The sequence below is a fragment of the Sorex fumeus genome, unplaced genomic scaffold, assembly GCF_029834395.1.
Source record: "Sorex fumeus unplaced genomic scaffold, SorFum_2.1 ptg000063l, whole genome shotgun sequence".
Taxonomy (NCBI): Eukaryota; Metazoa; Chordata; class Mammalia; order Eulipotyphla; family Soricidae; genus Sorex; species Sorex fumeus.
In genome coordinates this window covers 83,756,128-84,040,799 of record NW_026606120.1, presented here as the reverse complement: position 1 = coordinate 84,040,799, position 284,672 = coordinate 83,756,128, and the positions used below count along the sequence as shown (strand labels likewise).

The window sequence follows — 284,672 nt, the reverse complement described above, 5'->3', positions numbered from 1 at the left end:
AAAGAAAAAAAAAACACGTATATGAAGGGTTCCCCCCAAACCCCCACGCCCCAGTCCCCGCGCGCGCGCCCCACCAAAGTGCCCGCGCTGGGCGCCGAGCCCGGGCCGCGGGAGGCCCGGGGCGGGCGGGGGCTGGGCGACAAGGTGGAAGGGCCGCGCCCGCAGAGGCATCGGGAGTTGGTTGGCGAGCTGCGCCAGAGGCAGGTGCCAGCTGCGAGTGGGCGGAGGTGCGGGCGCCGGGCCAGGCGGGGGAGGCCCCGCGTTACCTCTGCCTGCAGGAGCCGCGCGCGCAGAGCTGCTCGCCCCGAGGAAGCGGGGGGCACCGGCGTCCCCGCCGCCCGCACCCGGAGGGAGCCGCCGCGCCCCAGCATCCCGCCCAGCCGCGCGCTCGCTGCGCTCCCGCAGGGGGGCCCCGCGCTTGCCGCGGGCTCCCGGGCGCCGGCTGCCGAAGGCGCGGGAACCCGGGTCCCGGGAGCCCCCCACCCCCACCCTCCACCCCCACCCCCTGTCCCGGCTGTGCCGCGGGCGCCGATCCCGGACGCCCTCCCGCCTGCCAGCCCGCCGCTGGAGCCCTCTCGCCCCGGGTGCCCAAGTTCAAGGACGCCACCCAGAGCCTGCCGCCGGCGGGGCGGCCCCGCGCGCTGAGCGCCCCTCGGACCCCGGCGATCGCCCTCGGAGCCCCGCGCGCCCCGGCGGGGCCATGCCCGGGCGGCGCCGGGACCGCCTGCTGACCCTGCTGCTGCTGGGCGCGCTGCTCTCCGCCGACCTCTACTTCCACCTCTGGCCCCAAGTGCAGCGCCAGCTGCGGCCCCGGGAGCAGCCGCGGGGCTGCCCGTGCGCCCCCCGCGCCCCGTCCTCTCGCCCCGACTCAGCCTTCGCAGCCCCGCACCCCGCCGCCGCACACAACTTTTCCCGGGCCGGGCCGCGGGCGTCTCCGGCAGGCGACCCGGGCCGGGACCCGGGCTCCAAACTACGGGCACTCTTCGCCCACCCGCTGTACAACGTCCCGGAGGAGCCGCCGCTCGCCGGGCCCGAAGACACGCTCCTGGCCAGCCAGGAGGCGCTGCGGTATTACCGGAGGAAGGTGGCTCGCTGGAACAGGTGAGGACCCCGCGCGCGCGCACACACACACACACACACACACACGCATGCACACACGCATGCACACACGCATGCACACACACGCACACACACGCACACACACGGGCGCGTGCGCGCACACGCACACGTTCCGGCCACCCAAGCTCCGGACTTGGGGTGCGCAACTCCATCCACCCCATCCCACATCCCACCCCACCCCGGGACATTCCAGTTGCTGTCAAAGTTTCTAGGAGGCAGTACCCTGACGAAAGGCGCGCGGCTCCTCTCCCTGGAACTCTTGGGTCACTCCTTCACCCCACTTTTATTCCCGGGACTGTCACCCCTAGCTTTCCGTGAAAGTCCCTGCAGGATTTTGCTTTTGCTTAAGTTGCTTTCCAAACGGAGCTGGGTGGATATGGGCGTTGAGCGCTTTCCTCTGTTCTTTGGGCAGAGCTGGGCGGCTAGTCTGCGGACTTAACTTCTCTGCCCCGGGTCAGTGCAGGTAGGTAGGGAAGAAGCTGGCCTGGCCCCGGCTCCCTGCTGTGTTTTACGGAAACAGCTTTGCTCCTCGCCGGATGAGGGGAGCTTATAGCTGGAAGACAAGACTTATCCGTGGTGGTTTGGACTGATTTACACAGTCAGGCCTAATGATTGCATTGGGGGAGGGAAGAGTTGGAAGGGTCAGTCCTGAAGAGATCAACGATGAGTGTGTTCGAGGGCTCTAGGACTCTGAGACAGATTCGTCAGCTGATAGTGCCCCCTGCACAGTTGTGTTATCGCCAGCCCCCTCCCCCTTGCTTCTTAATACAAGAAGAGATTTCCAAATGAGATGTCCTGGGCTGGTTTCATAGTACCCAGGAGGATATCGAGGCCAGAAATTCAGTGCTAATCCAATTTAGCTATTTCCTCGGGGAGGAGGAGCCTTCTGGACGTGAAAAGTGAGGAATTACTGGCCGAAATCATTGTGGTGACATTCAATTGCAGCTCTCTGGCTGATGGTTTCATATTAGGAAGAAAGTAGTTTGATTGCACACAATTAGGGGTGCTAATTGTGCGATAAAAAGGCACTTTGAGATTGCTTCTCAGACACTGTCATTTTCAATATTGCTCTTCCCTCATCCATAACTTGGGAGTGAGCATCCGTGAGCTGAGACGTTTTGCCCTTAGAGAAGCATCTCCATGTCTACCATGCATTTGAGGAGGAGGGACTGTGGGTAGATCACAGGCACTTGGATGTGCATACGAGCACATTTCTGCAGCCTGACAGGTTCCTGTGTTACTGGGGTCCTGGAGGAAAGTTAAGAAAACTATTCTGGCAGAGAAGCAAAAAGCTATTCCTTGTCATCTATCCTACAGTGACCTGGGTTGTTCTGCCATTTCTCTGCCACAAAAAAACATTTTGGGGGCTGGAGCGATAGTACAGCAGGTAGGGTGTTTGCCTTGCATGCGGCCGATCCGGGTTCGATCCCCATCATGCCATATGGTTCCCCGACCACCGCCAGGAGTAACTCCTGAATGCAGAGCCAGGAGTAACCCCTGTGCATTGCCAGGTGTGACCCAAAAAGAAAAGAAAAATCACATTTTGCCTATGAGACAGAGAGATTGCACAGGAGGAAAGGAACTTGTCTTTTACATGGCCAATCCCAGTTCAATCCCCAGCACCACATAGGGTCCCCCAAATATGTAAGTCCGGAGCACAGAGTCAGGAGTAAGTCCTGGACGCCACTGAGTGTGACCCAAACAACCCCCCCAATAAAAAGACTCTATTCTTAATAAAAGTAAGAAGTGAGCAGAAGTGATCTAGGTCATTGAACAAAGAATCCATGGAAACTGGAACCTTGCAGGGTTGGAGGCGGGGCAGGGGAGGGAAGGAAACTTGCAGGGCAGGGCCCTTGTGGTTAGTTGATTGTGACAATGGTGACACATACTCACCCCTTCCTTGGGAGACTGGGCACCTCGAGCGAGACTTATGGGCTGGAATGGAGGGACCATCTGTGCTGAAACCTGACCTGGGAAACAGAGACACCCTCCCTTTACCCCAACTGAACTGTAAGACTCAGCAGGATGTTCACATGTATGTCAAATCCCTTCTCTGGCGGTCAGAATGGAACCCCAGAGACGTGTTGCCACCGTAGATTTGAATCACACTCAGGGTCCTGCTAGGAGAGCTGTGTTCCCTTTAAGGGAGAGAGAGCCCTCAAGGGTCTGGGGGTCCGGGGGTTGTGCTGATGGGCCCCATGTCTGTGTGACATGCTCACCAGTGCAGACACCACATCAGGGTACAGAAGAAAATCAGACAAGACAGCAGAGCCGCAAATGACCTTGCTAGCCACCTCCTGCACAGACAAATCCTCCTCATCCGTAGCCACAACCCAGCCGCTATTTTAGAGGCAGGTCTCTATGGTCACGTCCGGATGCCATAATGCCCAAATTATTGCCTAATGTCAACAACGCTCCAGAATAATTGTATCCGCAAGCCAACCATCTGCCTCCTCGCCGGGTCATAAAAGAAGCCAAATCAGCACTTCACCCCTTGCCCAGCAAAGACCATTCGTCTGGATGAATGGTTTTTCTACCCACCCCACTGATAAGTAGTAATCGTGTAAAATCATCTCTGCAACTTGAGCTCATTCCCAGAGAGCCGTACCATCTCCCATACTCTCTGTGAGTTCACGTAGTGGAAGATGAAGCTGATACAAGCGTTGAATGTCTCAGCCCCTCCATCCGTGTGGGTTCCCCGATGGCAGGATTTCAGTGTGGAATTGACCTGCCCAAGACACACCCCAGTGGGTGGGTTATGGGTTAGCCATTCAATCTACATCCGACACTCAGGCTTTCTGCAGACCAGCTGCGCGGCTCTGCTTCCCGCCCTGCCTCGGAGAAGTGATTGAATGAGGCAGAGTCCAAGTTAGAAATGTCATTAGGGAAAGCATTTCCGTCAGGCTGTCGCCAGGGATCTCGGTGGCGAGCCAGCGCCAGTGCCATGGAGCTGATGGCTCATTTGGCACCCGCCTTGACGAGTGATGAGGAGACAACACATGGAGCTAACGGAACTCGGTGTCACCGGTCCGGGCCATCAAGTGACAAGTCAGATGAATGCCCTTTCTTTCCAGGCCAGGATGGAAGGTAGCACAGGTCATTGTACTCAGGACTTGCCTTTCAGAGTCTGAGCTTGGAGCTGGAGAGAGAACTCACCAGGCTCTACAGAGGGGCGGCCTGGGTTCAATCCCCAGCACTGTATCATCCCAGCATATTGTCCTTGGGTCCATAGGAGCACAGAACCCGGAGTCACCCTCAAACACCACCAGGTATACTCCCCCAAGAAAGACTGGACTTAAAGACTCCTACCTCTACTGTCTCTTTCTCTCTGCCTCTCAAATTCATCAGAAGCCTGCCCTCTGTCTTCAGCAGCTTTTCTATGATTTTTATCTTCACATGCAAAGGTCAACAATTTCCCGAGTGTAGACATGCCAGCCTCCACCCCTTCAATATGAGTATCCGCTCTCCTTCCTTCCTCCCTCCTTTCCTTCCTTCTTCCTTCCTTTTTCTTCCTTCCTCCCTCCGTCGTCTTCCTCCCTTCCTTCCTTTCTTCCTTTCTTCCTTCCTTCCCTCCCTCCCTCCCTCTTTTCTTCCTTGCTTCCTTCCTTCCTTCCTTCCCTTCTTCCTTTTTTCCTTTATTTCTTTCTTTAATTTTTTTATAGAATCACTTTGAGATGGGGCTGGAGCAGTAGTACAGAGCATTAGCCTTGCACCCATGACCAACCCGGGTTCAATTCCCAGCCCCTGTACGGCAGAGCCTGGCAAGCTACCCGTGACATATTTAATATGCCATAAACAGTAACAATAACATGGTTTTCATGTTTCTGGAGTGAGGAGACACCATTGGGCTACACTAGCATGGGACAGGGACGAATGGAGACATTACTGTCACCCGCTGGAGCAATCGATGAGCAACAGGATGACAGTGTTGATGATCAACAGGATGACAGTGATACAGTGATACAGTGATCACTGTGAGATAGTTACAAAGCTTTCATATTGGAGTTTCAGTCATACAATGATCAAACACCCATCCTTCCACCAATGCGCATCTTCCACCACCAATGTCCCCAGTGTCCAACCCCCCACCCCCACCCCCACCCCTTTCTTTATTTCTTTTCGTTCATTGTTTTAATTTTTTTTATTAAGACATCTTAATTTACAGTGATTCATAGTTGAGTTTTAGGCAAACAATGTTCCAGCACCAACCCTATCACCACAGTTAACTTCCCTCCACCAGTGTCCCAGGTTGCCTCCTGCCCTCCCCCTCCCCCAATCCTAGCCTACCTCCTGGACAGGCACATTTGTAAGTTGGGTTATTGTGGTTTGGATCTTTCAATGTGGTTGACTCTGCCATTGGGATACAGAGCTGGGCCACTCCTCTACCTCCCCAATGTAACCAAGGTCCACTTGTTCCTTTTCGACATCTTCTTGGGTGTCAGGAAGGAAGGGTTTTCCTGCAATTCCAGACTCAGCATTTTTCAGAATTGTGTGTGTGTGTGTGTGTGTGTGTGTGTATTTTTTTTCCCATCATCAGAAGCTCCTACCTTCCCCTCTCTTCCTAACTCCTCACTGCCCCTCGAGAAAAGCCCAGCCCTCACTCCTAGTTTGAAAATCCCAGTGAAGACCCGGGAAGTTTTCCCAGATGGCAGTGGTTCAAGAGGTGTGGTTCCAATCAATTGCTCAAGTGTTTCCGGGGGGATGGGGAGTGAGGAAGTCTTGAGAAGATCCAGACACCCAAAAAGATAGAGGTGGGGAGAAAAAGCTCTGAGAGATGGAAAAGAATTCAGCTGGTTGGGAGAATTATCTTGGCTGGGGGATTCTGAGAGAAAACAGTCTCTTCTCACCGAGCAGTGGTGGAATGACACAGCAGCCTCTCTCTCTCCCTCCTCCTTGCTCTCCCTTCAGCTGCCCCTCATGGTTTCTCTGCTTCCGGCTTATCTCATGCTGGCCCCACTCTGTTTGGAACACGGGTTTATTGGAAACAGGCAGCTCAAGGCACAATGCAAATAAAAGTGAAGGTTCTTCCTCCTGGAGGCCAGCCCCTGGGGCTTCTCCCAGAATTCACAGTGCCCTGATGGTTCTTCTGCCCATGATACCAGGCTAAGACTGGACCCCACCTCCAGAGATTGACCAGAGGCTCCCCATGGAGCAGGATGTGTGTAGCAAGGGGAGGGGTACACTGAGGTGCTGCTAACGCCCAGCCTTCATTTCTCCCACTGGGAGCTTGACTGGCTAGTGGGAAAGACTCAAGGCTCAATACATTCTGAATTCCCCGAACAAAGAGAAATCAAAATTTCCAAACATATGACTTCTGAGAGGGCCCATCCGGAGACTACATTGAGATTTCTTCTCCTTCATCCCCAAGCCCCCAGTCTTCACTGCCATGAGCCCAGGGCCCAAGGAAATTAGTTGTCGTATCCAAGGAGTATAGGCACTTCCTGTGTCCACGTATATTGGGACGAAAATGCTGCTCCAGCAATGGAGGGTGTCTGTCTGTCAGCTGCTCCATTGTTTCCCTCCTTCGTCTTTCACCCCCAACCAAATTCACTTCCGTTCTGGGAACTCACCTGGCGAGTTATTTGCAGGCAGATTCTTCCGCCTGATCTGCGTTGGCAGAGGCCAGGAACTGGAAAATACACTGGCTAAGCGACCCTCACGGTTTCCCTGGAAGTAGGAGTGTGCGGAAGACCAAATTCCCAGGTTCCCAGCCTGGGTGGAGACACCCCTTCTCTTCCCTTCTGCCAGTCAATGCTGAACTAAGTGCTGCTGTGAAGGGGTTTCGCTGCTGTAATTAAAGCCCAGAGGAGTAGTCCAGGGGAGCTGGGAGTGATCTAGGTGTGCCCTTCGGAAGTAGAGTGTTTCATCTACCTGACGGAAGAAGGGAAAGTGAGATTCCAGCTTACAATGCGGATTTGATGGGTTGTTGCTGACTTGGGAGTAGGACTCCCTGTATTTATGTGAATGTAAAGGAAGCTGTGATTTTATCAGGACTTGGTGGAGGGGTGAGTAGCCACACCAAAGGGGGGCCAATCACAGCACTCTGTAGTTGGGTTGCAACCCAGACCGGACCAATCGGTATCTTTGCCCAGGATGGATTTATTTATTTATTTATTTATTTGTTTATTTTGGTAAATTAATGAATTTACCAAATTCTTTCCAGTGCCCATAGCTTCTGGGGCTTGATGCCTCATGACAAGATTGAGAGGCAGATTAAAATACAGAATAGATACCAGTGAAAACTGAGCACAAAAACTGGAAACAATTTGTATGCCCAACACAATAAAATCATTTAAATTTTTTTAAACGAATAAATAAAATAAAATAGAGAATAGGGTTTAGGTCACTTTAGATTCTGTTTTTTTTTTTCTCCCTGCTTCAGAAATGATCCTTGAAGACAGAACCAGGAGTTGGGTTTCTGTTATTCGAAAGCAAAGTATCCTGATGAACATGGGCAACATTTTGCAAATGCAATGAACTGTTTTCAGGGGAAGCACTGTAGCACTGTCCTCCCGTTGTTCATCTATTTGCTGGAGTGGGCACCAGTAACGTCTCACAACAAATTGTGAGACTTGTTGTTACTGTTTTTGGCATATCAAATACATCACAGAAAGCTCGCCAGGCTTTGCCATGCAGGTGAGATGCTCGTGGTAGCTTGCCAGGCTCTCCGAAAGGGGCAGAGGAGTCCAACCCAGGTTGACCGCGTGCAAGGCAAAAGCCCTACCCGAATAAACATAAATTTTAGGAAAACAAATGGACCTCCTAACTAACTCAGGGGCTTAAAGACCACAGACCAAAAGCCCCACGGTGGTGAATAAGAGGCTTGACTCCATTATAGCCTCATGGTTACTCCATTGTACTTCTCTATGACCTGAGGACGGACTCAGAGGAACCCAGCATGTTTAATGGCTGTGTAGAATTCTTACAGCAGAGTGAACAAACATGAACCAAGCTATGAATGGTGAGAAGGACATTTCCCCTTTAAGACTTTACTAAAGAAAATGAGTCGGAGATGTAGAAATGCTGTTTGGGTTGATGACTTTGGACTCCAGGATGGAGGTGGTAGGTGCCTGTATGGACCAGGGGAGACAATCAAATCATACTCTATGTAGCCTAGCATCCCCCCAAATATGGTCTATTGGAATCAGGGAGATAGCACAGCATGGAAGTTGCTTGCCTTGTACACAGCCAATCCCAGTTCTATCCCCGCCACCGATATGGTCCCCTGAACACCTCCAAGAATGATCCCTGAAGACAGAACCAGAGTAAGCCTGAACACCCCTGGATGTGGCCCCAAAGCAAACAAACAAACAAACAAAAGCATTGCCCTCCAACCAATAGATCCTGAGAGATGACCGCTGAAGGCAAGTTTGTTGTCCTAAGGCTGCCCTACACCTCCCAAGGTTGAACTCTTCTGTTTCTTCTGCCAACTTAGATCTTTTCTACCCCAGCCAGCCAAATCCTTGCCCCAGTCTCGGAAAGACCCTTCTTTCCCCAGGTTGCCTTGTCTCCTGCGGTCAGTGGACGTGGCTTCTGTCCCAACCACTCCTTAAGCTCCTCTCCAAAGCTCTCTATTCTCATGAAGTTTATGACAGACTCTTGGCGTCTTGGAAACTAGAGTCCCCGCTTTTTTTCCAGTCCCTCGGGCTTCCCACATGGATCTGCCTTATGGCTGGTGAATCCCAGCAAAGCCACCCATTCCCATACTTAGCCCTTCACTTTGTCTCTTGCTTGAGCCCGGTTCTACAGGCGGTGCCTGGCTCTTGGCTCCCAAGTCAGCCCACAGGGATTGACCATCCCGGATGCTGGCATCTGTGCAACATGCAGCCTCTGTGCTGTCCAGATGCCACATTTCCACAGAGGCCAATCTGCATGGACCCGGGCACCAGCAGGCAGCGACACCCTTTGTTTCTTCCCACCCTAGTTCAGCCCTCCTGGAGGCCCATATGTGTGTGTGCTGCCTGAAACGAACAGGTAGACAGATGTTCTTCGTCTAATAACTTCTGCCCCCACTAAAGCCACAGCTGTTGAGAAGTGTCTCCCTGGTGGGCCAAGAGCCAGACACCAGCCGACTTCAGCAGAATCCACAGGCTTTCGTCAGCTTCGGCTTAATGAATAATCACAGGAAAAACACAGGTCAGCACCTGCCCCAGGGCAGAGCAGAACAGGGGCTGGCGCTGGCCAGGGTAGGGTCTCTGTGTGCTTCCGGTGTTTCTGGAAGCAAGACTTCTTGCCTATTGCACCCAGAACTGGGGGAGCACTCACTTCCTGGCAAACGCCCCTTCTTGACTTTCCTTTGCGGGGGGGGGGGGGGGGGGGGGGACTTTTCTTGAATGCGGCTTGACTTCTGGCTCCTGCACCAGCAGAGGAGTTGAAATCCAACTCTGAGACTGTCTTAGCAGCGCGGTTTGGCTCTGACGTGTAAGGGAGGAGCCGAGCAGTTCCAGGAGGAAGGATTTTATAAGTCGGGGTTGTTTTTGTGCAAGACTTTTTTGCGGGGAGATAATGAGCCCCTGACCAACCACCCCCAGGTCCGGGTGGCATCTGTTCCCAATGATCTGTTCCCCAAATATTTCCTCTGGCTCTCCCCTCGGGGAACCTACCAGGCAGATACATTCTTGTGGTCACGTGCAGCCTGGGGCCAAGTGGAGACTCCTGAAGCTCCAATGGCGACTTATGAGATGCCAGGAGGCTGGGCAGTGCCAGTCACCCAGAAGTACTAAGCACTGGAGCCGAAGGATAGCACAGGGGTTAGGGCGCATGACTTGCATGAGATTGACCCCAGTTTGATCCCCTGCACCCTCATGGTACCCCAGGTATCACTGAGTACAGCCCTAAAGCCACAAAGCCATGCCAGGTATGATCCTGGAGATCCTCCTCCCCCAAACCCAGCACTGCTGGTCCCCTGGAAGCCCCAGGCATGCCACATACTGGGTCCCTCACAATGAAATGCTGACCTGGTCAGCCAAAAATTACCAGGAGTGGGGTTGGAGCAATAGAACAGTGGGGAGGGCATTTGCCTTGCACACGGCCGACCCTGGTTCAATTCCCAGCATCCCATATGGTCCCCCAGCACTGCCAGGAGTAATTCCTGGGTGCAAAGCCAGGAGTAACCCCTGTGCATCGCTGGGTATGACCCCCCTCCTAAAAAGAAAGCAAAAAAAATAAAAAAGAATTACCAGGAGTGTCTCCTAACCCTCCTGAGTGTTGCTTGGGAGACTAAAACTAATAAAAATAAGTTTGTGAGTTTTTTCTTTAGAATTTTTTTCCATTTATTTTTTTTAACTGAATCACAGCAATCTATACATTTACAAAGTTGTTCATGATTGGATCTCAGTCCTATCATGTCCCAACACCCATCCCTTCACCAGGTGGGAAAAGTAAGTTTTTAAGTGCTACAGCGCAGCCTGGAGAGGATTTACCTAGTCAGGGAGGGACTGGAAAGGTGTCCTGAGGGGCTGGGTGTAGCTGGAAAAGTCTTTCCCAGAAGAGGAAAGGCAGAGACTTGGGAGCTTCAAAGGCTGCAGGAGAGGTGAGGCATACATTCTGCAGCCAGATCCCCAGGGTAGAAAGCCTGCCTGTGGTTTGCTAACTGCCTGGCTTTAGGAGGCGAGTTCAATAACCTTTTCATCCCCGGTTCCCTCTAGAAAGTGAAATCAACAGCAGCTCTGTTTGTTTTCTATGGCTGGGCAGCAAATCACCACAAAGCCAGCAGCTTCAAAGGACAGCCTTTTTATTGCTGCTGGCCAGAAGTCCAGCTGAGGCGACTCCGTTCTCTGAAGGCTTCAGGAGCTGACATCCAGCCTGGCCTGGGTTGAGTTGTTTGGAGGCTAGGCAGAGGGGAATCTGTTTCCAAGCTCATTTCCGCTGGTTGGCAGACTTTATTTTCTTGTGGCAGTTGGGTGACAGTTCCTTTGTCCTTGCTGACTGCCATCTAAGGCCTGACTGTAGCTTCTAAAGTGAATTACACATGTTATGTTAGACTCTGGGCTGGGTAGGACATTTGCCTTACATGCGGCCGACCCACCATCCCTCTCGAAGAGCCCAGCAAGTTACCAAGAGTATCTCGTCCACAGGGCAGAGCCTGGCAAGCTCCCCGTGGCGTATTGGATATACCAAAAACAGTAACAATAAGTCTCACAATGGAAACGTTACTGGTGCCCACTCAAGCAAATCAATGAACAACAGGAGGACAGTGCTACGTGTTAGACTCCAGAGTCTTTCTTTGGGAAAGGCAGTTGCACTTCTAAACAATTTTGAAAACAAAAATAGCCTTTTTGAAATATATGGGAGCAGAGTAAACTTTTTCTCTCTAAAGTTAACATGCCTAGGGGCTGGAGCGATAGCACAGAGGGTAGGGCATTTTCCTTGCACGCGGCTGACCCGGGTTCGATTCCCAGCATCCCATATGGTCCCCTGAGCACTGCCGGGAGTAATTCCTCAGTGCAAAGCCAGGAGTAACCCCTGTGCATTGGCGGGTGTGACGCAAAAAATGAATAAATAAAATTGATATGCCTAAAAGCCCAAGCCTCCGTTCCCTTTCTCCATTCTTGTCAAGGGTTTTCTCTCCAATAACTCTCCAACCCATGGTTTTGCCAATGTTTCAGCCCCTTATGTGAAAGAGAGCTTCTTTTAGGCCCTGGAGGTCCTCTTTGATTTTGCTGCACCCCAGAATTTAATGACTTTTTTAGTTGTTTTTTTTTTAATCTATTTTCACTCATGATTCTGCAAGTCAGCTATGCTGGATGCAGCCAAGTGGTTTTTCTGATCTCTGCTGGGCTCGCTCAGGTTCCTGTGGTCAACGGCTGCATAAACCCCTTTGATCTTGTTCATGCTCAACAGAGGAAGGTATCAACTCCTCACAGCCTCTTCTCCACCCTCCCCTCCCCACACACACATTCATTACCAAGCTCACACACGTGGTAGTCTAAGAGTTCTGAGGAAGAGAGAGCACATGTGCCCAGTCTCAGAAGGTCCTGATCAGAAACTGCTAACTCTGGCTTCTGCCACATTCAGTTGGCCAAATACATCAAAGGCATCTGGGAAGATTCTGGTACCCTTCCACTAAAGAAGTTCATTGGGAGGGGCTGGAGCGATAGCACAGTTGGTAGGTAGTTTGCCTTGCACGCAGCTGATGCGAGTTTGATTCCCAGCATCCCACATGGTCCCCCGAGCACCACCAAGAGTAATTCCTGAGTGCAGATCCAGGAGTAACCCCTGTGCATCGCTGGTTGTGACCCAAAAAGCAAAAAAAAAGAGAGAGAGAGAGAGAGAGAGAGAAATTCACTGGGAGTACTTTGCGTAAAGGGGCTACTATTGTACTAAGCAAAAACTCAAGGAAGTCCCTTGTGCTGGTTAGCTGTCAAGTAGTAAGACTTTTTCCTAGGACTCAATGAGAAATAAATCTAATAAAACCCTTCACAAATCTAATGAGTCTGGTTAGACAGAATTGCATCATCATTAAATCCCCATGTTCAAGGCCTTACCCCTAACTGACCTCAGAATATAACTGCATTTGGAGACAGGGCCTTTAAATGCCTAATGAAGTTTAAATGAGGACATCAGGGGAGGGTCCTAAGACCATAGGGTTGGTTCCTGCTAAGACAAGGGAAAGAATTCGTGAATCTCTTCTGGGTAGAGGACCACTTTGTCATCAAGTTCCCTTATGACTAGAACACATGTGGTTATTGTTATTATTATTGTTTTCATTTTTTAAAAACTATCACTTAGGGCTGGAGAGAGAGTACAGTCAGTAGGGCAGTAGGGCACTTGCCTTGCAAGAGGCCGACCCAGGTTTGATCCCCAACATCCCATATGGTCCCCAAAGCACTGCCAGGATTGATTCCTGAATGTGGAGCCAAAAGTAACCTCTGAACGTTGGTGGGTGTGGCCTAAAGCAAACTAAGAAACCCTTGCCCTCTCAAAAAAAAAAAAGCTGGGAGAAATGAATCAGAGGAAAACAGATGATGCATTAGACAGAGTCCAGATGAAGAACTCCTCAGAATGCCTTCTATGAAACCCATCCAGAGATGACTCTTCCGGGGCTCCCCCCTCTGATTTAACTCACTATAAGCACCAGTGAGTGGCCCAGAAAGAGAAGCTCTCTGCACCCTTCTCCTCCTCCACCTCACACACCCTTCTCCCTACACCCTTCTCCTCCTCCACCTCATGTATCACTGTGCTGGCAGGACTAGCGTTCTCCGCCTTAGACCTACCCCTGGCTGCTGGCTTAGTGCCATCCTTACTGTATACCCAGGGCAGGTCCAAAAGACCCTGTCATGGCTGCTCAGGCCTGCTGGCTTTTCAGATAAAAGGAGAGAATTTTTTTTAATTTTTGTATATTATAAACTAGTTCACAATATTTGATTACATTTAATATTCAAACACCAATCCCACCACCATTACACTTTCCCACCACCATATTTCGGGGGTTTCCATCCCATACCCCAATCCCCGCCCCAAAGCAGAACCGAAATAATATAATATTTCCCTCTAAGGTTGGTTGCCTCCTGCTTTGAATCTCATCAAATGTGGTGCTGTACTCTTGGAGTATGAGTAGGGTGTGTCCTATGAAGTGATGCGTGGTCCAGGAAAAGGTTCACTCGTGGGCGAGGCTCAGCGCAAGTGTGTGGAGAGCGGCCGTGAGCATGGCGGTGGTTGAGTTCTGGAGGTTTTCGACTGCTGGGACTGGGTCCCTTGGGGCGGGGAGGGGTCTCACCCCCCCCCCCAGGTCACCCTGAGTGAAACAGTCTAGCAAGGGGTGGAAGGAGAGAGTTTGAAGCATCGAGACTGCAGGACCTGAGCAGCAGGCACACCTGTGGATGCTCTTCCTCCCCTCTGGCCTTTTGCCAGAGCTGCTGATGACCTGTGAGTGATGACGGTGCATTCTCGACTGGTCCCCGGCAGCACCTGGACTCTCGGGCTCACCAGCCCATCACTCAGCACTGAGAAATCACCCTGGCAGTCAGCTGCACTTAAGAGGTCAGAACAAAGGGTGCTTTGTGAAGATGGTGAACTGAGCCGGTTAGAGAATGCAGAGCCACCGACTCTGGCCAGAGAAGAGCACTAGAATCAAGAGAGGCGGGTACAGCCTGGCTTCCCCCCAGACAATAGCTGGGGACCTGCTGCAATGTTCAAAACAAAAGGTCGTGGATACCTTGAAGTCTTAAGCATGGGATGTGGCAGCAAAACGTATTTGGAAAACTGCTCAAGTAAACTGGAGGCAAATGTGCATTTTAGATATCAAATCCCTTTCATGAAGCGACCCCTGAATGCCTGGTGAAAGCAGAGCCACTTAGTGGGGACCTCCAGATCCAAAGCAAGATACAGAGTCCACCTCCAGCTCACCAATAAGGGGTTCTTGCCCTGCATGCTGATCTGCCAGTCCTTCCTCAGGGAAGAGATCAGACAAAAACAAGGAGTCCTGAGTCAGCAGCTCATTGGCAAGCCCTTCTTTTGGGCAGAAGCAGAGCCAGAGCCTGGCTTCAGTTGCTGTGATTTGTGATCCTAAAAAACACCTGATCTGCATACGAGAAAATGCTTCATTCTCCTGGCAAGGAGCCATGTCCAGCTTCTCCAAAAATAGGCTTTAGTCACTGAGGTAGAAGTTAACCAGTGGACAGGACAGAATGTTAGGCCGCCTGGCAATGCTCAGCTGCCCCCCAGTCCTGCCCTGTACACCTCCTTCTCCAGCTGCCCCCTTAAACAGAGCATCCCTGTCCCACCAGCCTTGTGAGATCTCAACTCTCTCTTCACAATCCCTTTGAGCTTCTTCAGAACATTGCACTATTGATTTGCTTTAAGGATAAATAATCTCTCTGGATTGTGAATTTCTAGAGATTGCTGTGAGTTGGAAGGTGTTTCCCATCTTAATCCCCAACACCAGTCACTGTCATCTACTTTGGAAGAAATAAAAAACACATCTTTGCAGAGGAAATTAGGAATATTCAGGAGTTCATCCCAGATTTGCTCATGGGCCTCAATCCTACGAACAAAAGTCCCTATAAAAGCAAAGCAGAGTGACATTAGATTTAGATGGAAGAGGAGACCATGGGATGAGCCAGGAGGGAGAGACCAAACCAAGAAAGGCAGCAGCCCCCAGGAACTGGCAGAAGCAAAGACTGGATTCTTCACTGGAGACCCCTACCCAAAAGAACCCCGCCCTGTGACTCCTTGATGCTTTACCCCTGCAGAATTGTGGGAGATTTTGTGTTTGAAAAGCTCGCAAGTGAGTGGTCATCCAAAGGCCCAAGAAACTCGTGAAGGATAGAACTGCTTGACTTCTATGCCAACGGCTGAACTGCCCAGAATCACAGTGAGTGGGTAGGGGAACCCCATAAGATTTTATGGGCCTGGGTTTCAGTCCTGTCTTGTCAGGAAAGCAAAGGTCTCCTGAGGTTCATTACCTCCAACCTCAGTTTCCTGGTCTTTAGAATGGGGGTCATCCCTAACCCAGTGCGAGGTCACATCTGGAACTCCCAGAGCAGAGTGCCTTATTGACTGCGACACATAACCAGCGAAGGACCACTAGGTGGTTATTCCAGACTGTTCCATGGGGATGACTGCTGCCTTATTCGTTTACCGGTTATTTCCCTGGTAGAATGGGAGTCATACTTAACCCAGTGAGAGTTCACATCTGGAACTCCCAGAGAAGAGTGCCTGAACTCCATGACACATAATAACTATGTGATCATTCCGACTCTTGCATAAGAGTCACTGGTGCCTTATTCACTACGGATTATGATGGAGTCCCTGGAGGAGGAGGAAGAGGAGGAGGAGGAGGAGGAGGAGGAGGAGGAGGAGATGCAGCTGTGATGGCGTCCTATCGCTGTGAAAAGGCTCAGTACCTCCAGGTACTGGCTGGCCTGAACATTAGCCTCACTTTCAGAGAGAAGAGGCAAGTGTCTGGGTCCCCATGGTCATATGGAAACCCGGTCCATAGTGTTTACTGATGGGGAGAAACACAAAGGGGGGCTCAGTTTACAGTGAGTCTATTACAGAAATTGTTCCTCCTACCTCTTATGACATTTTCTCTGTCTCTGCCTCTCCTTGAAAAGGCAAACATTCTGCAGGTCCCCAAAACGATCCTTTCTTCCTGTCTTTTCACACAGTATTTATGGAACCACATAAATGGATGAAACTCTGCTCTCTGGGAACCATTTCCTTCAAACAGTACCTGGTGGGTCAGTGATAGAACAACAGGAGGTGACCTTTGACCAGACCATAATCTGTGTGAGGGCCCACGCCAGCCACACTCTATTCCATCCCATTCTATCCAAGAGAGGTTTCCCTTTCCAGAGAAGGGGCTCAGAGAGCAAAGGCAGAAAGTCAACACTGAACCCCCATATGTCCTTATCTGGGTTCCTGGAGCTGAGTCAGGGCTGAGATCTGGGTGCAAGAGGTTTTATAGGCTGTTATGGAAGAAGAGCTCTGGGGGAGAGGAGGACAATGGACAGAGGTCCTCCCACTGTCTGCTCCCAAGTCCAGCCGACAATGGTCATCCTGGAGGGAGCATTGACAGGAAACACTAAAAAGCGTTAAAAAGAGCCTGACTCTGGGTCAGAGCCATAGTACAGTGGGTAGGGCGTTTGCCTTGCACATGGTCAACCCAGGTTCGATTTCTGGCATCCCATATGGTCCCCCAAGCACCGCCAGGAGTAATTCCTGAGTGCAGAGCCAGGAGTAGCCCCTAAGCATCACTGCATTTTTTTCATTTCATTTCATCATCCTGTTATTCGTCGATTGCCTCGAGCAGGCCCCAGTAACGTCTCTTTCATCCTAGCCCTGAGATTATATTCAAGGCTCTTTAAGAGAATGAGACCCATCATTGTTACTGGTATTTGGCATATTTGGTATGCCACGGGGAGTTTGCCAGACTCTGCCCTGTGGGCAGGCTACATTTGATAGCCTGCAAGTTTGTCCAAAGTAGGAATGAGATGATAAGATGTCATAAAAGATGTCCTGATAAGATGTCGTGGCCACGCGGTTCCGGGAGCTGGTTTTTATAGTCTCTGAGTCTTGGCCGCTGATGGGATTACACGGCGCCAGGGGGCCAGGTGGTGGGTGTGACCCCTGCCTACTGGAATTTGGAGGATCTGGGTGGAGGATGCTCGACTCCAATTCGAGTAGGCTGGGAGATCTCGGCCCCGGAACCCGCGCGGATTTGTCCCTCTGCCAGTACCTTCAGGTGTGCAGAGAGTGGTCTCAGCATGGTAGTGGCTGGTCCTGGAGGTCTTCGGCTGCCGGAGCCTGGTCGGGGCGGGGAGGAAAGCTCAACCCGCTCCCCTCCAACGGGCCCCGTTGAGGAACAGCCAGGCGCGGGGGCAGACTGCACTGTTCTCGTCCGGGAGCTGGATCTTATAGCATCACTGCATGTAATCCAAAAAGCAAAAAGAAAAAAAAGAGCCAGACTCCTTTATCCATAGGCAGTTGATATGTTGGTTTTCATTATTACACCTGGAAAATTTAATTTTATCTTAGCAGGTAATGCGTCATCGCCGGGAGAATCTCTGTGGGTTCTGAGTCTGGGCTTGGGTTTCTTGGGTTTGTTGCCCTTTCCAGCCCGTGACCTTGGACCAATGATGGAAGCTGCCAATATGGGTCCACGTTCATAGGGTTGTGACAATAATCCATGCTCATGAGGAGCTTCTGTGAAGAGGCAATGAGCTGCCCCGTGTGCGGCTCAGTCTAAGCGCTCTGAGAAGCTCCTACAAATGGTACCTGGTGGATCAGGTTCTTCTCACTGTCCAGCCCAGTATTTCCCTCCTGCTCACTGCTCCCTGGGGGATCTACCTTTGAACCCCGGGACCTTCCCTGATACACCCCTTCTTTCTCTATCAGGTTCACCAGCTCAGAAACCACAAGTCATTCTGGGAAGGCTAGACGGTGCCCCCGTGAGGTCGGGAGGGTGTGGGGATCCAGATAGAGGCAGGAAGAACAAGGGGCCTATTGCAACATAGCATGAAAGCAAGCTGGAGAGAGGGAAGTGGTTGTGTTTCCACCAGAAGGGAAGGAGTTAGTCCGGAAATCATTCTGTTTGACCAAATCGCACAAAAGTCTGGGTATAATCATGGCTGTCTCAATAACAGAAGGATAAGAAGCTTCTATGTTCCCCCTCCCCCATACCAGCCTGAGCTTGAATTCTTCCCATACTCTAAATTAATCTTTGGCAAAGGGTTCCTTCCCTCCCCTAGATGGGAGAGACAGTCTCTTCAGGGAGTTGGAAGATGTTCACACATGCTAGAGCCCCCCCGATGTCTGTGCAGTGACTGCCCCACAAATGCATTGGGCAACAGCATGAAATAGACTCATCCCACATTCAGAAAGGAACCTCAAGGGCCTGAGAGATAGTCCAGAGGATGGAGCACATTTTTGCACATTTTGCAATCTGGGTTCAATGCCTGGCATTTCCAGGAATGATCCCTGAGCACAGAGCCAAGAGGAAGCTCTGAGCCACACTACATGTGGCCCAAAAAGGGAGGGGAGAAAAAGGAAAGAAGAGTACCTGAAGGTTGTGGCAGAGGCTCCAGAATCCGGTGTTTCCCTGAGCACCCCAGGAAGCAGGTGACTTGACATAGCTGATGGTCTCAGAGTCAGATTGTGGCTTCTTGCTCCTCTCTCCTTGCCCTACGGACATGAGGCCCTGTGCTGGGGTCTTGAGATACTGATCAAGTGGCCCCTTGAGTCCTCCTAGGGCACATCATCCCTCCTCCTGCTCAGGGGAAAGAAGCTCAGGCAAAGTTGTGCATTGTGGCCAGTGAGATTTCAGTTAGTTGAGCAGACCCAAGGTTATACTCCCAAGACTCTCCAGTGAAAGAAATGTATCCACACACGTTTCTTGCAGTGAGATCTCAGGGGGATCTCAATCCCTCACCCCTCTAGATTGCTTGGAAATCTGATATCCATCATCACCAAAGTGCCTACTCCTACCCACCTTGGAGTCCAGGGGATATGCTGAGACTCTAAGGTGGTAGAACATTCCAGAAGGACCTTCTGGCCTCTGTTCCATCACCTAGTCTCATGTTGACTGACGGTGGTTGCCCTTAGTCACGATACCAAATAGCTCAGATGGTGTGGTGGGCGGGGTGGGGGACCGTTGGTGGGGAGTCAGTGGGGTCCAGTTGCTGAAATCTTGCTTCCTCATTTCGCACCCTCACCAAACAGCCCTTCCCCACCCCCTGGGACCACCTCCAGAAAACAGTCCAGATCCCAAAACTGCTTTGCTCATCTAGGAGAATCTGTCCGCTGCCCCCAGAGCGTTTGCCTTCTAATTCATTCCTGTCTTTTCCAACCCTGCCCCCCAGCCCTGGTCTAGCATATCCCTTCTCTGAACTTAGGCTTTGCCAGAAAAAACCCTCCTACCCCTAACCAAGAAAAAAAGATGTCAAGACCAAGATGTCAAGAAAAAAAGAAAAACAGGGCTGGAACGATAGCACAGCGAGTAGAGTGTTTGCCTTGCACGCTGCCAACCCGGGTTTGATTCCCAGCATCCCATATGGTCTCCCGAGCACTGCCAGGAGTAATTCCTGAGTGCAGAGACAGGAGTCCCTGTGCATCACCAGATGTGACACAAAAATAAAAAAAGAAATAAAGAAAATAGAAAGAAGAAAGAAAGACAGAAAGGAAAAGAAAAGAAAAGAAAAGAAAAGAAAAGAAAAGAAAAGAAAAGAAAAACTGGAGAGGAGAGAATCAGAAACTCCCTCAGAGACAAAGCACAAAGCCCCCTCTGGAGGCAAGGCTGGGGACACGCAGTAACATCTCAATAAATGATCATGGGTGTCAGCATGCCCCTGACAAGGAAAAGCACCGACTCCACAATCATTCTCTCTGCTGCTGAATGGGGTGGAAAAATAAGTCCATGCAAATTAGTGCCAGTTCACAGACCAGGAACTCGAAAGAATTTTATCTGTGCGTTAACACAGGGCATTGACCCAGGAACCATGAAATCTTGGGCCTCTCCCCCTCCTCCTCCACAGCAGCCTCAACACCTGGGGGCAGGCAAAGAGCAAACTTCTGAACGAAAAGCACCATCTGGTACATTCTTGATTATTAGAGGGCCCAGGAGTGGATTGTCTTGGCATTGTGCTGTACAAGACTGTTCATGGTAGGGTTTCATACATAAAACACTTGGAACTGGAGCGATAGCTCAGCGGGTAGGGCATTTGCCTTGCACGCGGCCAACTTGTGTTAGATTCCCAGCAATATGGTCCCCCAAGCACCGCCAGGAGTAACTCCTGAGTGCAGAGCCAGGAGTAACCCCTGAGCATCGCTGGGTGTGACCCAAAAAGCGGAAAAAATAAAACATAAAACATTCTAGCACCACAGCCTCCACAGAATGCCACTTCCCTCTGCCATTGTCCCAACGTCCCCCTCTCCTTCTTGCTCACCCCACCCTCCATCCTCCCAACAAGGTAAGATTCTACCTGAAGTCCAGTTCTCTGTTGTCTTATCTTTGGTCATTTATTATTTCCTTTCTGTTTCCCTGTATCCCAGCTATAAGAGATCATTCAGTATGTGTTGCTCTCCTTCTGACTAACTTCACCAGACCCATCCATATAGCAGTAACTTGCATGATTTCATCTTTTCTAATAGCTGAGTGGTATTCCATTTTGTGTATGTATTCCTCTGTGTGTGTGTGTGTATTCCTCTGTGTGTGTGTGTGTGTGTGTATTCCTCTGTGTGTGTGTTTCTACACCACCTTTCTTTGTCCAGTCAGTCTTCAGTTCTTGGACATATGGGTCGTTTCCAGATTTTAGCTATTGTGAATAGTGCTGTAATGAACATCAAAATGAGAATGGCTTTTCAGAATAAGAGATTTGGGGCCTTTGAGATAGATGTCACTTAATCACTTAATCACTTAACTTCCCGTTAGTCGTCGATTTGCTCGAGCGGGCGCCAGTAACGTCTCCATTTGTCCCTGTCGCGTGCTAGTGTAGCCCAATGGCATCTCTTCGCTCCGGGAACATGGAGGGCCTCAAACCGAACGTTCATGATCTTGACAAAGAAGTCTGACCATCTGGTAGGTGGGCGGCCACGCGGTCTCTTGACATCCCGTGGAATCCAATCAGTAACAGCTCTAGTCCAACGGTCGTCTTTAAATCTCATTACGTGACCAGCCCATCTGATTTTCGACACCTTGGCATATGAGACAGCGTCCCTGATCCTTGATCGTCGACGGATGTCAGAACTCCGGATTCGTTCTCTCATTTGAGTGAAACGTGATATTCCAAGCATAGCTCTTTCTATTCTTCTTTGGGAGACCTGAATGGCGTTCTCATCTTGTTTGCGTAGGGCCCAGGTCTCTGAGGCATATGTTAATGCAGGAAGAACAGTGGAATCAAAGAGATGTGCCCGGAGCCGGAGGTTCTTCGTCCTCTTAGCTATTTCTTCGACGTTCTTGAAGGCGTTCCAAGCCGCTCTCTTCCTCCTGCGCAGCTCGGGTGCCAGGTCATTTGTCATGTTGACCTCTCGACCTAGGTACACATAGCTGTTGCATTCGGAGATGGTCGTTCCATTGAGAGCGAATGGGGCGTCAGGAACAAGGCTGTTTCTCATAAACATTGTCTTCGTAAGATTCAGCTGTAGTCCTACCTTTCCACACTCACGGTCAAAGTCGGCCAGCATTTGTGCCGCTTGGCTGATGTTTGGTGTTATTAAAACAATGTCATCAGCAAAGCGGAGGTGGTGTAGTTGCCGACCATCTATCTTCACTCCCATTCCTTCCCATTCCAGTCGTCGCATGATGTTCTCGAGGGTGGCACTGAAGAGTTTCGGTGAAATGGTATCACCCTGCCGCACCCCTCTCTTGACATCAACGATCACTTCTTTGTAGAATATTCTACAAAGAAGAGATAGATGTCAAGAAGGGAAATTTATTTTTACAGCTCCTCTGTTTTCTCTTGGTTTGGGTAGAGTATGCCTTTAAGCCACATCTCTATGCCCAGGAAAATTAAGAGAGAGGACACAGGTCTTTCGACCATCAGCATCTTTTACTCACACTGTGTGTATGTGCTCTGTGTATGTGTGTGTGTGTGTGGTACAGTAGTATGTATCAGGTGTTATGTTTGTGATGTGTGTATGGAAAGAGAAGAAGCAGAGAGAGGGAGAGAAAGGGTGTGCATGCGTGTGAGAGAGAAAAACATACTTTTGTTTCAGGATGACATGATTGGTGAATGATGACATTTAAGAACATTGGCGTTGCATCTTTTGCAAGTAGCACATATTTGTGTTTTATGAATATGCTTGAGAGCCAGATCTAAGCCTGACAACTAAATGATTGCTGACTTACACTTGTTTTCTTAAAAACAACTAAATAACATTCTTTTAAAAAATTTTTTTTGCTGTGCAGACGCTCAAGGGAGGCATGTGGGAGGCTCTGAGGAGGTCTTTTATGCTGTCTGTAGAAAATGATAAATTGCACAGAGTCCAGAATCCATCATCGCCACTTTCAGGCCCTCATCAGAGGATTAAGTGCTTTATTTGCTCACAATTCTGTGACTCTCAGCACTGCAGGCTGTGGGGAGCATAGCAGCTCTGCTCCCTGATGTCGCCTCATAGCTTCCATGCACTGTCCTGGGTCCCAGGCTGTGATGGGCCCTATGTGTGCTGTAAACCCTGGGCTAGAGCCGGTAGGAAGTCCTTCAGCCTTCTAAGGTCTGCTGAGGATGAGCCACAAGGTTTTGAGTGTGAGTTAAGCTGTCAGTCATGGAGCTGGTGGGAGACAGTTGACCCTCCTCCATAAACCTGCACTGAGCACACGCAGGAACTCAGTGCTCAGGGCTCCAAAATCAAATCCATGCACATAGTAAACAGACGAACCATTTCCAACCATCTCCATGCCCTTCCTGACCATCACTTCCTTCCCTCAACACTAGTTTTGTTTGTTTGTTTGTTTGGCTTTTGGAGTCATACCCGGCAATACACAGGGGTTCCTCCTGGCTCTGCACTCAGATACTACTCCTGGCGGTGCTCAGAGGACCATATGAGATGCTGGGGATTGAACTCGGCTAGGCTGCGTGCAAAGAAAACGCCCCTCGACGCTAGTTTTCTAAGCATCTCATATTCAGGTCCTAGCCAACAGAATCAAGATGTTCCATTCAGTCAGGGCCGGGGAAGCTTTCTCCTGCCAAGTGCCATTTGGATATTTATAGCATTATCCTCAGGCCAGACTATACAGGCAGATGGGCTGCAGGCATCCGACGAGAAGCATCCCTGTCTGTCCCATCACATCTCAGAGCCAGACCACAGGATTTCATAGGCATTATATGTCCCACAGGCCAGACGTTCCCCACCACTGCCTGCATCTCTGACTGTCCTTAACTCCCAGGTCTGAAAGAGGCTCGGGGGACTGGAGCAATAGCACAGCCTTGCATGTGGCCAACCCAGGTTTGATTCCCAGCATCCCATATGGTCCTCTGAGCACTGCCAGGAATAATTCCTTAGTGCATGAGCCAGGAGTAACCCTTGTGCATTGCCGGTTACTGTAAAGTTGATAGACTGTCCCCCAGGCCCTTTCTCTGGTTATAGGGAGGTGTAGTGTGGGGGCCGGCCAGCTTCAATCGAGACAAATATCTACTTAAGTCTAAAGTCTCAGGGAAAAAGGCACCTAAGTCTTCAGGACACTAGTAGTTTAAGACCTAAACATTCTAAACAAAAACGGTGAACATAGCTAATTGTTTACTAATAATTCATGTTTCTTATTTGAAATGCCCCCCACAAATTATATGTGCATAAGGGTCCATGAAATGCAAATCCTTCCCACTCATAAAAGAAATAGGACAATGCCAAAGAGTTTGTTTGTTTTTTATTTTAATTTCACACCACCAGGATGGGAACAATTTTAAGAAAATGTTCTTTCTAAGACCAAGTTCCAGGGTAAGAATGTGGAAATGGCATATGGCTCAGGCTGAATTCAACAGGCAAGTCTGAGAGAAGCTCCCTGAAATGCTTTTATAATTTCGTTTGGACCTGTGCTTTCAGAAATCCATAATATCAGTGAGATTAACTTTACAAATTGCTGGCCAACACAGAGAGAGGACTGGCAGGTCTAATCTCTACATTTGTGAGATACTTTCTTCCATGCCCTGACACTGGTGTCTGGGAGTCTGGTGGAATTTTTGCACCAGGAAGCTAGTGCTGGCATCCCAGAACCAGGCCATTAGGCTGGCAGGGTCTGGGCTGTTGTGTATTGCACCGCTAAGTTCTAGAGAGGAAATAGCAGACATGCAAGGCAGGTCCTTTCCCTCGAGAAAATTAGAGTCTATTTGGAAAGAAAACACTGGCTCTGAAATCCTGCACTGTTGATCTTTCCCATCTCTCTTTGGGAATTATGGCATAATAAGTCTTAAAGGGACTTCCTAACAGATAATTTTGCCAGAGTGCCTGGTAGTCGTATTCCAACCTCCTCCCATGGTTCACGAGTCTGGACACAGGTGACTGAGGCTTCGTGAACCTTCCCAGCTCATCCCGCCTGACCCAGGTGATGGAGTCTGGCCACCTGCTATAGCACCACTGAGAATTGCTCAGGGGTGAACAGTTCCAGGAAATGAGCTGGCAAGTCCAACAATTAAAAAATAATTAATGGAGTCTTACAAACTTCTTCCCCAGGGGACCGGGGTGTGAACTTTCAAAGGAGAGAGACTGTCTCAGTTCTCCTAACAGCTTTGTATCCAGGGAATTGAGCAAAACAGATTCTGTGGCATGTGATCTATTTCTTTTCTATGAAAACTTTTTGAGGTTACCTTGATTTATGACATGGATGTTTAGGGCATGTAGAATTAACATCAGACATCTGTAGATATACATTGGGGGTCCCAGAAAAGTCTAGTTTCCATCCATCACCATACGTGGGGCCTCTTTTGCTAGTTTCACCAACATCCCATCCCCTTTTCTGACAACCGTTCTCTATAACTACATTTATTTTTTACCATCGTTTTTTGTTTTTGTTTTGGGGGGGTTTGGGGATTTTTTGTTTTTGTTTTTGTTTTGTGTTTTGGTATGTGTGGGGTGGGGGGGTGTGGGGGTATGTGTATGTTTGGCTTCTTGATATTCCATATGAGCCATGGCATGCAATTTGAATAGCTGTGCTTGACAGGGTTTGGTGTCCTTGCTTTTGGAGAAGAGCTGGAGTTCAGCTGCCAAGGGAGACTCACCATTCCAGTAGAAAGAGCAGAAGTCATAAGTCCTAAGATTTCCCCAGATCAGTGCACCCTGATGCAGAGAAGTTGGAAATTTGAGAGATGAGACAGAAAGAAAAAAAGGATGGCAGGCAGGATCTGTGGAACTTTTAACAGCATACCAAATACCTGATCTCCAACAAACAGGCAAGTCAGTCACCTTCCCTTGAATAAATCTGTGATTCCCGGAAACTCTTTTGAGAAAACTCTAGAGGATAATTGCTTCTATTGTTGCACCCTCTATAGAAGATAGATTTTATGGAGGAGTGACACAGGGGGATAGTCATTCATTCAACAGATATACATTGAGCACCGTGACATGCCAGATTCACTAAAAATAAAACAAAGCTCTACCCTGGTGGTGAGTGGAGTTAGTGAAGGTCAGTAAATGTTAACTTCTAGATAAAGCCTGTAGGAAGGAGAAACCATAGTTAATGGAAAGCAGAATAGGCACCTGGGTCCTGTTTGCGGGTCAGCAAAATAACAAAATACTTCCAAGGAAATAAGGGCAGAGATGGAGGACAGATAAGAAGGAACACTGATAAGCTAGGAATGGAACTCAGTAGAAGATCACATGCTTCTCATGTATGATGTCCTGGATTTGATTCCTGCTGCCAACCAAAACACAGACACAGACCACAGACACACAGACACACACACACACACACACACACACACACACACACATAATTTAAGCCATGATAAAGGGGACCTAGAAGACAGAACAAGTTCCAGTCCCCTGTGATGCAATGGAGAGAGCAGAAGTTTAGAACAAAGTTGTTTAATAGAACATTCCACAATGATGGAAATGCTGTGTCATTGGCTCTGTCCAAAAGGGTTACCTCTAGTCATATTTGTCTACGTGGAGTTGAAATGAGACCAGAACAAAATGTTTCATTCTATTTAACTGGAATTAAATGTAAATAGCCACCTGTAACTATTCACTATTGCATTCACTGAAAACGGACCCGTTGAGGAATGTTTTGAAAAGCGTAGAAGCCTGGAATGTTTCTGGACAGGTTGCTGACAGAATTATGTTTGCCTTTGGAAAGACTCATTTTGGTTAGAGTTAGAGGAAATTATTAAAAGGAGTCAGAATGGAAGTTGCCCCATAGACGGCTATGAAAAAGTCCCAGTGAGCAGGCAGAGTTAAGAGGCTGGGAAGAGCTGTTTACTTATTTTTGTTCATTATGAAGAATTGTGGATCCTTGATTACTTACAACAACAAAGTCAGCTGTGGTATCCAAGCATCACAATTACCTGCTCTGGATCCTGGATTTAGTGAGCACAGTCTTTATAGCAAGACTGCAGGAAATGCCATGCTTCCTGACCAAATCTAACACATCAGTATTTTATACCAAATCTAGGTGATCAGATGAAATGGACACACCAAGGATGACTTCTAGGAGCCTGGCTCAGCGCCCTTTCCCCCAGGTAGACAGTGGTCTCCATCATTGGTTCCCTTTCAGAGCTTCTCTCCCCCACACACCCTAAGCTGTTCTGTGCATTGCGGCCAGCAAATAAGACACAGAGTCATCTTTAGGAGTCAGCAGTACCTGAAAATTTTACTCTTGAAAAAATTATTCTAGAAAACTGGTTCTCCAGAGACAGAAACAGTAACTTCTCTAAAGAAGACATACAGATGGTGCACAGACGTACAAAAAAAAAAGTCTTCCGTATCACTTATCATTAGGGAAATGTGGATCAAAGCCACAGCAAGCTGTTCCCTCACCCTGGTGAGAATAGTCTGTGTCCAAAAGACGGAAAACAGGTGTTGGTGAGGATGTAGAGAAAGATAAATGTGAGCACACTGTGGGTGGTAATGTGACTTGGTGCCACTTCTGTGGAAAATGATAGAAAGATTTCTTTTAAAACATTAAAATGGATACTTACCTGGCAGGGGAGATACCATGATCACAAAGGTCATTTTCTTACAGTGAGACTCATCCATTGCACTCCAGATGCAGAACCCTGCGATTTCCCCAAATGTGGGAAACTTGACTGCCTAATGTGTGGTAGTCGGGGACTGAATTCACAATCTCCCCTAAAAATACAGTACAGTGTGTAAGGCACTTGCTTTGCATGCGGCTGACCTGGGTTCTATCCCTGGTATCCCTTATGACCCCTCGAGTACAGCCAGGGGTGATCCCTAAGAACAGAGCCTAAGTAAGCCCTGAGCACTGTCAGGTGTGGCCCAAAAAGCAAAGATATATTGAAAAGAAATTAAAATAGAGCAACAGAGATAGTCAAATGGACTGTGACGTGAGCTTTGAAGGCGGAAGCTCCGGTTCCATTCCCAGCACATTATTCCTTGAACTCGGCCAAAAATGAGCTCTGAGAACTAAGCTGGGAATAGTACCTGAGCATGTCAAGGTATAGATCACCCCAAAACAAACAATAAATGTTTTAAATAATAAAAAATGGAAATTCCATATGATCCTAAACCCTTCTTAGGCACTTATCAGAAGGATAGGAAAACAAGAATTCAAAAGGATAACTCCATCCCTACTTTCGTGGTGATATTAACCACAATAGCAGAACATGGAACTCATCTTAGTTGCCCATTGACAGATGCTGGATAAAGAGATTGTGTATTCTTAATGGAATTCTACTCTGCAAATTTATTTGTTTGGGGTTTGGAGTCATATCCAGAAGTCCTTAGGAGTTACTCCCAGTTCTGTGCTCCAGAATTGCTTCCAATGACACTCAGGAGACCATACAGTTCTGGGGATAGACATCAGAGACCCGGGACCAGAGCGTTAGCTCAGTGAGTAGGGCACTTGCCTTCCAGGTGACCAAGGTTGGTTTGATCCCCAGCATCCCACATGGACCTCTGAGCACCGCCAGGAGTGATTCCTGAATGCAAAACCAGGAGTAAGCCCTGAGCATCACCCAGTGTGACCCAAAAAGGAAAACGAAATAAATAGATCCCCACACTTGCCAGGCATGTGCTTCCTCACTTGAGCCACATCCCCAGGCCTATAGATGCCTTTAAACCAGGACTTGACCAACCAGGGTCTGTGGAACAAAAGAGGCCAATGATGCCCTGGTTTAGGGAAACCAAGTTGTACTAGACCCGTTTTACCTGTTCATTTATGCGTTGTGGGCACTTTCCTTCTTCAGTAGCAGAGTTGAGTTGTTGAAACACAGACCTTTGACCTATGAAAGTGAACATCTTTGCTCTCCATCCTTTCTGGAGATAAACAGTTGTCTGGACACGTGGGTTGGCAGCTCCAGGGCACAGGGCATGCACAGAATCCTCAGCAGTCATGTTCATCAAAAGCACAGAGAGTGTCAGGAGCCAGGCTGGAGGGAGGAAGACGGGGGCAGGGCTGTCCTGTGGAACATGAGCATCTTATGCCGACCAGGAAGCTGGAATCCAGAGACCAAGAGCTCCAAGCTGTAGGAGCAAAAATCAAGAGTGAGCTCTCCCATTCCAAAGGTCAGAATAGCATCGTCCACACCGCCCACTGGCTTCTTCGTTTGGGGACATTGAAAGTTATTATTTCCTTCCAGAGAATCAGCCTGTACAACTGTGCACAAAAAAAGCATGTTTTCTTCCAAAGTTTCCCAATCATCATGCTTTAATTTGGGGGAGTGGAGGGCAATATAACTAACAACATAGAGAGATGTACCTTTTAAAGTGTGTAACCTTGAAACAGAGAGAAAGAGAGGGAGAGAGAGAGACAGAGACAGAGACACAGAGAGAGAACCTTCTATTATTTATCCTGACTCATGTGGCCTCACCCCTCGCCCACAGATTTCCCTTATTTAGGATGTTTTCTTGCTCTGTACGCACATACTTCTAGCCCTTTTTCTATTAACATTATTTTTAGGAAAATTTCCCCAGGGTGACCAGGCTGAGTTAGCAAAGGGTCTTTCCCACAACCGGCTCCAGATATTCTTAACTGAGTGAAGGCTAATGATAAATAGCCAACTAAATTTGGGACATGTTGGTTGCATCGAAACTCACTGTCTCCTTTCCTTAACTCTTTGAAGTTCTTCCTGTGCCTTGGGTAGAATGTTTGTGACCCTCCAGGAGGGGTAGTAATGAATCTTCTCAGCAATGGCCAGAATTTTCTGCACCAAACCTCCTTCCCCTTCTTACAGAGGCAGCTGTCTGAGTGCTAGTGTGATGAGGAACAATTACCCAATGATCTAGCTCTGATCAGTAATCTGAGCGAAGTCATTCTAGATCCAGTACCATAGCCCTCAACCAAAATATAAGGAGGGGGGTTGATGTATAATATTTGGGGTGAAACAATTTGAAAACCAGATTCATGTTGATTTATAACCTCCAAATCTCTCCAGTATTCTGTAACCCACTTATTCCAAAAATAGACTCCATATATGGGCAGATGTTGGTGCCAGCTGAATGCTACTCATTTGATAATCAATATAAGTGCACACGAGGGGCTGCACTGGGTTTTATAGGATGTACTTTTGTCCAGTATCTTTTAGTAGCAACATGATTCAGTACCACTCAGAATCTTGCAAGTGCCTTGGAAGTAGGAGTTGCCTGGGAATTGGAGGGGTGAGGGGTGGGGGGCAAGAGAAAAATCATCTCCAGGCACGGGGTTGGCAAACCTTCAGAGGGGAATTTCTCTGGGATTAGGGTCCTGGCAGCAGGGAAGGATTTCTGGAGAAAATGCAGAAGAAAGCCCCGGTTCCAAGGGAAGATTGTCTTGACATGTTAAACCAGGAGATTAGGAGGAGCATGGGATGGGGTGGCGGGGCTGGGGGTGGGGGTGGGGGGGTAAGTATCCAAGAAGCTCTAGAAGAAAATGCTGTGTCTAAAGTGTAATGAGAGGGGTGGGAGGGATACTGCAATCACTGGTGGTAGAGGATGGGCACTGGTGGAGGGATGGGTACTCGATCATTGTATAACTGAAACCCAAGCACAAAAACTTTTAAGTCTACAACTGTACTTTATGGTGTTTCGCTAATAAAAATTAAAAATAAATAAATAAAGTGTAATGAGAGGGGCTGGAGCGATAGCACAGTGGATAGGGTGTTCACCTTGCACGCGGCCAACCCGGGTTCGATTCCCAGCATCCTATATGGTCCCCCCGAGCACCATCAGGAGTAATCCCTGAGTGCATGAGTCAGGAGTAACCCCTGTGCATTGCCGGGTGTGACCCAAAAAGCAATAAAAATTAAAATAAAAATAAATTAAGTGTAAGAGAGCTCAGGGATAGCCAGTGTCTCCAGGAGGAGAGATGGTTGCGATCCCACTGTGCCCAGTTGAGTTGGCAGCGATGAGGCCCAGAGTAAAGCAGAATGGGTGGGGTAGGTTTGAGGCTGAGATTTGAGTGCCAACTAAAAGGATTCCTGGTCTCTGCTGGGGAGAGGTGTGAGAGTTGAGTGGAACAAAACCAAAAAGGGGGTTGCTGGATGAGATTTCAGGAGCAGAAAGGTGGGGAGCAGGGAGCTAGTTTCAGGGGCTGATTTAAGCACATTTTGCATGTGGGAGGCCTAAACTTGACCCCCAGCAGTGTGTCTGGTCCCTTGAGCATCCCCAGAAGGGACACCCTGAGCACAAAGCTGGGAGTAGCCCCTGAGCACTGCCAGGTGTAACCCCCAAATCAAACAATAACTGAGGGCCGGAGGGATGATTCAATAGGCTGAGCTCAGACTTTTCAAGAAGAAATCCAGAACTTTAGAAGAACAGCAGCAGCAAAGCATGTTTCCCTGGGCACTGGCAGAAGGGACCCTCAGCAAAACCAGGAGGAGCCCCAAACATTGCTGGGTGTGTGGCCCCCTAAAAAAGAGATTGAGAGATTCCAGAAGTCAGGGATGGAATACTCCTGTCACAAGGTGACCTTAGACAAGCATCCAGCTGCTGAATACAGGCAGGCCACAGCTCCCTGATGCCCCGCCCCCGACCCCCCACCCCCCACCCCCGTGCTATTTCCCCACCTAAGCACCAGCACAGGAGGCGGCTGCATAGACCGATGAGGTCTGGTGCCATCCTTTATGCCCAAGAGCCCCAAGCCTTGAAACCACAAGGCAGAAAGTGTCCTTCTCACGCCTCCAAACAAGGGACTGTTGGCTCTGGTGGTGGGGGGAAGGGGGCGGTGGGGGGGGGGGGTCCAGACCTGAAGGCACAAGGAAAGTGACTAGAGTATGGGAGCTGCCCCAGCCTAAGAACCTTCCAGATCCTCCCTGAAGCCTCTGAGTCAGAGCTGTCTCCTTCTGTGCGATGTGGATGTGCTTGAAGCACCTGGCTGATTAACACCACACCCAAGTGGCTCTGCCCGTCCCCCCCACCTCTGCCACACTCCACTCTACCCTCCCCCCACACACACAAGCCAGGAAGCTGGTGAGGGAGGATCCAGGCTCCCACCTAACCCATGGAGAATATCTCTAGGGACACCAACTCTGGGCCGCCCTCCAGGATACCCAACTGCTAAATAGTCCAAGGAGGGCAAACAGCCATTCCCTCTAATGGCTCCACCCTAACTTAGCTCTCTCTGGCTTTGCACTCTGGCACATGTGCTCTGCATCACACACACACATGTGTGCGCTCTCTCTATCTCTCTCACTCTCTCTCTCTCTCTCTCTCTCTCTCACACACACACACACACACACAGACAAGCTACAGCGGGACTCTGGTGCCCCTTCTATGAGCCTCCACGGGGCAGACATGAAGAGGCACGCATTTCTGAGGCGTCTCCTCCATCCAGGGGGACATGGAAGTCATGCCCTCCTGGCTGGCGGGCCACAGCAAGGGCATCTGCTCCGGCTTGCAAAGCAGGTTTCTTCTAGCTACTGGCTCGACTGTCTGAGGACAACCCCGGGCCGCTGGTTGGCATAAACAGAAAGAACAATCATGACAAACAGCAACGGTGACTGGGTGGGATCCTCCTCTCCTCACCCCATACAATGAGCTCCCTGTCAGTAGTGCTGTTCCCACTGGGATGTAAACTGACACCCCAAGGGGCTTACACAACTTTGGGCCACACCCAATGGTGCTCAAAACTTACTCCTGACTCCTGACTCTGTGCTCAGGGATTACTCCTGGTGGTGCTCAGGAAACCATACAGGGTACCAGGGACTGAACCTGGATCAGTCATGTTCAAAGCAAGTGCTACCTCACTGGTCCTTTAAGGGACTTTTTTAAGACAGGCTAGATATCTGCCCACTGGGGTTCAGAACATGAAATCCCCCGGTGAAGGCAGAATCACAGCAAGTATTGTGGGTCCAGCCCTGGGCCAAACCTTGGGGTCAGTGTGCAGGTTAGAAGCTGACAGGATCTGTGTGACATGGAATTCCCAGTCCCTTTCTATTGCAATCCTGTGTCGTTCTTGCTTTGCAGGCTGCATTTCTTCAGGCCTGTGCTCTGGGATGCCCTCATCTCCTTTCAGGGGTATGAGCTTTGTCCTAGTGTCTGTCATCACCTGCAAGAGGCCTCCTGGTTTGCTTTCAAACTGTTTGTTCTTTCTGGGGGAGAGTCCAGGAAATGTGTGTGCTGGAGATGGAGTAAAGACTGGAGCCTTGGAAGCAGCCCAAGGAAAAATTTAGTTATTTGGGGAAAAATAAATAACTCCATTTAGTCTGGAAATAAACCAAGAGTTGAATGAGACCCTAAGTAATAGTGGAGAGTATTGGGGCCAGCGAGATAAGACAGGGATTAAAGACGCTGGCCTTACTATAGCCAAGCCCAGTTGGATTCCATGTCTTCCAAACACCACTAGATACAGCCCTGGAATCTTCTGAGCACTTCCAGCTATGCCCTAGAGGTCCCTAAGCACTACTGGTATGTCCCATGTAATCCCCAGAACTGAAGGACCCAAGAAGTACCACATTGAAATGGCAGTGATTGGCCAAGAAGACACTGGTCTCCTAAGCATGGGAAGGGAAGGGAAGGTAAAGGAAGGGAAGGGAAGGGAAGGGAAGGGAAGGGAAGGGAAGGGAAGGGGAGAGGGGAAGAGGAGGGAAGGGGAGAGGGGAAGAGGAGGGAAGGGGAGGGGAGGGAAAGAGAGGAAAGGGGGAGGGGAGTGGGGGAGAAGAGGAAGGGAGGGGAGGAAAGAGGAAGAAAAGGGTGGGAAGGAGAGTGGAGGGGAGGAAATGAGGGGACAGGAGGGAAGGAGAGTAGAGGGGAAGAGATGAGGGGACCAGAGGGAAGGGGGGAGAGGAGAGGGAAAGGGGAGGGAAGAGAAGAGATGGGAAGAGAGAGGGAAGAAAGGAAAAAGAAAATTTTAATTTTAAAAAAATGAAGAGTACTGGGCGAATCAAAGAAAGCGCCTCTGCTGTAGATCTACCAGAATATATAGATCCCTAGGCTAGGAAAGTGGCCTTGCTTGTCACAAATAAAAAAGTTCCTAACAATGGTAGACATGGAATTGAATCTAGGCCCTGTTTCAGTAGTGTAGTAACTGCATCAAGTGTGTGCGGTGGTGTGGGAGGTGGGGATGATGTTGACACTCTCTCTCCATTCAGAGGAGCAGCATCCACATCCTTTGGTAGGAAGGAAGTGTCCAAAACCATGATCAGGGGCCCAGGAGCCTCTCCCAGTAATGGCCAATGGAGCCAGATGGTTGAAGGCTCAGATCCAAGTACAGAGAGCTGCTTAGACCACGCAGTTCTGGGGACCAGCAGGGCTACTACAACTACACTTGGGAACCTCCAGGGCCACCCTCAGCAGTGTCTGGGGGCTTTAACTCAGTTTCTGAATAGCTTCCTGCCCACTGAGCTCTCTCAGAGGCCCAGGGTTCACATTCGTTATAGGACAAGTGATGGAAGTCCAATCCCAACCAGCTGAAGGATGAATTTGTTCCTCCAGAAAATGGCCAAGTTGCTGTCCCCTGTGGTCAGGGGTGACCTCATGCCCCTTGTACTCTTACCCATCCTGGAGTTCTGTGTTTCTCGGTGTGGCCACAGGAGGGAGAACTTCTGTCTATGAGTGACTCCTCACCATAACCTCATGCTAGTTGATAATCCCAGAAAAGAGGCATCATCCTCTGGGCGCCCCTGAAAATGTTTCAAGAGTTTCTAATGAACACATCTCCAGTCAGGTGCACTGGTTGGAATTAGCCAGTAGGACTGAGGGGATGGAACATTGGAATTTGAAATTGTGGGTGACAGACCAATCAAGAGCAAGCAGTGCTTGTCTGTCGAGCCAGGGAAGGAGACGCCAAATGAGAAGATGGGAGGCTGAAAAAAGAGAGGGAAGGGTGTGTTAGACCAGGAGCCAAAGGAGAGTGGAGAGCAGTGATGCAGGAACAGCCAACTCTTCATGATAGTTGTTTCACTGTTACCAGGTAGTAAAAAGAAAGAGTTGCTCATGACCATTGGCATGGTTCTTTTCAGGTGCCACAAAAGCGTTCAGTGTCCACACCTAAGGATCTATCTTGTTTTTAATGAGATCCACTGTATGTGCTGCTCTGGATTAGACACACTTTATGTCAATACAGTCATCCCAAAGACCCAGATCAGAGAGAGCTGTGTTTTCTCAATTTTTATTGTTCCACGCATCACTACGAGTATTGTCTTCTTGCCCAGTTGTTGCAAAGAGTTCTCAAGGCGAAGCTTCAGAAATGAAATTGCTAAGTCAAAGGGTAAACTCATTATAAAGTTTAAAATGGAAAATTGCCCTCTCGGAAGATGAGCCAATTATATTCTCGTTAATAATGCAAGAGGGCTTTATAATAATGCAACGTGATCGGCCTGTTTAGAAATTTTCAAGGTTTCCATTTTTAAAGAAGCTTTTATAGTTGCAAGAATCATTTAGATGCCTACTCAAGTCAGATATATTATATAGGAAAACTCTTTAGAAGAGCAGGAAAGGGCACTGCTCCTATCAGCTGTCAAAGATTTTCTAAATCTAAGTGGGCAGGAGGAAGGGGTGAGGGGGAGCCCAAATCGTATTACACTGGAGCATGGGTCAACAGGTCAACAGGACTTAAGCAGATTGAAGAACCCAGAAACAAACCCAAATATAAATGGCAACTTATGCCTGATAAAGATGACATTTCGAGCCAAGGAAATGAAGACCTGGATTGTTTGATGAATGGTGTTTAGAGAACTGACTAGCCATCAGGAAGGGGAGAAAATACGTTCTTTCCTAACACATTTTACCAAATAAGTCCTAGACATGGTGCATATTTAAGTGGAAAAATGAGAGCCAGAGAGATAATTTTGGGACTAAGCCTCTTGCCCTGTATGTGGTTTACCTCAGTTTCAACCCCAGCACCACATACAGTGCCTGAGACTTCACCAGAACTGAGCCCTGAGCATAAATTCAGGAGTAGTCCCTGAGCTCTGCTGGGTGGGGCCCCCAAACTCACAAGAATCACTTTAAAATAAAATCAAATGGGGAAAATAATGATACCATAAGACACCAGGAGACACAATGTTTTGAGAAACACAGTACTCAGGGCCACAAATAAGAGGATTGGTTCACTGTCACTGTCACTGTCCTCCCATTGTTCATCGATTTGCTCAAGCGGGCCAAGTTCTCCATTGTGACAATTGTTACTGTGTTTGGCATATCAAATATGTCACGGGTAGCTTGCCAAGCTTTACCGTGTGGGTGAGATACTCTCAGTAGCTTGCCGGACTCTCCGAGAGAGACGGAAGAATCAGGGTCAGCCCGAGGGTCAGCCATGTTGGCCGCTTGCAAGGCAAACATCCTACCCACTGTGCTATCACTCCAGCCCAAGAGGACTGGTTATAAAAAAAAAAAAAATTAGTACTGGGTGAAGGATACAGCTCAGTGATAAGAGCATATACCTATATACCTTGCATGTGTGAGGTCTAGATACCATCCCTGGGATACCTCCTTCCCTCCAAAATCAATACTTTCACACAAAATAAAATCACCCTCAGGCAAGTCAAAAGAGGAACAAAAATGGGGAAAGAAAAATATTTGCAAGTTTTATCAGAGAAAAGGAACTAACTTTACCAACAGGAAAAAGAACTGCCATCTCTACGGAAATGTGTGCAAAGGAAATATAAAGGTCTCGGACCCACGCAAAGTGCACAGCTTTGGGGCTAGAGCAATAGCACAGTGAGTAGGGCATTTGCCTTGCACACGGCTGACCCAGATTCGATTCCCAGCATCCCATATGGTCCCCTGAGCCCCGCCAGGCGTTATTCCTGAGTGCAGAGCCAGGAGTAACCCCTGAGCATTGCCAGGTGTGACCCAAAAAGAAAAAAAAAAGTGCACAGCTTTCCCAGTCGTCACAAGATACACATTTAGAGTCTATCCATAGAGGCCAGAGTGGTAGTACAGTGGGGAGCACATTTTGCCTTGCAAATGCAGGTTTGATCCCTAGCATTCCATATGGTCCTCCTGAGCACCACCAGGAGTCATTTCTGAGTGCAGGACCAGGAGTAACCCCTGAGCATAGCCAGGTGTGACCCTAAAAAAGCAACAACAAAAAGTGAGACCTGCTTTAAATCTAGGATTATCTTGGCTGATGTTCTTGTGGAGTGGGTAGAGGGACAGAGATTGAGAGAGAGACTCAGAAAGAAGGAGAAAGAGAGAGAGAGGGAGAGAGAGAGAGAGAGTGTGAGAGAGATAGAGAGAGAGAGAGATTCACTCTTACAAATCTGGAGCAATAGCACAGTGGGTAGGGTGTCTGCCTTGCACGTGGCCGACCTGGGTTCGATTCCCAGCATCCCATATGATCCCCTGAGCACCGCCAGGGATAATTCCTGAGTGTAGAGCCAGCAGTAACCCCTGTGCATCGCCAGGTGCGACCCAAAAATTAAAAAAAAATTCTTTCCCCCCCCCCTCTTAAATATCACAAAGGAGGCAGGAGTGAGGGGGAATAGGAAAATTCTTGTGAACACACAACCACAATCGGATAACAGACCCACCTGTGCTGCAGAACAAGTGGCCCTGGTGTGTGTCAGGAGAAGAGGGAGGAAGCAGTCTCCCTTTGTCAAGGCCGGTGTTATAAATTCTCCCACATGGCTAGTGTGACTCTCCCTGTCAAACCTGCTGGACGGTGTCCAAAAGAGAAAAAGAACACCCAAGCGACGTTTCTGACTGGAAAGAAATGACTCTTGATCATTCTATTTTAGCAATACCAACTACCCGCCCAAAAAAAAAATGCCAAGAGAAGGGAGACTGTGGTACCCTGGTCTCTCCTCCCTCCTCCCCAGTGGGAGGCCCAGGCTCTGGGATGGGCAGAGGAGCAAGCCCGAGAGCCTAGCATCCCTGCCTTGCAAGAAATGGGGATGATCTACAGAGCCGTTGTCTGGTCCAGAAGTTACAGTCAATTTGCCGCATTTGCTTTTCCATGAGGATGCTGTGTCCTGCACTGTTGTTGTAGCTGGAATTCATCAACCACTTAAGAAGACTCCACCTCCTCCCTCCCCTCTCCCAAGGCCCGGCTGAGTCAGCTGCACAGCTTCCTTTCCTCCTTGAGTTTCTGTGGGGCTCTGTGTTCCCAGCCCAGGAGGTCTGACTTAGCTCAGGATTTTCCAGCCTTTCCACCAGACTCCCAAGAGAGTTCGGCTGTCACATAGTTGGGCCTCAAAGTAGCCTTGGGAACTAGATCCTGGCCCGAGCATCTCTTCAAATAAAAACAACTGCGAATCGCATCAGGAAAAAGTGGCGGCGGGCCCCAGACCTGGGCAATGATTGGCCTTCTCCCTTGATTCTTATAAAACATTGATTTCACATTTGTTACTTGGAATCATTAGGCCAGGCATTCCAGTCTTTCACCCACCCCAAGCTGGAACACTGCTCTCTTCAGCCAGAGGCCCCAGGCTTCTTGCCCTCTACTTGGTTGGAGATCCAAGTCTTAATAGCTGTTGCTCTGCCTTATCTCCTGCAAAAATTTACTTCCCCAGAGCTGAGTGTGTGCAGAAGGCGGGTTCATATCACTCTGCGCTTGCTTTTAGCAACACAGGCAAAGAGCATGACTTGCGGCCATGTTGCTTGCGGTTTTGCTCTTGTTGATACTGCTAATTTTTCCAGCTTTATTGAAAGGTGAAGATTGTAAGTTTTTCTGGGGTGGTGGAGGGGTTTGGGAGCCACATTCGGCAGTGCTCAGGCATTGCTCCTGGCTCTGTGCTCAGGGAATCACTCTTGGCAGGCTCAAGGTACGAGGTAGGATACCAGGAATTGAACCAGGGCTGCATGCATATATAGTATAGTATAGTATAGTATAGTATAGTATAGTATAGTATAGTATAGTATAGTGCCGCTGTACTGTATCTCTGGCCCCGAAACTTTTCAAAATATCTAACTTACTATCTTAGTGCATGAGTCACTGTCACTGTCACTGTCCTCCCGTTGTTCATCGATCTGCTCTAGCGGGCCCGGTAACATTGTGAGACTTATTACTGTGTTTGCTATATCGAATATGTCACGGGTAGCTTGCCAGGCTTTGCCGTGTGGGCGAGATACTCTCAGTAGCTTGCCAGGCTCTCCAAGAGGGGCAGAGGAATCGAACTTGGATCGGCCGTGTCGGCCACGTGCAAGGCAAACACCCTACCCTCTATAATTGTATATAGTGAAATAACTGCCATAGTCAAGCTTATGAGCGTAGCTCTCCACTCACAGATCCCCTGTGTGTGTTAAGAACATTCAAGATCAACAATTTCTAGTATTTGATACTGCATCATTCACTAGAGTGACACTACTATGCATTAGAGATCAGGTATGGTATATTCCTCTGGAAACTTTGTACCCTTTGACAGATGTTTTCCATTTTTTCCCTCCTGCCAGTCCTTGGCAAGCCATCCTTCTCCTCTCTGCTTCTGTGAGTTTGATGATTTCAGAATCTACATATGAGTAAGAGCTTACAATACTTGTCTTGCTGTGTCTGGCTTATTTCATTTAGCATAATGGCCTTCAAGTTTATGTGTGTTGTGCAAAGGGCAGGATTATCTTCTTTTTTTTTTAAGTCGGCTAATATTCCATTGTATATGTGCTGTATTTTCTTTATCAGTTCAGTCACTCGCCAAAATTTGGGTTTTTTTCATATCTTGACTCTGATGAATAATTGTGCAATGAAATGGGAGTGTAGACATCTCTTCAAGATACCAGTTTCATTTCCTTTGGATAAAGTCTCAGCCCACACAGGCACATTTGTGATGAGAATCAACATTTTTTTAAGAAGAAGATGATGCATTCTGATTGAAATCTGGGATTTCCAGTCTCTTCTGAAAGCCCAGAATAAGTGATTTTCCAGGAAAATTTCAGTTTCATGAGAGTGAAGTCTGGTGTCTGTTGTTAGCAAAGTATAGAATGAATGAATGAGTGAATAAATGAGCAAATGAGTGAATAAGTAAATGAACGAATGAATGAGTAAATTAGTAAATGAATGAGTAAATTAGTAAATGAATGAGTGAATGATTAATTGAATGAGTGAATGAATGATGAGTAAATGAGTGGATATGAGTGAATGAATAAGGTCATTTGTCAGGAGATGCAAGTATCACAGACTGCAATGGGTGAGTAAACGTGTGAATGCATGAATAAATGAGTGAGTGAATAAGTGAGTGAGCAAGTAGAGACCTACACCATATGCTGTGGCAGCAGAGGCTCCCCAAGCACGGAAAAATGCTCCTGGGCTAACCCTCTCCCACTCCTCCTCATTGCCTGCCGCCTGTATGTTTCACTCATGTATGCTTCCTGCCTGGTTTCTTTAAACCCAAGGTCCCTCTCACTGTGACAGTTCTGTCGCCTATTTAAAAGGCCCTGGAGAACTCAGAAACACGAATTTTCAAAGCAAAGATTAAAAAGGTAAAGGTAAAGGCCCTCCCGTTGATCGTCGATTTGCTCGAGCGGGCCCAGTAACGTCTCCATTGGAGACTTTGTTGTTACTGTGTTTGGCATATCGAATACTCTCGGTAGCTTGCCGGGCTCTCCGAGAGGGGCGGAGGAATCGAACTCGGGTCGGCCATGTTGGCCGCTTGTAAGGCAAACGCCCTACCCGCTGTGCTATCGCTCCTGGCAAGCTACCAAGAGTATTCAATATGCCAAACACAGTAACAACAAAGTCTCCAATGGAGACGTTACTGGGCCCGCTCGAGCAAATCGACGAAAAAGCAAAGATTAAACCATTTGAAAGTACAATAGAACTCTCTAAGTAAACTTTTTTCTAGATTTAAGGAAATATATGACTTAGGATATGGATTAATAAATAAATATGCTTCAAATGAAAAGATTTCAATTTTTAATCTTCTGTGAACAGAACCTATACTAGCTAATTTTACTTTTTTTTTTTGGTCTTTGTGGTCACACCCTGCAATGCACAGGGGTTACTCCTGGCTTTGCACTCAGGAATTACTCCTGGTGGTTCTCAGGGGACCATATAGGATGCTGGGGATCGAACCCAGGTTGACCAGGTGCAAAGCAAAATGCCCTACCCGCTGTACTATTGCTCCAACCCTGATTTTACTCCTATGTAACAATTAAGTGACTTTAAATGACCTACCATGTTTTCTATAGACCAAAAGTCTGGGCGGTATAACTGGTGCTCTGCCAGGATCTCATAAAACAGAAATCAATGTGCTGACCACTGACCACGTTCTCATCTGATCCTCAAGGGTATGCTTTCAAGATCTCCTCAATAACTGGTAGAATTCAGTTCCTTTGGGTTGTAAGACTGGGATCCCTATTTTCTGGATAGTTGTCAGCCATTTGCTATTCTCAGCAATGTGACACTTGCCCTGGGTCTTCTCCAACTTCCAAGTCATGCAGTGGCACATGCAACCCTTTTAATGCTTTAAGTATTTGCCTCTACCTCTTCTCCGAATCAGAAAGAACTCTGCAAGTCTAATCTCACTGACCCAGGTGAACGTGCCATGCAAGTTCCAGGCATGAAGTGATGGCATCATGGGGACCAGTTTTAGAACTCTATCAACCATAAACTCTTTCATATTTTCTCAGAAATAGGTGACTTGAGTTCCATAAACAAATTCATTCTGTAGCTGCACTGATAAAAGAGAAACACCTTGAATTTAGCTATAATGAGAGAAGAGAAACATCTCAAGTGGGGTGGTGATTATCCTTCTCTCCCCTGTATAATGGGTAACCCATATTAGAATATTGCCCTTCACAGCAAGTGTCAGAAATAAGAGGGAAATGAATACCCATTACAAGATCACAAGTGAATGCACACTTGTGTCCTATGAAGGACAAAAGAAGGGATGGTTGAAATTAACCTGAAGATGGTAGAAATTAACCTGAAGAGGGTTTTGGTCATGTGCTGACCATCTTCAAATATTTAAACGACTGAAATATAATGTAAAAATGCACCACACCAGGGAATAAAACCAAGACTCATTGATGGAAGTTATAGAAAGATTTTGGCTCACTATTGGAAAGAGCTTTCTAATATTGCTGGACTGATTGATTGAGCTACTCTGCATAGGGTGTGCCCTTTTCTTTGGAGCTGGTCAAGTATAAAATAAGAATGTTATGAGAGAAACAGGAGGTTGAGTTAAATGGTCTTTCAGATTCCTTCCAAGCCTGAGGTCATTTTCCAGCATTCTTGGCTTCCTTTGCCGTTATTCCTCTGGGTCAGGCCTTCTGGTTGTGTCTCCTCTTACCTGGTATGCTTGTCCTGGCTCTCACCCTTGATGCAAGTATCACAGACTGCAATTCAGCCTCACCAAGTCTTTCTCTCCAGTTGGTCATTTTTAGAATTAAGATGCGAGTAACAGAAACTATGAAGTGACAGGCTAAATGAGAAGAAGAAAGGGTTAGCCCAGGAAGACTGAACAGATTACATGGACATACAGGTACTAATACAGGGCTGGAGAGATAGCATAGTGGGTAGGGCGTTTGCCTTGCACGGTCGACCCAGGTTCGATTACCCAGCACCCAGCACCCCCACATGGTCCCAGGATCTCATCCTCAAGAGATATCAACCTCTCTGTCCCTCTTGGAGAGCTTGGCAAGCTACCTAGAGTTTCCTGCCCACATGGCACAGCCTGGCAAGCTCCCCATAGCGTATTTGATATGTCAAAAACAGTAACAACAAGTCTCACAATGGAGACGTTATTGGTGCCCGCTTGAGCAAATTGATGAACAATGGAAGGACACTGCTACAGTGCTACAGGTACTAAGTCAGGGAGGCTGTTTCCCTGGGAATAGTCATCAGGTCATTTGTCAGGAAGAGCAAAGAACAGAGAATAAACAGCAGGAGAAGAAGCAACAGGACAAAGGTGCTTTCAAATTCAGTCAAGACAGTTCAAAGTCCAAGGTCTAGATAAACAGAACACAAGGAATATGATCAAAAAAACATAAGGAGCTGGACCTGGTCAGATGACCAAACCTTGGGGAGGCATGTGAACCTATCCACACATGGAAGCTGGTAGAGCCCTGAATTCAAACATCCAGGAAGAAGGTGGTAGCAAAAACACAAGGAATATAAACAAGATCAGGAACTCAGTCATCAAAGGGGCATCCTCAAGAGATATCAATAAGAGGGCCAGAAAGACGGCTCAATGGGCCGAACACATGATTTGATCCCTGGGACCAAATGGTCCCCTACGCACCACTAGAAGTGAGCCCCATGAGGTGTGGCCCAAAATAAGTAAACAAGAAATCAGGATCAAAACCCAATCCTTGAAACAGTGGACCTAAAGTCCAGTTCCCTAAACCTTGCTTCCTGCTGATGGTGTGTCCAATAAGAAGTCTAATTTGAAGCTAAGATCAGGTCCCTTCATGTGTTGCTTCTCCAAAATATACTGAACCAAACACACAGTGTTCGGTTGATCATGTCAGTACTGTTCATGGCACCAACTGGGAAGTTGGACAAGACAAGACAGCAGGTCATGTGCTTGTCTTGCACATAGTCAACCCAGGTACCACATCCAGCACCCCCACATGGTCCCATGAGCTCCGCCAAGAGTGACCCCTGAGTGCAGAGCCAGATGTAAGCCCTGAGTACGGCCTGAATTCAGTTCCCAGATTTCCAGAGTATACTGACACCCACGACCTCCAGATTTGATAGAACCTGGATTTTTTTTTCTCCACCTCTTCTTTTTTTTTTTCTTTTTGGGTCACACCTGGTGATGCACAGGGGTTATTCCTGGCTCTGCATTCAGGAATCACTCCTGCTGGTGCTCAGGGAACCATATGGGATACTGGGAATCGAACCTGGGTTGGCCACATGCACGACAAATGCCCTACCCGCTGTGCTATCGCTCCAGCCCCTCTCTACCTCTTCTTGACTGCATGAACAATTAGGAGATTTGCCATCACAGATGGAGAGGGCAAGGATAGACTGCTGTTTTGTGAATGTGACTGTTGGACCCAAAAGGTGCCTCCACATACAGAAAAAGGGTAGATGGGCATCTCCTGGACCACTCTGGGTTTCTTTGTCCTCGGCTGATTTGTTTTTCTCCTCCCTCCCTGGGTTCAAAAATTATTCTGACACCCCATTCCAAAAAAGGAACTAGAAACCTTCTCTTCCCTCCGCTTCTCTTCCCTTTGTCGTTCTCACACATTCTAGGGGGTTGGGGTGCCCCCACACATTGTGGTTGCTGGGAGCTGGGGATTGCACTCTCGTAGTGTCAGGGACCACAAAGGTAATTGCGGAGGTGGAAGTCAAGGCCTCATGGATGCAGAACAGGTGCTCAGCCCATCCCCAGGCCTCCTAGAAATGTTCTCTTACTGAGTCAAGAGAAATTTGCCCTCTCTCTCAAAATCCCTCGGCCTTTTTCAGGAGAAAGAACCTCACCCATTTCTGAAATGACTATAGCTAATGCTGTTTAGTCAGTTTTGGTGTATTCTACTAGTATTCTGTGCAAAGATGCTGGGTTGAGAAAGAAAATCCATCTCGTGATCAACTAAATGTTTGTATACCTCCCATCACCACCACCACCACCAGATTCTTGTGTTGAAGTTTTAGGTTCTATTGGGAAGTTTTGGAAATAAGGCCCTGGGGAAGGAATTCATTTTGGATGAGGTCACACAGTCAATCCATCAGGATGAGATTCAGTATCTTACCGTAAGGGGGAAGAGAACAGAATTCTCTCTTTCTTTTTACGGGGAAGACACAATGAAAACGAGGCTGTCTTCAAGCCTGGGAGACGATCAAGAATGGAATCTGCCAACATCTCACTCTCGGACTTGGTAACCTCCAGGACTGAGAAATAAACATCTGTTCTGGAAGTCTCTCTCCTTGACCTTCTGAATCACTCAAATTTGATCCTATATCTCTAAGGACAAGAAGGAGAAGACACCCCTCAGACAAATATGATGACCTTCTTGGTGTGTGAAATGTTCTCAACTCAGGGCTGGAGTGATAGCACAGCAGGTAGGGTGTCTGCCTTGCACACAGCCGACCCGGGTTCGATTCCCAGCATCCTATATGATTGCCCGAGCACTGCCAGGAGTAATTCCTGAGTTCATGATCCAAGAGTAACTCCTGTGCATCGCCAGTGTGACTCCAAAAAAAAAGAAAAAAAATGTTCTCAACTCTTGGTACTGAGTCTCAAAGATTATCTTTATATTAAGAAATAAGCAGAGGGCTGGAGGATAGCATAGCGGGTAGGGCATTTGCCTTGCACATGGCCTGCCCGGGTTCAATTCCCAGCATCCCATATGGTCCCGCGAACACCACTAGGAGTAGTTCCTGAGTGCAGAGCCAGGACTAATCTCTGAGCATCGCCGGGTGTGAACTAAAAAGCAAAAAAAAAAAAAAGAAAAGAAAAGAAAAATAAAGAAAGAAAAGAAAAGAAAGAAAGAAAGAAAGAGAGAGAGAGAAAGAAAGGGAAAAAATAGGCAGAGAAGATAGAGAGGGAGGACAGAGAGCCAGAGAGAGCCAGAGAGAGAGAGAGAGAGAAAGAAAGAGCAGAACCATAGAGGCAAACTGAAGGGAGAGGAGCTGGAGGTGTTGTGAGGGAAACTGGGGACACTGGTGGTGGGAAATGTACACTTGTACACTGGTGGAGGGTTGAGTGTTGGAACACTGGAACCCAATCATGAGCAGCTTTGTAATGGGCTATCTCATAGTGATTCAATAAAAATCTAAAATTAAAAAAATAAGATAAATAGGCAGAGGAGGCACTCCATCACTTTAAAGATCAAATTTATTTTTGAAGAAAACGTTGCTTGGTCACCTCAGATGACACATCCGAGATGGAAACACCTCCAAGATGGAAACCCAGTCGCTGAACACCAACTGCAAAAGAACCTTAAGTGCAGTTCCCGGCCATTTTTCCTGGGGCTCATTTTGTCCCCAACCCAGGCATGCCCTCTGCTTCTCCCTTCAACCAAACACCACCTCGTCATCATCCCGATCCAGAAGCCCACCTGGCTGCCACCCGCATCTTCCCACCCCGAAATGTTGCAGTGTTGCCGTCTAAACTCCAAGTTCGTTCATTGATTGATCTGCCTTCTCTTTTGCCCTTTTAGTCATCTCCCGTGTACACAGCTTGTCTCCCAAACTAAACCTGAGTCTCTCGCCCCCTAGGACTTCGTGGAGTTTGACATTTTTCTTTCTTCCCTGGGGAGAGAAGCCTCCTAAGCAAGACAACCATCGAGAGCTGATTCATTCTCCTCAGTCCTTTTGCTAAACACGCCTCCCTTCCCTGGTCATCCTTGCCAGTGACCTTCTTTCTTTCTGTCTCTCCTGGCTCCTTAGGTCAGAAAATATTGGGGAAAAAAAATAAGATGCAGACATTTTCACGACCAAGTTCATAAAGAGGTCTAGGACCACTGCCTAAGATGCAGATTGCAGAGGGTGGCTCTTAAACATTACTGCATTTGGTCAGGGGTGGGGGGTGGAGGGTATTCCCAGGTTGTGCCAGGAGACCCCAGGGATCACTCCTGGCAGTGCTCAGCCTGGCTGTATGGGCCTTATGGTTTTTATGCTTGGGCAAGGTGAGGGGCGTAGCTCCACTGGAAGGTCTTTGGGGGCCACATGGGTCACATCGAACAGTGTTCAAGGGACCAAGCAATGCTGAAGATGGAACTTGGGACCGAGTGCCCATCTGGTATGCACCCCAAACAATTCCAACCATCTCACCAGCCCCTCACCGTTACTCTTCACCCTCTACCCCAGCCTTTCATGAGCCTTGTCCCCATTTGTCACCTGTTCTTGTGAAGTGGATGAAAGAATGAACAAAGGGGCTGGAGCAATAGCACAGTGGGTAGGGTGTTTACCTTGCACACGGCTGATCTGGGTTCAATTCCCAGCATCCTATATGGACCTCTGAGCACTGCCAAGAGTAATTCCTGAGTGTATGAGCCAGGAGTAACCCCTGTGCATCACCGGGTGTGACGCAAAAAGCAAACAAAAAAAAAGAACAGAAAAATCCAGGTATGGTGGGTCTTGGCCATTAAAAACCCAAAACTGGGCCGGAGCAACAGTACAGCAGGTAGGGCATTTGCCTTGCATGTGGCCTACCCAGGTTCGATCCCCAGCATCCCATAGGGTCCCTTGAGCACCACCAAGAGTAATTCCTAAGTGCAGAGCCAGGAGTAACCCCTGAGCATTGCTGGGTGTGACCCAAGAAGCCAAAAAATTAAAACCAAAAATACAAAAAACAAAAACCCAGAACTCCTCTGGTTCTTTTAGACGACACAAGATCTACAAGGAGCAAATGAACCTCACTTCCCTGGACCCTCCGCTGCAGCTCCGGACCGGGGCCAGCTGGCTCCAGTTCCACCTGGGAATCAACCGTCATGGGCTATACCCCCGGTCAAGTACTGTGGTCAGCCAACTCCTCCACGACATGAAGCAGTTTCCCACCATCAGCGCTGGTGAGGTTCAGGGGTGCCGGCGGGGAGGGGGTAGGGGAGCTCCCTCTGAGCCAAGCATCTGTGTTCAGGCTCCAGGGTGAAAAGTTGAAATGGCAACTCTCGCCTGGGGAGCCCAAATGATCCTTTTCCCTCTGAAAGCTATTCGGCCCCCCTGAGGGTCCTCTCATCCCGAGCCCCGGGAAGGAGCAAGGGGAGCTCTTGCTCCACTTAAGCAATGAAGGCCTCTGCCAGCAAGTGGATCTTCTCACACCCACTTTGCAGATGGAAAAACTGAGCCTTTTGGCTGGGACTCCAGCCCAAGTCAGCTCTATGTGCTCCTGAGCTCAGTACATCCCATGCCCGGGGCTGTTGGAGATAAATTTGAGCAGGAGGGACCAGAGTGATAGCACAGCGGGGAGGGCATTTGCCTTGCATGCAGCCGACCCGGGTTCAATTCCCAGCATCCCATCTGGTCCCCTGAGCACCGCCAGGAGTAATTCCCGAGTGAGTGCAGAGCCAGGAGCAACCCCTGAGTTTCGCCGGGTGTAACCCAAAAAGTCAAAAAACATAAATAAATTTGGGAGCTTGTGGCCATGGGTGTGAGAAGGAAGGTAGGGACCACAGCCAGGCGTAGCACTGGGGTCTCCCCTGTGGAAGGCCCCAGTCCAGGCTGCCTCAGTTTCCCTGAGGGTGCCTGCAAGCGTGGGCCCCCATGCGACCAGCGTTCCAGAGACACGCTGCTTGACTGACCACCTCTGCTCCCTTCCAGACTACAGTCAGGACGAGAAGGCGCTGCTGGGAGCATGTGACTGCAGCCAGAGTAAGTGGCCCAGCCACCCCCCCCCGCACCCCCCCCCTCCCGCCACAGCCCCAGATGTGCCGAGCATCCAAGTGTCCCCCTGTGCAGTGCCCTGCTGCTCCCTCTTCACCCAGCCACCCACCAGGAGCTCATGTGACATACAGGTTCTCTTTCCACAGAGTCAGGAATTGGACCCCTTCCCCACCCTCCCCCCAAATAGAAAAGATACAGAATTTCTGTGCCCACTCTGCTTTTCGAATCAGAATCTGGATTTTTGACCTCAGGGATGGGAGAGCTCTACCATATGTCAGGGACAGTGGTCCTGGCTTGAGGCTCTGCACCAGCTATCAATAGTCCCCCGGGGGGCTCTGGATCCTATTTGAGGCATGGGCGAGGCATGGCACTGGATGGCACCCACGGGGCTGGAATGATAGCACAGTGGGTGGGGCGTTTGCCAGGTTACATTCCCAGCATCCCATAGGGTCCCCTGAGCACCGCCAGGAGTAATTCCTGAGGGCAGAGCCAGGAGTAACCCCTGTGCATCACCGGGTGTGTGACCCAAAAAAAAGCAAAAATTAATAAATAAAATAAAATGGCACCCACCCAGGGCTCAGCCTCTCTGGGGTAAATGATGGGCAGAAGCAAAATGACGGTGTGGGAACACAGAGCTCCCCCCAATGCTGGGATGAATTGGGGAGAATGCAGGGATGAATTTGGTGGCCAGCCACCAAATGCCCATGGCCAGGGGTAGTCACTGCTCCATTGACCTTGATATGCTGAACATACATCAGAAATGCCGCAGGGTGTCTGGATGCTGTCAAGTTCAAATGACGGAGTTTTTAGGGCTGAAAGCTCTGTTTTCCATTACTTAAGCCCATGCTGGTTTATGAAACTCTAGGTGAGGGATATTTGCCTGCCTGATCAGGCTCCCAAGAAAGGAGGTGAGTGTCTGGGGCTCTGGGCTGCCACTCGGCAGCTCCCGTGTCAACTTCGCCAGGTTGTTCCCATCCCTGACAGAGAGAATCCTCCAGGCTTCCCTCAGTCTGCTCCCAGCTCTGCTGAGCCAGGGGACGCCCAGCCTGCAGGCCATCTCGGGCCTCCAACATCAGAGGGTCTGACTTTGGTCCGTGATGGGACAGAAATAGTTACACATGCATCTTGTTGGCTGCCCATGACCTGTCGGCGCATGAATCTCTGTCACTGTATCACTGTCATCCTGTTGTTCGTCAATTTACTCGAGCAGGAGCCAGTAACATCTCATTCATCCCAGCCCTGAGATTTTAGCAGCCTCTCCTTACTCGTCTTTTCCAATGCTGCCATATTAGAGACTCTTTCAGGGTAAAGGAATGAGGACCATCATTGTTATTGTTTTGGGCATATCAAATACACCATGGGGAGCTTGCCAGGCTCTGCTGTCAGGCTCATGAGTGATGTCAGAAATATCCCAATGGCCTTGGGCAGAAAAAGGTCCCTCCCATGCACACACACACCCCCACTGCCAACTCCCTCTGCCACTATCCCCAAGCTAGTGGAATGTGGGACTGAGGCAGGACAGTGTCAGAATCTGTAAAGGAAATACAAGAAGCCTAAAGAAATACATCTAGTTTGGAAAATGGCAGACCATTTTGGGGATGCTGCAGTGCTTGTCTGGAAAAACCTACATTATTTGCCCATTTCCCAGCAAGGAAAAAAAAAACAACAACAACAAAAAAACAAGACTGTCTCAAGTCCCTGCCTCCCCATCATGGCCTGATGTGAAGGGTTTTTGTTGAGTGAGCAGACAGGTGCAGCCTACCCGGGGACATATGGCTGAACCCCTCTTATCCCCTGACAGTTGTGAAGCCCAGTGGGGTCCACCTGAAGCTGGTCCTGAGGTTCTCGGACTTTGGGAAGGCCATGTTCAAACCCATGAGGTAAGTGACCACCTTCCTCCTCCCTCCACCCAAGGAGTAAAAAAATCCCCTGATCCCCCCAACTCCTGATTCCCACCCCATAAAAAAGTCCAAAAATATTCAAGCCATTTATTTCAGGGAATATCTTTGGGACAAATTGCCCAATCCGGGGCTGAAGATACAATATACCAGTTAGGGCATTTGCCTTGTATGTAGCTGACCTAGGTTCGATCCCCAGCATCCTGTATGGTCCCCCAAGCACCATAAGGAGTGATTGCTGAGTGTAGAGTAAGTTCTGAGCATTGCTAGATGTGGCCCAAAAGTCATTTATATACATGTATATGTCACTGTCACTGTCACTGTCCTCCTGTTTTTCATTGATTTGCTCAAGCGGGCACCAGTAACATCTCACAACAAATTGTGAGACTAGTTGTTACTGTTTTTGGCATATCTAATACATGACAGGGAGCTTGCCAGGCTTTGCTGTGCGGGCGAGATACTCTTGGTAGCTTTCTGGGCTCTCCAAGAGGGTTTGTAAAGAAATCGAAACCATGTCAGCTGTGTGCAAGGCAAACACCCTACCCGCTGTGCTATTGCTCCAGCCCACATGTATATGTATATACATAAATTGCCCAAGTCTATAGCTATAGAGGGTAAAGATAATCAGAAACGGAAAGAGCTAGAATTAAGCAGATATGTCACACCCTGCATGGTTGTCTCTGGGTCGTTAATAAGTCTCTGAGCCAGGTCATTGGTGGTAGTGTCCACTTCAATAACTGCTCGCACCCAGAGAGGCCAGCAACTCCCATCTCCTGGCTATGGTCAGTGGAGCTAAGTTCAGGCCCAGGTGGCTGCGTTACTGAATGGATCCACATTCTCCCACTATAATTGATACCAGAATCCAGACATTCACTGATCTTCCTGGCTTCTATTGGTCGGGATGGCAAAAGTAGACAGTGAAGCAATGCTAGTAAGAAGTCAGTGACACCTCTGGATTCCTTCCTACTTTATTCATAACAGCGAGTGGATGCCTTTAAAGCTTGTTCTACCACATCCGAGAGATAGGACAGTAAGTGAGGCACTTATCTGGCATGCGGGTGTGGTGGCCGCCACCCAGGTTCAAATCCCTGGCCCCACATAAGGTCCCCTCAGCACCACCAGGGGTCACTTCTGAGTACAGAGCCAGAAATAGCACTTGGTGTTGAGATATTAAATGTAATAATAACTCATCGTGAAATACTTTATCAGTAAATCAGTAAATCAGTAAAGGCCCTCCCGTTGATCGTCGATTTGCTCGAGCGGGCCCAGTAACGTCTCCATTGGAGACTTTGTTGTTACTGTGTCTGGCATATCGAATACTCTCGGTAGCTTGCCGGGCTCTCCGAGAGGGGCGGAGGAATCGAACTCGGGTGGGCCATGTTGGCCGCTTGTAAGGCGAACGCCCTACCCGCTGTGCTATTGCTCCAGCCCCCTAGCGTCCGGGCGGGCGCCTCGCCTCCCCGCCCCCTGCCTCAGCCTTTCCCGCCGCTCCGGCGCCGAGCCCGGGACCCGCCGCCGGCCGGGACCGCGCCCGAACCCCAGGGGACCGTTCCTGCCCCCGGCAGGCAGCCGGCCGGGCGCGGGGCGCGGGCGGGGAGGGGCGTCCGCGGGCGGCGAGCGGGGGGCGGCCCGCGCGGCGCGGGCTCTCCCCATGGTGCGGCGGGCTCCGGGATGTCGAAGACGCTGAAGAAGAAATACTTTATAAAAATTATTTTTAATCTAGTTGATTAAGGAACCTAAGTAAAAATAGTAACCAAGGTAAGACACAAAACAAGAAATGTTAAGATGCCTAGAAAAAACATATTAATTATGTGATGACTATAATTAACTGGATTGAAGGTATATTAAGCCCTTCGCCCTCCTGCCCACATGCCTGGGTCTCTGCCTTCATGTCAGGGTGCCCCCTGCCAGCTGCATTCTCATGGAAGCCGAGGTACAGAAGCAAAACAGAGCACAGAGCGCTTAACAGACATTGCTACATTTGAATCATCCTTGTTATCTATGGTCAGATGTCTGGGCATTTATGTCCATGGCCTTGAGGTCTGGCACAGGAGCGATAGCACAACAGGTAGGGCGTTTGCCCTGCACACAGCCGACCCAGATTTGATTCCTCCATCCTTCTTGGAGAGCCCGGCAACCTACTGAGAGTATCTCGCCTGCATGGCAGAGCCTGGCAAGCTCCCTGTGGCATATTCAATATGCTAAAAACAGTACTAACAAGTGTCACAATGGAGACACTACTGGTGTCTGCTCAAACAAATTGATGAACAATGGGAGGATGGTGCGACAATGCAATAGATTGTAAACTCACGACCCTGAGGCATGACATGGTTTTCCCAAATGGAGTCACGGTGATTCTGTTTCTTTCAGGAGGAAGGGCATCTCTTGGGCATGAGTCCTCTCTCATGCCCACCCCTCTCTTTATCCTTGGGCATCTGGAGCTCTGCCATCCCGGGTGCTGCCTGCAAGTGCCCTCCCCCTGCTTACAACCACTGAGGAACGTCCCATTGGGTGTTTCCATCTGCTGCTGTCACCAGAGTTGTCTTCACAAGACACTCGTGGTGCCCACTTTGCAGGCCTCCTGCCTGGGGAGCCACTTTGAGCTCAAAGCGTGTTTTCCTTTCTCTCCGGCTGTGCTTAGCAGCTCTCCTCCCATTCTCCTGTTGGGGCCTGGGTCCCGGGCCTGATTCCTTCCATCCTTCCAGACAGCAGCGAGATGAGGAGACACCCGAGGATTTCTTCTATTTCATCGACTTCCAGAGACACAACGCCGAGATAGCGGCTTTCCACCTGGACAGGTAGGTCGGGCACACCACCTGCCGCAGCTCTTGGCCCTCGGTCACTCCTGGAGGTGTGGGGAGCTCAGAATGGGCCAGTGCTATCCTTTAGGTCACCTTTGGCCCCTGCCCCAGAAGTCTCAAAAGGAATAGCTAAGAAGAAAAGGAAGGGTCTAAGAGATAGTACCGCGAGTAACTTGCATTTGCCAACCAAGTTCAAACCCCAGCACCAAATAGGGTAATCAGAGAACTGCCAGGAGTGATCCCTGAGCACAAAGCCAAGAGTAAGCCATGAGCCCTGTTAGGTATGCGACCCCCCCCCACACACACACAAAAAAAAATAAAACGAAATATAAGATATTAAATCTCGGGGCTGGAGCGACAGCATAGCGGGTAGGGAGTTTGTCTTGCATTTGGCTGACCCAGGTTCAATTCCCAGCATCCCATATGGTCCCTTGAGCACCACCAGGACTAATTCCTAAGTGCAGAGCCAGGAGTAACCCCTGTGCATCATTGGATATGACCCAAAAAGGAAAGAAAGAAAGAAGGAAGGAAGGAAGGAAGGAAGGAAGGAAGGAAGGAAGGAAGGGAGAGAGAGAGAGAATATTAAATCTCCTTCCTCCTATTGCCCAGCCATTTTTTCTCGGGGTGTAGGATATGGCGGGGAGAATAGGGAGCAGCTAGGAACTTTCCAGAAACACACAATCCTGGCCTCCCCCTGGGCCCCGCAAAACCAGATTCTGCACTTCAACTGGACCCCAGGCAGCTCAGGCTCATGGACGTTTGTTGCTCTGACCGGAAGCCAGTTCAGAGGGCAGGGACGTTTGCTCTGGGCATCCCCTTTTCCAGCCTTTCTGATAAGAGGTTGCCCTTCAGAGACCCCCTCCATCGTGGCCAAGTCAGGACAAGCCTCCCACACCCCAACCTCCTCGCCTCCCCCTCTAAGCCAGGTTCCCTCTCTCGCAGGATCCTGGACTTCCGGCGGGTGCCGCCTACAGTGGGGAGGCTCGTGAATGTCACCAAGGAGATCCTTGAGGTCACCAAGAATGAAATCCTGCAGAGCGTTTTCTTTGTCTCTCCAGGTAGAGCCCCAGCCAGGGAAGCCTTTTGGGCTTGGGTCATGGGGGGCTTCTCCCCGTGAAGGTATTCCTTGCTGGGATCATGCACAGTGTATAGGATGGACCCCTTACCTCACCCCCAGTCCTCCTGCACACATCGCAGGAGGATGAATCAGGGCAAGGGGTGGAAGGCAGATGAGAGGCGCCTCCCTGGGGCCCCGATAGCGTCCAGTCAAATCGAGGACACTCAAGTCCCAGGGAGGCTTGCAGTGATGCCGGGACCCCCCACTTTAACTCACACGCTCCCTTCCCGTGGTAAGGGCTGGGACTTCTGTCCCTCTGCCTTCTCTCGAGCTGGAACCTCAGGATTGCCCTTCACTCGGCAGGGGGTTCTGGGGGGTCAACCTCGCAAGCCTTCTCTTCCTCCTCTCTCCTCCCTCACCCTCCAGCCAGCAATGTCTGCTTCTTCGCCAAGTGTCCGTACATGTGCAAGACCGAGTACGCCGTGTGCGGCAACCCCCACCTGCTGGAGGGCTCCCTCTCGGCCTTCCTGCCATCCCTCAACCTGGCGCCCCGGCTGGCTATGCCCAACCCCTGGATCCGCTCCTACTCGCTGGCAGGGAAGGAGGAGTAAGTTGGCACCGTAGCCCCAAGGGCCAAGGCCAATGCCTGCCTGGCTCCCGAACCTCCCTCCCGGCTACCTTGGTCCTTCTTTGCTTCATCTCAGAGTGCACCCAACTGGCCGGGTCTCTTCTCTCCCCAGTTAGAAAGAGCCTGGGGTGCCCCCGCCCTCTCACTGGGGCTGCACAAATACGACTCTGGCTGGCCTTTCCAGCAGCCGCCCAGCCCCAAATGGAGCCAGGTCAGGAAAAAACAGGCAAAGAGCCCATGGGCAGGATGCTTGGTCCCCAAAACAGTCTCTGCAGGGTGCCCCAGGGCCTAGCCTACTCCTGGACCCAGAGTGGGCACCCACTGAACCCCGCTGGATAAAGAAATGCTTCATCCATGAGTGCCCCCAGTCCTGGTGAGAAGGAACCAGATTAGGTATCACAGCCACCACGAGAGCACCCCCACAGAGTGGGTGCTCCAGGGAACAAGCTCTGGAAGGATCTAGAACCTTCTAGGAAGATCCAGCGCCTTCTCACAGTGCATACTCTACAGCCCTGCCTCCCCCACACCACTTCGGGCCATTGTCCAGGCTCCTTCTGGGACCGGATTAGAGAGAAGCAGGTGGGGTGGGGGACAAGAGCCATGTGTCAAGGACCCCCAACACCCTGCCATCTTGGCTCTTCCAGCCCCAGGATTTGTTCTCCCCCTCAGGTGGGAGGTTAATCCGCTGTATTGCGACACCGTGCGACAGGTGTACCCATACAACAGCAGTCACCGGCTACTGCACATCATCGACATGGCCATCTTCGACTTCCTGATCGGTAAGTCACTGGTCACTGTTGCTAACCTCAGAGGGCAGCCCAGTGCGCCCAGGGGACAGAAGTCAACATGCTCCCCTCGCTGGAGAAGCCATCTTGTCCCTGGGGACACACAACCTGGTCCACAAGGGGCCAGGGACCTGAGGCAGGGGGAGGGGCAAGGGAGGGCAAGGGGAAGGGGAGGGTAAGGGGAGGGGGAGGGCGAAGGGGGGGAGAGGAAGGGGAGGCGGGATGGGGGGAGGATGGGGAACGCCCCTAGGGAGAAGTTTCTGACTGGGAAAAGCAGACAGCTCTGAAGGGGGTCTTCACACACACACACACACACACACACACACACACACACACACACACTTTGAGCTGGTGTTCCAGGGCACGCATCTCAATGCTGGTGCCCCTGGGACAGTTTATACTGTCTGTGGTGTTGGATCCCAGCTGGGGATTGTGGGCTGAGGGCTGAGAGGGGGTCAGATTCCAGCCCAGGCTGGCGAAAACTGCAGGCCTGAATCTGGGGCTGTTTGCTTGTTCAGCTTCTCCCTCTGCGCAGCAGGTCACATTAGCCCCGGGGAAGCGGCAGCTTGTGGGCCCCGGGCTCAGACTCAGCCTCTCATGACGTCAGGTGGCTCTGGGCCCTGGCCTTTTGGCCCTTGCCCCAGTGTCACCCCTTCTTCACAGGAAATATGGACCGTCACCACTATGAGATGTTCACCAAATTTGGGGATGACGGGTTCCTCATCCATCTCGACAATGCCAGAGGGTAAGTGACCCAGCCACACTGCCGCGCAGCTGCTGGGGGGAGAGGCGCAGAGCCAGCGGCCTTGGTCATCCCATTCTGTCCCCTTTTGCCTGACTTACTCTGTTGCCTTTCTCTCTCACTCTCAGCTAAGTACCATTTGATTCTCCTCCAGCCCAGAACTGGTGGAGATCAAGGGCTTTTCATAAATGACTTTGGTTTGCTCCTAGAGGCAGAACCCCAGTTCACTATTATTGGAAGATGGAAGATGATGGATAGAAGGATGGATGGATGGATGGATGGATGGATGGATGGATGGATGAGATGGATGGATGAATGGAAGAACAGATGGGTGGGTGGGTGGGTGGGTTGGTGGATGAATGGATGGATGGATAGATGGATCAATGGGTGGGTGGATGGATGGATGGATGGATGGATGGATGGATGAGATGGATGATGGATGAATGGAATGACAGATGGGTGAGTGGGTTGGTGGATGAATGGATGGATGGATAGATGGATCAATGGGTGGGTGGATGGATCGACGGATGGATGGATGGATGGATGGATGGATGGATGGATGGATGGATGGATGGATGGATCAATGGATGGATGGATAGATGGATGGATCGATGTATAGATGGATCAACATATAGATGGATCAATGGATGGGTGGATGGGATAGATGGATGGGTGGATGGATGGATAGATGGGTGGGGGTGGGTGGGTCAGTGGGATGGAGGAATGGGTAAGCGAATGGCTGGGTGGATGAATGGAAAATCCTGACATCTTTGAACAAACACTTCTGTGACCTGAGGACAGTCTGGAGATGCAATGGCAAAACCAAACACATTTCACCCTCACGGTGATGTCAAGAGGCAGCAAGAAAGCCTTAGGAAAGAAGCTGCCACTGGCCACCGTGAAAACTGTTTCTCCTCCTAGGTTTGGTCGACACTCCCACGACGAGCTCTCCATCCTTTCGCCACTCTCGCAGTGCTGCAGGTAAGCTAGGGGTTGGGGTCAAGGATGGGTCACACTTGGGACACATCATCCTGCCAACTAAGCTCTCACTGGGAGACAGGACCTAGTGCTACTCCAGGATGCTCCCAGGAAGATGTAACCATCTGCAGCACAGTGAATTACAGTCACCTTGGAAACCTTCCAATTGCCAGCTTGAACCTTTCATTCACCCACTTTTGCAGAGCCTGAGTCTTTGATATAACTCATCAGACCTCTGCTTCAACTGACATACAAAAGCTCATAAATATTACGAGTTGCTCATCCTTTCAGCAACAAAGTTAAGTCCCCATAAACTCTCATCAGCTGCAGAAGAAGTACTAAGACCTTTGCCTGGCCACCATTTCTCAGAAGAATCTCAAACCTAATGCCATACACTACCAGTCTTCTGGCCAGACTTGACCCACTGCCCACTGGTGATGCCCAGAATCAACTAGACATGTTGTTCAGATGCTGAAAACAAAACCTTATTTTCAGCTGGAAAACCTGAGCAGAGCATAAGTTGTCTTTCACCCACTTCCTGGTTGACTTCCATGGGAAGGGGGGTGGGGGCGCAGGGGAGAGAGGAAGGGAGGAGGAGGAGGAGGAGGAGGATTATTGTGACAAAAACCAGGCAATTAGGCTGGAGTGATAGCACAGCGGGTAGAGTGTTTGCTTTGCATGCAGCCAACCCGGGTTTGATCTTCAGCATCCCATAGGTCCCCTGAGCACTGCCAGGAGTAATTCCTGAGAGCAGAGCCAGGAGTAACCCCTGAGCATTGCTGGGTGTGACCCAAAAAGAAAAAAGATGAATTTAAAAAAAAAAACAGGCAGTTAATCTAGTCCAAATCAGACTCCCACTTAAAGAGAAATCAAAATTCCCAAGTCGATTAGCCCACCCCAGTCTCCCACTCTGGCTTTAGAATCTGTCAGAGAAATGATCATCAAGTTGACAAGAATCAAGCCAGAGGCTGACAGTATGCAGAGCCAGAGCCCAGCATGCAGCATCATTTCACCAACTAGAAATGTCTCAGCAGCTTTCTATCTCCTGGGAAGGCCCTTGGGTCGCCCCTGTTCTGTCTGCCAGGGCTCCGTCAGAGGAAATGCATGCGGGCTGGGCCGGGCTTGGTACAGGGCGTTTGAATGACGTGGATCTGCAAGCCCCTGATCCCAAGGCAAGCAGGCAAATGGATGACAAATCCTAGGGCGGCCTGACAATTCCCCTGGGAGGTGCCATAGCTAGGTCTCAGAACCTGGGCTTCCATTGGCCTCTGCCACGCGTTCAGGCCGGTTATGGCCTTTCGTTGTGTCAACCTGCTTCCTTAACGTTGTCCTTCCAGAATAAAGAAGAAGACACTGCAGCATCTAAGGCTGCTGTCCCAGGACGACTACCGGCTGAGCGATGTGATGCGGGAGTCCCTGCTGCAGGATCCGCTCAGCCCCGTCCTCACGGAGCCCCACCTGCTGGCCCTGGACCGCAGGCTCCAGATCATCCTCAAGACAGTGGACGGCTGTGTGGAGGACCACGGGGAACAGTGGGTCCTGGCCGACGACCCCGCAGAACAGTCGACCCCGGACATGACCAGCTAGGGGGGGCCGTGGCCCGTTTCAGCATGGAGCCAAGAGAAAGCGTGAGGGCACTCACGTGGCTTCCTCGCGACCATCTCTCCCCGATGGACGCTGGAAGCCAAGTCCTGAGCTCAGGACGCAGGTATGGCCCTGGAATTCTCTAACAGAGAAGCAGGAACCACTCTCCTCTTTGTCCTGTGGCACCCCTCCTTCTCCAGTGGACAGCCTTGGTGGCCTTCTCCCAGAAAGCAATGGCATCCTCCAGGCCACAGACATCCTAGGAACTCAATACAAGTCGGCTTGGGAGGTCTGGAAGCCCCCGGCCCCGGGAGGAGTATTAACTGTAACAATAAAAGGGCAGCGAGTGGAACCTGAACTGGCCTTGAGATTCGTACTTTCTCCCTCTGAGAGGGATTCCCAATCCAGACAAAACTTGGAGACCCTCAAACCGAGTCCCAGCCACTTTCACCTTTTCTTCTCCTGACACGAGATTTCAATCCCAAGATTGAAACTCAGGAAACCCTCAAACCGGGTCCCAACCATTTTCACCTTTTCTTCTCCTGAGACGAGGCCCTGAGGACTGTGTGAAAAGTCACCTCCGCCAGCCAGCCTCCGTTTCTCAGTAATATTAACACAGGAGGTAAAGGTAAAGGCCCTCCGGTTGATCGTCGATTTGCTCGAGCGGGCCCAGTAACGTCTCCATTGGAGACTTTGTTGTTACTGTGTCTGGCATATCGGATACTCTCGGTAGCTTGCCGGGCTCTCCGAGAGGGGCGGAGGAATCGAACTCGGGTCGGCCATGTTGGCCACTTGTAAGGCGAGCGCCCTACCGCTGTGCTATCGCTCCAGCCCTTTACCTTACCTTTTATTAACACAGGAGGGCCTTTACCTTTACCTTACCTTTTATTAACACAGGAGGTTCCAGGAAACAAGATGGTCCCAAACAGAACCTTCATATCTGCCTATCTTAAGGTTAAGATCCCATCGTGGACACTCACTTTAGCATCCAGAAAGAGAACTTGGAGGAAAGGAAAGGAAGGGTGGTCTCGAAGGTGGGACAGCTTGGAGGGAGCAAGCAGATGAGGGGCCAGGACCAAGACCCTCAGGGTATCCCATCAGACCCAAGGGTGTCCCCAGGGGCCCCAAGGAACAGGGAACTGACAAAGCAGACTCTAGCCTGGCTCTGTCCCTAGCTGCTAGCTCAGAGCATCTGTCTCTGTCTCAGAAGACTTGTGTGCTGTGTCCCCTCCTTTCACAGTGGGAGGCCCCCTGTACACCTTTCAGCGCATCACCCCCTGCTGTGAGCTGAAACCCTTTTATGGGGGCAGCCTTTCTTACTCTACTGTGACTGCAAACAGAACAGTCACCCTCTGGCACAGTCAGACAACCAATGGGGGAATGTGTCTGACTCGGACAAAGGCGAGGGCCCGGAGCCAGAGAATGAACACAGAGCAGAGGACAAGCACCGGGCCATGCAGGCATACCTCTGGGGCCCAACCCCTCCCACCACCTGCCCCCACAAACACCTCCAGGGGTCACTTCTATGCAGTCCCCCTGAGCAGTCTAGGTCTGGCCCAAATCCTCCCTAACCCCCACCCCAAGAAGAGGGGCTCAGAACCTTGGAGGGCAGTGGCTGACCCCAAGCGGGGACAAGGTCGAGAACTGAAGAAGTCATTCCCAGATTCTGCCACCTGTGCAGCGGCAGCCCCCAGGGTATTTCTTAAGACTCACCAAGACCACTCTCCTCCTCCCGTTTCAGAACCCAGCCGGGTCTCTGCCCCCCAGCCCACCCTCACCCCCCACACACAGCCAAGGCGGAGATCCACAGGACCCCCGCGGCAGCCTAGTCCAAAGGGCTTTTTTTCGCTGGAACACAAAAAACCCAACAGGATTTCAGCCGGTTTTTTGAAGTTTTATTTATGCGCTTTAAAAATTAAAAAAATAATCATAATAAAAAGATGGGCTCTTCAACCGAGGAGCCTGAACCTAAAGGCTTCTGGTTCTGAGGGGATGCTGCAGCAGCTCAGGTCAGGATCTCCTTTCGGAGGAGAGATGGGGTAATTACACCTAGAATGGAAAGACAAACATTCAGGCAAAGACCAAGGACACACTGCAGCACCTCAGAGAAAAGTCAAACCCAGTGTCTGCAAGACTGCCCTCCCTGCCACACAGGGGGGTGCCTGTTACACACTGAGCACAGACAGAATGGGGATGGGGACACAGAGAGCAAATCAATTCTCTTAAACACTCCATCCTTTCCCCGCTAACACTGTCATCACCATCACTGGTCAAGATGGCAAAAAAAGGCAAAATTTCACTTTTAGTACTCTGAGTCATCAAATTCTTCCAACCATGCTCATCTTGGACTCTGTGTGATTTTCCTTGACATCCAAATTCGCATCTCTAGGGCCAGGGAGATGGTTTGAATAGTAGCACACGTGCCAGGCCTGAGCACATATGGCTTGAGTTTAATCCTTTAGACCCAAAAGCCAACACTTCCGACCCCACCAGATGCAGCCCTGGTGTCCCCCAAGCAACAGACCATCAGGTCTACACTGCCGGAGAAGAGTGAGCCCTGTAAGAAAAGTTCTTAGATGGTTCAAAGGACCTAAGAGCGCAAGTATTGCACACAGGAGTAGACATCTAGGTTCGATCCCCAGCACCCTGGCACCAAGCTGTGTGATCCCAAAGCCAAAACAATTGTCTTCATGTAAACATTTCCATTACTACTGAGAGCTAATCTGTTCCGTTTCTGAGTGGGCAGTGGGAGAAAGGAGTTTTGGAGGAATTCAGCTTAACCTTCCTCAAACTCTGGGGGACAATTTGAGTTTGAAATCAAAATGGACTGCAGTTAATTCTCTTATTCACGTAACTTTTATGGTCTCTGAAGTCCCTACAAATCTACAGACATGGAACCATCTGCTCTCAGAGGAGAAAGTGGCTTTATTTGGTTGATTCATTAACATTAATCTCAGGGCCAACAATATCCTAACGTGAGTCAGGAAGAAGCTATTCACTATTCTTATATTCTCTGCAAGGCACACCACAGCTTTCTTATCCTTAGCATTATGCTATTAAGTTCTATTTTCAACTGTGAGATCATGAACAGAAAGCTCAAGTATGCAAAAAAGTGACACTAAACATCTGATTCAAAGGACAACCAAGGCAAAAAGGCAGAGTGTCGTTTCACTGGACCCAGACTGGGTACAAACCGCTTCTGTCCGTTCCCATCTGGGCATATCCAGCACCAGGCAAGAGCTCGGAGGACTGATTCAGGGGTCTAGAGTGAGAAAATCCCCAAATTTTACAAATTAGCATGAACAAGTTATCAAGATCACAAGGCTAACAGAGTGAAAGTGACAAAGATGGATTTAAAAAACAAGTCTCCACCTAGTGGTAACTTCTAGTCAAAAAGCTCATTAAGCTTTCTTGTCCAAACGCAGATAAAATGAAAAAATAACTCATTAGCGGTACTGGTTTTAGGCAGAATCAGGATGAAATCACAGCTTTGAATTCATACCAAGAAACAAATGTTAAGCTCAATACATGCACAATATAGAGCTCCATGTTTAAAAAAAAAAAAACAAGGGTCAAATGCGAGAGATTTAATAAGCAATCTCACATTAAATGACTTCTTCTGGTTTGAGCCCATCTAGAGACACACCGCCAGTGCTTAAAATAACTACTCAAAAGGATTCATTTGGCTCTTAAGAGTCTGAACATAAACTAGACATAGAACGATACAAAGCCAACTGACATCAGGGTGCAGAGAGCGCGCGCAACAGACTTTCACATCCAGGTGTTATAACTGGGAACAACCCCCAGCACTGCCAGGTGTGGTCCCCAAACAAAAAACAAATAAACCAAGGCCTGACATGGTAGTACTTCAACATTGAAATGTTGGTATTTAAGTCAATGAAAAAGCAAAGAAGTGCTTCTAGGAGAACCAATACTTTAAAGGGGAGAGTTTAATTCTCACCCAGAGGTTCCAGGAACTTACTTGGCCTACAGCCCTCTTCGTTCAGAAAACAATTTCATTCACCAAGCTCCCCTACCAGGATTATTCCTGCATCCCACTGCATCCTGCCCCCTGTCCCTTCCCCCCTCCCCCCTCCCCCCCTGAAACTAACAGCCAACACATAACAGTTTTCTTTAGTTTAATCTATTGACTTGAAGGGTTCCAACTTCAGCAGGGTTCAAGAGGACTGTTGAATCTGGACAAGGTGCACATGGTATAACACAGGACAGATTAAAGAAAGTTCTAGAGTACAATCTATTTTTTTAATGTCATTGGAAGTAAACAAATACCATCATATTAATGATTCTGTCGTAATCACCTCAATTCTCAAAAATCATCTGAGTATAAGAAACACTTTGTACATATGCAAAATCTATGAGCATACCTAAACACTGAAGTACACATACTAAATTTAAATCAGAGAGAAGGCTAATCCAGAAATGACGTTCCCCGTTAAGTCTGGAAAAGTCCAAGGCCGGAGAACAGTCTACTCAGTAAAGAAAATTTTTGGCTTCTCATTTGATCTTTTCCTTCCATTATCCAGTAAACAGATCTGCTACATTTCAATTGCCCTTTGAGGGAAGTATTCGGGTTATTCCTCAAAATACTGAATTGGAAAACACATGTATTATTCTTTTAAAACTGACTCCATAATTCACTTTGATTTTCATTCTTACCCACCAGGCTAGGAGATTCCAGGGGAACAGGAAGAGAGAAGAGCAGGAAAGGAAAAAGGGAAGAAAAACTGATTCACTGAAGAACTTAAATTAATTTTTCTTTTTATTAGTTGACCTACCATTAAGACAATCTATAACAAAAAGAAGAGAATATATTAGCACACACAGTATAATCAGACTAGTAACCAGGAAACAATACAAAATGGTCCTTTGGCCATCTATACCTCCTAAAGCAACAGGTCTCATAAAATCAACATACCAAGCCCAAAATTAATGACTTCTAAAGCTCTGGATATCAAATAAAACAAATTATACCAATCGTAATTTCTCACATACTCAGATTGCACAAAGATAAAGCTTTAAATGTGATAATTTGTCAATTTAGACTGAAAATTTCTTAGAAACGACAAAAGGGAGTAAACAGCAAGTCAAATGGTTTAAGAGCAAAACTCATCTCGAAAGCATTATATGTACCTAAATATACAAGAACATGATTATGTACATATGTGAAATTGTGCAAATTTATGGCATTCTAAGTAACTCATTTCAGTACAGTTTTGGCATTTAAACAAATATCAAATTAAGCTTTAAGCTAATAAGAATATAATTTTTACTTTAAATATAAAAAGGTAGCTAAACACAATGATTAAGTACAGATCAGAAAACCCTCATTTAATAATTTTGAATATTAAAAATTTATAAGGTGACTTTCTATCTCACATTAAAATGTAAGACTCCTCTCCCAGATTTATACTCCAAACTTAGTCACAACCAAAAAAAAAAATTCAAATCTATGGGAAAGAAAGCTACCATGACTAATTAATTTACCTGGGAAAGGGCAGAAAAGGATTAGTAATCAAAGCCAGTTGCACAAAAAATGGAAAAATGCTTGCAGTCACTCCCAAATATAACCCTATGTTATATATAAATCACAATGAAAATAAAAGTGCCTACATTACAGAACTGTGAAAGATTGTTTAAAAAAATAACAATAAAAAGTTAACCATTAGGTATCATTGGTGCACATGGAATAATGTAACACATAAAGGTTGATAAGGCTGGAAATACTGAAAAACAGTTAAGACTCGAAAGACAAGCTGACGATTAAAAAAAAAAAAGTTTGACAAAGAGGTTAGATAGAAAAACAGAGCTTTTCAGCAGGATGGCCTTTTAGGTCAATTTGATACAACGCAGACACATACCCCCAACCCCGCCCCCCCCCCATCCCCTAAAGTCCTGGCGATGTAAAGAGGAGGAAATAGGTTCAAGCAAAGAATTTCTTCCCAAATCTCACACCCCAACAAGTAGGGCAGAGTTCCCAACACTGAGCTCCAAGTGCACCTGCCCCTTTCTTCCCTGCAGCAAGACCACAGCTCCCTTCTTCTGTGTGATGTTCATTCAGGCCATCGGGGCGGGCTATTCCCAGCATATCTGATCCCCTGGGACCAGTGTGTCACCAGCAAAAGGGTCCCCTGGAGTTAACTGAAGCTGGCCATGACCCAAAGGCTCTAAGTTAACCATCTGGAGTTGCAGACCTCAAGTTCTTATTCTCGGTTCAGCATCTGATCATCAGTATTTGGCACTAGCTGGATCAATGAAGGTCTAATCAGAATTTGTGAGCTGAGGCAGGTGTAGTTAAATCAGAACCCAATCTATGATTTGGTTTCAAACTCAAAACAGCACACATAGGTAAGACAGCCCACTCCTAAACCTACTTCAAAATCGGAGCAAAAAACAACACCAGGCAAATTAACTTGACAACAATGTAGATTCTGGTTAAAGAGAGGGAAGAACAAAACAAAAACAGCGTATCTGTCTAGAAATCAGCCAAAAAACGTGCATCTTTCCACCCTTACTCGAGATTAAATACAGGCAGATGTCTTCCTACTACTAAGATTCTTCTATATCCGTTTTTCCTTATAGCTCAATGAGAAATCATTTAATCTATAAGAAACACAGCATCGATGGCCACCGTCTAAACTATGCATGTAACTGGAAAAATGGTGTCACTTAAAAATATCACTGATGCACTGTTACATCATCACTCAACAGTAATTCATTTGGTGCAGGCAGGTGCCTGCGCCACACAGCCTGGCACGCTCTGCCGAGAGGACACTAACACTGCACAAAGAGAAGCAGGGACAGCCAAGTCTCCAGAGAACTCTTTCTATTTATTTAACTGTGTGTGTGAGCACTCGGCGAATGCTCCAAATTAAAAATGGTGCGAGAAAAGCAACTTTTTAATAGAAACCGACGAGAAGCTGCGGTGCCAGAGGTGGCGTGGCGCGCCGAGAGGGGGAGAAAGCGGAGTGCAGGGGCAGGGCAGGGCAGAGGCACAGGAGGCAGAGTTCAGACAGACAGAGACACGAAACTGTTGTACTGCTGGATGTTCCGCTTAAGGATGTCGGAGCAAGGGCCGAGCACACGCTCGAATCTTGGTCGGTCCAGCTTCACGCACTTCAGCGGGCCCCGCGCCACCACCGTAGCTGCCCGAGGACGGTTCATCAGCAGAGCGATCTCACCTAGGAGGGAGAGGCGCAGGCTGTGAGAGTGGGTCACGGGCCCTGGGGAGGGTGCCTGTCCCCTCCCCACTCGACAACTGCAGCCATACTCTCCAAAGCACCCCCCTGGCTATCTCAACAAAGTCCAGGTTAATGGCTGGCAGTTTCTCTAAGAGCCCTGGAGACTGACTGGAATTAAATAAAAAGCAGAAAACCAACTTCGGAATGTTGGGCAGGATTCTGTTAGACTCCATGATATGAGGGGTGCCAGCAGTAAACCGCCGCAGCAATGCACGTACCAAAGTAATCCGAAGGCCCCAATCTTCCCACTTCCACAAACTCTTCATTTTCTGACCGACGCTGAAGCACAGCCGCGGAGCCCTGAAACAAGACCGCCAAGAGTCAAACAGATCAAGTCCCCCGCAGCACCGAAAACATCCTATGCGTGTTTACGTACTCACAAACCAAAGAAACACAAGGCCATGACTTCGAATCTTCCCTAGCAGTATGATGGAAACAACAGGGAAAGATCTCTGCGATCATGATTCGTTAACCCAGCAGCCTGAACACCGAGCCCAGGGCTGTGACATGTTCAGACTCAGGTGAGCAAACTACAGCCGTATGACCAAATCCAAGTGCTCTGCTTGTTTGGTTTGTCTTTTTTTGAAATAGTTTTGTTATTGTTGTTGTTTTGGGCCACAGCCAGCAATGCTCAGGGGTTACTACTTCTGGCTCTGCACTCAGGAATTACTCTTGGTGTGCTCAGGGGACCATATGGGATGCCGGGAATCGAACCCGGGTTGGCCGCATGCAAGGCAAAAGCCCTACCACGGTGCACTCTCACTGGGGCCCCCAAATAGACTTTTTTCAGGAATCATACACTTAAGTCACTTCCAGACCACACATGACTCCTACTGCACGGACAGAGAGTTTTCGACAAAAACCTGATGGCTCACAGACCTAACTCACTCAACATTTGGCCCCCAGTCTAATCATTCATTTGACCCCTGGTTTAAATAAAAACAGAGCGCATCAGAGCCATTCACAGAAAACCTGTGTTGGGAGCTGCAAGGCAGGCAAAAGCATCTAACTTGTTAAAAGAGTACCTGTGAGACTTAGAAGGCAGAATCATAACCTTTGGTCTTAGTTTGTCCAGTAACCCAAATACATGACTTGAAAAGGATGATCTAAAACTATCACACTTTGTTAACACTGTTGAATTTTGTTTGATTTGCATGGTAATAAAGACGGATGTGATTAGTCAGAATTGGGCTATGAGTTAGTGAATAACCCTTGCAAAATTCTGACCCTAATTCACTGAAAGTGGTGTGGCCAGGCAGAAAACCAAAGAATAGCATTTCAACATAATGGTTTTTAAATAAAACAATGAAGTACTCATAAAAGACGGAAGCTATAGGTTGAAATCAGCCCTCTTAGATGCCCTTACAGTACACAACTCTTTATAAAGACTCAAGTGCCGTGCTCTTTACCTCTAAAATAATAAAGAACTCATCCCCTGGTTCTCCCTGAACCACGATCTTCTGCCCATCTTCAAACTGGACAGGTTCCAAAGCATCGGCCACCGTGAGGCGCTCCCACTTATCCAGAGATTCTGAAAGAATCAGAAGAGACATTTCTCTGCATCATTTGAAATTGCAAAAAGCTTCAGAACACAAACTATAGAGATTCACCCAATAGCTAAATCCACTCAATTTCCTATAGTGTCTTAGATACAACATGGCACACCTGTGCTCCATTCTCTTCCCTAAAGACTCCTCTCATATCCCCCATTTCAATAGCCCACTCACCAGGTTAAATAAACCAACTGTACCCAATGGCAAAGGAATTTTTAAAAATGTGACCCTTTAGTCCTAGAAACTACCATCAGTGTAAATTAAACCCACCAGATTAAAGGACCGAAAGCCAGTGTCACCATTCATATGATTCTAAAGGTTCAGAGCAATATCTTAACAATTTAAGTCCTCAGTTGAATTTATTTATGGAATGAAGAATGAGAAAAAAAAAAAAACTTGTTCTCAAAGGCCAGTATAACCTTCTGAAACTCACTATTTCCCTTCCCAAGGAAAAGCAAGCTATAACCAAATTACTACGTCCACATGCAACCCATAGAACTATCTCCCGTTAGCCTGCTTTACTCTAAGAACGCCTACTGTGTCATCTTCACGAAGACAGCAAAGTCCTATCTATACACACAGAAAATGTGTTCCTGCAAACACTCATTTTCCTGAATCCATGAAATCATGACTGAGCAACACGGACATCAAAGAGGAAGTAACAATGACCTCAGCCAGTACAGCGCTTTGCGCCTTCCTGTTCTCTCCAAAAATGAGGCTGCATAGATCTAGAAAGCTTTTTCCAGCCCCCATCATTTCTAATTAAGAGGCTCATCATAGAAGTGGCAAATTCAACAGACTTGAAAAGAAATCCTCAGCCCCACTCCAATTCCAGCAAATACAAATCCCATAAGCTTTTTGTTATTACCTATAAACCCTGAAGTAGTTCTAATGAAATACAGTAAGTTCTGCTGGAAGATTAGCACTTTAGCATGTGATAATTATCCACGTATCTTCCAAAACTCACCTAAAATGGACACCTTACTGAGGAACTCCTCGTACATCTTCCGCTTTCTCAGTGTGCTTCCCTAGAAATAGAAAGGTAATGAAGTCACATCTCCAAAATGTGCATCACATAATGCTGTGCAAGAGTAAATACAGAAGCATAAATATTTTCAGAAAGCTGGGGGGTGGGGGGTGGACGTGCTGTGTGGTGCACGACTAGTATTCTTGTTGGAATGGCCCCTCTGCTGAGCTCAACAAAATACTCTTGGTAAACTGGGCCTAAAAAGACCAGTTACAAACTGTGGCTGAGGGAGGTTCCTAACACCACCAAGTGAAATGCCAATTAGCAAGTAATCTACCCAAAAGGCAGGGGGGAGAGAGGGAACCCAGCAATACCAGGCAGGTGGGGAGAGAATTACAGGATTTAAATCCCAAGGACCAGCACAGCCTCAGGACCTAACAGTGAGCACCAGGAGTGGACCCTGAGTCCCCTGAGCATTGGCAGGGTCCCCCACCACCACCCACCTCCCCCACAAAAAAACAAGCAATATATGCAACTATAACTAAATATACTTCCAGCCCACAGTGCTTCTCCACAAATCAATCCACTCTGGGGGATACGCACCCACAAACACACAGCTACTGTAGACAGAAAACAAAAACAAAAAAGTGCCCTAGAGGCCCCAAATCAAGGTGTCATAGCTACAACGTTTGTAAGATATAGCTGGGGAAAGAGATGAAAACACACGGGCCTCTTTGATAACTAATCCTTACAAATTACCTTAGTAATTTATAAACTTTTGAATACAGGAAATTTTCAAAATTACAAAAGACCACATACTATATGAGTCAGACAAACTGCAAAACCTGATGGAGACAAATCCCAAATTACAAATGGCATTAGTGGAGAATTGTGTCAAAGGTGGGAACTCTGAACTTGTTAGAAAGTTCTCCAAGTCTACTTACTATCAGAATGTCCCCATGGTTCTATTATTTTGAGAACAAAGAGGCAGTATGTCATCTGCACTGCTGATAGCACCTTCCTGTGAAAAATGCTGACTGCTTCTGACCAGCCTAGAACAACTTTCCGTATCAGCAGTAATGTGTACAGATGAGGTAAATGAAGACTAACAGCAAATGGAGAAATTCCCAAACATGAGCTAACCATCACAGCTACTCAAAATTCCATGTGCTATTTTTGACCATTTTTGCTCTAAGGGATGTGTCTCAAACAATAGGATGTATGAGGCCAAACTGGGCCTTAATGCAAAGTAATTCAGAATATTCTCATTTTAACTTTGTATTAGTGTGCATTCACTGTTGCTTACACAGATGAACTCTAAACCACACTCCAAAAACCCATGGACTCTTACCATGAGGATTCTTCTATAGCTGTCTCGGTCAATTCCCCACAATTTCACGTTTGTCTTTGCCTTGACAGTGGCAGCTCGAGGTGTTCCATAAATCAAAGCGAGTTCTCCAAAGCTCCCTCCTTCCCCAACGCTGGTTGCCCACTCATTGTTGACGTAGACCTAGAATGCAATGAGAGCAAAGAATTGGTTCCCAGCACACAAACCCAAGCATGTACACCCCTTCACACGTGGACACTAGCACACAATTTATAACAAACCAAACTCACGTATGAGCCACCATCAGTACAGACTAGCATCAACAAATTATGCCTTTTTATGGAGTCAGAATTCTAAACCATGTTTTCAAACAGAATATACTAGATTTTCAGTATACAGCAGAGCTGAACGGTTGACTTCCAGTAAATGAACAAGATTGGTGCATCCAGGCCTAGGACTCTCTGGACAGGGTGTTCAGGGCTCAAAGCAGAAGCACCATCAGCATTCACCAAGAACTGTGCTGCGCACTGTGGGAAGAGTTTCTGGGCCACTACTACTCCAGCTGGGTTTAAAATGCCTGTGCTAACTTCAAATCACAACTGGGCCAGAAAGACAGCTAAGATTTTGCATCATTAATACAGGTGGTGGGCAAAGCCAGAAGGAGAATGACAAATGAAACATAATCACCCATCCGTGGGATAAAGAAGAAATCAATCAAGGGTCTGGAGAGAACCAATCCATAAAGAACCTTGGACACTGTAATAGAGAACTGGAGCGTCAGGCTTGAGGGAGGGGAGGGGGAGGAGTAAAGTGGCCAGAGGCAACACAGGAACAGGAGTAGAGGGGCTCAAGCACACAGCGGTGCTAAGGGAGCTAACTGTGCACAAAACCTACAGCTGTGAATCAACAAATAATGGGGGACAGGTAGGAGACAGAAGGAACGTCAGACTAGTGGTGACCTAGAAATGGACAATGAGCCAGGGTCCCGGACACTTCGGAGGTATGGTGGGGAGGGGAGCTATGCAGTAACTGTACATACAGCAGTATTAGAAACTTCAACTCTACCACTGTGGTAGGCCGGTGACCTAAACTAGAACCCATTTTTCTGGCAAAGGTTGATCAAATTTGATTGAAATGGGCTTGCACGTCAAGCCCAGGTTCTCCCCTGCACATGGATCTCACTGTCTATTTGCTGGTCTATTTCCACGATGGAGATGCCAGTGTTTGCTCTCAAACAAGTCCTTCTCCCTCTCTCTCCTCACATCTTTCTAAAAAAGTTTCAACAACAAAAAGTTTCCTGGTTCTCAGCAGCAGGGCGTTTGCCTTGCGCGCAGCCAGCCCAGCCAAGCCAGGTTCAATTCCTCCGCCCCTCTCGGAGAGCCCAGCAAGCTACCTAGAGTATCTCGCCCGCACGGCAAAGCCTGGCAAGCTACCCGTGATGTATTCAATATGCCAAACACAGTAACAAGTCTCAAAATGCAGACGTTACTAGGCCCGCTCGAGCAAATCGATGAACAATGGGAGGACAGTGCTACAGTGCTACATACACACACATATGGACTTAAATGCTCTATAATGGTCCTTAAACTCTTAGAAATTCTATCAACACATTAACTTTTAAGATTATCAATATGTCTGCTATTATTCTTACATCCATCTCTCCTTGGTCAATCACATAGAAGTTATCCCCTTCATCACCTAAGAGAGTAAAAAAAGACATTAAAATTAAAGAAACACAACCCATCTAATTAACGTGTAGTAATTAACTTACAGTAATGCTATAAGAGGAAGAATTGTTAGCAATTAACACAGTTTTCCAGGAAACATCTATGCCTTAAGAGTTTAATTTTTATTTCTGGTTTCCCACATTTCTTGGCAAGTCTCGGCCCATGGGGTCCGTGGTTCAATGTGAGGATGGGGAGCTCCTAAATCATTCGGTGCCAGGGATCACTCAAGCCACCTACCAGTGCTCAGGGGCTACTCCAGAGCCACACACAATGATGGATCAAGGAACTGTATCGTACCAGGGATCAAATTGGCATCTGCACCATGCAAAACATGCCCCTTAATCCCTAGGGTGTGCCAAGAATGAAACCCAGGTCAGCCATGTGCAAAGCAAGTGTCTTGCTGACTGATATATCCATCCAAACCTCAACATCTGTACTTTAAAGGTCCTACAACTGATTGATTTCTTTTAAAACACTATTGAAAAAAAAACTTAATAAGGGGGAGGTAAAGGGAAATCTTAAAAATTTCTTACCACAGAATTGGGTAACAAGATAGATCAATGTGGACAAAGAAATTAAAAAATCAGTGGAAGGCACAAAACGTTATAAATGCATAATATAATGGAATGATTTATTCCCCACTTTAAAAGTAAGAAATAGGGACTAGGTGGAGTTCATACCCAATTCAATCAGCTAATCAGTGGCTGAATGAACAGCAGTACTCCTACATAAGAAAGAAAGAAAGAAAGAAAGAAAGAAAGAAAGAAAGAAAGAGGGTAGGGCAGTTGCCTTGTACTCAGCTGACCCGGATTCGATAACCAGGCATAGCATATGGTCCCTGAGCACTGGCAAGAGTAATCCCTGAGTGCAGAGCCAGGAGTAAGACCTGAGCATCACAGGGTGTGACCCAAAAAGAAAAACTGAAAGTAGGAAATTCCAATACCAATCAGTAAAAAGGGTCTGTGAGGACTGAAGAGAGCCCCATAAGCTTAGCACATATATGCTTTGCAGGTATGAGGCCCAGTTTAATCTCTAGCATTGCATGATCCCCTGAGGACTACTGGGTATGGCCCAAAAATCAAAATAAACAAACCAAAAAGTAAGATCTATATGGTTTTAAAACTTATGTCACGGTCACGGTCCTTCCATTGTTCATCGATTTGCTCGAGCGAGCCCAGTAACGTCTCCATTGTGACACTTGTTACTGTGTTTGGCATATCGAATACGTCACGGGGAGCTTGCCAGGCCCTGCCGTGCGGGCGAGATACTCTCGGTAGCTTGCCGGGCTCTCCGAGAGGGGCGGAGGAATCAAACTCGGGTCGGCCATGTTGGCTGCGTGCAAGGCAAACACCCTACCGCATTTAAAATGCATGAATTTCCTTTAACAGAGCACAGAAAAATGTTAGTCCTTCAGGTAAAGTTCACATTTTAGCTCAGAAGACTTTAATTTTTTTAATGAAACAAAAAAGTATATATAACAGAAAGAAAACGAGCTTCAATTGAAAACTCCTAGTCTCATCCCTTGAGTTGACTTCGCATGCACCTAAGCAGCAGCCCTTACCTTGCTGGATAACTGTCTCCCCAGCGATAAAGGAAACTGGAAACATGGCATCAAAGATGTCACTGAAAGAGAGATGCCTCGTGTTACTGCAGGTGCCTCTTCTGTGGATTCCAAACATTACCCTTAGAATTAAAGCTCCCGGGTCTTCAGCTGGGGCTGTTATCAGATAAAAGTGACTTATCCTTAACACCCTTAAGATGTACAACAATAAGACTAGTTTGGCACCACAGCTGTACTAAAACCAAAACAAAAGTCTAGTTCCTACCTTCTCTCGTTATCATCTAGGTGTGAGAACAGCACATTCTTCTCAATGGCTTTGGCTAGAGCAGCCATTGTCTTGTAATCTTTGGGTATAACCTAGAAAAGAAGAATGCATGGTAACTCATAAACCAAAAACACTGCGTTTTCAGAAGCTGCATTTCAATTCAACGTAGCATTTAAACGAGTCTGCTTTGAGTTCAATATTTTTTACACAACACAAAATGTACATTCTTCAATTCACAAAGTACTCGACACACAGGGGCTAATTAAGCTTCCTGCCTACACAGCCAGGATGGTACTGAAAGGCTCATCTTTGGTTCCCAAAGAAACGAACCAAAAACATCTTAATCAAGGTAATTGCTGATGGAAAACCAGCCCATTTTATGACATTTTTTAACACTGATCAAGAACAGTGAGAGTTTCGTAAGCCTCTTGCCAGGACCATTCTGTTCCTCCTCAAGGCTAAGGGCAGTACCTGACACAGCAAGCCAGCTCTAAGGATGGGCACATGAAGATGAGTCACAGTTACTGGATAAAGGTCTAAAAGCCACAACATGAAGTACGTGGCATTAAAGATTAACACCATACACGACCACCAGTTTCTATTGCAAAACGAGGGAAAGAAAATATACATCAACCCAATTATTGGGCACTGGTATTGAACAGTGCTAATTATGCAGTATTTTAGATTATTCCAGCGACGTGTTAAAGAAATCTGCTCCCCCTGTGCCCAGGAAATGTACAGAACAGAGTCCGCTCCATCCTGCTCTGCACCTTACATTTACTGTTCCAAGCAGCACATGCATTCATCAGAGCCTAGACTCCACCAAGCAGGTAGTGGAAATGTCTTGTTAACTGGGTATCGAGCTACCTTTCGAACATAAGATGCTGCGTCTTCCTCCGTGTACACTTCAGCACTGATTGCCCCACGTCGCCTCCGGCCCTTCACCACAGGGTTTGGGGGAGGAGGAGAGATTTCGTCCTCCCTCGAGTCAGCCCGGGAGCCTGCTTTCTGCAGATTCTGAATCTGTTTTGCTTCCTCCTGAAAGCAATCACAGGTGCATAAAATGAAATCCTTCCACATACAGTTGCTGGGCCCCACGAGGGCCCTGAGCAATCACCTCAAGGCTCTTCCTCTGTAACCAGGAGTTAAGGGGGAAGGGCTAAATTCCAGCCAAGCCGAGTTCAGAAAGACATGGTCTGTTAAGGTCACACGGTTTCTCCAATGACCAACGATGCTGTACTTATTAATCAATGAAAGCTATTAGCATGAGGAGAAACGCTCTCAAGGAAAAATAAATAAATAAACCAGCTACACCAATAACAGCAATTTGTAATGACAGTAATAAGCTGCAGAACACAATCCTGGGAGTGCAGGTTCTTTATACGCAGCTGCAGGCTGAGCAAGACCTGCTACCCCAAAGATGCTCTCTACAAGGAGCAAGTGGGTCACAGCAGGGAAACAAGAAAATCTAGAGGACTGGAGTATTTCATTAGTTCAGCCAGCACTCTGCACTGGTTTTTAACTCTTGTGGTGCTGCAAACCGAACCGAGGGCATTACATGTGCACAGCAGGTGCTCCGCCAGCAAGCCACGTCCTGGTCCTACCAAGGATCTGAAGCTACAAGGTATAATGCAACAGAAGACCCCGGGTCCTAGCTGGCTCCTCTCAAATGGAAGAAACTAACAAATGGTGTGAGGGGTACCAAGAGTTTAAGTACAAGATAATAATTCTCCCTAAAGGGATAGAAGCTTTCTTTACCTACAAGGTTCACAACTGAAGGTAAAGCAAACAAATCCACCTACTTTTAAAACCCAACTCAAGGGCCAGAGCAATAGGACAATGGGCAGGGCAGTTGCCCTGCACGTGGCCAACCCAGGTTCGATCTCTAGGTTCGATCACTCCCCAATGAGCTCAGGGACCCTATAGGGTGCCAGGGATGGAACCTGGGTTGGCCACACGCTAGGCAAGAACCTTACTCCCTGTATTATCTCTCCAGCCCCTATAATCTTATTCCTATTAAAAACCTAGACAACTAAAAAGAAATTTAAGGAGCCAGAGAAACTAACAGCAGGAAGAATGCTCACCTTGCACACACCCAACACGGGTTCAATCCCCAACGTCCCAGATGGTCTCCCAAGCAAAGAGTAACTATTTAAGTCAGACCAAAGATTCTTTCATGTTCATTTGACTCTCTCCATTATTTTTCTACATACTCTCTCAAATTCTCTGACAGACTAGAGATAATACAGCAGTTACAACGTCTGCCTTCCATACAGGTGACCTGGGGAGATTCCAGTGCCAGGAATTCCCCCCAGGTCACCTGAAACATGGAAGACAGTTTAGGAGACACTCTTGAGCAAAGAGCCAGGTATAAACCCAAAATAAACAAAAATCAAACTCTAGGGCCTGAGAGAGCGCTCCAAGGGCTGGAACACAGATTCTGCACAAGGCGGGAGCCTCTGAGTTTAATCCCAGCAAAGTCCTCTCCAGTGCCACTGGAGTGCCGCCAGGGTTGGCTCATAAAACAAAAACCTACATTCCAAATAAACTGAGCATACTGTTTCAGAAAAAAGTTTTTGTTTTTTTTTTTCACACCATGCTCAGAGGACCCTGTGGTGTGCAACCAGCGTTGGCCTCTTGCCAGGTAAGCACATAAACCCCTGTACTCTCTCTCTAACCATAGGGAAAAAAAAACTGCAAGAGAAATTAAGATGCCTGTTTGGTCCCCTGATTGGTTCTTGGTCTTACTCTTTGCATCAAGACAAAATACAAAAACTATACATATGTAGAAAATCAATCTAGAATCAAATAATCAAGGAAATAATAGAATCAAATAATAGTTAGAATCAAATAATCTAATGTGCTATTCCCATTAGTAAAATCGTACCAGACTTTATGGTAACAATTTATTTTCATTTCTCTAGATATGAAAATTGTTAAGGAAGAAAAATACATCGAGAAAAACAATGAAAAGAAGTTCAGTTATTTTTACATAATTACAACTACACTGACTTCTTGATCCGATAATGCAAAAGCTCTACTTTCAAAATTATTCTATGGTGTGCACATGCGTGAAACGACATCTGCACAAATTTATTCACCGTAAATTCGTCTTAAAAATAAAACACTAAGGCTGGGGATGTTTCTCGGTCACTTAATTTCTTTTTATCTGCTACCTCTGTAAACTGGTGCTAATCCTCTATCTCACACATTTAAAGTAATGAATATGGGAGGCTGAATGTGCTTCACACAACACTGAGCACAGGAGAGATACTCAATGGTTGCAGCTATTAAACGTTCTCCGTTCTATGAGACTGACAAGGTTCTAATACGTATATTTACATGAAAGAGGTCTCAAATTCTAGATCCTCCAAATTCCAGTAGGCTGATCTCAAATGCAGTAGCTTTCCATGGGCCAAGTATGAATGGGGTTTTGGTGTTGAACAGTTAAAAGGGAACAGAAACATGAGGTTAACACTGGGAATGAGGGGGAGTGAATGTGTATATTTTCAGTTACAAAAACCTAACACCTAATGTATAGAATAATGATCTCCTGAAAAGTGAGAATCCAGTTACTTGAAAGTTCAGACATTTATATCTGATCCTGGCAAAAGCAATTTAATATATGTTAGCAGAGAGGCATGAATTACAAGAAAGTGTTAAGCTACAGGCAAAAGAAGCCAAAATACAATCCAAAATCCCCAACTGCAAAGAAATTAATCATAGTTTTTGCTTTTCTCCTTATTGCTTAAACAGTGCTATCTTAAGTACACCCTTTGCAACCAGCACAGGGAATTCAACACTCCCTAAAAAAAGACACACTCAATGTTCTCACCACCTTCATCCCCTCATTTGATGGTTTCTATTGATGTCCAAAAGGAAGAGGGATCACCTTACAGTGACCCATTTCAGAATCAGACCTCCAGGAACGCATTTATTTCAAAACAAGGAACGCCCACAGCAGTCTGGCTCTACAGTACTTCACTATGTGGAAATTGCTTAAGAGAAAATCAGACTCTATGACAATTCCAAGACAGCACTGCTCATCAACGGGTCTGCTGAGTCTAATCGACTGTTTTGAAATTGTTCTAATCAAGGTACAAAAACTTCAATTCGAATGTCTCTTCAAGGAGAGAGTGGAAATAGGAGAAAACAGCCAATCACAGAATCATCCAAACACTGTTTAAATCTTAACAGAAGATTATTTTAGCAGCAAATTGTCTTGAAGCAGCCCAAACCAATGGAAAACAGTACAAATATTTCTATTATGCAACTAATGATCCCATCTCTAAGAAGTGCTTCCATCATCGGTTCATAATCTTTATGAACCACATCAGAACTTACACATGCATTAAAATATCTGTAAATTTGTTTTTGCAAGCTTACGCAATAAATCAAACTACTCAAAAGATTTAGCAATTCAGGTTTTCTCATCCATATGGTTCTTGAAAGTCACCTACCAAGTATAAACTATACTTAGTTTACAGCTACAATTCACGGTGAAGCAGAATGAATCAGAATGTTTGTTAGCCATAAAAATTGAGTTCGTTTTTTTTTTTCAAGAAGAAATAGGTCCTGACCCCAATTTTCTGTGGCAAAAAATTTTATAAGCTAAATCAGCTGATCAGCATCATGATACTGAATCGCTAGTCTACAGTCAATTCATTTGAGACATAATTAAGCAGTCCACACTAATTCAGAATGATCAGACAAAACTACAAATTTTCATTACATACGTTTTAAAAAGGTTTATTACACTTGGAAAGGTTTATTATCCCGTTTAAAGAGGTGTATTAAGGGCTCTCGAGAACTGTTGAACCTCCTATTCCTTGGAACTGCTATATCACTCAGGTGGATGATAAACGGATTCGCCTGGTCAGTTTCACTTATTATTAATTACAAGCCGGGAAGGAACCGAGCTGGAGGCCCTCTGTTGGCTGAAGAAATGGGACTGCATTGTTTGCAAAGCGGGGTTTGCCTGGGTTTGCCCCAGCCACCAGCGCGGGGCCCACACCTGCTGGGGGGCCAGGGCCCGTTTATTTTTACCTTCTCCAGTCTCTCAAAGTACTCCCTGAGGAAGGCCATGGGTCTCTCGGGCCGGGCCGTGCACAGCTGCACGATGGAGTCTTTGAGGAGGGCCTGGATGTTGTGCTTCTGGACATAGAGCTCACACTCGCGGAGGCTGCGCTCCTCCTCGCAGGCGCTGCTGCCGGACGCCATGGTCTCCTGCGGGGACACAGAGTCAGGGGGGCAGGCACTGGCCTCCCTGCCAGGTCATTAGCAAGCCCCAGGCTCGGTAATGAATTACCACGATGATGCGCTGATGCGCGGCATTAATCATGACCCAGAGGGCTCTCTCGGTTTCAACAGGGAGGGGGAGGGGAGGGCGAGGGGGGCCGGCTGCAGGGTCCAGGGCCCGGGACAGGGCTCGGCTGTCCCTGCGCAGCCCCTCGGCCCCAGGCGCAGGCGCCAGCCTCTATCCCCTGCAGAGGCGGGTAGCTGAGGAGTCAGGCCTCCCGGGAATACCATTCGACTCTACCCCGCAAAAGAAACCGTGATGACGTGGGAACTGTGTTGGATGGTAAACAGCAGAGAGAATTACAAGGGCACACAAGTCAGCTCCGAGTGAAAGCCAGCAAGCAAATGAAGAACATCCGAATCCTCGCCACGTTAACTCCCGTCCCCAGGGGCCGCCTGATGTCACCTCGCAAACCCCGGGAACAAGGATCTGATTAGTCAACTCCTGGCATAACCGAAATGTCTAAAAACACAATAGAACCCTCAAACTGCCTTAAGAGCTTTAAATAAACAACCTTATTCCAGAATCTTACCCCCGTTTCCAGTAGTGAAAGATCACACACTTGCTAGAAAAGGCTAATAAGCAGTAAATATGGGACAGGAAAGGGGGAAAAAATCTGCTATAAAACATTCGATAGAGAATTATCAAATTATTTTCATCAGGACCAAAAACATCCGAACACAGTTTGCTCTTATATAATTCTATCTAATGAGTTTTAGGAGGCTCAAACTGCCATGATGTAAAATTGAAGATACAATAATGAGCAGGATTAAAAGCTTAGTATTTTAACAGGGCCATGCACTGTTTTCCTCCAACTACTGCTTATAAATTAATATCTGAAGATAAAATCTAAGTGCCCACTCTCTGAATCCAGAATCAATCCTACTTTTCCATCCCTAATGCATACAAAACTGAGGTGAAACCTACGTGTAAAAGCAGGAGAAATACCAGAGCAGAGCGCCAACAAAGGGCCACCCTCTTACTCACTGTGTTTTGACAACTTCCATGATACAAATCAGTTAACTGCAGACTAATAAGCCATGAGTCTCCAACACCCTAACCGCACGTAATTCAGAGGCCGAGAACCCCGCTGCTCCTTACAGAAATACACATGCCCACAGAAAATTCATTTCTGCTGGATGCACGTAGATCAGTCATTCTTGTAGGCCTGAGACTCATGTCAAGCGAGAACCCCTTTCCGGGGAATTTTCTGCATTTGAAGCGATACTAAAGCCCTCCGAAGCCTATGGAAGGAGCGGCCCTTCTATGCGCTAAGGCACGCGGGTATTTTTCAGAAATCTCAATGAATGTATCCGGAGGAATCATTCAAATATTCAAGACCTCCGGTGGGGAAAAACTGGCGACCAGCGTAGCGTCTCAGTGGTCCGAGGGCACTTCTGGGTTTGAAACAACGTAGTTGAAAACGCCCAAAGGTTGGGGCAGAAGGTTTGCAAGGAAAAAGGCCCCAAAGATGAATGCAGTAGCGAGGGGAAGCCCCACATTATCCAAAACGGCATCGCCCCGATGACGGAATATAATAACGGAATAATTCCTAGATGCACTCTAAACCTCAAGAACGCGACGATTCACAGTCCCCCCAACCTCTCCCTCTCCCCCAGCCCCAGCCCCAGCCAGGGATCTTCCGACTTGAAAACCCGCTGGCAAGGAAGTGCTCTGCGGGGTGTGGAGCAACAAAATCCTTTGGGATCAATCAAGCCACGCGTGGAGCATCCCCCATTCCCCCCTCCCCAACGCCCGGACGCAACAGTTGCTGGCTGGGGGCCCAGAGCGGTGGCACAGCCGCTATGCACGCGGCAGGGCCCGAGTTCGATCCCTGGTATCCCACGGGGGGACACGAACCCGGGTTCGATCCCCGAGCACTGCCAAGGAGTTAATTCTCCCGAGTACAAAGCCAGGAAGAACCCGCGACTCAATAGAAAAAGGCAAAAAAAAATAATAATTTTTTTGCCGCACCCCCCATCCCCCACCTAGATCTCGCCCAGAAACACAACTGTGCCCGTTTCCCCAGGGTCGGCCAGGGAGGGCCGCGCTTCCGTGGCACTGCAGCAAAACGCCAACGCACTCTCGGGGGAGAGGGACGCTGGGAAGGGCCCCCCCCCAACACTTGCGGCCAGTACGAGGGGCGAGCAGGGGTGGGGGGAGAGGGGCGGGAGGTCGCGGGGTGCGCAGGGCTGGGGTCGGGAGCGTGTCGCGCAGCCCGGGGGGGGGGGGATCAACCCCCAACCCACCCCACCCCACCCCCCCGCACGTCGCCGAGGGCCGCAAGGGACGTCCACCCGCCGCCTCGGGCCTGAGCGCTCACGGTGGGAGGGACAAAGATAGAGGGGTCTAGAGGGACTCGAGGAGACACCCCCCACCCAACCCTCCACGCGGGGGTGGACGCGAGAGCGGAGGGATGGGCAGCGGGCAGGGCCCAGTCGGGGGGAGGGGAGGGAAACCAGCACGGCGGCTGCAGAGGCCCGGGGAAAGCCACGGCCGGGCGGCCGCCGCAGCGCCCAGCTGCCGGCCTGCAGGAAACGGGGGGGAGGGGCGCGGGGGGGCGGCGGCCGGGGGGCGGGGGGCTGCGGGGGGGGGGGGCCGCGCAGGCGCTAAGGGGAAGGCGGGGCGGGACGGGGCCGGGGGGCGGAGCGGGGGCTGCGGAAGGGGGTGGCGGGGCGGCCCGGGGGCCCCTTGGGGGGGCGGGGGAGGCCGGGGGCGGGGGAGGCCGGGGGCTGCGGGGGTCCGGGGCGGCGGGGGTGGCCGGGGGTTGCGGGGATTCGGGGCGGCGGGAGTGGAGTGGCCTGGGGGCTGCGGGGGCGGCCGGGGGGGGGGGGAAGGGGCTGCGGGGAGGGCGAAGGAGGAGGGGGGCGGGGGCTGCGGGAGGGTGGACGAAGGCTGAGGGGGGGCGGGGCGGAGGCTGCGGGGGAGGACGGAGACTGCGGGGGCGGGGCAGCCCAGCGGGTCTGCAGCCCCGCCCGGGGGTCCCCGGCGGCGCGGCGGCGGGGCCCCCGGGGAGGCGGCAGGGGGTGCGGCCGTGCCCCCCTCCGCGGGCCGCCGCTCCCCGGGCCGCCATCTTGGATCGGTCCAGCGCCCCCAAACGGGCGCCGGGGCCACGGGCCTGCCGGGCCGGGGCCCCCCCGGGCGCCCGCGCTCTCACCTGGGGGCGGCGGGCGGGCTCGGGGCTGCGGCGGCGGCGGAGACCTGAGACACAGGCCCGGCGCTCTCGGCGATTCCCTCCCGGCGCGTCTCCCGCTCCGCGATAGCGGCTCGGCGGCGGCGGCGACGGCGGCGGCGGCTCCACCGGAAACGGCGCGGCCACAGCCAATCAGCGCGCGGCCGCTGACGTCAATGCGCCTCGCTCTGGCCAGAGCCGTCGCCTAGGCAACCTTAAAGGAGCCGTGGCCCCGGTTCCTCTTCCCTACCCCTTCCCCCCACCACCAACGCGGCTCGGAAAGGGACCCTGGAAAAGGACCCCCCCCACCGCGCTTCACCCGAGCATCGTCCCCTCGATGTGCTGCTCCGTCCCCCTTGCTTCGTTTCCCAGCCCTGTCTGTCTGGCTTCCCCAACCTCCGTTCCCCCCATTCGATTCGCTCTCGCTTGGCGCCTGCCCATCCTTACCTGTTCCTCTGCGGATGCTCAAGCCCCCTAAGCCTCTGCGGATGTCTCAAGCCCCCTAAACGTCTTCCTTCTGCGCTAGGCGCTCTGTCTGTCTGTCTCTCTCTCTCTCTCTCTCTCTCTCTCTCTCTCTCTCTCTCTCTCGGCGCGGCGGTTTTATGGGTGGTCTCTCCCCGTGCGTCCCCTCTTCTCTGCTCCCCACTCGCACTCCCGCCTTCCTCGCCGCCTCCGCTTTTTCTCCCTCCTTCGAACCCCCACCCCACCCGGGCGAGCCCACGTGGGGTGTCTCGGATGACAGGTGCGCCCGGCTCCGCCCCGCGGCCCCCGGAGTGAGGACGGGCACCGGGGCGGGGAGATTCCTGCCGCCGCTCGCCCGCCCGCCCGCCCCGGAGGGTCAGCGGATGCCCGGGATGCGCGCGCCGAGCATCCTGTGCCCCGCCGGGCCTCCGGGCTCGGGGCCGCCATCCGGTCCAGGAAACCTGAGCCCCGCCGGGCACTGCGGGGCCGAGCGGGCGCCTCCCCCCCTCCACTCCCCGGGGCCTGCGGGGATGGGGCAGTCGTCGGGGGAGGCCAGACGACATTGCAGAGGACGTGGTCAGGGGTCCAGGAAAGGTCCGGGGCTGCTACAGCCTGAGATGCAGCCCGCCCCTCTCCGCCCCATTCTCACACCTGAGAAGCACAGGACGTGCAGCTTTTGACACCGAAGCTCTAATCGCGCAAGAAATCTCAACTGAGCGCAAAATCGGGGGAGGGGGGCGACTAATTTACTCCTTCGGCCATTTTTTCCCACATCAGAGAACCTGTAGAGGAAGAATGGTCCTGGACGCAGACCCGCGAGCCCAGTGCTTGCTTGCGTCCAGCTGGGACCGCTACTTGTACAACCCCACGTCCTTGCAGGTCAATTACACAGAGAATTTGACCTAATACATCTATATTATGGCAATAATTTTCATATTGATTCTGGGATGAAATGGTTATAGTTTGGTTAGGATTGGCTTAAATATAAAAAAAATAATTTTACTTTTTTTTTTTACTCTTCTACGATAGCTATTAGAGATATTTAATTAGGTATGTGATTCCGGTTCTCTTCCTGTTGCATAGCCCAGCCAGAGAGGTCAACTGCCTCCTCCCGAGATACACCAGTCTGTGATTAGGGTCCTGTTAGTCATCATATTTCCCTTGTTTATTGGGCTTTCCCTGACTTTCTGGAAGTCACAGGAGACAAAAGACAGCAGAGAGACCTTCAGGCTTCCAGGAGGGGGTATAGGGAAAGTTGTTTCTCTTTCCACTAAACACACACACACCATACTTCACCGAGCGTTGAGTGGACGGGGGATTATACGCAGAGACTCTTGTCATATAATGTTTCACCCTTGTCAGTACAAAGAAGGGCTTAACCAACTGAACCCTAAACTGGCAAGCAGGAGAGGGAATCCGATAGCCTTGAACAGGTCTGGTCCTGTTCAGAGCAGAAACACACAGAGGTCGAATAAATCTGAGTTTGGTTTTGGACTCCACCATGTCCGGTAATTGGCTTAATCTCCATGTGATGAGCCTCAGTTTCCTTAATGGGAAAAGGATAAACAGGCCTGGGGACAGTTGCCTGGTAGGGAGTGACTGCACTGAGGGCCCAGCTCTAAGTTTATTGTACATTGCAATGAATTAAACCAGCAAAATGACTTTCCGGCAGCGCTTTTGTGATGGGACTTGTTACAGAAACAGAGAGGGAGAGGAGTTCAGTAACGTGTCAATGGCAACACAAATCATGGTGGCTTCCGCCCAGCAATCTGATTCCCTCTCAGAGACAGCATCTATGCAACGAAAAGGCCCAGGGCAGCAGGGGTACAGAAAACAAGTGTTAATCTGCTCTCCACTCCTAAAGTGCTCCAGACCAAGATGCACTGTGTCCATAGCAAGTGGTCCCTGCCTGAGAAGTAAACTGGGTGACATTAAGCCTGATCTTTTTTGTTTGTTTTTTTTTTTTTTTTGGTTTTGTTCAGGGGCGGCGCTCAGGGCTTTCTCTTGGCTCTATGCTCAGGGATCACCCCAACAGAGCTCGGGGAATCACATGCAGTACTGGGGATCAAACCTGGCAAGCACCCCACCTTGCTTTTCTGTCTCTCTGGTCCTGAGCCTGATCTTTGAGTGTCAGCTGAAAGGTCTGGGTGTATGTTCCCGCTCAGCGGCACTCAGATGCTTGTCCTGATGGCTGGGGTCATTTCCTGTATTAGTCATCCTCACCCTTATTCCAGCCACCAAGTTCTCATGCTACACTGGGCCTTTAAAAGACATAAACCCCAAAGCGAGCTCAGCAGGCTGGAGCACAGGCTTTGTATGCAGGACCACCAGGTTTGGTCCCCAGCAACACAGGGTCTCCCCCGAGGGAGCAAAGCCCCCCAGAACTGAGCCAGGAGTAGACCCCAAGCACCACACCAGGTGGCCCAAAACACACAGACATTAGAGAGCTCAGCCTGGTGCAAATTCTCTGGTAGTCCCTGTGGTGAAAAGCCCACCGGCCCAGCCAGAGTGATGGTAAGGCACTTGCCTTGCTCACAGCCAACACAGATTCAACCCCTAGCACTGTAGAGGATCCCACCCCCCAGCCCCACCAGGAATGACTCCTGAGCACTGAGCCGGAAGTAAGCCCTGAGCACCCCCGCCTTGTGTGGCCCCGAAGTCTCTGTGGCTGCCAAACGACACATTTCAGGAATGACAATGTTCCCACATCATTTTTTTGTTTGTTTTTTGACTTGGTTTTTTTGTTGTTGCTGTTTTTGTTTGTTTTTTGTTTTGTTTTTTTTTTTTTTTTGCTTTTTGGGTCACACCTGGCAATGCACAGAGGTTACTCCTGGCTTTGCACTCAGCACCTGGTGGTGCTCGGGGGACCATATGGGATACTGGGAATCAAACCCGGGTCCGCCCGCATGCAAGGCGTGTGTCCTACCCGCTGTACTATCGCTCCAGTCCCTCCACGTCATCTTGGGCCTTTTTTCTTTCCTCAGAGGCTTTCTGTCCTGAATTCCCACGCCTGTGGGCCTTGTCTTAAAGCTCAACGTTGTAAGTTTCTCAGGTTGCAGAGTGCTCAGTCAAATTTTCTTGTAAACAGTGAAATTCTTGGGCAGGAGAAAGAGTTCAACCATCTGCATCATAACCTTTGCCTGCAAGAGGCCCGGCTTCAATCTCCCACCCCGCATGGTGGGAGTACTATAGTCCTCAGATGTGACCACAAAACAAAAGCAAAAAATAAATTCTTTAATCGCTGTTTCCATCTTTGTGTAATAAACTAACAGCATAACGGTCAAACAAGTATCAGTCCGGCCTTTAACAAGCAGAAATAGAACTGAAGCAGGAGCCAGTGCAGAAAAGTGGTGGCCGGCTCCTTACTGTTCTCGCGCTGAGCGTTTCCGTTGGCTAGAGAGCCTCTTGTTGGCGCATTGCAGGTTTCCAGGGAGAACTGTCAGATGATCGCCACCTATTTGCAGCTGCTTCAGCTTCCTGTGGGTTCCCCAGTTGTGGTTTCAAACAGATTCCAGCCAGGGTGCAAATGCCCAGAGTCACCCTCTGACTTTCTCTCTGACAAATGCCGTTGCTCTTGGGCACCGACTACAATCGTTAACCACAGACCCTGAAGAGTGAGAAGCCTGCGCAATTACCCAAGAATTCTCCAGTGGGCAAACGTCTTCATCTGAAATAGCCTATGTTAATGCACAATGTTCCAACAGAGCTAGTCAGAACCTTTAGAACATGGGCCCCAGCTGGAAATTCAGGAGCATGGAGGTGCAAGTCTGGAGTCCCTGAGAGTCCCTGAGGCCTTCAAATGATTGGGCCACCCACCTGATGGCTTCTCGCTCAACTCAAAGATTATTCACATCTGCAAAAGACCTTTTCAATAATCAGTGTTTGATTGAAGAATAGGGACCATGAGGTAGCACTGCACTGCACTGTCCTCTCATTGTTCATCGATTTGCTCGAGCGGGCACTGGTAACATCTCCATCGTGAGACTTGTTGTTACTGTTTTTGGCATATCAAATACGTCATGGGTAGCTTGTAGGCAGGGTACTCTCAGTAGCTTGCCGGGCTCTCCCAGAGGGGTGGAGGAATCGAACGCAGATGGGCTCGGGTTGGTCGCATGCAAGGCAAACACCCTACTCGCTGTGCTATCACACCAGCCTCAGGACCATGAGGTAGCCACAAAAAAAAAAAAAAAATTTAAGTTGACATACAAAATAAAGCATCGAGGCCAGAGTGATAGTAAAGCAGATAGAGTGTTTGCCTTGCATGCGGCCAACCCAGGTTCGATACCCAGCATCCCATATGGTCCCCCAGCTCCACCAGGAGTGCAGAGCCAGAAGTAATCCCTGAGTATTGCTAGGTGTGAACCAAAAAGAAAAAAATAATAATAAGGCATCCCAGGAGAAAAATTAAGTCTGTTCAGCTTAGGGGCTAAAGCGATAGTACAGGGGGTAGGGTGTTTGCCTTGCATACTGCCAACCCAAGTTTGATCCCCAGCATCCCATATGGACCCCCAAGTACTGCCAGGAGTAGTTACTGAATGCAGAGCCAGGAGCAACCCCTGAGCATTGCTAGGTGTGACCCACAAAAAAAGCAAAATAAATAAATTTTTGCTTAAAAAAGAAAAAGAAAAGGATAAAAAAGGAAAGTATTCGGTTCAGGGGTCCTCGTTTAAAAATGTTTAAGAAGTATATCAGCTCAGGGGCCAGAAAGACAGCACAGTGGGTAGGGCATTTGCCTCGCAAGCGGCTGACCCAGGTTTGATCTCCAGCATCCCATACGATCGCTCAAACACTGAACACCACCAGGAGTGATTCCTGAGTGCAGAGTTGGGATTAATCCCTGAGCATTGGCAGGTGTGATCCTCCCTGTCTCCCACAAAAAAATAAATAAAAATCTTAGCTTACATGTACTTCATCTGGCATTTGAATCCTTTGCCTTCACCCCTTTTAACAAGGTGAACCCAAGATCCAGAGAATGTGGGCTTGAGCACCCCAAGGTGTAGCCCTGGAGGTCCCCGGGCAACGCCACGTGTGTTTCTGATGCCCCTACTTCACAGGATCTGAGCAACACAGCACAAATCCCCAGCGCCGTCATCCAAGACTCAACCCAGCATACTCCAAGCATCTCTCTCCTGCGCACCACCTGGAAAGCTGAGTCCCCACAAAAGAATTCTTTCTATCTAAGGATAATGCTCCTTTCATTTGCTCTTGCCAGATTCTTTCCTTCTTCTTCTTTAACAATTTTGAAATGAAAGGCTCAGGAGCTCATGTTATTTAATGTGCACTTGAAATGTGTATCCGAAGGAAACTAGGCAGAAAGCCAAGGCTGCGTGACTTTCTCTAATAGTTTTTCTGCATCTCCCAGGGAGAGGATCCAAGTCCTGCCCCTGAGAGTGTGAGGCTGACCACTGAAATTCCCCCTCCACCGCTTCCCTAAGCCAAGTTCTGTGAGTTATCCAACATATTACACTCAGTAAGTCCCTGTCCTGCCTTGGTCACGCAGGATTGATTTCCTTACCTATGTATAAGAAACCCAACTACTGGGGCCAGAGCAGTAGTACAGAGGGGAGGGCATTTGCTTTGCATGCAGTTTGACCTGGGTTTGATCTCCAGCATAGGATATGGTACCCCAAGCCAGGAGTAATTCCTGAGTGCAGAGCCAGGAGTAACCCCTGAGCACTGCTGGATGTGACCCAAAAAGAAAAAAAAATTAAAAATATAGAGTCCCAACTACTGTTATTAGTCCTTTATCTTGTCCTGGAAAACAATGTCATTAGACTCTCTGGGGCCAGGAAGATGACTTAAAGGGCTGGTGCACATTCTAGGAAACCCCAGGTTTGATCCCTGGCATCGCATGCTTTTCAGAGTACTGTCAGGGAAGCCCTCTCCTCCAAATAAAAGCAAAGGGAAAAAAAATCTCTAGACTCCTGTTTGGATCATTGGGAAATAACTCAAAACTTAATGTGTTTTGAACAATAGTACCGCGGGTAGACATTTGCCTTGCATGCAGCCAACCTGGGTTTGATCCCCAGCATCCCATATGGTCCCCCATGCACTGCTAGGAATAATTCCTGAGTGCAGAGCTAGGAGCAATCCTGAGCTAGGAGCAATCCATGTGTGACCCAAACAGCAAAAGCAAAAACAAAGCAAAACAAACAAGCAAAAATTTTTAAAAAATGGTGTCATCCAAGAAGGCAAGATCATGAAAGCATGACAGTGGTCTCCTAGCTGAAAGTCACAGTCATGGACTAGATAGAGAACTATCACATCCTCTGCATGCAAGAGACCCGACTTTGATCCAGAACACTGTTGGAAGTGACCCTTGAGCACAAATTCAGGAATAGTCCCTGAGCACCATCAAGTGTGGTTCAAAACTCAAAACAAAGCAAGACTCTCACAACGACATGGAGAGCTCAGCCTGGCTCTCCACACTTGGCCCCACCCTGATCCAGCCATACCTGAAGGTGGAAGCCTAGTGCTGGGCACATGCATCTGTGGACTTAACCACTCATCCATCTCCAGCACAGAATCAATCTCAGTTGTAGAGTCAGTACCAAAAATTCTCCTACGTAGAGCCAGAGCAATAATACAGCAGGTAGGGCATTTGCCTTGCAAGCCGCCAACCTGGTTTTGATTCCCGGCATCCCATAAGGTCCCCCAAACGACCGCCAGGAGTAATTCCTGAGTGCAGAGCCAGGAGTAACCCTTGAGCATTGCTGGGTGTGATCCAAAAAGCAAAAAAAAAAAAAAAATTCTCCTACGTAACCTCTAGAAAATCACAGGGTCCCAGAGAAGGTTAAAGCACTTGCCTTTCATGAGGCCAGCCCTAGTTTGATCTTCACAACTACAAGGATATCCCCTGAGGACTACTAGAAGTGACTCCCAATCACAGAGCCGGGAAGTAGAAAATTTTCCATCCTCTATGCTGAGAACCCCTGTGGGTCTCCTCCCCTTTGTGACAGACATTCTCCATACAGCGAGCCTCAATGAGGGTTACTGGTGAGCCCTCCGAAGCAACACTTCCTGCATGAGTCCTGGTTGTTGTTCCAATGCTGTCTGCTCCCAAATGTGGATTCTCACAAAAATTCAAGGCCCATTTCTGAGTGTTTTCTAGTTCTTGTTTCTGAGGTGGTCTTACCTACTTTATTCCTCCCATTTTTCTCTCCAGCCTGTAGGGCCTCCAGTCCTCTGGAGTGTGTGTGTGCATGTGTGTGCACATGTGTGTGCATGTGTTTATGTGTGTGTGTGTATGTGTGTGTGTGTTGAAGATCTCCCAAGCTATGCTCAAGACCTCAGGGGCCACTCCTGGTGATTCTCTTGGCCACTTAGTCCCCGCCACAATAGGGGTTGATTGTCTGGGCCACTCCAGCAGTGCTCGGGGACCTCCTGGGCTATACCAGGCTCTCAACCACGACTGCACATGAGTCACACACTTCAACCCCTGCTTCTGCCTTTCCCTCCCCTCTAAGCTCAGTGTGTCCCCATGGGGGACCCCTAGACGCACTCCCGGCATTCACAAGGCAGAAATCAAGGCGGGCTGACCCACAGATATTATTGGTGACTTGCAAAAGCGTTACCACCAAGTGGCAAAGTGTAAACCAACTTTCCGAGTTACCCCTGCTTCATCATCCTGTGGCAGGAGCTTCATCCTCTCGTTTCAGATCCGCATCATTCAGGCATGTTCGTTTTTCGTCCACAGGAAATGAACCTTGCCCTCTAAATGGCAGCTCCCCATTTAGCCTGCACTCACTCCCCCCAGAAACAGCCAGGGAGCTGTCACACAGGTGTCCCCCCCGCCCCCCGCCCCAGGGCACACTGGGCGAGGGCCATGGATACCTCATTTGGCAGAACAGGAATGCTAGTCTCGGGGAGGCCTGTCCTGTGAACAGGAGGAGGTAGAGTTGGATTCTGAAGCTGGGGGTCCTGCCGGTCACTGGACCCAGCCTCCCCTCTGGAGCCCAGACCAGTGAAAAACCACCTCCAGGAGCACAGGGACCACTTGGGGAGGTGCTTTGGGGAGGGTGAGGGAGGCCAGTAGTTTCTCTGAGGACACTGGGAATTCACACACTGAGACATGCCCTCAGACAACGGGCCTCAGAGCCAGCCCGGGACGGGGTGGGGGGCAGCAAGGGATGCGATTCGCGGGGATCTCAGGATGCCAGGGAGTAGGGAGCCATTTGATGCAAGAAAGAGCCTGTGAATGTGGCCGGCCCAGGGCTCTTTCTTCCAGACAGAAACATCCCCCGCCCACCCACTCGCTTGCTCACTGCTCGCTCAGCAGTGCCTGGCAACTCATCTTTGGAGATTTGTCTTCCTGCGTTCACCCACGAGCCTCCCGCCAGGAGCCTAACTTTAGTCCTGACACCCAAACACATTCTCCAGAGGACGGAAGAAGCACGACACTAGAGAAGCACCTTAATAAGATGATGTTAGATCATGCATCCACACCTACTCACAAACAATCAGAACAGAACAGCAGCTAAAAGCAGCTGCCTAGCTCCTCCTCCCCTCCTCCCCTCCTCCTCCTCCTCCTCCCCCTCCTCCTCCTTTCCCCTTCTCTTCCTTCTTCTCCTTATCCTTCTCCTCCTTCTCTTCCTCCTCCTTTTCCTTCTCCTTCTCATTCTTCTTCTCCTCCTTCTTATCCTTCTCCTTCTCTGCCTTGTCCTCCTCCTCTTCTTCCTCTTCCTCCTCTTCTCCTCTTCCTCCTGCTCCTCCATCTTCTCCTTCTCCTCCTCCTCCTCTACGCCTCCTTCTCCTCCTCATTCTTCTTCTCTTCCTCCTACATCTCCTTCTCCATCTTCTCCTTGTCCTCCTCCTCCTCTTCTCCTCCTTCTCCTCTTCCTCCTCCATCTCCTTCTCCTTCATCTTCTCCTCCTCCTCCTCTTCCTCCTCTTCCTTCTGATTTTTTGGCCATAACCAGAGGTCCTCAGGAGATACTACTAGTTCTGGACTCTGGGGCCATGTGTGGTGCCAGGGATCAAACCAGGATTAGCTGCCTGAGGCAGGTGCCTTAAACTCTGTTTTATCTCTCCAACACTGTGCTGTCTTCTTTTCCTAATGATTCCTAATGTAACACAGGCTGTAGTACAGGCAAAAAAAAAGGCAGGAGGATGTGGTAGGTGGAGGAGGAATATCCAATCCACAAGGTTCTCCCACTCTCCTTCCCGTGAAAGTGACAAGGAGCACAGAGACGTGGCTGGCATGAATAGAGGGGGTCCAGCCATCCCTCAGGGAAGTTGGAATGATCCTTGACTCACAAGGCACCGCCAGGGCCTTTGAAACTGGGTGCTCGCATCACACCCCCCAAGTTTCCCTGTACCACCACAGGGCTATGACATCTGGTTGTCCTGAGTTCAAGGAGTTGGGACCACACCCCCAATTCATTCTGCCAGAATTACAGAGCCTGATGTTGGCCCGCAGACAGACATTTCGTTCTCCCTGGGGCAACTGCCTTGGCTCACCTTAATTTCCCTGCCTTCTGCTCTACCACCTGGTATTATCAACTATTTTCTGGGTCCTAATTCTCTGTGCTTGCGTGTTACTTTTTTTTTTCTTTTTGGGTCACACCCAGCAATGCTTAGGAGTTACTCCTGACTCTGCACTCAGGAATGACTCCTGGTGGTGCTCAGGGGACCCTATGGGATGCCAGGGATCATACCTGGATCGGTTGTGTGCAAGGCAAACGCCCTACCTGCTGTACTATCACTCTGGGCCCACTTGTGTGTTACCTTAAGGGGACAGGGTCCCCACTTGGGTAGGGGCCTAATTCCCAGTCACCAGTCTCCTTCCTTCTCCACTCCCCACCTTGGAGGTTGCAGGAGCTCACTTTCTTTATTTCTTTTATTGGAACCACTTCAGACTGCATCCTCTCCCTCTCCGTCTCCTGAAGGAAGAGAACAGTCTTCAATGATAAAAGGGAGTTACGAAAGCAACACCAACAACCGGCTTCCCACTCTGGGCTCTGGCTCTTCCTCTTGGTTTCTCTACACGAACAGTGATGACCTAGAGAAATGATCCCTTTTTAAGCATAGCCTTGGGGGCGCTCACGGTCTAAGCTCTGGTTTTCTCTGTAATGTGGGGATGAGACGCTCTAGAGGTTGTGGAGCTCACGATAAAACCATCCGCTCTCTCACCAACCTTCCTTCTTCTAGCACTGAGCTGTCGAACGTTGTGGCCACCAGCCACGGGAAACTCTTCACATTGACTTTCAGGCTCATGAAATCAGGTGTCAACGTTCCTCAGTGGCCCTAGCCGTATTGCAAGTGGTACTGGTGGCTAGTGGCTACTGCTGTGGACAGCTGCAGAGGTGACATTTCCATGATGGTACACATTTTCTCTAGAGCTTGACCAAGAGCAGGCACCTGCTTGAGTTTCTGTATAATTTTACTTTTATTTATTTATTTATTTTTCTTTTTTGGGCCACACACAGCAATGCTCAACAGTTAGGATTACTCCTGGCTCTCCACTCAGGAATTACTCCTGGCGGTGCTTGGCAGACCATATGGATCAAACCTGGGTCAGCCGTGTGCAAGGCAAATGCTCTCCCTGCTGTACTATCTCTCTGGCCCCTCTATATAATTTTAGACTTTTCAGTCACGTGGTCTCTCTAATGATGGGACAGCACCAACATGGCAGCACCACAACCAAGAACTTTTCAAAGAACTTTTTAAACACGGGATGCAAGTTCTTCTTAACTGGTGAGTTTTACAGCTGGAGGGCTTGGTTCCTGAGTATATGCCCCTTCTGGATAGATCCGCCATTTGATAAATGGCTCAATGACTTAAAATATATATTATTTTATTTTACTGGTCTTGCTGTTTCTTCCGTCTCCCTCCCACTTTTATTGAGGTGTCAGGATTTTTTTTCTTTTTGGGTTACTCTCAGTGATGCTCAGGTGTTACTTCTGGCTCTGCAATCAGGAATTACTCCTGGCGCTGCTTGGGGTGCCCTATGGGATGCCGAGGATTGAACTCAAGTCAGCCATGTGCAAGGCAAATGTCCTACCCGCTGTACTATTGCTTCGACCCTGTGTCAGGATTTTTACAATACTATGAGTAATAATTCTATGCCTTTATTGTTCTAACATTACACCCACCACTAGGGGGGAAAAATGCCTATTAACGAGTGTCAAGGACAGAGCAAGGTTTGTAATACCCCAGGGGAAAGAGAGAGGGAAGAGAGAAGCAGATTGTCAGGCTCTGCATTGTAAGAACTCACAGTGTGTGGTCAGGGGAATGGCCTCAGATTTGTCCATGGGTTTGTCTGTGTGTTTTTTCCCAGAATTTAAGCTAAGAGCTCACTGACGCGGAAAGGGGAATTGAGGCTGCTCCTAGGGAGATTCTCAGGGTTATCTGGTGGCCCCCAGGCAATCCCAAGGGACGGTGGGAGGAAGGGGGATGTACTTTGCGAGGGATGGTGGGAACCTCAGTCAGACACTGCTGGCTTGGAAGAGGAAAGAGGCTGTGAATCAGGGCCGGGGGCAGCCTCTCAATGATGACGGAAGCAGGAAAGCAACTCCCGCCTCTGCGTGGAGCCTCCAGAAACACGTGTTGCCCTGCCGCCCGTTTGAATTTAGCCTCGTGAGAGTAAAGCTAGGACGACTGACTTTTAGAATTCATCTGTGTTGGTTTCAGGCAACCAGCGAGGGTGAGGACAATCTGTTACATCAGCCCTAGGAAACATGTGCACAGGCAACTCAGCGAGACGTGGGGACCACGGGATGAGTGGATGAGCACCAAGTTTGCAAGGAGGAGGGGATGCAGAACCCTGTGGAGGAAGTGGGGGTGGGAGAGGAGACCCAGGAAGTGAGGTGGATGGAGAGCCAGAGAGAGGGAGAGAGAGTGCAATACTAAGGCACTGGCCCTGCACACAGCTGACCCCAGTTGAATTGCCAGCACATAATCCCAAACTACTACCGAAGTGTTCCCTGAGCCCAGAGCCAGGAATAGCCTCTAAGCATCACCAGGTATGACCCAAAATATTTTTATATATATATATAAATATTTTGAATGTTTCCACCTTATTTCGAATGTTTCCATCCCAAACCCCAATCCCTGCCCCAGATCAGAACCAAAATAATGTATTTGGTATTGTTTGTTATGAAAAACCTCTGAAAATGCTACAAAAAAAGTATCCTTAGAGAAAAGACAGTGAAAATTGTTGTATTTTGCCCAGGGGCCATTAAGCCTTTCTATAAGAGATCACTAACATGTTGTTAGAGGTTGAGCCTTGTGTGCTTATATGTTTGTGTGTGTCTGTGTGTGTGTTAAAGAAAAAGAATATTTCCCTCTAAGATTTAGTTGCTTCCTACTTTGAACTCCATCAAATGTGGCACAGTACTCTTAGAGTATGGGTAGAGTGTGTAGTATGAAGTGTTGCACGTCCGCATTTGCTGCATTTGCTGCATTTGCTGCAATCGCCCTATTGCCACGCATTTGCCGTGTGGTCCAGGAATAGGTTCACTCATGGGTGAGGCATGGCCGAGCATGTGGAGAGCAGGTGTGAGATTAGCAGTGATTAAGTTCTAGAGGTTTTCGGCTGCCGGGGCTTGGCCCAAAAACTTTAAAAAAAAATTTTTTTTAATTAAAACATTAGATGGAGGAGTCGGTGGTATGGTCGGGAAGATCAGAGAGGAAAGGAAGAGCAGGCAAATGGGATAGATGAGAGAGAAGTCCTACTGGTGAGTGAAATCAGGCAGCAAGCATTTCTTCTTTTGAGATGGGACATCCATCCTCGGGAGCAGAGAATACAGTTGTTGGGGGTGAGGAAAACAGGTGGTGGGGACTGAGAGGGGTCAGGAGGCTGCTGGTGTTTGTCCAGGGGCTGGGGGAGGGGAATGGGATATTGCTATTCAATGTCTAAAGCGTCAGTTTTGGAAGCCTGATTGACCAGGGTTTGATCCTTGGCACCCCAATATAGACCCCCGAGCAACCCCAGCAGTGATCCCTAAGCCAGAGTCAGGAGTAAGCCTTGAGCACCATTGGGTGTTGCCCCAAAAACAAAAAATAAAAAGCAAATAAATCAAAATGTAGTGTCCGTAGCGAGACAAACAGGTACTGGAAGTGTGTTACATGGGGCCGTGATGTTGGTAGCTCCACAATGTGGCACACGCAAAGTATGTGCAAAGCTTGGATCTCAGGGTTGCTGTATTTTATTCTTTCTCTTTTTTGGTTTGGGGGCCACACCCAGCAGTGCTCAAGTTTTCTGCTTGGAACTATCATGCTTAGAACTATCTCTTCAGTCCTGTCAGGCACACACACACACACACACACGCACACACACACACATACACACAGCACACACACACACACACACACACACCACACACTCACATACACACACTCACCTTCTTGCACCCAGGGAACTCTTTTTTTTTTCTCTTTGGGTCACACCCGGCAATGTACAAGTGTTACTCCTGGCTCTGCACTCAGAAATTACTCCTGGTGGTGCTCGGGGGACCATATAGGATGCTGGGAGTCAAACCCAGGTCAGCCGCATGCAAGGCAAACACCCTACCTAACCCGCTGTACTATCACTTCAGCCCCGACCCAGGGAACTTTTTATTGGACACTTTTGTTTGTTTGGTAAGTTTTTGCTCTTGGCATGGGGCCACATCCACCAGTGCTTAGGCCTTATTTCAGTCCCTGCCTTCAGGGTCTTACTTCTGGCCTTGCCATCACTCCTGACTGAGCTCAAGGGACCATATGGGGTACTCGGGATTATTCCCTAGTTGGTCACATGCAAGGGAAGCACCCTACCCGTTGTGCTATCTCTCTGGCCCTAAGATGTACCAGTTTAAAATAAAAGAAACCATCAGAACAAAAGTTTTTATTTTTGTCTTTTGGGCCACAGCTGGCAAAATTATTACTGCTCTGTCCTCAGGGATCACTTTTGGTGGTGCTTGGGGACCCTGGAGTACTGGAGACTGAGCTAGGGCTTCATACATGCAAAGCATGAACTCAGCTTTTGGGGCTATTTCTCCAGCCCCTAGGAATGGAAGTGGGTTTAGAGGTGGAACAATGCATACCTGAAACTCTATTATTAACAGTAATTAATTGGGACAGAGCAATAGTACAGCGGGTAGGGTGTTTGCCTTGTATGTGGCCAACCCAGGTTCAATTCCAGGCATCCCATATGGCCCCCCAAGCACTGCCAGGAGTAATTCCTGAGTGAAGTGCCAGAAGCAACCCCTGAGCATCATTGGGTGTGACCCAAAAAATAAAAATAAAATAAAATAAAAACAAAAAAAACAGCAATTAATCAAGGCAAATTGTTTTGTTTCGTTTTGTTTTTTTCAATTTTTTTAAGTGCGTTCAGGGCCAGAAGAGAGTCCAGAGGTCCATGTGCAGGTCTGCAAGACCTCCCCCCTACATTCCATCCCTGCACCCCATGGTTGCCCAATCATCACCTCTGCAGCCCCAGAGATCCCAGCATCACCAGCCCAGCAGTCCTCCGGACCCCCAAGTCTCTCACTGAACCTTATGAGCCAAATTCAATCCTTGGCAGCCTAATACGGTTCCCCACCAGGTGCCTGCAAATTATCCGTGGGGTTCCTGAGCCTCCTAATGGTGACTTGGAAGCCCCTTCAAAACAAGTCTGGGTGGAGTAGAGGGTAACACGCTGACTGAAGTCACTAAGGGAAAGGGACAGACACAGATAATGGCCTCTCATATGTGAGGGCTTAAAGATACACAGCGAGGGAGCAGCGACGGGCCAAAGGCAACAGACGAGAGAACTGATCCACACAGCTAAATTGGGGGGATTGGAAAGGAGGGTTTGGGGGGTCCTTGGGAGAAGGAGGGGGTACATCGTGGTGAGTGTGGTGTTGAAATGTATGAGGAACCATTATTGATAGCATTATACACCAGAGTCACAATCACAAAATCACAAATCATCCTGTTATTCGTCGATTGCCTCGAGCAGGCCCCAGTAACGTCTCCTTCATCCTAGCCCTGAGATTATATTCAAGGCTCTTTAGGAGAATGAGACCCATCATTGTTACTGGTATTTGGCATATTGGGTACGCCAAGGGGAGTTTGCCAGACTCTGCCCTGTGGGCAGGCTACATTCGGTAACCTGCCAGTTTGTCCAAAACACCAGATACACCAGAGTATCTCAAAATATTTTGAGCCTGTGTGTATCACTGTCACTGTCACTGTCCTCCTGTTGTTCATCGATTTGCTCGAGTGGGCCCAGTAACGTGTCCATTGTGAGACTTTGTTGTTACTTTGTTTAGCATATTGAATATGTCATGGGTAATTTACCAGACTTTGCCGTGCGGGCCAGGATAAGACCTAAGCATTGCTGAGTGTTACTCAAAACAACATAAATAGATAAATAACAACACCCAATAACATGAATATAAGTGCATAATAATAAATCTATAGCTATAAAGTCTCACGCATGAAGGAACCAGCAGAGGAACCTAGGTGTGCGGGACCAGGGGCATAGATCTCCAAGCCTGCTCAGATTGGGACTAGGCCTCCTCTACCCAGATTCCCATCTTCCAGTATGTAGGCTTTACACTCACCAACTGCCCCTGGCGCCGTGTAATCCCATCAATGGCCAAGACCCAGAGACTATAAAACCCTGCTTCTGGAAGCACATGGCCACATTTGCGGCTGCGTAACATCTTATCATCTAATTCTTACTCTGAAGAACCTGGTAGGCTACCAAAAGTATCCTGCCCACACGGCAGAGTCTGGCAAACTCCCCGTGTCATATTCAATATGCCAAAAACCAGTAACAATGATGGGTCTCATTCTCCTGACCCTGAAATATCCTCGAATATGGCACTTTTTAAAACCTCAGGGCTAGGACGAAGGAGTCGTTACTAGGGTCTGCTCGAGGCAATCAATGAACAACAGGATGACAGTGATACAGTGATACAGCTATAAATATATAGAAATCTGTCACTGTCACTGCCCTCCTGTTGTTCATTGATTTGTTCGAGCGGGCCCAGTAACGTTTCCATTGTGCGACTTTGTTGTTACTGTGTTTGGCATATAGAATACGTCATGGGTAGCTTGCCAGGCTTTGCTGTGTGGGCGAGATACTCGGTAGCTTGCTGGGCTCTCCAAGAGGGGCGGAGGAATCGAACTCGGGTTGGCCATGTTGGCTGCGTGCAAGGCAAACGCCCTACCTGCTGTGCTATCACTCCAGCCCATATAGAAATAGAATAATTATATTTATTATATATATTCTGGTACACTTCTAACACATCATATGTAATATTATTATTTATAGGCATCACATTAATATAGTATAGCATAGATAATATGTATGATATATAGTGATAGATGGCATATCAAATATATGTCATAATATATTGTTTTTCTCACAATGGGAAAAGTATCACTCAAAAGACTAGCTGACCCTAAGTTACCTGACCTAGTAAGGAATTTCATAGGACATCTTTAAAAATAAGGTACCAAATAGCCATGATATGGAAACAACCCAAGTGCCCAAGTATGGATGAATGGATCAAGAAGTTGTGAATATATACACGATAAAACATTATGCAGCTCTGAGAAAGGACAAACCATGGTATTTGCTGTGACAAATACAAAACTAGAAGATGCCATGCTGAGTGAAGTCAGTCAGATGGAAAGGGAGAGACACAGAATGCTCTCTCTTGTATGTGTGACTTAATGCAAGGGAGCAACCAAGGAGAACTGATCCACACAACTGAGTTAGGGGGTGAGGATGGGGGTTGAAAGAGAGGGGTGTTGGAAGTCCTGGGGAGGGAAGTGGGTACCTTGTTGATGGCGGTGGTCCTGGAATTATGTACATGGAAACCATCACTAACAGTACTGCAAAATTGGGGCTGGAGCGATAGTACAGTGGGAAGGGTGTTTGCCTTGCATGCGGCCAATCTGCGTTCAATTTCCAGCATCCTGCTATGGTTCCCCTGAGCACCACCAGGAGTAAGTCCTGAGTGCAGAGCCAGGAGTAACCCCTGAGCATCACCAGGTGTGACCCAAAAAGCAAAAAAAAAAAAAAAAAAAAAAAAAAAAAAGCATTGAAAATTCTAGTTCCTCAATCAATTAAAAGAGAAATAAATACAAATAAAAACAAGTTAAAGAGTAATCTAGATGGTGCAGTAGCATCTGTGCTTAAAAAAAAATAAAAAGATGAAAAAGACAGGGAGAGAGACAAACAGACAGAGACAGAGACAGGCAGACAGATTGGCAATCAACAGAATCTCACTGGGAGCAATTAATGATCTGGTCCCCTCAGGGAGGGACTCTGGAAGTTCACAACTCAGTGGAGGGGTCAGGCCTTGACTTTTACTACATGCCTTTCAACACATTTAAGTTGTAGGCTTGGACTAGCGAGATAGTACAGTGGGTAAGGCGCTTGTCTTGCATGTGACCAACCTGGATTCCATCCCTGGCATCCCAAATGGTCCCCTGAGCACTGCCAGAACTAATTCCTAAGTGTGGAGTCAGAAGTAACCCCTGAGCATTGCTGGGTGTAGGAAGCCTCCCCCCCCCCCCAGCAGTTTTTAAAAAATAAATTGTAGGCTGTGTGCAAATATTATCTTTTTTGAAAAGTGTGTCTTACAATCAAAGCAAAGAAAAAAAGTGGGACTTTCTGTGTTCCCCCACCTCCAGAAATAATAGGTTAGAGGTCCAGGAATCCTCTGGCTCCAAATACCTCCAAACACTCCAAATACCAAACACAAATGCTGAGCAGGTTATGACCCCAGCAACACAGACAGACAGACAGAGACAGTGAGTGAGTGTTGGCATGCGCTCTCCTAGGATTTGTTTGCTCAAGCATTAATAAGGACAAACAAGGCTTGTGCAAGGCAATTTAACTGCTTTATCTAACGGATAAAGGAGCAGAGTCTGAACCCAACCATGAGTGCACTGGCATTATTTTTAGAATGAGACCACATTTGCCTGCCTTGACCCGACCGCACATATGCAAAGGCATTAGGCTACCAGGGAAATATCCAAAAATTAAATCACCCGCCAAATTATCATATAACAATATCTCCTACAATATTTGAAATCCATTTTAAATATTTTTTTAAGCTTGCAATGTTAAACTATTTCTTTAGGGCTAGAACGATAATACAGCAGGGCTTGGGGCTCCTTGGGAGAAGGAGGGGGTACATTGTGGTGAGTGTGGTGTTGAAATGTATGAGAAACCATTATTGGTAGCATTATACACCAGAGGCACTGTCTTCCCGCTGTTCATCAATTTGCTCGAGCGGGCCCAGTAACGTCTCTATCGTGAGACTTTGTTGTTACTGTGTTTGGCATATAGGAAATATCACGGGTAGCTTGCCAGGCTTTGCTGTGCGGGCAAGATACTCTCGGTAGCTTGCTGGGCTCTCCGAAAGGGGCGGAGAAATAAAACTCGGGTCGGCCATGTTGGCCACTTGCAAGGCAAACGCCCTACTGCTGTGCTATCACTCCAGCCCATACACCAGAGTATCTAAAAATTTTTTTTGAAATAAGCTTGTGTATATTATGTATAGATAACATTAAACAATGTCTGTGATATAACATCCAAGTGACAGGGCCTGGAGTGATAGTACAGCGGGTAGGGCGTTTGTTTGTCTTGCATGCGGCCAACCCAGGTTCGAACCCCGGCATCCCAGGTGGTCCCCCAAGCACTGCCAAGAGTAATTTTTGAGTGCAGAGCCAGGAGTAACCGCCCGGGGCATCACCTTGTATGACCCAAAAAGACTATATATCTATATCTATATCTATATCTATATCTATACCTATCCATCTATCTGTAATCTTTAATCTTTTTTCTCTAGCCAGAGTAGTGACTAATGAAAATATTAAAATGTTTAGAGGAACCACGGAAAAATTGGAAGTGGCAGAACTGAGGCAGGATTGCTCAACAGGCTGAGCACATGCTTTGTCTACAGGAAGGAGGCCCTAGTTTAAATCCCAGCACTGCATGGTGACCCCTGAGCACAGAGCAAGCAATAGCCCCTGAGCACCACAGGGATGGTGAGACCCAAAAACCAAACAAGAAAAAGCCTGGGTTGAAGCTAAAGCAACATTTAGAGAAAATGTAAAAGTGGGGGTGCGGGGGGAGAGGCTGAAGCATTGGGACAGTGGGTAGGTTGTTTGCCTTTCACACAGCCGACCCGGGTTCCATTCCTGGCATCCCATCTGGTCCCCCGAGCCCCCCAGGATTGATCCCGGAGTGCAGAACAAGGAGTAAGCCCTGACAACCATCAGGTATGGCTCAAAAAGCCCCCTAAAAACTAGAAGTTTCACACCTTGAACATTCTTCTATTGTTCAGTTCACCTAATTCAAATTATACATGTGTAATTTTTAGATGTTTCCCTGGTTAAGTCTAATGCCTTTGCATATGTGTCCCTTGATGTGGAAATTTGATTGATTTGCTTAACTGCTTGCTCTCTAGAGATACGGGGCACATAATTCTGATGCCAAGGATATTTTTACAATGTTGCGATGTTGCTGCAGTGAATATAAATTGTCTAAACATTTTTTTACAAAATCAATTTAGTTTTTCTTTTTTGGGGGGGTCACACCCAGCAATGGGTGCTCGGGGGACCATATGGGTTGCTGGGAATCGAACCCGGGTCGGCCGTGCACAAGGCAAACACTCTACCCACTGTGTTATTGCTCCAGCCCCAAAATCAATGTCTTGATTAGGTGAAGGGAGCTCCCTTCTCTTCCCAGTTGATTTATCCCTTCATCTGAAATGTATCCTTCTACTAAGAGATCTATTCAAAGGAGTATCCTTTCCCCCTTCACCTATTAATATTAATATTAATATTACTATAGCAGCCTGTCTTGAAAAGTATGGATTCGCAAATGCCAAACCATCCTTTCATGATAGAAAGAAATCCACGTTTACATTTTAAGCTTTGCTAAGGAACACTTCAAACACTGCTCTATTTATTGACGCAGGTTGGGGGAACTGGGTGTTTTGATGATAAACGCTGGTTGCCTGGGGTTCCCATCAGATAAGCTGGGGCTGGGAAAGGCACCAGCTGACATCCGGCTCTGCTGACCATTCATCATGGGACCGGAGGCTTCCATGCCTCTGCCAGCCTTCTCACCATGTGTGCCAATCGGCAGCCCGAGGGAGATCAAGCAGCCCCCAGGCACGGCTGTCCAAGTAACCCAGCCCTGGACTCCTGACCACATACGCCCAGGATGTCCAGGGCAGGAATGAACCTTCCGCCCCGCTCATCTTCAATTAGATACACACCCCAGCTTCTTAAAAACAGCTCCAAAAGGGACAGCTGACTGCTGCCATTCCAAGCTCCACTGATCCATCTTAATGCTTTCGATTTGGAAATCTTCCAGTCTTAAACCGTTTCTGGCTGACCTGAAGATCTAAACGGTCTGTCATGAGGGAGAATATAACATGAAGAAACAGATTCAACTATTTTAGAAAGATCAGGGAGAATCCAAGTAAGGACCATAAGTAAGTGAGAGTGAGCTAGCCTGTCAATGAGAACAAGTCTTTTTCTTCTTAAAAAAAAAAAAAATTCAAGAGGCTGGAGCAATAGTACAGTGGGTAGGGTGCTTGCCTTGCACACAGCCGGCCCTGGTTCAATTCCCAGCATCCCATATGGTCCCCCGAGTAATTCCTGAGTGCATGAGCCAGGAGTAACCCCTGAGCATCACCGGGTGTGACCCAAAAAGAAAATAATTTAATTTCATTGGCATTCGGGGGGAGCGATAGCACAGTGGTAGGAGCAGTAGAGCGTTTGCCTTGCGCACAACCAGCCTGACTGAGCCAGGTTCTATTCCTCCGCCCCTCTCAGAGATCCCGGCAAGCTACCGAGAGTATCTCGCCCGCAGGGCAAAGCCTGGCAAGCTACCCGGGATGTATTCAATATGCCAAACACAGTAACAAGAAGTCTCACAGTGGAACGTTACTGGGCCTGCTCAAGTAAATCAATGAACAACGGGAGGACAGTGGTGTTCAGGCAGAGGGGTGGGGATTGGGCCTTGCCTAGTGATGCTCAGAGACTATGCTGGGCTCAAGGGACCATATGTAGTGCAAGGTATTCAAACCAGGGTTGACAAGAGGCAAGGCAAATGCCTTAATCCCTATGCAATTCCTTTGGCCCCCAAATCTGGTCCTTTTTTTTTTTAGGGGCTGGAGCGATAGCACAGCGGGTAGGGCGTCTGCCTTGCACGCAGCCAACATGGCCGACCCGAGTTCGATTCCTCCGCCCCTCACGGAGAGCCTGGCAAGCTACCGAGAGTATTCCATATGCCAGACACAGTAACAGCAAAGTCTCCAATGGAGACGTTACTGGGCCCGCTCGAGCAAATCGATGATCAACGGGAGGGCCTTTTTTTTTTTTTTTTAGATTTTTTTATTTTAATTGTGGTTTTTTTGTTTTGTTTCTTTGTTTTTCTTCACTGCTGGGGATTGAACCCAGGCTTGATAATGTGAGGCTTGAACTTTACCACTAAAACTTTACCTTATCTTCCTAATACATTTTAAAATTGAATTTATCACTGTATCACTGTCACCCTGTTGTTCATCGATTTCCTCATGCAGGCACCAGTAACATCTTCATCCTAGCCCTGAGATTTTAGAAAGTGCCACATTCGAGTCTCTTTCAGAGTCAGGGGAATGAGACCCATCATTGTTACTGGGTTTTGGCATATTGAATATGCCACAGGCAGTTTGTCAGACTCTGCTGTGCAGGCAGGATACTCTTAGTAGCCTGCCGGGGTCTCCAAGAGTAAGAACTAGATAATAAGAGGTTGCACGGCCGCAAATGCAGCCTCGCACTTCCAGGAACTGGGTTTTATAGTGTCTGATTCTTGGCCATTGATGGGATAACATGGCGCTGGAGGCAGTTGGTGGATGTAACACCTAGCTACTGGAGGATAGGGGATCTGGGTGGAGGAGGTCCAGTCCCAATCCGAGCAGACTTGGAGAACTCTGCCCCGGGTCCCGCATGCCAGTGTTCCTCTGCCGGTTCCTTCATACATGACGCTCGTCCGGAACTCTGCCCTCTTGCCCCCGTGCCTGGCTGTCCTCACAGGGGCCCCTTGGATGGGGCGGGTTGAGTCTCCCTCCCCGGCCCCAAGCAGAGCCCCAGCAGCCGAAGACCTCCGGAACCAGCACAGCCATGCTTAAGACCACTCTCCACATGTTCAGATGAGTCTCACACATGAAGGAACCAACATAGGAACCTAGGCATGCAGGACCTGGGTCTGAGATCTCCAAGCCTGCTCGGATCGGGACTGAGCCTCCTCCACCCAGATCCCCCATTTATTTTCCAGTAGCTTGGCAGTCACACCCACAAACTTCCTCCAGCACCATGTAATCCCATCAATGGCCAAGATCCAGAGACTATAAAACAAAGCTCCCGGAAGCATGTGACCTCTTATAGTCTAGTTTTCCCTCTCAGAGAACCATGCAAGCCACCGAGGGTATCCTGCCAGCACAGCAGAGCCTGGCAAGCTCCCCATGGCATATTTGATATGCCAAAAACAGTAACAATAATGGGTCTCATTCCCCTGATCCTGAAAGAGCCTCCAACGGGGCACCGTTGGGAAGGACAAGTAAAGAGAAGCTGCTAAAATCTCAGGGCTAGGATGAATAGAGACATTACTGGCGCCCGCTCAAGCAAATCGATGAACAACAAGATGACAGTGATACAGTGAACTTAAATTTTAAGCATGAGTTTTAGAAATTAATTTAAAATACATTCTTATGTTTGTTGTTTTTTTAAGCCAGAGTGAGGGACTGGAGAGATAGTACAAGTAAAGGTTTTTGCATTGCATGTGGCTGACCCAGATTCAATCCCCGTTCCCCCATATAGCCCCTTGAACCTTCCTGGACCTTCCTGGAGTGATCCCAGAGTGCAGAGTCATGAGTACATCTTGAACACAGCCGGATGTGGCCCCAAAACAAAACAAAAAAATTTCCTTAAATTACACACACACACACACACACACACACACACACACACGCCAAAGAGTGTGTGGAAATAGGAAGAAATAGGAAGAAATCTGGAAATCACTTCTTCAAGTTTCTCCCCATCTTTTCAGAAACCGACCACGCATTTCCAAGAGAGTAAGCCAACAGCCCAGTAGATTGACAAATCAAAGCAGGATGGGCAAACTTGTACAGTGCTCTCTCCCTGCGCACACCAGCTGTGTGTATATCTGACTGTATGTTTCAATGTCAAGCTGTATACTGATGGTTTCAATGATTCCACTGATGTCTCCAAGAAATTAGAAACTTGCTTCTGTGGAACAGTATTTCTCAATATTAAAATGTAGTTGTGATCAAGGAATTTGCCAAGAATGATTGAGATGAATTTCAATTACATTGATTAAAAATGAAGTTGGGAATATAAATGAAGTTGGGAATGGTATAAAATTTGATGATGACCTTATAATAAGTGAATGTGTCACGCAGAAAGCCAGAAAGACATAATGATCAATCAAGATTCCACATGAACAGTGCCAGGAAGATGGCTAAAGAACTGGGGTGCATGCTTCATAGGCGGGAGAGCAAAGTTCAGCCTTGGCACCAAATGGGTATCCTGAATTCCACCAGGACTGACCTCTCAGCACACCAGGAGTAAACCTCCAAGTACCACCTGATTTGGCCCCCAAAAGAAAACAATATTTTACAGTAACAATGTATTGTGTGATTTAAAAAAAAAATGCCATGGGGCTGGAGCAATAACACAGCAGGTAGGGTGTTTGCCTTGCATGCAGTCAACCCGGGTTGGATTCCCAGCATCCCATATGGTCCCCTGGGCACCGCTAGGAGTAATTCCTGGGTGCATGAGCCATGAGTAACCCCTGTGCAACGCCGGGTGTGACCCAAGAAGAAAAAAAAATGCCATGTGTAAGTTTACATTGGTACTTAACGACTCTGTTGCCCCATTATAAGTAATAAAAATATTTTTAAATTTCTCCACCTTAGTGACTTTGGTATCATTCCCCGATCTCGTTGTCCTGCTCTGTATGGGGTCCTGCAAGTGGCGTTGCTCTTGGACTCCTGGACGCTGTCCCATGCTAGGAAGGTTTGTAAGAAGGACTGTCCTTATGTGCCCAAGTGAGAACATTCTCGGGAGTTTTCCCTGTGTCCTCTAGAATGTGGGAGGGAAAGGCATGAATTTAGATACTCCTGCCTTCCTCCTATCTGCAGGGTGAGGGAAGACAGGCTTTTAGTGGGAACTTTCTAGAAGAACAGAAGCCCAAGGAGTTGTAAAGACTGGCACCATCTTGAAGAGTCCCTCACAGGAGAAAGAGGCTCTGGAAAGGCACTAGGGGGAGGAGAGGGAGAGCAGGGAGAGGTGTTCTCAGGAGAACATCACCTGTAACAGAAAGTAGGGCTGGCTTATGGAGTGCCCCCAGGGGACCCCCCTGAAGAACCACAAACAGGGCCAGGGCTTCAAAGAGCAGTTGAAGAACTGGACCAATGGCAGAGCATTGGGTAAGGGAGAAGTCCAATTAGGTGATGCTTCAAGAAGTTTCTGTCAACAATATTAGACAGCCCAAACCACAATGGCCCCAAGAGACCCTCCCACACAGTCTGGGTGTGGAGTGGGTCATTGCTTTTAGGTTATGTCATTATCCTCTAGGGCCTGAACACCAACCCATGGCCTAAAAATGCCTTACTCAGGACATGACCCAGCACCCAGTGACCCATGTCTGTCCTAGCTGGGCTGTCACTGAGGAAAGAAAGGTTCTCTCTCTCTCTCTCTCTCTCTCTCTCTCTCTCTCTCTCTCTCTCTCTTTCCTGATCCAGCTCAAGAGAACACAGAGATGGTGTGGATGAAAGAGGAAAAAGAAGGGCTAAGGATTGCAATGACTGTGAGAGGGAACTTTCCTTTCTAACAGAGCTTCAACGATTAGAGCTTCAACGGCTACTTGTTTCGAATCTCAAGATGAGTCCACAGGGTGGGAAAAGACTATGATCATAGAAAATAAGTTGTCTCACCCAAGAATAACTGAGATAAGTACCAGGAGGTTCACTCCGTGACTTGGAGGCCAGCTGCACATGCTGAGGGAGAAGGCAGCTCAGATTAAGAGAAGAGTACCAAGTAAAGGGTGTTGGGAGGACCCTCCCAGGATGAGAGATGCATGCTGAAAATAGACTATAGACCAAACATGATAGCCACTCAAAGCCTCTTTCGCAAACCACAGCACCCAAAAGGAGAGAGAGAACAAAAGGGAATGCCCTGCCACCGGGGTGGGGTGGGAATGGGGGTGGGTGGGTGGGAAGGATACTGGGAGCATTGGAGGTGGGGAATGGGCACCCGTGGAGGGATGAGTACTCGACCATTGTATAACTGAAACCCAAGCACAAAAATTTTTAAGTCTACAACTGTACTTCATGGTGTTTCACTAATAAAAATTTTTAAAAATAAATTAAAAAATAGAAAAAAAAATAAGTTGTCTCCAGTTCGTCCTGCACTGAATGAATGAAACCAGCTATCTTGCCTATTAACACATACAGCGGGCAGAGTGTTTGCCTTGCAAGCAGCCAATCGAGTTCGATCCCCAGCATCCCACAGGGTCTCCTGAGCACCACCAGGAGTAGTTCCTGAGTGCAGAGCCAGGAGTAATCCCTGAACATCGCTGGGGGTGGTCCCAAAACAAAAATAAAATAATGAATTAATTAATACACACACACATTGGCGGTGGGCTGGAGCAATAGCACAGCAGGTAGAGCGTTTGCCTTGCACGAGGCCAACCAGGGTTCGATTCCTCCCTCCCCCTCGGAGAGCCCAGCAAGCTACCGAGAGTATGCCACCCACATGACAGAGTCTGGCAAGCTCCCCATGGAGTATTTGATATGCCAAAAACAGTCACAACAAGTCTCACAATGGAGACATTACTGGTGCCCACTCGAGCAAATCGATGAACAACAGGAGGACAGTGCTACAGTGTTACACACATTGGCAGTACTCAGGGCTGACTCTGTGCTTAGGGGTCCGGTCCAGAGGCGGGCCAGGTTTTAAACCAGGGCACTAACCTCTCACTGGCTCTCTCGTGCAACACACGTATTTCTTCACACAGACATTGTGTAACTTTATTTTTTTCATTTACCAAGAGACCTCAGAGATGATTCAAGGCCAATATTTGAATCATTGCACAGTTTTGCATCTCTCAATGTACCAGGCTCCATGTTACCATCTGCAGATGGGAACTGACGGCCACGTGTGTGAGCACATCACTAGGGAAGAAGATCGGGAAAGAAGAACTGGGAGCAGAAAATGGCCTCCTGGTCTGTCTGGGTCCCCTGATGGCTTTTCTGAAGTCATTGGACCTTGGAGCCCACTCTCCAGGAGAAAATGAGCAACCCCCACCTCAAATCATGGAAAGCTCCACTCACCAGACTTCAGAGACGCTTCTGGGAAAGCCCTGAGCTGTGGGTTTTTTTTTTAAATACTATCAGAGTGATGGAGCGATAGCACAGCGGTAGGGCGTTTGCCTTGCACGCAGACAACATGGCCAACCCGAGTTCGATTCCTCCGCCCCTCTCGGAGAGCCCGGCAAGCTACCGAGAGTATCTCGCCCGCACGGCAGAGCCTGGAAGCTCCCCATGACGTATTCGATATGCCAAACACAGTAACAACAAAGTCTCCAATGGAGACGTTACTGGGCCCGCTCGAGCAAATCAATGATCAACCGGATCACTTTTTATCAGAGTGAGAAGGGCTTTTGCCTTGCACACGGCTGACCTGGGTTTGATCCCAGACATCCTATTGGGGCCCATGAGCACCACCAGGAGAAATTCCTGACCACAGAGCCATAAGAAACCCCTGAATATCTCCATGTGTGATCCCAAAAAAAGCAAAAAAAAAAAAACAACAACAACAACAACAAAAAGCTACCTACACCAAATCTTCAAAGTGCCTGATGCCTAGTCAATAAGGAATCGTGAGTCGATGATGGGAAGATGGGAACTTGGCTCATTGGCTCCTTCTTGCCGATGAGCAGGGACTATGCAGGCACACAGGTTCAGTGGCAGCAAACTCTGGGCCTCAAGGGAGAGGGGATGGGCCAGTCCCTCTCATCCCCCTGTCCCCATGGGACCCTGGAGGTCACGACCACAAACTGCCTCTGGCTGCTACTTAAGTTCTTTTTTTAAACTTTTTATTTATTGAATCACCGTGAGAAAAGTTACAAAGTTTTCCAATTTAAGTCTTGGTCATACAACAATCAAACACCCATCCCTTCACCAGTGCACATTTTCCACCACCAAGAACCCCAGTATACCCCCCATCCCAACCCTCCCCCTGACTGCGTGGCAGAAGATTTCCACTTTACTCTCTCTCCACTTTGATCACATTCAATATTACGACGAAGACTTCTTCGTCAAGATCATGAACGATCGGTTTGAGGCCCTTCATGTTCCCGGACCGAAGAGATACCATTGGGCTACACTAGCACGCGACAGGGACAAATGGAGACGTTACTGGTGCCCGCTCGAGCAAATCGACGACTAACGGGAAGTTAAGTGATTAAGTGATTATTACGACAAAAGACCCACCATTATTATTTGGAATTTTCCCCAACAATCAGACCTACCGAAAAGGCATCATTAGATCATTTGTTTTCTATTGCTGAATGTGAAAGGTATATGATTTTGGATTTCTGACATTTTAGTAATAAGTCTGGAGGGATTTCTGCCAAAAGCCGCTGGGTTCCGAGATTGGTTTGTGTACCTCCAGGATCATGGCCGTTCAAGAGTCAGAGGAGCCATTCATGGGCAATAATTCGGGGCCTTGTGGCGGGGAGGGAGAGAAGGGCCGATTCCACCTCCCATCCCATGAGGCCCTGCATGTCTCGTCACTGCAGTCTCATACCTGGCTGTCCAATAGGCTCTGAAAGATGGCGGCCACCATGCCACCACCGGGGGGAAAGGGCAGAAGGGACAAACACCTCTCCCCTCTCAGGGCAGCACAACACTAGTTAAATGCACAGTCCAGATGCATTTCTGCCAAAAGTCGCTGGGTTCAGAGATTGGTTTGTGTGTCTCTGGGATCATGGTCATTCAGGAGCCAGAGGAGCCTTTCGTGGGCCACCTTAAGTTTGTAATGACCATGATCCAGAGACACACAGAAGAATCTCTGAACCGAGCAACTCTCTGCAGAGATTTCTCCAGACTCCAATTATATGGAATTTTGGAGTTTCAGGAGCGTGCGGCTGCTCTTGTAGCCATTCAACATCTTATGCTATTCATAACAAGCAATACAAAAGAGAGTATGGGGGATATTGTCTGCCATAGAAGCAAAAGGAGGGTTGAGATAGGGGTATACTGGGGACATTGGTAGTGGAAGATGTGCACTGGTGGAGGGTTGGATGATTGATCATTGAATTACTGAAACTCAAACAGGATAGCTTTGTAACTGTATCTCATGGTGATTAAAAGAAAAACAATAATAATAATAATAAAATTAACATTCTGAATTTTTTAAAAAAAAGTAATGTGGAGTTTATGCTCGATTCAATCGGCTTAATCAATGGCTGAATAAATAGCAGTACTCCTACAGTTAAAAAAAAAAAAGCATGGACTGGCTCCCATTTTCATTTATAACCACATTCTTGCAGGCATGCAGCACAGCTGCGAGCCAGCCTGACAGTGCCCCTAAAGGAAAACGCCATGTGTCCAGGAGGGACATAACATTCCAGCTGACACATTTTCTGTGAAGTCCAACCTCAGGGCTCCTGTCACCTCCTCCTTGAAGATGCTGGCTCTCTTGCCCTGGGTCTGGATGGACACAGAGACTAACTGCCTTCCAGTGTCCTTCTCCTTAGATTCATCTGGGATCCTAGGCTGTTTACACTTCTGAGTTAGCTTCGTTACTGGTGCTGTGTTCCGCGCCACTAGAGCTACAGGGCTGGTTCAAGGACTTGCGATGTTTCAGGCATGAGATAAAACTCCATCGTGGTTCACACCACTGAGATGGTTGTGTAAGACATAAAACAGGGTTGGAGAGATAGGGCAGAGGTGAGGCCACTCACCTCCCATGCAACTGACCCTGGTTTAATTCCCAGCATTCACAGAGGGTCCCCAAACACTGCCAGGAGTAATCTATGAGCACAGAGCCAGGAGTGATCTCTGAGCATGCGATATGTGGGAAGAAGGGAAGGGAGAAAGAAAGAAAGAAAGAAAGAAAGAAAGAGAGGAAGGGAGGGAGGGAGGGAGAAGGAAAGTAAGTAGGAAGGAAGGAAGGAAGGAAAGAACGAGAAAGAAAGAGAAAAAGAAAGAAGGAAGGAGGGAAGAAAGGAAGAAGGAAAGAAAGAAAGAAAGAAAGAAAGAAAGAAAGAAAGAAAGAAAGAAAGAAAGAAAGAAAGGAGGGAGGGAGGGAGGGAGGGAGGGAGGGAGGGAGGAAGGAAGGAAGGAAGGAAGGAAGGAAGGAAGGAAGGAAGGAAGGAAGGGAAGAGCGATAGCACAGCAGTTAGGGTGTTTGCCTTGCACATGGCCAACCCAGATTCAGGCCCTAGCATCCCATGTGGTCCCTGAGCACCACCAGGAGTGATTCCTGAGTGCAGAACCAGGACTAACCCCTGAGCATTGCCAGTGTGACCCAGCGAGAAAAAAAAAGAAGAAAGAAAGAAGGAAGGAAGGAAGGAAGGAAGGAAGGAAGGAAGAAAGAAAGAAAGAAAGAAAGAAAGAAAGAAAGAAAGAAAGAAAACAGACATTTGGGCTTCACCCAGTTATGCTCAGGGACTATTCTCGACTTGGTATTCCTGAGGACCACAGGGTACTGGAGATGGAACCCAGGCCTCCTGCATGCAAAGCATGTGCTTAGTCCCCTGAGCTTGCTCTAGCCCCTCCTGGCACATCCGATGGAAATAAAGAATTCAGCCTTTGTGGAAAACACTTGTAAGTTCCTCCGAAAGGTAAACACCAAATTATACCTCACCATAAAATAAGTCTATAATTCAGTGATTCTATACTTAAACATCTACCAAGAGAACTGAAAACAGGAGCTATTTGCATGCACACATATTTCCTGGGGCCAGCAGGCTCATCCCAGTTTGCTTATCAGGGCAGATTTCCTCTCCCTGAGACCCACACAAAGTCGATGCGTGCTCCTAGAGGAGAGATGGGAAGAGGTTTGGGAAGTCCTTGCTCCTGGGAGCTGAGCCTACCCCTGAGGGGTCTGACAGGTCTCCAGACACCGACCCTTCCCATCGGCGCTCACAGCTGCTCCACCAGGGTGCCATGCAGATGTCCAGTGCCAAGGTCCTTTCTAGTGACCTGATCTCTCTGCTTCATGCTGTGGAGGGTCTTCTCTGCTCTGGAGGGTCTCTGAGCGCGCATGTGTGTGTGCATTTTCGCGTGCATGTGTATGTGTGCACGTGTGTGGGCATGTGTGTACGTGTGTGTGTGTGCGTATGTGTGTGTAATTTCCACCTGAGAGGTCCCCATCATGTGGTACGTCCCTTCTCCTCTTCAGGTCTTGGTTCAAATCTGGCCCCCGGGGTAAAACCAACCTTTGCCCTGCTCTTCCGACACCCTTTCCCACCGGCTTCTCCTTAGAACTCATCAGCAGCTAAGAAACTTGTTATTTTCTTTTACTTATTTCGGGTCTCCCTGTCCTTAAGCAAAGGATGTTTGCGGATTTGCTTCCTCTGGACCCTGGCTTGGTCCATTCCAGTTCTGAGCCTGATCAGGGCACCTCAAGCGATGGATGTGTAATCCCCTCCCTCCCAAACCTCTCCTTGGATAGAGGAAGGGCTGAGGACAGAGAAGGGTACGGGCACCAACTGGGCATCTGGAGAGTCTTTCAGGATCAGCTTGGAACCCCTCAGGTCCAGATCTACCCACAGGACTGGAACTATCAATTCTGGTCACTAGATGGCGCTGTTCACTAGGAATCCCGGGATTACCGGGATTATTTTCTCTCTCTCTCTCCTCTCTCTCTCTCTCTCTCTCTCTCTCTCTCTCTCTCTCTCTCTCTCTCTCTCTCCACACCCCCAGGCCTCTAAAATTAAAAAAATACAAAATAAACCAAAACCCTTCTGTCCCCTGGGGGAAAAAGAGGAGCAGTTTCCAAATTCACCTCTGGACACCAGGGGGAAACTCAGAGAGAAACCCAGGGAGTATCACATCCTTTCGGCCGATGCCCCTGGCCTTGTGCATAAGACAATCCTTTGGGACTAAAAGTTGCTCCTAAATACGCACGCACACGTGTGTATGTGTGTGTGTGTGTGTGTGTGTGTGTGTGTGTGTGTGTGTGTTGGGATGGGGAGGATGTCTAGGGGCATAGCTCAGTGGTAAAGCTCTCTTCTTGTATGTATGAGGCCCCGGGTTCAATCCCAGCAAGGTAAATGATAATGATAAATCAATGCTTCGGGAGGGGGGCCTGGCAATTGTTGGGAAAGCCTTGGTCCCTTTCAGAGACTCAGGACCCCTTGCCCTCCTCCCTGCATTGGCCTGTGGCTTCCCTTGGCAGATCACCACCTCTTTTTAGGCTGCTATGGGGTGAGGACATCAATTCTGCTCCCAGCCCTGGGCCCCACAGTCTGGGAGGCAGCCAGGGATGCTGGAAGCCCCGTGGAGCGAGGAGCCCAGAGCAAGCTGCATCACAGGCCACCAGGCCAGCTGGGCAGCTGCTGCCCTCTGGAAGAGCATAGAACCCTCTGCCATGGAAATGGGGCGGGGGTGGGGGTCAGGGTCCTAGTACTGACACCACTGAAGTGGAGAGGAAGTCCATGAACAGGGGAGACGGGGCTCTGGCTTATGGCCAGCAGGTCACAGCTCGCACATCTTCTAGCCATTTTTTTTTTTCAGGGAACTCACAGTGGCGAGCATGTGTGATTGAGAAACATACGGTGACACTAAGGTTACGTGCTCTGGGGACCAGGCCCAGGTAAACAGGTCTGAGGCAGGGACACTGCAAGAGTTAGGGAAAGAGACAGAAATGAGAGAGAAAAAGCCGGGGGGGTGGGGGGAATTCACAGCCTCATGAACTGAGACTATCTTCCACGGATGGTATTTGTAGCTTAGAACCAGTATTTTCACAAAAGAACACAACATTATCTTTTTTTGGCGTTTTGTGTTACACCTGGTGATGCTCAGAGGTTGGTCCTGCCTCTGCACTCAGGAATTAACTCCTGGCAGTGCTTAGGGGGACCTGATGGGATGCCGGGGATTGAACCCAGGTTGCCTGGGTGCAAGGCAAACGCCCAACTCGCTGTCCTATCCTGTGCTGTCTCTTTGGCTATTGGGGAACCAAGAGCGCAACATTCTTTGGTCAAAAGCCTATCTTAGAGGTCTACACATCCAAAGGCCTTAAGTTGTGGTAATCATAGTCCTTGTAAAAAGCTTTCACAAGTGGGGGCTGGAGCAATAGCACAGTGGGTTGGGCTTTTGCCTTGCATGTGGCTGACCCGGGTTCAATTCCCAGCATCTCGTATGGTCCCCTGAGCACCACCAGGAATAATTCCTGAGTGCAGAGCCAGGAGTAACCCCTGAGCCTCACTGGGTGTGACCCAAAAGGCCAAAAAAAAAAAAAAAAAAAGCTTGCACAAGGGGATGTTCTTCAAGGAAGAAGGCAAAAATGAGTTCAGGGGCTGGAGCGATAGCACAGCAGGCAGGACGATTGTCTTGCACGCGGCCAACCCAGGTTGGACTCCCAGCATCCGATATTGTCCCCCAAGTACCACCAGGAGTAATTCCTGAGTGCAGAGCCAGGAGTAACCCCTGAGCATCGCCAGGTGTGACTCCAGAAAACAAACAAACAAACAAACAAACAGGGTTTAGGACCCCGGGGCAGGGTAGGGGTTAGAGTTGGGGGGCAGACATTCCATCTCTGGACTCCAGCATTCTGGATGGAAAGGCTCCATCAATTACCCTGTCTGCCCTCAACTATATCTGATGATTTTGATGGGGAAGTAGCATCGGTGAGGGGGGTTGCTGTGGTTCTGTATGGGATGAGGAGGGAGTTGAGTGGAGATTGAGGAAGTACCCCTGAGCTGGGGCCTGGGATCCCTGTCTGTGCTAAAGGTGTCTGGGCCAATCAGAGCCAAGGGAATATAAGTTAGGGCTTCTCCCAGAGAGGGATGGTCACATATTCCAGACCACAGACCCCGGGTCAGTCTAGATTAGCTCTTCTTAAACCCACATACTCTTTGCTGTGGGTTTAGGGGATACTTAAATTGACTGGGAGGTGGGGAGAAATGGGGCAAAGTTGCAAAAAATTGGCCCCAACTTTAGGCTTTAGGCATTAGGCTTCATCCTTCAAGCTTCGACTCAGCAATGAGCATCAGATATCCCGGTCAGGACTCAATGAGCATCAGATATCCCGGTCAGGACTGAGGAAGGAAAAGGAAAGTGAGGGGGATGGGCCTCAAGTCAAGACTTCTGCAGAACTGGGGGTTCCCTCTTCAGACCTCACTGTACTTAGATTCGAAAACTGGACCCTTGGAATCATGCTGACTCCTGAGTCCTTGAAGTGCTCTGGCCTGGACAGTGCAACTGTCCTGGAGACTATTGAAAGAGGAAGCCTCAGTTTCCCCTTGCCAGCTATTGTGAGCAGTCCCATTGTTGACTGTCCCACCCTACATGCGGAAGGGGGGGGGGCGGATGAGAGGGGTGTCATACCCAGCGATTCTCAGGGGTTACTCCTGGCTCTGTGCTCAGGAATTACTCCTGGTGGTATTCAGGGGACCAAATGGGATGCTGGGGATTGAACCTGGGTCGTCCGCATGCAAGGCAGACAATCTACCTGTTGTACTATCTCTCCAGGACCCCAACCCCAATCCTACATTTTTAACTTCCTGGGAATTCCTGGGCTCTTTTGGATAAACTGGGAGTTAACAATTGTCCAACATAAAATTCTGCCCCAGAGCTTAGGCTCATCTGGAGGCTAAAATAATGGGAAGTACCTAAGGCAAAGGGCCAGACAGGATTGGTTAGATCCCTGTATCCGCTTAACACTTAACAATTAATAATTGATAATTGTACAGAGGGTAGGGCATCTGCCTATTGATAAGAAATACAAAGAGGCCAGTTTTTATTTAAAAGGGTCTACAGGGAAAGTCCTTCTCTTTAACATCTCTGCATTCTCTGTAACACAAAGACCCAGTTTCCCCATAGAAACCACACAAAAAGAGCCTTAGTTAACTGTCCTGTACTATATTCCTCCCAAGGGGGAATTCCTTTTCCTTTCTCTTCTACTTTCCAATAAACTTCTCCTCTTCCCAACGACAGAGTCTGAGCATCTTTCTCTCTCAATATTTTCAAAGATGCTGGGAATTGTGGACGAGCACCGAGGCCTTCCCCCGGCACCTCTAAGCTATCAAGAATATCAGGAATCCACAGAAAACTTGGTCCTTGCCTGGGGTTTTAGGCAGATTACTCTGGAAGCAAACATAAGACAGATGTCCGGAGAAAAAGGAGATAAAGACAACAATTTCTCCTCCTCTTCCTCTTCCTCCTCCCCCTTCCCGGGCCCGCCCCCTCCCCCCCCCCCCCACACACACACTTCCTCTTCCTCCTCCTCCTTTGGAAATACTTATTTACATGTTTTAGAGGTACAATGGTACAATGGACACCAATTTTTGTTAGTGAGACACCACTGTTTCTTATTTTTGTGATCAAAATTGTAAATCAAAGACTAGTATTAGAAAGGGGGTTGGTGTTTGTGCTATCGGCTCCCCAGTTAATTAGTTTCGGTTTCTCAGTGACACCTGCTGGTGACCAGAGGCTACTCCCAACTCCGTGCGGAACGAGAAGTCACTTCTGGAGGTGCCCAGGGCGACCCTGTGGTGCTAGAGAACAAACCCAGGCCTCCCAAAATGCAAAACCTGCATTCTAGCCACTGGAACTCTTTTTCCGGGCCTTCTTCACTATACCCCTTTCCAAAAAAAAAAATAAAAAATCAGACTAGGAATAACGCCTCCATCTGGGGAGCAATGGCATTTAAGAGGGACAGCTGCTTCACTCCAGTCACACTGTCCCACACAGTCACTGTGTCCCACACAGACCATGTTAAAGAGCCCTCATATGGCCCGCCACTCCCCCACCCATGCTCCAGACTCCTCCCTCCCCCAGCTCTCTCTCTCTCTCTCTCTCTCTCTCACACACACACACACACACACACACACACACACACACACACACATCCCAGCCCCCAATGGAATCATCATCTCCTTTCCCAGAAATCACCCTGCAGGGGCTGGAGCAATCGTATAGCGGGGAGGGCATTTGCTTTGCACACAGCTGACCCGGGTTCCATTTCTCAGTATCTCATAGGGTCCCCCGAGCACTGCCAGGAATGATTGATTCCTGAGTGCAGAGCCAGGAGTAAGCCCTGAGCATTGCCCAGTGTGACCTCCCCCAAAAAGAAAAGAAAAGAAAAGAAGTCCACTTCAACACAACCCTCCCCCTCCAGCTCCTTTCATGCTGACCCCACCAAGTCTCAAGGTTTTATCCTCCCCCCATGACACGCTTTTATAGAAATAGAAAGGATTTTATAGGAAGCAGAGGCCGAATCCTGCGGGCTCACCTAGTAGTTACACTAATTATAGACGGTGGTGTGCTTCCAGGCTGCCGTGCTGGGTGACAGGAGGGGAGGATCACACAGGATGTCTCATTTCCAACATCCTCTATTAACCCCTGGTGCACGCCCTAATCAGCGCTTTTTTTTTTTTTTAATTACAGCCTTATTGTCGCACAAATAGAAAAACTTCCCTGGAGCTCAATGGTGGGTTGCAATTTCAGATGCTCAAGGATGTTTCCCAGAGCCAGGCTTTATTCTTCGAGCTTCTGCTGACTTGCTGTTTTCTCTAGAAATCGTGAACTTTCGACCTGGGAAAAGGCAGGGACTTGGAAAGAAGGGGAAAGAAAAAAAAAAAAAAGCAAAATTCCTTCATGATCAAGAATGGCTTTTCCACCCCGTCTGTCTGGCCCCGTAGCTTTTGGCTCCTGTTCTTCAGCAGTGAAATTTCTGCTCTGTGGAATCGAGAAGGGGGCGGTGCCACGGGGCAACGTTCAAATCCGGAGTCTCCCTCCCACAAGACACAGATGGAGAATGAGAGCTTGAGAGAGGCTGGAGCAATAGCACAGCAGGTAGGGCGTTTGCCTTGCATGTGGCCAACCCGGATTTGACTCCCAGCATCCCGTATGGTCCCCCAGTTCCCTGCCGGAAGTGATCCTGTACGCAGAACCAGGAGTTAAATCCTGAGCACAGCTGGGTGTGTCCTGCGGAAAATAAACATAACCAACCCAAAACAGTTAAGGAAAAGAAAATCCAGCCTGACATTCAATTACTTCATCATCTTATAATGATTTACAACCTCTCCTTTGACCTTTTTTTCCCCTTCAATTTTTATTTCCTTTGACTTTTTGTCTGTGTGAATTTCTGTGACATTTTTTCTTTTTTTTTTCGGGGGGGGGAATCCACAGAGACAACTTCTGCCCCCATCAAGGTCTCCAATGCCCTTCCCAAACCACAGCCAGAGATATTTAATTTGGCACACAGAGTATTTTTAAAAGCTAAGAGTGAGTTGTCAACCATGAAGTTGTTATCTAAAATAAAGGCGGTGTGAAGTAAGTAGAGAGAGTTATGGATAGAAAGTTGAGGGTTCTCTGCATTGATTTGGGGAAACATGAAACCAGATGAGGGCCCGCTGGGATGTAATTTCCACATGGGGGGGTGGAGGAAGTAGAAAAAACACAGGAAAAAATAAAAACCCCACCTTTGGAGCATTCACAGGAAGGGCGGGCTGGCCTGATGACATGATGGTGAGTTTTCTCCCTCGCCTAAAATCATTTGGCCTGAAACTTCACTCCAATGAACATTCAGTTCTTCTACCCCAATATGTCAGAAAGGAAATATATCTTCCTAAATCCCCGCGCAGAGCCATGGATTATAAAAGTAGGACAAGAAGATTTCTCTCTCCTAACCAGGAACAGGCTTTAATGCTTCCCCCGTCTTTACTGCTAAAGACCCGTCCAGTCAGCAAGCAAGCTCTGCAGTTTCAGCTCTCAAAAGCCCATTGTGGGGGCTGGAGCAATAGCACAGCGGGGAGGGCGTTTGCCTGGAACTCAGCCCACCCGGGTTCGATCCCCAGAATCCCATATGGTCCTCCGAGCACCGCCAGGAGTAATTCCTGAGTGCATGAGTCTGGAATAACCCCTGTGCATCGCTGGGTATGACCCAAATAGGAGAAAAAAAAAAAAAAAAGAAGATAGCTCCCAGTCACTGGAGCTTTTAAAATGTAACTGACACATACTGACATATGCTTTACACACAGGTTTTTAATTTTTAAGTACTTATGCTAAGAAATTATTAGAATGCAAACTAGCTGATTCATATCTTTATATCGCCTATTAAAAGTAGATAAAGTAGATTTTTCACACATTACAGTATTAAAATTAGCTTGCCCATTTCTTTACAACCTTTTAAAAAATATGGCTCCTCGAAAAAGGTTTTGGTGGGACAATATGAGGATGGAGGGCGGTGCAGAGCTATTTTGGTTAGGATATGGTGAGCACTCTTCCTGTCTGGCCTTAGCACCCACATTTTATTTATTTTTTATTTTTTTATTAAAACATTTTTAATAGTGAGACATCATGAGGTACAGTTGCAGACTTACACATTTTTGTGCTTGGGTTTCAATTATACAATGATCAAATACCCATCCCTCCACCAGTGCCCATTTCCCACCACCACGGATCCCAGTATCCCTCCCACCCCCCATCCCCCCCATCCCACCCCTGTCTCCGTGGCAGGGCATTCCCCTCTGTTCTCTTTCTCCTTTTGGGTGTTGTGGTTTGCAAAAGGAACATTGAGTGGCAATCATGTTTGGTCTATAGTCTACTTTCAGCATGCTTCTCCCATCCTGGGAGGATCCTCCCAACACCTTTATTTGGTGTTCCCCTCTTTATCTGAACTCCCTTTTCCCCTAGTATGTGTGGTTGGCCTCCAAGTCATGGAGTAAAATTCCTGGTACTAATCTCGGCCATTCTTGAGCACCCACATTTTAGAGAATTGTCTCTTAGCAGCTTGAAGACTCTACAAAAGGCTTTAGCGACCAAAACTCTCTCTCTTTTTTTTTCTTTTTGGGTCACACCCAGTGATGACAGAGGTTACTCCTGGCTTTGCATTCAGTAATTACTCCTGGCGGTGTTCAGGGGACCATATGGGGTATACTGGAAATCAAACCCAGGTAGGCCTTGTGCAAGACAAATGAAATGCCCTACCCGCTGTACCATTGCTCCAGCCCCAGCACTCTCTTCTAAACTCTGGTTGGGAGTGCCAGGACTTGAACCCAGGGATTCACGCATTCAAGGCAAGTGCTCGGTTGCTGGGTGCCAGCTCTGATCTGCTCCAAAAAAACTTGACATTACATGTGGAGTTCAAATCTGTAGCATCCATGACCTTTTTATATAATAGTATTGCCTCGAACTAGCTGGGAATGAGTTGACTGAGGTTAATTATTAGGTTAGTTATTGCTATAATGGCCATCATATCATTATATATTCACGTATCAAATCAACAGGTGGTACACCAGGCATTTACACAAGTAATGTCAAAGATAATACGATTCAGCAAAGATTTTTGTTTACTTCTTGGTTTTGTCCTGGCCTTTCTGGTCTTGCTGCCACCTTCAAGTCTAGTCTCGTCTCTTTCCTCATAGAATTCTGCATCAGCCTAGGCTCTTCTCCCTCCTAATCTGTACTGCACATGCTGGCTGAATTTATCTACCTTCTACACTGCTTTTATCACCAAACACGCCTGCTCAAAACTGAACACCAACTACCAGTTCTCCCTCTCCATTAAGTTTAAACTCTGCACATTAACCGCTACCACTTTCAAAAATAAGCTTGGGACTTCATGTCATTCTCCCCAAACCTAGCACCCACAGCCAGTCTTGATTTTTTTAAGTAAAGGTAAAGGTAAAGGTAAAGGCCCTCCCGTTGATCATCGATTTGCTCGAGCGGGCCCAGTAACGTCTCCATTGGAGACTTTGTTGTTACTGTGTTTGGCATATCGAATACTCTCGGTAGCTTGCCGGGCTCTAAGTAGAACAGAAAAAAAATGACAGCATTTGGTCATGCTCAGAGGTGGAACAAGAAAGCACATTTGCTTTTGAAAGATGACAAGGATGACGCAGGTAAAGTAACACTGGTAAATCTATGAGCAGAACTATTTTACTACAGCTGGGGAAGAGAATAATAGATTTGAGAGAAGAAACTGTTATATTTGCATTTCAGGAAACCCAAACCAAAAAAGTTTATGTGAAAAATTACTCTTCACCTTTCCATTCTGGGCCCAAATTTCCAAATCTAAATAACCTGCTTGGGGCCAGAGCAAATGGGCCAGAGCATGGGGCTCACTGGGGGAGGGGGGTCTATCCCCAGCATCCCATATGTTCCCCCAAGCACCACCAGGAGTAGTTCCTGAGTGCAGAGCTAGGAGTAACCCCTCCCCCAAGCATCGGTGGGTATGACCCAAAAAGAAAAGAATAAATAAATACCTTGCTTTGTCATAAAGCAGGTACATGGAAATAGTACAGATTTGAAATGCCGTGGCATAACAATAATTAAGATATTTCATCTGTAAATTTGAAGAGACATGGATTAAAAAATTGTCAGAAATTGTATAAAGACAAAGCTAGCTGAGTGACTGATTCACAAACTGTGTTGATGATTTACACGGAAGCAGCTTATTGACCTTGGGGAGAGAGACTTTATCAGGACCCGTTTTGAATTAAGCCACATTTTTTTAAAATTAAGCCACATTTTGAACTGTCCTGTATCTTTCATTCACATTCATAAAAAGACAATCAACACTTTGACCCTATACATACTTTCTTCTTTTTTTTTTCAACTACAGCTAAGTTCTGCCAAGCACTAGCCAACAGAGCCTTTACGTGCACGGGTTCTAGACAAACTCACATTCTACCACGCAGCGTATTTACTTTGGACAGACTGCTTTGTTGCAGTTGCTGCTTCTGTAAATTGAACACAAATAAACTTTCCTCACAACGTCTTATAGTTCAACGAGACCATACACGTTCTTTGTCGGGTGCCTGGAACGCAGTAAGCGCTCTTGCTGACCTGCAGGATGTGGGTGAGCACACTTCCTGTCTGGCCTTAGCACCCACTTAGAAAATTGTCTCATGAGCAGCTTGAAGACTCTACAAAAAGGGCGGGGCTCTGGCGTCCAACGCTCTCCTCCAAACCCTGTCAGTTTAATAAACGGAGAGCTACGCGTGACGGGGATCTGGGTGGGGTGGGAAGGAGCGCGTCAGTCTGTCCCCTTTGTGGCCGGATGGAAGCCAGCTGGTCAGGTCGGCCCCAGCAGCGCGGCTGTTTCCCGTCTTCTGCTGGGCGTCTCTGGCAATGAAAACACCACCACGTGGCCTGAAGCCAGTGCGTCAAGCGCCCTCGCCCAATGACAAGCCGCGCCTAGGAGCTGGGGGCCGGGACCACCCGCCCACAGACGTTACCAATTGGTCAAAGGGGCACGGTGGCCTGGGTTCCTGGCTAACGATTGGCCCGCCCTTTCCCAGCGGGGAACTAGCCTGGAAGGGCGGGGCGAGGCGCAGCGGGGCGGGTCTTCTCCGGAGTGGGGCGGGGCGAGGAAAGCCGAGCGGGCCAGTGATAGGCGTTAGTGGGAGGACTCCGCCCTATCAGCCGGGAAGCCGAGAGGGGCGGGGCCGGACGCAGAGGGGCGGAACTTCTCCGCGATGGGGGCGGAGCGAGGGAGTCGAGCTAGCCAATGATAGGCGGCCGTGGGGGGGCTCCGCCCTATCAGCCCGGGAAGCCGAGAGGGGCGGGGCGGGGCACGGCGGAGGGGGCGGAGCTTCGCCGGGGCGGGCGGGACGAGGGAGCTGCGGGGAGGGGGGGCGGGGAGCGGCCGGCGGTCCGGCCCGCGGAGCCGGTGCCAGCGCGCTGCTGAGGTGGCTGTGCCCCGGCTCGGAGCTGCGGCTTCCCCGGGTGGAGCCCCCGATGGACGCTGAGGCCGCGGACGGCCCCGCGGGCGCGGCGGACACGGCGCTCAGCTGCTTCTCTTTCAACCAGGACTGCACGTAAGCCGCGTGTTGGCGGGAGTTGGCGGGGTGCGAGGTGCGGGGTGGGGTGGGGGGGACAAAGTGGCGGCCCGGGGTGTCGTCCTGGCGGCAGGAGTCGCGGGCCTGCGTCCCCTCGAGAGGACGCCCTGGGCCCCGGCCACCCCCACGCCCCGCCCGGGAGGCCGAGGGGCTCGCGGGGCGCCCGCGATGGGGGGTGGGGGGCGGAGCTAGACCCCCTAAGCGGGACGATCTGCAAGCTGGGGGGCGGGCGGGGGGGGCGAACAAAGGGGCGGGCGAGGAGGGACGTTGCTGGGGGGCGGGAGGCGGCCCGAGCGGCAGGGCGGGGGCCACTTTCCCTTTAGTCCCGGAGCATCTCAACGTGGCATCTGGGCCGGGCCTCGCACAAAGGGGAACCCCCGGGCCGGCCCAAACTTGGCGCCCGGGCCCGACTCTTGCTCCGGCCACTTCAAGAGCCCCTTCCCGGCTCCCGCTGGCCAGCCCTCCGTGACGCGGTTGGGGTTGGTTTGTTTGTTGTTTTGTTTTGTTTTGAGGGGGGTGGTTGTTTCTGGTTTTGTTTTTTTGCATGCTTTTTGTACTTGCTTCCTCCCGATGTCAGTGTTCGGACCCGAGCGTCCGGCTGCTGACCGGGGTCCCAGACCTCTCGAGGATGTCCAAGCCCGTTTCCCGCTCCCGGATCACCATGCAGTGGCCAGGCCCGGGGTGGGAGGTGAGGGTCTTGTGGGGGGGGGGGGGCGCCGACGGGGGGAGTGGGTGGGGGAGGGGGGATCCTCTGAGAGCTCTGGAATGTGACCCCAGAGCATCACGCAGGGATGCTGGCTTCCCCACTTCCTGCTGGACCAGTTTCTGCTGTGCTCCTCTTGCTCGGGACTTGAGTGAGGCTTGTTCCTGGGCTGCCTCCACCGGGACTGTGCTAATATTGAACCTTCGGTGGTGTAATTAAGGGCGGCGCGTCCCACAAGCCACTTTGCCTTCCATTCTCTTTGTGTTTCTGTTTAAAAACACCCAGTGAGACACAATATCCCTTTGTTTAGGGGAGAGGAAGAAAAAGAAAAACAAAAAAAAAACAAAAAAACCTGTAACCCCAAAGTTGGACAGCTTGGTTAGATAAAGGACTCTCGCTTCCTCAACCACAGGCCCCAAGTGAGAAATGCCTATTACAACACCCCTCAGTACCTGTATGCAGAGAACACCTCCCTCCCAGCCAGCAGCTCACAAATGTTTACCTTTCTGATATTCCTGCTGGTCTGTTTCTCTGTCTATCTCTCTTTTTTTCCAAAGCTGTGACTCAGTTGTTTTTCAGTAAGTTGAGACTTGACTGCTTCCAAAAAATGATGAGTTAGATAAAATTCGGAGTTTTGTAAGAAATCTTTTGCAAAAGAGGAGGACTGTTGAAATGTTTGAGTATCTTCCTTTCCAATTGGCCAAGGAGGGGAGCTAGTTTTCTTAGAAGTAGTAAATGTTCAGCTTTTGTAGCAGTACAGTTTCGATTTATTTTTCCCTCGAGGGATGTTAATTTTGCTTTAATTGAACCCCAGCCTCCCTGTATACCTGGGATAAGAAAGTTATTTGAGGGACTGTAAAGAATAATCTCCCTTGTAGATGGTATAGAAAGACACATAGTAAGAAAATGGGCTGCTCACTGAGTGACAGTTCAGCAGGTGAGTTACTTGGCTTGCACTCTGCCGACCCGGGTTGGATCCTGGAAGCCCATATGGTCCCGTGAGCCCTGCCAGGAATGAATGATATCTGAGCATCAAGCCAGGGGTCAACCCTGAGCACTGCTGCGTGTGGCCAAAAAAATAATTTTAAAAAAGTAGTAAACAGGGGGCTGGAGTAACAGCACAGCACAGCGGGTAGGGCATTTGCCTTGCACACGGCCGACCCTGGTTCGAGTCCCAGCATCCCATATGGCCCTCCAAGCACCGCCGGGAATAATTCCTGAGTGTATGAGCCAGGAATAACCCCAGTGTATCTCTGGGTATGACCCAAAAAGGGAAAAAAAAAGTAGTAAACAAATACCCAAAAGCAACAATAAAAGAAAAAACTGTCTTTAATAGGAATTGTATCGCTGTAAGGGGTCGGGGGGGAGGGGTGTCACACAGAAGTGGGGGAAACATGGGGACAGTGGTGGAGGGTCTGGTGTTTGAATGTTTTTGGCATGGAACCCTGTCATTATCAATACTGTTAAATCACGGTGCCTAAAATAAAACTGAAGGAAAAAAAAAGTTATTTGCGAAACCAGAGGGTGCTTAGAAAGCTCATTTCCTCAGCCCTTCTGGCCCCAGCTGTTTTCTTGGACGCTGGCTTGGCTGGGCCACTCTGTCTCACCTATAAATAAAAGGTTTTGTCACGGTCAGTTGCTTGGAGCCACAGAGGAATGACTCTGGGCTTTGAGATGAGTCAAGCCCCTCACCTGATGCCTTTCAGTGTATCCTGTCGCTGCCGCCTGTGCTTGGGGCTTCTTAGGCACAGGGACACTGAAACTTGGCCAGACCCCATTCCTCCTGCCGCGTGCCTTGCATGGGGCACGTGTTTCCCCCAGGACCGGGAGATGTATTTATCCCACACCCTAGTCCCATGAGAGAGAATGCGGATATTGGCTGCTGCTGCTTTTTTTTTTTCTCTCCCCCAGAAAGGCCCAGGGATAAAATACAGCTTTCACCGAATTCCTTGATCCAGTCAGTCGTTGGTGTCCACTGGTGAATTATTTAAAGCCCCAGCGTGTCCCCACTGCCGACAGTGGAATGACTTCTGTCCTCGAAACCCGGCTGGTGTTTGAAAATCACTTTAGGTGCTTCTTTCCAGGGCCTGGAGAGATAGTACAGCCAGTCGGACGCTGGCCTTGCATGTGGCCCAAACGGTTTCATCCCTGCTACCCCATAGGATCCCCCAGAGCTCTCCAGGAGTGATCCCCGAGCACAGAGCCAGGAGTAAGCCCTGAGCATCCATGCCGGGTGTGGCCCTAAAGCCGAAACATAAATGAGTAAGGGAATTTCTCTTTCCCTTCCTGTTGTAAGACTTGAGTTATGCCTTCCATCCCTTCCCCGTGCACCCCCCCAACGCCCCCCCCACCTTCTTTGCAAGTGTTAGAAAATGTGGTTTGTGACTGAAAGGGACTGAAAGGGTCCCTGTGCTTGTGCAGAATGTTTCCAGACAGTAACCACTGCTGAAGAGGCTTTGAAGTTGCAGTTTGTCAGCTTTGGAGGCCAACCCTCTCCCCTTCAGGCCCCAGCTGCCTCAAGCAAAATGGCCCCAGCAAGCCATGGCAGTAGGCAGGGGACCTGACCCATTGCAGGCCTATATCTCCCCCAACCCCCGGCAGAAACTGGGAAAAACATTCCAGAAAGAACTCTGCCACCATCTCTTTTGAGGGGTCAGTGACACAAACACCTTGGCCTCCGGGCCCAGAGTGCTTATTTTTGCCTGCACGTTCCTATAAAGAACAACCCTACCTTGGGGCCCGCAGCAATAGTATGCGGCCGACCTGGGTTTGATTCCCAGCATCCCGTATGGTCCCCCAAGCATCACCAGGAGTTATTCCTAGTGCAGAGCCAGGAGTAACCCCTGTGCATAGCCGGGTGTGACACCCCCCCCCCCCCAAAAAAAAGAACAGCTCCACCTTTCTGTCCCATGGGCTCCAGTGCTGAGGTGGGGCTCATTGTCAGCCTGGCCTATTCGCAGGTCCCTCTCTGCTCTCACACCTCCAGCTTCCCAGCAGTGGGGGAGGAATGTGGTGGGGGCGGGGGAGGGGGGGATGGAGGGACAACCACTGTGCAGAGAAATAGACTCTTGTATTTGCCCCGAAGTCAGCGAGAGCAGGATGGCCTCCCTGACGGTATCCAGGGGTTGGAAAGGGATGACTTCAGAAAGAAGGATATATTTTTAGCCCACTCTGGCCCAGAGGAGGCACCCAACTCTGGTGATATTTGATGGTGCATCATCTAAAGGAGGTTTCTCCTCTGGGTTTCTCCACCCTGGAGGTGCAGGCAAGAACCTGAACTTTATTTATTTATTTTGCTTTTTTTTTTTCCTCTCTCTTTTTGGGTCACACCCGGAGATGCACAGGGATCACTCCTGGCTCATGCCCTCAGGAATTAACTCCTGGCGGTGCTCAGGGGACCGTATGGAATGCTGGGAATTGAACCCGGGTCGGCCGCACGTGCAAGGCAAACGCCCTACCCACTGTGCTATCGCCCTACCCGCTGTGCTATCGCTCCAGCCCCTATTTTGTTTTTTGGATCACACCCAGAGATGCACAGGGATCACTCCTGCCTCATGCCCTCAGGAATTAACTCCTGGCGGTGCTCAGGGGACCAGATGGGATGCTGGGAATCGAACCCAGGTTGGCTGCATGCAAAATAAATGCCCTCCTCGCTGTGCTGTCATTTCAGCCCCGAAAATCTAAACTTTAAAAAAGGAAACGAGAAAGTGCGAGAAAGTAAGGTAACAAGAAAGTAGGTTGGACGTACTCAGCTTCCCAGTGGCCGGGCCCCCACTCTGCCCGCCCAGGGCATGTCAGCAACTTGAGCTTCCTAGTGAGTCCAGGGAGGCCTTGTGACAAAACCGGGGGTTAGGGAGCGGTTAGAAAGTGCCCAGGGGAATCATCTTGTGACGTTCACCTCCTAGTAGTGTGGGATGCCTCCTGCGAATGTGTCTTTTATTATTTTGCTTTTTGGATCACACCCGGCAATGCACAGGGGTTACTCCTGGCTCTGCACTCAGGAATTACTCCTGGCAGTGCTCGGAGGACCGTATGGGATGCTGGGAATCGAACCCGGTGGGTCGCATGCAAGGCAAATGCCCTACCCACTGTACTATCACTCCAGCCCCCCGAATGTGTCGTTAACATTAGAAAATACCACCTGGTAAAGTACCTCTCACCAGCCAGGAGACCCCTGCCCACACCCCCACCCCTCCCCACCATGCAGATTGGGGTATTTGAGTTGATGGTCGAGCCCAGGAGTTTCTGGGCCCCCTTCTCTGGGCCACAGTTTTGTGTATAGGGTCTGATTCTGCTCCTTCGCACTCTGCTGCCCACCTGTCAAGGCTTGTCTCCCCCCCACAGAAAGCCATCAGACTTCCTAAACGCCTGACAATGCAGCCGGATGGGGAGATGGAGGAGGGAGGTGGAGGGGCGGGTGTGTGTGTGGGGACGTACATCTCTGGGCACGCCCGAGCTGGGATCCAGCCACCTGTCGTCATCCCCACACTCTTCTCCTCCCCCGCAGGTCCCTTGCCATTGGAACCAAAGCCGGTTATAAGCTGTTTTCTCTGAGTTCTGTGGAGCAGCTGGACCAAGTCCACGGAAGCGGTAAGTGTGCATGAGGACTGGGGTCGCCAGATATCCCCCCCTCCACTCTCATCTCTGCTGCGGCTACGTTGTCAGGAGAATGTTTTTCAGAATTTAGGCAGAAATCACAGCCTCCATTGGCTTAATTAATTTATTTATTTATTAGTGCTCTTTTGGGGTCACACCTGGCAATGCACAGGGGTTACTCCTGGCTCTGCACTCAGGAATCACTCCTGGCGGTGCTCGGGGGACTATATGGGATGTTGGGAATTGAACCCGGGTCGGCCACGTGCAAGGCAAACGCCCTACCTGCTGTGCTATCGTTCCAGCCCCTTCATTGTCTTTAAAAGCAGCTGCAACAAAGCTCTTAGTAAGATGTGCTGAGAGTTGGGGAGCACTTTTTTTTTCTTAGATGAAGAAACCCTTGGTTTGTTACCCTGAGCTTGGTTCTTCCTGTGCTTAGAAGCCATCAGTTTGGTGTTTGTTTCCTTCGCACTGCTGGGGATTGAACCCAGGGCCTTAATGTTTGCTAGGCAGGTATTTTACCTCTGAGACACAGTCTCCAGCTTATTTTTTTTCCTTTTTGGGTCACACCCTGAGGTCACATGCCTGAGGGACCATCTGGGATGCCGGGGATTGAACCCTGGTCAGCAGCATGCAAGGCAAATGCCCTCCCGCTATACTATGACTCTGACCCCCTCCCATCACCAAGTTTTATCATTGTCAAACCAAAAGATCACTAGTGGGTTTGGTGGGGGTTTGTTTTCTTTGGATCATATATTCTCACGGAAAGGATAGCTTTGATTTTGTATGGGGTTTTTTGTTTTGTTTTGTTTTGGGGGCCACACCCAGCTGTGCCCATGTCGAACTTCTGGCTCTGCACTCCTTGTAGTGCTCAGGGATCCATGCCAGCAATCGAACCCAGGTCAACCACATACAAGGCAAGCACCCTACCCACTGAGCTATCTCTTCGGCCCCTAGGATGGCTTTGTTTTAATAAAGCAAGATGGCCCCATTCACTCCGTCTTTCTCAGTAGTTTCCAGCCACTTCACCCCTGCCCATCAGCACCAGTCTTGCAATCTGGCTGCTGAGAACCACACATAGGGAAGCTTATCTAGTGAATAGTTTTACAATTCCGCTTTGGGGCCAGAGAGAATGGGCTGTGCTTGGGGTGTTGGCACTACCTGGTTCCCCGGCACTGCCTGGAGAGAGACCAACCACCATCACCACCAGCAGCCGCAGCACAAACCGGTCCAGAAACAAAGTGACAGAGGTCAGTCATGGCACTCTGACTTTCTCCGGAAGCTGTAATACCTTAGCCAGCCCACTCACAAAGACTGCAGCATCTTTCAGCTTTCTGGAAAGGAAGTGGTTTGGCATGCAGTTTGGCAGACACCGTTTTCACTCGGCCAGCTCCTTGTGGCTATCTGGTCGTATCCATCCTTGGCCAGTTCCCCGTGGATCTTGCCCGAGCTTCAGAGAGACACACACCTGCAAGGAATGTTCTTGGGAGGATACCGGATCTGGACAAGTCCCCACGTCAGAATCCTGGGTTCCAGGTTGTTGTCAGCAGGAAAGGGATTCTGGAGAAGATCAGAGAGCATGGCCATAGGAGGGGTCACAGCGATAATACCACAGGGAGGGCGTCTGTCTTGCACACGGCCAACCCAGGTTCAATCCCCGTCATCCCATATGGTTCCCCAAGCACCGCCAGGAGTAATTCCTGAATGCAGGACCAGGGTTTGCACTGAGCATCGCTGGGTGTGACCCAAGAAGAAAAAAAACAAAACATCGCCATAGGAGGAGGGGGACAAATGTGGTTGTCACTGACCCCCAGCCTTTAGTTGGCGGGCAAAATGGTCTAATGGGGGGGTGGGGTGGTGGCGGCACTTTTAGTTTGCTTAAAGCGGTGGGTCATCTTTTGTGCTTTTGGTTCGAGGGTTCAGTGGCTACTCCTGGCACAGTGCCCGGGAGACGGTGTAGTGCAGGAAATAGGACCCCAGGTTCCTGCATGTAAAACACTAGTGGTGGAGAGTTGGGGCTGGAACAATAGTAACCCAGCGTCCAGTATGGTCTCCTGAGCATCACCAGGAGTAATTCCTGAGTGCAGAGCCAGGAGTGACCCCTGAGCATGGCTGGGTGTGACCCAAAAAGCCAAAAAAAAAAAAAAAGTAGTGGGGGGGGCTGAGGGTTTTTGTTTCCCCGCCCCCCCCCCCCCCGTTTGTTTGTTTGCTGAAAAGGGAGCACTAGGCCAGACAGGTTGGGGAAGCCCTGACTGAGGTGACGCCCCGGAGACCCCTTCTCTGTGCTCTCCACCCTCTCTGGTCCCTGAGACATCCAGAAGGGCTTGGGGGGGGACCCTCCGGGGGGAGGGGGGCGGAGGGTGGGTGGGCTCTGCTGCGGGTCAGAGCTCAGATGGGTTGGGGAGTACATGGGGTCACCCCATGGCCCCAGCGCTCAGTGCAGGGGGCCACTGGGTGGCAGAGACCCGGCTGACCCCTGCCCCCCGCCCCCAGATGAGATCCCGGACGTGTATATTGTGGAGCGCCTGTTCTCCAGCAGCCTGGTGGTGGTGGTGAGCCGCACCAAGCCACGCCAGATGAACGTCTACCACTTCAAGAAAGGCACCGAGATCTGCAACTACAGCTACTCCAGCAACATCCTGTCCATTCGGCTGAACCGGCAGGTAACTCAACCGCAGGCCAGCGGGCCCCGGGAACCGGGAAGCTGGCGCTGGTGAGGTTAGCGCCGACCCCTGTGGCCTGGGCGGATCTGGAGCTGTCACAGGGGCCACTAGTTTGTGCCCGTGCCGGCCACTCACAGGGCCTGGGGTCAGCTGTGGCTTATGGCTCCAGGGAAGGTTCCAGAACGCCCCCACCCTTCCCACTTCATCAGCCCCTAGATCCTCCCTCTGGTGCTCCTTCTTATCTTCTCCACAGCCCAGCCTTGAAGGTGCATTTTGCTTCTGTTTGTTTCTTTTGTCACGTTTCTCTTGGTCGAAGGAAGGCTCGATCTCAACCCCAGTGCAGTCTGTTGTTCTTTAAAACATGAGTGCTCAGGGCCGGAGTGATAGCACAGCGGGTAGAGTGTTTGCCTTGTACTCAGCCAACCCGGGTTCGATCCCTGCCCTCCAATACGGTCCCCCGAGCACCACCAGGAGTAATTTCGTGAGCACAGAGCCAGGAGTAACCCCTGAGCATCGCCAGGTGTCACCCAAAAAGAAAAACCCAAACAAACAGAACATGAGTGCTCACGAAGCTGACATTGGGGGTATGAGCCCTGTCGCCCCCAAATGAGGACCCTTGAAGTCTGTGGGCAGGGGCTGTGTCTGTCTGTCGTGTCTGTCTGTCGGCCCCGCTGAGATCCGGCGGAAAGAGCATGCAGGGCTGGAGCGACCAGAGTCCCCGTCTCCCGGCGCTGGCAGGATAAACAGATTCCTTATAAGTGCCGAGCACAGCTGCATCCCGCCCAAGTCCCCGGGAAGGCGGGGGCCGCCGTGTTCCTGGGGGGCATGGGGGACAATGCTTTCTCTTTCATTCCCACCTGAACTATTAAGTGCTCTGGTTTTTTTTTTTTCCTTTTGGCAAATGAGACAAGGTACTTTTATACGTTAGGAGAAAGAAGAGATTGTTTCTATTTCCTTTTTTTTTTTTCTTTAAAAAAAAAAATTAAAAGAGGGGTCATTCCTGGCGGTGTTCAGACTGGGACCTTGCGGTGCCCGGGAGAGGGTGCAGGGCTTTACGGGTGGATGCTGGCCATGTGCTCCACCATGGGGAGGGTTTGGGGGAATCAGCATTGGGGCTCCCACAAAGCAGCAGAGATGAAAGTGGCCTGAGGCAAGGAATGTTTTTTCTTTTTTTTTTTTTCTTTTCCTTTTTGGGTCACATTCAGCGTTGCTCAGGGGTTACTCCTGGCTCTACAATTAGGAATCATTCCTGGCAATGCTCAGGGGACCGTAGGGGATGCCGGGGATCGAACCCGGGTCGGGTGCATGCAAGGCAAATGCCCTCCCTGCTGCCTTATTGCTCCAGCCCCAGGAATACAGTCATTTCTAAGTGAGGCGTCCAGGAGTCAAGGAGAAAGTAAATGTGGATTCCTGGCAAGAGGGCCATGGGTGGATGTGAGATTTTTTCTAAGTACTTAGGTGCTTAAGTTTGATTCTCGGTTCTCTTGGAAACCCTGCTGGGGCAGTGCTCAATCTCAAGGCCTAGCTGTGCACGCCTACTACCAGCCACTCCCATGAGCCCTGTCGTCCTTCTCCAGCCCTAGATTGCCCTTTGCAGATTGTTCGAGCAGATGTTCTGGGGGGGGGGGGGGGGGGAGGGGGGGGAGGGAGGACCCTCAGAGCATGTCTCTAACATTTAATAGCATGATTTCTCTCCCCCTTGTTCCGTGATGTTTATGCTGGTAGTTGAGCTGTTCAAGTTGTCTAAGTTGGTGAGACTTTCGTTTTATTTTTTGTTGTTGTTTTCTTTATTTTACATCTCCTATTGAGTCCTTGTGAGATACGCAGTGACCAAGTTGTTCATGATTGGGTTTCAGTCACGCAGTGTCCCAACACCCGTCCCACTGGTGAGCCGTTAGCTAGCTTCCTGCTCCCCCCCCCCCTCACTAACTTTAGGCTTCTCACCCCGGTTTCCCATTGCACATCTATGTACCTCGACCTGTGTAGCAGTAACTGGCAAAGTGGGGGCGAGGCTGGGGGACCCCGGAGCTAACAAGTCCTTCTCCTACACCCCTCAGCACTTCTGCTCCTGAGAAGATGACTTGAAACAGGGTCTGGAAAACGTCTGGGGGGTTGCTTGGCCTCGTGTGTTCAGATTTAGGCGCTGCGGAGTGACAGCTCACGGCTTAGGTGATGGTGAAGACTCTGCCAGGTTGGGGTCCACCCTCACAGGGCTCCAGCGCCCCCTGCAGGAAAGGAAGAGGCACACGCACCTCCTGGTCCCTCCTGGTCCCTCTTCACATCTTGTTTCCTTTTAGAGGGGGAAAAGAATTGTCACTGTCACTGTCTTCCCGTTGTTCACTGATTTTCTCGAGCGAGCCCAGTAATGTCTTCAGTGTGAGACTTTGCTGTTACTGTGTTTGGCATATCAAATACATCACGGGAAGCTTTCCAGGCTGACCGAGAGGGGCAAAGGAATCAAACTCGGGTCGGCCAGGTTGGCTGCGTGCAAGGCAAATGCCCTACCTGCTGTGCTATCGCTCTGGCTATATATATATGTATATATAGCCAGAGCAATATATATATATATCACTTTTTGGGTCACACCTGACGATGCTCAGGGGTTATTCCTGACTTTGCACTCAGGAATCACTCCTGGCAGTGCTCAGGGGACCCTATGGGATGCTGGGAATCAAACCCTGGTCAGCCGCGTGCAAGGCAAACACCCTACCCACCATGCTACCACTCCAGCCCCCAAGAATATTTTTTTAAGGAAAAAAATAAGTATTTGTTAAGGAGATATCTAGGAGGAAAGGAAACGGCTGCTTCCCTCAGGTGATATACAGAAAGGAGGCCAGGGAGCTAGCCCAGCGCTCAGGCACCTGTATTGCAAAGGTGAGGCCCTCACCCTTAAGTGTGACCAACCAATAGGAAGAGGGGCAAGGGCCAGGGGTTGGTCCCCAGAATCACGTGGGCCCCAGATCCCTGAGCACCCAAAGAAGAGAGCTGCCAGTCCCCGTCCCCACAGAATCCCAGGGGCCTGCCACTGGGTGCTAGCACCGACCACGACAGCCCCCTTGGTTCAGTGCCTTTGGGTATGGCCCCAAGCCACATGCGGGAGACCACATACATGTGTGCGCGCACACACATGCATGTGCACACACATAGACATACGCACACACACATAGCTGCGCACACACACACACATACCGATCCACACACACAGCCAGGTGCACATACATACGGAGACACACACACAGACACATGCACACACGCTTGTACACACACAGATGCACACACACACAGACATATACACATACACAGACGCACTCAGACACAGATGCGCATGCACACAGACATACACACACAGAGACACACACACACAGGCACACACACACATAGAATAAACAGGAAACCTGCCTAGCAATAGTGTCATTCATTCTTCGGTGGCTTTTACTCCCCATCATGCTTAATGAAGAAAGGGAAATGCAACGGGGATATGGGGCACAGCCTGAGAGACCCTGCCCCCTTCCCAGCTCCACCCACACAGGCTCATCAGGTCAGCCCCCCCCCCATCCTCCGCAGTGGACTCCAGACCAGAGGGTCTCTCTAGCATCTTCCTTCATCTGATCCGCGCAGCTAGTATTGGTGCATTCTAGAAAGACTGGGTGAGCGCCCACACATCTGGGCATACCTGAGCTAAGGTGAAGACCAGCTGTGACCACCGAAACCCTGGTCCAGAGCGTCACTGTCATGTGACCCCGCACTTTCGCCAGACCCTTCCAGCCCTCCCTTTGCTGCTGGTTGCCCTCCTGTCTTCCAGGGGTGGGAGGGTTCAGGAAGATCCTGTTGCTGAGGGAGAACCAACGGGCCTTGGCTATGTTTCACCATACAAACATAACTCCGTCACCATAACGCCACACCCTCTTTCCCCAGTAACACCAGTACTTTCTCTTTCCCCTAAGCTTCCTATGATTGTTGCACCCCACATTTTTGTGAGAAAAAAAAATGGGATGATGGCCGGAGCGATAGTACAGTAGGGAGGACATTTTCTTTGCACGCTGCCCACCCAGGTTCGATTCCCAGCATCCCATAGGGTCCCCTGAGCCCCACCAGGAGTGATTCCTGAGTGCACAGCCAGGAGGAACCCCTGAGTATCGCCGGGTGTGACCCGAAATGCCAAAAATATTTTTTTCTGGGTGGGGGACATAATATCTTTAACTACTGGGCCATGACATGTGGGCAAGCTGATGGCAAGGCAGCAGCTGTGTCGCATGAGGCCAGCTGTGCGGGAGGGTGGGGGTAGGGAGGGGGCCCAGGAGAAGCAGGAGCCTGGGAACATAAACCAGACAGACAGGGGCGATCCCAGCTGCAGGAAGGAAGTGCTGCAGGAGGTCTGGGCAGGGCACGTCAGCATCAGCCTGACACAGAGGGACACACATGCATCATGTCTGTTTGAGACCCCATCAGCACTGGCCCCAGTGGCCACAGGACCTAACAGAAGACTGAAGACAGTATTTCCCTTGGATTTTCCTGCTCCTTGCTTAAAAGTGCACAACTCCAGCCTCGCACCGCTGAGAGTGGCTTTTGCATCCAAACAGCGATGTCCCCACGGTGGTGCCCCCGGTGTTGGAGAGGTGCTGGGGCAACGTTCTCTCGGTGTGCCCTACCCAGCTGGTAGACATGTACATTGGGGTGAGTCTTTGGGGAAATGCTCTGGCACTTCCTGAAGAAGCGGAAGGGAGGGACCGGAGAGATAGTACAGCGGCTAAGGAGCATACCTTGCATGTAGCTGACCGAATTTGATTCCTCTTTTTTTTTCCTTTTTGGCTCACACCTGGCGATGCTCAGGGGTTACTCCTGCCTCTGCACTCAGGAGCTACTTCTGGCAGCGCTCGGGGGACTATATGGGATGCTGGGAATTGAACCCGGGTCAGCCACGTGCAAGGCAAACGCCCTACCTGCTGTGCTATTGCTCCAGCCCGAATTTGATCCCTCTGATCCCTGCCATGGGGTCGCACAGAGCACTGAGCACAGAGCACAGAGTCAGGACTAATCCCTGAGCACCATCAGGTGTGACTCCACCACACCCCCCCTCCTTCCTCCCCTGCAAAATAAGAAGCAGAAGATAGAGTCATAGGATTCATTACCCCACTTTGGGAAATTTAGCCAAAGAATATTAAAATACAAACACAGAAAGTTAGATCCACCACGGTGTTGGCTGCAGAGTTACAACAGCTAAAATATAGAACAACCAAAGTGCCCGTTTATCAACAAAAAGAAGGTGCCATCTGCTTAGATGAAGAAAACACTACTTCCCTTTTTATTTTATTTTTTTATGTAGGAATACTGCTATTTATTCAGCCATTGGTTAAGCTGATTGAATTGGGCATGAACTCCACGTTAATATTTTTTAATTATTTTTTTAAAAATATTTTTAATTGAATATACATGAGGTAGATCATTACAAAGCTGTTCGTAATTGGATTTCAGTCATACAGTTATCCAGCACCATCCATCCACCAGTGTACATTTCCCACCACCAATGCAACCCAATGCACCCCATTTCCCTACTACCATTCCTCACCCCCCAGTCCCTCGCCCCCAGCCTCCCTCTGGAAGGCATCAAGAAGGAAGGCACTTTCCTTCTTGTTATTTCAGATTTTTCCACCACAACCCATAGCTGCCTCCATAACACTAAATAAGGTATTTGGTATTGCTTGTTAGGAAGAATCCACCAAAAATGATCCAAAAAAGTTTCCTTCAAGGAAAGTGTGCGAAGAGTGTTGTATCTCACCCTGGAGCCATTAAGCCCTTGTATAAGAGATTACTAACAGGTAGTTTGCCCCAGAGTGCTAACATATATATATATATATATATGTGTGTGTGTGTGTGTGTGTGTGTGTGTGTGTGTATACACAAAATATGTTTACAAACAAAAACAAAATATGCATATATATATGTATATACACACATACATCTTATATATACATATATGTATATATGTATATATACATGTATACATATATATGGAGCGATAGCACAGCGGGTAGGGCGTTTGCCTTGCACGCAGCCAACATGGCCGACCCAAGTTCGATTCCTCCGCCCCTCTCGGAGAGCCCGGCAAGCTACCGAGAGTATCTCGTCTGCATGGCAAAGCCTAGCAAGCTCCCCGTGATGTATTCGATATGCCAGACACAGTAACAACAAAGTCTCCAATGGAGACGTTACTGGGCCCGCTCGAGCAAATCGATGATCAACGGGAGGGCCTTTATTTTTATTTATTTATTTATGTATATATTATATATATATATATATATATATATATATATGTTGTCTGAAATAGGTTGTCTTCTACATTACACCCCATCAACTGTGGTGTGCCACTCTTGGTACATCAGTGGGGGCAGAGTATGAGATGTTGGAATATTGAGTTGGGGTTTGAACACTCCAGGAATTCTAAGAGTTTAAATAGGGTGATACAGTTAGAGTTAAATTTTTAACTGGATGGTGACTTTGGGCCCACCCTTTTTGATAAGAGAAGTGAGGGGTGGACGGAAGCCACGGAGGGCTGCGGGCCGGCTCCCTCAGGAAGTTCACTGTGCAAGCCCCCGTAGCGGCGCAGCGGTCTCAGGCCTGATGGCAGCCAAGGAAGCCAGCAGTGGCGAGGGGCTGGTGCCCAGGGGCAAGAAGCCCATCACCTACGACCGGTTGAATGAGGTGGCGAAGCACAACTCCATGAAGATATGGCTGGTGATCCACGGGTGCGTCTACGATATCACCAGCTTCCTCAACAAGCATCCTGGTGGAGAAGAGGTGCTGCTGGAACGGGCTGGAGCAGACGCAAGTGAGAGCTTCGAAGACGTTGGCCACTCCTCTAATGCCAGGGAGATGCTAAAGCAGTACTATATTGGTGATGTGCGCCCGAGTAGACCTTAAGCCTAAGAGTGGTAAGAAGGAACCTTTGAAAAAAAGTGATGCGTGCCAAAGTTGCTGGTCCTACTGGATCTTCCCCATCGTAGGCGCTATTCTCCTAGGCTTCCTGTACCGTTACTTCACGTCAGAGAGCCGATCTTCCTGAGGAGGCCTTGTCGAGTCGGAAAGCAAACCCACTTGGGAGTGAGAACCAGAGACTGTTGGGACGCTGAGTACTGCCCTGTTTGTGAATTCTGCCCAATGTATCAGCCCCTTAGAGCCTCGATGGTTGGCCAGGCCCCCTGCCCCCCACACCAACTCTTGGAGCTTTGCTTACCATTCTTGCCCCTGCCTCAGCTTCCTCTGTCTCGGTTTCAACAGGCTTCTCTAGCTTTTGAAACTCACTTTCCTGATTGTCACTCTTCTTAGTCGCTTTGCCCCCCCCCCCCCCGTTAAAATGCTTTTCAAAACATTGAACTGCATATTAGACGTGCCCAGAAGAAGATGAGCACTCTCTGGAAGAACACACGAGAATGTTTCAGCTTCATTTTATGTATCATTAGTGGTTTAGTTTGTGAAATTGCCCGCTAGACTTTAAGCACATCTGCCCAAGCTCCGTGTTCCTTGTTTGTATTTGTTGAAACTAGAAAGAATCGTGTCATCCTCATGTGACTCCAGCTGATCCTCTCCTTTCCCCACGCGGCGATGCTCAGGGCTCACAACTGGCAGTGCTCGGGGAACCATTTAGGATGACAGGGATCGAACCTGGGTCTGCTGCGTGCAAGGCAAATGCCCTCCCCTCCTCCCTGGGCTAGAGTGGCAGGCCGGGCACGCCACCCATGGAGTCCAGGCTGTGTGACCTGGCACTGCGCGTGTTGACTTCCCTTCTGTTTACTGAGAACGCAGAGAAAAGGGAAAGAGAGAGATAGATTGGTGGCAAGGGGGTGATCCATTGATGAATGTTTCTTCTAAAGAATATTGAAAACATTAGGACAGGAGTTTAGAAATGGCACACGAACACCAGTTTATCGCCATCTGTTTACTCCCCTCCCCCACCTGCCTCTGTCTCTCTCTCTCTCTGTCTCTCTGTCTCTCTTGCATCAGGACCTTAGACTCCTAGGGCGAGTGCTCCGCCACTGAGCTCTGTTCCTGCCCCCCTCCCCTTCCTGCAACCAACTTTCCTTGGTCAAATACAAATTTGTAATTACGTCTGTAGAATTTTACCAGAAAGTTTTGATGCTTTTATGTTTTTTGGTTAGCAAAAACTTGATCCTACCTTTTGTAAACGTTAGAAGAGGTAGAATATTTTATCTGTTTACCCCGGTGAAATCACTTTCCTAGCGAGACGGGCGTGAGGAGGACGTGGGCAGTGATGGCAGGTTTTTTTCTCTGTCATCTCTTTTTTACTTCCTTGGCTCCAATTTGTGGTTTTATTCTGTTTTCCATTGAGAATAAAAAAACAAATAAACAAAAAAAAATGAGAGAGAGAGAAATGAGGGGTGGGGGTGGGGGCGGGGGTGGGAGCGAGGCATGGCGAGGACATGTGAGAAGCACGAGGAGTATTTTCTCACCTTTTGCAAATCAGAGTCATCAAAACGTTATCAATGCTCAACGTGACTACGTGGGGCGGAACCTAGTTTAAGGTAACTGAACTTTCTAAAGGCCCTGATTTGTATTCTTGTCATCTTCCAGCCCCCGCCTTGGTTAAAGGAGCTCGGGTTTGGGAGGTTCCATGCTCCGGGGCCCAAGGCCACACTCAGCGGTTTTGGGGGGCCACCTGCAGTGCTGAGAGTGGGGGGCATGTGTAGCCACTGATAGCTCTTACCACGCCTACCCCCTCCCGGCCCCAACACCCTGCCCTTTCCAAGGGCTAACGTGTCCTCGCCTGCCCGGAGGCTGTGCTCCATCTCAGTCAACCAGAATCTCCCCAGATACCCAGTAACCCAGCCCTGCCAGTCTGGCCTCAGAGCTGCGAGGAACGGAACGGTTCATCAGAGGTCCCTCCCCTCAAGAAGTAGTGGTTGGGGTGCAGGAATCTCACCCTGGAGCAATGGCTCGTGAGCTTCCTCCTGGTGCCCGGCACCTGGGGAGAACCTCGGGGGAGAGCCTGGCTTTGCTCCCTGGAGTGTTGGGATCTTGCCTGAGTCTGAGAACCACAGCCCCTGGGGGAGGTCAAGTCCCTTGTCAGTCCCTCCACAGCCCCTTATCAACAGTCTGCGCCAGCCCTGCCCCTCACCTGCTCGTTCCTCTTTTTTTATTTTTTTCTTTTTGGGTCACACCCGGCGATGCTCAGGGGTTCCTCCTGGCTCTGCACTCAGGAATTATCCCTGGTGGTGCTCAGGGGACCATATGGGATGCTGGGAATCGAACCCAGTTCGGCCACGTGCAAGGCGAACGCCCTCCCCGCTATGCTATCGCTCCGGCCCCTCTTTCCTAACTCTTGCCACACTTGGGGTGACCACTGCCCGCCACCAGCCCCGAGAAGTCTCCAGTGCCTCCATCTCCCTTGCCTTGCCTGCAGGGGGGTATGCACCCACCGATGTGACCCACACCTAGTTATTTGGAGGGGGGTAAGGGGAATAGAGGCGTGGAGCAAAGGAACCCTGTCCTCCTAGGGGCAGCCGTGCTAGGGGTGTCACGGGGGCGCTGAGAGGGTCCCCGAGGTTGTCTCCGGGGGAGTCTGATAAGGAAAGCTGCCCCGTGGGGGAGCATTTACCGCCCTCCCCCCCACGTCCCCCGGGCCAGGTGAACTCAGTCCCCTTGCACGTGATGCTTCTCTCCCAGCAGGCATGAGACCCATAGTTGCTTCCTCCTTCCAGCTGAGCATCCACCTCAGTGGGGGCCCCCCGGGAGAGAAGAGGGTGGCAGGGTGCCGGGGGTGGGGTTCCCTTCCCTGACGGGCAAGTGCTCTCTTGGCAGAGGCTGCTCGTGTGTTTGGAGGAATCCATCTACATCCACAACATCAAGGACATGAAGCTGCTGAAGACCATCCTGGAGATACCCCCAAACCCTACAGGTGAGCCCCCTACCGGCTGTCCTCCCAGTTCCCCGCGGCCCGGGCTCCCGGGAGCAGCTGCCAGTGTGGGACAGCCTGGAACAGCTGTGCTGGGCAGCCAGGGAGGACCCAGGGATCCTGTCATCCATCCTTCTTTGGAGCTGGGGGAGAATTGAGGCAGATTTGGGCCCGGGAGTCTCGGAGAAAGAGACAGTCCCAAAATTGACACAGGACCATGAGACCCTGGCCCCTTTGTGCTTGTCGGATGCATTTGGGGGTGCTGGACCCCGCGCCACTCAATTCTCTGGGGCTTGCCCTGTTTCCTGCAGAGCGGGAAGCTCAGGGCTTTGTTGCTCAGAGTTGGGGAGGAGGCGCTTGCCTTGCTCGCCTGGCCCAGCTCCGTCTCCAGGACCCCACCTGGCCCGTGCGCCCACCAGGGATGATTCCTGGGTACAGAGCAGGAGTGATCCCTAAGTATGGCCAGGTGTGATGCTCAAAAACTAAAAAGCATAGATAAAAACTGGGGGTGCAGGGAAGGGCCCCAATGCCTTGGGAACTGGCCCCTGGTGAGCCAGAAAGAAGTTCCTCCCTGAGAGTAGGAGTGTGAGTGTGTATGTGTGTATGTGTGTGTGAGTGTGTGAATGTGTGTATGCATGTGTGTATATGTGTGAGTGTTTGTGTGAATGTGTGTATGAGTGAAAATGTGTGTGTATGAGTGAGAGTGTGAGTATGTATATGTGTGAGTGTGTGTTGTGTGTGAGTATATGTGTGTGTGAGTAGTATGAGTGTGAGAGTGTATGTGTGAGTGTGTGTGTGAGAGTGTATGTGTGAGTGTGTGTGTGTTTGGTTCCCCCATTCACAAAAACACCCATGGGTTCCCTGAGGCCCAGGACAGTGCCCCTCCCCGCCCCCTCACCCTGCACCCCGCCCCAGACACCTTGCATATGCGCCCCCCCCCATCTGTGTCCTGGGGTCACAGGCCAGACTCTGAGAACAAAACCAGGTGTTTGGAGGCAGCCAGGACCCGCCGTGGAGCCCGCAACCCTTTTCTCGCTCTTCATTCCCGTCACCTCGTGGGTCATGGGCCCTCTGCTGTGGCATTCGGCGCTCGCCTCTCTGGCCACAATGGGAGTACAGTTGACTCAGTTTGGGGGAAAACTGGGTTTTGTTGTTGCCGTTGGGTCGTGGGGGGATCCCAACCCTCACGACCGGAGACAGAGAAGTGTGGAGGCCTGGGAGCTGAGCGCCGTGGGGGTAAATGCTGGGCATTCCAGGAGCCAGGAGAGGTCAGACAGCTCCGGAAAAGGATTTCCCAAGGGCAGACTACGTGCCGGGCAGCCTCACCCGCGGGCAGGCACAGACCAGCCCGCCTCACCCGGCCTCTCACCACCCCCTCACCGCCCCCCCCCCCCCCGCCCCCGTCGGCTCTGTGGCAACAGGTCCTGGCGACTTCTGATGGGTGGGGGTATGGGAAGCAGGGTCTGCACTGGATCTCTGGGCTGCATCTGCCCAGGTAGGAAAAAGGATCTTTGGGGTGTGTGTGTGTGTGTGTGTGTGTGTGTGTGTGTGGTGGGGGGGGTGTATAGAGCGAGGGGGAGGTGGGCAGCCGGAGCCCTTCCAGCAGAGGGCGCTGTGTGTGTGAGTGGACGCGGGGGCCAGTGTAAGGTCGGTCCGTCCTCCCCCCAACCCCCCTTCCCCATCACAGCCCACTCAGGCCCCGGAAAAGTCGAGGTTCTCCCGTTCCACTCCTTGGAATCGCAGTGTGGCTTCCTAGCCCGGGAAAGACTTTGTCTCGCTCCTTTCAGCAACGTAAATAGGGTGAGAGACGGCAGCCCCGGGAGCATCACGGCGGGCGGAACATGTGTTGTCTGAAGGGGTATATTTGCCATGCTTGGCCTGATGGTTGGATGTTCACACCCTGTGTGGTTCCCGAGAGGCTGGGGTGCAGGGGATTGAACTCAGGGTCTTGGAGATCCAGGATCTTTGCACCAGCCTTTCCTCACCTCCCCTCACTTTGTTTGGACACCGTGGTTTACAGAGTTGTTCGTGGTGATTAGTTACAGGTCTTCACTATCCCAACACCAACCCCACCGCCATCGTCACCTTCCCTCCACCATTGTCTCCATTTTCCCACCCATCCCTCCAGCCTGCCCCCATGGCAGGCTCACAAGAATTTATTTTATGTTACGGGGCTGGAGCGATAGTCCAGTGGGTAGGGTGTTTGCCTTGCATGCGGCTGACCCGGGTTCAATCCCCGGCATCCCATATGGTCAACCAAGCACCACCAGGAGTAATTCCTGAGTGCAGAGCCAGGAGTAACCCAGAGCTTCGCTGGTGTGACCCAAAAAGCCAAAACTAAAAAAAAAAAAAAGTATTTTTATGTTGCTTGTGGCCATTAAATGGCTAGTAATGATCAAAAAACACTTCAGTGAAAGAAAATTTGTGAAAGTTGTGTCTCACCCTGGGGACATTCAGGTCCTTGTCTGAGGGTTTGCTGAGCTGTTGTTGCTACTTCGTTTAGCCTTCTGTGTCAATGTTTTTGTTCATGGGCATCGGTTGGCTTCTGTGTTACATTCCTACCCAGTCTGGGATGTTAGTGTTCTAGCATTTGGAGATGTCCTGAAGAGCCAAAATGTTTAAGTCAGCAGTCGGGCTGGAGGCATGGTACCAGCTGTGGGGTGTGGGTGCTGCTGGGGGGTGACCTTTGTTAGGGCAGGGACTCTGCCAGGCCCCCTCCCAAGGTCACCCCTGAGGTCTCAGCCGGGACTAAGTGTCCAGAAATTTTTGAAGCTAGTTGGATCTCTTTTAAGATTTATTTATGAGTCTCTGGAACAAGGCAGGATGTGGGTGCGGCTGCCTGGACATACAGGGAGATGGGGGGAGGTCACCCATCTTGACACAGAGATTTCAGCCAAAAAAAAAACAAAACAAAACACAAGACCCTTTGTACCTGAAATTTCCCTTTTTTTTTTTTTGGAGGGGGGGAGGTCACACATGGCATTGCAGAGGGATTATTCCTGGCTCATGCACTGAGAAATTACTCCTGGTTGTGCTCGGGGGACCATATGGGATGCTAGGAGTTGAACCCGGTGGGCCATATGCAAGGTGAACTCTCTACCCGCCGTGCTATTGCTCCAGCCCCTGTATCTGAAATTTTCGACATGCACCAGCCTTCTGAACCGTCTCTTCCCTGCCCCTTTGTTTTGGAGCCACACACAGCGGTGTTGGGTCTTGAACCCGGGCCCCTGCACACCAGCCCACAGAAATCCTGCTTCTGGGCCTGGGGGAAGAATTTTCTTTTACTCAAGAAAAATTGCTCCAGGAGAGTTTTCTCTGGCTCACATCAGCCCCCCGGATGGATTGAGGATTTCCTTCCTTCTGAACTTCCCAGGGTGATGGGGGAAGGTTCCCTTTACTTCCATTGAGGAGACAAACCCAGGTGTGGTCCCTTCCCTCTTCCTCCTCCACTTCCTCCTCCTGCCTCTCCTCCTCCTCCCCTCCTCCTCCTCCTTCTGTTCCTCCTCCACTTCCTCCTCCCCCTCATCTTCCTCCTCCTCCCTCTCCTCCTCCTCTTCCTCTTCCTCCTCCACTTTCTCCTCCTCCTGCTCCTCTTTCTCTTCCTCCTCCTCTTCCTCTTCCTCCTCCTTCACCATCAGTCACCACCACCTCCTCGTGGCCACCCAGCCCCCTTCGGATTCAGTGACTCAGGGATGACAGAGGACCTGCTTTTGCCCCCAGTTTGCGCAGGGACCATCACCCTGGGGGACAAGAGCACAGGTCATCAGCGGGGCGCCCAGGGGCAACAGATGGGCACCCCCTCAGCTGCTCCCAGCCCCCAGGCAGTGGCCACAGCCCCCCGGCCCTGGCTCTGGGATCCAGGACATCAGCCTCTCTGTGGCCCCTGGGAAGGAAGGAGGCGCCCTTGCCGGCCCCTGTGCCTTGATTCTTCCCAGTGAAGGAAGTGACGGTTGTGGGGACAGGCTCTGGCTTTGCTTACCCGCACCCCACCCCCCAGGCGGCACTTCTCATCCAAGCATCTCCTGGGAAAAGGACAGATCCTCTAGGGCTGGTCCTCCCCCACGCCACGCCCCAGGAATCCAGTGACTGGAGATTTCCTTCCTCCTCCGTGCCAGTGTGTGTGTGTGTGTGTGTGTGTGTGTGTGTGTGTGTGTGTGTCCACTGCCTCTGCCTTCCTCCCATGTCAAAGACCGAGGCCCCTAGGCCCCTTGGCCCAGTTTCCCTTCACAACGAGGGGCCTGGTGTCGCTCCCAGTTCATATTTCCTACCAGCACAGCAGACTTTGCCCAGAGCAGTGGAGCCTGTGGAATTCCCTGAGGCGCCAACGTGTGTGTGTGTGGGGGGGGGGGGGGGGGGGGGGAGGGAGGGCGTGGTCTGCCCCAGGCACCACATGCAGCAGATGTGAGTCAGGATGCCCTGCCCCATCTCTCAGAAAAAGTGGGGAGCCCCGCATTTATTTGTTTGTTTTTCTTTTTGGGTCACACTAAGACGATGCTCAGGGGTTACTCCTGACTCTGCACTCAGGAATTACTCCTGGTGGTGGTTGTGGGACCCTATGGGATGCAGGAGATCGAACCTGGGTCGGCGGTGTGCAAGGCAAACGCCCTGTCCGCTGTACTATCGCTCCAGCCCTGCACTCAACATTTATAATAGCACAGAGCATTTTTTCCTCTTTTTGACCACACCCCAGCAGTGCTCAGGGACTATTCCAGACTCGGTATTCAAGGGAGGTGCTCTGTGCAGTGCTCAGACAACCGTGTGGTGTCAGGGCTTGCACCCAGGGCTCTTTCCTGCAGAGTCTGCTGTGCCCCAGACTGCCACAATGTCTTCCAACCCCTCTTTCCCCTTTTTTTGTTTGGTTTGTGTGTTTTCTGGGGGGTCACACCTGGCTGTGCCTTGGGCTACCTTCCAGCTCTGCGCTCAGGAGTCACTCCTGGTGGGTTCTGGAGACCCTATGGGAAGCCGGCGATTGAGCCCAGGTTGGCCGTTGTGCAAGGCAAACACCCCCCCCCCCCCACTGTCCTATCGCTCCGGCCCCTCTTCCCTCCGTTCGGAAACTTGGAAGGCATGGGCTGAGGCATCAGCCAGCCTGGACAGTACTGCCTTTTCTAAGGCCCTGCCGTCGCGCTTCAGGGTTGACACATCCTGCTATAAATACCCGGGTGAGAGAGATCTAGAATTACAGGGCTCCTTAGCCCCATGGATGGCCGGTGCGCCTGGTCCCTGAACGGAGAGTGTGTCTGTCAGCAGGAGGGGAGTGACTGCCATGCAGGGTCAGCAAAACCGCAGCTGACGGCGACTCATGGGACACGTGTCAAGCGTTAAGCAGCCCAGAGCTGCCGGTGCAGCCACGCCTCACCCCCCACCCCTCACCCCCCACCCCAGCAGCAGGGGCCTGGCCCCAAGCACCAAGAGCTGGGACGACATCCCATGTGGCTGGGTGGCACTCAGTGTTTTCTGGACAGAAAAACAAAAAAGGTCACACGCTCACTTTGATATTATACAAAATGTTCAATCAAGCTCAGTTTTTTTGTTTTGTTTTGGTTTGGTTTTTGGTTTTGTTTTTTTTGTTGGTGGTGGTGGTTTTTTGGTTTTTTTTTTTTCTTTTTGGACCACACCCAGTGATGCTCAGGGCTTATTCCTGGCTCTGCACTCAGGAATTACTTCTGGTAGTGCTTGGAGGACCATATGGAATGCCGGAGGATTGAATCTGGGATGGCTGCGTGCAAGGCAAACGCCCTACCTGCTGTACTATGGCTCGGGCACCCCAGTTTCTCTTTTCTGGGCTGGAGCGATAGCACAGCGGTAGGGCGTTCGCCTTACACGCGGTCAACATGGCCGACCCGAGTTCGATTCCTCCGCCCCTCTCGGAGAGCCCGGCAAGCTACCGAGAGTATTCGATATGCCAGACACAATAACAACAAAGTCTCCAATGGAGATGTTACTGGGCCCGCTCGAGCAAATCGACGATCAACGGGAGGGCCTTTACCTTTACCTTTACCTTTTTTTTTCTTAAAAGGGGCTGGAGCGATAGCACAGCGGGTAGGGCGTTCGCCTTACAAGCGGCCAACATGGCTGACCCGAGTTCGATTCCTCCGCCCCTCTCGGAGAGCCCGGCAAGCTACCGAGAGTATCTCGCCCGCACGGCAGAGCCTGGCAAGCTCCCCGTGACGTATTCGATATGCCAGACACAGTAACAACAAAGTCTCCAATGGAGACGTCACTGGGCCCGCTGGAGCAAATCGATGATCAACGGGAGGGCCTTTTCTTAAAAAAAGGGAGATCGCTAGTCTGGGGTTTGGCGGGGGCTTTGGCTGCTGCCTTGCGCCTGGCCTGCAGGAGGCCCGGCCCATCCCTGGCACCACCGGTCCCTCAAGTCCTGCGCCCTGGTTGCACGTGTCTGAGTCTAGGTGCCCACGGCCGCATGAAAACTTCGTAGGCACTTTGGTGAAGTCTTCAGGGCAGCAGGAAGATCTGGGGGCCCAGTTCAGGACTCGGGGAGGAGGGTGTCCACGCTGGCCTGCCCTCGCCGCTGTTCCTCGCCCCCTTCTAATCAGCCGCCAGCAGCATCCTCTTGGGAGTGACTGGAAGTCCCATCTGAGCAGAGGAAGCCGAGGGGATTTGCTTCTCTCCTCAGTGTTGGCACCCAGCGTCTCCGACTCCAAGGCAGGCTGGGTGCCAGCCTCCTGCCCAAGACCTCCTTCCACCCGGCCACAAGGGCGCCCAGTGCTTGCAGATGGGAGAAGAAGACAAACTCACCGTCGCGGACTATTAAAGATGGAAGGATACCCCCGATCTGTTCCCCACCCCGGTCACCGTCATGCTTCGTTTGAGCTCCTTCCATGGCGAAGATGCAGGCTTAAAAGGGCCAGAATCACGCAGTCAGGCTGCTTGGAGCTAGCCCAGTGGAGGGGCTCCTGCCTGGCATGCATGAGGCCCCGGGTTCCATCCCTGGCACTGGAAAGAGTTAGAAAAGCATCTCCCAACCCCAGAGTAGATACAGAATCCTGGCCTCTGCCTCTCTGTGGGATCGGGCTCCTTAAATGGTGTCTTCATGCACACACACACACACACACACACACACACACACGCAAGAACGCACGCATACATGTGCACTTACACATGTGTGTGTGTGCACACCGTCTACTGAGGTTGACTCACAAGCCCAGCAATTCAGTCGCATTTCGTTTGTGTCAAGAGTCGGGTGGACGTCACCACCGTCACCTTGCGAATGTCTCCATCGTGCCCTACAAGGAAGCCTGGATTGCTCTCACCATCACCCTGTGCACTGCCCCAGACCTTGGGGACCCACGCCTGCCTAGTCCCCCTGACCCCGTCTCTGCAGGGTGTACCCATCATGGACTGAGCGGCCACTTTCCACGAGGTCCCACCAGGACGGCCGCTGGTGCCGAGCCTTCTGTCTCCGAGCCCATCCGCGCTGGAGCCCGGTCAGCCTGGCCTTCCCCTTCCTGCCTGCAATGGTTTCTGGAAGGACAGCCTGGCCGTCCTCCACCCGTCGACTGCCAGCTTAGCCCTCTTTCCGGCCACGGTGAACAGCACAAGAGTTTCTCTCTGTGGCTCTAAGCTCCGCGTGGCATTCACTGCCCACACCGTGGCTGGGCGTCTCTGTGCGGCCTTCCAAGGATCTGCTCAGGGGGCCGGAGCAATAGCACAGCGGGGAGGGTGTTTGCCTTGCACACAGCCAACCCGGGTTCGATTCCCAGCATCCCATATGGTTCCCCGAGCACCACCAGGAGTAATTCCTGAGTGCAGAGCCAGGAGTAACCCGTGTGCATCGCCAGGTGTGACCCAAAAGAGGAAACAAAAAAAAAAAGGGGAAAAAGCTAGTTTGCTTCACCAAGGATCTGCTTGGTGGGGTGCCCTCACACGCCTTTGGTTCCCCTCTGCAGGCTCCGGCACTTGCCTTCAGGTGCAGACATCCCCCGAGGGGGAGGTGGCGTCTCACGGTGGTCTCAAGGAACCCCGCTCTCTTGCCCCGGGTCCAGGGGTTACTCCTGGCTTGGTGCCAGGGAACTGTGTGGAGACTGAGCCTGGGCCTCCTGCCCACAGTGGATCTGCTCCGTCTTTTGGGCGCGCTCCAGATCCCAGTGTTGAAACAAAAACAAAACGCAGAGCGTGTGCCCAGGCGCCGCCAGGACCTGTGAGATCTCAACGCGTGCTTCCTCCCGGGCCGGGCCTCTTTGGCTCAGTGCCCCCAGTGTAGAGGGTCTCTCACCCCTGGTGCGGGGATGCGCCCATCTTCACCTCATCCTCCCCGTTTTTGCGTACCTGACGCCACTGGCCCGTTGTACAGGACCCAGAGAGTACGGGAACTTCGGGCATCCAGGCCCAGACTTGGGGAGGGGGCATGGAATGGCTTGGTTTCTGGAAGGTCGGGGCAGAGAAGGTTCTGGAATGGCCAGGGATGGCAGAGCTCGCCCAGACCCCACATCACCCTGCCAAAGCACTGTGTGGCTGTGTCCTTGGCAAAGCCAGAAACAGGAGTTGGACTTTGGTTCCCGATCTAAGCGTTTGCATTTCGGGGCTTGCTTTTATTTTATTTATTTATTTAATTTTTTTAACCCTCTGCCCTCCCACCCAGCAAATTTGCTCAGGTGCATGTTAGCCTGGGCTGGAGCAATAATAGCACAGGGGTAGGGCGTTTGCCTTGCACGCGGCCGGCCCGGCTGAGCCAGGTTCAATTCCTCCGTCCCTCTCGGAGAGCCGGGCAAGCTACCGAGAGTATCTAGCCCGCATGGCAAAAGCCTGGCAAGCTACCCGTGGCGTATTCGATATGCCAAACACAGTAACAACAAGTCTCAAAATAAAAACGTTACTGGGCCCGCTCGAGCAAAAAATCGATGAACAATGGGAAGACAGTGCAGTGCTACAGTACAGACAGTGCATGTTAGCCTAAAGTCAAGGTCTCCCTCCTGTTCCTAAGAACCCATCTGACACACTGACTTGTTGCAAAGATGTTCATTGAGAAGGATGGTGCTCACACAGTTTGGGGTTCTGGAAAGTTCTTGGTTCTACCTCCGCCGTGTGCACCGCTATTGCCCTAAACCTGTGTTTCTCAACCTGTTACTGACCGTGGCCCCCTCAGTCCTTGCCCCCGCCTTTGTGTGGCCCCCTTTCGGACTGTCAGCCCCCTTGTCTCTGGCCCACAACATGATTTTTATCTGTGGGCCCCTTGGAATATCCTCAGGGTACATAGTTGTGAAACTGCTCTGGGCTACTGTGGTAGACACCCCTCCCCTGCCAGCCCACCCCCAGTCACCAGACTGCTATTAGATGGACCCCACCCCTGCCCCGCCCAGTCTCCTGGGTGCCCTTGGTGGCTGCCTTCTGTCCCTCTGGGCTCTGTCTGACAGTGTGCCTTTGTGGGTCCCCCTGGGGTGCAGACTCAGCCTTCAAGTCACTTTGCACCTCCAGAGAGTAACAAAGCAGGGAGACATACAGCCCCCTCTCCCAGCCTCCAGCCCCCCTCCCCAGTCTCCGGCCTCCTCCCCCAGCCCTTGGCCCCCTCCCCAGCCTGTAAATGACCAGCCAGAGAGAGGCAGTGGAGGCCTGCTGGCAGATTTCCCCCTCTGGGAGGCTCATTTAGTTCCCCTGTAGGTAAATGTTTACCCTCAGGGAGTGGTGGACTCAGATCCCCTGGGGTGGGGTCACCGGTCCCCTTTCGAGCAAGAGAGCAAGAGCCCTGCCCGCCCCCACCAGAACTGTGCTTGCTCAGCCGTGGACAGCCCCTTCCCCACCCCACCCCCCCCTTGCAGAGTGGGTCAGGCCTGGGAGATCAGAGGGCGGCTGAGTCGTTCTGCCCCGCGCCAGCAGGGGGCGCTCCCGGGAGTCCCCTGCCAGCCTGGCTTCTTTTCTGCCAGGCCTGTGTGCCCTGTCCATCAACCATTCCAACTCCTATGTGGCCTATCCCGGGAGCCAGACGACGGGCGAGATCGTGCTTTACGACGGACACTCCCTGGTGAGTGGGCAGGCTGCCTGCGACGGGGACAAACTCCCACAGATGTGGATGCAGGACGCATCCACGGCCTGCTGGTCTGGTGCGGGGATGGGGCGCCTGGGGCTAGCGGAGCAGGTGGGGGGAAGGGACCCTCCCCGCTGGACCCCTGGCCACGTGCCTCCTGTCCCCCCAGAAAACGGTCTGCACCATCGCCGCCCACGAGGGCATGTTGGCTGCTGTCACCTTCAATGCCGCCGGCTCCAGGCTCGCCAGTGCCTCGGAGAAAGTGAGTATGGGTCCCTGTCTGCACCCCCTCCCCCCACACCCAGAGCCTGAGGTCAGACAGGCCCATCCTGTCCCTTGGGGGTGGGGAGTGGGCGGCTGGCCCTGCCTGAGGCACTGTCCTGCGTCCTTGAGCTCAGCTGTCCTGAGGGGCCACCTCCCTCTCGGGCTGGGGCGGGTGGGACCTGGGTAGCTCAGAATCTTGACACTTTCCTGGCATGTGTGAGGCCCTGGCTTCCACCCCTGGGATCAGAGAGAGAACATTTTTTAATTTTTTTTTTGAAAGTGTTGAACATTTTTTTGACTTTAAGGTTTTCTGTTTGTTTTTTAAAGCCATCTCAGGGGCCGGAGAGATAGTGGGTATTGAATGTTTGCTTTGCATGTGGCCGACCTGGGTTGAATTCCTGGCATCCCATAGCGTCCGCCAGGAGTAAATCCTGAGTGCAGAGCCAGGAATAAGCCCTGAGCATTGCCGGGTGTGACCCAAAAAGAAAAAAAAAAAATCTCACCAGTCACACAGGGTTAAGGGTATAACCCGGGGTATCACGACAATACCAAATTCCAGTAGGCAGGGATCACACCCACCAACTGGCCCCCTGGCGCCGTGTAATCCCATCAATGGCCAAGACTCAGAGACTATAAAACCCAGCTCCCGGAAGCGCGCGGCCGCATTCATGGCCGCGCGACATCTTATTATCTTATTCTTACTTTGAACAAACTGGCAGGCTACTGAATATACCTGCCCACACGGTAGAGTCTGGCAAACTCCCCATGGCCAATATACCCAATATGCCAAATACCAGTAACAATGATGGGTCTCATTCTCCTAACCCTGAAAGAGCCTTGAATATGGCACTTCTTAAAACATCTCAGGGCTAGGACCTAGGAGACGTTACTGGGGCCTGCTTGAGGCAATCTACGAACAACAGGATGGTCGTGATCATGATCAGGACAATGCGTCCCCACCTGCAGGCATGGCTAGTATAGCCACAGGGGCCTCTGCGCTTTGCGTCTCCAGGGTGGTCCCCAGCAGTGCTGTATCCTCAGCCCCGGCATCCAAGCACCCAGCCCAGTAGCCCAGTGACACCTCCCCACCAGCCCACTGCCTGGGTGCTCCCCCACCCCCCAACCCCCAAATAAGCTAAGGGCCCACCCTGTGGCATGGTTGACCTGGCACCCATCTGCCCCTCTGCCTTCTGCTCCAGGGCACCGTCATCCGCGTCTTCTCTGTACCCGATGGGCAGAAGCTGTACGAGTTCCGGAGAGGAATGAAAAGGTCTGTGTTCCCCGTCCCACTCAGCCGCAGGGTCCGGCCATGGGCATGGGGGCCGTGGGGTGAGGATCACAGTGTCCCTGCTGGGTGAGGGGAGGGGCGGCTCTTTCCCCTGGGGCCGAGCCTGCAGGCACAGCCGTGTGTGGACTCAGGCTGCTGCCCCGAGCGGTTTCCTGTTCCTGGTGGCGGGGGTGGGGGGGGGGTAGGCACTGACTGTGAGGTCAGGGCTTGACCCAGACGACCCCCAGGGCCCAGGAGAGCCAGGGGCTGATTCACGCTGTCCCCCGAGTGAAGCCTTCTGTGAATCCTGCTGGCATTAACCTCTGAGGGTACAAACCGCCCCGCAGAGAGTTTAGGACCCAAAGGCTTGAGTCAGAGGCTTGGGTGCCGGGCTGAGGAACCAGGGGCGTTGCTTCTTCCTCCGGGCTCATGCCCCGGGTTCGATCCCTGGCTCTGCACAGACCCCCTCAGCAGCTCCGGGTAAAGCCTTGGAGACCTCCCCCTGCATCCCCGCCCCTGGCCCAAGCAACCCCCTGGGGATACCCCCCTGCCCCGAGCAAGCATTGAGCCATCCTGCCAAGTTGGTAGAGTGTCGCCAGGCACGAACCCTGGCTTTCCACCCAGAGTGGTACACTCCCAGGCCAACTGTCCGCATCCCCCATCCCTAGGTACGTGACCATCAGCTCGCTGGCCTTCAGCATGGACTCGCAGTTCCTCTGCGCCTCCAGCAACACGGAGACGGTGCACATCTTTAAGCTGGAGCCGCTGGCCAGCAGGTAGGCCCACCAGTCCGGGCAGCGAGAGATGGCAGGAATGCGTGGGATCCAGGGAGCCCCCCTCCCCCCCCCCCACCTTGGCTACCCGCGCCAAGCCCTCGGGCAGGTCCTTCCTCCTCCAGGACTTCCATGTTCTGATCCACCAACCCAGCCTCGGGGGGAGAGGGGGGAGGGCACCTGGCTTGGCGGGGGTGAGGCCCAAGTCTCAATCCCAGGCCCAGGGAAAATGGACCTGGGGAGCCAGCGAGAGAGGTCAGCGAGCAGGGTGCACCCCCCCCAAGGTGCCCCCCAGCACTGCCAGGAGGGAGCCCTGAGCACCACTGGGTGCGGCCCCCCACATCAACAGGAAAGAAGCCTGGTGGATGGGGTCAGCGGTCACCAAGGGGAGGCTCCTTTCTGCCAGCCGCGACTCTTAGGGACTGTCCCCGGCCCCGCGGGACCCACACTCGCTTCCCGAGAGGATCGGAGCAGAAAGCAATCCACGTTGCGAGCCCCACCGGCCCCTGCCCAGGTGCCCACGAGCTTCTTTGTGGATTCCAGCCCCACCGGCCCCTGCAGTCGGCTCTGCTACTCCCCAGCTCCAGGGAGGGTACAGCCAGGCCCCAGGCACCACCCCCACCCCAGCTCCAGGGAGCCCCCGCGGCCACTAGGGGGCCTTGGTATCTCAGCCCTTCCTCCCGCCACCAGGCAGAGGAGCCTCCGGCTTTTCTGGTGATGTGCCAGGAGCCTCCCTGGTGGCACATTACCAGACTGGGGACGCCTCACCGTCACCCGGTCTGGGTCCAAAGCACCGGATCCCAGAGGTTCCTGAAATTTACGCCAGCCACCCCGCAGGGCTGCTGCCCCTTGGGTGCCCGGGTGCATACCCCAAAGTGGCTAACGTCACCTCCCAGTGGGACCCTCTGCCCCGTCCGCCAGCCCTTTCTCCCTCCTCCTCCGCCACCGGGCACCGCGGACCGTTCCCACCTCCCTGGGGACCTCAAACCTCCGGTCGCCCCCACAGAAGCGTCTTCAGAATAAAGGCGCCGCCATGCGTGCGTTGGTGAGGGAGCCCCACTCCCCTGGCTTCTGAGAGGAGGTGCGCGCGTGACGCCCCAAGTTGACGGGGCGGGGATCTCCGCGCCCATGAAACGGGGCCTCGAAGAAGCTCCGTGTCTCCCTCAGGTCGACCTGGGTGGTGGGCACGGCGGTGTCCTGCGGTTCTCCTGGGAGCATCTCGCCCACACCGCCGGGTCCTGCTCAGCCCCCCAGAGTGGCCCTTCCCGGGAGAGGGACACAGTCACCGCCGCTGACCCCCGCTTCCCCCCCACCGGGAGCCACGTGGGTCCTGTTCATGCTCCTCCTTGGCTCTGGAGAGCAGCCGAGGCCCCGCTGGTGTCTGCAGGGTGTGGGGCGGCCCCTGCTTCGGTATGCCCCAGCCTCAGCTCACCGGCATCTCTCACTCTGCACGTTTGCCCTGCAGACGCTTGGTCTGGGGCCTATACTTTCCCCAGGAACAGCCCCTGCCCCTGGAATTGCCGGCTTCCCCTGCCCCTCCCCCACCCCAGCCGTCCTCTGTCAGCCGCTGTGTCCTGTTGGAGCTCCTGGTAGGGCTGAGCTGACCCGTTAGGAGGCGTTTCCACCCCAAGTTCTGAGGTTCCCTGGCTCCCGGGTCCCAGCCAAGATCCCGCCCCTCTCCCGGCCCTCCCCACCCCCACTGGTACTTGTGGGTGAGCCTGGGTCGCCAGCTCCCAAAGCCGTTCTTTTTCGGTTTCTTTTGGGCACCACCCCTGTTGGCGGTGCTCTGAGGGTCAGTCAGTCTCGACGGTGCCCAGGGCCCGCGTGTGCTGCTGGGCACCCACCCCCAGGGCTCCCACTTGCCATGACCCCACACCCGCGCCATGGCTCCATCCCCCGCCGCGGCAGAGTGGCCTGGCCACTGCTCTCCTGGACAGCTTCCCCCGCCCCGTCCCTCTATGCCAGCCCAGCCTGCGGCTTCTGCCACGTCCATTCCGTGCCCACACTCCTGTCCCGGGGACACCCTCCCCAACTCGCTGACCCTTGATGCACTGCCCACCTCCAGCCTGGCTGGGGCTCTGGGGGATCGCCCGCGCCCCCCCTCCCCCCTACCGCTGCCTCGGGCTCTGCCCGGCCCCTGCTGTCCCGGTCCCCGGGTGCCGCCGTGGCGTCTCCGGACCTCTCTGTCGGGTGAGCCCTCCTGGGTGCCTGACATCCAAGTGGAGACTGTTCTCCAAAAGGAGCCACGACTCCGACTCTGGGGGACCCGGAGAACTAAGGCTCCCCTGCGCCCGGAGCTTCTGGGCTGTGCTCCCTGCTCCCCTGCAGGGGACGCTGGGGGACAGCCGTGGCCAACACTGAACCCCCCCCTCCCCACCCCCCCCCCCGGAGTGCAGAAGGCACGCAGAGTGGAGGGTGGACCCTGCTCCGACCCTTCTCACGCTGTCACCCACGGAGCAGGGACCGAGGGTGCCGGTTTCTGCGTGTAGGGGCACACCAAGACTTCCTGTATGGTCACTGGCATCTTTGGATGGCCCCCGGGCAGCTGCCCACGGGCTCTGATGAGGCCCTCCTGGGGTGGCCGCCGGGCCCCATCCCAGCCCCTCTGGGAAGCGGCACCCATCCGCCCCTGCACACCACCACCTTGAAGCAGGGGCACGGGCACCACTTGAGGCCTTTCAGACCTTCCAAGGCCCAGGGCACCCACAGGCCTTGCTGCCAGGCGGGAACAGAACAATCCTGCGTTCCATGAGGCTCAGTGAACACAGAACTCACTGTTGGGGCCTGCGCCGTACCTCACATCCCGTGTGTGTGTGTGTGTGTGTGTGTGTGTGTGTGTGTGTGAAGAGACAGAGATATCCTGTGTGTGTGTGTGACATCCCGGTTGTGTGTGTGTGTGTGTGTATGTGACATCCTGGTTATGTGTGTGTATGTGCGTGTGTCACATCCCAGGTGTATGTGTGCATGTATGTGTGTGAAATCCCAGGTGTGTGTGTATGTGTCACATCCTGGGTGTGTGTGTGTTGTGTGTGTGTGTTCACATCCCAAGTGTGTGTCTATGTGTGTGTCACATCCTTGGTATGTGAGTGTGTATGTGTGTATGACATCCCAGTTCTGTGTGTGTGTGTGTCACATCCTGCGGGTGTGTTGTGTGTGTGTGTGGCATCTGGTTGTGTGTCATATCCCAGGTGTGTGTGTGTATGTGTGTGTTGCATCCTGTGTGTGTGTGTGTGTGTAACATCCTGAATCTGTGTGTGTGTGACATCCCAGGTATGTGTGTGTTTCTCACATCCCCAGTGTGTGTGAGTGTGATATCCCATGTGTGTATGTGTGTGTGTGTGTGTGTGCGCGCGCGCGCCCACCCATGCTGGGCCCTGCCCCCTGCCTGCGCCTGTGGCTCACTCTCACCGTCCCTATGCATTGCCCCCCCAGTCGGCCCGAAGAGCCTTCCACCTGGACGGGTTACATGGGGAAGATGTTCATGGCCGCTTCCAACTACCTCCCCGCCCAGGTGTCGGACATGATGAACCAGGACAGGGCCTTCGCCACCGGGCGCCTCCACGTGTCCGGGCAGAGGAACATCTGCACGCTCTCCACGTACGTCTGGCCCGCGGGCTCGCATCTGCCCACCGCGGGCACACGGTCTCGGTCCCTGCGCTCTGCGCATGTCTTCCCGTTGTACTCACACGCTCTCTCCCCGTGTGCTCTGCGTGTATCTGCGCGCTGCAGGCACACACTATCTGCCCGTGTCCCTGCTGTGTCCCTGCTGCATGTGTTCACACCCTCCATGTACACACAGCCGCACCCACGTACCATCCCCCACTCTCTACCTGTGGACCTCCGCATGCCCGTTTCTGTCTTGTCTTGCAGCCGCTTGCTCTCTGGGGACAAGTGTCTCTGCACTTCCTGCCGCACGCTGTCAGGCCCCGTGCTCCCCTGGCCCACCCCTCTCAGCAGGCAGAGACCCAGACCCAGTGCTCTTCCCAAAGCCACAGAAACAGGAGGGTTGGGGGGAATGGGACAGGAAAGGCCTGGTTCTGGGGCCAGAACGATAGATAGCACAGTGGGGAGGGCGTTTACCTTCCACAAGGCCAACCAGTTCAATCCCTGGCATCCCATGGGGTCCCCTGAGCACCACCAAGAGTAAGTCCTGAGTGCAGAGCCAGGGAGTCAGCCCTGAGCATCACCGGGTGTGACCCAAAGAGAAAAAAAAAAAAAAAGAAAAGGAAAGGAAAGAAAAGACCTGGTTCTCCTGTTGGAGTTTTAATGGGTTTTCTCCAGAGACGGCTGGAAAGCCAGTGTGAGACTTTTTAACAATCTCCTGACTAGAGATCGGAGACACTCTGAAAATAGTGTTTATTTCTGATGCCATTCTATAACCCCTGCCCTCCCGCCTTTGTGGTTCGCAGATGCCTCACCTGAGGCGTGTAATGGGGTCCGTGACTCTGGTGCTGCCTGTATCAATGTTCCCAAGACCCCATGGGCACCAGTGCCCACCCTCTCCGGCAGTGGGTTTTTGGTTTTGTTGTTCGTTCTTTTGGTTTCTCGGGGCCACACCCAGCGGTGCTGAGGGGCCATTCTCCGCCCCATGCTGGGGGGCCGCTCCCAACGCTGAGCCCTCACTGAGGGTCCTGGGTATCCCCCCACCCCCACCCCTGGCCCGCTCCCATCTCTGTTGAAGCCAGAGCCTCTCCGTCCCTGGGAAGCCAGGTGGGCCGGGCTGAGCATGCAGACACAGCGTTTCCTCCAAGAAAGAACCCCCCTCCCCCGCCGGGGTCAGCAGCAGCTCAGAAGGCCCAGGGGGAGGAGCACTGGTGACCAGTGGGGACAGTGAGGGGGCAGTGGGGAGCCGCCTGCAGTCCCCGGAGGACACCCATCACTGCTGCGTTTTTTCTCCCGCAGGATTCAGAAGCTGCCGCGGCTCCTGGTGGCATCCTCAGATGGTCACCTGTACATCTACAACCTGGACCCGCAGGACGGGGGCGAGTGCGTCCTCATCAAGACCCACCGGTGAGAAGCCAGCCAGGGGGGCGAGGTCACGTGCCACGGCACCGGCGTGGCTTCCTCAGACCCCACCCCTCCATACCACCCCCCACCCCACCCCCGGGCTACACCCCACCCTGGAGTTGTGCCAGGCCAAGCCGTTGCAGGCAGCAGAGAGTGCCCACCCAGTGCCCGGCCCTTTCCTCTTTTGTGTGTGTGTGTGTGTGTGTGTGTGTGTGTGTGTGTGTGTGTCTGTGTGTGTGTGTCACACCCGGCAATGCTCAGGGGTTCCTCCTGGTTCTGCTCTCAGGAACCATTCCTGGGATGCTTGGGGGACCCTATGGGATGCCGGGGATTGAACTCAGATCGGCCGCATGCAAGGCAAATGCCCTCCCCACTGTGCTATTGCTCCAGCCCCTCCTTTCCTCCTTCTTGAGGTGCCTGGGCATGGCACAGGGGCCACCAGGTTCAAAGGCAGTTTACTGGGCTGCCCACCAGCCAGGATCTCGGGGTCATCCCCCGGACCTGTCTCGGCGTCTTGTAGGCGGTGGAGGAGCCGTGGCTCGTGCTTTGGGCTTCGGTGCCACACCCGGCGGTGTCCAGGGCTTCCTCCTGGCTCTGCACTCAGGGATCACTCCTGGTGGGGGGCTTGAGGGACCCTACGGGGTGCCAGGGATCCAACCCCAGGTTGACCATGAGCAAAGCAGGTGTCTTCCTGGCTCTTCCAGGGCCCCAGGTCCTGGTCATTTTAGGTCCTTCTTGTTCCCACTGACCCAGCAGGTCGCTGAATGCAGGCGGCCAGCAGGGCACTGAATGTGATAATCCTTTTTTGTTTGTTCTTTCCCTTCCTCCTTCCTCTCCCTCCCCTTTCCACGGCCACGATTAGCTTGCTGGGCTCGGCCGTGACCGAGAACGAAGACAGTGACCTCAAACCATCCTTACCTCAGTCTTACGCAGCCACGGTCGCCAGGCAGGGCACCTCCCCGGCCTCCACAGTGCCAGGTGAGCAGGCAGGGCCAGCCCGGGCATGCAGGCACCCAGCAGCACGGGGGTAGAATGGCGGGGGGGGGGGGGGGGGGGGGTGCAGGTTCTCCTCAGCACCGTTCCCCGGGGCCTGGGCAGGCCAGCGCCGGGGACAGTCCAGCTCCCAAGGGAGCTGTCACTTTGCATCGTAGAACCCAGGCTCCAAGGGTGGGTGGGCCCAGCTTGCCAGGCACCTTGGGCGGGGGGGGCCCTTGCTGGTGGGGAGTGGGCAGGGGGTCCCCGGGCCCTCCACCCCTGCCCGCGGCTGCACTCACGCCCGCCCTGGGTTCGCAGGTTTCTCGGAGGACGGCGGGGCGCTCCGCGGCGAGGTCATCCCCGAGCACGAGTTTGCGGCGGGGCCCGTGTGCCTGGACGATGAGGAGGAATTCCCCCCTGTGAGCATCAGGGGCTCGTAGGAGGCTGGCCCGGAAGCCGCCTGCCCGCCTGCCCGCCCGGCCACTCATCCTTCTCACATGGCAGCCGGGACGGGACGGGGCCGGGCGGCGGGGTCGGGAGCACTGTTCCGGGAGTACCACGGCGCCCTTGGCCTGGCTTCTCTGTCCTCCCTGCCGCTGCTCGCCAGGGGTGCGCCGAAGCCTGCGCCTGCCTCAGCCTCCCTTCCTGAGGACTCTGCCTCCCTTGGAGCCAAACACAAAAGGCACTGCCTCCTCCAGGGAGCCCTTGGGGGGCTTCAGCTGGTCTGAAGGGCCCCGCCTGCTCCCCCAGGCTGCTGGGGCGCTTGGCTTGGTTTCTCCCGGCTTTCCTGGGCACAGAGAAGACCCTCTGCGTGCGTGAGGTGGTCTGGGTGGTTCCCAGGACCTCCTGAACTCCCTTCCCCAGGGAGCTGCCCCAAGGCCCCCGTCCCAAGCGGTCTCCACCCCAGAGCACTTGAGAGGAGCCCCTCCAGAGAGGAACACTCGCATCCCCCCCCCCCCCCAGTCTTCCCTGTGTCCTGCAAGAGGCTCTCCTCATGCAGAAGGGGCACTCCTCTCCCCTGCACTCACCCTCGCCAGAAGGGGCCGGGGCGGGGGCTGTGTGTGACTCGGCAGGTCTGAGGGAGGCTCAACAGAGACCCCAGGGGGCGACCTGGGGGACAGGTGAAGCCTGGCCTTGACGGCGGCGGCGCAGAGAGCAGGGGCTTGAGACGGTGCCCTGCGCACCTAGTTGGGGGACATTCACTGGAAGTTCCAGCTTTGAGGAACCGAGCAGAGCACTCAGCCTCCCAGCTGACCTCCAGGCCCACCCCCATTGCCCCACCCTGCTCACAAGACAGGCATTCACTCTGCTCCCCCCCCCCCCCCCACCCAACTGCCCGGCCCACCAGGCTTCTGGGTCAGAGTCCGTGGGCTTTGAACAAAGATTCGGTCACTCCTTCCATTCTTCCTCTCGCTTGGTGATGAAATCCAGCCTCACGGCCAGCCGCTCTCCAGCTAGATAACAGGGGCACTTTGGCTCCTGGCAGGCAGGAAGCACCTCCGGTGGCCAGAGAAAGCTGAATTAAGTCCTAGGACCGTGAGTCCGTAATTGCTTTGGGAGTTAAACAAAACCAAACCTGGAGACGCTTAAAAACAAGCTGGAAGAGGCGTCCTCCACCTCCACCACACCCCCCACATCCGCCGTCCGCCCGCACGGTCCCCAGGAAGCCACAGTGCTCGGCTCCAGGAAGTGGCTTTGGCACGGGGCTGGCCTGGGTATTTGTAGGCACAGAACATTCCTGCGTGGCCCCGGGAGGGCTGCTGGACAGTCCGTTCCGGGGCGCTGACCCAGGGCCTGTGCAGTGCTGGGCACCTTCCCGCCTTAGCCCTGGTACCTGGAGGGGGCCCTGAGGGAGATGTTCCCTCCCCGGCCCCGGCAGGGGCACAGACAGTCACAGGCAGGGCAGTGGGAGGGAAGGGGGCATCCATAGGTTCAGGGCTAGACATGCCCCTGGGCTGTTCTAATTCATCTCCTCCTCACCCTGCTTGTCGGCACTGCCCAGCTGGAATGGCTGCCCCCCCAGCCCTCAGCCATGCCCTGCCCTGCCTCCAAACCATGCCACCTTTCGCCAAGAGAATCCAGGGCTCACCCCCGGACGCTAGTGCCTTCAAAACCTCCAAGCCCATGGGGCCAGAGCAATAGCACAGCGGGGAGGGTGCTTGCCTTGCACGCAGCTGACCCAGGTTCCATCCCCAGCATCCCTTTCAGTCCCTCCCCTCTGCCACCCCGAGCACCGCCAGAAGTAATTCCTGAGTATTTAGCCAGGAGTAACCCCTGAGCATCACCAGGTGTGGCGCCGAAACTTCTCCAAAGCCCATGATGGGGTCTTGGTGTCTGCTGGGAGAGAACTTTCCAACCAGACAAGGATGCAGGTTGACTGCATCTCCCTGGCACCCCCCCCCCCCCCCGGGCCCTGAGGTATTGGCCACAGGCAGGAAGGCATCAAGAATGGCCTTTGAAGTCCGTATGTGCATCTGTCCACAGACAGACGGATGCTTCCCTGCGTACCGCTGCTCTGACCTCCTGGGGACCTAACTTTGTTCCATGAACAATAGCAACACAGGAACACTGCCATCCCCCGTCCACTCCTGTGTACCACTCCCGTTGCCTTCGGCCTTGGAGTCCAGGCCTGTGGTCCCCCCACTAGCATTTCTCCCGTGAGCAAGGGAGTCGGGACCAAAGGGGTTCCCGACTTAACAGTGACTGAGCACTTTGTACTGACACCGAAGATGAGCCTGACTTACCTGTGCACACACACACACACACACACATACATTTTTTATAAATGCAGTTTTGAAACTGAACTTCCCCACCTCCACCGAGACGCTCCACGGGATGGGTGTCCTGAAACCAGGACTGGGGGTGGGGTGGGGTGTCCATCTCCTCGGGGCGCAGGCCCCCCTGACCGGGCAGGCACCCTAGCTCTGATGCGAATGCCCCCGGCCTCTTCCCAGAGAGAGTAAGGCCCTTCTGTTTTGATTTCGGTAGATAAACTTGTGCCGCGGAAGTCAGAAGGGCAAAACGAAGCACTCGTGAGGAGAAGCACACCCAGAAACTCAGGACACCCTGTCGGGTGGTTGTGGAGAGACCCAGGAAGGTGGAAGAATGGAGTACGATTGTGTGAGCACACCTGGGGGGCAGGAGTCCCGGGCGCCACCCACTTAAGCCACTGGCCAGCCCCCAGCTGCCAGTGTGTGTTGCGGATGTGGGGGAGAGGGGCTTCGGGTACACATCCTGCTCCTTCAGATACGTTCCTCCCCACTCCCCCCCAAGTCCATGCAAACTAAGCAAACTGCCCTGTAACCACAGTTTTGTATGTTTAATAATGGGAGGCATCCTTTTTCTATGTCTGCTGTGTAAAAAAAAAAATGTACTTATAGACAAACCTTTTGGAATTGTATTTCTTGTATATTACATACTGACAGAGACTATTTTAAGCACAGCAAAGGTGTTTTGTTTCATTTTTGCAGTGATTGGAATAAATTGTTTATTACCTTGGAGTTCCATTTTAGGACACTAATAATAAAATCATGGCAATGCATTATGGGAGTTCCTTTGTGACTTATTTCTTTGCGGTTTGTAGGGAGAGCTCTTTGGGGTTTTTGCATCACACCCAGCAATGTTCAAGGATTCCTCCTGGCTCTGCACTCAGGAATCACTCCTGGCGGTGCTCGGGAGACCACATGGGATGCCGGGTATCGAACCCGGATCAGTTGAGTGCGAGGCAAATGCCCTCCCTGCTGCACTATCGCTCCGGACCCTGTAGGATGAACTCTTTAAAGTGCGTAAGATACATTTAGTTTGGCCTTTAAATTGAGGGGTTAAGGGGCCGGAGCAATAATTCAGCAGGGAGGACATTTGCCTTGCACACGGCTGACCAGGGTTCAATTTCCAGCAACCTGTATGGTTCCCCTGAGCACCACCAGGAGTGATTCCTGAGTGCAGAGCCAGGAGTAACCCCTGAGCATCACCAGGTGTGACAAAAAAAAAAAAAAACGTAAAAAAATAAACAGGGGTGGAGGGAGGCCTGCTGGACTGTGAACTTCACAACTTGATGCTCCAGCGCTCAGATTTGGACACCTTTGTTTCCACCCACGGCCCTCTGGTAGAACCCTGCTTCTCCAAGCACCCCCTACAGGTACCTCTAGAAATGCAGGCTCCCGGGCCCTGCCCTGGCCTTTCCTCCAGGAATTGCAAGGGCTGAAGAATTTGGGCCAAGTCCCAGCACCCCTGAGGATGAAATCTGTACTGCACTGGCCAAACTGGGGACATTGAAAAGCACGCTGGGGCCGGACAGACAGTAGGGCAGGGAGGCGCTCGCCTGGAAGCAGCACTGCAGAGACCCCCCATCCCCAACCCCGCCACTGCTAGGCATCTAACGCAAGCTCAGAGCCAGGAGTGATGCCTGAGCACTGCTTGGTGTAGCCCCTACATGAATCTGCACGTTCATCCTCACAGCCTCCCTTCAGCAGGCCAGCACTGCCAGACACCCTAAGTTAGGGCTTGGGCACAGAATAAATATTTACTTTTTAATTTATATATATTTTTTGGATTATTTTTTTCGGGGAGGGGGCACACCAGGCAGTGCTCAGGGCTGACTCCTGGCTCTGGGATCACTCCTGGTGGGCTCAGGGGATCATATAGGGGGGTGCTGGGAATCGAATCCAGGTGCGCCGCATGCTAGGCAAGTGCACTACCTACTGAACCATCTCTCTGGCCCCTGTTTTTAAGCACACCCAGCTGGGAAGTGGGTAGAACCAGCAGGAACAAATAAGCCACCTGCTCGTGGCTGCTTCCACTGGGGACTCCAAGGGTTCTAGGGGCCGGCAGGGCAGCGGCAGGCAGCCCGGCGGGGGTCACAGCAGGGCGCAGCCAAGGGGTCCTTGGAGTAATCGGCTCTGGAGGTGTTGTCACTAGCAATGTCCCGCAGAACCTCAGCAAGGGCCTTGGCCACCCTGGGCAGGACAGCTCGGTACTCAGCGCTCCCGCTGGCCAGAGGCACGGTCTCTGCGGGGTCCTCCTGGACATTGAAGATCAGGGGCGGGTCTTGCCATTGCTCCGGTCCCACGCTCCCGTCGCAGGCCTGGGCCCCACCTAGAAGGACCACACGGCACCATCAGAAGGACCCCCATGGTTGGCCCTGGGCCCCCTCTCCCACCCAACACACACATTCGGCCTCTCCCTGCCCAAGAAGCTGCCTGCAGTGGCCCAGCCAGCTCCAGCCACGCCTCTACCAGCAGTAACATTACAGGTAGGGGCCGGGGTACAGTCCAGTGGGGAGGGTGTTTGCTGCCTTTGCACGTGGCCGACCCGGGTTTGATCCCCAGCATCCCATAGGGTCCCTCGAGCACTGCCAGGAGTAATTCCTGAGTGCAGAGCCAGGAGTAACCCCTGAGCATCACTGGGTGTGACCCAAAAAGCCAAAAAAAAAAAAAAAGGTAAGTGAGCTAAAGACAGAAGAAAAGAAGTGTTTGTAAGATGCACCACCTGGCAGAACTAAAGTGGGTGTTAGTTTTAATAGGCGGCCTTGGGCGGGCGGGGGGGGGGGGGTGTTAGGTTCCAGCACATTCTAGAAGCTGCATGAGGGGCTGGAGCGATAGTACAGAGGGAAGGGCGTTTGCTTTGCACGCAGCCAACCCGGGTCTGATTCCCAGCATCCCATATGGTCCCCGAGCACCACCAGGAGTAATTCCTGAGTGCAGAGCCAGGAGTAAGCCCTGTGTATCACCGGGTTTGACCTAAAAAGCAAAAAAAAAAAAAAAGAAGAAGCTGCGTGACATCGACTAACCCCACACAAACTCCCAACGGGAGACGGGAAAAGCAGTCTGAATGGAGAACCCCCTTGCCAGCTGACATCAGACCACCACCCCCCGAAGCAGGTCTGTATTTTACCCTCCCCGCTAAAATTACCCCCACCTGTTGAGATTTCAGCCCCATCCCAACACCGGCTCTCCCGAGAATTTGCTAAGTCTGTTGCAGGACAGACAGACTCCCCTGGACATGGTAACGGCTGACTAACCATGATGGGCTTCAACAGTCCTGTGACTTCATAGTACCGTTCGTCATTCAGTCCTGGGGTGCCAAGCACTTGCCGGCAAAGCCCTGACTTTTGAAATGCTCTCAGCCAGGGGGCAGCCGTGCCTCCAAGATCACGTCAGGGGTACGTGATTCTTGATAGTTGATAGTTGCAGCCTAGCAACTCCCACCCCAAAGCTTAAACTCTGACGGGTTGGTCGTGTTTGAGGTTTTGGTGAATCAAAGATTCTGTGGCTATTTTTCCACCCTCACATCAGAGTCCCCCGAAGAACTTGTTTGTTTGTGTTTCAGTGCCATAGTTTCTTCTGAATCACTTACGCTTAGGGGGGAAATAAATTTTGTTTTATAGAACTCTCTGGAAAAGCTCTAACATGAAACACAGCGCGTGCAACGGGAATCTGAGTCAGGTCCAAGATTTTGTTCCTTTTCCATTCATTACTCTGATTCCTACTAAGTGCAGGAGATAGTGCTACGCCCTTCAACATCATCCATATTTTGTTTTGTTTTGATGCTCAGGGGTTACTCCTGGTTCTGTACTCAGAGATCACACCTGGCGGTGCTCGGGTAACCCTATGGGATGCTGCGGATCAAACCCGGGTCGACCACCTGCAGGACAGGCACTCTACCAGCTGTACCGTCTCTCCAGACCCAAGACCATAAAGATTAAAGATTTTACAGCTCTGGGTTAAGAGAATTAAAACATCCTGCCCAAGGGCTAAGAGACAGGATAGCGGTTAGGGCAATGCCTGGCCTGCCCCGGCCTGGGTTAGAGGTGCTGGAGGCTACGTCTGGTGGTTCTGGGTATGTCCAGCATCACAGGGCCCAAGCAGCATCACCCTCTTAGGCCCCTGCAGGTCCAGTTGGTTGAGAATCACCAACTTGGGGCCTCTTGACCTCCAGAGTACCATTGGGGAGCTTTCACTCCCGCCACCAAGAAAAATCTAGCCAAAATGACTGTCATCTAAGGCAGAGTGTGATGCACTTCATCCCAAACTCACCCGGCCATGATGCATGGGGGTTTGATAATGGAGGCGACCTTTGAGTTAGGCCTTAAATAAAATAAGAGCGGTTTGACTAAGAAGTTCAAGAGAGAAGGTTCTAGACAACCTAGACCAGAAGGACAGAGTTTTAAAGAGAGAAGCCTCTGGAAAGTTCTGAACACCATCCGACCCACACTCGCCATTCTAAAATACACTGGTAAGACAGTCCCAGAGCCCATCAAAACACAGACCTGTTCCCAGAGGCTGGCCCCAGCCCACCCTCCAGCCTAGCTCCTCAGACCAGCTCTCAGCTTCCCTGACTTGTCAGACAAACTCCCCTTGACAACCAGCAGGGGGAGGAGGCAGGGCGTGTTCCCGCCGGACTGTGGAGCTTCAGGGCTGGCAAACCACAGAGGGGCCTCTGGGTCGAGTGCTGGAGGGTTCCCGGGGCCGAAGGCCCTGAGCAGGACGTGGGCTGGGAAGGCACCAAGGCAGATCTAAGGGACCCCTCATACACACACACACACATAACACATACATACACACATACATACATATACATATATACATACACACATCATACACACATACACATACATACACATCATACACACATACATAACACATACATACAATACATATATACACGTACATACATACACATACACACATACACACATACACACATAAACACACACATACACACTCGTACACACATACACACAGACCTACTCATACACAAATACACATACCTACAGACCCACACATACAGACCCACACGTACCCACACATACATACACACATACACACATACCACATACACACGTCATACATACATACACATATAACACATAATACACACATACACGCATATACACATACACATGCATACACACACAAACACACATGCATACACATCATACACACATATACACACCCACACACCCCACTACCCACCCGTGCCCTCACCCGTGATGTAGAAGGCCTTGTAGTGCTCCAGGCGAACAGTCTGAAGTGCTCCCAACTCCCCTGCAGCCCCACTGTTGGGGTGGAACAGCACCTGGGGGAACAGCAGAGCCAACTGGTAGAAACAAACCTGCCTCTCCCGAAGACCAGCACAAGCCCCGCTGCCCGCGCCTCCCACCCCAGGGCTGGCAGCCCCCCGCCCACCGCCCCTCTGATGGCGCTCTCTTGTGTGGATTCAGAGTGGGTGACGGCGCTGATCAGATTCTAGCACCTGTGGCCAAGTTGTAGCACCTAGGGCCACGCATAAGGGAAGTCTTACCACAAGGATCGGCAGCATCATTGCCATCTTTTTCTTTCTTTCTTTTTTTTTTTTTTTGCAGGTGGGGAGTCATCCCTGCTCAGGGCTTACTCCTGGCCCTGCACTCAGACATCACTCGTGACAGTGCTTGGGGGATCACAAGGGATGCCAGGGATTGAACCCTGCTCAGCCACATGCAAGAAGGCAAACGTTGTCCCCACTGTACTATCGCTCCAGCCCCACCAATGCCTTCCTGAACCTAAACCAACCCACGTTTTCTTAATTAACCTTTTATTGAGCCGCTCTGCCTCGCCCCGAGCTCTATATAGCCATGCATGGTGGTCTGCCCTGCAATCTCTCGCTTCTTTGCTCTGGGGATCTGGAGTGGAGAACATCAGGGATTCCACTCTTACTCTCAGCATGGGGCGGGCGGCAGACAACCAGAGAGATGCCACCAAGGGGAGGGTACTTGGCCTTGCACATGGCTGACCCTGTGCCAATCGGCTGGCACCTTAAGCCCTGCCAGCTGTGGTCCCAAAAGACAAAAGTCAAAGAAACAAACAAAACCCTCCCAGGGGGCAGGAGCGATAGCACAGCGGGTAGGACGTTTGCCTTGCATGTGGCCACCCCGGGTTCCATCCCCAGCATCCCATACGGTCCCCTGAGCACCACCAGGAGTGATTCCTGAGTGCATGAACCAGGAGTAACCTCTGTGCATCGCCGGATGTGACCCAAAAAGCCCTCCCAGGGGCTTCTTCCATTCAGGTGTGGGTCCCCTGTGCTGTCTTTGGTGCTGTCTTTCCCCCAGGTGTGCATGTCCTGGGCAGGGAACGCCGCCCTCTGCTCCCTCTGCAGAGCTGCCCCATCCCGGCACTCTAGCAGGTAACCTCTTGTCTTTCCATCACATCCATTATCTCCCTCGAGCTCGACAGCACGAGATGCTGCCACCTCTGTGGCACTGGGCACAGGTCACCTGTGGAAGGTGTGGGGTTCCCCGGGTCGCGGAGGGCAGCAGGGCAGGGAGTCAGCTCATCCCAGGTTCGTGATGAACAGCGTCGCCGGGAGCTCGCTGGGTTTGGCCTGGGAAGCTTCAACCCCCACGGGATGAATCAGATGAATCATGACTGATAGAGAGCCGGAGGCAGGCACTGGCCTGATTCAAAGTTTCCACCGGGGCTAAAGATACTTTTCTCAATGAGAAACATCTGCAGGAGCAGTCAACAGCTGTCTTGCGGCAGTCCCCACACCTGTGGCTTCCGGGGGACTCCATGGCGATAGCCACCAGCTCACTGCCAGCCTGCCCACGGACAGCAGGAAAAGAAGCGGCTCCCTGAACTCTGTCCTTTAGACCCCACAGGAAGCCAGCCTGGGCCAGCAGGAGGCCATTCGCCGTCCCCTCAGGAAGCCCCATTGTCCGCGGGTCCCCGGGGATGCACTCAAGACACCAAGGCTGCCAGTTTCAATCAGGGCCTGGATTGGCACCAACAGAAATCCTGGAACGTGTGTGTGTGTGTGTGTGTGTGTGTGTGTGTGTGTGTGTCTGTCTGTCTGTCTGTCTGTCTGTGTGTGTATACGCGCGCCCACACGCACAGGTGTGTGACAGGAGGGTGCCGCCAGCCCCAAGAAATTTAGGCAGCAGCCAGGAGGGGGCAGAAGCTTCAAGTCGGCTCTTCTCTCCAGGAAAGCAAGTGGCCGGGGCGCAACCCACATCTGCCTGCCGTGTTTTCCCTCCAAGCGGCTCTGACGTTCTTCTGGTTAGAGCCTCAGAGGAAGGAGGTTGGCAAAAGGTGCACACTGGCCGCAGCTGGAGACATTTCTGGGCTCGGGGAAGAGGGTCTGAACCTCAGACATCACTTGCATCTCCAGTTCGTAGCCTGTTTGCTTGGCTGTCTTTGGTTTTGCCCGCTTCCCTCCCCCCCATCCAGAAGGAGGGCTTCTCCCCTTTACCAAGCCCCCAGCCCCATCAGGTGGGGGACGCAGCTCCCTTCACTGTCATCTGTCACCGCTAGGGGCCTCCCTACAAGAAGTTATGGGTGTTCCGGGGATGGCCACCCCTGCCTTGGTTTCCTCAAGGTACAGCCTTGTCAGGGTGTGCCCAGTGTTTTATGGCCCCAGCCGCCCCAAACTGGTTTGGCAGAGGCAGAACCAGGAAGCAAGGTTTCCCTTTAGTGGCTGTTCTGGGGCTTGGCCTGTACCCCCTAGGGGCTGGCAGGTGGCTTCATCAGAGGGGACATCGGTGAGAGACAGACTCCCTGGAGTCTGCTATGGGTTCTAACCCACACAAAGACCACATGCCCCTGCAGAGCAAGACAGCAGCTGGAGGAAGCCCCGTGGTCAGGCTTCTCTGGGGCATCTCTGCCTATCTGCAGGGCCACCGTGCACCAGGTTCCAGGCCCCCTGGCTGCTCACCTTTCCCTTACTGGTTTCTTCATTTGCACAAGAGCCAACGGGTTGCACGTGGCACAAGCAGACACAGGCGTTACTCGGAACTTCCTGCCCCTGCCATCATGTTCCTAAACCAGACTCTGTTCTATTAGATCCTTATAAACTCAGGGCATGTTGCGGGTCAAGCCCATCAAAGGGTGGGCTGGGGTGGCTGGACAGGAATGAAGGTGCAGAAAGGCCAGACCAGGGTCAAGCCTGATGGAACCCTTGAGCACAGAGCCTGGAGTGAGCCCAGAGCACCATGCCCAAAAGGCCCCTTAAAAACACAAACCCTGGGGCTGGAGCTATAGTACAGCGGGGAGGGTATTTACCTTACATGCAGCTGACCCGGGTTCAATTCCCAGCATCCCATATGGTCCCCTGAGCACCACCAGGAGAAATTCCTGAGTACATGAGCCAGGAGTAACCCCTGTGCATCGCTGGGTGTGATCCAAAAAGCAAAATAAAAACAAAAAGACCCACGAACCCTGGAGAGGGTGTCTGTGTAAACGGGAGAGTGTCTCTGAGCATTGATTTGGGCAGGCACATGCCTTGCATGTGGTTCTCTAGAAAGCACGTGGAGATGTGCATCTCATCGGCGCAGACCCAAGACAAGCCCCCATCCTCTGCCGAGAGAAGACCCAGGCCAAGCTCATGACCAACTTTGAGCTAGGTTGCCTTCAACCTCCCAACAATCTTATCTCGCTGGTCATGGCGAGCATTACCGAAGTCCAGTGTTCTGGGAGGGGGATGTGACCCAGGTGGCAGCACCCTTGCTCTGTGACTCTGGAAGTTTTCACCAGCAACTTCTGGCGGCTAGCCACGATCTGGAGTGTTTCCCGCTGGGTCCTGAGACGTGCTGAGGGGAGCAAGTCCCCTGGAACGCCTTTCTGCACCACACCTCCCACGGGACACCCCACACCCGGCGCGCCTGCGGCCTGGGGCTCCTTGCTGGCTGGGGGGTCCAACCTCCTTCATGGGGCCCCTTCTCCGTCAAGTCCCAGGGCCAGGGTCCCGTCTGAGTCTGCCAGAGGGCCAGCTGGCAATGTCAGGGAGCCCTTGAGGCGTGTTCTGCTGACCCCTATTATTCTGTGTGGAGCTATGGGGAGAAACACTCAGAGGTCCCTCACGGACGTGGCTCTCGGCTGTTCCCGTTCCAGCCACAGGAAGCGGAAACCGGCTTCCTTGGCTGCTCGGACCCAGCCCAGAGAGTCGGATATTCCAGGAGCACCTGACAGCACTGAGGAGCTGCCAGTCATGTCTGGAGACCCCAGAACGCATGGCAGAGCTGGTAGGTGCCCTGCAGGCGCACCCCCCACCCCAAGGCTGTGTCCTGGGCTGCCGGGCAGCGGGCAGGACAGCAGCTCGGGGAGCCCCCGTACAAGTGGGCAGCATCCATGTCCCTCCCATGTTGCCCCAAGAAGAACAGCAATAAAATCTTTAGTGGGAGGCGATCCCTTTCAAATGGGGCGGGGGGTTCTCCCACCATCTCTCCTCCCATGTCCTCTTCCTGTGGCCAAAAGCGAAGGGTGGGGAAAAACTTTCAGTTCCCAGCACAGCCACCAGTGTTTGATGGGAGGGGAGTCGGGGTGATGGGAGGGGACTCGGGGTGATGGGAGGGGACTCGGGGTGACGGGAGGGGATTCGGGGTGATGGGAGGGGATTCAGGGTGACGGAGGGGACTCGGGGTGACAAGAGGGGACTCAGGGTAATGGAAGGGAAGTCGGGGTGATGGGAGGGAACTTGGGGTGATGGGAGGGGACTTGGGGTGATGGGAGGGAACTCGGGGTGATGGGAGGGGACTTGGGGTGATGGGAGGGAACTTGGGGTAATGAAAGGGAAGTTGGGGTGATGGAATGGGACTCAGAGTGACGGAAGGGGACTCAGGGTGATGGGAGGGTCTCAGGAAGGGTCAGGACACTGGCAGGAGAAGAGCAGAGGGAAGTGGGAAGAGGGGTCATCCTGAGGGAGGGCCTTCTCCGCTGGTTCTGTCACAGCCACTGGGCCAAAGACGCCCCCTTGGCACAAACACCAGAGCTGGGGCAGGGCCTCTCCACTCACCCTATGTCCCAGCTGAGACCGGCCGAAAAGCACCTCGGATACGTCCAGGCCATCCCAGCGCCGGCCTGTGGGGAGGCTGGCTCCAGCCAGGGCCAGCACGGTGGGGAACACGTCCAGCACACTGCGGGCAGAACAAGAGGCTGTGAGTCCCCCCCGGACCCCACACACCAACACCACCTTGGCCTGCCTGGCCTGCCCTTCAGGTTGCTCCTGGGTCCCTCCTGGGGCCCCAGCGCCCGGGGGCCACATGGGGTGACCCGGACCACCCCCAGCCCTGCTGGCTTCTTGCTCAGTTTCCTGTTCTCTGTGGCACACACAGGGGCCAGGGGCGGCTCAAGGGGCTTGCCGTGAGGCTCTTTTTCTTTCTTTCATTACAAATGAATAAATATTTTTCAGTCCACAGTCTGCTCTCAGCAAGGATCTCCCATCCTGGAAGGATCTGTTGCAAACCACAGTACCCAAAAAGGAGAGAGAGAACAAGAGGGAATGCCCTGCCACAGAGGCGGGGTGGGATGGGGGGGATGGGGGGTAGGAGGGATACTGGGATTGGTGGGGGTGGAGAAAGGGCACTGGTGAAGGGATGGGTGTTCGATCATTGTATAACTGAAACCCAAGCACAAAAATTTGTAAGTCTACAACTATACCTCATGGTGTTTCACTAATAAAAATTTTTTAAAAAATAAATATTTTTTAGATTAAAAAAGAAAAGACTTCCCAGGCATAGAAGAGAGAAAGTTTCACATGCATAGTTCCTGCCTGACCCCCCCCCCCCCCAAAAAACGGAAGTCATATTGAAGCAGATTTTCTTCATGGGAATTGGTTTTTTTTTTTTTTTTGATGGGGATGTGGGGGCCACACCCTGAGGTTCTCAAGGTTTATTCCTGGCTCATTGCTCAGGAGTCACTCCTGGTGGGGCTCAGGGAACTATGTGCAGTGCCAAGCAAGGCAAGTACCTTATCTCCTGTACCACTGTCCCAGGTCCTCTTTGAAAAAAAACAATTTTGCTTTTGTTTTTAAGTCATGGGGTGCGGTTTTGCTTTTGTTTTGAAGTCATGGGGTGTGGTTTTGCTTTTTTTTTTTAAGTCACAGGGTGCAGTTTTCTTCAAGATGATGGGAGGGAGCAAAGAGAGAGAACAGGGGTGAAGGCGTTTCCCTGACAAACTGTAGACCCCAGTTCCATTCCTGGGACCGCCCACGGTCCAGCAGGGGTCTCTCCTGAGCAAAGAGTCAGGGGGAGGGTCGAGGCAAGGGGCTTGCAAGCAGATGCAGGGTGCAGTCTTCTGCCCCGCCTCCCCTGTGTACACAAGGGACCTGTGGGTGGGACCCCGTTTCTCCCCCCACCCTGGGCTGTGCCTGCAGCGCCCACCCCCACCCCACCACCTCTGTCCTCCTCAGTGGGGGCGGGGGTGCCCCCAGGGAGCCATCAGCTTCCAGCTCCGTCACAGAGTAGTGGCTTATCTCAGGGAAACTCATGCTCCAGGAGTCAGTCCCACATTGTGCAGAGACAAGGAGTGTGGAGTAAGCAGCTGCAGGGTACAGAACATTCTAGCAACCCGCCCAGAGTCCAAGGTTCTTGCCACGGAACATTCTAGAAACCTGCTGTCTCTACCTCACACTCTCTCCTCTGACCCCAGGCTGACTTCCTATGGAGACAGCACTAGGCCCCATGGATTCCACTGGAGTAGGCAGGAAGCTTACTTGGAAGTGCCCAGGCATGGGGCGGGAGAGATGGCACAGCGGATCGGGCTCTACCTGCCACACAGTTGGCCCAATTGACCCGGCTTGGATTCCCGGCACCTCATGTGGGCCCCTGAGCCCGCCATGAGTCAACCCTGAGCACAGAGCCAGGAGTCAGCCCTGATCACTGTCAAGTGTGGCTCTAAAAACAAGCCTACAAGAAAAGGAGCCAAACCTGGGGCCAGAAAGATGGTGCAGTGGTAAGTGCCTACGGTGCCCCGATTGCAGTCAAGCCAAGCTCATGCCCCTCGGTTTCCCTGAGCACCACCAGGAGGGAACTCTGAGTAGAGACTCAGGAGAAATGGTTGAGCACTGCTGAGTCACACACACACACACACACACACACACACACACACACACACACACACACACACATTCCCAGGCCTGAACACAGAGAAAACTCTGGCCCAGGAGAAGTTTCTCTGATAACTTAAGTTTGAGGTGAGGAGAATGGTGAGGGGATTGTGGGCTGTCAAAAACCTTCATGACAAGAGAGAGCAAGACAGTCCCTGAGGGGCTGGAGCAATAGCACAGTGCGTAGGGCATTTGCCTTGCACGCGGCCAATCTGGGTTCAATTCCCAGCATCCCGTATGGTCCTCTGAGCACCTCCATGAGTTATTCCTGAGTACATGAGCCAAGAGGAGTCCCTGAGCACTGCCGGCTATAACCCAAAAAGAAAAAAAAAAAAAAAAAAAAAAAGAAAGAAAGAAAGAAAGAAAAATGAAAGTCCCTGAGCTGAGTCCTGGAGGGGCAGGAAGGGGCTCTGGCACCCACAGTCCTGAGCTTAATCTGACCAAAGTGCTCCTCAGTCACCCAGTCCTTCATCTGGTTTGACGAGGAAGTAGCTGGCCTTTGGCAGGCCCTGCCCTCTGGGGGGTGAGGGCTGCACCCTACTTTGCTGCACGGTGGCAGTCACAGTGCTAAAAACCACAGAAGCAGCCACGTCTGGGAGACCAGGGACCCCCACACAGGAAACCGACACCAGCCCGGCCTGGACCCTCATGCTCTTCTTAAGAATCCATTTCTGGGGGGCAACCGGGCAGCAGAAGGGGGGTTGCCCCCAACTCAGCAGTCCGGACCCCAAGACTCACATGGAGGGAAGAGAGAACGCTCTGGGCTTCCTCGGGGTAGAGGAGGTGAGGGCCATCCCAGGGCAAAGGAAGGGGTGAGGGGAGGGTGGATGCCCCTAGAAGCTGGGGTCACTTGAGGGGAGGAAAAGGGGGTGTGACTTGAGGCTGGAGAGATAGCTCGGAGTGGAGGGGGTGGTGCTTATTTGTACATGGCTGACCCTGGTTTGATCCAGGGCACCACCTACAACCCTGTGACACTGCCCAAAGTGACCCCTTGAGCACAGCTGGGTGTGGATCCAAAGCAAAATGGGTTTGCAGACAGGAAGTAACGGGAAAGAAGGGTTGTCTGGGGAGGGACTGGGTTCTACGGATGGGGCAGGCAGGGAGAGGGCCAGGGGGCAGATGGTTTGTCCCAGCGATCCCTCGGAGGTATCCAGGCAGTAAGAAGAAGCTGCCTGCGGTCCTGTCCACAGACTAATGGGAAATAACAAGGAGGTTGATTCCGTGGAGACAGACCAGTCTGCTCCGGCCCAGACAGAGGTGGAACCCCAAAGTGCCCTACAGGGCCTGGCAGTTGCAATTCCCAGGGGCCTCCCGCAAAGATCACCCCTTACCCAGACATGGTCCCTGAGATTCCTGAAACCGCCCCATCGTCCAGTCAGGTGCCACCTCGGGGGTCCCCCAGATGATGCCAACTTCCCAGGGTGCGTGCTCCAAGAAGAAAGACAGCTCCCCGTTTCCACTGTCACTGGCCTGCTGGCCGGCCGAGACACTTGACTGCATAATGCCGAGTCAGCCCCGGGAAAAGCGCCTCTCACGCCACTTCCCGCCAGCCTGGGTACCCTGTCCAGGTTGGGTCTCGGCCTGTGTGCTGCCTGGCACCCCCCAAGGGCAATCCCTGCCTCTGGCTATCAGGGCTCTTCACCTCCCTTTGCACTGAGCTTCCCCCTCTACTCCACAAACCCGGGTCTCAGCACACCTCAGGGTGGGGCAGCTTCCTTGGACCACCCACCCAGGCTGAGTCTGCAGGCCAGACACCACCACAGAGAACAGCAGAGAAGCAACTACAACTGACCATCTACAACTAACCATCTACAACTGATCATCTACAACTGATCAATTACATCTAACCATCTACAACTAACCATCTAATCATCTTCAACTGACCATCTACAACTAACCATCTACAAATGATCATCTACAACTGATCATCTACAACTAGCCACCTACAACTAGCCATCTACAACTGGCCATCTACAACTGACCATCTGCAACTGACCATCATAACTGATCATCTACAAGTACTCATCTACAACTAATCATCTACAACTAATCATCTACAACTAATCATCTACAACTGATCATTTACGACTAACATCTACAATTAACCACCTATAACCAACGCTCAAGCTCTGGGCCTATGCTCCAGTCCTGGGTTTCCTGGGGGGCTTCCCTTTAACAGCAGGTACAGGGAACCCAGAGAGGAAGCCCCTGTCTGAAGAGAGGGTCCCTGTCCCCTCCCCAGGCAGGCCTTTGGCACAGAGATGACCCCAGGGCAGCAGAGGGACAGGGAGCGGAGAGACGGCTGCCCCCACCCCCTACCCCGTAAGGATCTCTTCTCTACACCCCACCCACTCTGGGAATTTGGGCTCTCCTACCTTAGCAAGGCCATACTGGTGACATTGGTAGGGATGGTGCCCGGCCAGTAAGCCAGAGACGGGACCCGGTGGCCTCCTTCCCACGTGGTCTGCTTGGCTGAACTTCCCCCTGTGAGGAGAGAGAGAAGATGGGGGAGAGAGAGAGAGAGAGAGAGAGAGAGAGAGAGAGAGAGAGAGAGAGAGAGAGAGAGAGAGAGTTTGTGCAAGGCGGTTAAAATTCTCCAGATCAGGGACAAGGGCCCTCTCTCCTGGACCTCTCCAAGAGATTCTGGGCATTACCCTTCAGGAGTGACTTCTTTTTTATTTCTATTTATTGTCAGGAGTTACTCCTGGCTCTGCATTCCTGGTGAGGATCAGGAGACCAAATGGGATGCGAGAGATCGAAACCAGATTGGCCACATGCAAGGCAAATGCCTTCCCTGCTGGACAATCACTTGGGCCCGTGGGGAGTGACTTCTGGTTGTTTTTTTTTTTTTTCCTTTTTTTGGGTCACACCCAGCGATGCACAGGAGTTACTCCTGACAATGCTTGGGGGACCTTATGGGATGCCAGGGATGGAACCTGGGTTGGCCACATGCAAGGCTAAACAACCTCCCCGCTGGCCTATAGCTCTGGCCTACGGGGAGTGACTTCTTATAGGCACTGCTGATGTCTGGGAACGGGCGAGCATTAGTGATTTGGAAGATGCTCTTTAACTAGATATAGCCGTTGTCTTCGTCACTAAACTGAATCATCTACTTTTCTCTCCTGACACTTTCCGTCTTTCGGGGGAGGTCTCCTGGGTCTCCATATCATGGGGCTGCCTCACTCTGGCACCCAGCACAAGAGAATCTTTCTTTCTCTTTACTTTTTTCTCTTTTTTTGAGGGGTGGGGCTTTTAGAGCCACACTTGCCGATGCTCAGGGGTTACTCCTGGCTCTGCACTCAGGGATCACACCTGGCAGTGTTCGGGGGACCATATGGGAGCCGGGGTTTGAACCTGGGTCGGCCACATGCAAGACACATGCCTGCCCCCACAGACTATGGCTCTGACCCCAGGGACGCTGCTTTCTATCATACTGACCATGCTGATCATCCATGAGGCTTACTGAGGAGGGGCAGGGAGATGGGGGTTGGGGAGGAAACTCTTCCGCCTCTTTGATCTGCCCAACAACTGACCAGGCATGGATCTGAGAGTTGTGTTTTGTTTTCAGTTCACTGTGTTGCCTTTCCTTGAATTAACGACTTGTTCTCACGCTGCGGGCGCCTTCGTAATGCCTCCAGACGCTCGAGGGGAGGTAAAAACAATCGCCGTCCAATCTATTTATTTCCACTCAGGTCATTCAGGGAGTTATTTTTATAACCGCCTCGAGGGACCACCGATCGAAGGACGATGACGGCTTGGAAGCAATGAGCTCATGTTTTATGGAAACATCCTGAAGACATGTTGCATGGAACTAACCATGACCAGCCCTCCACCCCCTCGTCCACCCCACCCTCCCGCTCGCGGGAGCCAAAGATTCCACCAAGTTAGCGTGTAAGAGGCTCTTCCAAGGCCGAGGCTGGCTGCGGTTCACCCTTCCCCGCGCTCCAGTGACTCCCCCGGGTTTGGCCGGCGTGAAGAAGGAAGCGATGACGAGAGGGGTGGGGGGCACCCCCTCAGCCAAGGCTTCTGTCGCTCTGCAAACCCAAACCTTTGATGTCTCTTGGCCTCACACGCCACAAGGGAAATGCTCGGCATTCTTGGGATTTTCTCCTAACTGGCTGGGGAGTCCCCCAAGTGTCGGAGGAAGGAACGTAACACCGAACAACGCGTGCCGTACGGATGGATGTGTAGTGTGCTGGGTGGGGTGGGGGGTGGGGGTGCTCTCCAAACCGAGTGGCGTGTTGGAGGCTAAATGGGATGCCCTTTGACCTGGTCCACAAATAGCCCCAAGATGCGCTTCCTGTGTGGGTTGGGGGTCAGCGGGAATTGTGTCTCTCTGATGGACATTCAGGGCCCACGAGTCACCCACATAGAGCAGTGCCCCCCGCCAGATAGCAGCTGGGGGGCAGTGGGGCACAGCGCCCACATGGCTTCAGGGTCCATGGGGAGAAGCCAACTCAGGCTGTACTCTGCTCTATTGGGGCATGAGACCTCTGGGCCTGGGGGTGGGAACAGGACACGAAGCCCATCGATGGGCCTGACTGTGGGGGACCTTATTCTAACACACGTGCTTGTTCAGCCTGATCAGGGGAAGACTGCATCCATGACGCAGGCCTTGTGGGGTCCACCGGCAGTTCGCAGAGCATCAGACACAGAGCCTGGGTGTCAGAGCCGAGTCTGGGAGAAGGACAGCTTTGTCCTTGGGGATCCTGCACTCTCTGGTCTCCCCACTGGGGCGCCCCTTGTCTTCCTCAATATTTCATATTGTCCTGGGGGGGGGGTTGATTTTGTTCCTGTTCTTGCTTTTTTGCTTTTTGGGTCACACCCGATGATGCTCAGGGATTACTCCTGGCAGTGCTTGGGGGACCATTTGGGATGCTGGAGATGGAATCTGGGCCTGCCACATGCAAGGCAAACGCCCTCCCTAACTGTGCTATCACTCTGGCCCTAACCTCTTGTCTTCCCCAACCTTTCATGTTGTTCTTTTGTTTTGTTTTGATTTTGTTTCTGCCTTTTGCTTTTTGGGCCACACCCAGCAATGCTCAGTGGTTACTCCTGGCTCTGCACTCAGGAATTACTCCTGGCGATATTCAGGGAAACATATAGGATGCTGGGGATTGAATCCAGGTCCACCACGTGCAAGGCAAACACCCTCCCAACTGTACTATCACTCTGGCCCCCATCTTTCATGTTGTTCTTTTATTTTGATTTTGTTTATGTTTTCTGCTTTTTGGTTCACACCTGGCGATGCTCAGGGGTTACTCCTGGCTCTGCACTCAAGAATGACTCCTGGCAGTGTTGGGGGGACCCTATGAGATATTGGGGATCAAACCCAGGTTCACCACAGGCAAGGCAAAAGCCCTCCTCGCTGTATTATCACTTCAGCCTCTTTCATGTTGTTCTTGTGTCACAGACCGACCTCCCAGATTCCTTTTCCTTCACCCCTCACCCTGTCTCTGTGTCTGTCCCGTTTCAGGAGGGCTGGAAGCTGGCGGGTCAGGGGATACACAGTAGATCAAACGCTGATATGTTCTTAGGGTGAACATATGCAAATCTCCCGGTACCGGGGGAAAGAGAGGAGAAGGCTGGCAGGGAGAAGCCCCTCGATGTGGCTGGTTCAGGAGGGGAAAACGCGGGGGGAGGTCTCTGGGTATTGTCAACACAGGCTGCATCTTCCTGGCTTCAGCAGAATTTGAACCACCTTGCTTATCTCTCCCAACCCGAGTTTCTAATTTTTTTGTTTGGGTCTACATCTAATAATGTGTAGGGGGCTGCTGCCATGACGCTCAGGGACCATTTGGGGACAGATATCAAATCTGGGGGCTCCTGTATGCAAAGCTTGTGCTCAGTGTTCTCTCCAGTCCCAAGAGGAGTTTTCAAAGGATCCCAAAGCCAAGGTCCCCTTCCTGACAGTGGGACTCAGTTGGGCTGAGTGGGTCTGTTCATCAGTTACCTCCTAAAACTCCTCATCGCTCACCAGGAGGGTCCTTTTCTGGAAGGAGGCTGAGGTAGATATATCTGGAGATAGACACATGCAATGCATCTCAAGACACAATGTGGCTTATGTCCTATTTTTTTCTTTTTCTTTTTGGTTTTTGGGTCACACCTGGCAATGCTCAGGGGTTACTCCTGGCTCTACACCCAGGAATTACTCCTGGCAGTGCTCAGAGGACTATCTGGGATGTCGGGGATCGAACCCAGGCCAGTCGCATGCCAGGCAGACACCCTCCCCGCTTGTACTATCACTCTGGCTCCTGTCTTTTTCAAATCGGGGTTCTAATATTGCCAACACCTTTGTCCCTATGCCACGGGATCACAAAGGTGAATCACAGAAATTATATAAGAGCCCTCGATAAGACCATAAATTAAACGTCTCTGCACTTTTGATTTCCAAAGGTATATGTGATAACTCTTAATACTTTGATCAGCAGCCCCGGGCAGCGTCTGAGGGCTCCCTGTGCTAGGCCTGGTGTGGACGAGTGCACAGCCCGGGGTAGGGGGAGGCGACCCAGGGCACTTGTGGTTAGTTATGACTTGAATTAAGGCAGAGCCTCTTACTTAAAGCAATAAATATTTAGCCTCGGCAACCAAAATATAAACAGAACCATGATTCATGAAGCTTGCTTGCCTGATCTTCCTTGGCGACGGAAATGCGATGGCATCGCACGGGGCCTTGGGATGGGGCCGAGGAAGCTTGGGGCAGCCCAGGCTCAGGCCCGGGCTTTCCCAGGGAGGCCACGAGCGCCAGGCTTTACTGAGTCACAGAGGCCACAGGGTGGGGGTGCTGGAAACGCTTCTGAGCAGGAGGACCCCGAGACAGTCTGGCCCCAGACGCTGACAGGCAGAGCTGGAGAAATGTCTGCGAAGTAGCAGGGACCCTTGGTGCCAACTCTCAGCGCCTAACTCCAGGTTACTTTTTCTGCCCATGTGGCCTTGAGCACGATTCTTTTCTTGGGGGAGGTGCCGGAAGAAGGGGGGGGGCACAGCTGGCAGTGCTCAGAGGTCAGTCACTCCTGGCTCTGTGCTAAGGTTACTTCTGGCAATGCTCAAAGGATTCCCTGGCACTGTCAGGGGTTGAACCAGAGTCTACCATGTGTAAGGCAAGCCTCTTCCCCGCTGTACCTTCTCTCTGGCCCCCGGGATTCTTTGTCTTTGGGGGGGCAGGATTAGTCTCCATCTGGTGGTGTTGGGGGCTACTCCTGGCTCACTGCTTGTTGGTTGTTCCCGGGGAGGGCGTGGGCTTGGGGATCTCTGGGGTGCCGGGGATCAAACCCAAGATGCCTGTATGCAAAGCGCACACTTTCTTCTCAGCAGAAGAAATTCTTGGGCAGACTTTCTCCGTCTCGGTCTCCCTTGGCAAGAAAGGTTACCTAAGATAATGAATTGAAAGGTTTTCAGGGGCTGGAGCGATAGCACAGCAGGTAGGGCGTTTGCCTTGCATTCGGCCAACCTGGGTTTGATTCCCAGCATCCCACATATTCCTCCGAGCACCACCAGGAGTAATTCCTGAATGCAGAGCAAGGAGCAACCCCTGTGCATCTCTGGGTGTGACCAAAAAAGCAGAAAACAAAAAAAGGTTTTTAACAAGGCCTTTGGCATAGCACCTCCCCTTGCCCCCACCAACACCACCCCCACTCAAAAAATGCCAACACATGCAGTCAAAATAGGAAATAAGAGGGCTGGAGTGATAGCACAATGGGTAGGACGTTTGCCTTGCACACGGCTGACCTGGGTTCAATTCCCAGCATCCCATATGACTTTCTGACATTGCCAGGAGTGATTCCTGAGTGCAGAGCCAGGAGTAACCCCTGTGCATCGCCGGGTGTGACCCCCCCGAAAAAAAACAGGAAACAAGTCTCAGCAGAATGACCTGAGGCCAGACAGGAGGCAGCGGCACTGGCCTGAGGAAGCCCATGGTGAGCTCAGCCTTCCTGACCTGCATCTCTCCTGACTCTGGCGTCACTAGACAAGGCCCTCACTGGGGAGTTCTGGCTCCCTTATGCTGCTGGACCTCGGTGGGGTGGCAGGCAGTACCCGCTCCGCCGGCCAGGACTCGTGTGGCTGTCGCCTGCACAGGGCACACCTCCTGGGAACGCGGGTTCTAAAACCTGCTGAAGTGGCAGCTTTGGTTTCGAAATCTGAGCACGCACAGGGGCTGCGTTTTCTAGCCACAGGGCAGCCAGGGACTCTGGCTGACCCGGGGTGGTGATGGGGACATTCCAAGTCCAGTGGCCAAAGGTTCCAAAGGATATTCGATTCCACTTCTGTCCCCCTCTGCTGGTCCTGCCTCCAGCCAGTGTCAACAGCCAACATCCTGCCCACCCACTCACCCAGATCCCTCCCTCCCCCAGCCTCACTCTGACCTTTCCTCACCTCACCCCCAGCCCCGGTCAGGATAAAAGCCCCGGGATGCATGCGGCTTCTTCCCAGTGGGAAAAGTTATGCAACAGGCTGACAGTATCAGCCACTAACAACTGAGGTCTCCTAGAAGCCAAGTGCAACAGCAGGCTTCCTCCATCACCCAGGGACAGGAAGGTGCCCTTCTGCTCTTCAAACAGGACCAGAGACTTTCCAGACAGAGGCGTCATCAGGAGGTGGACAAACAGGGTGCAGGGTCTGACCCGGGGAGGAAATGGGCCTCCAGCAGGGGGGATGTTGGGGGTGGAGGATGAGGTGTTGGGACTGTGTGTGCATCTCATGCCCTCTGTGTTGGTAACTCCCCCCCGCCCCCCCCCCCCATTAGATGCTTCTCCACATCCTTGCAGGGCACAGTCCAAGGTCCCCCCAGGGAACATCCTCCCCATGCCCGAGGCAAACAGACGGATCCAGAAGACTCTGTCTCACCCCATCAGCTGAGCCTGCGGCTGGTCCAGGAAAGGAAAGGGAAGGAGGGGTTGGGGAACCAGGGGCCCTCAGAAACAGGGGTAGGTGGCTGCTCAAGCGGAGACATGAAGAGAGAAGCAGGACTCTGGGTACTGTTTGTCCTATTCGTTGTGAAAACACTGACGGTCTCCTCATTTCCCGCTGCCCAGAAGGCTAGTCCCTTGGAGCAGGATGTGCGGGCACCCAGGGAGGGAGGCATCACAAGGGGATCTCGAGGAACCACAGGCCTCCACTGAGCAGAGCCTTGGGCACCACCACCTTGCAGGTCCACGCAGGGCTCTGCATGCCTGTAGTCCATGCCCTGCTCTGCTGGGCTCTCTGGCCTGCCCCTTAGCCACGCCCCCTCTAGACCGGGTCACTGGCCACACCCCCTTCCACATGCGGCCCTGCCTGGCCTTCCCGCCGTGCCCGCGGCACAGGGTGCTCTTCTTCTTTGGCCAGAACCCTTTGTGGTTGCCCAGGGCCACCACCATCTTGGCAGGTGGTGGAGAGGAGGAAAATTGTAGCCAACCTCCCTCCATCTCACCGTGCATCGTGCATCTGAGAGCCTGGCGGTCCCACCCACACACTGCCTCTGGCCATATAAGCTCATCAACCAGGATCCAGAGACTCACAAATACATCTTGGAAGAGATCAGCAAGCTGCAGAGATGCCTCCGGACCCCAAAATCACCATCTAGTTAAAAACCTAACTCCAACCAGATCACCCTATTTAAAATTTTAGGATTCCTGGTTCATCTCATACTCTCATACTCCATACCACTGATGTACCAGGAGTAGCAAAACACATTGGATGGAATGTAAAGTAGAAGGCAACTGATCTCAATAAAAAAAATATATATATATATGTATAAAAAAAAAACAAAACACTGTCCTCCTGTTGTTCAATGACTTTGCTCGAGCAGGCCCAGTTACGTCTCCATTGTGAGACTTCTTGTTACTGTGTTTGGCATATCGAATACGTCACGGGTAGCTTGCCAGGCTCTGCCGTGCGGGTGAGATTCTCTCGGTAGCTTGCCGGGCTCTCCAAGAGGGGTAGAAGAATTGAACCCGGTTCGGCCGGGCGGGCTGCACGCAATGCAAACGCCCTACCGCTGTGCTATTGCTCCAGCCTATATATGTATATATAAAATATATGTTATATATTTTATATCAATAACTTATTGATATAAAATATATATTTTTTATACGTACATATATAAGCACACAAGGCTCACCTTGTAACAACATATTAGCAATCTCTTATTTTTATCTTAAGAATTTTAATTCTTATCAGGGTGAGATCCACCAATCTTCACACTTTCTTCTAAGGAATCTTTTCTCGGTCATGTTTAGCAAACTATTCATAACAAACAATACAAAATAAATTATACAGGGCCTGCTACTGAGGCAGGCTTGGGTGGTGGTTGTAAAATTTGAAATAGTGGTGTGATGGGAAGGTGTGATGGTGGTGGAATTGGTGTTGGAATATTGAATGTAACAAATTATTGTGAACAACTTTATAAAAACAAAATTAAATTTAAAAAGAAAGAAAGAAAACTGTAGCCAGTGGACCAGAAGTTGCTCTGGAGAATGAGGGAAAGGAAATGATTCTCCCAAGAAAATACAGCCCTGGGGCTGGAGCGACAGCACAGAGGGTAGGTCATTTGTCTTGCATGCAGCCAACCCGAGTTCGATTCCCAGCATCTCATATGGTCCCCCGAGCACCATCAGGAGTAATTCCTGAGTGCATGAGCCAGGAGTATCCCCTGAGCATCACTGGATGTGACCCAAAAAGCAAAAAAGAAAAAAGAAAATACAGCCTTTCCGGCTCTCCAAGAAGGAAAAGGGTATCTGGGCTCCCCAAGCCCCACTTCAATTTCAGTGCTTTGCCCACAAAGGCAAGGCTGTGGCCCCTTGGCATGACAGAAATTGCTCCCAGGACCAGGATTTGGACGATGGCCTTGGATGATGCATGCTCTCCCGTGCCCTACCGTGGACCAGTTTCCATTCTCCCAAAAAATGGGGTCTTTGGCTGGAGCGGTAGTACAGTGGGTAGGGCATTTGCCTTGCATGAGACCGACCCAGGTTCGATTCCCAGCATCCTGTATAGTCCCCTGAGCACCGCCAGGAGTGATTCCTGAGAACAAAGCCAGGAGTAACCCCTGTGCAATGCCAAGTGTGACCCAAAAAGTAAAAATAAATAATGGGGTCTCCTGGGGGTCAGCAGAGGCCAAGCACAGGGCTGGGGGCCCCCTAAGACAGCACCCCCCAGTCGACTCTTTCCAAGGTTCGCATCTACCAGGCCACTCAACGCTGGAGCAAACACGGTCAGGGAGGGGTAGGGGAGGTCCGGGCTCCTAAACCGAGGGGAGATCCCAGCCCAGCCCGGGGGTCCAAAGCTGTCAGCATGATCCTCCTCCCGCTGCCCTTCCCAGGGCCTTAGAACCATCCAGACCAGTGCCCCAGAACTGGGCTGAAAACTGCTCCTGGCAAGACAAGAATTTCCCAACGGCTGAGGAGTCAACCACAGGAAGAGGGCTATGAGTGATGACCAGCTCATGGCTTGTGCTTTGAGCTACAGGAGGTCAAACATGGCAGATCACTCAGCGGGGGCTGCAGGCAGGCTGTGATCAGGGTGGCTGGGGTGTCACCAACACCAGCCTCTGCAGGAAACCATGAGACTTCATGTCCAGGAAGTGCCTGGGGGTCGGAGCAATAGTACAGCGGGTAGGGCATTTGCCTTGCATGAGGCTGACCTGGGTTCAATTCCCAGCATCCTATATGGTCCCCGAGCATCGCCAGAAGTAATTCCTGAGTGCAGAGGCAGGAGTAACCCCTGAGCATTGCCAGGTGTGACGCAAAATGCCAGAAAAAAAAAAGGAAGGAAATGCCTGGGCTGGGCTCCTTGCCTAATAATATTTTCACTGGCAGGAGGCAGGAAGGTGGGGGAGGTGGTGTTGCTTCAAGGTTTGGGGGTGGGAGGTTGCTGGTGGGTGAGGAAAGCAGTTGGGGTGCTCAACAAAGAGGAGACGATTGTGCAGATTGCACAGGCTCAGGACCCAAGGGGACTTGCACGTGGCTGACCCAGGTTCGATCCCCAGCATCTTAGAAGGTCCCTGAGCCCTGCCAGAAGAAAGCCCCTGAACACTGCAAGGTGTGGCCCCCAATAGCAAAATATAAAAAGAAGTAAAACTCGCCCTGTAGGCCTGGAGAGAGAGTACAGAGGGTAAGGTGCTTGCCTGGCACACAGTTGGCTAGGATTTGATCTCTGGCATTCCACATGGTCCCTTGAGCCCACCAGAAATGATTTTTGAGCGCAGAGCCAGAAGCAATTCCTGTGCATTGCCAGGTGTGGTCCCAAAACAAAACAGGCTCAGGGCATTGACTTGTCCAAGAAAAAAGAGGCCATTCCTCCCTCCTCCCAAATAGAAGAGCTGAAGTACAGGGGTTATACAAACCCCAGTTTGACCTTGGTACCACATATGGTCCCCCCAAAACCTGCCACGGGGGAGTCCTGAGCACAGACAGAGTAGTCCCTGAGCACTGCAGGGTGTGACTTAACCCTACCCCCACCCCAACAAACAAAAATGCCAAACATTAATACCCACCCATATATCCTTCCACCCGTCCCTTTGTCCCTCCTTCTCTCCTCTGGTAACCTTGATTTGGGGGTCAACTTCCGCCACTTTAAGCAATCATACCTCAGGTGTCAGAAAGGCAGTACAGCCGGGAGGGGGCTTGCTTTGCATGTGGCTCACCTGGGTCGATCCCCAGCATCCCATATGGTCCCCTCAGCCCAATCAGGAGCAGTCCCAGCATGCAAGCCAGGATTCCCTCAGTACTGCCGGGTGTGGCCCCAAAACAAAAACAAAAAAAAAAATGGGTACCTTGGGGCCCGAGTGATAGCACTGTGGGTAGAGCACTTGCCTTGCACGCAGCCGACCTGGATTCAATCCCCAGCATCCCTTATGGTCCCCCAAGCAAGGAGTAATTCCTGAGTGCAGAGCCAAGTGTAACCCCTGAGCATCGCTGGGCGTGGCCCCCAAACTGAAAATAAAATAAAAACATCTAAAAGAAACAAAACCCTGATACCTTTTATATTCTATGAGGTCTACCTGCTTCTAGGAAGTAGATTTATTTTAAGATGGTTTTGGTGGAGGAGACATCAGTCTACTCAACAGTGTGTTTCAGAAGGACAATGTCACGTTCTTCCAAAGTCTAGGCACAGACCTCCAGGGGCCCTCGCTGTGGTGCTCGTCCATTGGTGTTCACTGTGCTTCTATGGGGCTCGTGGGTGCTTCCACACAGCCTGAACTCCATGGAACAGCCACAAACAGGATGCATACCCAAGGGCCTGGATGACAGAGCTGTCGGAATTGAGCTCAGCCCCTGGTGCGGGGGTCCGTGGCATCACCGGGTCGGGATTCCTGCGGGACCCTTGCAAGGCAGCAGCACTGAGTCACAGAGTCTGTCCCCGCCTCCCTCTGAACCTCCTGCAGTCCCCTTTCCCTTAGATCTGAGCCTTAAAGGGAAAGGCTGGCCTGGCTCTCGGCTGCCCTGTCCCCCTCCACCTGATCTCTCAGACTCTCTCTCAGACTCTTTTTTTTTTTTTTTTGCTTTTTGGGCTAGACGCCGTGATGCACAAGGGTTACTCCTGGCTCTGCACTCAGGAATTACTCCTGCCGGTGCTCAGGGGACCATATGGGATGCCGGGGATCGAACCCGGGTCAGCCACATGCAAGGCGTGCAAGGCAAATGCCCTACCCACTGTACTATCGCTCCAGCCCCCTCCCTCGGACTCTTGACTCCCACTGCCCCGGGGTGCCTCCAGCCCCCTTCCCTGCAAATCCCTGCTTCCAACCAATCCCACCTCGGGCAGCCTTCTTGCTCCCGTTCCCTTTGGGGGAAGAGGTCCCCACTCCCAGGCTACCCTGGGATTCTCACCCCGTTAGCCCAGGCAGCTGCCCTGCCCCTGTCCCAGGCCTTTCTTCCGGGCTGGACACATTACTTTTCTGGCTGGGCTCTTCAGCACCCTCCCCCAAGGCCCAGGGGACTTTGGTAGCCTTTCACATGCGGCGAAGGACCTGGACTCTACCTGGACTGTAAGGAGCCTTCGGAAGCCAGTGTCTTGCCAAATTGTAACTCGCTTCCAAATTCCCTTCACGGACTTGTTAAATCTCAGATCAGTGGGCCCTAATCCCCGACTGTCCTATCCGAGAGGTTTGGAATGAGTCTGGAGTGAGTTTCCGGGTGCTGCGTTACTCACAGGAGCTAGCAGGACCACACACAGGTCTAGCATCAGAAGGTTCGAGACTTGGTGGGGCCTAAATGCCACACTTCATGGCTCTGAATGCCAGCACTGCTCCTGCCCCATTGCAAAGACTGGGCTGGTTTTTTGTTTGTGTCTTTTTGGGTCAAACCCGGCAGTTCTCAGGAATTACTCCTGGCAGTGTTTTGGGGACCATATGAGATGCCAGGGATTGAACCTGGGTCGACCGCATGTAAGATAATCACCCTTCCTACTGTACTATTGCTCTGGCCCCTGGGCTGTTTGTTGAGTGGCTAACAGAAGGAAGGGATGGTTCAAAGGGCTGGGCGGGAGAGATAGCACAGCAGCTAAAGCACTTGCGTTGCAGGGGCTGACCCTGGTCCAACCGTCTATCTACCACATAGGCCCCAAGAGGCCCTGAGCACAAGCGAGCCCTAACACCCCCAGGTTTGGACAATGCCCCCGTCATAATATTTTTTAAAGTAGGGCCAGAGAGACAGGGCAGCAGATAAAGCATTCGTCTTGCATTTGGCTAATCCAGTTTCCACACCTGACACCTTGCATGGTACCTCAGTCACCCCCAGGAGCGAGCCCTGAGCATCACCAGGTGTGGCCCCCAAAACCCAAAAGCAAAAATAACCTCCAATGAGCTCAGCCTCCATTTAGCATGGGGGAAAGGTTTGTGGGGGAGGGGTGAGCCAGCTCTATACAAGAGCACCTCCAGGCATGACCACCGAGCAAAAGGCTGGGAGAAGCACACAAGTCATGTCAGGTGTGAGCCCCCAACAACACGCAAGAGGTGGGGGGAGTGCCTGGCAGATACAGGAGCTCTGCAGAGGGTAAAATTCTTCCCTCGGGGCTGGAGTGATAACACAGTGGGGAGGGCTTTTACCTTGCATGCAGCCGACCGGGGTTCAATTCCCAGTATCCCATATGGTCCCCCAAGCACCGCCAAGAGTGATTCCTGAGTGCAGGAGCCAGGAGTAACCCCTGAGCATCGCCACGTGTGACCCAGAAAGAAAAGAAAAGAGTTCCATCCACCCACTACAACGTGATTCACGGATTTCAAAACTCCCCTTCTGGTGAGGTGGGGGGGGGGGTGAGGCTGAGAGTTGGGTGGGGGCGATAAGGTCCTCAGAGAAGCAGTCAGAGGTCATCCTCTTCAGAAACAGCCTGCCTCCCACCGAGCAGCCAGATTTTTACCTCCCTGGGGGCCCCCCTGCACCCTGGACTTTACTGTGGAGGGTTCGGAGTCCAGACTCAGTCTCAGGTAGGGGGAATCAGGTCCGAGGAAAGGCCAGGCCGGGTGCAGAGAGGAGGAGATTCAGCTGGTGCCACCCGCCCTTCTCCAGGCCTCTGCTGCAAATATTCCTCCACCCCTGCACTCCCACGACCGATCTTAGGAGGCTTCCCCACACCAGCTCTCTCTCTCTGGCACCCAGAACAGAGCTGGAGGGAAGCAACAGAGAAGACCAGGCAGAATCCCCCCAGCACCTCCCCTACGGGGAAGCAGCCTGGCCTCGGAGCTGGAGGCAGTGGACACTCCGTACCCCTCAGTCTCCACTCCAGTCTCCAGACGCCAGCTTTGGCCATGGTCCCTGCAGCCTCTCCCAGTCCAGCTTGCCGGGGACCCCCTTGGAGAAACCTCGGGAACAAATCAAACTAACCAGCAGCACTGCCCAGAGATGAACCAAAGTTCCTACCTCTCGGTGGTCACTACATTCTGCTGGACGATTGGGAAACGGGGTTGGGAGGGTAGGGGATGCGGACCCCAGGACAGCACGGGACCCTGACTCCAAAGAGAGCTGGACAGCAGGGAGTCACCTCCCCCAGGCCCACCTCAACAGATCTCTTAGGTCAGACTGACATTTTTTAGGGGTGTGGGGGGGATTTCTTGGGGGTGGGTAGCAGGGATCGGGCTAGAGCCTCGGGGGTACCCGCCGGATCCCATAACCATCAGAGATAAACAGCTTCCAGCCACCAGATGACTGCAAAGTCAACTGTTTTAAGCTGGGGAAAGCCCTACTTCCTGGCAGCCAGGGAACTTGAACTTGCCCGGCAGAGAACCTCAGTCACAAGCCTGACCGCTGAAACTCTCCACCTCCCTAGCGTGAACTGCTGCTCATTTTCTATGACCTTTGCTTCTTTCACGACTTTTCCAAGAGTACATATTCATTTTATGCGATCAAACAGAACGTTCCTTAATGTTTTTGGAATCTGCCTCATTCACCAAAAACGTATCTGAAGTGGGGCCGGAGTGACAGCACAGTGGGTAGGGCGTCCGCCTTGCCTGTGGCAGACCTGGGTTCGACCTCCAGCATCTCATAGGGTCCCCCGAGCACCACCAAGGAGTTAATTCCTGAGTGCAGAGCCAGGACTAAGCCCTGAGCATCGCCGGGTGTGACCAAAAAGCCAAAAAGTCCAGAAAAAAAAAAAAAGCACTGAAGTGTTTCTCAGCCAATAGCATGCATCATTTTGGTGGCCCCTCCTTTTTATTTTTTGGCGGTGCTGGGGCCACACCTGGAGAGGGTCAGGGGACCGTGGGTGCCAAGGATTGAACCCAAGGTTCCAGCATGCAAAGTTTACGTGGCAGTCCTTTGAACCATCTCCCCAGCTCCCTTCTATTCCCCCCTTCTCCACACACACACACACACACACACACACACACACACACACACACAGTGTTCCTTTAAGGGAAGATGCCATCATTCCTTCAAGCTCACCTTGCTCTCTTGCTGGACCCTTGGGCAATGTCCAACTATTTTGGGGTCCTAAAGACCTCCCGTGCTGGGCATATTTACATCATCCGTCCTGATGCAACTGGCCGATGTTGCGGTGCCTTTGAAGACACATCTGTAGGCGTTAGACTGATGCAGAGTTTACTAGTGTTTGACCCACAAGGTCACGCTGTTCCCAGCGTGGGCTTCTCTCTCAGCAGGGTGTTGTGGGGGGAGCAGGAGGGCTGTGTGTGTGTGTGTGTGTGTGTGTGTGTGTGTGTGTGTGTGTCCAGGTAGAGGAACCTTCCCTGAGCAGATGGGCGGGGCCTGAAGGGCATGAAGTAGAGAGAAGACTGGGAGGGGGAGTGCAGTGAGAAAATCACCTGCTGGAATTGGGGGGGGGGGGCTGGGCAGACTTGCTCTCTCCTCCCAAACTGGGTGACTCTGGGGGAGTTTCTGAGCCTCTCTGAGCCTCTCTCTTCCTGCATCTGCACGTGGTGATCTTGCTCCAGGGTGGAGAGAGAGTACAGCAGGGAGGGCATTAGCCTTATAATGGCCGGCCTGTGTTCCATCCCTGGCATCCCATTAGGTGCTCTGAGCATCACTAGGAATGATTCCTGAGTGCAGAGCCAGGAGTAACTCCTGAGCATCCCCAAACTTCAAACCCAAAGCCCTGGGGTATCTGGGCACTATCTCTGGATGAGGCATGACTTTTGAGAGAGGAAACAGAAGGAAGGAAGGAGAGAGGGAAAAAACACAAGATGACACACAAAGCAGAGCATGCCATGGACCTTGGACAAGCGTGTTGGGAGAAGGGGGTTCACCCCAGGGGGGCTTCTGGGTGGTCCAGCTGAAGCTTCTCAAGCCCCCTGCATAGGGAGCTGGTGAGCTCCTTTCCCGACATTCACCACCATATCCTGGGCTCACATCAGTCCGCCCAAAACCAGACACCCCCATAGCCCCGCCTGGACTCCGCCAGGGGACCCCCAGCCCCACCCCCAAAACCGGGACCCCTACCTCGGCGAGTTTGCCAGGATCCGGTGAAAGGGCCCACGCTGCCGGCCAACTCACACTTCTGAGCCCAGGGGCCATTGTCTCCTGGAAATGGGAAAATCAACACAGTCTGGTCAGCAGGTGAGTGGCCACTCAGCCAGTCCTTCCGCCTCTGACACCGTGAGCCCGGGCTGTGCAGGGGATGGGATCCAGGGCCGTGCAAAGGGCAGGTCCTTCCCCCACGTAGGCCGCACCTTGGCATTCCTGCCATGAGCCCTGAGTCTCGGGGCAGCACCAATGTGCCAGGTCTCACAGACACGCAGACACGCACCCGTAAGCCCAGCATGCGGGGTGGGGAGCACTTCCTTATTAGCTCAGTTTGCTGGGTTGGTTGGGAGAGCGTGAGAGTCATTTTTTTACTGCTGAACCATACCCAGCGGCACTCTGTACTCACTCCTGGCTCTGAGCTCAGGGATGACTTCTGGGGGAGAACTGAACCCAGGTGGGCCACAGGCCAGGCCAGCACCTCAGTCACTGTCCCATCACTCCAGGGCTCAATTTTGCAGTGGAAGCGACAGTCCTGGAGTGGACAAAGCCACTGTCCCAGCAAGAACGCTATAGATTCACACCCAGGTCACTACCAGTCGGAGGAGAGTAGCGCTGCTCATCCCAGGTGCCCCACACCTGGCGGACCCTTTACTGCGCATCTCAGACGCCCTACACCTGGTGGACCCTTTGTTTTATTTTTTTTTGGGGGGGGAGGGTGGGTGAGTCCAGCTCTGTTCAGGACTTACATATGACTCTGCACTCAAGGGTCACTTCTGGCAGAGCTCAGGGGCCACCTGTGGTGCCAGGGTTGGCACCCGGGTCAGTTGTGTGTGAGGGAAGCACCCTCCCCACTGTACTATTGCTCTGGCCCCAAGGGTGGACCTTTTATGGTTTTTTTTTCTTTTGGGGGGTCATACCCAGCGATGCACGGGGGTAAGTTACTCCTGACTCTGCACTCAGGAATTACTCCCAGCGGTGCTCAGGGAACCCTATGAGATGCTGGGAATCAAACCCGGATCAGTTGCGTGCAAGGCAAACACCCTACCTGCCGTGCTATTGCTCCAGCCCCAAGGCGGGGGGTGGTTGTAGACCTTTTAAATGACTCACTGGCTCAGCACCAATACATGAGGCGGTCACTGGGGGACAATCAGCACTTAGATGTCTGGGACCCGTGGTACTGTGAGAGCTCAGAGCTGCCACAGGAACCCCAGGGGTCACCAGGCCAAGGAAGAACAAAAGGCAGAGGGGTATCATCAGTCCAAGGGGACCAGCTCTCTGTTCAAACAGGGGGCAGGCTTAGTCTCTGGGGTCCCACTGGACGTGGCTCTGAATTTAAGCCCATGAGCCCTCGCCAGAGTGGGGGAGCACCTGCCCCTCCCCCCAAGTAAGGCCCTTGAGCCGTTCAATGGGACACCAGGAGCAAACTGCCCGTGCGCCGGGCCCGTGCCGGGATTATCGGGCCCATCTCGCCAAGGCTGGCTGGGTTTGACTCCTTCACCTGCAAACCAGAGGAACGTGTTTTCTTTGGCCGTGTGGTCAACCTTGTCTTTGATCTGGCCCACCAGGCCGTCCATCTCCCGGAGGCTTGCCACGTATGGCCCTCCGGGGGCCGCGGAGCCCTGGGTCCTGGGCAAGGGCACGTGCATGTGGGCCAAGGCCACGTAGAGCAGGAAGGGCCTCCCACGGGCGCTGCAACGGAAGCAGAGACAGAGACGCGCTCAGCACCCGGGTCTTCCTGCCCGGACCCTGACTCAGCAGCCCCCTGAGTGGCTCAGAACAACCCAAGGAGGGCTGTGGGGGGGAGGCAGAGGGGACAGGTGGTACAGGTTTCAATCATGTGTGTATCCAGGGAAGGCTGCAGGTGGCTTTCTTCACCAGCTCCCCGTCACAGATCTGACTTCAAGCTGGTGGATTGCCACCACTGCCGGCCCCAGCAGCCTCACCAGCCAGGCCCAGTCCCCAAACTCGGAGGACCCAAGAGTTGGGCCGGTGCCTGCACTCAGCAATCTGGGACAGGACAGCAGTGCCGGGATAGGCATCTCTCGCAGATGTCCCCCTCTGGGGTTATTCCAGCCCACACCTGGTGTGGCTCAGAGGAGATTCCTGGCTCTGTGTTCAGGAGTGGAGCCTTCTCAGGGACCAGATGTGGCACCGGGGAATTGAACCAAGGCCCACCACAGGCGAGGCAAGTAAGTAAGTGTCTCACCCCCTGGATTGATTATATTTTTGGCCAGCTATCCCCGTGGGAAGCTGCCATGGCTCAACCACAGTTCTGAGCTGTGTGGCCCAGGGCAGTGGTCACGGGTGTGGCTACTTAGATGTCACTTCATGAAAATTATATAAGGATTCAAGAGCTTCTCATGGAACCACAGGGAGGAGTGTGGACATTACGGTTTGTGAAGTAATCCAAAGGGTGCAGACAAATATGATCCCATGCCTAGGAGGTCCTCATGGAGGTCAGAGGTCAGAGCCCAGAGGGAGACCCGTGGGCGTGAGCGTGGAGGATGGAGCATGGAGAATGGGGAGCCAGGGGTTAATGGAGATGGAGTTTCCATTTAGGGGGTTGGAAAGTTCTGGAATGGGGCGAAGGGGAATGCTACAGAGTGAGAAGGGGAAGATGGGGTGCTAGCCTTGCACCCCAGTTTCATCCCTGGCACCCCGAATGGTCTCCTGAGCGATCAGGCCCACCAAGAGTGATCCCTGCATGCAGAGCTAAGAGTCAGTCCTGAGTACCACTGAGTGTGGTTAAAAAAAAGTATATATTTTTTAAAAAAGAATTTAAGTTAGAGCACAGAAAGGTAAGTTTTATGTGATAATCTTAGCACTAGGTCTAATTTAATAGGGGTTCTATGTAGATACAAAATCAGGGCTCAGTGATTGGAAGCTCCAGCTAAACACTTTGCTTCCTCACAGAGTTCTCGTGGTTCAGGCTGGTTTCGAAGGTCTGTTCCCTGTTCTGCAAGAGGACAGCAGGTCCAGCTGTGTGGGCTGTGTCCTGCACAGGGACCCCATGCTGAGACTCTGTCTCGAGCCCATGTGGCCCTGGTCGCCCTGGGCCTGCTGGCACTGCTCTGGGCCCACCCAGAGCAAGCGCCTTCATCTGCCCCCTGGAAGTGACCATCCCCAGACATGGCTTTCTACCCACTCACGACAACTTGGCTTATAGGAGGAACAAAGGGAGCCTGTCCTCAGGGTAAACCACAACTGAAAAATTCTACTTCTTTTTCTCCTTTATTTATTTATTTATTTATTTTGCTTTTTGGGTCACATCTGGCGATGCTCAGGGGTTACTCCTGGCCCTACACTCAGAAATTACTCTTGACAGTGCTCTGAGGACCACGTGGGATGCCAGGGATAAAACCCGGGTCGGTTGCTGCAAAACAAATGCCCTCCCTGCTGTACTATAGCTCCGGCCTCTATTCTACTAGCTTTGACCATCACCTCTGACCTCTGACTCTGAGATCACACTATACCTGTGTCACCTGCAGCAGGAAACGCCCCACAAGTGAGTCCATGGTGCACTGCTTCCCGCCGCACCCTGAACAACACGGCATGGCTAGCTAAAAATCTGCTTTATAGGGGCCTGGATGATAGTACAGTGGAGAGGGCATTTGCCTTGCACATGGCCGACCCAGGTTTGATCCCCGGCATCCCATAGGGTCCCCCCCCAAGCACCGCCAGGAATCACTCCCAAATGCAGAGCCAGGAATAACCCCTGAGCAACACAGGGTGTGGCCCCCAAAACCATCCACCCCCCCAAAAAAAGACTTCTAAAAAACTTAAAAAATAAAATCAGGCTGGAGCAATAATATCAGGTTAAAGCACTTGCCGTACACACAGTCACCATCTATAATCCCTGAGCATCCCTGGGAGCCATCCCTGAGCACAGAGCCAGGAGTCAACCCTGAGCTGGAGTTAAACAAACAAATTCTTATTAAGAGGCTGGGGCGATAGTCCTGGGATCAGGGGTGAGTGCCCAGCATGTGCGGGGACCCAAGTCTGATCCCCAACACCGGGGGCGTGGCCCTGCAGTCCCCATCTTAGCTGGGCCCCTGAACCGCCTGGTCCGGTTGGCCAAGTCTCTCAGGAGCTGCTCAGAAGGCCCAAGGAACAATAAATTAGAATCAAACCAAGGATATGCCTGACAGGTTATAGGTCAAAGTGGAAGACGGGAGAAGAAATTTTCAAGTAGTCCTAGGGGAGCAGGTATGTCTCCCAGGGAGCACAGGAGCCCTTGCTAAAAGCTTGAGGAGTTTGGGAGTACCAGAGGGCCACTGGGGCCATGTCTCAGGGCTATTCCCAGTGGTGCTCGATTTTGCTCTCCCAGAAGTGCTCAGGGGACCATACGTAGCCTCCTGCGTGCCCCTGGAAGTTCTGACAAGCAGTTCCCGGTGGGGGGCGGTCAGAGCGGGGGTTGAGGGACAGAGACAGGCCAGGGCCTTTTCTGCTGATGCCAGGGAAAGTGTGGACAAACTGGCAAGTCAGATCAGAAGAAAATCAGCACGTCTGAGAACTGTTTCTGCCGAGTTAAAAGCCAACAGGATTCATGTGACTATTCACTTAATAACTGATTCGCTAATAATAAATTAGCAAAGACCTCACCTTTCCCCCATGATAAGGAGATTGTGCAGTGATTTGTCTTTTAACTGATTAACCTGTGGCTGAGTAGCACCGGGCCCCAGCGGAGCGAACATTAAACCATCCCCGAGGCCCCAGTCCCTGCTAGCTCCTCACCCGACCCCTCCCGGGACTGGGGGCTGCTCCAGGCACTGCCAAGAAGGGTGCCGAGTCCCCACTCGCCACCCACTCTCCCACCCCAGAGAGCAGGGCCCGAGACCATCTCCAAACTCCAGGGAATGAGGGACTGCCCGTTTCTCAAACAGGAAAGAGTCTTCACCCTCTGCCATAAACCATGGGGATCAAACCACCAGTGTCCTCCAGAAAGGCCTGGAAGCTGCCCTACCACTGTCTCTGAGGACATAGGACTCTGGTGCTGTCCTGATGCCCTGCTGACCTTCTCTGTAAAAAAGGCCCCAATGGGGGCTTCTCACACCTCCAAGGAGCGGTGACCGGTTGCCAGGATTCAAGTCTACACACACACACGCACACACATACACACACACACACACACACATACATGCATGGACATACATGCATGCACACACAGGCACGCACACACATACACGCATGCATGCATATGAATGCACACGTGTACACATGCACACACACGTACATACATGCATGCACACACGTGCACTCACATACACACATACATGCATATGAATGCAACACATGTACACATGTATGCACACACATGCATGCACAAACACACATACACGCACGCACGCTTTAGCCCAGCCAGGCTGCAGCTGCAGCAATATCTCCACACCAACTGGAAACTCTTCCCCCATTCTTGGGGACTTTGCAATCTTCGGGATCAGCTGAGACAATGCACAAGGGGTCACCGAGGATGGCCAAGAGTAGGTAGGAGGGATCAGGAAGAGCACGGGGGTGGGGCAGCAGAGTGGGCAGTGGGTCTGTGCAGGCACTGACCACCCCCATCTGTATATACATCGACAGTGAGGGCACCATCAGGAATCCCTGATATCTGGCAGTCTCCCTCACCTTGGCCTGAGGGGGCAGCATCCCCAGCTATCCCCTGTTCCCCCCTCCCCCCACATACAGACCAAACTTGTTAGAGACCCCACATACTAGTCTGTTAAGATTAGGTTTAGTGAACGGAGCTCAGAGGGCATTGCAGCTGGGCTAGGAATAAGGTTATAATTAAGGTCAGGATTAGGGTTCATGTAGTGAGTGCAGCAGACACTGTGGTGGTTAGGATTAGGGTTAGGATTTGGGTTAGGGTCCTGAGTGCCAGGGTTAGGGTGAAGGAAGGATTAAGGCTAGGCCTAGAGTTAGCGAACTGATGTCAGAGAATGCTGGAGTAGGTGGCTTGGGGTTAGGATGAGGGTCCATGCAGTGGGTTTGGCGGACACTGTAGGTGAGAGCGTCAGGGTGTTAGGAGCTGGGTCAGGGGTGTGGCAGGTGGGAGGGAAGGTAAGAACCGGGGCGCAGGGCTCACCTGGCCTGCTGGATGAACTGGCTTGCCTTCTCAGCATACCTCTGAGCCAGGCTGCTGAGGTTCACGGGCTGTTCCACGATGTCGAGGTTCTCATAGAGAGGCAGGGCCAGGTCCGTGTAACAGTGCCCCCGGAGCCCGCTGTGTGGAGAGCACATGGGGCTGGCGGTGTGGTCTGCCTTGTCTCAAGGAAAGATTCCTGCAGCCCACACCCCTCCGGGTGCTACTTCCTCCCACACAGAACCCACCGAAGACTTTCTCCCACTTCCTCTCAAGAGACGCTTGTGTTCCTGGTCAAGCCCAACTGCTCTGGCAATGTCACGAGAAACTGAGGTCCTGTCTGTCTGCCTACCTGTCTCTCTCTCTCTCTCTCTCTCTCTCTCTCTCTCTCTCTCTCTCTCTCTCTCTCTTTTCCTCTCCCTCACCTTCTTCCTCTCCCTCTCCCTCTCCCTCCTCCACGAGTAAGGCCAGGAGGCAGAGGATGGAGGCCTATTGACCCCACTTCAGCAGCACCAGGCTCCCCCCAGCTAAGTCAAATGGTCCAAGGAATGTGGGACACCCCAATAAAAGAACTTCACGAATACAAGCTGTATTATCACGAAGTCGGAGCGATAGTACAGTGGGTAGGTGCTTGTCTTGCATGCAGCCAACCTGGGTTCCATCCCCAGCATCCCATATGATCCCCCCAGCCCAGCAGAAATGATTCCTGAATGCAGAGCGAGAGGAATCCTTGAGCACTGCCAGGTGTAGCAAGGAAAAAAGAAAGAAAGAAAGAAAGAAAGAAAGAAAGAAAGAAAGAAAAGGAAAAAAAGTTGTTTTACTACTAAACGCTGTTGTCTTAATTCCTTGTAGATGATTTGTCTATATTTGCTCTAAAGAGGCTTCGAGCTCTTTTTCCTGTCTCATCTCACCTGTCCCCCTTTAGATCGATCTCTCCTCTCTCTCTCTCTCTCTCTCTCTCTCTCTCTCTCTCTCTCTCTCTCTCTCTTTCTCTCTCACACCCTAGAGCCCAAAACAAAAGCCTTGGAGGGGACTGAGTACCTCGGTGCTCTATCGCCCTGCGGACACTCTGGACAGGGCGGGTGGTTGTAGCCCGGGGTATCTGTGCACCCCATATCGTGGCTGTAGGGGATTCCAAAGTAGTAATCAAAACCTGCAACAGAAGCAACTGCTTAGCCCCTCCATGTGACTGCCTTCTGGCCTCCACGACAAAAATTTAGTTTCCCACAATGAAGTAGTTAATTAAAAGAGGATTTGGTTAATAGCCCTTCGTTGCATGCAAACAAAAACACTTTTCGGATCGCCTGGCTCTAAGACCAGATTTGCAAAACATTGGATGATTAAAATGACCCAGAGAGGGAGGAAGCACAGACCATTAAGCTCACCCAGTGCCAGGATGGACTCATTTGGACTGCAGAAAAATCTACTGCATCTCGGATGCTTTAAAGGGTGCATCAATAAACACCGCTCTCAGCAGACAGTCCCTCAGAAAGAAAAAAAAAAATGAGTATCGAGACTGAACTGTAAGAAATGTGGAAGAGAACCAGGATAGTAGACCATGAAAAAAAAAGGCCAAGAGGGAGAGAGGCACGTGTAAGAGCTTGGAGACAGGGACTGGAGCAATAGCACAGGAGGTAAGGCGTTTGCTTTGCACACGGCCGACCTGGGGTTCGATTCCCAGCATCCCATATGGTCCCCTGAGCACTACCAGGAGTAATTCCTGAGTGCAGAGCCAGGAGTAGCCCCTGTGCATTGCCAGGTGTGACCCAAAAAGAAAACATATATAAAATTAAAATATAAGAGCTGGAGCAATACAGCGGGTAGGGCTTTTGCTTTGCACTCGGCCAATCTGGGTAACTCCTGAGTGCAAAGCCAGGAGTAACCCCTGTGCATTGCCGGTGTGACCCAAAAAGAAAAAAAAAAAGAGCTGTCCTCAAGCACAAAACTTCCTGAGGTTGAAGCCAGAGCACTGCAGCAGGTGTGTCTACAGTGGGGTGGGGGAGCAGACTAGAAGGGCAGGGGACAGGGAGACTGTGCCCTGAAGAGGAGGTGTGCAGGTGTCCACATGGATTGGGAGCAGAGAGCAGCAACACACACCATGCCTTGGAAACACCTTCCACATTCAGGGATGTGGCTCTTCAGAGTGCTCATCAATAAGCATGTGAACTGCTGACCCCTGGACCAGGCAGCCATCTCTTTGATCTGTTTCCCAAAGCCACAGAGTGGAAAGCTGGAGACAGTGAGAAGCTGAGAACATCATAAGGCCAAGTTCACGGCCAGGGGCCAGAGAGAGAGCACAGTGGGTAGGGCGCTTGCCTTGTGTGCAACAGACCTGGGTTGGATTTCACCCCACAGGGTCCCATGAGCACCATCAGGAGTAATTCCCTAATGCAGAGCCAGGAGTAAGCCCTGAGCACTGCCAGTCGTAGTCCCAAACCAAAAACAAAATAATAATAAAACAGGATCCTGGCTAGGTTCCTGCTGGGGCGATCTCTTTTAGATTTTTCTGTTTTGCTTCATTTTAGTTTCATCTGAAGGTCAAACCTGGGCTGGTGGTGCTCAGGGAGCCCCAGAGCATCATGGGCTAAATCTGGGGCTTGAACCCAGGTCCGCCACATGCAAAGCAGGAGTTCCAGCCCCCCCAGACCCCCTGATCCCCAGCTCTCTGTTCCTGGACCAGTGTTCACAACGGGCCACAGGGCCTCAGAGGGGAAAGGGCCTCACCCCCAGGGGAGCCAGACAGAGGCAAACCCTGTGAACTCCAGGGGGAACCCCAGCACCCTCAAACGCACCCTCCCCCCCCCCCGCCCCCCGTGACATCCCTCTCCCCACCAGAAATGATCTCAACCAGAAGAGACGCCCCCTAGAGGCAGGACAGATTAACCCTGGAGTCCTGCCACACCGTGAGATCTTTTATTTTGATTTCCCCAGTAACAAATCCCACAAAGAATTCTTACCACGGAAGTTGGGGTGATAGGAGCCGTGGTGCCCAAGATGCCATTTGCCTGTAAGGAAACAAGAGCGAGAGTTTCAGGAGAATCCCCTGGGTGCCTCCGGGTGGGGGGCAGCAGATCATATACTCAGGACTGTGTCAGGTCTGCCCTTCACTGAGGACAGGCAGAGGCTGCCAGGCTCCGCAGGACAGAGAGGGACCTGGGGAGAGCAGGAAGCAGCAAGGATGACTCAGGTCCCCCCCCCCCCCGCCGTGGGGAGGGGAAATGAGGAAAAGACACAGTGACCAGGCACCTAGAGACACAGTGGGCTGAGCCTCCAACTCAGAGGGCTCAACGCCCGCCAAAGCCAACGGCAGCCTCTCCAGGAGACAGGGCCACGGAGACACTCAGAGGCGATGTGCTTTCTTCATCTTCCTCTCTGGCCAACCCCCAAGAGCCTGCAGCGGTCGGAATAAGACGCTGTGTCCATCTGGATCCAGTGCAAGGTCACCAAGCAGGCAGAAAGCAAGCAAGCGAGCTCCAAAGAGCCTTGCTGAGCCTGAGTGATAGTACAGTGGGTAGGATGTTTGCCTTGCACGAGGTTGACCCTGGTTCAATCCCCAGCATCCCACATGGTCCCTGAGCACCGCCAGGAGTGATTCCTGAGTGCAGAGTCAAGAGTAAGCCCTGTGCATCACCGGGTGTGATCCAAAAAGCAAAACAAACAAACAAAACAAAGAGCCTTGACCATGGCAGACCCCGTGTAGTATAGGAAAATTAGGAGCAGAAGTGGGAAACGAGAGGCAGGACCTCTGAAGTGTCTCCTTGTAGGAGCTGGGCAGAGATGAATTGGTCATAAATCGTCAGGTCATGGCCAGAACAGAGCAGAAGTAGTGGTCGCTTGAGCAGAAATGAAACGGAGCCACAGAAATAATTAGGAAATGTCTATATGGAACTGAAAATATTTTTTGGGGGGGTGGGTTTGGGGGCCACAAAACCCAGAGGTGCTCAGGGGTTCCTCCTGGCTCTGCACTCAGGAATTACTCTTAGTGATGCTCTGAGGACCATATGGGATTGAACGGGGGCCTGCCATGTGCAAGGCGAACGCCTGTCAACCTATACTGTCTCTCCAGCCCCTAGAGGGAACTTAAAACAGAATATATCAATCCCTGATTGAACTAAGCATTACACCTATTAGCCACCCTTGGGTCCGTCGAATAAGAAGAAAACTGTTCCCAGAAACTTTCTCAAAGAAGAAGTCCAAATGGCAAAAAAGCACATGAGAAAATGCTCTACATCATTAATCATCAGGGAGATGCAGATCAAAACCACAATGAGATACCATCTCACACCTCAGAGACTAGCCCACATTCAAAAGAACAAAAGCAACCGATGCTGGCGTGGATGTGGCGAGAAAGGGACACTCCTTCACTGTTGGTGGGAATGTCCACTGGTTCAGCCCTTCTGGAAAACAGTATGGACGATTCTCAAAAAATTAGAAATTGAGCTCCCATTTGACCCAGCAATACCACTCCTGGGAATATATCCCAGAGAGGCAAAAATGTATAGTCGAAGTGACATCTGCACTTGTTTGTTCATTGCAGCACTCTTTACAATAGCCAGAAACTGGAAGAAACCTGAGTGCCCAAGAACAGATGACTGGTTAAAGAAACTTTGGTACATCTACACAATGGAGTACTATGTAGCTCTTAGAAAAGATGAAGTCATGAAATTTACATACAAGTGGTACAATATGGAAAGTATCATGCTAAGTGAAATGAGTCAGAAAGAGAGGGATAGACATAGAAAGATTGCATTCATCTGGGGGATATAAAGTAACAAAGTATGAGATTAATACCCAACAATAGCTGAGATCAGCACCAGGAGGATTACTCCATAACTTAGAGGCCAGCCGGGTATCCTAGAGGAAAGGGCAGTTCAGATAGAGAAGGGAGCACCAAATAAAGGATGTTTGGAGGATCCTCCCAGGAGGGGAGATGCATGTCGAAAGTAGACTATGGACTGAACATGTTTGCCACTCAATGCCTCTTTTGCAGACCACAACACCCAAAAGGAGAGAGAGAACACAGGGGATTGCCCTGCCACAGAGACAGGGGGGATGGGGGGATGGGGGTGGGAGGGATATTATCCATGGTGGTGGAAAATGGGCACTGGTGGAGGGATGGGTATCTGATCATTGTATAATTGAAACCAAAACACAAAAAATTGTAAATCTACAACTTTAAAAAAAAATAAAATACAATAAAGGGAAAAAAAAAAGAAGAAGAAAACTGTTCCCATAGAAATGGCATTTCCCGCACTTAACCTTCATGAGCTCTGCACGAACCATGGCTCCATCCGTTTTGGTGAGAGCCAGGTTAAGTCCGCCTGCATAGCTAAAGCTATTTCTCCCTCTAATCTCTTAAGTGCCTGTGCCTGTTTCTCCATCAGACTTCCCTAATACCAGGATCAAATCCCCAACACCGCAACAGGTCCCCAGAGCCCCATTGGGAGTGATCCCTGAGTGCAGAGCCAGGAGTAAATCCTGAGCATCGCTGGGTGTGGTCCAAAGAACAAAAAAAGAACCACAGCTGTGGTCGGGTCAGCTCCCTCCTGCCTCCAGACTGTTCTGTGGGAGGCTTTGGGTGCCAACGGCCCTGGGGACATGGGAACTCTCTAACCAGTTCATTCCACTCCGAGGAGGGAAAAAGCACACTGTAGCACTGTCCTTCCGTTGTTCATCGATTTGCTCGAGCAGGTACCAGTAACGTCTCCATTGTGAGACTTGTTACTATTTTTTGGCATATCGAATATACCACAGGGAGCTTGCCAGGCTCTGCTGTGCAGGCGGGATATTCTCGGTAGCTTGCCAGGCTCTCTGAGAGGGGTGGAGGAATCGAACCCGGGTTGGCCGCGTGCAAGGCAAATGCCCTACCCGCTGTGCTACTGCTCCAGCCCAAAGAGATTACTTGGAAATTGCCCACTAGACAGAGGGTGGGGAAGACAAAGAAAAGAATTGGCCCCCAGATCTCAACTGTGGCAGCATCAACAAGCACAAAGGCGCTAATGAAGTGGGTCACCAGAGGAGCAGGGCCAGGGAGACGGTTTTACGTGGGACTCAGTGAAATGGTGCCAAACTCTTTGACCAGCTAGCTTTCTCTCGTTTGCCCCCACGGCCGTCCTCAGAGGTGCAATTCACATGCTCTACCACTGAGTCAAACTATCTTCTAAAGAAAAAGACCCAGGATTGGAGAGAGAGTGCAGCATGAGAGCACTTGTATTGTTCGCAACTGGCTCTGATTCGATCCCCAGCACCACAGAGGGTCCCCAGAGTCCCACGGGAAGTGATCTCTGAGTACAGAGCCAAGAGGAAGTCCGGAACATCACGGGATGTGGCCCGAAGCCCCTCCCCCCACCGCCAATCAAATAAAACAGAGACAAGTGGGGCGGTGGAAGGAGGGAAACTGGACATTGATGGGGGGAAATGTTACACTGGTGAAGGGATTGGGGTTGGAACATTGTTTGACTGAAATCCAATCATGGACAATTTTGTAACCATCGATCACACAGTGATTTAATTTAAAAAATTCTTTTTTAATTATAAAAGGAGGGGGCTGGAGCGATAGCACAGGGGTAGGGTGTTTGCCTTGCATGCAGCTGAACTGGATTCGATTCCCAGCATCCCATAGCGTTCCCTGAGCACCGCCAGGAGTAATTCCTAAGTGCATGAGTCAGGAGTAACCCCTGTGCATCCCTGGGTGTGACCCAAAAAGTAAAAAATAAAATAAAGAGAGAGAGAGAGAGAGAGAGAGAGAGAGAAATGCCTGTAGCCAAGATAGACCACTGGTGCAGTTGAGTGAAAGAAAACATGTCAGTGTTGCTCCTTTTGGTGACTGCCTTTCTTGTTACATACATATGTAACATTCGATTAAATCACACACACCCCCACTTATAATAAATATGCAACATTCCCTCGACGGAAAGATACAGTAACAGGAAGAGCAAACCGGGTAAGGGATCTTGAGCACAGATGCAAATGAGAAGCCACAGCAGGACCGTATTACAGACAGGATGGTTCCTGAACTTCACCATCTCAACAAGGGGGCAGGCTTCAAGACAACTCTGGGGACAGTGTAAGGGACAGACCACTTGCAGGGAAAGGCTTAAAGAAGGAAAGGCAGGTGCAAGCCAACCCCAGCAAAGGACCCCACCCTCAGCCAGCCCCTTCCAGCCCTGGCTGTCAGTGCCCTGGGGAAATCCAGCAGAAAAGATTCTCAGTCCCTGAAGCAGTTTCCCAATCCGTGCTGTTAAACGAATTGCTCCTCTGGGTAGGGAGAAAGGGAGGGGAAGGAAGAAAGCGAACAATACATTCTGTTTGCATCTCTTCACCAGAGCACAAAACTTTCAAACTGCAACAGAACAGACTTGTGTGATGGAAATACAAATGCGGGTTTGCTATCAGGAATGACTTTGGAACATACTTTCGCCCTGACCACTGATTACCAACACTCCATGCCAAGACGTCCTGGAGGTTAGAGTCCTCGCGCTTCACAGGCTGTGCCTATTACACTGGCACTGCACATTCTCCTGTCCACTCACATCACAGTTTGTGGGGTTTAGTTTTTGTTTTTGTTTTTCCAAGAGCCTTAGATCTTCCTGTCTTTCCTCCTACTGATGGGTCTTGCTCTCCTGGGACAGAAAGGAAGTGCCTGCTTGCTTAAGTCTGATCTTTTCGTTTGTTTTTCTTTGGTTGGGCCACACCGGGCGATGCTCAGGGCTTACTCCTGGCTCTGTTATCAAAGATCACTCCTGGCAGGGCTTGGTCCTCTGGGGTCCCAGGGATCAAAGCAGGGTCAGCTACAAGCCAATGAGCCTTACCCAGGTACTAGGTACTATCACTCCAGCCCAAAGGTTTGACGTGTGGAGAAGCAGACCATCTCCAACAGGTGATCAGGACTGCTGGGGTACAGGAAACAGCTCCATAGAGACCTTCGCTGCCCTCCCTGGCTGCTGGTCCTGGGGGGCAGGGTGGCAGGGAGCCTATTTGGCTCAGCTCTTGGAAACACACACACACACACACACGTACGCACGCAGGCACACACACACACACCCCAACGTACATACATGCACACATGCACCCTGCATGTGTTCTCTGGAGGGGAGGCCATCCAGAAGCCGTGGAGCAGGGCTGGGCTACCTGGACGTGTGCAGAGCCAAGCCCCACCCACTCCAGGTGGAGCCAATATTGAACCAGCCTCCTCGCCACCCGGTGAAGCTCGGTGTTCTCTCCTGGATATCCAGTGCTGAGCTTGATGTTTTCCGCACAGCAGAGGGGGCACACACAAACGTGCACTAATGCTGTGCCAAGGCCCCCACTTATCCCGCCAGGAGAACGCAGTCTGGGGTCCCGAGAGATAGCACCACGGGAAGACATTTGCCTGGCACACAGCTGACCTGGATTTGATCTCCGGAACCACCTATGGTCTCCTGAACACTAGCAGGGGTGAACCCTGAGCACGGGGGCAGGAGTAAGCCCTGAAAACAGCCAGGTGTGAAGAAAGAGAGAGAGAAAGGGGGGGGGAGAGGGAAAGAAAGAAAGAGAGAAAAAGGGAAAGAGAGGAAGAGAGAGAAAGGAGGGAGAGAGGGGGTGAGAGAGAGGAAGAAAGGGAGAGGGAAAGAGAGAGAAGGAGGGAGAGAAAGAGAGAGAGAGGGAGAAAGAAAGGAGGGTGAGAGAGGGAGAGAGAAAGGGAAAAAGAGGGAGGGAAAGGGAGAGAGAGAGGGAGGGGGAGGAGCTGAGAGAGAGGAAGAGAGGGAGAGGGAAAGAGAGAGGAAGGAGAGAAAAGGAGAGGAAAAGGGAGAGAGAAAAAGGAGGGTGAGAGGAGGAGAGAAAAACAGTGAAAATAGGGAGGGAGAAAGGGAGAGATAGAGAGAAAGAGAGAGAGAGAGGAAGGGAGGGAGGAAGAAAAAGAACAAGTGCTCAGTCTGTCCAGAGTTTGGGCGATCCAGGTCAGTCTGTGTCAGTCTGTCACTGGACTCCTGTGCCCATTTATTTTTCCCACACGGTGCCCAGGTAAACCAGCCCAGTCACTGGAAGCATGAGCAAAGGATTTGAGGAAGAATCTGCATCCCTTCTTCTCTCCCTCTTTGGATTAGACCTTAGCGGGCAGGGCTGGAGGGGCAGTACATGGCATCTGGAGGCAAGCACCAGCACCAGCCGCCACGTCACGAGCCCCGCAGAGCAGACAAACGGACGCAGCGTCCAGAGGCTGCGCCCATGCAAGCCTCCTGGGCTGTGCCACTGCCTGAGAGCTGGAACCCTTCTGAAGTTGCCCAGAAAGAAACGGGAGCGACGGGACAGCGGGGAGAGCATTTGCTTGGCAGATGGCCAAACCGGGTTCGAGTCCCAGCATCCCATATGATCTCCCCGAGCACCCCCAGGAGTAATTCCTGAGTGCAGAGCCAGGAGTAAGTCCTGAACATGGCTGGGTGTGACCTAAAAAGTGGAGGAGGGGAGGGGAGAAAAGAAAAACAAGTGAGGGCCAGAGTGATAGCACAGTGGTGAGGGCATTTGCCTTACATGCAGCCAACCTGGGTTCAATCCCCGGCATTCCATAGGGTCCCTTGAGCACCGCCAGGAGTAATTCCTGAGTGCCAAGCCAGGAGTAACCCCTGAGCATCGCCGGGTGTGACCCAAAAAGAAAAAAAAAAAGAAAAAGATAAAAACAAATGAGAGAGTAGATGTGGCAGCTCATTGGGACTGCGTGGACACCAAGCGGATAACAGACTGGGTACAGTGGGAAGTGGAGGGTTCAGGTAGAGGGAAGTGAGAGACAAGCTCAAGGAAATGAAGGTTGAAGCCAGGAGGATGGGGGGCCCAAGTCAGGGGAGACAATGACCCAGGCTGGGGGCGTGAAGGTCCAGGCCAAGACACGTGGCGCCAGGCTGGGGGCATAGAGGGGGATGGTGCGCAGATCCGGACTGGGGCCCGTGCATTACCGATCATCCCGGTGATGTAGCCAGCGCCCTGCAGCACCTCGGCCAGCGTGGTCTCGTTGAGCGGAAGGCCCCCTACTGAGGTGACCGCGAAGTTGTGCGTGACTCCGTTGCGTATGCCCAGCCGGCCAGTGAGCAGGGAGGCGCGGGAGGGGGAGCAGGTGGAGGCAGCCGCGTGGAAATCCACAAACCTGCGGGAAAAATAAAGCGATGGGACCACCTCGACCCCCGGAACCCAGTCCCTAGCTCAACGTCCACTCCGGTGCCAGGAAAAGCATGGAAAAGGGAAAAAGGAAAAATGGCCCCAGTCTGGGGACAGGAAGAAAAGGGAAGATCAGGGGCTGGAGCGATAGCACAGCGGATAGGGCGCGTTTGCCTTGCACATGACTGACCCGGATTTGATTCCCAGCATCCCAGATGGTCCCCCCGAGCACCGCCAGGAGTAATTCCTGAGTGCATGAGCCAGGAGTAACCCCTGTGCATCATCGCCAGGGATGACCCCCCAAAAAAGCAAAAAAAAAAAAAAGACACGGGAAGATCAGAGGGCACCATCATTAACCCAAGGTCACACCGCTGACATATGTTGGGCTTGGGGTCACACCCGGAGGGGCTGGGAGCTACTCCTAGAACAGTGCTCAGGGGACCATGAGGTATTGCGGATCAAACCTAGGATTCCCATCTGCAGATCATATATTCCAGCCCCTTGAGCTCCATCGACCTCCCTAGACCCCACTCTCAGCATCCTTAATCCGAAGAGCCTTTGGTTTGAATTCCTCATTAAAATTTCTCTGTCACTGGGGTGATAGCACAGAGGGTGGGGCATTTGCCTTGCACAGAGCCAACCTGGGTTCGACTCCCAGCATCCCATATGGTCCCCCAAACACTGCCAGGAGTCATTCCTGAGTGCAGAGCCTGTGCACCACCGGGTGTGATGCCCCCCGAAAAAAGCAAATAAATAAATAAATAAAATTTCCCTGTCGCCCCAAGAGATGATAGCCGCAGCTCCTAAGTGGTCACACCCGGACTGGGTGTGGGAGTCACCCCGTGCAGGCTGGTAGCCGGGGTCCAACACGGTGGCCCTCTTCCAACCTGTTGGCCACCTGGGCTGGCTGCTCTCTCATTGTTTCCAGGGATTCCGGCGGGAGCAAGAGAGACAGCTGGCCCACATGCAGCTGGCATGCTTGATCCCCAGACCACATGGTCTCCCAGGACCGCAGGGTGTGGCCAGCAGTAGCCCTGTGGTCAGCAGCAACCAAGGGTCAAAGCAGCGCCACATCCTCACGCCTCTCGTGGACAGGCCAAGCTGGTTGGCTGGCCAGGTATTTCCTTCCCCAAGTGGTCCTGGGCCCTTGAAGCTGGAATTGGGAGGCCAAAATAGAGTAAACGGGTTTCATTCAAATGACTGTGAAAAGTCCCTGAGGCATATTGCGGAAGTACTGGCTGTTGAGTGCACATGGGCCTGGCCGCACTGGCAGATCAAAGATGCCACTTCCTCCAGGAAGCAGCAGCGCTCAAGGCTGCTGCCCTGACCAGCCCTTCCACGGGAATGCGCACATAGCCGGGCCTTCAGAGGAGACAGAGGCCCATCTCGAACTTGGGGGCTGAGTCAGCATTTCATGTCTTTACTCCAAAAACAAGGAAGTGAAGAGACAGCCGGGCTTGTCCCAGTGGCTGGTACAGATGTCCTTATCGGGTGCTTCCATTTTTTAGAGTTGTCATATTCCTGCCCGGTCCGTGGCCTGTAATGTCAGCCTCACCACAGTCTTCCACGTGCTTCTGGAAGAATTGCGTAACAAATGGGGAAACTGAGGCAGGGAGCACTGGCCTGGGCAAGCCAGAGGAGGGAATTCAGGTTTTGCTGCCGTTCCTTCTGAGCTAATGGCCCCCAACCCCGTCAGAGGCGAGACAGGGGAGGGGGCCGCCTGGGATCTCGCATACATCCCTCTCCCAGCGTCCACCAGAGTCACGCTGGAGAGACAGGTCAACGGCAGAGCAGAGGCGGGAGGCCTCAGTTTTATTCCCAACCCTGCATGGTCACTGCTGGGAGTGACCCCTCAGCACTGTCAAATGTAACCCCAAGATATACACATCAAGTATCTGAGTCAACCAATGTGGTAAGGAATGGCAGCATGGCCCAGAGGCCTGCAGCCCCCAGCCACCAACTTGTGAGAGAGAGGGCTAAGTCTGGAGGAGGGGTCCTTCAGCAGGACACCCCCAAGTCCCTGTGCGCCCGACCCTCACTGGTTCATTCACAAAGTCTTCAGAGCCAGAGAGCACCCAGGGGTCAACACACAAGAATCCAGCTAAAGGGGCTGGAGCGATAACACAGCAGGTAGAGCTTTTGCCTTACTGCGGCCAACCTGGGTTCGATTCCCAGCATCCCATATGGTCCCCCAAGCACCACCAGGAGTGATTCCTGAGTGCAGAGCCAGGAGTAACTCCTATGCATTGCCAGGTGTGACCCAAAAAGATTTTTTAAAAAATAAAGAAAGAATCCAGCTAATGGCCTGCGCCCTTAGGATGCAGTGCCAGGCTCGGTCCCAGGTACCATTTTTCAAAGTCACACCAGGAGGCATCACCGGGGTGGGCATCAAGTCTTACGATTTTCCAGCATTGCCAGCCTGGCCTGGAAGTCACATGCTTGCAGGGCAGCTGGAACGCCATCACGGGACAGGGCTGGGATAAGGCAGGAGGGAGTCCTGACCCCACCCCACTGCCAGACCCACGCAGGCTAGATGAGGCCTCCTGGTAGTCCCAGGGAGTGAGGGGTCCCCTGCTCCGTGTCCACCCCCTTCCCAGACTCCCTCAGTCCAGTCCTGTGGGGGCCTGCAACCTTCCTAACCCCAATTTCAGGGTGCCTGGAAAAACCCTAGACACGGGTTTTCTCTCTCTCAAAGCCCCTGTAAACACAGTGACTAAAATTCAGGACCGTGGCAATGCCCATCCTTAGAATTCAGGTCAGGGGCTAGAGCAATAGTTCAGCAGTGAGGGCGTTTATCTGACTGGCAGTCAACCCCACAACCCCATTTCAATTGCTGGCACCCCATATGGTGCTACCAGAGTGATCTCTGAGAACAGAGCCAGGAGTAAGCCCTGAGTACCACCTGGCATGGTCACCATCCCCCCAACACACACACACACACACACACACACACACACAATTCCAAGTCAACTAGCTCGTTGCTCTTACATTTTCACCCAGACAGTCCTTTTCACACAGCATTTTCTGTTCTCCTCCTGAAGTTAAAGCTGAAGGCCTCTCCAAGTTCACATGCCTTCTAAATATCCCCTTAAAACAAATTCCATGACTCTCATGACCAATGCCCAGGAAGCACTTCCTGTCATCTGGGCACTTCCTGTTATCCAGGTATTTCCTGTTATCCAGGCACTTCCTGACATCCAGGCACTTCTCCCACATTACATCATGAGCTCCTCTTGCCCCTGGATGCCTCCTGGTTTGAATTTGTAGGTCTGAGTGGGGCACTTGTTGAGGCTCTCTTTACTCTTTATCTGCCATGACATAAGCAGCTGCACAAGGTGTGGTACCCAGGAGAAAAGAAAGGAGGCAGTGGGGGGGACAGGGGTGGGACTGGGGATGAAGCTGGCCTCAAGTAACTTAGCATGTCAAGATGGCGACAGCTGAGCATGACACCAATGGGCTGACGTGTCCACACATGCCACATGCCCATAAAGCCAGGCCTGACTGATATTATTGTGCAGTGCTCGAGGTGGCAGTAGGGTCTGGTGGCACACAAGGCCAGCCCCTCCACCCCTGCATCACCTCCCAGGCTCCCCAGATGGTCTCTAAGGACCCTCGCGTGCAAGGTTTCTCTTTGACTGCACTAAGCCCATCATTCCTGCTGTGGCCGCTTTGTGGCTTTTGCATCCCTTCCCCGCCTGTCGTTTTTCTAACCCGTGATGCAGGGTTTAAGAGTTGCAGTCCAGTAGAGAAGAGACCAGTATGATAATAACAGCTGGGAATGATCACACTGGACCAGATCGGAGGGTTAAAAGTAGGTAAGGGATTTTCTTGATAACCATAGAGGCAGGCTGAGGGGCTGGGGGTGATGGGCGGGAACCTGGGCACACTGGTGCTGGGAAACGTACGCTGGTGGAGGGATGAGTGTTGGAACACTGTATGACTGAAATCTAATCATGAATGGCTTTGTAAGGGTCTATCTCACAGAGAGTCGATAAAAAAAAAAAAAAAGAGTCGCAGCCCAGGCCTGAGGCTGAGCATGGTAGCAGCTCCCAGAATCCGCCAAACAAATAAATGAAACTTGGAGGAGCCCAGCTTGTTTGCTTGGAAGAAGAAGGAGAAAAAAAAAAAACAACAAACACGTGAGTCCATTTCTCACATAATCACTTAAGCGGGTGTTTTCTGGGCTCAATTCCTCCCCCACTGTGTGTTCAAGTTCAGAGCTTAACTCTCAGAAACAATCTAATTTCCTTTCATTCCAAGTTTTTGGCAAGACCTGACTGTACACCGGCCTCCTCCCAACACCCCCCCGCCCCAAACACACACACACACACACACACACACACACACACACACACACACACACACGCATAATTAAGAAGGAGCACCCCACACAGATAAACTGACCTAGGGGTCACCCTTTCCCCCCCTCCCAGCCTCTGTCTCCCTTTGGCGAGCCTAATTAACAAGCAATCAAATGATCTTGCTCTTTGGAAAGCTGCCTTTGTTTCCCCCCCAACCTACCCCCCCACACACACCAAATCGAGCCGGGCAGGCTGGGGCCCGGTCCACCAACAGGGGTCCTAATTAAAGGCAGAGGAGATATTGTAAAGCCAAGCTGGGGACACGGGGCCAGACATTACAGCAGCCTGTTACCAGGAAAATCAGCGCAAATTAAGACGCAGCCAGACAGAGACCAAAGCAAGCTGCCCTCGCATAAATCACGGGTGTTCGGGCCCCTGAGCCCTGGAGACACATAACATTGTGGAATTAAGCGGATCCAGCCTCCGTTTATAAGGAATTTTAAATAGAGGGTGAGGTCTATTGTGGCCAGTCTCTAAATTGCTATGTGACCGGAATAAAAACGCTCTTTGTTCCATTCATAATTTGGGGGGAGGCGGTGAAAGGAGGTGGAAGCAGGGGGCAGTCTCGGCTGCATTTGGCACCACTTGGGGTCAGGAATCGCACCCAGGGCTCCCACATGCCAAGCCTTGCCCCCCTTTCCTGGGGAAGACGGCTCCCAGACCCTCCATTCATAAACTCGGGCCTTGGCCTTTTCCAGTTTGTGTGAGAGAAACCGGAGCTGCCCGGCACTTTCCCGCGCCTCCTGTGAATGGGCCTGCTGCTCTAAGCCCGCTGGGGGGTAGAGATCACCCATACATGCTCTTCGGTGAGCCAAGGGGCTCAGAAAGCAGCCCAGAGCCAACTTGTCGCGTGTGTCAGCCCATACGCGTCCCAGAACCCCAGGCATTCTCTGCTGAGCCTTTTTGCAGGAATAAAAGGCTCCTGACCCAGCCGGAGCAACAGCACAGTGGGGAGGGCGTTTGTCTTGTACGTGGGTGACTGACCCGGGTTCGATCCCCAGTATCCCACAGGGTCCCCCAGCATCACCAGGAGAGATTCTGAGTGCGAGGAAGGCCAGGAGTAACCCCTGTGCATTGCTGGGTGTGACCCAAAAAGCCAAAGGGAAAAAAAAAACAAAAGGTTTCTGACTGCTGTTTCCTGGGATCCCTGGAGATTTCCCCCTTTACCGTACACCCTTACAGTCGAACAAGGATCTGCACGGGTGCAAGACAATAGGACCTTTAAAGCATTCCAGGGCATCTCAGGGAGCCCCTGGACAGGACCATTTGTCCACCTCTACATCCCTGGGCAGAGCAGAACCATCTGCAGCCCCCTGCACCGGCCTTTGCCCTCCTGGCTACTGTAGGAGCACCCAGGAAGCTGGAGCCACGCCCCCCCCCGCCCCCCGGGCAGGCACACGACCCCAGTTCTCTTTATTTATTTTAATTTTAATTTTATTTTTTTGCGTCACACCCAGCGATGCTCAGGGGTTACTCCTGGCTCTGCACTCAGGAATTACTCCTGGAGGTGCTTGGGAGACCATATAGGATGCCAGGGATTGAACCTGGGTGGACCGCATGCAAGGCAAATGCCATCCCTGCTGTGCTATCACTCCAGCCCCAGCCCAGTTCTCTTTATTTGGGGACGGTGAGAATGGACTCCGGGCCAGGAAAGGGCCCTCTCTCTGGGCCCAGCTGAGCTGCTGGACACTCAGTGCCTTCCAAAGGGAGGAGGTTCAGCTGTCCTATAGCGGCCACTCCCGGCACAGGCAAGACTCAGGGCTGTGCCAGGCAGTGCTGGGAATGAAACTCCAGCCCTCTGCGTGCCGAGCACGAGCCCCCGGCCTGCTAAGTTATGTCTACATGCCCACATGCATACGTTTCTCTTTTCATGCAGCAGTTTTTTGTTTTGTTTTGTTTTTTACTTCATACACACATTTTGGTATCATTCTGTTTAATCTGGAGAATCTGCAAGAGGAGATATCCTGTCCGTGTGTCAGAGAGTGAACTGTCAGAGTCAGAGCGCGGCTCAAATCTCTGTCTCAGTTTCCACCCCCCCCCCCCCAACCCGTATGAGGGGTGATGCGAATGCCCTTTGACCTGAGCTACTGCCACTGAGCTCAGGGCCATGCACTCCTTCAGGGTTCCTTGAAATCTCTGTCTTTCCTCCAATTCTCTATTTCTTCTTTAATTGAATGGACATCGCAGGGCTGAAAACAGATGCCTCCTTTTACATACACACACACACACACACACACACACACACACACACACACACACACACACACACCAAGACACTGAAAATTCTGCTTTAAGCGCCCAGCCCCAAGGATTCCTTCTACTTTGCAACAGTGATGACACCACCATGGCCCTGTCCATCCACCAAAGTGGTGAACTGCATCCCCAGGACCAGCCTGGAAAATAAAACCAGCCAGGACCAGGGGAACCAGCTTGCAGAGGCCCTAGGTTTCAGCCCTGGTGGTGAATGCATCCTCCGGACCCCTCCACACTGTTGAGTGTGGCCCAGACAGCCCCCAAGGGGCCATCAGATCTCAGTACCACCGTTAGCCCCAGGCCTCAATCGAAGGCCTGGTGGCCCTGGGCAGGGCCCATGTAAATAAAAACAGGAAAAGTGCAGGGAAGTGGAAGGGACTGCTGAGGGTAGCCTGGGGACAGGACGTCAGAAGGGGCAGAATCAAGGGATTTGTGAGAACACAGGTCTGCTTGGGGAAGGGCGGGGCGAGGACACGGGCAGCTGGTCACTCTGGAAGCAGAGCAAAGGGGTCTCCTCACCTTCCGGCGGGAGACAGTAAGGGTGCCAAGAAAAAATAAGAGCTAAAATGTCGTGATCACAAGTGCAACACCATGGCCAGCTCTCCCCGTCCCTCCTTCCCTACCTACTCAGTAGGCTGCAGGCTCTTCCTCTTCTAAAGGCCTCTGCGTGGGGCTGGAGCAATAGCACAGCAGGGAGGGCATTTGCCTTGCATGCGGCCGACCCGGGTTCAATCCCCAGCTTCCCATATGGTCCCCTGAGCACCGCCAGGAGTAATTCCTGAGTGCATGAGCCAGGAATAACCCCTGTGCATCGCTGGGTTTGACCCAAAAGGCAAATAAAAGAAGAAGGAAAAAAAAAGGTCTCTGTGAGGGCCAGATAGTAATAGTACCACTCGGGGGAGGGCACTTGCCTTGCAGGCAGCCACCCTGGGTTCAATTCCCACCATCCCATAAGGTCCCCTCTAGGAGTAATTCCTGCGTGCAGAGCCAGGATTAAGCCCTGAGCCCAGTCAGGTGTGTCTCAAAAAAAGAAACAAAAACAAAAACCTCTGTGGGCCTGACAGTACAGGAGTAAGGCACTTGCCTTGCATGCAGACGTCCAAAGTTTGAATTCAGATCCCATCTGGTCCCATCTGGTCCTTTCCCACGCCCTCCCCGGTACCACCAGGACTGATCCCTGAGCACAGAGCCAGGAGCAAGCCCAGAGCATTGCCACATGTGCTGCCCACGCCCCCAAAGGTCTCTGTGACGCAGGGGCTATCTCTCTCTCTCTCTCTCTCTCTCTCTCTCTCTCTCTCTCTCTATCTCACTCTTCCTTTTCTAGAGTCGTTTGTGTGTCTTTTTATTTTTAATTTTTTGCTTTTGGGGTCACAGCCAGCGATGCTCAGGGGTTACTCCTGACTCTGCACTCAAGAATGACTCCTGGCAGTACTCACGGGGCCATATGGAATGCCGGAGATCAAATCCAGGTCCACCTCATGCAAGGCAAACGCCTTGCCCGCTGTACTATAGCTCTGGCCCTCAGGGGGGTTATTCCTGACCCATTTTGAAGACAAACTAACTGAGGCCTCACAAAATTGAGAAGGGCGCTCAGTGGGCCAGGAAGAAGCTCAGAATGAGGGCTGGAGCACACGCTCTCCACTTTGGAGTCCTGGGGTGCATCTCAGCACCATGTCGTCCCCTGAGGACCAAAAGGAGTGATCCCCCCCCTCAAAATAAAGGGGGAAAGTCCCAGTGACCCAGAGCTGGTCAGCAACAGGCCCCGGCGGGCCGGTTCCACATCCCAGGTGGTGGCGAGCCCGCAAGCTTCCAACCATCCGTGAAGGTATCCTAGAGCCCTAAAGCTTCGAGAACAAGAGCTTCCGGAAGCAATATGCCCTGGGCCAGCTGCAGTCAGGCCTTTAGGCCTCCCTAGCAAGGATGGTCCTGCAGGGAGCCACCCTTGCAGTGTTGGGGGGCAGGTGGGCAGTGGGGAAGCCACAAGGCCACACTCAGGGCAGGGGTGCAGGGGAGAGAGTCAGGGCAGGAGAGAAGGGGAGCAGGACCGTCGGGAAAATGGGCTGGAGAGGCAGGGGGAAACGCGGGGTGAGGCTGAAAGCCGCAGGGGAGAGCGGGAGAGGAAGGGTGAGGCCACAAGCCGCATCCAGGCTCAGCAGCTCAGCCGACACCCCCCCCGCCCCCCCCCACCCCTGCAGGAATTACATCAACTTTGGCAATGAGTGGCGTCCAAACCGCATTACTCAGGTTGTCCCTTACACCTGGTCGGCACAGAGATCCTTTGTCCGGCCCGGAAAGAGGGCAAGTGCACAGAGGCTAATCTCCTGCTCTTCCACGGCCTCCTTGGCAAAGCTGGTGGGGCCAGGAGGGGCACCTCATTCTCCAAAAAGAAGCTTGACTGTTGGCCCCTCACCAAGCACCTCTCTCTCTCTCTCTCTCTCTCTGGGTGAGGTCCTTGACCTAGATTTCCTTATCTGGGAAGGAAGGGAAACAGCTTGTGGTGATAGGCACTAAACAGGGTAATTCCCAGGGCTGGCACCTTACAAACCCACGGCAGAGCGAGGTTGGTGGCAGCTGTCGTGTTTGGTTCAAGAAGGGTCTGCAGAGGGAGCAGCACGGATTCCACCCCTCCTCTGTCACGTGTCCCTTGTCCCTGTCAGCCAGCAGCGTTGACGCCTCACATTCAAATGGATTTTTCTTCCGAGAGCCCCTCGCAAATATATGTCTGTCGTAGGTCACACATTCATGGAGAATGTGGATGAGTAGGTTAAGCACTCGTGACTTCCAAGGAGGGAAGGGTGGCTGTTCCCACTGACTCCTCCTAGAGGAAAGCAAAACCCCAAACCTGGGGCGGAGGGGCAGAGAGTAGGGTGTTCGCCTTGCATGAGGCCGACCTGGGTTTGATTACTTGGCATCCCATATGGTCCCCTGAGCACTGCCAGGAGTAATCCCTGAATGCAGAGCCAGGAGTAACCCCTGAGCATCACTGGGTATGACCTAAAAAGAAAAAAAGAACCCAAAGGGGAGTGGGGTGTCCCTTATCCAGAGTCACACAGACAGGACTGAAATCCTCTCTGGCTCCAAGCTCTACCTCTGCGGTGTCACATGTGGGCTACGCTGAGAGCAGTTCCAGCCAGTGTGAGAAGCAGAGACACGGCTCCAAGGGCTGGAACACAGGCTTTGCATGCGGAAGATGTGGGCGTGATCCCCAGCACCTCGGGGTCCTGCAGCACTGCTAGATGCCACCCTGAGCACAGAGCTGGGAGAAGCCCCCAAGCACCGCCAGGTGTGGGCCCCACCCCCACAAAATAGAAAAGGAGGATATTGGATAACTGGGGGCAGTGGGTTGGCTGGTGTCCTGGTTTGTACCGTGAATGTGACCAGATTTGAAAAGAGGGTCTCTGCAGATGTAAGCAAGTTGTGGTGAGTTCAGACTGGTTTGGGGTGTGGGTCTCAAATCCCACCTCCAAGAGGAAGGTATCCTCTCTCTCTCTCTCTCTTTCTCTCTCTCCCTCTCTCTCTCCCTACCTCCCTCTCTGTCCCTCTCTCTCACAGACACACACACAGATACACACACACAGAGACACACACAGATACACACACATACACAGAGACAGACACACACACATATAGACACAATGACAGACACACCAAGAGTATTACTTGGCATACTACCGAGAGTATTCCGCCCGCACAGAAGAGCCTGGCAAGCTATCCGTTGTGTATTCGATATGCCAAAACCAGTAACTACAACTGGTCTCATTCACCTGACCCTGAAGGCTTCACCGACATGGCAGCACTGAGAAGGATGAGAAAGGAGAGGCTGACAAAATCTCAAGGCCGACGTAGGCTGCCACAACGAAGGAAGACAAAAATGATCGTCTGTACTTTCAATGCACGTACGCTAGCATCAGATGCATCCATCGAGGACCTGATGGTACAAGTGCGAATGATCAAATACGACATCATTGGTCTGACCGAGACAAGAAGGCACGAATCTCACCATGACATTTTCGACACTGGAGAAGGACTGTTCCTCGGAACATTCGATAAAAGAGGTGTCGGAGGCGTCGGTGTCCCTGTCAACACAAACTTGGCCAAGAGCATTGATTCATTCGAATGCCTAACAACCCGAATCGGACGTTTACATTTGAATAGATGTGGCTCACTGCCTGCAGTTTCTATCTTCGTTGTCTACGCACCAACATCTCATTATGATGAAAGAGAAATCGAGAAGTTCTACATGGAGCTGGAGAAGTTATATAAAGAAGACCACACCTTCTACAAGATCATTGTGGGTGATTTTAATGCCAAGATAGGACCGAGAAGATCAGCTGAAGAACTTCACATCGGGACCCATGGCCTAGAATGGAACGAACAGGGTGAGAGACTGTCTGAGTTCATCATGTCAACCAAGACCATTCATGGTAACTCACAGTTCCAGAAGGCAGAATCTAAACGATGGACATGGGAGTCTCCCGGTGGACGATTCCACAACGAAATAGACCACATCATATTCAATCGACGGTTTTGCCTGACTGATGTCGCTGTTGTCCCAAAATTTCGAACGGGATCAGACCACCGTCTCCTTCGTGCAAAATTCAACTTCACAGGGAGAAAGGGCTGCAAAGTTCAAAAAGAGAACTCTCAGAATGACCACCAACTGGGAACTCTTTGGTACTATTGCGGCAACATGGGAAGATGCCATTGTTGACAACATTGGCGAGGAATACGATCGACTGGTTCAGCACCTCCATGAATGTGCGAGGAACGCCAAGGGAGAGATAGCCACAAAAAATCGCCTATCTTCGAAAACTCTTGAGCTAATTCGCCAGCATGGTTTGGCGCATGCCTCAGGCAACCGCAAGCTAACGTCCGAGCTCGCAAAGCAGTGCAGAGATGTGATCAAGGAAGACCTCAAAGAGAGAAGAGCAGAAGTACTGGTAGATGCGGCAGAAGCCGGGAAAAGTATTCGTAACACCCGCCTGTCCTTCGCCAACTACAAGACCAAGATGACTGCCCTCCGACGTCCTGATGGATCCATCACATCCTCCAGAACAGCAATGGAGAAGATTATCCATGACTTCTACTCAAATCTCTTTGATAGCCATGTCCACTTGCCGACATACCAAATTCCACAGGATGGATATGTCGTTCCCAACGTTCTTCCTTCCGAAATCTGACACACCATTTCATGGGTAAAGAAACAAACAGCACCCGGCCCAGACAAGGTCAGACCTGAACACCTGAAGAACCTGCCGTCAGTACTCATCAATACACTGGCTCGGCTCTTCACTCGCTACCTGTCTGAATGCAAGGTTCCGTCCCAATGGAAAACCAGCAGGACCGTACTACTGTTCAAGAAGGGAGACATCCATGACATTGGCAACTATCGCCCGATCTGCCTATTGTCTGTCATCTACAAGTTGTTCACTCGAGTCATCCTAAATAGGATTGGCAGAACACTAAATGAAGGACAACCATGAGAGCAAGCAGGGTTCCGCAAAGGATTCAGCACCATCGACCATATCCACACGATAACCAAGCTCATTGAGGTTTCTCGGGAGTTCAAGATGCCGCTCTGTTTAACGTTCATTGATTTAAAGAAGGCCTTTGATTCTGTTGAGACGGAAGCGGTCATTGAAGCCCTAGCCAATCAGGGCATTCAAGCCCAATACATCAGGATCCTCCGTGAGCTGTATTGCGGATTCACTACCAGGATCTCACCATTCTACAAAGAAGTGATCGTTGATATCAAGAGAGGGGTGCGGCAGGGTGATACCATTTCACCGAAACTCTTCAGTGCCACCCTCGAGAACATCATGCGACGACTGGAATGGGAAGGAATGGGAGTGAAGATAGATGGTCGGCAACTACACCACCTCCGCTTTGCTGATGACATTGTTTTAATAACACCAAACATCAGCCAAGCGGCACAAATGCTGGCCGACTTTGACCGTGAGTGTGGAAAGGTAGGACTACAGCTGAATCTTACGAAGACAATGTTTATGAGAAACAGCCTTGTTCCTGACGCCCCATTCGCTCTCAATGGAACGACCATCTCCGAATGCAACAGCTATGTGTACCTAGGTCGAGAGGTCAACATGACAAATGACCTGCCACCCGAGCTGCGCAGGAGGAAGAGAGCGGCTTGGAACGCCTTCAAGAACGTCGAAGACATAGCTAAGAGGATGAAGAACCTCCAGCTCCGGGCACATCTCTTTGATTCCACTGTTCTTCCTGCATTAACATATGCCTCAGAGACCTGGGCCCTACGCAAACAAGATGAGAACGCTATTCAGGTCTCCCAAAGAAGAATAGAAAGAGCTATGCTTGGAATATCACGTTTCACTCAAATGAGAGAAAGAATCCAGAGTTCTGACATCCGTCGACGATCAAGAATCAGGGACGCTGTCTCATTTGCCAAGGTGTCGAAAATCAGATGGGCTGGTCACGTAATGAGATTTAAAGACGACCACTGGACTAGAGCTGTTACCGACTGGATTCCACGGGATGTCAAAAGACCGCGTGGCCGCCCACCTTCCAGATGGTCAGACTTCTTCGTCAAGATCATGAACGATCGGTATGAGGCCCTTCATGTTCCCGGAGCGAACAGATGCCATTGGGCTACACTAGCATGCGACAGGGACAAATGGAGACGTTACTGGCGCCTGCTCGAGCAAATCGACGACTAACGGGAAGTCAAGTGATCAAGTGATCAAGTGACAGACACACACAGACACAGACACACACAGACACAACACATAGACATACAGACACACGCAGACACACAGACACAAACACAGAGACAGACACACAGACACACAGACACACAGACACACAGACACAGACACACACACACACACACACACACACACACACGGCAGAGGTTGGGTGTAAGCATCGGAAAACCCGGGCATGCCCAGGGCTGCCACCGTCTCCCACCCTCCACATTTCCGGGAGCGGCCCCACGCACTCCGTGGCTGTCCAGGGGCCCATCTGGGTTGCCGTCAGCCCCCTCCTTGGCAGACATCGGTCGCCAACACAGCCACTCCTAGAGAGGAGTGTGAGGTAGAGCGGAGGGTCCCCCGCTGGCAGCGAGGGTGAGTCACAGTCTCCCGAAAGCCTGCTCTCTGCCCCGGCCCGGCCACTGTCCTTGAGGTCCCACAGAGCGTCTCTCCCCGAGGGAGAGCCTCCCCCCAGCTGAGCCTCCCCCCAGGTTCCCCTTTTGCCCCCTGGGAGGGGCGACAGCTCGCGGGAAGGCAGCACCCGCTCCCGCTCCCGTGGCCCCTAATCTCCCTCCAGCCACTGAAACAAAAGCGAGAGCATGTGGCAACCTGCTTCTCTCTCAGGATCCAGCCTCTGCTCGGAACAAGTCCCCCACCCCCACCCCACCTCCCGCTCCATGCCCCCAGGGGAAGTGTGGGGTGACTTTTTTGTTTGTTCACTGCCAGGGATCGAACCCAAGTTGGCTGCGTGCGAAGCAAGTGCCTTATCCTCTGGACTATCGCTCTAGTCCATGGCGCGACTCTCCACGGGCACCGTGCGCTGCTGCGACTCGTTTATGAGTCAGGCGAGATTTAGGAAATGTCCACAAAGCGCCAGGCGGGGAGCACGGAAGCAGAGGGGAGAGTTGAGCTAGAAGAGGAGGCGCCACTTTCCCCACAGCGCGAGCCCTGAGGGTGGCTCACAGGACAGAAACAGACTCTCGCGGTCCAGGGGGCTGTGAGCCCTCAGGAAAATGCTATCAGGGGTGGATTCTTCTGGAAGATGCTGAGAAGTCTCAGGGCTGCCTCTCGGGGTTGCTGGCCATGCTTAGGGGGGTCCTGGCTAGTAGAGCCTTTGCCTCCAACTCCGCCTCCATCTTCAACGGCCTCTTCTCCTCTCTGAGGACACTGGTTATGGATTTGGGAGTCCCCCACTAAATCGAGTGGTGGTGGTGGGAGGGGGGGGGCATTCATATCTATGGCTGAGTACACCAGCACAGGCCCTATTTGCAAAGAAGGTCACATTCTGTGAGGTCCCAAAGAACATGATTGGGGGCTCTGAGTTTCCAGATGAACATGAATTGAGGGAATCTGAGGTCCCAGACAAACATGTATTGGTTCCAGACAAACATGAACTGGTGTGTGTGTGGGGGGGGGGGCGGGGGGGGGGGTTGAAGTCTCAGATGAACATGGGTTGGTTGACGTGAGGTCAGATGATTAAACAATCCCCCATGATAAAGCCAAAGGGGCTGCCAGCGTCATCCAAGGTCTCGAGACAGTTGTGATGTCTAGATGTAGCCCCACCCAGCACGGCCGGGAGCTGAGCCCACAGGCCCATGAAGAGAACCCCCGGGTCTGGAAGCTCTGATACAACCTCCTCCCCACCCCCCATCCTCTTTTCTATAGCCAAACAAGCATCAGCAGTTCAGTCCCTTCCAACTCACACACCTTCAACTTCGGGGGCAGGGGGCCTTTTGGAGTTAAGTGCTTCCAGGGACCCTGACCCCCAGGTGCCCACTGAGGGTCCCTGTGCCTCGGGGAGCATTTTGCTCACTCATAGAGGCTTTCTTTCTTTTTTGCTTTTTGGGTCACATTCGGCGATGCCCAGGGCTTACTCCTGGCTCTGCACTCAGGAATTACTCCTGGCGGTGCTCAGGGGACCAGATGGGATGCTGAAAATCAAACCCAGGTCGACTGCGTGCAAGGCAGAACACCCTACCTGCTTGTGCTATCGCTCCAGCCCCTCACAGAGGCTTTCAACAGACACTGCCCTGGACATTCCCCACCCCCCACACACATCTCACCCCCTACGCCCCACCCCAAGCTTCCACCCACTACTCTCTGAGTATCCAAAGCTCCCAGCTGCAAGCTGTCCTGTGTCACCCACTTCATCCCCGGGCCCGTCTCTTCCAGGCCACAGACCTCTGAGCATAGCATAAGGATGCCCATTTCTCTTGGGGGAGGGGGGGCTGGGCCTGGGGCCGCACCTGACAGTGTTCAGTTCTTACTCCTGACTCTGAGCTCAGGGATCAAACCCGGGTCACCTGCAGGCAAGGCAAGCATCCGGCCTCCCCCCAGTATTCTCTCTCCAGCCTCGGAAGAAGGATTTTCCTGGCAAAGCCTTTGGTCCTCCCCGCTCCTGCCACACGCACAGGAAGTGTGACAGACAGGATGGGGCGTGCAGAGATGGGAGGTGACCGCAGGAGTCTGTGTTGGTATCACATGACAACGTTCCCAGCTGACAGTGAGGCTGAACAAGTGAACCCACGTTTCTGCCCGGGCCGCTCCCCCCGCAGGAGAATCAGGGCGGAGAGTCCCCAAGGTGTCAGCTGCCTGCCCGCTCTCAGACTCACCTCATCCCTTCTGTGGCCAAGCGGTCCAGGTGTGCCGTGGCCCCGGTCTCGGCCCCGTAGGCTCCCAGGTCCCCCCACCCTAGGTCATCAGCTAAGATGATCACGAAATTCGGGGCTGGTCTTGTTGTGTTTTCCGGGAAGCAAAAATCCACCAGGGGATAAAGACACCCCAAGAAAGTGCCCCCCAACAACACAATCTTGAGAGTAAGCCAGGCCATGACGGGAAAGGGTGGGTCCTTGCTGCCGTCTTGCAGCGAGCAGAGCACAGCTGGAGCGCGGCCAGCTGCCGCCCTTGGAAGCCAGACGTCTGGCAGGCAGCAGCGGGGACCCAGGTGCAGGTGGCAGCTACTGGGGTGGTGGCAGGCTCCGTGAACAAGCCTCCGCCATCTAGGATCCCAACGTCAGAGCCTCAGGAAGCTGGTGGGCCGGCGTCTCTCTTCCTCCCACTGCGGTTCTGTAGGGAGGCGGGCAGCGGCCACACTCAATGTCCACAGCAGCAAATCAGAGGGCGCCTCCGTGTTCAGGTCAAAGTGCCCAGAGTCTCACATCTGCAGCACACCTGGCCGACCATGCCAGAAGCCCCAGCTGCCCCGTACCGGGTCTCCGAGCCCCGATGGTAGCGGCTTCCTAAAATATAAACAAGACAAGGGGACGGTTAGAACTGCCAGGAGGAGCCGGAGAGATTGCTGGCCTCGCATGTGGCCGGCCCGGATTCGATTCCTGGCCTCCCATATGGAACTCTGAGTCCTGCCAGGCGCGATCCCTGAGTATCGGGACAGGTGTAAGCCCTGAGCCCTGCCAGGTATGACCAAAGTAATTTTTTATTAATTAAAAAAAAATAGGGGCTGGAGCGATAGCACAGCAGGTAGGGCGTTTGCCTTACACACAGCCAACATGGCTGACCTGAGTTCAATTCCTCCGCCCCTCTCGGAGAGCCTGGCAAGCTACTGAGAGTATCTCGCCTGCAAGGCAAAGCCTGGCAGGCTACCCGTGACGTATTCGATATGCCAAACACAGTAACAAGTCTCACGATGGAGACGTTACTGGGCCTGCTCAAGAAAATCGATGAACAACGGGAGGACCGTCACCGGACCGTGACTGAATTTAAAAAAAAACAAAAACGGGCTAGAGCGATAGCACAGCGGGTAGGATGTTTGCCTTGCATGCGGCCGACCTGGGTTCGGTTCCCAGCATCCCATGTGGTCCCCTGAGCACCACCAGGAGTAATTTCTGAGTGCATGAACCAGGAGTAACCCCTGTGCATTGCCGGGTGTGACCCAAAAAGCAAAAAAAAAAAAAAAAAAAAAAAACCTCTGCCAGGACGGTGTTTTCTTGGGGAGCTGAGGAAATAATGCTGCCAATGGTGTTCCAGACCCTCATGGATGGTGGGGTTCTTCAGCTCTTTACCCAAGCTGTGGTGGGGGGAATATCAGCTCTGTGAAAGTTCTAATGCCAACCCCAGGGCTTGGCCCCCCGACCCAGGTCCTCACTCTCTGCCTGGATGAGCGTGCTCAGACCTTGTGCTCTGGAGGGTATGAAGACCTGCAGCCACCATTGAAGCCTCTCACTCCCCACGCCCCAATGGCTGTCTCAGACGCATGAATGAGAAGCACCCCATCCATGGCCATCCACCCCCGCCCCCCCGGGATAGCTGGGGGAGAGAAGACGGGATCCTTCATGCCAAGGCATGGCTCACACAGTTCATGCTGCAAACTGGCGTTTCGCTACAGAAATCTTGGTAGTGATTAATCTGGAGGGGGAGGGATAGTCAAATCATAGTAGAGTTTAACTCCAGGCCCCAAGGGATAGGGGATGGGCCGGTTCCTCTCATCCTCCTGTCCCCATGGGACCCTGGAGGTCACACCCACAAACTGCTTCTGGCTGCTACTTAAGCTCCTTAATGGCCATGATCCAGAGACACACAAAAGAGTCTCCCATGGAGCAGAGCGCTGCAGAGATTTCTCCAGACCCCAATTATGTAAAAAATTTTAGAATTCCAGTAGCACAAGGCCATGAGAGCTGCCGTGCGGCATCTTATGCTATTCAGAACAAGCAATACAAAAGAGAGTATGAAGGAGATCGGCTGCCATAGAGGCAGGGGGATGGGGGGGAATACTGGGGACCTTGGTAGTGGAGGATATGCACGGGTGGACGGTTGGGTGATCGATCATTGTATGACTGAAACTCAAACAGAAAAGCTTTGTAACTGTATCTCACGGTGATCAGAAAAATAATAATTTTAAAAAATAATAAAATTAGCATTCTGAATAAAAAAAAAACAGTGATGTGGAGTTCATGCCCAATTCAATAAGCTTAATCAATGGCTGAATAAACAGCAGTAGTCCTACATTAAAAAAATAAATAAATCATAGTAGAGTTTACATGGAGACTATCGAGGAACCCAGTTGAAGTTTTCCTAATATTTGTCAGGGAAAGCATGATCCCCAAATGCCAAAGGAAGGAGGGGGCCGGAGGGGGCAGGGTTGCCACTGCTGGGTGTGCATGGAACCTGGATTTGACTCCTGGCTCCACACAATTGCCACACACTGCAAGGATAGCCCTGGGGGGTCCCTGAGCACTGTGGCGTGGCATAGGTGGTCTCCACTCCCCACGGAGCCATAGCAGCATCACAGCCTCAGACAAACCTGCAAGCCCAGTTGGTCCAATATCTCTAGAAATGGCCCTGGAGTCCCTGAGTGCTGCTGGAGAAACTGGTGGTGGGGGAGGGGAAAGGTACTGAAAATGTTTCTTTTATTTCTTTTGTTTGTTTGTTTGTTTGGGGTTGGTGTTTTTTTTTTCCCCTTCACTTTTTGAGGTCACACCCGGTGATGCTCCAGAGTTACTCCTAGCTCTGCGCTTAGGAATCACTCCTGGCGGTGCTTGGGGGATCATATGGAATGGCCAAAATGGAGCCTGGATTGGCCACATGCAAGACAATTGTGCTACCCACTGTACTATCACTTCGGCCCTCCCTTTATTATATTTATTTATTTATTTGTTGCTTTTTGGGCCACACCCAGCGATGATCAGTGTTTACTCATGGCTCTGCACTCAGGAGTTACTCCTGGAGGTGCTCAGGGGACCATATGGGATGCTGGGGATCGAACCCAGGTAGACCACATACAAGGCAAACGCCCTACCCACTGTGCTATCTCTCCAGCCCCCCCCTTTATTTTTTAAAATTCTCACTGGGGGGCCAGAAAGACAGTACAGGGGTGAAAGCATATGTCTTGCATGCAGCTGAGGCCCAGTTCATCCTTGGCACCACATAGAGCCCCTGAGCCTTTCTGAATGCATCCCTGGAGTGACCAAGTACACCCATACTCCGGGTCATCCCCAGCTCCAAGGAGTCAGGGCTGCACCCCCTCTGCAGGCCCTGGCAAAGAAACACCAACCCGGTTTGATGAGAATTACAGAAAGGGGCCACCAGGACACCTAAGCCTCACTCGGGAGGCCCCGTCATAAAGAAAAGGGCTGGAGAGTACAGTGGGCAGAGCACCTTCCATGCCTGTGGCCGACCTCGTTCAATCCCAGGCACCACTTATGGTCCCAAGCTCCATGAGGAGCAACTCCTGAGCACTTCTGGATATGGCCCAAAGGTAAACAAAAAAGGGCAAATACAGAAACAAGAAGCCAGATTGAATATGAAAGCTTTTTTAATAGCAAGTTGCAAATGGGAACTAAATAAGCAGAATAAAAAGCAGAATTAAATGGTATCGTTCCTAATATACTGTTGGGCACAGGAGTTGGGTCATGCAAAAAAGCTGGGCTCAATCCCCAGCAGCACAAGGTTCCCTGAGCACTGCTGGATGTGACCACACACACACACACACACACACACACACACACACACACACACACACACACACCAAAACAGACATATTAAAGAAACACCCGAATTTACGATCAAAGAGAACGCAAATGGGAAGAAGCCCATGGTTTGCACACAGGAAGCCCCAATCAATCCCTGACACCCCATGGTCCTACAAGGACAGAGTTAGATGTGGCCCCAGACCAATTCAAATCAAATCTGAATTTATATGGTTCATAAGGAGTAACACCAGAAATTCTGGACCCAAGAAAAACCTTTAGCGGCAGCACTCAGAGGCCAAGCCACGGAATCCACCTAAACGGCCATCAAGATAAAGCCGCCACAGTCTCCGCTCAGTGGGACATCCCTGCACCGGGGAGCAGAGGCCAGCTGGCCCCGCAGGACAGCATGGAGGGCTCCTGAGGTGAGGCATGCTCAGAGAAAGAAAATGAGAACGTGAAGAACAGATCCTGGATGATTTTATGTGTGGAATATGAATTGCTAAGCAAATGCACTGGCAAGAAACATGAGGCTGGAGCTGGAGCTATAGTACAGCGGGTAGGGTGTTTGCCTTGCATGCAGCTGACCCAGGTTCGATCCCCAGCATCCCATATGGTCCCCTGAGCACTGCCAGGAATGATTCCTGAGAGCAGAGCCAGGAGTAACCCCTGAGCATCACTGAGTGTGACCAAAAAGCAAAAATAAGGAAGGAAGGAAGGAAAGAAGGAAGGAAGGAAGGAAGGAAGGAAGGAAGGGAAAGAAAGAAAGAAAGAAAGAAAGAAAGAAAGAAAGAAAGAAAGAAAGAAAGAAAGAAAACACGAGGCTGTTAGACTCGAGGAAGCCTCTGGTGGCTTTCAAAGAGAGCAGGGTGGTGATGGGGAGGGGGCGTCTTCTTGGCAATCTGGAGATTTGGGCGAAGAGAATGACAACAATTGCACGCATCAAGAGGTATGACACTAAGTCCAAATTTTCCATCAAGTTGTCTCCAAAAAGTCTCAGAAGAGATTAAAAAAAAATGTTCTCAGATCTCCATTGAACAGCCAACCCGCAGAAGGAATTCAGGAGAACCTACTTGAAATGTATGGATCCACTTGGGGGCTGTTTCCAGGCATGCATTCTGCCCATGTATAAAGAATGCCCAGTCAGGCCAGAGCGACAGTACAGCAGGGAAGGCATTTGCCTTGCACGCGGCTGACCTGGGTTCAATCCCCCAGAATCCTATATGGTCCCCCAAGCACTACTAGAAGTGATTCCTGAGTGCAGAGCCAGGAGTAACCCTCTACTGTGATCAAAAAGCCCTCCTTTCCAAAATCAAATCAAATCAAATCAAATCAAGAATGCTCAGCTAGCAAGACCAACCAGCTAGCCCAATGGCCAAGCCATGTGGATGACCTTCATAAATTCCAAGGATGCATTCTTAATCAAAATAAAAGCAGGTCCAAGTAAACAGTTATAGGCAGCCTGTGGGGGTCAATGAATCAGCGGTTCAGAAAGGCCAATTCTTCCCTTTCCAAAAGGAGAGTTATTTCAAACTCAATTAGACTCAACTAGCATTTATTTGTTCTTGAAGTCCCAGAGGCTTCTCTTTCTAGAAGAAAGAATTCCCAGAGAAGGCAGCTGCCCGGACAACACGTGCTGAGCTGCTTCTGAGTGACAGACTCGTGCTCTTGGCTGACAACCAGGAGGCACTTTCCTTCCTAAAGCTCCTTACTGTAGAGCCCACAGTGGCCTCATTCATCCATAATCCATTTTGGAATGACCCGATACCTAAGACTTGGGTGGGGCGGGGTGGACCAATTCATTCAAGAAAGAAGTTAAAATGAAGGCGGGGCCGTACATGAACAGGTTAGAGGCTGAAGCGATAGAAGAGCGGGTAGGGCATTTGTCTTACATGCAGCCGACCCCAGTTTCAATCCCCAGCATCCCATAGAGTCCCCTGAGCCTCGAACCTTGCCAGGAGTAATTCCTGAGTATATAGATAGGAGGAACCCCTGAGCATTACCCAGTGTAGTCCCAAAACAAAACAAAAGGACAGGTTATTCTTAAGAGGTTTGTGAGGAAAACATTTGTTTGAGAATTTTTAAAAAGAATCATGAATGCTTAAAACTTTCAAAGAATGGAAAAGTATCTGATTCAGCCTGTGGGGGTCACTGCATCATTCTGCCAGTCACTGCAACATTCTGCATGCCTACAACTTTAGGGAGATACGGAATCCTTTCCCTATTTTCTCTTTCTTCTTCGTCTTCTTCTCTCTCTCCTTTTTTTTTAACCATAGGGAAAGGTGAGCCAGACATTCAAAGAAGGACATCCAAAGCACAGACTCTGAGGCAGGTCCATGTCGACATTATGGAAGACAGTATGGAAATCCCACCAAAAAAATTAAAAATAGAACGACTGTACGATCCAGCAGCTCCCCTGAGCATTTATCCAAAGGAAATGAAATCACTCTCTTGAAAAGAGAGTTGTATTCTGCTTTTCACCACATAATTTGTCCACCTAAGAGTCCAGTGGTAAATGAATGATGAAACTGTGCTCTGTATGTACATGTAACACATGTGTATATGTGTGTGTAATATATACACAATGGAATATTATTCAGCCATGCAAAAGAAAAAAGTTCTGCCATTTTCAACAGCATGGGCGAACCTGGAGGGCATGATGCAGGGAAAACAGAAGCATCTATACACTTGTTTCGTCACCTTGTCTCTGAGGGGAGCCTGCACTCAGAATCTGTTGAATATCTGTCTTAAATGACCCCACCACACACAAAGAGAGATAGTAAAGCAGGCAGGATGCTTGCCATAAACACAACCAACCTGGGTTCGATCCCTGGCACCACATAGGGCCTCTGAGCCCCATCAGGAGTGATGCCTGAGCACAGAGCCAGGAGTAAGCCCCAAGCACCACCCAGTGGATGTGGCCCAAAGTCAAATAGTAATAAAATTGATAAGGTCACTACATGAGGACGTGTTAAAGAGGAGACGGGCAGATTGAGAGCTGGAGCAAGGAAGCCCCTCACAAGGAAGAAGCAGCTCAAACATCCTGCAGACCCCACACACCTATGCCACATGCATTCGCCCATTAGACCTCAATCAAGCCGGAAAGGGCAGGGGGATGTTTCAAAATCCATGCTGAGCCCATGAGCTCAAGTGCCTCCAAGAAATGGACCTCGGGGGGCTGGAGCACAGCAGGCCCTTGTCTTGCATGTGGTGGACCCGGGTTTGGTCCACAGGATCCCATATGATCCCCCAAGCCTGCCAGGAGTGACTCTTGAGCACAAAGCTAGGAGTAAATCCTGAGCAAGCTGGGTGTGACTCAAATGTCTTCCTCAACATATACAGGAAGAAAGAAAGAAAGAAAGAAAGAAAGAAAGAAAGAAAGAAAGAAAGAAAGAAAGAAAGAGAGAGAGAAAGGGAAGGAGGGAGGGAGGTAGAGAGGGAGGGAGGGAGGGAGGGAGGAAGGAAGGAAGGAAGGAAGGAAGGAAGGAAGAAGGAAAAAAAGAAGGAAAAAAAGAAGGGAGGCTAGAACAATAGCACAATGGGTACGGTGTTTGCCTTGCACACGGCCAACCTGGATTCGGTTCCCAGCATCCCATATGGTCCCCTGAGCACCACCTGGAGTAATTCCTGAGTGCAGAGCCAGGAGTAAGCCCTGTGAATCACCGGGTATGACCCGAAAAGCAAAAAGAAAAAAAAAATAAGAAAGAAAGAAAGAAGGAAAGAAAGAAGAAAGGAACAAAGAAAGAGGGGAAAGGAAAGAAGAAAGAAAGAAAGAAAGAAAGAAAGAAAGAAAGAAAGAAAGAAAGAAGAAAGGGGGGCTGGAACGACAGCACAATGGGTAGGGTGTTTGCCTTGCACGCGGCCAACCCAGACTCGGTTCCCAGCATCTCATACGGTCCCCTGAGCACCACCAAGAGTAATTCCTGAGTGCAGAGCCAGGAGTAACCCCTGTGCATTGCCAGGTGTGACCAAGAAAGAAAGAAAGGAAGGAAGGAAGGAAGGAAGGAAGGAAGGAAGGAAGGAAGGAAGAAAGAAAGAAAGAAAGAAAGAAAGAAAGAAAGAAAGAAAGAAAGACAGGCTGGAGAGATAGCACAGTGGGTAGGGTGTTTGCCTTGCATGCGGCCAACCCGGGTTCGATTCCCAGCATCCCATATGGTCCCCCTGAGCACCGCCAGGAGTGACTTCTGAGTACAGAGCCAGGAGTAACCCCTGTGCATCGCTGGGTGTGACCCAAAAAGCAAAAAAAGAAAGAAAGAAAGAAAGAAAGAAAGAAAGAAAGAAAGAAAGAAGGAGGCGGAAGGAAGGAAGGAAGGAAGGGAGGGAGGGAGGGAGGGAGGGAGGGAGGAAGGAAGGAAGGAAGGAAGGAAGGAAGGAAGGAAGGGAGGGAGGGGGAGGGAGGGAAGGGATGAAGGAAGGGAAGGAGGGAGGGAGAGAGAGGGAGGGAGGAAGGAGCCCAGCCGCTGCCCTTGCTCAGAAAGGAGAGTGAACTCTAGCACCGCTGAGCCTTTGGGCTGCAGAAAGGAACTGAGACTGGGACCCAGGAGATGCCCCGCCTACGGGTACCTGCCAGGCTGGGTTCAATGCCCTGTGCCAGGCATTCCTCAAACCCGATCCTTCCAGCTCAGGGAATCTGTGATCCCCCCCCTGGCTGCAAACTCTGGGGATACTTCAGCCAGCACCCCACAAGCATGTGTGCGAGCGCCCTGCCCTGCCAGCACAGTCCCCCAGCATCACAGCTGGAGAGAAAGAAGGAGATGGGGACAGGGCGGTCAGTGGCAAAAAAACGAACCCCAAGTGCCATGAGTCCTGAGTCCCGAGACGGCTCTGGCCAATAGACCCCCAACTCTTATCTTCATGCTTCTCCGTCAGCAGGGGAGCTGGGATTTGTGATCTCGACACCCCCTTCTCCTTTATTTTGCTTTGGGAGGTGTGAGGCCCACACACAGCTAGCAGTGCTCAGGGGCTACTCCCAGCTCTGCGCAGAGGGGGTCACTTCTGGTGGTGCTCAGGGGACCCCGTGGGGCCAGGGATTGAACCTCCTGCAGGCAAAGCACAGGTTCAACCCACTGAGCCACCTGCCCGGCCCCGAACCCTCACTGAAAAAGAGTGGTGGCGGCTGTTTCTGGGCTGGTGACCGCAGGGGTGGACGGGGTAGGGGGGCTTGGCGGCCCCTGGCCCGGTCACCTGATGCTGGCTCCCCATAGGCCGCTGCTCGGCCAAGCCGCCTGCTCAGAGCCTTGGAAGCAGCTGCAATAACAAGGTCGGGCAGACCTTTCTGGCAGAGGGCTCTGTTGGTTTTGCAGAGACAAAGCTTCAGAGGAGCCGAGGCCAAAACAGACAAAGGCTCAGGGCGGGGTGAGATCCCTGGTCGCGGCGGGCTGCCCTCGCACGCAACAATATGGCACAACGGGGTTCGGGGGGGTCCCCGGTGCCCGTGCACGCGCAGAACTGGAAACGACCCTCCACTGTCATCCCTCCGCAAAGAGGGGCAAGGGGGCTAGCATCTGGGCCCAATGTGCCCCCTGAAACACCCCCCCCACACACACACACAAACACCCTCGGCTTGAGGGGGCAGAACTTTAACTCCATCCAGATTAAGTGCCAGGAGATTTACAAGCAGGAAGAGTGAGATGGGGATCACCTTGGGGTGAAGCCGCTAGTTCCAGAAGGCTTGGGTGGAGAGGATGTTCCTTGTGTTGGGGGGAGGGCAGCCCAGATAAGGCCAGCCAGGTGGGGGGCACAGGGCCGGGATGAAGAGGCCACAGGGTAAGGCAGGGGGGCGCCCCCTGACATCTCCCAGTTCCTCCTCCCGCAGAGATCAGGGGGTAGTGAGATAAACTGCTGCAGAGGGAGAGGAGTAGAGCCCAGGTGTGCTCAGGTGCAACCAGGTGAGATGGCAGAGGGGTGCCCACCCCCCGCCCCAACCTGACCCCAGTGCCAGGAAATCAGCAGGAACAGCTATTGAATATCTATCAGTCAAATGCGCTCTCTCAATCCAGCAGGTCAGCTTGGGACTAGGCCAACTAGAAAACATTAAACATTTGATTTATTTATCTATTTTAGAGTAGATGGCAGAAGGTTAGCGGAGGGGGTGCAAAGGGAATCTTTGACCAAATGCCTCCCCTTGGATAATTAAATGTCTTTCTTTTCTTTTCTTTTTTTGGTAGGGGAAGGAAAAACACTCGAAGACTTCCAGCCACCAAATGCTGTCGATGGGACTACTCCTCCTGCGAACCCCAAGAGACGAGGAAACTCTTTGACACGGGTGCACAAGAGCCCCTGCCCAGTTTTGGGGGGAGCCAGCTGGGAGCTACCCCCACAGGAAGCCAGAGACAGGTGCCAGTCAGGGGTAGCCTGCATGGGAAACCCAGCCCCCCTGGGAAATCACTGGGCCAACTCTCACTTCCTGGCATCTACCCCCCAAACACCCAAACATCCATTTGAAAGGATCTAGGCACATACACACATGGTCCCTGACATACTTGGTCCAGCAGCCAAGACATGGAAACAACCCGAAGGCCCAAGTACAGAGGAAGGTTCGGGAAGTTGTGGCAAGGATGCACTGTGGAATAGGCAGTTCTAAGAACAAAAGCACAGCTGCAGCCAGGTGAAGGGAATTTAGAGGGCATCATGCTGAGTGGAGTCAGTCAGGAGGGCAGGGAGAGGTCTCTCTCACATGGGGGGCCTTAAGATAGAGCCAAGGAGGGGCTGGAGCGATAGCACAGCGGGTAGGGCGTTTGCCTTGCACGTGGCCAACTCGAGTTTGATTCCCAGCATCCCAGATGGTCCCCCGAGCACCGCCAGGAGTAATTCCTGAGTGCATGAGCCAGGAGGAACCCCTGTGCATCAGCGGGTATGACCCAAAAAGCAATAAATAAATAAATAAAAGTAAATAAAAAGATATAGCCAAGGAGCCACCAAGGGCCAAGGGCAGCCCAACGGGAGAGCTGATCCATACCATGGGGCTGAGAAGGGGAAGGAGATGTGTCGGGGCCCTTCTGGGAGGGAGGTGGGTACCCTGGCGATGGGTGTGGTGCTGGCATGATGAGCAAGAGAAACCATCACTAGCAGTATTGTCCATCACAGAACATCAATCAGTAAGAAAGGAAAGAAAATGGCTGGGTCCTTGAAGCCAAGCCAGACAGGAAGACAGAGGCGAGCTTCAGAAGCACACCTGAGTTTTCTCTAAGCCACCATCCTCCCCTGGAGAAGAAACTAGATGTGGAGCGTGGCTTTTTTTTTTTTTTCCTTTTGGGTCATACCTGGCGTTGCACAGGGGTTACTCCTGGCTCTGCACTCAGGAGTCACTCCTGGCGGTGCTCAGGGGACCCTATGGGATGCTGGGAATGAATTGAACCCGGGTTGGCCGCGTGCAAGGCAACCGCCCTACCCGCTGTGCTACCACACCAGCCCCACCTGGCTCATTTTGTGCCTCACTTGCTCGTTTGTGCAAGCGAAGGAATATGGTTGGCAGGAAGAATGACATTCCTGTTACCAGGCCTTCTTGGTCAAAACCAGACAAACTGGTAATCTGTCATTTCCATAAGAATTCTGCTACTGGATGAATCTGTAACACACCTTCTCTCAGTTCTGTAGATTTGTTACCAGAGAAGGAAAACTTTAGTCCTTGAAAGTCTTCACACTTCAGAATCTAGTTATTGGACCAGAGACCAAGCTCAGTGGCCTGGACAGTTCCTGGAGCCACATGGTCCCCTGGGCACCACCAGGAGTGACCTCTAATTACTGCCAACAACATCTGATCAAATGTTTTTGTAGATGTAGATGAACATACAGAACTAGAATTTTTTTAATTCCCAAACTTTGGAATTTTAGTTATGGAGTGTCTTGAGTCCTTAGAAGATCCAGAGAGAATTTATATCACACAAAAAAAGTAGTCTTTGGACCCACAAAAATGATGTTTCTCTTGATAATTTAAGTCTTAAAATTTTCTTTGCAAGATGTATAGCTTTGCAAAAATATAAAATTTTTAAATATATTTTGCTAGATGTATTTTGTGACTGTCAATGCTATAAATGGCATATCAGTTTCAAATTCCCAACTTGTGGGGAAGAATATAAAAAAACAGAGATAGAGAGATAGTTTAGCAAGTAGGGTGCTTCCTTTGCAAGTGGTCGACCTGAATTTGATCCCCGAGATCTCAGATGGTCCTCCCGAGCATTGCCAGGAGTGAGTCCTGAGTCAGGAATAACCCTGAGCATTGCTGGGTGTGGCAACCTCCCACCCCCAAGTAAATAAAATATAGAAAACCAGTTGACTTTCATATATTGAGATTGTGTTCATATCTGATCCAGGAGAATTTCAGGACATCCACAGGGTTGTTTGACGCACCCCATCATGTTATGTCAATAAAGCAATATGAGCTGTTTGTTTCTTAAAGACCAGCAATAATTCTGGACTTCACCTCACTCTGGAAACCGTTTTGCTGGTCCATAGCTGAAATCAGGTTCAAGCGCAATTTTCTCAGCAAGCCAACTAGGATCATGTGTTCTCTTCCCAGTCACGTGAATATTGGTCAATAATTCCTGGGTCAAAGTTTTTGTCTTTTGTTGTTTCACTACGTCACTTCTGCATGGACTGAGGCAACTTTTCCTTAAATGCTACATGGCTGTAAACTATCCCTGGGTCTGTTCTTGCCAGTATAATGTGAGTTTCAAAGATCTAGGGTGATAGCTATGAGATGGACACACCAAGCCTTAAGGGTATGTAAGCTGGACCTTTGGAGTTGAGTAGGCTTAGGGCAAGTCATGAGGTGGTGAGAGCAAATTTGTTCTCATCTCTTACAAAATCAGAGCCTGAGGGGGGAGGGGGGTTAATGCTGAGTGGGGCAGTGGCTTAGGAATTTGGCTTTGATGCTTTCTTTTTTTTTTTTTTTTTTTTTTTGGCATTTTGAGTCATAGCAAGGTGATGTTCAGGAGTTACTCCTGGCTCTGCACTCAGGAATTACTCCTCACGGTGCTTGGAGGACGGTATGGGATGCTAGGGATTGAACCCGGGTAGGCTGCGTACAATGCGAACGCCCAGCTATACTATCGCTCTGGCCCAATGCTGTCATTTGTTTCGGAGGGGCTGGGGATGGGGCCAGAGGTCTTAGACCTGTGAAGCAGGGTCCAAATCTGCCTTTCAGAGCATGGATCTGGGGAGTGTGCTGGTCTATTTCTAGAAGACCGTGCCTCTAAGGATTCTGCCATCCAATCCTTAGCTATGTAGCACTGCAGCACTGTCCTCCCGTTGTTTGTTGTTCATTGATTTGCTTGAGCGGCCACCAGTAGTGTCTCCATTGTGAGACTTGTTGCTACTGGTTTTGGCATATCGAATACGCCACAGGGAGCTTGCCAAGCTCTGCCATGCTGGCGCGATGCTCTCGGTAGCTTGCTGGGCTCTCCGAGAGGGATGGAGGAATCAAACCCAGGTCGGCCACGTGCAAGGCAAATGCCCTATCCGCTGTGCTATCGCTCCAGCCCCTGTGGGCTGAGTCTTTGACGGAGCTGTTCACTGGTAAGTCCCGCTGTGGATTCTGCAGCCTGACAAGATCAGGGTGCCAGTCATAAGCGCCCTGTGCCGGGGGGCCAGCAAAGACTCCCCAGCAGGGTTTGCCCAGCTCCCAACTCAATCCCTTTTATTTTTTTAAATTTTTAAATAATTTAGTACTGTTATTTTAGTTTTTGGGCACATCTGGTGATGCTCAGGGCTGACTCCTGGCTCTGCACTCAAGAATCACTCCTGGTGGTGCTCAGGTGTGACCATAGGGGATGCCGGGGATCAAACCCAAGTCAGCCACGTGCAAGGCAAATGCCTTTCCCTCTATTCCATCTCTCCGGCCGCCAACTCAATCCTTGTCATCCAATGCCACAGCCACATCAGGGCCAGCCCCCGGGTTGCAGGCAACCCCCAGCCACACAGGCTGGGTCCTTAGAAGCACTGCCCCACCCACAGACCTGCTCTGGGGACACTCAGCCGTGCATGGTGTGCAAGGCGCAGGCAAGCTCGGAGAGGGAGTGTGAGAGCCAGGCACCATCCCTGAGCACAGAGCCAAGAAGCCTTGAGCTCCACAAAAGAGAATAGCACGAGGAGCTGTAGTGATAGCACAGCAGGCAGGGTGTTTGCCGTGCACGCGGCCGACCTGGGTTCGATTCCCAGCATCCCGTATGGTCCCCTGAGCACCACCAGGAGTGATCCCTAAGTGCAGAGTGCTGAGCATCACCGGGTATGACCCAAAAAGAAAAAAAAATACAGGCGTGTGTGTGTGTGTGTGTGTTTGTGTGTGTAACCATACCCACAGGGGAGTGGTTCTCTGGTCTGGGTAGAACCTGGGTGGGGCATGGGGGTATGAGCCCTGGGAGGGGCACACACAGGCTCTCAGCCCACCGCCTTAGGCTTCACCTGTGGTGAGCACAGCACCCCACCCCACCCACCATGCCCAAGTGGGGTCCCTCTCGACCTCCTCCTCACAAACACCCAGCACCCTCTGGCCACCTGGAAATATTCTGTCCCTCACGGGTTAAAAGCAGAAGCTCAGCCTTTGTTTAGGATTGTTCCAGAAAGCAGCCGAGACAGGCCTGGCCCTGCCTGTTCAGACACGAAGGGGGAAAGCGGGCACCTCCCTTCAGGCCAGAAGCCTGGAGGAAGTGCAGATTGAATCCCCCCCCCACCCCCCCACCCTGCCCCCAACCCCAGTCATCCACGGAAAACAGGATGAAGTCAGGACAAGCCTCCGGTGGCAGGGCTGGAGAGAGAACTCCACAGGCTGAGCACATGCTTGGCACGTGGGAGCCCTGGGCCCGGTCCCCAGGCCCACATGGCCCCCTGAGCACTGAGCTGGAAGTAACCCATAAGTACCGTGAGGTGTGGTCCAAAAAAAAAAAAAGAGGAAAATGAAAACACACACACACACACACACACACACACACACACACGCACTCACTCACAGGTTCCAACATTTCCAATGAGATCATGACCCTCCAGCCTCTCCCAGGCGCTGACCCCACGCCCCATGCCCAGCACGCCTGAAATCAGGCCGTCTGGGGAACTCCAGGCGCTTCCTTTGTTTTCCTGGTGGGGTTCTGGCAGCACTCTCGTGACTCTCTAGACGGCCCCTCCCCTTCCCCCACCCCACCCCCGCAAAGTTCTCTCTCTTTTATTTTTCTTTTTTAAATCAGGGAGAGGATGACACAGCTCCAGCGATGAAGAAACGAGGAGACGTCTGGGAACAAAGATGTGTGTTGAAATCCAACCAAACGTAACTGGGGTTTGACAAGGGACTGGGCCAGGGACAAGGACACCCACACAGGTCCAAAGGGGATGGGAGGGGGGAATGATTGGGTGAGGGGGTGGGGTGGGGGGGCGGGGGATGATGCTGCCTGAGCCTCCAAGGCCCGCATCTAGCTTCTCTCACCTCCTAGCCCTGTCCTACCTGGTCTTTCTCCATGTTCTCACCCTCAAGACCAGCTCTGGCCCACCCATCCTGAGCTACAGAGGACCCCCGTCCTCTCACCTCCCCCCACCCCCCACCCCCTGCCTGAGAGCCGGGCACAGAGCTGTCCAAGGGCCACCTGCATTAACGGAACCACCGACCCCTGGCCCCAACCACCCCATTCAGTAGGTAGTACTGGAGTTGCCCCTTTTGCGGGGAAGCAGATGAGGAATAAGCCACTCACCCCAGTCTCCAGACCAGACGCGAAACTGCATGCACACCGGAAGCCGTAGCTCTGCAGCTCTCCAGCCGCTGACTTTGCCTTTCACGGTCCAGCCCGGTGACCTTAGGCAAGGAAAACGGGCCTGGGAAGGCAGGGAACACCTCCTCTTTGTTTGTTTTGGTGATGCGCCCCACAATGCTCTACAGTCACGCCCAGCAGTGCTTGGAGGACGTGGGGTGCCGGGGATGAAACCCAGAGCTCCAGCCAGTGATGCACGTGCTCCCTGGGAGGGTCCACTTTCTTCTTACCTTCATAGGAATATGCACCATAGTCAGTGCTGGCTTTTTTTTTTTTTTTGTCTAGATCTTCTTCTGAAAGATTCGGGGAAAACTATGAATTTGTCAGCACAGACTGCTGTAGCCCAATGCTACAAAGTGGGAACTGAAATGAGAAAAAAAAAAAGTACGTTCTCCACTCCTGGAGGTTGGAGGTCAGCCCTGGTGAGGGGTCTCGCCCTGGCCTGCAGGCGGCCACCTGCCCACCATGTCCTTCCTGGGCACCAGCCTTGGCATGAGCTCATCGTGCCCCTGATTCGCCACCTCCAGAGACCATCCCATTAGGGGTTCCGGGGCCAACACAGGAATTTCGGGGTGAGTGGGGAACAAATATTTAGTCCTTAACCACCCTCAATGTCTCGCTTCCCATGTTTCATAATGACCTTAAATTGCCAAAAAAAAAAAAAAAGGAAAAAAAAATATAGCATTTAAGGGGGCAGATAGTACTGTTTTGCATGCATCCGACCCTGAATCCCCTGCATCACACACATATGTTCTGCCGAGCACTCCCCGGAATCACTCCTGGTCAGTTGGGAATAACCACAGAGCATCTGCTCACCCCAAGATACAAGATGCCACTCAAGGATATCTGTCAATATTAATTCATGGTAAAACTATCAGATCAGGGCTAGAGCAATAGCACAGCAGGTAAGGCATTTGCCTTGGACACGGCCGACCCATGTTCGGTTTCTCTGCCCCTCTCAGAGAGCCCGGCAAGCTACCGAAAGTATCTCATATGCATGGCAAAGCCTGGCAAGCTCCTCGTGACGTATCTGATATGGCAATCACAGTAACAAGCCTCACTATTTGTTGTGAGATGTTACTGGTGCCCGCTTGAGCAAATCGACAGGAGGACAGTGCTAAAACTATCAGATCAGGGCTGGAGCGATAGCACAGTGAGTAGGGAGTTTGCCTTGCATGCAGCCAACCCGGGTTCGATTCCCAGCATCCCATATGGTCCCCTGAGCACCACCAGGCATAACTCCTGAGTGTATGAGCCAGGAGTAACTCCTGTGCATCGCTGGGTGTGACCCAAAAAGTGAAAAACAAAAAAACAAAAACAAACTATCAAATCACCCTGGGAATGCATCTCACTGACGGTAAACATGGGAGTCATTACAAAACTACCACCGTTCATTGAAAAAAAAAAAATTACATGACGTTGTTTGTCCTTACACAGGAAATTTTATATTGCTTCTTTTTCAAAACGGTTTTCCCATTCTGTCCCAACACAATGGACTTTTATGCTCAAAGGGGCTTCTGTCTTTCATCCTCCTTCTCTGAAATAGACCTGTGTACTGCTGGAAATTTTCTTCTTCCTATCTGACTCCAAAGGTCAGAAAATCCCTTCTGAGTTGATTCCTACCACATAATTTCTGTTAATTCACAAGAAGACAATCCATGCGACAATGTATGCTATGAAGCCTAAGACCAGACTGTTGGAAGAACCTCAGTATTTCCATACCCAAACCCCGGTGCCCCAATTCTCTCTCACACACACACACACACACACACACACACCCTGGATTCCCCTTAAGTCAAAGGGCCAACTGGTAAGAATAATGGATCACAGGTCACCAGACTGCCCCCCTGGGTTCACAGACCAATCTATTTTGGGAAAGAGTGGACATTGTACAAATTGGCTCCCCCCAAACTCTCCAGAGTCTGGACTAAGCCTATGCCTTCCCCCCTCTTCCCTGCCAGGATTTTCCCTCTGAAATGCTCTCCCTCCCTTCAAACCATTCCACCAGGGGTTTTAGAGAGAGTACAGTGAGGAAGGGTTTGCTCACAATCCACCTGGGGTTGGTCCCGGGTACCCATATGGTCTCCCAAATGGAATTCAGAACCAGGATTGAGCCCTGAGCACCGCTGGATGTGCCCCCTCCAAAAAAACCACCACCAACAACAAAACCCTAGTCCCCAAACCATCAGTGAACCCCAACACAATTTTCAGTGTCACATGATCAGTATCCCAAGAGGACAGTCTGAGCCTCCCTGCTGCACGGAGAATTCACTTCTGCAGAAAAACCCACAGGTAGGGCCGGAGCCATAGTACAGCAAGTAAGGACCTTGCCTTGCACCTGGCCGACCCAGGTTCGATCCCGGGCATCCCATATGATCCCTGCCCTGCACCGCCAGGAATAATGACTCCTGATTTAATGATGGGTTAAGGTCCAAGCCCCCAACCTCTCCCTATTCCCTAGCCCTCCCAAAAAGAAAACAGAAAACCCTATAGGTCACCCCAACAGGAGGAGGGCCTTGGGGGGCAGACCCCCGCAAACCTCCCCTCTGCCTCTGTGGCTCAGTGACCCAGAGCAAGCTCTCATCTCACCGAGCACGGGACCAGATGCCTTCCCATCAGCGCACCCCGAGTTGCAGTTCTCAGGGGCATGCCAAAGCAGCGAGCTTATTTGCAAGCCAGGGCCATATCTGCCTAGCAACCCAACGTGAAGACGAGGGGGGACTTTGAACGGTGACAGAGCAGGAGCAGGCCAACTCCGCACAAAGCCTTCTGTTCTCATGCAAATGGGCCTCTGCAGGATGGTTAGAAAAGAGAGGGCCCTAGCTAGGCTGGTTTCTGCCCCAGAGGATGAAAGCAGGGAAGCAGCCCAGTCTACTGGGGATGAAGGGCCAGGGGTGGGGTGGGCTGGGGGTCCCCCTGCCACTGGGGGTGCCACAGAACACAGCAGAGGAAGGGAGAGCTAGACCCTTCTCAGAATTTCTTAACTTTGGGGGTTCTCTCCTCCAGACTCCAAAGGTTCTTTTGTTCTGTTTAGAACTCAACAGAGTTTGTTTTGTTTGGGGGCTTAGTTTAGCATGGTAATCATGCTTTCCCTCTCTCACCCTTCCTTGGGCTTCTGCCCTGGGTCTGTCTTGGACGGAGGGAACGAGGTAAAGCCAGCTTTGAACCAGGGTGCAGAAGTCTTGGGTTTGCGGCTGGCTGAGCTGGACAGAGGTTTCAGTTTCCAGCCTCACATTCAAACGCAGGTGACAAAATGCCACTGGCTGGAAAGGTCCATGTTGGTCTATCAATGTTCAGAAATCTTGGGGAGGAAAAAAAAATCCCTCCAGGCCTCCACTGTTCTCATCTGTAAAACGGGCACAATGCTGTTTAACAGCATTCTTGCTGATGAGATGGAAATGAAGTCAAGTCTGGCACAGTGGTGTGTGCAAAGCCACATGACAGAAAAAAAAGGAAATTATTATTATTAATGGCTCTTGGGTCATACCCGGCGATGCGCACGGGTTACTCCTGGCTCTGCACTCAGGAATTACTCCTGGTGGTGCTCAGGGGATTGTCTGGGATACTGGGGATCGAACCTGGGTTGGTCAAATGCGAAGCAAATGCCTTCCCCGCTGTACTATTTATTGCTCCAGCCTGCCAGGAAAGAAATGACTATAGGGGCTGGAGAAGTGGCTCAAAGGCTGAATGCTTACCCTGCATGTGGTTCAATTCCAGGCATAGCACGCACGCACACACGCACACGCACACACACACATGCCCACACACCCCTATCTAAAATATTATAATTAGTACTAATAGGGAGAGGATGTGACTCAGTGGTAGAGCATATGCCTAGCACGTTTGAGGTCCTAGGTTCAATCCCTCAGAACTGCCAAAAAGAAAAAGGAAAAAAAAAACCACCATGATACAATAAAGCCATAACTTTTATTATTACCGTTATGGCCTCTCCTCCCTGGGCAAACACTCAGATGTGACTTTCCTAATCCTTCATTCATGATAGTTGTTGGCATTACTTCTCTTTTTGAGATCAAAGAAGCGGAAGCATCCACACCTTTCCTGGCTTCCAAGCTTGCTTATCGTCACTGTTATTTAGAGGAAAAAAGGGGTGGGGGTGGGGGGCTAAGGGATTGGGGGGAGGCCGCGGGTAAGGGAGCCAGGAGATGGTTTAAATGCTAGAACACAGTCCCAGCATGTGAAAAGTAAATCCCATACCCAGCAAGGCACACCACCCTTCCACCCTGCCCCCAACCCCCACGAAACCACCAGCTGTGATGCCTCCCCCCCACCCTACCCTCCCACCCCTGTCCAGCCCCAGAGCATAGCCAGGCTGCAACTCAGCCCTGCCAGGTATGGCCTTTTTTAGCCAGAGGGTTTTTTGTTTGTTTGTTTGTTGCTTTTTGGGTCACACCCAGCGATGCACAGGGGTTACTCCTGGTTCAGCACTAAGAGATTACTTCTGGTGGTGCTGGGGGAACATCTGGGATGCTGGGAATCGAACCCGGGTTGGCCGCATGCAAGGCAAACGCCCTACCCACTGTGCTATCACTCCAGCCCCATAGGTAGAGTTTTGTTTGTCTGTAAGGGTGTCACAACTGGCGGTTCTCAGGGCTGACTCCTGGCTCTGGTCTCAGGAATCACTCCTGATGCTGCACAGGGACCCTGTGCAAATCGAGTCAGCCATAAACAAGGCAAGCATATACACTGAAGTGTATCTCTCCGGCCCCTGATTCAAAAACAAAACCCCAAACAGACAGCACAGCCTCAGTTCCCGAGGGAGGAGCCTCAGTACCTGTCGGTGCTGCCCTCACATTACATGTTCCATTTCCAGCTTAGAGCCCAGGCAAGCCCCAAAGCACTCAGATCCATCAAGATGACAGCCGGCCCTGGTGGCAAACCAGTGCTGGTCACTGTCCAGTTCAGCCACCGACACCGGTTTGCAGATATCATTACCTGTGGATTCTTGGAAGAACAGCCGAGGAAAAGGATGGCTGCGGGGTTTGAGTGAGAGTCTGGACGACTGGGCTTGGGAAGCCAGAAAAAAAGAAAAAGACAAAAAAGAAAAAAAAAAAAGCCCAGATTGCTGAGCCAGGCGCGGATGCGGTCAGCCTGAGCTCTCTCCAGGCACCGTAAATCAAAACTCTCCAGGTTCTGGGGATCTCACGACTCTCCTTATTTTATAGATATGCAAATGGATGTTCTAGGGCATTAACCTGCTCCAGCAAGGTTTCATGGCTAATGGGGTATGTGGGGGGGGGGGAGGGGGAAGCACTAGGATAGTACTGGTCACGAGCCGGCACCTTGCATCCACACACACTCGCTCCCCACATGAGCGCTGGAGCCTGGCACAACACAGAACGGCATTTAAGCCGGTGGCCCCTACCCCCACGGCACGAGAGAAACCCAGAAAGCGGCGACCTTTCTGGTCTGGGGTGGCGGGGCTCAGGGTTCACTCCTGGCGGGGCTCGATGCGGGTGTGTGGGGTCCGACCTGGTGGGCTGCGTGCCAAGCCAGCGCCTGGGTCATAGCACCATCTCAGCAGCCCGACGAACCTTCAGATCTCCGACTCCTCCCTGGGGGCGACCCCATCCCCCGCCCCGGCCAGGCGGTCTCGATTCTCCGCATCCCTCCCAGGTCCCGCAGCTACAGCCCGTGCCAAGGCGGGTGGGGTGGGGTGGGGTGGGAGCGGCCGAGAGGATGCTCCGGACAGATCCCGGGTTAGCTCGGGGTCGGGGGCCCGGGGGTGGGGGGGCGCACGGTGGAGACGCGGAAACCAAGTCTGCGCCCAGCATCCCACCCCCGGAGACTCCGAAACGCCTTGGGATCCCACCCTCGGCTTTGTCTCGACGACGCGCTGACACCGAGCATCCTTCGGAGTTCCCCGTGACCTGGGGGTCCGGAACTTGGGGGGCAGGAGAGGCGCGGCCTGCACTCCCCCCGCCACCCGTCCCCGCGAAAGTCCCGGCGCGTCCTTTGCCGGGGCGCCCGTGCACCTGTGCGGACGCGTCGCCTCCAGCCTCCCGGGGGCAGGGGGATGCGCGCGCGCGCCAGTCCCGGGCCGGGGCCGCTGACTCAGCCCGGCGGCTCGGGTGTCCGCGCCCCGCGGATGCTGGTGGTCGCTGCTGCCGCCGCCGCCGCTGCAGCAGCTGCAGCTGCACCAGCACCGGCAGCACCAGCAGCAGCTGCTGTTGCATCCGCCGAGGAAGCAGCAGCGAAGAACCCGGGGCAGGCGAGGACGGGCGACCCCTATCCCCCAGCGCACCCCCGGCCGGAAGGGGAACTGCGGGGGTGCGCGAGTTGACGGGATGGGGGAAGTGGGCGCAGCCAGGAGGAACTCCGGGGTGCGGAGCCGCGCGCGCAGCGGCAGCAGCAGCAGCAAAGGCGGCGGCGGCTCCCACCCAAACTGGAAGGAACCTGTTCGGCCCGGGCGCGCCGCCCCCGCCGGAGATTCCCCCCCACCAGCGCGCGCGCCCGGGCTCCGGAGGCCTCGAGGGGGGGTGCTAGAAGAGCCGGTGCGGGCGCCCCCGAACACCCCCGCCACCCCCGCCCCTGCTCCAAGCTTTCCACTTGCAGCGCGCGCGGCGGCGCCGGCGGGGAGAAGGAGGAGGAGCGGGAGGAGGAGGCGCGGCGGGGCCCGGGACCCCAGCACCCCCCTGCCCCCAGCACCCCCGGCGGCGGGCAGAGGCGTGGAGGCGGGTGGGCGCCCTCCGCCCCCGCGGGACCCCGGCGCCCGGCGCGGCGACGCCGTTACCTTCCGTGACCCCGAGCGCGGGCGCGCGCGCGGCGCGTTCCGGGTCCACGTGGGCCGGCGCGCGCGCGCCAGGCCGGCCCCCTCCGTGGCGGCGCTCGGCGCTCGCAGCACATGGTCGGCGGCGGCGCGCCCCCGAGGCCGGCGGAGACCGGCTGCAGCCGGTCTCGGAGCCGGGATCGGCGGCGGCGCGGGGCCGCGGGGCCCCGGCGGCGGCTCGCGCGGGCCGGGCGCGGGCGCGGGGCGGGGGGGAGGGCGTGGCGGGGGGCGCCCCCGGCCAGGGCGCGGCGGGCGGCCCCGTGTCCAGCCGGCCCCGCCAACTTGGGCTCGGCTGGGGCCCGCGCCCTTAGGGGTTAAACCTTTCTCACGTTCCCGAGCGGCTTATAAGGAGGGGGAGGCCCAGCCTCCGCCTTATTGGGAGCCTTTTGGGGTTTATTCTCCTCCCTTCTAACTTGGTGAGTTGGTTTTATTATTTTACGCGTCTTAAAAGTTTGTGGGCTATGGATATTGTCCTTCCTCCCCCCCTTTTAGACCTAAAAAATCCGTGGGAGCTACTGCTGCTGCTAGGGTGGATTGGGGTGGGCTGGGTGAGAATGGAGGGGGGGGTCCTCATGTGACCACTGAACATTTTGGGAGAATTTGTTTATTTATTCATTTCCCCCCCTACCTCCCCCGGAAAATATTCTGACAGTTGGGAGTGCTGGGGGGCCCCCCGGGAGGACGCGCACTCGCCAGTGTGGGCAGACGCTGGAGAGAGTTGCAGGACCCTGGGCGCGAGTACAGTTTTGTTGGGGTGGGGGGATCCGTCCGGGTGAGAGCTGCAGGGCGGACCCCTCCCTGGAGACACCTGTCCCCCCGCCTTCCCGTTGCCATCACCAGCAGCCCCCTGCCGCCTCCCCATCCCCGAGGGGCCGGAGCTTCCCGGCGATCGGGCGCGTCCAGGGCGCGGGGCTGAGCCCCCTGCGTGCCTTTTCCGCATGAAGTTGCCCGCGCCGTGCGTCAGCAGAGCCCGATGCCAGGGGGGGTCCCGGCCCGGGCGCGCACAGCAGCAGCACCCCCTTACCTACTCCGACCCCGCGACGCGCGTCCCCCGACCCCGACCCCGCGGTGCGCGTCCCGGGATCCCCGCCGGGGTCTCCCTGCCGCCCGCACGCCCCGGCTCAGCAGCCGTGACCGTCCCGAGCTGTCAACTCAACTTCAAGGTTCCGGGGGCGGCCCGCGGGGCTGCGGCAGAAGCGCCCGCGTGCCGGGAACGGTGCAGGAGGATGGTTTTGCGGAGGAAATGGGTCATTTCCTCCTGGGGTGTTTTCTCGCTGGCTTTTTAAACTCACCCCGCGCCCTCCCCTCAGCGCGGGCTCTCCCCTTAGCAGACAGGTGACAGAAGTTTATTTAGGTGGCAGGATAAAATGTCACCCACGCTCCGGGAGCGCGGCGTGGAGGGACGGCGTAGGTCTTGGGTGAGGGCTAGGGGAACAGGGGGGTCCCGGGGGAGAAGCTTTCCAAGAGGGACAAACGGCAAGTTGTCAGCGGAGAAGCAGGTTTGCTTTGCACTTGAGACATTCAATGCCACCCTGTTTTTTTTTTCCTCCAAGGGGAGATGGTTTCTGCTCTGTCAGTGAGAGATGTCTGCTTCATTTTACTGGTTTGCAAGTCAGAGCAAAATGGGTGTCGGTTGGCAGAACCTACATATACATATATACATACATATGTATATGTATGTATATATGTATATATATTCATATTTCACTGTTGATGCTGAAATCTGGGTGATAATCTCTCCCCACTTCCCCAGGCACCATTACGTGGCATTTTTTAGGGTCAAGACTACATCCTGGCAGAAGGACAGAGAAATCCCTCTCATCCTAATGAAGGGAAGGGTGTCCAAGACAGAAGGTTGCCGTGTGTAAATAAACACACTGCAGCCAAGTGGAAAAGCTTCTTCCAGAAAAGACGACCACTCACTCGGAGTTTCCCTCTTGTGGTTACACAACAGGATTTTCCTTAGTGGAACTCCTGAGGACAGTTAAATTAGGGGCTCGGATTTCAGCATCACCGCCTCGTAAAAATGGGTGAATCGCTTGTACCCAGTGACTCAAAGCTGCTTGCAGTGTCGGTTAGAGTTGGGTTTGTTGGTTTGTTTGGGTATTTTGTTGTTGTTGTTGGGTTGTCTTGTCCCTTTTTTTGGGGGGGGGGAGAGCACACCTGGTGGTGCTGAGCGGTTACTCCTGGCTGTGCACTCAGGAATTACTCCTGGTGGTGCTTGGGGGACCATATGGGGTACCAGGAATTGAACCCAAGTTGGCTGCATGCTATCTCTCTCTCTGTCTCTCTTTCTGCCTCTCCCTTCCACTCTCTCCCTCTCCCTCTCCCTCTCCTACACCAAAATCCATTCTGGTCCTCACACAGCTGCTGTGTAGCCCTGCCTTGGGCAGAGGAGCTTGGCTAAGGAATTCCCGTGGGCTCCCTTCCTGCCGAGTCGCCATCCCCGCTTGCCTCCAGAGCTGGTGTTTGGAACTTTGCTCTGAGCTGACCCCGCAGCAACCCCAGCTCGGATGGTCTGTAATCATAAGCCCATGGTGCACATTCCTCATACACCTATGTCAAGTCTTTTCTCGGCCAATCAAAGCCCAGGGCCGTCCGCAGCCAAGTGCTGAGCCCTCCGCCGGGGCTGGAGCCAGGCTGCGTCCAGTGAAGCCTGCCAGAGACGTAGAGGAAATACTCCCAGACTGTCCCCCGTTTCCGCCCGCTGCTTCCTAAGGAAGGGCAGGAACGAGAGGCGCTGGCAGCCTGGTGTGGCTAACCCCTGCCATCAGGAACGTTGAAGCCTGACTTCCCCAGGATCTGCTGCTGTTTCCTGGTAAAAGGAAATATGCTCTGGGCCTGCTCCCAGGCTAGCTTCTGAGAGGGGCAGAACACGCTGAACAGCTCCGAGTGGTTCATGGAGATTCTCTGGGTGCGTGGGGACCACCCAGATGAATCCGAGATCTGTAGTCTAACTCAGCCACCCTGTCTGACCACATTGAAAAAAGCAAGGGGCCAAGTGATTCACCCAAGGCCAGGTGGCCCTTACAGAACCCCACGCAGTCATTTAACATGCCTTCCCATCAGATAAATTCCCACGAGCATGAAACAGAAAAGGGACCCATATTTCCGTATCGCTGAACTCACAGAGGCTTAGTAACCGAGTTCAAAATTCAGACCGTCACTTCTGGCTCTGCTTGCAAGAGGCGGAGGGTTTGGGAAGCCAGTTTCCCTATTTTTTTTTTTTCTTTTGCAAAACAAGTTGGCCGGCTGCAGTGTGCATGCAAGGCAGGGACTAGGCGGCTCCCAGACCCTTTTGCTCCGCGGGCTTTTAGAAGGCGGGGGCTATGCGTTGCTTCAGGAGCACCGGCACCTCACAGACTTTGTCCAGTAAACTTTTATGACCGCGCTCTGTGTCAGATGCATGCCAGGCCCTGGCTCGAGAGCAGGCGGTTGCCGGCCAGCTCCCCGGGACCTGTCAGCCCCGCCAAAACCGTTCCCTGGTGTGTTGTAGAGCTGCCGGGTGCTTCTGCTATCTTTTCTTTCGGAGCAAAGTAGGATGGGACTGTGGATGTTGGCGGATAAGAGAGGCATTCACTATGTGGCAAGAGTGACACCCTGGGGTGTGATGTGCCCCCCCCCCTTCCCAAGAATGACATGGAGAGGGCAGTGGCCTTCTCACACCTGGCCATGCAGGTCAGAGCTGGGCCGGGGTGTCGTCTGGCCATGGTCCAGCGGCTTAGGCGGAAAGCTGCACCAGCCCAGCTGGCCAGATTCAGGAAGTGAGAGGCGCACAATCAGAGGTGGCCATCTTGTCACCTGCTGTGCCACAGTGCCCTCCACAGCCGCGGGCACCCAGGCTGCTGTTCGGCCAGGTTTGCTCTGAGGAGTAATGACCTTGGAACAGCATCCAGGGCGAAGGCTGCATAAGCTTGGCACCCCTTGTTTGGAAATAAGGCCTGAGGGCCGGGGGTGAGAAGTCTAGCTGGGGGCAGGGGGCCTACTTCCCACCTCTGACCTTTGAGATGTTCTAGTAAAGGCCCAGAGGGATAGTACAGCTGGAAGAGTACTTGCCTGGCACCCCCTGTCAGGCGCTGACACCCCTGCGCCCCACCAAGAGTGATCCCTGAGCACAGCTGGATGTGACACGCATGGGCGCGCACACACACAAGGAACTTTTTTTTTTTTTTTGCTTTTTGGGTCACACCTGGCAATGCACAGGGGTTCCTCCTGGCTCTGCACTCAGGAATTACTCCTGGCAGTGCTCAGGGGACCCTATGGGATGCTGGGAATCGAACCCGGGTCAGCCGTGTGCAAGGCAAATGCCCTACCTGCTGAGCTATCACTCCAGCCCCACAGAGAATGTTAAAATCAACAGCACAGGGACCAGAGAGATAGAGCATGGTGGGTTAGGCAATTGCCTTGCTTGGGTCCAACCTGGGTTTGATCCCCGACACCCCATAGGGTCCGCCCAAGCACCACCAGGAGGGATCCCTGTGTGCAGAGCCAGGAGTGAGCCCTGAGCACTGCCAGGTGTGACCCAAAAGCCAACAAATAAAACCCAAAAGAAAAAAAAAAACACCCCATTCTGCAAATAAAGTCAGAGCACCAGCGGGCACACGGGTGGTGGGCTGGCAGGGTCCCGCTTTGCCAGAATTGAAGAGTTGGCATTCTGGCTGCAGCGGCCATGTGTCCCCTCCCACAGAAGCCACAGTGCCATCCTTTCTCCGATTCATCTCTGTGCCATCCCACCGACGGCTCTGGGTCCTGCAGTCATTGTAGGTTGGACAGAAATATGTCCTTTTGTTGCACACCCCCGGTGGGGGGAGTTTCATCTCGCCCCCAACTGCTATGACTCAGAGTGGTCCTGAGCCCTCTAAGAAAATTCTAAGGCTTCTTAGGCGCCTTCGGGTCAGAGAGGAGGTGGCCGGACCTCAGGGACTTCCTCATTTAGCCCGGCTTACCAGAAGCTCGCTGAACCGGAAGGAGGACAGGACGCAGTGAAACGGTTTTACATATAATGGGTTTCAGCCCCCGGCTTCCTTGTCCTTGTCTTCAAGGCCAAGATTTAACCTCTCAGGAGTCGAGCCCATATCTGCACCAGCCCGGGGGCCCTGCACCTGGTAGGCATTTTTCTGGGAAGAAAAAAAAAATCGATCCTAACTCTGTGCCTGGTAGGTAGAGGAAGGAAGGGGATGCCGAGAAAGCGAAACCTCAGATTTGGGGCTTGAGAGAGTGTCGCGGGTAGGGTACTTGCTTGGCCTACTGCCAACCGGGTTCCTCCCATATGGTCCCCCAGCAGCACCAGGAGTCACCCTTAAGTATTGCTGGGTGTGACCCAAACAAACCAACAACAACAACAAAAAAGAAAAAATAAACTCATCAGATTCCTTTTCCTTGAACTTAGAATCAGATAAACGGAGCCAATCAGATAAAGGCAGCCAAATCCTGCAGCCCTAAATGTGAAGAGCCTGTTAGGAGGGGAACCGGACAGAGGGGCTTCCTTGGGTCGGTCCTCCCTGGGAGGGGCATCCCTGGGCAGTGAGAGTCCAGCACCTCGGGAAGGGCACTTGCAAATGGCCTGGAATCTCCTCCATCACTGCAGGGTGTGGTCCAAATCCATCCCCTCCCTGCCCAACTCCCCTCCCCCACCCCCCTGCCCAGAAGAATTTACCATGACTTTTCCCAAGGGTGAATCTGGCTGTGGCCTCCTGTAGGGCCTAGGACACGCCAAGGAGGAACAGAGCATCAAGGTGTGTGTGTGTGGGGGGGGGGGGGGGATAAAGGGTTTAGGGCACAAAGTTTGGGGGCCAGTGGGTATCTGTATGTGGTGGCGGGGAGGTGGGGTGTCACATGATGGAAATAAAAGTCTAGATGAAATAAAAGTCGAGGTGGATTCCCAGAGCAGGACAGTCTCTGAGAACAAGAACTAAGGCCAAGTTTTAGGGACAGAAGAAGGTCAGAATAGGTAGGAGATAAAGGGGAGAAGTCTGGCAGGTCAAGCAGAAAAATGTCACAAAAACAACAGCATTTCAGGCCCGAGAGAATAGCGGGGTGGGCGTCTGCCTTGCACATGACCAACCCGGGTTGGATCCCCGACATCCCATAGGGTCCCCAAGCACTGCCGGGAGGAGCTCCTTAGTGCAGAGCCAGGCATCAGCCCTGAACATCACTGGGTACGATGCCAACCCAAAAAAACAAGTGCATTTCAAAAGAATAAATGGTCCCCAACACATGAGTCGGGACAAGGAACCAGGGCAGAGGGTCCCCCAAGAGAAGCTGGGACTCAGGGGATGGAGTGGGGTGAAAGGGAAGGGGTACAGCAGGCTCAGGGTCTGAGCTGTGCCCCCAGCCCCCCTCTCCTCACTAGGAAGAAAGAGCATTCTAAAGCCAAGACTGGAAATTGGGGGGAAGGTGTCCAAATTCTTTTTTTTTTTTTTCTTTTTGGATCACACCCAGCGATGCACAGTGGTTACTCCTGGCTCTGCACTCAGGAACTAACTCCTGGCCGTGCTTTGGGGAACCATATGGGATGCCAGGGATTGAACCCAGGTCAGCTGCGTGCAAAGCAAATGCCCTCCCTACCGTGATAGCGCTCCAGCCGAAGGCTTCCAAATTCTTTTTTTGTTTTGTTTTGTTTTTGTTTTTGGGTCACACCCAACGATGCACAGAGGTTACTCCTGGCTCATGCACTTAGGAATTATTCCTGGCAGTGCTCAGGGGACCGTATGGGATGCTGGAAATTGAACCCGGGTCAGCCGCGTACAAGGGAAACACCCTACCCGCTGTGCTATCGCTCCAGCCCCCCAAGTCCAAATTCTTAACCTGTGCCCCTTTTCCACTCTTGCCCCAGCTGCCTTCTCTTGGAAGTGAACCTAGAACATCCAATGAAATAGGGGTGTTGGGGCAACCCCATTTGCATTTTGCCTCTAGGAACAATCTCGAATCTTGGGCCCCAGGAGGCAGGCAGCAGACATTTCTCCGAGCACAAGTCTGGTTCCCTTGAACCCAACACAGTAGCGATTGGGTTCGAAGAGACACCCCTCCCCCACCCCCCCAGGCCCATCAGAGTCCTGTGAGGTGGTGTCCACAGGCCCTGCCTCCGGGCAGCCGCTTTTTCAACCCGAGGAAGGAGGATTCATCATAAACAAGCTCCCAGGGAGAGGGATGAGTTTGTGTCCCGCCCTTTCTCCAAGACTCTCCTGCCTTAGAATTTGTCGCTGGTGACTGCTTCATGCAGAGACTCTTAAATCAACACGGGTTCTTGTGACGAGCCCTAAAACCACAGATTCATTTATTATCACTAGAGTTCCTTGCCTTTGCCCGGCTGGCTGGAAACATGCCCCGCCCCCAACTTCACAGGGTGGCTAATTGCATAGGCTTTAGGGCATCGAGTTCTGGGTCCCAGAAGACACCAACGTCAGGCTGTTTCCTCTGAGTGGCATCGTGGTACGAACTGTGCTGAGGTTTATTGCATCTCTGAAGGGAAAAGAACAGAGAGGTCAGGTTTAGCTTGGTTAAGCAGCTGCCCAGGCCCCAAGGGGTTGGTTATCCAGCTTGGTCATCCGATTCAAAAACAGCCGTTGTGTGCCCAGGAAAAAAGAAAAAAAATGCAATTGTGGGTAAACCTATGATGAGGAATTAACTCCTGGTCACCAGTGACTCCCGGGAGAATGGCCTCAGCGAGGAGTTCTGTCCATGTGGATCCATCCACTTGGGGTGCCAGACCCTAATCAGAATGGAACCAGTGGGAGAGGCAAGGCCAGAGGCTTAGCAGGAGACACGGGGTGGCATCTTCTGAGGATGCTGTGAGCTGTGCTAGCTTTAAGTCTCGCCCTCACTCCTCACCATCTTCAAGTTCCAGGTCAGCATGGAGGCTGCTCCAGGCGCCATTCTCTGCCCTTCAGAATGCTCCTAGATAATCCTACTAGGGTTCTGTGTGTTTGGTTTTCCTTCCCATTGAACTGTCACAGCGTGAAAAGTTCTAAGTTCTCTGGGGGCTCCATGTAGCACTGTCCTCCCGTTGTTCATCGATTTGCTCGAGTGGGCCCAGTAACGTCTCCATCGTGAGACTTTGTTGTTACTGTGTTTGGCATATTGAATACGTCACGGGGAACTTGCGAGGCTTTGCCGTGCAGGCGAGATACTCTCAGTAGCTTGCCGGGCTCTCCGAGACGGACGGAGGAATCGAACTTGGGTCAGCCGTGTTTGCTGTGTGCAAGGCAAACGCCCTACCACTGTGCTTTTGCTCCAGCCCTGGGGGCTCCATATGCAAGATATTGTTGTCATTGTTCTTAGTACCCAAAGATCAAAAAGTGTCAATTGAAGAAACGGTAAGAAGTTCTCAGAGCAATAGCAGAGCGGGTAGGGTGTTTGCCTTGCACGCGGCCGACCCGGGTTCGATTCCCAGTATCTCATAGGGTCCCCCGAACACTGCCAGGAGTAATTCCTGAGTGCAGAACCAGGAGTAACCCCTGTGCATTGCCGAATGTGACTCAAAAAGCAAAAAAAAGAAAGTATTAGTGGGGCCGGAGTGACAGTACAGCAGCGAGGGTGTTTGCCTTTCACACACCTGACCTGGGGCTTGATTCCCAGCATCCCCTATAGTTTCCTGAGTACTACCAGGAGTAATTTCTGAGTGCAGAAGCAGGAATAATCCCTAAGCATCGCCAGGTGTGTGTGACCCCAAAAAGCTAAAACAAAGAGTAGTAACATCATCCACCCTCCTATGATTGCTGCTCTAAAAAAATGGTTTTTTTTTCTGACTTTATTTCAGATTAAGAATGGTCCAAACGAAATCCCAGTTTTGTTGCAGAGCCAATGTCTACACCCAAGTGCCTGACGGAGGATGGGGCTGGGTCGTCGCAGTTTCTTTTTTCTTCGTTGAAATCTTTACCTACGGCATCATCAAGTCCTTCGGCATTTTCTTTAACGACTTAATGACCAGTTTCAATGAATCCAATAGCAGGGTCTCATGGATAGTATCGATTTGTGTGTTTGTCATGACATTCACAGGTTGGTACATCGTTGGCCCCACACCCTCTAGAGCCAACCTCTTCTTTGTTGACCCTGAAGACAGAATGGTGTCCATTGTGTGTGCGATGCATTTCCTCATGGGGCCCAGTGGTCTTCTGTAGCCCCCCCCCCCACTACCATGGAGTCAATACAATTTCAGGGGGTTACCCCAATTCTGTGGCCAGAGTCTAAGGGATTTTGCCCATTGAACACTGGTCCCTTGCTTCATTTCCTTATATGCTACCCTAGTATTTGTCTTTCTCCTTTGTTTTGTTTATTTTTTCTTTTTGGGTCACACCCGGCAATGCTCAGGAATTACTCCTGGTGGTGCTGGGAGATCATATGGAATGCTGGGAATCGAACCCGGGTCAGCCGCATGCACGGCAAATGCCCTACCCACTGTACTAGCCCCTGTCTTTCTCCATTGGACTTGTATTGCCTAACTTTCACATACACACACACACACACACATACACACATACACGCACACACAGACCTGTTCCATCTATGTAGCAACAGGCCAGACCTGACCTCTTCTTACAGCTGAGTAATATTCCGTGGTGCACCTACGTCACGGCTCCTTAATCCACTCATCTATTCTCGGGCCATTGGGCTTTCTCCAGATCTTGGCTACTGTGGCCAGCGCTGCAGTGATCCGGAAGTGCAGAGATCTTTGCACTGGAATCTCTGCTCTTTGGATAGTCCCTAGGAGTGAAGTTGCTGAGAGTCAGATAGTAATCCTTTGTTGTTGGTGGTGGTTTGGGGGCCACACCCATATAGGTGCTCAGGGGTTGCTCCTGCGTCTGCACTCAGGGATCACTTCAGGCAGTGCTGGGAGACCATATGGGGTACCAGGGATCAAACCTGTCTCGACTCTGTGCAAGGCAAGCACCCTACCCCCTTTATTTTTTTTTCTTCATGTCTAGTTCATTTTTTTTTTTTTTTGAAACACCATGAGGTACAGTTGTAGACTTACAAACTTTCGTGCTTGGGTTTCAGTTATACAATGATCGAACACCTATCCCTCCACCAGTGCCCATTCTCCACCACCACTGATCCCAGTATCCCTCCCACTCCCCATCCACCCCATCCCACCCTGCCTCTGTGGCAGGGCATTCCCTTTTGCTCACTCTTTCCTTTAGGGTGTTGTAGTTTGCAGTAGTGGTATTGAGTGGCCATTTTGTTTGGTTTATAGTCTACTTTCAGCACGCATCTCGCATCCTGAGCAAGTCTTTTAAACATCCTTTACTTGGTGTTCCCTTCTCTATCTGAGCTGCCTTCTATATCTGTCCCTCTCTTTGTGGCTCATTTCACTTAGCATGATACTTTCCATGTAGAACCACTTATATGTAAATTTCATGACTTCATCTTTTCTAACAGCTGCATAGTATTCCATTGTGCAGATGTACCAAAGTTTCTTTAACCAGTCGTCTGTTCTCAGGCACTCAATTTTTTTCCAAATTTTGGCTATTATGAACAGTGCAGCAATGAACATAGAAGTGTAGATGTCATCTCAACTGTACGTTTGTGCCTTTCCGGGATATATTCCCAGGAGTGGTATTGCTGGGTCAAATGGGAGCTCAATTTCTAATTTTTTGAGAATCGTTCATACTGTTTTCCAAAAGGGCTGAACCAATCGGCATTCCCACCAGCAGTGAAGGAGAGTCCCTTTCTCGCCACATCCGCACCAACACTGGTTGCTTTTGTTCTTTTGGATGTTGGCCAGTCTCTGTGGTGTGAGATGATATCTCATTGTTGTTTTGATCTGCATCTCCCTTATGACTAGTGATGTAGAGCATTTTCTCATGTGCTTTTTGGCCATTCAGATTTCTTCTTTGAGAAAGTTTCTGTTCATTTTGTCGCCCCATTTTTGATGGGGTTGGGTATTTTCTTCTTGTGGAGTTCAACCAGTGCTTTGTATATCCTTGATATCAACCCCTTGTTGGATGGGTATTGGGTGAATATCCTTTACCATTCTGTAGACTGTCTTTGTATTTTGGTCACTGTTTCTTTGGAGGTGCAGAAGCTTCTTAGTTTAAGATAGTCCCATTTGTCTATCTCTGTTTTCACTTGCTTGGCCAGTAGTGTGTCATCTTTGAAGATACCTTTAGCTTCAATGTTGTGGAGGGTATTGCTAACCTTATTTTCAGTGTACCTTATGGATTCCAGTCTGATGTTGAGGTCTTTAATCCATTTTGATCTTACTTTTGTACATGGTGTTAGGTAGTGATCTGAGCCCATTTTTTTGCATGTTTTGCTAGCACAATTTGTTAAAGAGGCTTTCCTTGCTCCACTTCATATTTCTTGATCCCTTATCAAAGATTAGATGATCATATGTTTGGGAGGAGATGTCAGTATATTTAACCCTGTTCCATTGGTCTGCGGTTCTGCCTTTGTTCTAGTACCATGCTGTTTTAATTATTACTGCTTTGTAGTCGAGTTTCAGGTTGGGGAGGTTGGTTGATTCCTCCCATTTTCTTTTTCCTAAGAATTGCTTTAGCTATTCGTGGGTGCTTATTGTTCCATATGAATTTCAGGAGTGTTTGCTCCATTTCTTTGAAGAATGTCATGGGTATTGTTATAGGGATTACATTGAATTTGTACAGTGCTTTGGGGAGTATTGCCATTTTGACAATGTTAATTCTCCCCGTTCATGAGCAGGGGATATCTTTCCATTTCCTCGTGTCCTCTTTTATTTCCTGAAGTTTTCTTTGCATTTTTTGAACAGGTCTTTTATGGTAAGCTGATTCCTAGGTACTTGATTTTCTGGAACACAGTTGTGAATGGGATTTTTTTTTCATGTCACTTTCTTCTCTGTAATTATTTGCATATAGGAAAGCCATGGACTTTTGGGTATTGATTTTATAGCCTGCAACTTTACTATACCAGTCTACTGTTTCTAGGAGTTTCTTGGTAGAGGTTTTAGGGCTCTCTAAGTATAGTATCATATCATCTGCAAATAGTGAGAGCTTGATTTCTTCCTTTCCTACCTGAATGCCCTTAATATCTTTTTCTTGCCTAACCGCTATTGCGAGTACTTCCAGTACTATATTGAACAGCAGTGGAGAGAGTGGCATCCTTATCTCAACCCTGATCTTAGAGGGAAGGCTCTCAGTTTTTACCCATTGAAGATGATGCTTGCCATAGGCTTGTGGTAGATGGCTTTAACTATATTGAGAAAAGTCCCTTCCATACCCATTTTGGTGAGGGTTTTCATCATAAATGGGTGCTGGATCTTGTCAAATGCTTTCTCTGCATCTATTGATATGATCATATAGTTTTTATCTTTTCTTTTGTTGATATGGTGGATTACGTTGATTGATTTCCGAATGTTAAACCATCCTTGCATCCCTGGGATGAATCCCGTTTGGTCATGATGTATGATCTTTTTGATGTGTTGTTGAATTCTATTTGCTAGTATTTTGTTGAGAATTTTTGCATCCATGTTCATCAGGGATATCGGCCTGTAGTTTTCTTTTCTTGTGGTGTCTTTGTTTCCTTTTGGTATTAAAGAGATCTGAGCTTCATAGAAACTGGGAGAGTTTTGTTTCTTCAATTTTCTGGAAAAGCTTGAGAAGAACTGGCAATAGGACCTCTTTAAATGTTTGGAAAAATTCGCTAGTGAATCCATCTGGACCTGGGCTTTTGTTTTTGGGAAGACTTTTGATTACAGTTTCAATTTCCTTGATATTAATAGGACTATTCAGGTATTGTAGATCCCTACCCCCTACCCCCTTTAGTATCTCTTTGGTCCTTATCCTATTAACTTTTTTTTTTTAAGAAATCTCCACACTGTTTTCCCTAGAAGCTGGACCTGTTCACATTTCTGCCCAGCTTGAATGATGAGGCCTTTCCCCCATGTCCCCACCAGCAATGCCAACCTTCCTGGGGCCTAATTCAAAGGTCCAGGTGCAGGCCACTGGGCAGAGCTCCCCTTCCCTGACTGAACTCCACACCTGTTCTGGTACTGGGGTGTCTAGAATGTTCCAAAGCCTTCATTAAATATCATGGTGCTCCAGGAATATCTCAGTCTTTGCTCTTGAGCAAAGGGAAAATTTCTCTACTGAGTCCTGCCACTTTCTCTTACAAACTTGCTAGAAGAGCTCCAAGACAGTCCCTGTGAGTCTGATGTGATTTCATTTTTATTATGTGATTTTTTTCAGTTGGATATTTGATTTTTCAATTCTGAACTCTTTCTCAGAAAGATCAGGTACACACATAAGAATCAATATGTCACGTTTGGTATTCCAAAAGAAAAGGAAATCCCCCAAGCTTGAGTAAATTTTAGTTATCAAAGAGAACACAAAGAATCAGCTAGAACCTTCTAGCAAATTCTTTCATACTAGTAGACAGTTCTAAAGGCTGCTACAGAAAAGACAGTAGTTGCCTAATAAACTTTTATTTATTGTTTTCACTCACTAGTAAATTTTAATTATCAAAAATAATATGAAGAGGGACTGGAGCGATAGCACAGTGGGTAGAGCATTTACCTTGCAGGCGGACGACCTGAGTTTGATTCCCAGCATCCCATAAGGTCCCCTGAGCACTGCCAGGAGTAATTCCTGAGTGCAGAGCCAGGAGTAACCCCTGTGCATTGCCAGGTGTGACCCAAAAAGCAAAATATATATATATATATATTATGAATAATCAGCTAGAACCTTCTAGTGAATTCTATCATACCAGGAGACGGTTCTTCTAAAGGCTGCTACAGAAAAGACAGTAGTTGTCTGATGAACTTTTATTTATTTATTTATTGGCCTGTTTAGTACAAAGGCTTGCAGAGGGTGGGACTCACTAGCCTGATGCAGAAAGATGGGTTGGGGACAAAGGAGCTTGTGTCCTCATTAAGCTCAGGGACACCTCAAAGCATGTGAAGATTTTTAGCTCCCCAACTTAGACTCCCTGTTCACTGGAGTTTACAGTGTATGAGCGTAAGCAAGGCATGTGGACCAACTCCAGGAAACGCAGCCTTTCGAATATTGCCTCCCACACTCCTGCATGACCTTCTCTGCCCTCATCTAGATCCCCAGTGGCCCAAGGACCAGAGAGCTAGACTAACCATCAGATTTCAGTGTCCTGGGGAGACAGAAGCTAAGTGAGTCACCATCTGAGCTTTTGAGTGACGCCACCGCTCACTTCCGGTGTGCAAAACTGAGAATTCACTACAGACAGCTCCCCACCCCCACCCTGGTTGGGCATCGAAAAAACAGGGGGAAGAATCTAAGAATCCAAAGCAGAGAATACAAGGGGGTGGGGGAGATACTGGTTTAGGAAACCCATTTTTATTGGAGTAACAAATTAAACACATAGCTCATTATAGGCACTTGTGGAGAGTCAAAAATCTTTCATCTGAAAATAGAGTGGTTGGCTTTAGGCTGTCATTCCTCTGGGTTTCCCTTAGAGGAGCCCCAGAATATGGCCCCCTCTGAGCCCAGACCAACCGCAGTCATGTGTGAAAACAGTCTTCAGACGTTTTCCCTCATTTTCCCCATGTTCCCAGTTTCAGAACTGGAACTTCAACATGTACCATTGTGTTCTTTGCCCCCAGCGCCCCTCTCCACGGTCCTGAGTGCGCGGTTCGGCCACCGGCTGGTGGTGATGGTCGGAGGGCTGCTGGTCAGTGCGGGGATGGTGGTAGCATCCTTCACGACCCAGGTCTACCAGATGTACCTCGCCATCGGCCTTCTCTCTGGTGAGTGCCCCCTGGACTCAAGGCTCTCTGCAGGGAAGGCAGGCACCAATCAATTCCTCCTGTTCCTCCTCCTTCTCCTCTTCCTCCTCTTCCTCCATCTTCCTCCTTCTCTTCTCCTTCTCCTTCTCCTTCTCCTCCTACTCTTTCTCCTCTTCCTCCTCTCCCTCTTCCTTTTCCTCCTCCTCCTCCTCCTCTTTCTCCCCCTCTTCCTCCTTCTCACTTGATTTTTGATCTAGGCTTTGTGGATTTCAAGAGCTCTAAAAAGCAATGCTGAATCATTTTTGACCCTCTTCTCCCTGACTTTTGCAGTCAAAAAACCTATTTGCTTGTTTGATTGGGTGTCATACCCAGTGATGTTCAAAGACTGCTTGCTCCTGGCTCTATGCGCAGGGGTCACTCTTGATGATGCCCAGGGGACCATATTATGGGATGTTGAGCCAGGGCCAGCTGTGCCTCCCGGCAGGCACAGTGGTCACCTCCCAGCCGTACCATCTATCTAGCCCCCAAATCTACCTTCTTTAAGGGAACAAATAAAACCCTCCCTCGAATTGCATCTGAGATGACCCCTGACCACCCAGGATCATTCTAGCACTCTCCATCCCAGGGGTAGTATCACCCACTTGTGATTATGCACCTTTAGCTGGTATTTCTCAAAGGTGGGGTGTGAGGATCTGAACCGCAGGGGGAGGTGTGCTTTGCATTAAAAATCACGGGTGGCTTTTATCCCACGAAGAGCAGATACCTTTAATTATTTCCTCTATGTCTTTGGATGGGCTGGAACGATAACACAGTGGGTAGGGTGTTTGCCTTGCACACGGCCGACCTGGGTTCGATTCCTCTGCCCCTCTTGGAGAGCCCGGCAAGCTACCAAGAGTATCCCTCCCGCACGGCAAAGCCTGGCAAGCACCCTGTGACGTATTCAATATGCCAAAAAAAAAAAAAGTAACAACAAGTCTCACCTGGAGACGTTACTGGTGCCCGCTCGAGCAAATTGATAAACAGTGGGAGGACAGTGCTACAGTGCTATATCTTCGGATATCAAAACTCATGTCTTTTCAAATCGAAGTCGTATATATAAGAACTCTGTCAACAGGCCAGAGAGACAGTGTAATGGGTCCATCACTGGCATTGTATGCTAGAGCCCCGGCAGTGCCCATTTTCTGAGCTATGCTGGGACGGATCCCCAAGCACTGAGCAGAGACTAACCCCTTAGCACCCCCAGGCATGGCCAGAAACAAAAAACAAATCATAGTAATAAGTCTGAGGGCTGGGGGATAGTATGGGGTTTAAGGCACTTGCCTTGCCTGTGGCCAGCCCCCGTTGAATCCCTGGTACCCCGGAGGGTCCTCAGAGCACTGTCAGGAGTGATTCCTGAGCATTGCCAGCTGCGGCCCAGAAAGAGTATAATTATTCCCCCCAAAGAAGAATAATCATGAATTCTGTTTATTTTCAGTGCAGACACAGGGAAGAAAGACAGAGAAAACAAGTCTTTGTTTTTTGCACTGGACCCTGTGGTGCCCGGAGCACCTCCTGGCTACTTCCCAGGCAGGCCCTCCAGCCCTAGGGCGCTCTGCCTGGCCCCCAGAAGCAGTCTGCAGTCCCATCAGCCCGAAATAACTGCTGTAACAGTAAAGGTGCTGTGACTGAGAACATGGACCCCCTTTCCTCAGAAATAGCACCACTTTTTTTTTTCTTTTTGTGTCACACCCAGCGATGCTCAGGGGTCACTCCTAGTGCTGCACTCAGGAATTACTCCTGGTGGTGCTTGGGGGAACCATATAGGATGCTGGGGATTGAACCCAGGTCGCCTGTCTGCAAGGCAAATGCCCTACTCGCTGTGCTATCGCTCCCCCAGTATCAGCACCTTTGTCCAGAATGAAATCGGACTGTAGCACTGTCCTCCCGTTGTTCATCTATTTGCTCAAGCAGGCACCAGTAACATCTCCATTGTGAGACTTCTTGTTACTGGTTTTGGCATACCGAATACACCACAGGGAGCTTTCCAGGCACTGCCGTGCAGGTGGGATACTCTCGGTAGCTTTCCGGGCTCTCCAAGAGGGGCAGAGGAATCGAACCAGGGTCAGCCACATGCAAGGCAAACGCCCTACCCGCTGTGCTATCGCTCCAGCCCACAGAATGAAATGCTGATAATAAATACCAGAGGTAGATAAAGCACCTGCCAGCACGTGAGAAGTGCTGGGATGGGGTCCCGACTCCCCCCAAACTAAGGGACAAGGCAATCCCGGCAGCTCTCTGCACGCGTCTTTATTTGGAGTCCAGATGGTCCTCACGGCTCCTCCCTCCCCCCACAGGCTTGGGGTACTGCTTGACCTTCCTCCCCACGGTCACCATCCTGTCTCTGTACTTTGACAAGAAACGGTCCATGGTCACGGCGGTCGCCTCCACGGGAGAGTGCTTTGCCATGTTCGCCTTTGCGCCAGGTAGGTGAGCTGGGGGCCTGGGGCCACCAGCTAGGAACTCCGGGACTCTGGGCCTTTGCTCCATCCTGTTCCCCCCTCCCCGCGCACACACACACACACACACACACACACACACACACACACACACATACACACACACACACGTTCCTGGCCTTGCTCTTCCCTGGCCCCGTTTCAGGAATCCGACCCCATAAGATCCGAGTTGACGTGACTCGGAATATCAGTGGCCCATGTTACACCAGCCACCCTGGCAAAGGTCAGGCCTCACCCCCCAGCTTAGAGCGTGACTCGGAACTTCCACACCAATAGGCCCCTCCTTCCCTGGTCCCGAGAGCCAGGTTAGAGTCCGGTTCAGTCCTGCGCTAAGTCAGGCTGAATATGTGGGTAGGGCCACTGTACCACCAGCCCTTTATCCCCAGCCAATTGCTGTATATTTGATATCTGTGTGTGGGGCGGAATGAGGGTCTTCTGTTTGGTGGTGCTGATGCTCAAACCCAGAGACCCACATGTACTGTACTGTACTGTACATGTACTGTACTGTAGCCACAGCCCGGGCCCTTGTCTTGTCTCCGATTCGAATATTCATGGATGCCTGAGAGGACAGGTCACCTACTGACAAAGAGACACAGATTTTCTTTTTTTCTTTTCCTTTTTTCCTTCTTGGGTCACCCTGGCAATGTTCCACAGTTAGGGTTCCTCCTGGCTCTGCACTCAGGAATCACACCTCGCAGTGCCTGGGAGACCCTATGGGATGCTGGGGATCGAACCCAGGTCAGCCACATCCAAGGCAAACGCCTTCCTCACTGAATTATCACTACAGCCCCTCCGATTTATTTCTGACTCTTTTTGTCTCCTTGTCTCGGAACTCAAGGGCACGCTGGGCGGTGCCCAGGGCACTTCTGCGAGTGGTGAATGGAAATTGGGCTCCCACATGCCAAGTTGGCAGCCCAGCCCTCTGCTCGCTCCGTGTGCCAGGGGGCTGCCCTTTCAAGCAGGAGAGGCATGTCGGAGTATCTAGGGGCACCCGAAGTACTGGGGTCTTTTCCAAGGGGCCGGTGCCACGGAGGCGTGTGTGGCAGATGCAGCAAGATGCTTGCCATTGCGTTTGGTGCTCGCTGCCTCCTCTCCGCTTCCCTGTGGCTCTGAAGTGTTTCTGAATGCAGGCTGACAGGCGGGAGGGCTCTGTGAGCACCCTCAGGGCAGACCCTGTGTTGTGCCCGCCCCCTGCATGTTCAACCAGAAGACGGAGAATGAGATCAGTTGCAGACAGATGTATGAGAAAATAGCCAAGCCTAGAATTCAACTCGCAGTTTTTGTTTTGTTTTTTGGTTTGGTTGTGGTTTGGGTTTGAGGGCCACACCTGGTGGTGCTTAGTGCCTGACTCTGCACTCAGGGATCAATCCTGTTGCGCCTCAGGGACCCCTCTGTTGTTCCAGGGATCCAACCTGGGTCGCTCACGGGCGGGCTGAGGCAAGTGCCCTACCCATCGAAGTATGGTTCCAGCCCTGCCTTGTGGTTTTAATTTGTCCGTATTAATGGTGGGGCTGGGGGAAGTGTAACCAGAAACAAGGGGTGGAGCCCAGTGACAACCAACACCCCAGGCCCAGGGTGGGGGCTGCCTGGCTGAGGCTGTCTCAAGGGAATCAAGGTTCTGGGTCCCTCCTGCTGTTAGCTGTCAAAGCAACAGGTGCCAGAAGAATGAAATGTTGGCGAACATCGTGTCCCTTCCAGGGGTGATGACGAAGGCACAGGGGCGGGAGAGCCAGCTCCCAGGGCTGCAGTGCAGTGTGTGCTCTGCGTGCCCTGGGCCTGGGTATCTTCCCCTGCTCTCCTGGGCCCTCTGGTGTTCTTCAGCCTCACGCGTGGCTGAGCATCTCCAGGAATGCCCCCCCCCCCCCCACACACCCCAGTGCAGCTCAGAAGGCTCAGAAAGCAAAGCAAAACTAAAAAATAAAAGTACGCTTGTGGGCTGGAGCAATAGCACAGCGGGTAGGGTGTTTGCCTTGCACGTGGCCGACCCGGGTTTGATTCCCAGCATCCCATATGATCCCCTGAGCACCACAAGGAGTCATTCCTGAGTGCAGAGCCAGGAGTGACCCCTGTGCATCCCCGGGTATGACCCAAAAAGCAAAAAAAAAAAAGTACCCTGCGGAGTTATGCAGAGGGGTGGCCCAGCTCACATTCCAGGTTGAGGCCCGGACCACCCCAGCTGCCCAGGATCCAGTGGACAGTGGCAGGAAGGAAGGGCCCTGGGGGGCCCTAGGAAGCTGCAGGAGAAGTCCCCTCAGCTCTGGGACCGGCTTCTGAGCCCTTGGAGGTCCAGAGGCCTTTTAGAGCCCGGGAAGGGGTGAGGTGAGGTGAGGGGGCCTGACCCCGGGGCTATGCCCTGAGCCCAGCCCAAGCGGAGGTCAGCCAATTTCTTTCGAAAGCAGCCAGAGAGCGGCTATTTCAGGCTGCCCCAGCTGCCAGGCTCTGTGGCCACTGCTACCTCTGTGCCAGAGCAGCCGCAGGCCAGGGAACCGTGCCCACGAGTCCCCCAGGGTCCTGCCCGTGTCCCTCCCCAGCAGCGGGCATTGGGTCTCCAGCGGCCAGGAGCGCGCCCCTCACTATGCCCCCTCCCAGAACCGATCCCCGCAGCATGTTCCCCCCAGCACTGATCCCCCGCACCATATTCCCCCCAGCACCGATCCCCATACCATCCTCCCCGCAGCACGTGACACCCACCCCCCGCGCAGCACTGACCCCCTCGCAGCACCTGACCCACTGCAGCACTGACCCCCCCTACCATGTTACCCCCGCTGCACGCGACCTCCGCCCCCACTGCACGCTTCCACGCCCCCGCCCCCCGCAGTGCGCGACCCCCACCCTCCTTATGGCCACACTCTCCATCCCGGGCGGGAAGTAGGGACAGGCGGACAGGGCGCGAGCACACTCGTGCTCCCCGTTTGCGGTGGGGCATGGGATCAGTGCTCCAGCCCGTGGTGTGGGGGGAACGGCCCCAGAGCATCAGCAGGCGGGCCACGCTGGGGGGACCCTGTGGTGTCGGTGTGTCGGTGTCCAGTGCGTTGGCCACGTGCCCTTAGCACCAACCTGCCTCTGGGCCCCTGCACCCTTCGGTTTGAAATCAGGGCCACCCGGGGGTGCTGGGGAGGGCGGGGCCTGCCGGGTTTGGAGGGGACCCGGAGCGCAGGGGTGCCCGGCACGTGCAGCGGGTGGAGTCATCTCCTCGCCCCACTGTTTTGGGGGAGTCACATTGTCAGAGTCCCCGTGACACTCTGCCAGTGCCTCTGGGTGTCGGAGGGTCGGAACCACCCCCGCCGTGGAGGTGCTGACTGGGGGCCACCAGGGCTGCTCTGTGGGGGTGCGTGGGGGTGCAATGCCCGGGGGTACCCTGGCCCCGGGAGCGCGCGCTGACCCGCTCTCTGCCCCGCGCAGCCCTGACGGCGCTGAAGGAGCGCATCGGATGGCGGTACAGCCTCCTCCTGGTGGGCCTCCTGCAGCTCAACATCTGCGTGTGCGGCGCGCTGCTGAGGCCCATCGTCATCCGGCCGCCCCCCGCCGCCGCCCCCGGCGCCCCCGAGCCGCGCCAGGAAGCGCAGTTCATGATGGACAACGAGAAGACGCGCACGTCCATCGACTCCATCGACTCGGGCGTGGAGCTGCCCACCTCCCCGCGGCACCTGCCCCCCGCCGGGCACTCGGAGCTGGAGGCGCCCCCGGGGGGCCGGGCGACCACCTCCACCGCCGCCAACGCCAAGGCCCCGCTCCTGGACTTCTCCATCCTGCGCGAGAAGAGCTTCATCTGCTACGCGCTGTTCGGCCTCTTCGCCACCCTGGGCTTCTTCGCCCCTTCCCTCTACATCATCCCCCTGGGCATCAGCCTGGGCATCCAGCCCGAGCGCGCCGCCTTCCTGCTGTCCGCCATGGCCATCGCCGAGGTCTTCGGCCGGGTCGGGATGGGGCTGGTGCTCAACCGCGAGCCCATGCGCAAGATCTACATCGAGCTCGTGTGCGTGGTCCTGGTCACCGTCTCGCTCTTCGCCTTCACCTTCGCCTCCGAGTTCTGGGGCCTCATGTGCTGCAGCGTCTTCTTCGGGTGCATGGTGGGCACCGTGGCGGGCACCCACATCCCGCTGCTGGCCGAGGACGACGTGGTGGGCATCCAGAAGATGTCTTCGGCCGCGGGGGTCTATGTCTTCATCCAGAGCATCTCAGGGCTGGCCGGGCCGCCCCTTGCAGGTAAGGTGCCCACAGGCAGCCTCAGCCCCAAGACTCTGTGTGTGTGTGTGTGCGCGTGTGTGTCTCCACTTCCTGGGGTAAGCATCCCCTCCAGTCTGCTGTTGAGGGTCCGCCTTGATTCTCTAGGAGCCCACTCTTTTTTACTAAAGAGAAGGACCCTGAGGGTCCGAGTGATAGCACAGCAGGGAGAGCCTTGCATGTAGCCAACCTGGCTTGATCCCCAGCATCCAATAAGGCCCTTCGCGCACCGCCAGGAGTGATTCCTAGGTGCAGAGCCAGGAGTAACCCCTGAGCATTGCCGGGTGTGGCCCAAAACACACACACAAACAAAAAGCAACAGAGAAGGACCGTGGTTGGGAGAGAGTCCAGGAGTAAGATTTTTGACAGCTCAAACCCCTGGGAGTACACGTGGTACCTTGACCACCGCTAGGGGTCGCTCCTGAGCACCACCAGATGTATCCCAACCCCACCACCACCCCAGAATAGACAAAGAAGGGGATGAGGAAGACCAGAGCAGGCAACAGCTGATGGTGAACTAGTGAAGGTTGGTGGTGAATTAGCGGTGATGGTGGATTAGTGGTGGCTGATGTTGATGCTGATGTTAGGGTCCCGGGCAGGAAGGGCCTGGTCAGCTGCCCCGTCTGGCCTCGTTAGGGCAAAGGGACCCAGGATCTAGCCTTCCATACTCAGTCCCAGAACAACGAGACTTCCTGGAAGTTGTCTTCCCTTCTCAGCATGGGGATGGGGACAGGCGCAGAGCAGCACCCCCTGCAGGGTCCCGGGATGATCACTGGCCCCCTTCTTACCAGAAGGACAAGGATATGTTCTGTCTCTTACCGAGTATAGCCCTGGAGGCCCCCTGAGCACCCCCAGTGTGCCCCTGGAGAACCAGTCACCCCAGGGCCAGGGCAGCACCACATCCTCAGGTCCTGGCATTGAGCCACTCACCCACTGGGAACCCAGACCGTCTAAATTACCACTTGGGCCACCCACCCTCCTCCCATAAGGTTATTGAGATGAAAATTCTTGCCCCTATTCAGATACCTTAAAGGAAAGTAGGTGAAGAGAGTAGCGCTCTTTGGTCTCAAAAATAACTCTGCTGCTGTAGTGGGAGCTTTGGGGGGGGGGGTTGGGGAGGGATGGTGGGTTGGCGCTTGCCTTGTTGCCTTGCACGCTTCTAACCTGGGTTTGAGACCTGGTGCTCTGTAAGATCCCCTGAGAGAACCAGGAATGATCCCTGGGCGCAGAGCCAGGAGTAAGCCCTGAGCACCATGGGTGTAGCCCCTTCCCCCCGCCCACGCAAAAAAAGCAACGAAGAATACCACCACCACCCTTGGACCCCCCTCAGACTGGAAGGCTTCTCTCACCCCCCACAACAGGAACACAGCTTCAGGGGATATGGTTCTGGCCTATTTCTTCACTCTGGTCTTGAAAAGGCTCCTCCCATTCGCCCTGATCCCTGGAGAAAGCGGCACGATTGCATGTGCTTATGCATGTGTGTGTGTATATGTGTGCATGTGCATTTGTGAGTGTGTTTGTGTGTGTACGTGTGTGCATGTGTATGTGTGTGCATGTGCACGTAGGTACATATACAGGTGTGTGTGCATGCATGTGCATAGTATGTGCGTGTACGCGTAGGTGTATAGGTGTGTATGTGCATGCATGCATGTGTGTGGGTATGTGCATGCGTGTATGTGTGTATGTATGTATGCGTGCATATGTGTGCATGCATGTGTGTATGTGCATGTGTATGTGTGTGCGTGTCCATATGTAGGTGTGTATGCATGTGTGTATGTGAGTGCACACTCATGTATGTGCATATATATGCGTGCGTATGTGCGTGTGCATGCAGGCAGGTCGGGCGTGGCTGACGTGTGTGTTTCCCACAGGGCTGCTGGTGGACCAGAGTAAGATCTACAGCCGGGCCTTCTACTCCTGCGCGGCGGGCATGGCCCTGGCCACGCTGTGCCTGGCGCTGGTGAGACCCTGTAAAACGGGGCTGTGCCAGCGCCCCCACACTCAGGAGCCCAAGACGGAGGGGCTGCACGCGAAGGACGTTCCCGAAGACTTTCTTGAAATGGACCTTGGGAAAAGTGAGCCGAAAGTTCAGAAGAAAACGGAGCTCGTATGATGCGCAGCGATGGACCTTAGGACATCCACCGCCCTACGGGGAAGGTTGGGGGGGACCCCGGGAGCAGGAGGGGGGGAGCCCTCTGCTCCCCCCCAGAAACGACAATTGAAAGGGAATGTATCCGTGATCGCCACTACCGCCGCCCTTCTACTTTGCTTTCTTTTAAGTTTGCTGTTTTTTGTTTTTTGTTTGGTAAGCCAAAACAAAACCTACCCCAAAAGCTTTCATCCTCCTTGCACCTGGCCGCCACCAGTATATATCCACAGACATACGGAGGAGGGCTCAGGTGCACAATTTTCGAAGAGTGATGTGGATTGGCAGAGCGGTTTTGAGGACTTTCACATGTGATAAACTACTATCTGCCCAAATACCGTCGCGCCCAGTCACTGACGTGAAATTGAAGGGCTGGAGTGATGGTTTGGCGGGGAGTTTAGGGCATTTACCTTGCAGGAAGCTTCCCGGGTACCACATATGTGTCCTTCACCCCAGCACCAATGGGGCTCACAACTCAGGAGCCCCTGAGCACCACTGGGTGTGTTCGAGAAACCAAAAAAAAAAGAAAAAAAGGAATGAAATTGATCAAAAAAATGTTAAGTCATATTGAAATGACTCATTTAGGAATAGGCATAAATTTGTTTAAATGTCTTTGAAAAATACAGAGGTTTCCATGAACCCACCAGGACCTCGTAATTTCCCAAAGACCCCCACCCCCCATGGAATGGAAGTTCAGTTGAAGACAAAAACCTTTAGCTGATAACGCAGCAACTGTCAAATATATCCACAACTTGAATTTCATAAATGTGAAGATGGCCACTCATTTTTCCCTTTTCTGTGGCCAGTCATTTCCAGAAGTGTTTCCCAGTCAGACTTGCTAGAACAGCACTCAAAACTATGGTTCCTTTTGCTTTTAATTATTCAGAAGTATGTGATCGTAGTGTCTTTAATTTAAATGACTATTTATTATTAAGTTATTCTAAGATGATTAAAGCGATCAAAAAAATTTTTTTGAGGTTCTGAGCAGCACTGGACCTTTCTGTACTCCTGCGGCTGCCCAGAAGGATCTTTTTAACCTTGTTAACTTTGCTATTCTCTCAGAAAATCACTTCGGAAAGGTCCCTCGGTGTGATTAAGATACAATCCCCTGACCACTGCCAGGAGTGATCCCTGAGCACCAAGCCAGGGGTAAGCCCTGAGCACCGCCGGGGGAGATCTTAACAGAGAGAAAGAGGGGCTGGAGCGGGCAGAGCGCTTACCTTGCATGCGCCGACCCGGGTTCGATTCCCAGCATCCCATATGGTCCCCCGAGCATCGACAGGAGTAATTCCTGAGTGCAGAGCCAGGAGTGACCTCTGAGCATCACCGGGTGTGACCCAAAAAGAAAAAAAAAAGAGGAAGAGGGAGACCACTTAATGGTTTTTTGGAGGGGGAAGAATAAGGAATAGCAAACTGCCTTAGCTTTTGAGCATCATCTGTTTCTTCACCTAAGAATACTTGAGGGTCGTCTTTGATCCCTGTTTGATTTCACCGACTGTGTTCAGGTTCTCGTATTCGTTTTGACCTGGGGTAGAGCAGCGTCACCTCCACGAGCCACCATTGCCATCCGCGGGCTTCTCCCGGAAGCCTGGATTTCACCAAGTTGCCAGCTGTTGTTCCCAGGTCATCCTTTTGTTGTCAGGGTGACAGGCCCTGAGCGAGCGTGTCTCCACCTTGCCCAGCCCAGAGGGGAGGCAGGTAGAGCATTACTCTCGCCACGGCTGTTCTGTCCATCCTCGCTCATCTTTCCTCATCCTTTAGGACAACTCAGGGGGACAATTCTTCACAAGCCTCGTTTGGTTCCAGGTGCATACAAGCTTGAACATTTCTCTGTGCTGAAATGAAAGTTAGTTTACTTCCTCACCGCCTGGCGAGCGTTTTTTTTTCTCAGCCATAGAAATAGGACAATCGGGGAAAAAAAAAAAAACTCGGGGCAGGGGGGAGGAAATGACCAAGGGTCCAGCCAGTCCACACCTCCCCTCCCCTGGGGGTGGAGGTGGTGGTCACCAAGCCCTGTCACGGCTGGAGAAGGACTTGGGGCTGGGGGTGGGGGGGGGGAGGGGCGCTTTGCAGACATGTGACTTCAGCACTTTACAACTTTTTTTACTATGAATGTTCGATACGATTTAATATTTATAACTGATTTCTGAGAGATCTGCTCTAAGTGCATTCTGCTAACTGCATGGGAAAGAACATGTGTGCTGACCCACCAATCGAGTTTTTAGGTGTTTGGAGAAAAATGAAAACGGGATTGCTGATTTCTTTCTGTATTAGTGATATTCTGGTACTTCTAGATTTGCAATAAATGTATGCCTTTCTTATTTAAAAGAGACTGATTTGTGTGTGTGTGTGTGTGTGTATGTGTGTTTAATTATGCACTCACCAGTTACTCTTAGCACCTGTTCAAGTTCTCAAGACTCAGGGAAGATTCATTTCAAATAAATAACTTTTTTTTTTAAAAATTGCAGGGTCAGACATTGAACACAGAGTCTCATTCATGTGCTCTTCGTCACCAGCCCTAATTTTTTAAATTCCTGCAGTTTTTTTTTTCACTCTATTATAGGCACATAAATACATCCCCTAGAGATGTTTCTTGAACATCATTATTTCTTTTTTTTCTTTTTTTATTAGTGAAACACCATGAGGTACAGTAGTAGATTTACAATTTTTTGTGCTTGGGTTTGATTATACAATGATCAGATACCCATCCCTCCACCAGTGCCCATTTTCCACCACCATGGATAATATCCCCCCCACCCCCATCCCCCCATCCCCCCCTGCCTCTGTGGCAGGGCAATCCCCTGTGTTCTCTCTCTCCTTTTGGGTGTTGTGGTCTGCAAAAGAGGCATTGAGTGGCAAACAAAACATCATTATTCCTTAATGAAAAAACACACGACTGAGATGATTAAGTGGCCAGAAAGCAACAGTGAAGCCTACATTTGCTGTGCACAGGAGTTCTCAGGCCTGTTTTAACCTCTGAGAAAACAGACTTGCCGTACCAGGCTCCGCACACTTTTTCTGTAAGGATCCAAAGGGTCAAAATCTAAGACTTTGCAGCTGTGGGTTTAACCTGGTAGTCTGAAGGCTGCCCAGGACAATAGAGAAATGACTGGCATGCTGTTCAGTAAATTTAGGGAGCCTGAAATGACACATTATGAGAGATTTTAACTGTCCCAATCATGTAAAAATATAAAAACTGGACCAGAGAGATAAACAGGAAGTAAGGCACTTGTCTGGCTCGTGGCCAATCTGAGTTCAATCCCCAGCACTCTCTGTGGCCCCCCTAAGTACCGTCAGGCACTCCTGGGTATTCCCTGAGTACTGCCAGGAGTGATCCCTGAGTGCTGCTGGGTGTGTCAAAAAATATAAATAACTAAATACAAAAAAACAAAAACAAGTTAAAAGTGGGAATATTATGTAGATATATATACATACATAAGTTTTATTATGAGCTGTATAGAAAAATAGGCAAGGGGGCTGGAGTGATAGCACAGCGGGTAGGACGTTTGCCTTGCACGCAGCCGACCCGGGTTTGATTCCCAGCATCCCGTATGGTCCCCGAGCACCGCCAGGAGTAATTCCTGAGTGCATGAACCAGGAGTAACCCCTGTGCATCGCTGGGTGTGACCCAAAAAGCGAGAAAAAAAAAAAGAAAAGAAAAAGAAAAATAGGCAAGAAGCAGGGTTTAGCTCTGAACTGTAGCTTTTTTTTTTTTTTCTTTTTGGGTCACACCCAGCGATGCGCAAGGGTTACTCCTGACTCTGAACTCAGGAATTATTCCTGGTGGTGCTCGGGGACCCTATGGGATGTTGGGGATTGAACCCGGGTCGGCCACTTACAAGGCAAATGCCCCCCCCCCGCCCCGCCCCGCTGACTGTAGCTTTTGATGGTGGTGTCTGTGTACTGGCGTGATTTGGCACCACCATTACCTATCTCTGAGCCAACTCTCAGCCTACACAAGTATAGGAAAGGATCTCTGAGGTCAGCATGATTCTTGGGTCTCAGCTGCCCCCGGGCAGCTGAGACCCACAGCTGATGTCCATTATCTGCTTTCGTGTTCTGCAATCAGATGCTGCTTTGGCCTGGCCCACTGAGTAATGTTTCACAAATGTGTATAAATGTTTCCCATATACATAAAGGAAGCATAAATGTTTCCCTTTCAAACTGTTGTAAAAATGAGTTGAGAGGGACGGGGAAATAGTATACAGCGGGTAGGGCACTTGCCTTGTACGTCGATGATCCTGGTTCTATTTCCAGCACCCCATTTATGGTTCCCTGAGTCTTCCAGGAGAGATTCCTCAGCACATAGCCAGGAGTAAGCCCTGAGCACCACTTGGGTGTGGGCCAAAAACCAAAAAAATCCCAAAGAATTAAGATCTTGGCTTGTTTCTTTTGGTATTTGGGCCATAACTGGTGGTGCTCAAGGGGACCGTATGGGGTGCCATATTCTAGAGATGAAATACTCAAGAATCTTTATTTTAATATTCTAGAGAGGAACTACTCAGGAATCCTTATTTTAAAACTCATCCAGATAGAGTTCTAGCCTCTGGAAGCCAGTGTTTTTTTATTTTCTGTAATGGCTATGTACATTACTTTAAACGACGAACAGAAAGACACTTTAGACGTGTTGCCTGCTAGGGGGTCCCTCCTATATACTGCACCGAGAAAAGAGAAGTTGTCTTTTCCCGGGGTTTCCTGATGAGGCTTTTGGGGCAGTCTATGAAGGTTGCGCTCCCCAGCAGGTGGGTCATGGTATAGATAAGGAAACTAGCTCCCCCTGCTGTTCAGTTTCTGCAATGACGCTCTGAGGGCGCGGAGCCAGGAAAGAGCCACCAAGTTCAGCTACTTGTTTCTTGGTTGTTCGTAGGAGAAAAACTTTCACGTTCAGACAAAAATGACTTCGGACGACTATTTACAAAGGCTCTTAAGGTCCCAGAGAGTTGATAGCAGAAGGCATCCCCAAAACTCCCACCCACTGGCCCCTTAAATTCAGGGAAACCACATATGATCCAGGGACCAGCCCCTGCCCCCAACCAGCTAAAGGACTTTAAAAATTCAACCCTGGGGGATGGAGCAAGGAGGGTGTTTGCCTTGCTCGCCGCCAACCTGGGTTCAATCCCCAGCATCCCATAGGGTCCCCAGAGCACCGCCAGGAGTAATTCCTGAGTGCAGAGCCAGGAGTAACCCCTGTGCATCGCTGCGTGTGACCCAAAAAAAGCAAACAAACAAACAAAAAGCAAAAAGCCAATTCAACAGTGGCCAGGACTCAGTGACAGTTGCCCTTGCCTGTATGAAGGGATAGGTTTGATTCCTACTCTGTCAGGATTCCCCGAGCACTGCCAGGGGGTGACTCCTAATCACGGAGAACTTCAAGTGGCCCCTAAGCACTGACAGGCATGGCACCCAAACTAAACTGTAGCACTGTAGCACTGTCCTCCTGTTGTTCATCAATTTGCTCGAGTAGGCAGCAGTAATGTCTCACAACAAACTGTGAGACTTGTTGTTACTGTTTTTGGCATATCGAATACGTCATGGGTAGCTTGCCAGGCTTTGCACGCGGGCGAGATACTCTCGGTAGCTTGCCAGGCTCTCCAAGAGGGGTGGAGGAATTGAACCTGGGTCGGCTGCATGCAAGGCAAACGCCCTACCATCTGTGCTACCATCTGTGGAAAATCAGCAGGACTGTACTACTGTACAAGAAGGGAGACATTCACGACATTGGCGACTATAACCCGATCTGCCTATTGTCTGTCATCTACAAGCTGTTCACTCGAGTCATCCTGATTAGGATTGGTAGAACACTGGATGAAGGACAACCATGCGAGCAAGCTGGTTTCCAAAAAGGATTCAGCACGATTGACCACATCCACACGATAACCAAGTTCATTGAGGTTTCTCAGGAGTTCAAGATGCCGCTCTGTCTAACGTTCATTGATTTAAAGAAGGCCTTTGATTCTGTTGACACTGAAGCAGTCATTGAAGCCCTAGCCAATCAGGGCATTTAAACTCAATACATCAGGATCATCCGTGAGCTGTTTTATGAATTCACTACCAGGATCTCACCATTCTACAAAGAAGTGATCATCGATGTCAAGAGAGGGGTTCGGCATGGTGATACCATTTCACCGAAACTCTTCAGTGCCACCCTCGAGAACATCATGCAATGACTAGACTGGGAAGGAATGGGAGTGAAGATAGATGGTCCGCAACTACACCACCTCCGCTTTGCCGATGACATCGTTCTAATAACACCAAGTATTAGCCAAGCAGTACAAATGCTGACCGACTTCAACTGTGAGTGTGGAAAGGTCGGACTCCAGCTGAATCTCATGAAGACAGTGTTTATGAGAAACAGTCTCGTTCCTGACGTTTCATTCGCTCTCAACAGAATGGCCATCTCCGAATGCAACAGTTATGTGTACCTAGGTTGAGAAGTCAATATGACGAACGACTTGGCACCTGAGTTGTGTAGGAGGAAGAGAACGGCTTGGAACATCTTCAAGAGCGTCAAAGAAATACCTAAGAGGACGAAGACCCTCCGGTTCCTGGCACATCTCTTCAATTCCACTGTTCTTCCTGCATTAACATACGCCTCAGAGACCTGGGCCCTACGAAAACAGGATGAAAACGCTATTCAGGTCTCCCAAAGAGGAATTGAAAGAGCTTTGCTTGGAGTATCACATTTCACTCAAATGAAAGAAAGAATCCGGAGTTCCGACATCCGTGGACGATCAAGAATCAGGGACGCTGTCTTGTTTGCCAAGGCATCGAAAATCAGATGGACTGGACACGTAATGAGATTTGGAGACGACCACTGGATAGAGCTATTACTGACTAGATTCCACAGGACATCAAAAGACCGCGTGGCCGCCCACCTACCAGATGGTCAGACTTCTTCGTCAAGACCCTGAACGATCGGGTTGAGGCTCTTCATGTTCCTAGAACAAACAGACGCCATTGGGCTACACTAGCATGCGACAAGGACAAATGGAGACATTACTGGCACCTGCTCTAGCAACTCGATGATTAACGGGAAGTCAAGTGATCAAGTGAAGTGATCTGTACTATCGCTCCAGCCCACCCAAACTAAGCAGAATTATACAATACAAGTTGGGACTGGAATGATAGTATAGCAAGGTGGGCGTTTGCCTTGCACACAGCCAGCCTGGGTTTGATCCCCGGCATCGCATAGAGTCTCCTGAGCACTTACAGGTATGATCCCTGAGTTTAGAGCCAGTAGTTAGCCCTGAGCACGACTGGCTGTGGTCCCCAAACCAATAATAAAATACAACTCTCTGATGAGTATTGCAGCCAGGCATTTATTTAGATTATGGATAATTTAAACAATCCCATAAATCAAGAAAAGCACCAGTTGGAGGCTGGAGCGATAGCACAGCAGGTAGGATATCTGCCTTAAAAGCGACCGACCTGGGTTCGATTCTCAGCATCCCATATGGTCCCCTGAGCACCGCCAAGAGTAATTCCTGAGTGCAGAGCCAGGAGCAACCCCTGAGCATCGTTGGGTGATGCCCCTGCCCCCCCCCCAAAAAAAAGAAAAAAGAAAGAAAAGCACCAGCACTTGAACTCTCCTGCCCATTTACTCCCCTAGAATTCAACAGGTACCCCAAGTCCCTCTCTGACCCCTGTTCCAAGTCCTCACTTGGACGCCGAGGACCCACCCACGCCAGATGTCTGCAGTTAATCCCACAGAGCCTGCCCTCAGCGGAACGCTGATCCTCTTCCACAAACGCCCTTGGCCCGACTTCCTAGATACATCCAGAACCACGCTGCTTTCACCGGCTGCCAGACAGCACCGGAGCCAGCTGTACCATCTCCATGGGCCCCCAATACTGTCTCCTCACCAGGTTGGCCCCTGGCACACGGAAGCCGCTTCCCTCCAGTCCCCCGTTCACCACTGTTCTTTCGGAAGCCACCCAGTGACCCCTATGCAGCTCACATCGGACGCGCACGATCCAAAGCAGGCTTGAGGTGAGCCAGCTGGTGTGGGTGTGACATTTCCGGGCTAAGCCCGCCCAAGATTCAGGTCACAAAGGCCTTCACGGGGTTTCTTAGAAACACAGTCCTGAGATGGCACGTCCTCCTCTGCCGGAGGGGAGCATAACATGACACTCGCCAGAGCCATGCCACTGGGCCCCCTGCCAGGCTGTTTCACTTGGGGCGCCCTGGAGGGGGACGGGTAAGAACCCTCCCCGCCCCAAGGGACCCAGTCCCGGCAGCCGGAAACCTCCAGAACCCAGCTGCCGCCATGCCCACGGCCGCTCTCCACACGCTTGAGCTGAACATCATCATGAGTGAATCTTCCTGGACTCTGCTGCTGCATTCTCGGCCACACAATTCTTCAAACCACACACCCTACCCGTACTCCAAGATTACTGCACCATAGTTGATAGGATTCTAAGTAGGAGGCAACTAATCTTAGAGGGAAATATACATTTTTTTACAAATATATATATATGTAGCACTGTAGCACTGTCCTCACGTTGTTCATCAATTTGCTCGAGCGGGCACCAGTAATGTCCACAACAAACTGTGAAACTTGTTGTTACTGTTTTTTGGCACATTGAATATGTCACGGGTAGCTTGCCAGGCTTTGTCATGCAGGCGAGATACTGTCGGTAGCTTGCCAGGCTCTCCGAGAGGGGCGGAGGAATCAAACCCAAGTCACCTGCGTGCAAGGCAAACGCCCTACCCACTTTCGATGTAATGAATATAATTTTAGGTATCTACAATAACTAAAATATTTTGCTAAAATGTGATTTATACCAATAGTAAAATCAAAGGTACTGTTAATAGAACTGATGTTTGCTATCTACATTAGTAATTAAAAGAAATGTAAAAGGGCTAGAGAGATAGTATAGCAGGTAAGGAGCTTGCCTTCCGTGCAGCCAACCTGGGTTCAATTCCCAACTAAAGGTTACTGAAGAAGTAATTTTCACCCTAAGTTTATAGAAATCAGCCATGTTAAAACATCCACAGTAGTGGTTTTCAATTGCTGCTCCACAAACCAGTGCCAAATAGCAGGTATAAAAAGCTCGAAAAATCACTGCTCTGTAACACACCTCCTGGGTTCTTTTCTTTCTACACAGGGTGGGGGGCGGGGAAAGAGGTATCTAAAAACGTTTATCTCTGGGTCAGGTCTCTCCCCTGAACTCCAGACTTGGATATTAATTCAATCTAAATATCTAGTAGACAATTTAAACTTAGCATGCCAAAAAGTAAACTTGATCTATTTCCCAAACCTCTTCTTCTCACATTCATATCTTAGCTGATGATAATAACCGTGTCTTTCTATTGCTTAGAACAAACCCCTTGGAATTATCCTTTACTCCCCTCTCACGAAACACATCTGAGCTATCAACAAGCATACTGGTTTGATCTTCAAAATGTATTGTGGCTGGAGAAACAGTACAGCGGGTAAGATGCTTGCCTTGCATGTGGTCCCAAGTTCGGTCTCGAGGACCCTATAAGATTTGATGAGCCTAGCCAGATCACTGGGCTGGAGCAATAGCACAGCGGGTAGGGCATTCGCCTTGCACGCAGCCAACATGGCCGACCCGAGTTCGATTCCTCCGCCCCTCTCGGAGAGCCCGGCAAGCTACCGAGAGTATCTCGCCCACACGGCAGAGCCTGGCAAGCTCCCCGTGACGTATTCAGTATGCCAGACACAGTAACAACAAAGTCTCCAATGGAGACGTTACTGGGCCCGCTCGAGCAAATCGATGACCAACGGGAGGACAGTGACAGTGACAGCCAGATCACTGAGTGATCACAAGAGTGATCATTGAGTGCAGAACCAGGAGTAAGCCCTGAGCATTGTTGGGTGTGGCCTAAAAACAAAAAAAATCAAAATCCAACTCTTTTACACATTCTTATCCCCTTTGCTACCAGCGTCCCTTTCCTAGATTACTAGATTCCTTACAAGTCTTCCTGTTTCTACTGTTGTTTCCCGATGAAAACTGAGTAATCTTCCTGAAGACCACGTCACTTCTTCACTGAGATCTCAGAAAAAAAAAATCCTAATAATGGCACTATAGGTCAGGACTTCTTAAAACCTTGTGCAACCTGGACAAATAGTACAGCAGACAGGGCATTTGCCTTGCACACTGCTGACTCAGGTTCGACCCCCGGTATCACATATGACCCCCCCTCCCCCCAAGCACCACCAGGACTAATTCTGAGCTTTCTGTTGTTACTGTTTGTTTGGGGATCAGACCTGGTGATGCTCTGGGGTTACTCCTGGCACTGTACTCAGGACTCACTCCTGGCGGTACTCAGGGGACCATATGGGATGCTGGGAATCGAACCCAGGTTGGGCGCATGCAAGGCAAACACCTTACCCACCATACTTTCTCTTCTACCCCAAGGTTAGCTTTCATGAGAGTGATATTTGACAGTGAGAGTGGAGTGGCATGTTAATATCCGGAGGATGAAAGGAGCATTTTAAGTAGGAGCAATAGTTCGGAGGCATTGAAGCCATAGTTTGTTCTGCCTTCTCTGTCTAGAATGGAATAAACAAACAAACAAAAAAAAGTATAGTAAATTAGAACGGGGTGGGGTGCAGATTTCAAAAGGCTCCTAAAACCTAGCTTCTTTTTGTTTCTTTGTGTATGTTTTGGGTCACATGGAACAGTGCTCAGGGCTTACCCCTGGCTCAGGAGACAATATGGGGTGCTGGGGATTGAACCTGGGTTGACTGAATGCAAGAAAAAAATGCCCTACCTACTGTCCAGCCTTAGGCCTAGCTTAAACTGGTTTTCAACTGGGGTTACATAACTGAATGTGGGAGTTGTGAGAAAAAAGAAAGAAAGAAACTTAAGAAAATTGTTTTTGGGCCTGAGAGATAAAGGCGTTAAAGCACTTTCCATATGAGCTCTTATCCTGATTGGATCCCTGGCACTGGATATGATTCTCTGTAAACAGCCAGGGCACCACTGGGGGTATCCCCCAAAGCAGTAATAAAATTATTTTAAAATTTTCTATGACTTATCAGTAAGTATTTGATTTGTATCGTTACTTTTTCACATCTGTATAAACCTAGGGTTGAACAAAGTTGGTTTTTTTTTTTTTTTGCTTTTTTGGGCCACACGTAGCAGTGCTCAGGGGTTACCCATGGCTCATATATATATATATATATATATGGATAGATAGCAATAGCACAGCGAGTAGGGTGTTTGCCTTGCACAAGGCTAACCTGGGTTCGATCCCCAGCATCCCATAGGGTCCCCTGAGCACCACCAGGAGTAATTCCTGAGAGCAGAGCCAGGAGTAACCCCTGTGCATTGCCGGAGGTGACCCAAAAAGCAAAAAGCAAAAAAAAAAGATAAAAGAAACACAGGCCTCTGCCCCGCACATCCTTCCCTTAGCGCTGTCCCCTCCCAGTGCCATCCCCCACCAAGATGCATTTCCCACTGGGCCTACCCAGAGCGTGCTTGGTTGATGCCTTCACGCTGACCACACAGCACTTCTCATTCCTCATTCCCTGGTCTCCAGGTGTGAGGCAGCAGATAATTTCTACTCTGATGGTTCGGGTGTGCAAAGTTACTGCACCTCATCACCACCAGAGCACCCAGAAACACCCCCCACCCACATACACACACATGCTGACCTGATGGCCCCTTTACCCACTTTTTCACAGTGCTCAGGAATCGGTGCTGTCCTCCAAAGCAGGGCTTGTCATCCCTCCATACCGCTTTGTTTCTCTTTAGAGCGCGGAGGAGAGGATCTGGTACTTGTCCTCATCTCTCTGACTTATTTCTCTTCGCCCTATGCCTTGCAGTTCCATCCACGTTGCAGTGATCTGCATGATTCCATCTTTCCTTAATGCTGCAGATCATGATTTATCATACATCAGGTTCCACCTGGATTGTTTCCATATCCTGCATATCCTGGCATGTGTACTGAGAGATACAATGAACAGGTGTGCATCCGAATCTCTGCGAGGGGTGTTTTCATGTTGTGGGGGTGGATGCCAAGAAGCGGAAGTTGGGGCTGGAGCAATAACACAGCAGGGAGGGCGTTTGCCTTGCAGGCGGCTGACCCGGGTTCGATTCCTAGCACCCCATAGGGTCCCCTGAGCACCAACAGGAGTAATTCCTGAGTGCAGAGCCAGGAGCAACCCCTGTGCATCGCTGGTGTGACCCCCCCCCCAAAAAAGAAGTTGGTTCATATGGAAGATCTAGGGCGGCAGGGGATGTCATACCTGGCTGTGTTCAGCGATCACTCCTGGTGGGACTTGGAGGGCCATATGGGTGCCAGGGATCAAACCCAGGTTGGCTACATGCAAGGCAAGTGCCTTACCCACTATACTATTGTCCTGGCCCCTCTATTCTTAATTTTTCGTTAATCCCCACATGATTTCCCAGAGAGCTGGAACCCACAGCGAGTGGCAGAATCCTTGTCACCTCTTGCCCAAACACTGTTCCCAATGCCTCTGCCACAGGCATCTCTCCCTGATGTGGGGTGGCAGCTCACTGTCCTCTCGATGTGCATCCTCCGCCTAAGAACACTGCCGTGTGAACAAATGAGTAGTTCATGTTTCATTGACTTTGAAAAATTATTACATAAGAGCAGAAGGGTGGGGGGGAAGTATCGAGTTTTGATTACAGCTCAAGCTTGACTGAGGCTGCAGCTACCCGCTGGGCCGCCGTGAACACTGTGAAGCATTGTGTTCCCAACCCAGAGTGCCCACGCCGAGCCGGCAGGGGGCCTGGCCGAGCTGTCCCCCACCCCCCGGGAAGGTCAGCTGAAGGAAGAACACAGCAATCAGGGGACAACGTGTGCAGGCCAGGCCTGGGAGGTGCCCAACATCGTGGCAACAGATTCTGTTTTATCTGAACCTATTTTCAGCAATTTATTTATTTATTTTTGGTGAGGCAAGAAAGTTTTTAATTGAAACTTATTTAGAAAGATGTGAGGGGAGAGAAAGGGAGAGGTACATGTTTGAGAGAGAACACGGGCTTCTGCAGAGTGGAAATAAGCAAGCAAAGAAATGGAGAGATAAGCAAGCAAGAGAACACAGGCTCAAGGAGTGAGCCTTTGCCAGCAATTTTTTATGCTTTAAAAAAAAAAGATAGCCTTAGCTGGTAACAAGTACTTTTCTATCAACTCTCTGTCTCTCTGTTTCTCTGTCTCTGTCTCTCTGTCTCTGTTTCTCTCAGCAAAGGATGTCAATTTTATTTTTTAAATTTTATTGAATCACCGTGAGATAGTTTTCATGTTTGGGTTACAATCACACAACGATCAAACACCCATCCCTCCACCAGTGCATATTCCCCACCACCAATATCCTCAGTATACCTCCCCTTTCCCACCCTCCCTCTGCCTCCATGGCAGACAATATTCCCCATACTCTCTCTCTACTTTTGGGCATTATGGTTTGCAATGCAGATACTGAGAGGTTATTATGTTTGGTCCTTTATCTACTTTCAGCACACATCTCCCACTGACTGGATAGCAAAGGATGTAAATTGTGATTTGTGATTTCTCTGATTTAAGCCCCACCTGAGTAGACAGAGGTCGGAAGAAGATGCTGGTGATCCCTTTGGTGATCATGCGCAAATATTAGCGGTTAGGTGTGATTTGAGTTCTGCATCTCGTGAGCTTCACACAGAAAGGACCATATCTGAGGCATGGCTGGGTGTGGGTGGTGGGTCTCACAGTACACAGCCCAGACTGAGCTGAGCAGACCCCCCACCCCCAACTCCTTCAATGTCCATATGCAACTGACACATTCTGGCTCTGTTCCACAAAACTGAAAATGCATTTGAAGGGGACACGAGATCTTCAGCCATGGGAAGAGAGGGCCAGAAATATCAACCCGCCTCCAACTGTACGAATCACTCCGAGTCAGAGAAATTGTGGTGGATGTCCTTAGCCTTGGGCTGGAGCGATAGCACAGCGGGTAGGGCGTTTGCCTTGCACGCAGCCAACATGGCTGACCCGAGTTCGATTCTTCTGCCCCTCTCTGAGAGCCTGGCAAGCTACCGGGAGTATCTCGCCCGCACGGCCAAGCCTGGCAAGCTACCCGTGGCGTATTCGATATGCCAAACACAGTAACAACAAAGTCTCCAATGGAGACATTATTGGGCCCGCTCAAGCAAATCGACAAACAACGGGAGGACCGTCCTTAGCCTTAGTACCAGGGCCAGGGAGGGGAACACAAAACTAAACAAACAAGGGGCTAGCAGTGGAGAGGGCATGGTCTTGTCCCTGGCGGACCAGGTTCCATGCCCAGCATCCCCTATGGTCCCCTGGGCTCTGCCAGGACTGATCCCTGAGCACAGAGCCTGGAGGAAGCCTGAGCACCACTGGGTGTGTCTCCCCATCACCAACACCACACACACGCACACGCACATATACACATGCACACAAAAGCGTTTGTGTGGGAGGAATGTCCTCCTCAAAGAGGCCACCTGCCCAACCAAGCGGCGACTGCAGATTTCTCAGCTGAGAAGGGTGAGCTAGGAACCCAATAAATGCAAACCCACACAGCTCTGCCCCACAAACACCCGGAAGGAGGATGGACTGGGGCAGGGTGGCCCAGGCCATAGAAAGCAAGGTCAGCGCCTCCAGCCAAGGTCCCTGCTTCTCGGGGCAGTGCCCAGGCAGGTCAGCAAGGGCGTCTCAGAGAGACAAGGAGAGGGGCAGCGCCCTTCCAGGTGGTGGGCGTGGGAACCCCCCCCCCCCCACACACACACACTCTCTCCAAGGCGGTGTGGCCAGTCCCCCAGTATGCGCAGAACACAGAGCCAGGTGGACGTCCTGAGCACCGCCACCGGAGGTGGCCCTCCAATTTTTTTTTTTTTTTTAAAGTCAATCAGCAAAAGCCTTTCAGTGTGCGCGCACGGGGCCAGGCGTGGGTGCGGAGCGACACCAG

The 284,672-nt window shown here is 51.6% G+C and overlaps 5 protein-coding genes, 1 non-coding gene and 2 pseudogenes across 6 annotated transcripts; 5 read left to right on the top strand and 3 right to left on the bottom strand.

Annotated features, from left to right (window-relative positions):
* Nucleotides 1–575: 575 nt before the first annotated feature.
* FAM20A (FAM20A golgi associated secretory pathway pseudokinase) lies at nucleotides 576–58,605 on the top strand. Its single transcript, XM_056127222.1, has 11 exons — nucleotides 576–1,101; nucleotides 46,793–46,977; nucleotides 47,726–47,776; nucleotides 49,590–49,668; nucleotides 52,392–52,484; nucleotides 53,430–53,545; nucleotides 53,971–54,151; nucleotides 54,842–54,951; nucleotides 55,621–55,702; nucleotides 56,621–56,680; nucleotides 58,015–58,605. The coding sequence occupies exons 1-11, from the start codon at nucleotides 701–703 to the stop codon at nucleotides 58,262–58,264; spliced, it is 1,608 nt and encodes a 535-aa protein (XP_055983197.1). The 5' UTR covers nucleotides 576–700; the 3' UTR covers nucleotides 58,265–58,605.
* LOC130036388 (U1 spliceosomal RNA) lies at nucleotides 27,178–27,337 on the top strand. The gene has a single exon (XR_008794418.1). It is a non-coding gene; the product is annotated as a U1 spliceosomal RNA (small nuclear RNA).
* Nucleotides 58,606–63,023: 4,418 nt separating the features above from the next.
* Nucleotides 63,024–81,476, bottom strand: PRKAR1A (protein kinase cAMP-dependent type I regulatory subunit alpha). The gene is made up of 11 exons (XM_056127347.1): nucleotides 81,377–81,476; nucleotides 77,967–78,146; nucleotides 73,788–73,958; nucleotides 72,921–73,012; nucleotides 72,656–72,717; nucleotides 71,019–71,065; nucleotides 69,392–69,550; nucleotides 68,041–68,101; nucleotides 66,930–67,051; nucleotides 65,739–65,820; nucleotides 63,024–65,460 (listed from the first exon to the last, which is right to left on the bottom strand). Exons 2-11 carry the CDS (start codon nucleotides 78,138–78,140, stop codon nucleotides 65,288–65,290), a joined length of 1,143 nt encoding a protein of 380 aa, XP_055983322.1. The 5' UTR covers nucleotides 78,141–78,146; nucleotides 81,377–81,476; the 3' UTR covers nucleotides 63,024–65,287.
* Nucleotides 81,477–91,698: 10,222 nt separating this feature from the next.
* LOC130036415 (uncharacterized) lies at nucleotides 91,699–91,885 on the bottom strand (annotated as a pseudogene).
* Nucleotides 91,886–122,671: 30,786 nt separating this feature from the next.
* WIPI1 (WD repeat domain, phosphoinositide interacting 1) lies at nucleotides 122,672–162,558 on the top strand. The gene is made up of 13 exons (XM_056127924.1): nucleotides 122,672–122,854; nucleotides 128,086–128,168; nucleotides 130,665–130,834; nucleotides 140,648–140,744; nucleotides 150,623–150,720; nucleotides 150,893–150,985; nucleotides 152,187–152,257; nucleotides 152,923–153,030; nucleotides 156,460–156,624; nucleotides 157,930–158,037; nucleotides 158,897–159,012; nucleotides 159,328–159,428; nucleotides 161,998–162,558. The coding sequence occupies exons 1-13, from the start codon at nucleotides 122,775–122,777 to the stop codon at nucleotides 162,043–162,045; spliced, it is 1,338 nt and encodes a 445-aa protein (XP_055983899.1). The 5' UTR covers nucleotides 122,672–122,774; the 3' UTR covers nucleotides 162,046–162,558.
* LOC130035981 (cytochrome b5 type B-like) lies at nucleotides 137,453–137,970 on the top strand (annotated as a pseudogene).
* Nucleotides 162,559–163,499: 941 nt separating the features above from the next.
* On the bottom strand, nucleotides 163,500–239,493 carry ARSG (arylsulfatase G). The gene is made up of 12 exons (XM_056127921.1): nucleotides 239,400–239,493; nucleotides 223,915–224,541; nucleotides 207,765–207,952; nucleotides 200,793–200,840; nucleotides 198,877–198,988; nucleotides 197,839–197,976; nucleotides 193,255–193,445; nucleotides 191,733–191,813; nucleotides 176,241–176,349; nucleotides 171,775–171,895; nucleotides 166,995–167,085; nucleotides 163,500–164,103 (listed from the first exon to the last, which is right to left on the bottom strand). The coding sequence occupies exons 2-12, from the start codon at nucleotides 224,130–224,132 to the stop codon at nucleotides 163,826–163,828; spliced, it is 1,575 nt and encodes a 524-aa protein (XP_055983896.1). The 5' UTR covers nucleotides 224,133–224,541; nucleotides 239,400–239,493; the 3' UTR covers nucleotides 163,500–163,825.
* A 6,985-nt stretch (nucleotides 239,494–246,478) lies between these two features.
* Nucleotides 246,479–269,774, top strand: SLC16A6 (solute carrier family 16 member 6). Its single transcript, XM_056127922.1, has 6 exons — nucleotides 246,479–246,659; nucleotides 255,002–255,240; nucleotides 260,789–260,932; nucleotides 263,245–263,373; nucleotides 266,809–267,612; nucleotides 269,502–269,774. The coding sequence occupies exons 2-6, from the start codon at nucleotides 255,009–255,011 to the stop codon at nucleotides 269,741–269,743; spliced, it is 1,551 nt and encodes a 516-aa protein (XP_055983897.1). The 5' UTR covers nucleotides 246,479–246,659; nucleotides 255,002–255,008; the 3' UTR covers nucleotides 269,744–269,774.
* The last annotated feature ends 14,898 nt before the right edge of the window (nucleotides 269,775–284,672 follow it).

What these genes read in the sequence shown, in the direction of transcription:
- FAM20A (XM_056127222.1), top strand. Translation starts at nt 701, where the DNA reads ATGCCCGGGCGGCGCCGGGACCGCCTGCTGACCCTGCTGCTGCTGGGC. An exon ending in AAGGTGGCTCGCTGGAACAG is followed by an intron (nt 1,102 to 46,792) that starts GTGAGGACCCCG and finishes TGGTTCTTTTAG; the next exon opens with ACGACACAAGATCTACAAGG. An exon ending in CATCTTCGACTTCCTGATCG is followed by an intron (nt 54,952 to 55,620) that starts GTAAGTCACTGG and finishes CCTTCTTCACAG; the next exon opens with GAAATATGGACCGTCACCAC.
- PRKAR1A (XM_056127347.1), bottom strand. Translation starts at nt 78,140, where the DNA reads ATGGCGTCCGGCAGCAGCGCCTGCGAGGAGGAGCGCAGCCTCCGCGAG. An exon ending in TTGACCAAGGAGAGATGGAT is followed by an intron (nt 69,551 to 71,018) that starts GTAAGAATAATA and finishes ATTGCATTCTAG; the next exon opens with GTCTACGTCAACAATGAGTG. An exon ending in GGGGCCTTCGGATTACTTTG is followed by an intron (nt 65,461 to 65,738) that starts GTACGTGCATTG and finishes TCTCCCTCCTAG; the next exon opens with GTGAGATCGCTCTGCTGATG.
- WIPI1 (XM_056127924.1), top strand. Translation starts at nt 122,775, where the DNA reads ATGGACGCTGAGGCCGCGGACGGCCCCGCGGGCGCGGCGGACACGGCG. An exon ending in TCGCCAGTGCCTCGGAGAAA is followed by an intron (nt 150,986 to 152,186) that starts GTGAGTATGGGT and finishes CTTCTGCTCCAG; the next exon opens with GGCACCGTCATCCGCGTCTT. An exon ending in AACATCTGCACGCTCTCCAC is followed by an intron (nt 156,625 to 157,929) that starts GTACGTCTGGCC and finishes TTTCTCCCGCAG; the next exon opens with GATTCAGAAGCTGCCGCGGC.
- ARSG (XM_056127921.1), bottom strand. Translation starts at nt 224,132, where the DNA reads ATGGCCTGGCTTACTCTCAAGATTGTGTTGTTGGGGGGCACTTTCTTG. An exon ending in CTATCACCCCAACTTCCGTG is followed by an intron (nt 198,989 to 200,792) that starts GTAAGAATTCTT and finishes CTTCTGTTGCAG; the next exon opens with GTTTTGATTACTACTTTGGA. An exon ending in ATCCTGGCAAACTCGCCGAG is followed by an intron (nt 176,350 to 191,732) that starts GTAGGGGTCCCG and finishes CTCTCCTCACAG; the next exon opens with GGGGAAGTTCAGCCAAGCAG.
- SLC16A6 (XM_056127922.1), top strand. Translation starts at nt 255,009, where the DNA reads ATGGTCCAAACGAAATCCCAGTTTTGTTGCAGAGCCAATGTCTACACC. An exon ending in GTTTGTCATGACATTCACAG is followed by an intron (nt 255,241 to 260,788) that starts GTTGGTACATCG and finishes CTTTGCCCCCAG; the next exon opens with CGCCCCTCTCCACGGTCCTG. An exon ending in GGCCGGGCCGCCCCTTGCAG is followed by an intron (nt 267,613 to 269,501) that starts GTAAGGTGCCCA and finishes TGTTTCCCACAG; the next exon opens with GGCTGCTGGTGGACCAGAGT.